The sequence below is a fragment of the Sminthopsis crassicaudata genome, chromosome 2 (genome assembly GCF_048593235.1).
Source record: "Sminthopsis crassicaudata isolate SCR6 chromosome 2, ASM4859323v1, whole genome shotgun sequence".
NCBI lineage: Eukaryota > Metazoa > Chordata > Mammalia > Dasyuromorphia > Dasyuridae > Sminthopsis > Sminthopsis crassicaudata.
In genome coordinates, this window is record NC_133618.1 from 567,669,719 (window position 1) to 567,958,076 (window position 288,358).

The 288,358-nt window shown below is 35.1% G+C and overlaps 1 protein-coding gene across 1 annotated transcript; it reads right to left on the reverse strand.

The window, feature by feature from the left end:
• Positions 1-28,340: 28,340 nt before the first annotated feature.
• RASGRF1 (Ras protein specific guanine nucleotide releasing factor 1) lies at positions 28,341-235,784 on the reverse strand. The gene is made up of 27 exons (XM_074295211.1): positions 235,066-235,784; positions 176,337-176,443; positions 159,167-159,314; positions 145,648-145,740; positions 142,561-142,814; positions 123,965-124,044; positions 118,062-118,255; positions 116,045-116,154; positions 106,873-106,991; positions 103,272-103,432; positions 99,365-99,428; positions 95,012-95,148; positions 87,337-87,419; positions 82,117-82,365; positions 76,150-76,520; positions 72,229-72,354; positions 70,104-70,274; positions 64,948-65,054; positions 64,197-64,309; positions 61,365-61,425; positions 55,228-55,331; positions 52,750-52,834; positions 49,199-49,396; positions 42,379-42,458; positions 36,769-36,886; positions 35,350-35,418; positions 28,341-30,492 (listed from the first exon to the last, which is right to left on the reverse strand). The coding sequence occupies exons 1-27, from the start codon at positions 235,339-235,341 to the stop codon at positions 30,400-30,402; spliced, it is 3,771 nt and encodes a 1,256-aa protein (XP_074151312.1). The 5' UTR covers positions 235,342-235,784; the 3' UTR covers positions 28,341-30,399.
• Positions 235,785-288,358: the final 52,574 nt, after the last annotated feature.

The following is a 288,358-nucleotide window of genomic DNA, read 5'->3' on the forward strand; positions in this document are numbered from 1 at the left end:
AGTATCTTTCAACTATTTATAGGGACCAGAGTTATTTGTATATGATTTTACTGGTGATTAAGGGCAGCTGGAAAAGAGACTATGAGGTGCCAGATGGGTATAATCATAAAGGGCAGGAAATTGGAATGATTCAAGGACCTCCTTAGAACAAAAAGGATGAAGAGATGGGAAAATGGGGTGGGAACTGATAGTAAAAAGCCCAGAAAAGGACCTTAGTGGTCATATAATCCAAAATCTAACATCGAGTTGAGGAAACTGAAATTCAAAAACCTAAATGGCTTGCCCAAGGTCACACTGTTAAGCACTAGCATTGGAATTCAGGAAGGAAAAGGATAGGGAATAGAAGGGTGAAGAGATGTTTTCTCAATATCTTCTTTTCTTATACAGGAAGAAGGTTGCAATTCCCTGACCATACTGGAAGAGATGATTTTAACTTCTGCCAGTGACTTCAGTGATTTCCAAAGTAAGTTTTGGAGAGTGACCAATATATTTAAATTTCACACTAAGGACCCCAAGTGTACATTTAAAAGACTCTGATAAAAGGCATCTGGGTGGTACAATGGATAGAGGAACAGTCTTCTAGTCAGGAGGATGTGAGTTCAAATTTGGCTTTAGACACTTGATACTAGTTATGTGACATTAGGTAAGTTACTTAACCCCAAATGCCTTATTAAAAAACAAAAAACAAAAAAACAAAAAAAAAAGAAAAAGAAAAGAAACCACAACAAAAGACCCCGATGCTTAAAACAACAAACATAATTTTAATTTAGAAAATACATAGCTATAAAAATGTTGGTTTTTTAGTGTCAACATTCATAAAAACTTCCTCTATTCCTGTTTCTTTTCTTCTCAATTTCCCAGCTTCTGCTCCATTATCTGTTTTGACCTAGAGTTCTTGCTATCTTCTCTCTCACTGGTTCAGTTTAAAAACTACTGATTTGACTCTGACTATATTTGTACAACTTATACTTGACTATTATAATAAAAGACTCAGACATTCTCATCTGGAGATACTGGGGAAACAGTATGTGAAGTGGAAAGAATGATGGAATCAGCAGAATTGAATTATTGCTTAAACTGTCATGTTGGGCAAGTCACTTCTCTCTTTTTAAATCAGTTTCTTCATTTGTCCTTTGAAAGGTTTCTAACCCTTTAAGATCCTTTCTCTTTTAAACTTATGATCCAGTACCTTAAACCAAGAGATGAAGACTCAGCAAGCACTTAGCTGTGTAAATGATGAGATACTGACATCATGAAATTATGAACTTAAATAATCTATGTACACATTTATTTTATCATGCTTTCAGAAGAGGAAACAATATATGGCCATAAAACATTTATGCAATTCCTTTTGCTAGGAATGTGTTTTAAATGTAAATTATAACTATAAGGTATTGAATTCATAGATTTACAAATATAACTACTTCACAGTGATGAGAAACCTGACTTATTTGTATTCCAAACCACGAGTTGCCTTTCCCTAGGGGTATGCTGGCCTACAGAACTAATGTATTAAGTATTTGCTCAAGTATTGTATCATTATGCTGCATATTTGTCAAAGTTTGACATCTGATAGATTGAGTTCAATTTTGGGTAGTTCTCTTAAATACTAACATTTGTGACTCACTTTACCCCATTCAGGATTTTCCTGAGGACAATGGAATCTGGTTCATGTCTCTAAAAAAGCTCTTTGTTCCCCTTTATGTAAACTATCAGGGATAAGACTTTAAGATCTTAGTCTGTTATCATTATTTTGGGGAGATTTGGATATGACCAATAATGCTAAAAGCTACATACAAGCTGTTTACTTAGCCATAAAATTCACATGGTGGGGAAGGCCTTGTGCTTTAAATTGAGACATAATGGGATAGAAGAAGAGTAGGAATCAAGGGAAAAATGGTTAGGGATACATCTAGAATCATGGTCATCTGGAGAAAACAAAGTTGTGGCTTACATGGCATCTTGGATTTAAATATAATAAGTTTAGCAAGAGGAAGAATGGGATTGATGATCCAGGTGAAAAAATTGTCTTTTGACTTGATCTTAGATCACACCAAGTTCTTCAAAAACACCTTCTCATTCATTCTCAATCTCATTAATTGGTAGAGGACGCAAGTTAGCCCCACACTATAATGGCCAGAGTACTATGTGAAGGACTATGTTTGGTAGAGAGGGGTGGGCTTTCACTTAGTGCTTCTAATTGGTTCCCCACTTGTGATGTCATAGATGGCAAAGATCAATTACAGTAGTTAGAGGAAAGGCTCTTTGAGCTTGATTGAATTAGCTGCCATCTTGATGTCTAATTAAGCAAACCAAATAACATACTGGTCATTTTGACAACATATGCCTCATTCTACATGTATGTTGCACTTATCTGCTGAGAGAATAAAAATATAATTCATCATAAGTCCTCTGAAGTCTCACTGGGTCAATGCTACTGATCAGGGTCCTGTTGTCTTTTGATATTGTTTTCCTTTATATTTTTGTGATTGTTGCTTTATAGTCTTTTTTAGGGAATATGGATTTAGAGAAGCTCTAGTGAGAAAAATAGGCTTTTTCTCCTTGGCATAAAACAAAGGAAGATATTTCTGGGTCAGAATACAGAATAAACTGCTCAAAATAGATTTAAAAATATGAGATGTTAGTTCAGCAAAGCTGCACAATATCTTCTAATGATAAATAGAACTTCAGGTACTTATTTTTTATTGCTAGATGGTTGCCAATTTTTCATCTTCATTTTCCATCTGTATGTGTTTTTCTCCTTAGATTTCTCAAGTCTCTCTCTGGGGTTTCTTTTCCTTTTATTATTTGTGGTAGTACCATATTGAATCTCCTCAGGAGGCTTTCATGAAATATCATGTCAGATTAAGTTCTAGAGTTTCTCTCTTTTTTACCCCTCACAGATAGAAATTATATCCCTAGTTCCCTCCCCCTCCTTCTTAAATTTAAAAAATTCCACTATGGTGTGCTAAATTGTGTCAGTTTCTGTGCATAAATTGTGTGTTTCATCAATCATAGAATTGACTGTATTCCAATAGTTTCACATATTCCCACTGAGAATAAATCAGGTTAACTTTTGACCTAAAAATGTCTTTGTTGCCTTATCTCACTTTCAAAGTTATCATTTTTAGGCTTACTGGGATTCATTCCCTGTTGTCCCTGTTGACAGAGCTCTTGTCTTTTATCTTTATGCAGGGTGAAAGAAAAAGGAACTTTTGCTGAAAAATGGCATTGCTAAACAAGTGTGGCAACCCATTGGAGGGTGGCAGAGTGCTCTCTACCACTGAGCCCAGCTCCAGGCAGATTAATGGCTTGGATGAGCAAAAACCTTACACTCTAATACAAGTTCCAAAGACACTCAGGTCTCAAACATATAAAATTTTAGACAATGAACTGATGTGGCATTAGGAGGCTATCCTGTCATATGTGGCAAGACAGTGGGATTAGTCTAGATGACTTAAAAAAGGGAAATTCTTAGTTACCCAGTAAGAAATGAGGGACAGGTACCCAGAAAACTCGACTCTTTGTCATAGCAAGCAAGTAGGTGAGGAGAGGAGCAATGATAACTTCAACTCTGACTCCTTTGGTTTAGTCAACACAGATAGAGCTTTGGCTCTAGCCAAGCTGTAGTTACCACTATACAAGTCTTTAATCCTAAAGCCAGCTATTTATCCCTGTTCCCAACATGTTCCCAGCAAATAAAGTTTTTCTTGGTTCCTACCAATTTATACTGTACATACACAATCTTGTATGTATACAAATGTTTGGATTAGAATGTGAGTTCCTTCACAGCAGGACCATACTTTTGACTCTTTCGTATATTTTATACCTTTTATACCTTAACCTTATATTTTTCAGTGTTTTGATTGTTTTATTCTTTCATGATGACTCATGTAATCATTAATTTCATTTTGTCAATTATAATTTTTAAGATTTTTAAAAGTGAGATTTTGTACCTCTTTTAACATTTTGGCCAATTTTGATTTTTCAGGAGTTATTTTCTTCAGTAATTTTTGGGCCTCTTTACTAACCTATTATTTCCCTTTCCATAATTTTCTTTCATAGCTCTCATTTATTTCTTTTCTCAATTTTTCTTCTATCACTTTTATTTGTTCTTTAAGCTGCATTTTGGCTTGCTAAAAAAAAATCTCTTTGTTTAAGTCTCCTAGCATTTCTTATTGGGCTTGTGTTCAATCTGCATTTTCTTTGAGGCTTTGCTTTTAAATGTTTTCAAGTCATTGTTTTCTTTTGAGTTTGTGTTTTGAGCTTTCCCATCACCCTAGAAGCTTTTTATAGCCAAATTCTTTTTCTGGTCTGTTTTCCAATATATTGCTTTCTTTTAAAAAAAATAATAGTGATTTTTTTTATTTTCAAAATAAAAGAGAGTTTTCAACATTTGTCCTTGCAAAATCTTGTGTTCCAAATTTTTCCCTTTCCTGCCCTTCTTCCCCCCTCCTCTAGACAGCTAGTAATCCAATATAGGTTAAACATGCAATTCTTCTAAATATATTTCTACATTTATCATGTTGCATAAGAAAAATCAGATCAAAAGGGAAAAATTAGAAAGAAAAAAACCAGGCAAAGAAATAAACAACAACAACAACAAAGGTGAAAATACTATACTTTGATCCATGCTCAGTCTCCATAGTTCTTTCTCTGGATGTGGTTGGCACTTTCCATCACAGATCTATTAGAATTGTCTTAAATCACCTTCTTATTGAAAAGAACCAAGTCCATCACTGTTGATCATTACATACTCTTGTTGCTGTACAATGTTCTTCTGGTTCTACTCACTTCACTTAGCAAAATTATCCACTTTGCATTTCATAATGTTCTCTAGTTCTTTGGCCATAAATTCCTTCCTTCTCCACAGATTTGAGAGGCAGACTATTCCTTATTCTCTTAATTTGCTTATAGTATCACTCTTTATGTCTAAATCATGAACCTATTTTGGTATCTTGGTATAGAGTGTTAGGTATTGATTAATGCCTTATTTCTCCCATACTATTTTCCAGTTTTCTCAGCAATTTTTGCCAAATAGTGAGTTCTTAACCCAGAAGCTGGAGTCTTTGAGTTTATCAAACACTAGATTACTATGGTCATTTGACTACTGGTCCAGCCTATTTCTTGACTTTATGTTAGAGTTAGGCTCTGCTCACATTTGGGGTTTGGGGTAAAGAATAGCTTGCTTGAGCTTCTGTAGCTGGATCTGAGGCCTGTAAGTTTTCAGTGTTTTTGAAGTGGTGTGATCCAGGGAAAGGTCTGGCTATTGCTCTCTTAATCTGTATTCTGGTCCTAAGTCAATTAGGGCCCGTATTCCCTGAAAGCTGCAATCTCTCCTTTCTACACTGAAACTATGACTAAAAAAACTGAATAAAAGGATACAGGGCTACCAAATGGCACCTAATACTATATCTAATAGAAGAACAACAGTCCCCTGGAATTTTTTTTCTGAGTAGGTGTTTAATCTCCTCCTCATTCCTATACATCTATTACTGCAACTGCTGCTCCTAAGGCCCATAGTTGGTGCATTCTGGTCTGTTTAGTTTCCACTTCAATGTCCACAACTCCTTTTTTTTTGTCTTTCTAAGCTGCTCTAGGCTAGAAAAATAACTCATGTGACATTGTTGGCTTTACCTCTCAGAATTTCATTTGGCATTTTTTATGGTCATTTTATAGGAGAAGTTTTGGTGTAAATTTGGCAGCTGTGACCCTTTGCTCCACTATTTTGACTCTACCCCATCCCAACCTCACATATAGTTAGCACTTAATGTATTTTTTTAAAAGTTTAACTTAATTTATAAATACACATTACTTTATGAGAAAAATCAGGACAAAAGGGAAAAATTATGGGAGAGAAAAAAAAAAAAACAGAAAAAAGAACTGAACATAGCATGTGTTGATTTATATTCAGTCTCCATAGTTCTTTTTCAGGATGCAGATGACATTTTCTATCCAAAGTTTATTGCGATTGTTTTGGAAATATTTAATAAATTGATATTAAGTGACTGGCACAAAGAGAAATGGACAGAAAGACGAATTCTAGACCTTTGCCCCTACATCTAAGTTTTGTAATTTATCTGTCCTTTCAAATGATGTTTGCCTGTTTAAAGCGTGAATTTCCTCAAGAGTTATAGGAAAAGGGGAGGGACAGAGAGAAGAGAAGAAAGAGAAGGACCATCATAAATGTTCGGTCAGCTCTTCTGTCTTTGAGGCAGGGAAAATAATAATTCAAATAGGTAAGGGGTCATTGTGTGGAAATAAGTTACAGAAATAATGTATATTGAAAGAGATACTTAGCACAGCACTTGGCACATAGTAAATGCTTAATAAATATTAAGTACTGGTTAAAATTTTTTTTGGAATCAGAAATATCTGGATTCATGTGGGATCTTTAATGCATATTGGATGTCACTTAATCTTTCAATGATTCCATTAACTCTCTAAAACTTAAACTTGTAGAGAAGGTGCTGAGCTGCAGGTTGAGGGAGTTCTTCATTAGTTTTAATAAAAAATATTTCATTGTAAACTTTAATGCATTATATAAATGTCAGTTATTACTATTAAGTCTTGATATTACTAAATTTTCTTAGTTTCATTGATCCCTTAGCTCCTTTCTTTATAACCTCTGTTGTCCTGAGAAACAGAATATATCTTGGTCATGAATCTCAATGCCTTTTTAAAAAAAATAAGCTGCCTGTGAAAGTAAGATCTCCAGGAGGGACCAATTCTGAACTTTTCTTGAACCTTTTCCTGATAGGAAAAAAAATGATTCGTGTTTTTCCTGTCAAGAATCAGGGTATTAATAAATTCTTTTTGTCACCTTAGAGCTACACAAATAACTAAGATTGCTTTAGAATTTCAGGAATGGGATAATTTTCTTTTCTTAGTAAACCTTGAGAAAATTAAACCTTTTTCATTATCCTTACATATTTTCTTTTTTCCTCCTCTTTTTTTTTCTTTTCAAAGTTTTATTGACAACTTTTGTTTTTAAATGACAGTCATTTCTGGCTATTCTTCTTCTTTTCCCCCACTCTCACTTGTTTTTAATGAACTACAACTTCACGGATTGTGTAAATGAAAAATAACCTTCTTATTACTTATTTTACATACATATCTATAAAATAATTGTTTCTGAGGCCAATATTTCTCTGTGGTTTTCTATTAAATGATTAGTACTACAAAACAAAATGTATGGGAAACTTCTGTGAGGAAAAACATTATTCAGTTGATTGATTAACCTTCATGTAGGAAATTGCAAAAAGGAGAAGAAAAATACCATTAGAGCTCTTTTGTTTCTATGAATTTAGATGGCTGCTACGAAGACTTAGAATTATCTAAAGATTGTTAGGATAGTAAAGTAGTTTTCAAAAGCTTATTAAATTTTTTTTTTGTTTATTTTCACATTCCCTAAGTTTCTTTTTGAGTGACAGAGTTTGTATTTCCTTTAGGTCTCTAGTTCATTGCTTCCTCCTCACTAATATATTTTTTAGGTGTCTCAATGAGATAGTAGGGCAGCTTCTAGATTTTTTCTGCCTCTTTTCCCTGAGCAATGAGATTACTTGACGATCCACCAAGAATCCTTGCTGAAAATGAGAGAACAACATAATTTACTACAAATTAAAATTGCTATGTAATTATAAGAACAGAATAATTAGTTTTTGTATTTGGATTGCATAGTGAATAGAGATCTGGGCCTGGAATCAGGAAGACACTATGTGAACCTGGGGCAAATCACTTAATCTCAATTGCTTCAGTTTCCTTAACTGTAAAACGGAGATGATAATACCTCCTATGACTTTTGTGAGAATCAAACAAGATAAAATTTATAAAGCATGTTGTACAGTGCGTGGCATATAGTGGGCTCCTAATATATGCTCATTTTCTTCCTTTCTTCCTTTTGCCTTTGTATAGCCCAGACACTCACATACCCCAATGAATCTGTGATAATGATGATTTGGTTGATCTTTCCAAGGATGCAGACCACAACATATTCATGTCTTCCCATTCTGTTTGACTCTTGTCCATGTCTTCCCAAAAGTTCTCTGCAAAGGATACAATCTATATGCTGGTGGGTGGTCTTCTGGAATTCTTTGACATGATGAGGCTATCGGTGGAGCCCTGGGATTGTCCCACCTATAACTCCTCCCTCAAGAAATGACAGATGTCTTCTTTCCCCATTTCTATGTTTACTTGATGGCATCATGCTCAATGAATGAAAAAGCTTTCATAAAATACTTATATACTGGGCACTGTCTAGATGCTGTGTATACAAGTATAAAAAAAGATAATCCCTGCTCTCTTGGAATTTATATTCTTAAAAAAATAATACTTTTTCTTTTGGCTTCTGAACTTGAATAAACTCTCAAAAATACAAACACTTCTATATACAAAGAAGAGAAAATTATATTATATACAAGATTACAAATTCCCATTCCATTTTTCAATTAACATGCATTAAAAATTAATCTGTCCCACTTTTCCCACTGTACAGTTTTTAAAAAGCTCTCAGAACATAGTTATATAGTGAAGCAGAATAAATCCCTACAAATTAGCCATGTATATCTGAAAATGTTTTTGAATGTTAAGTTTATCACCTCTCTGTTATGAGGTGAGTAGTAGGTTTCATCTTCATTCTTTTGGACTTGAAGTTTGTCATTATTTTGAAAGTTGTAAAGCCTTTCAAAGTTTTTTCCCTTCTATCATGTTATTAGAGAGGATTCCCAAAAATCTTTATGCAATTTTCTATTGCTAAGAGCTGAAAATGCACTAAGACTTTTGATACATTCCATATAAATTGATTTCTAGTGCTGTTCATTTGCTGCATCAGTTCATAGAGATGTTGCTGGTGACATCTGAAACTGATTATTTCATCATTTCTTATATTTAGTCATTTCCCCATAGGAAACTATCTCCTTAGTTTCCAATAGTTGGCTACCATGAAAAGATCTACTATAAATCATAAAGGTCCTTTTCCTCTTTCATTGATTTCTTTGGGATCATAGGTCTCATATTGGTAATCTGGGTCAAAGGTTATTTATAGTTTGATAACTTTCTGATCATTCTGATCTGAATTGCTTACCAAAATGGCCAGACCAATTCATTACTCCACCAGAAGTGCATCAATATACTGTTTTATTGTTACCTACAGTTTAAAAATATATAATATATTTAGCATCTGATTCCAGAGTTGTCTTGTTTTGTTTTGTTTTGTTTTTTTGTTTCCCTCTAAGACTTCTTTTGTTCTTTGCATTTTTTAAATGTTTCACTGGGCCTCATAATTTTTTTTTTTACATTAGCATCCTATTCCTTCCTTCTCTTTAATTCCTCTCCCCACCAAAAACCAATCTACATATGGGACAGATCTGAAAAATATACATTTCATTTTTCAGTTCTGGTCTATCCATCACCTCTCTGTCAAGAGGTGGGATTTATTTTACATCATTGGGTTTTTTGGGGTTGGTCATTACCTTAATCAAAGTTCTTTAAGCTTACAAAGTTATTTTATTTCATGATATGATTTTGATTATATAAACTGAAATGAAAGTTGGAAGATTTTTTCCTGTTAAATTATGTTTTGTCAATCTTGGTATATCATTTTACAGCCTATTCTACCTTTGGGTAATCCAGCAAGTTAATAATACATATTTCTTTTTCTAGTCTTTATCAGTAATAGATAAAAATGTTTGAATAACACAGAGCAGAAGGAATAGAAAACATGTTTTTATAATATGCCGTTTTAAATCTCAAATTTGCTACTAACTCACTGCTTGACTATGAGCCTCCCCTTTTCATTTTTATACTGAGGTTAAATAATGGTGCCATACAAGTAAAAGTGCTATAATTCTAAGTTAGAAAAATATATATTTTCAGAATTTTGGAATAAAAAATGATTTTTTTCCTTTCCTGAATGCTCATATCTAAACAGTTAAGAAGTCCTCTGGGTTCTACCTTCTTAATATCTCAGTACTCATGCCCTATTAGATCCCAATCAATTCTCATTAATTATATAGTAGTCTAAAATTTTACCTCCTCTCCTCTCCTGTGGTCTCTTTCCTTCCCAATCTACTATACTACTTCTTGCTAAGGCACAGGTCTGACCATGTTCCTTTCCTACTCAAAAATGTTTAGTGGTTTACCACTGGATAAACAGTACCTACCTCTTTAGGTAGGTGTTTAAAGCTCTTTACTGAAGAGTTAGAGCTTCAATTTTCTTTTTACTGGCTTTATTTGTTTCTCATATACCATGTTCCAGCTAACTGGACTAATTACTATTCTTTGCTGCTTCCTTTCTCCAAGTATTTATGCAGACAGTTCCTTATGCCTGGAATGCAGTTTTTTCTCACTTCTATCTGTTAGAACACTTGTTTCAAGTTTTAGCTCAGGTACTCCAGTTTCCTCAAGGTCTTCCCTGATTCTCCCAGCAGAAAGTGATTTCTTCCTCCTCAAAATTTCCCAGAATGTCTTGACTAGATCTCTTCTTTGCCTTATTACTCCCTACTTTATATCATCCTTACCTAACAGACAGCTGGCTCATGCAGGGGATAGAATTCCAGACCTGGACTGAGGAAAATCTTAGTTCAAAAGAGACCTCAGATACTTACTGACTGTGTATGAACTGGGGCAAGTCATTTACTCTATTTGCTTCAATTTTCTCATGAGTAAAATAAACTGGAGAAGGATCTTTGCCAAGAAAACCCCACATAGGATCACAAAGAATTGGATATGACTGAAATGACCAAACAATATATTCATGACAAATCTACTCCTAATAGTATACTCCCTGAAAATAATGACTGTACTTTATTGAACTCTCATTTCTTAAGATAGGCCTTTAATGTGATTGAAAATCTTAGTATGTAGCCATTTCAATTCAATTCAATAAACATTTATTAAGCACTTACTATATGCAAAGTACTATTCTAAGTGCTGGTAACATAAAGAGAAAAATAAATGCCATCAAAAACTTAAAATCTACTGGTGGTGGAGAGGGCACAACGAGTACAAATGTAACTAAATGCAAAATATGTGGAAAGAAATTTTAAGAAATAAAGAGTACTAATAGCTTGGCTAATCTGGTGAGGCCTTATGTTGAAAATGGAATTTGAGCCATGCTTTGAAGTAAACCAGAGATTGTACAAAGCAAAAGAGAGGACACATTGTAGGCAGAGGAAACCAGTGGGGGTAAAGACAGAAAGAAGGAATTTAGAACATTTTGTGTAGAGAAGCAGTTGATCAAGCAGTTTGAATGAAATGAACAGTGCTGGAAGGAGAGATTATTTTAAGTAAAACTACAAAAGAATGTAGAAAACAAATTTTGAAGAGTTTTAGCTTTAAATGACAGACTGAGAAGTTTAAAATTTAACCTAGAAGCAAAAGAAAACCACTGAAGAGTTTTGAGTTTGGGATGATATGGTTTGTATTTTAGGAACACCAATTAGATCTTTGGATGGAGGAGACATTGAAGATAAGAGAGACAGGAGCCAGGGAGAATGATTCAGTGGTTATTATAGTAACCAGAAGGGGATAATGAGGGACTGAATCATTATCTACATTGTTTATTGAGAGAATATTGTGTATGAATAGAGAGAATGTTATGTGTGAATGAGAAATGTCATTGAAAATTAATAAAACTTGGTAACTGATTGGATATAGGGTCGAGGGAGTGTAGAGTCAAGCATAATTCTAAAAACCTGTTTGATTAGAAGGATGGTGATATGGCGTCATATCAATAGTCATTTCTCAGCTGGTTGTGATCTTCTGGATTCTTTTGCCATACCCCAGAGAACTCTTCATCTTGGAAGTTCACTTAAGCCCAAGAACTCACACATATCTCATTAGTTTCCTCTACCATAGAGCCCAGCTTAGCCTGGCACAGAGGAGGTCCTGTATAAATATTCATTCTTATTCCCTTTTCCCTTCCCTCCCTTCCCTCTGATTGGAGGGTGGAGAGTGCAAGCCCCTCCCAGAACCTTTATTTGAGAGGGGACTCCTTGAGCAGTCATTCATTTCTCACCTGGCTATGAAGAGGTTAAAAAGAGATAGCCCAGCATGCAAATAATTAAAAGAGATAACCTGAGACACAAATGATTAATAGAATTTTACATCCTTATGAGAAATTCCTCTCCTATTTACAAGTCTTTCAGGAACCTCTTTGATATACAAACATCTCTATATCCAAAGGAAGCAGAAAATTCTTTTTCAAATACAAACTTTGTTTTATGACCCTGATTGTGTATAAAATGAATCTCCAAAATTCTATTCCTTGCATTAGGCTTTTCCCTGCCTTGTGCCGAAGCAAGTCGGAGAAAGCGTCCAGGCAGTCTGGCCTTTCTCCCTGGAGGCCAATTGCCTGCCTATTCATTTACTAATCTTTATTAGATTTTGTTTTAACACAGCACTGAGTAGCGAATTCATTCACTATTGGATTAGGAGGAAAAGGAAGCATTGAACCATCTTTCCCTTTGAACCACATTTTTTGTCCTCATCAGCTACACTCTTCTGAACCTCTCAATTGCGTTTGTCTTATTGGGACACTTTCCCACACCACTTGCTTTTCAGCTTTCTTTTGTATTATCTTTCCCCATTATAGAAATGGAAGCTACTTTAGGCCAGGGGTTGTCTTTTTTTTTTTTTTTTAATTTTAATTATAGCTTTTTATTGACAGAACAAAGTCATGGGTAATTTTTACACCATTGTTCCTTGCACTCACTTCTATTACAACTTTTCCCATCCCTCCCTCCACCCCCTCCCCTAGATTGCAGGTAGTCATATACATGTTAAACATGTATTTCCGAGATACAATATATGTGTGCAGATCCGTACAGTTCTCTTGTTGCACAAGAAAAATTGGATTCAGAAGGTAAAATTAACAGTTTACACTCATTTCCCAGTGTTCCTTTTCTGGATGTAGCTGATTTTGTCCATCATTGATCAATTGGAATTGGATTAGCTCTTCTCTATGTTGAAGATATCCACTTCCATCAAAATACATCCTCGTACAGTATCATTGTTGAAGTGTATAATGATCTCCTAGTCCTGCTCATTTCACTCAGCATCAGTTGATGTAAGTCTCTCCAAGCCTCTCTGTATTCCTCCTGTTGGTCATTTCTTACAGAACAATAATATTCCATAACATTCATATACCATAATTTTCCCAACCATTCTCCAATTGATGGACATCCATTCATTTTCCAGTTTCTAGCCACTATGAAAAGGGCTGCCACAAACATTTTGGCACATATAGGTCCCTTTCCCTTCTTTAGTATTTCCTTGAGATATAAGCCGAGTAGTAGTATGGCTGGGTCAAAGGGTATGCACATTTTGATAACTTTTTGGGCATAATTCCAGATTGCTCTCCAGAATGGTTGGATTCTTTCACAACTCCACCAACAATGCATCAGTGTCCCAGTTTTCCCACAGCCCCTCCAACATTCATCGTTATTTGTTCCTGTCATCTTAGCCAATCTGACAGGTGTGTAATGATATCTCAGAGTTGTCTTAATTTGCATTTCTCTGATCAATAGTGATTTGGAACACTCTTTCATATGAGTGGAAATAGTTTTAATTTCATCATCTGAAAATTGTCTGTTCATATCCTTTGACCATTTATCAATTGGAGAATGGCTTGATTTCTTATAAATTAAAGTCAATTCTCTGTATATTTTGGAGATGAGGCCTTTATCAGAACCTTTAACTTTAAAAATGTTTTCCCAATTTGTTACTTCCCTTCTAATCTTGTTTGCATTAGTTTTGTTTGTGCAGAAACTTTTTAATTTTTAATTTTTAATTTGGTGTAATCAAAATGTTCTATTTTGTGATCAATAATGGTCTCTAGTTCTCCCTTGGACACAAACTCCTTCCTCCTCCACAAGTCTGAGAAGTAAACCATCCCATGTTCCTCCAATTTATTTATGATTTCATTCTTTATGCCTAAATCTTGGACCCATTTTGATCTTATCTTAGTATGTGGTGTTAAATGTGGGTCCATGCCTAGTTTCTGCCATACTAATTTCCAATTTTCCCAGCAGTTTTTGTCAAATAATGAATTCTTATCCCAAAATTTGGAATCTTTGGGTTTGTCAAACATTAGATTGCTATTTTTATTCACTATCTTGCCCTGTGAACCTAACCTATGCCACTGATCAACTAGTCTATTTCTTAGCCAATACCAAATGGTTTTGGTGACTGTTGCTTTATAATACAGTTCTAGATCAGGTACAGCTAGACCACCTTCACTTAATTTTTTTTTCATTACTTCCCTTGAAATTCTCGACCTTTTGTTGTTCCATATGAATTCTGTTGTTATTTTTTCTAGGTTATTAAAATAGTTTCGTGGAAGTCTGATTGGTATAGCACTAAATAAATAGATTAGTTTAGGGAGTATTGTCATCTTAATTATATTCGCTCGACCTATCCAAGAGCACTGAATGTCTTTCCAATTATTTAAATCTGACTTTAGGGGTTGTCTTTTATCTTTTTTTTTTTTTTTTTTTTTTTTCTTAATCTGTAGTATTTAGCACAGTCAACTTTGTACATGTTATTTTTCATTTGTTTCAGTCAAATATCTGATTCTTCATGATTCCATCTGAGGTTTTCTTGGCAAAGGTACTGAAGTAGTTTAATATTTTCTCCAGTTCATTTTTACAGATAAGAAAACTGAGGCAAAAGGGGCAAGTGACTTGCCCAGAATTGCACAGCTAGTAAGTGAGGCTAGATTTGAGCTCAGGAAGATGAGGTTTCCCAACTCCAGACTTAGCGCTCTGTACATTATGGTGCTTAGCTGCCTTGTGCATGGCACATAGTGATTACTTTATTGCTGTTTGTTCTGGAAGAGGACCATAACATTAGGGAAGTGATGCCATGACATGCAAGTAAATTGGATTTGAGGGAGGGAAGCTAGGCAAAGTCACTTTCCCTTCTAGAGCCATCTGGGTCCAGTGGCCAGATACAGATCAGGGTGACTGGAGATGGTGACTGCCTTCTCCTGCTTCAACCCCACAACTGATGAAGTCAGATGGCCTTGGGTGAAATGGAAGACCTCAGCCTTTTTAAGCTAAGACTAAATGCCAATTGAGGCAAAGAATTTCCTCTTTTACCTCCTCAAAAAAAAAAAAATCTAAATAAATAAATTCATGAATTAATCTGGGAGGCAAAGATCCTCAGGGTTTCTGGCCAAAGCAGAAACAATTGTTATTTATATTCAATCTGAGTCAAACAGCACCCAAACAATGACCAAATGGGGCTTGGCCTAGCACCTATTGGTGGCCAATGAGAATCAGATTGGTTTTGGTTTAAGACCTAGTCCTTAAAAAACAAATCTAGTTGGTAAACTATATCTTGGGAGGGTTTCAGAGGTGCAAACAAGAAAAAGAAAACTTTGAGAGCATCCTCCTTTCCCTTTTTCCCTTCTCCCCTTCTTCCTTCTCTCTCTTTCTCCTTATTTTTCTTCTTCCCTCCCTCTTCCACTTAGTTACTTTATAAGTGTTGATTGATTGACTAAAATGAGGAAGTCTGGGGAAGAGATAGATTTAGAGGAAATATGATGAATTTTATATTGAACAAAGTAAATTCGAGATGTTTATGGGTTATTTATGTGTATATTTCAAGAAGATGGTGAAGCAGATTATGGTCCCTTTAAGAAGCTAGTTCTTTCAGATTGATTTGTTCCTTTTTGATTCCCAAACCCTCCTAGCAGATGCATTATCAATTCAAGAAGCTAGGACCTTTGATTCACAAATCCATATCAAAAGCACCCCTTTGAATTTCAATAGGAGATCGGGCTTGTCCCAGCCCCCACTGGATCTGAGCCAACTTGGGCTCTCCCAGCCCCCATTGGATCTGAGCCAACTTGTGGACTCCACCCACGGGGCCCTTTAGCTAAGTCTCTCATTATAAAAGCCAAGCTGGAGTCCTCGAGGGTCAAAACATGGCAGCACCATGCCTGGCATCAAGGACTCTCTGCCCACTGGAATACTGTTTCTGGTGCCCTCTTCTCCTTACTTACCACCTTCTACTAACTAGACTTTAACCTTACTTCCAAACCCCATAATAAACTTCTTTTATTAATCTAGATTTTTAGGTCTGAAAATTCCTTTACAGGGGACTCTTGCTCTGACATTAGACCTCATTTAACTCTGTATTCTCGTGCCAAATTTGAGGGGTTGCAGGGGAGCTCCATTTGACTTCCTGTATCCTGAATCTGCCACTAGACCTCAATTTCATTTGGGTACCCCAAATCTATACCTCATCAACTGGACCAGAATTTAGGAGGTATATTAGGAATAGATATGTAGATATAAGCATTATCAGCATGTAGGTGAAAATTGAACCCTGAGTGTTGCTCTGAAACTTTGTTCAGGGAAAAATTTCCTTTCCTTTCCTTGGAAACCTAGTGTTTCTATTGCATTGCTGGACTTAGCTTTTCAAAAATTTAATACTCAGCACTTAAAAGACATTGCTCATTTCTATTTATTTTTAAGCCAAATGGATCATTAATTTATACTGAGATGGACAAGTTAAAACTAAATAAAAACATTGTTTCAGTACAAAGCTTTAATATATGTGCCAGTATATAAGACTTCAAAGAAAAGGAAGCAATATGTAGTAGGAGTTAGAAAAACAGGTGAATAAAGAAAAAATGAATAAAAAGAATAGGTGAGAGTTGATAGGAAAAGATGAAAAGTTAGGAAATTAAAGAAGATAGAATCAAAGGAAGGAGCAAGTGAACATCAGATAGAGATTTCATTCTTGCAAATAATAAATTCATGTTTTAATTAAACTTCATTCAGAGACAAGCTTGGAAAAATAAGTTTAATTGTTTTTCAATGCCTTTTTATTTCCTTCTTTTCTTTGACATATAACGTTGGTGTCCCTCCAATATGGATACATGAAAGCTAAATCCAGTTTTAAGCCATATTTTGGGTCAGCCTCTATTTAAAAAACCACAGCAAAACTAAACAAACCAAGGATAAAAAGTCTGATGTTTAAAAAAAAAATAGAATAAACCAGAGAACACATTAACTCAAGATCAAAGCCATTTAATTAAACAGAAATATAAGGCAAATAATAAGCAAAATCTCTCTATGTACATAGCACACATTATTCTCACTCCAGTGATGAGAGAATGAACATGTATAGCCCAGACAATCTACAATCCTAGGGCTCTATCCCCACTGGAGGAAATATCTGTATGCTTTTGGAGCTGCCTTCTCCTGCTTCAACCCCACAACTGATGAAGTCATTTCTTGGATTGCTTTTTTACTATACTGCCATCTTCTGGGATTTTTGCTAAATTGCAGCTGCTATTCAATTTCTTTTCAGAGGAGTGACAGCTACTCTTAGGAGAGTTCTAAGTCTCAGGGACTTTTAGTGAGGAACTTAATCAGGCAGCCCAAAGATATTCTCTCAGGTCAAACTGTCTTTTGTACTTAAGATTTTTTTACTCTTCTCTTCTCCCCAGCCCCTCTTTCTTCTCAACTAGGGGCAAGATTGAACAGAACATTCCTACAGTTGCAAATCATTGCTTCTCCTATTCAAGGAAGCAACATTTTTATTAAAAGTAACTTAAGTTTGGCAATTGTCAATGTTGTAAAATTACTCATGCATATATCTGGTAAATAAAAACTATTATAAAAAATAACTTAAGAAATTATAAGGTAACAAAGCATTCCTTAAAATATGCAACAAGATTCAATATATCTCAAGTTTTTATTAAATAACTAATGTGTGCATTATTACCTTGGGCTGGAAGTGGGTAGTAGATAGAAGTACAAAGTTGAATTGCAGTCAGCTTAGAATATAAAACCCTTGAGAGCAAGAATTGTCTTAATTTAAAAAATTTATATACCAGAACTTAGCACATTGTCTGGTGTCTGGTGTTTAGTAAATACCATTTCATTTTTTCTTTTATCCAGTAATGAATCATCAACTGGCTATTGTAATTCTCCTGGATTAGTTCCATAAGCACCTCATACTCATGTAGATAATGTAATATGTTGATTCCCTAAAAGCTTTCCCCTCCTCCAAACTTTTCATTTTATGTGGAGGATATCACTGTACTTTCACTCATCTAAACTTGGTAATCTCAGAGACATCCCTGAAGTTTCTCTCTCTCAACTCCCATATTTAATCAATTGCCAAATGTTATCAATCTTGCCTTCATTGTTTCTTATACACTAACTCTTTTCTTCACTCACATAGCCTTTCTCAGGCTTACATTACTTTTAACTGGACTATTGCTGTTGGCTTCTTAGTTTCTTCCTGCTTTCACCTTTTTATCTCTCCAATATATCTTCTTTCTCACAGCTTCAACTTCTTAAAGTAAAGATCTTACTATATTACTCCCCTCTTCAAAAACCTTCATGACTTCCCATTACTTAAAAAACAGTTGTCAAATATGTAGCCCTTGTAGGCTACATGTGGCCCACAATACTCTCAAGAGGAATCTGAACCAAATTCAAATGAAATTTAAAAATATTTACCAAAATGAATAAAAATGCAACAAAACATATCATATCAATATGTGGTTTTCTAAATCAATATGTGACCTGCAGGGATCTGTATATATTGTTTAGTGGACCCCAAATCTATTTGAGTTTGTCATCATTGACCTAAAGGATGAAATAGACTCCCTTGCTTTTCCAATTTCCATATATCCTTCCATTCTTATTTAATTTTACCCCCTTTCATGAGCTCTATTTCCAACCAAACTCCATTACAGGTAGTTTATTTAAAAAAAAAATCCTTTTTAGCCATGCCTATAAAACATTTCCTTCTGTTTTCTGTCTTGCAGATTCATCTGTGAATCCTTCCCTGATCCCTTTGCCGGTGATTGCTCTCTGCCTTTTCAATTTTCCTTTTTCCTTTCCTCTTTTGATTATCTGTTGCATTCTTTACAGCAGAATGATAAGCTTCTTGAGCACAAAGGCTATTCTGTTTTTGCCTTTGTACTCCCACTGACTATCATAAGGCCTTGGAAAGAGTAGGTACTGCTTGCATGTAACTACTGGTGTAAGGTCTAGTAACCAACTATGAGACACCTGGAAAAGTACCAAATGTGAGACCACAAAACTGGAAGAGATGTAGGCAGCAAAGGACCAGTGGGGGAGCAAGTGCAGCAGCACATTGATATCATTGGAGATACCAGTAGTGGTGGAGTATTAGGGACATGACTTGTCCTTTGATATTTATGCCCTGGGCCATGTATGTTACCCACAGGTGTGTGCTTGCCATGTGTTTTCTAGCTACATCAACTCTTCTCAATGAAAGCGTCTATATTCGTGATCCAAATTGTGAAGGAGATGTTATATTGCTACTTTTCTTACTGTGATATTTTGATTAATGTCTATATAAAATTTTGGTCTAATTGAGTCTTTTTCTGGCTATTAAAAGTAAACATATCAGTGAAGACTTATTAGGTATGGTTTTGAATGATTCACAGAAAACTTTAAATCTAATGAAGATTTTCTTGGAGTCCTACATTACTTCAAGGCTGCTGGTATCTTCTGGTTTGTCATTCTGCTTCTGCTGGGCCTGTTCCCTAATGGTGTCATATATAATTCATTCTTTGGTGCACATGTTGTTATTCTAGGAATTGCTCCATTGGTTTTACTGTCTCTGCAGGTGCTGCTCCATGGGGCACATGTTATGGAGTTTCTCATGGAGTTTTTGCTTCCAGTTTTTGGCATTAGTTGGAATTCTCAGCTTGTTTGATGCTTTTCCTCAGTAAGAGGAGAAGTAGTCTCTCTTCTGTCAGTTTTGGCTTAAGGCTCAGAATCTTAAGCTTTCTACTTTATCATGAGGCAGGAATGTCACACTCTTTTTGTCACATTGGGGATAAACCCTTATCTGCTTTGTCTTTATAAAGAGAGAAATCTGTCAGTTCTAAGAATCTGTGTCTTGGTTTTCTTATCTGTAAAATGTAGAGATTGAACTTAATGGCCATTGGATCCCTCTCAGTTCTAAATCTATGATCTCTTCTATGCTGGAACTCTGTCTTCCCAGAAATCAGCTGGAGTCAGGATCACCAAAAATCTTTATTCTTGGTTTTTTGGGGTCGCCTGTGAGGGGTTTAAATCTAGCAATCTCTACACAACCTTCCTCTCTCTCCACTGCCAGGAGAATGCCTCTATCTCCTCCTCCTACTCCACCCACACAAATCACTTCCCCTTCTTTATCCCACAAATCGAGCCAGCACAGAATAGTTGGGGAGGATCATCCTTCAAACATGTTATTAGAGAATTGTCCAATTGGCAATTAGTCTCACGTGCTACATTATCCAAGTGCATTTGCTTAGTTCTAGCCCTTTACACTTCTACATCTTGCCTTATATTCTGCTCCATACCTAGGGGGACTAGGAGAAGTCATATTTGTGGAGTCTGTAATTTGAATCCCTAATTAGCCTCTCTTTAACCAGTTTATATATTATTATTTTTTCACAGATCAATAAACTGAGTTTCAGAGAGGTAAATTGTCCCTAGTCACAAAACTAGTGAATGTTACAGATAGGAGATAAATCTAAATTTTCCTGAGTTAATTCCAATGCTTTTCCTACTCTAATGTACTATCTTTATTCATGATTGAAGAAAAGATACAGAAAAAAAGAGGGATTGTGAGTTTTAAGACTATAAAGTAAAGAGGATATCTAACTCTTTAAGCTTTGGATTGTGGTAAAATGATTGATCTTCAGTGAAGGTAATGACCTCATACTTTGGGGGGTTCCTTTTATTTTTATGTAATTTATTTATTTTTTATAATGAAATCTATCATAATTTTAAAAATTATACTTAGATATTACAATAAACCAAGGATAAAATTCACCCCTTTAAGTTACACAGCACAAAATGGAAGCGCCTCATTATTTTAAAAGTGCAAGAAAAATATACATTAACCATAATGTACTAAAAATTATTTTAAATAACATTTCTTGTCATTGTATTTAAGTGATATATAAGTTAGGTTATAGAAATTAGAGGGGGAAGAAATCAGGTTTTTATTGCATTTTAAATTATAAATAATTGAGGAATTTTGTTCTGGCATCTAGGTTTCTTTTATTTTTACTCACAACTTGTTACTTGGACTTTTGATTTGTTGTGTCAATAAAATGTTTGACTCAATTTTCTCAACCAAGTTCAAGTTAATACATATGTTTGTTTCAAATGGCACTTTGTCTAACAGCACTTTACATTGAGCAACCCTATGAATTAGAACCTATATTCTTTTCAAAATACGAAGCAGCTAATCTTAGTTCTGTTACTTATGTTGGTTCTGATTCAGTAGTGCTTTACTAAGATGGTTTCATGAGAGCAGGAATAGGACCAGTATTTCTAGGTTTCTAATACTTATAGTGCTAATGGATTGCCCTTGCTTTTTTTGGTGTGACTATATCTTTTTTTAAAAATTATTATTAAATGTATTTATTTTATATAAAAACTGTACCCATTATATATCTTAATGTAATTGATACCATGCACAATAAAAACTATTTTATGTTTATTTCTGGCAAAATCCTAGTCCATTTCTCAATTATGATACTGTCATGAAACCAAAAGAAACAACCCTAAGTGAATGTGGTTTTGTAGAATTGAGTAGGAAAGTTTTGCATCATAAGTATGAAAGTCTATTATTTCTAATTTTGAGGTTTTTTTTAAAGTACTATAATAGAAGTTAATATTGACTATATTTTATATTGTGTTTAAAGCCACTCTTCATGTGTTGATTCAATTAATACCTAGAATGGAAATGTGGAAACTTGAAAAAGAAACAATAAACTCAACAACCAACTCGAACAAACATTTATTATCATCTATTATGTGCAGAATAGTGTGTTAAATTCTGGAGGAGATAAGATTAGATAAGGCATGGTGCCAGTTCTTATGGAATTAACAATCTAATATGGAATATAACATACACAAATAGTTAACATATAAAAATATGACATAAAGGACCCAGGTACACTTTGGGGGCTTTTCCCAGTTTCTTGACTCATAGCCTATAATACCCAGAAAACCTGGGAAAATGTATACATTTTGTCCTTAGTATACTGAGACCAATTCCTATCTTGCAAACATGCAGTTCACAACTTTACAGAGAAACTTTTATTAAAAGGAAGAAAACAAGATTAAGCAACCATTAGTCCCAAAGATATATCGAAACGTCCTAACAATCTGAATTATCCAAACATAGAGGATACCTTTTTGGGGTAACTTGTGAGGGTATGGGCTCCCTCTCAGTGGAGAAGTATTCAATCTCAGGATGAATGACTGTGTATGTGTGTGTATGTGTGTGTGTGTGTGTAAGCAATAGAGAAGGAATTCAGGTATGGATTAAATTGGATGATTTCTAAGGTTCCTTCAAACTCTTTTGTTGTTTGATTCTCTAAATTTCCAGAATCAGAGTTCTAAGTCTGAAGATTCTTACAGTACAGATATACGGATAAATCCTGTCTTAGTTCAATGCTCCATTTTTTTGTTGCTTAAATGTTGAGTGTGGGAAATAGTGGAAGGAATCTTTCTTCAATTATATTTTTCAATTTCTGTCTCAGTTTCTCTAACTCCATTTCTGTCTTTTGAGTTTAGAATGTCTTTTTCTCTTTTGCTCTTTATTTTCTGCTCTATCTTCCTTTCTCCCTCTCTTCTCATTCTTTCCTCATCTTTTTCCTCTTTCCAATAGGCTATACTTTCACCAATTATATAGAACATAAATGGACTGGAAGGGGCAAATATCCTAGTATTTGCTACAAATACATGAGAAGAGCTTAAGAAAGATACAGATCATGTGCTAACTGAGGCCTAAGGAGATAAGGATCTTTAGTGACTGAAAAGAAAGGAGGCAATTTTCTTAGAGGAAATGGTAGGTTTAAAGTATGCTGGCAAAGTATTTGGCTTTAAGTTCCTTATTGTTGGAGTATGGCAGAATATTTTTGTTTGCATACTGTCATATTTTTTTCCAAGTTGTTGGAAATGTTCTTGAAATAAAAAATTCTTATTCTTTAAATTTTTTTTGGAAGTCTAATTATTCTAACATTTTCTCTCTTTGATTTGACCTCCAAATCTGTTACAGTCATCTTCATTGCTTACAAGTCTTTTTTAAATTGACTTATTATTTGAGCATTAACTGCCATTCTCTCCTGAATTGCATTAATCCTATTTTTGGTTGTGCCTATTGTATTTTTCTATGTAGTTTTCCCCATTGTCTCCTTCCTGGATTTAATTTCTTTCTTTAATTCTTTCTGGAATTTTGCAGGTGCATTCAGCTTTTAGTTTAATATCTTTTGTCATTAAAAAAAATCTCTGCAGAAATTCATCTTTTAATTCTTTGAGTGTTATTATTATCCATTTGAGACTATAAATCAGGACTTCTTGCATTGTTTCTGATACAATCATAATTGTATGCAATATAAGACAAAAAGAGCTTTGCCCTAGAGTGCTGAAATATAAAGGGTAATATAGAGCTTGCAGTCCTTCAGGTATTATAGTTAAAACTGAACTTAGCACAAAGTAAAAAAAATAGGTGGCATATTCCATTCCACTTTATCCCATTCCTGGGTGACTCATCATTTCCTGTTTCCTCCACCCTTTCTGTTACAGTCTTCCCAGAAGCATCTTCATGTTGTTGCAAGATACCCTGTGTCCACTCAAATTTTCTTATAAAACTGAATTAAGGGACTATTTGATATCATTTCATCAGGTTCAAAAATTGTGAATTGTGGCTTTAGATATATTTCTGCTCATATTTGGTATATATGTTTTCTGGCACCTTACTTATGTTTCTCTTAGTCTGTAACTTAAAAAATTATACCAAAAGAATCAAATTATGACAAGGGCAATGAAAAGTTGCATCATGAATATGTATGTGCTACACCAGATTACTAACAAAGAACTGCAAATAAGATTCAGAAGAAAAGTTGTTCTCAAAGAGATATATGACCAGAAAATGAGGTGGATATGTTGTGTAGAAGAGTAAGAAGCAGGGATAATAGGGGGTATAACTTATGAGATGCACTGATATGCATATAAGTTTCTCAGCATGTTTAATGAATTCCTAGTGGAAAGTTTATGGGACAACAAGAACAAAAGTCATATGGGATTAGAAAGGGTTGTTGTTTACCCCAGAGATGTAGACATATACAGTTCACTGACTTCTCTTCCAAATCACATTACAATGGAATTGGGGATATTTAACAAAATAAATAAAAATATAATATAGATAAGATTACATTTTAAAGTAAAGCAGTATTGACATTCAGAGATCCTTCTGTTTGATTTTGTAGTCCCTGTTTTTATTTGAGTTTGATACTACTTGTCTCCACTATTAGAGCAATGGTCCATATTGATGATATCATAGAAATGTTGAAATATCAGAGTTATACTATGGGATTTTTGGTGATTTAAAATTTTTAAATAACATTTTAAATCAATTTTTAAATGTCACTTTTGTCATTTTGGGTGTGGTTCATGAAAAGCCTGGCTCCTTTTCAATATCACTCTGCAATTTTCATAGATATCCCACATAAGAAAGAGCAATCTGCAGAAGAATTGGAAACTTAGGGGGTACACCAATTAGGGAATGGATAAATAAGTTATGTTTCATGAACATGATGCAACACTATTATGGTAATAGAGTTTATGAAGTAATTTCAGAGAAACCTGGAGACTTGGATGAACTGATACAGAGTAATCTGAGCAGAACCAGGAGAACAAATTATATAATAACAATAACATTATAGAGACAGATAGCTTTGAAAGAGTTGGCAACTGATCAACACAATGACCAATCATAATTCCAGAGGCCTCGATGAACTAGATCACCCATTTCCTTCTTAAGATGTGATATACTCTGAATATAGACTAAGATATATTTTTTGAACATAGTCAATATGTGTATTTGCTTTATTGTGATTAAACACATATGTTATTAGGTCTTAGTTTTTTTTTTCTTTATCACTGGGAGGGTTGTGTTTAGTGAGGTAGAGAATATAGATCTGCAAATACATTTTAAAAACATTAATCTGTAGCAGTAGTGAATGATTAGTAAGAATAAAGTTGAGTAGCCTAGCTGTATGTAGACTTTTGCAATAGCCTGAAAGCTGATATAATGAGCATTTTGAATAGGACCATGGAAGTGAAAATAGAAAGATGTATATAGGGATGAGATATATTAATGAGATAGAAATAATGGAAATGAACATGAGGAAAGCTAAAATAAAAATATAGATAGATTATACAGGTTTCAAACATAGATGAAACAGTTTTCAAACACTGGGCTACACTAGTTATTGAAATAAAGAAGTAAAAAAGGAAGCAGTTTTGGGGAAAAGATATTTAAATTTGGTTTTAGTGATGTTGAGTTTCAAGTGTCATCCAAGGGTAGATATTCTTTGAGCATGTCTGTAATCCTTATCTCCTAAGCTCCGTCCTGATTCAAAAAGTTCAATTATACTTGAGAGGCCTTCTTACTTTACTGATTTTTTGTGTTCTTTAAGATAATTTGAGAACTTCAGTATCTGATGTTTCTTTTGTTCCAATCCTCTTTATTTTGGAAATATATTCATTATTACCCCTTATAAGCAAAGAGGTTCACAAAGCTCAAAGTATGAACAACATAGTATGAACAATAATGTCTGGAGTAGTTCAAGCAGGAAGTAGTCAGAGATTTCTTGTCTGTATTGATATTCTTTGATTATATAATGTTGCTTTCCATGAACCTCATACATTGGGTATTTCTCAGCATATATTTCTGGTTGCTATTCTTTGTTATAATTTCAGATCTGTGGTATTTTCCACCATCCTACTTCATTAAGCTTGCAACTTATACTTCTTGAAGTTTTTCCTTGGAGTTATTCCTTTTCCCAGGGAGTTAGTTTTCAAACTCCAAAATCTCTGCCCATTTGTATCAGAGCTTAAAAATACAGCTTTGAATTATTTCTTTTTAAAAAAGTCTTTTTTTGGAATATGGTTCTTATAGTCCTAAACTTCACAATAAGAAGTTTTCAGGAGTCAGGAACATATCTCCTTGTACTTTACAAGTAGATCTCTCTCTAATCTCATATTGATTTAATAATTTTTCAGTCTGATATTCTCATCCTTTCACTTGGATGGTACATCTCTTGTTTATATTAGTGATTCTTATAGCTTCAGAGCTTGGAAATGCATTCCTGCATCTCTATCAATCACTCTCAGTTTACAAGTACCAGGGGTAGTTGTGCAGGATTAATTTTCTGAATTAACAGGGATTATTTTCTGAAATATAGAGATAGAGGAGAAATACTTGGAGGGAAAGATTTTTGGTATTCTCTCACTTCTGGATTTCATTGACAAAAAATTGTTCCACATTTCCCAAATAGGTGCTTTCGATAATTCCCCTCTAAAGCCCCAATGCAACACTGGTAGCCTGGGCCTCTTAGGCACCCCCCACCCCCCCCCCCCACCCCCCGGCGAGATTTGTGTACAGGTGAACATTCTAATGGTAAAATATTGTAATTATTAAAACATGTTTAGCATGTAAAGCATGTTTAGATATGATTTGTTCAACAAAAAAAAAAAGTATTCTGCTGAACTTTTTTTAGGGACCCAAAAAATTATCTAGTTTAATTACTTAGTGTAGGAATCCCTTTATAGGACCTTTGACAGATGACCAACTAACCTCTGCTTTTTCTTAGTGACTAGAAGGCTCACTCACGAGGTAACTTGATCTATGTTGTCAGCTCTAATTAGTAGAATATTCTTTTTTTTTTTTTTAAAGTTTTATTGATGTCTTTGTTTTGTTTTTTACAACACAATCATTTTCCAGTACAACCCTCCCTTCACATATACACACAATGAAATGATCCCTTGTAACAAAGAAAATGTTAAGAAAAAACACTGACATAGTGACCACTCCATCAGGGTTTGCAACATAAGACATTCATAGTCTCTTCATACTCTACCAAAAGGAGGAAGGCATGTTACATTATCTGTTCTCTGGATCCAATAATGGTAACTGAATTCAATCTGAGTCCAGCCATCTATTGTTTTCATTTACTTTATTGTACTCATTGGGTAAATTGTTCTCCTAATTCCAATATTTTTTTGCTTCTAACAAGTTTCATATTTTTCTGAATTCCTTTATATTTGTCATTTCTTGTGACATAATAATATTTTACATTATATCCCCACATTCCCACATATATTAGAATAGTACAATTTCTTCAACTATTCTCAGAGTGATAGTTATCCACATTGTTTCTAGTTTTTTTTTTTTTTTTTTTTTTTTTTTTTTTTTTTTTTTTGCTAATACAAAACAAAAATATATTGATGGAAGCATTTTACCAATGATTTCTTGAGTGATACTGCTGGATCAAAAAGGTTTGAACAGGTTAGTAACTTTTTTTGCAGTATTCCAAATTGTTTTCCAGACCTGTTGTACCATTTTACAACTCCACCAACAGGTAGGTTGTGTGCCTCTTTCCACTTCCCCTCCTTCATTGACTATTTTTCTTTCTTTCTTTTTAACCAAATGTTAATTTGACGGGTGACAGGTGAAACATTAGAATTGCTTTAGTTTTCATTTGTCTTATTAATTTTAGAGCAATTTTATATGGTTATTGATACTTGCAATTCTTTTGAAAACTTATTTGAACACTTATCTATGAGGGATTGGCTCTTAGTCAAAAGGCTATTTACAGCGAACTGAAATCTGCCTTTATATAATTTCCTGCCATTAATTAGTACTATATATTTGGAGCAACACAGAAGAGAGCACATCTTTCATGTGGATATCCCTTTCAATATTTGAAGATAGCATCATGTCTTCCCTTAGATTTCTCTTTTCTAGTCTAAGCCATTTTCTTCAATTGTTCCTTTTATTTTCTGGTTTCTAGAGCCCACATTATTTTTGATTACTGTTGCCTGGATATCCACTGGTCAATCAATGTTTCTTTTAAAGTATAGTAGCCAGAATTAGACACAATACTTTAGATGTGCTCTGACCAGGAAAGAATTCTGCTAAATTATCTCATCTTATGGCCTGAATACATTATTTTTGTTCTTGACACTAATTTCCTTTTACTCCCTTTGAATCCCTTTCTGGCTTCCTTCCTGTATGATTCTAATTCATTTCAAGGCCATTAATTCTAAGAAGCTATAGCAAAGAGAATTGAAAAAAAGTCCTTTTATCTTCTTTAGCAGAAAGATCAGCTTGTATCAGATATAATTGCTGATCATCTTAGTCAGAAAAGCTTGGTATGCCTTTGTCTACTGTGTATATATCTTCTATATACTAGTTATTTACATATTGTCCCTTCCAATAGAATATATACTTCCTGAAGTCAGGGACTGATTTTTTTTTTCTTTCGTGTGTGTGTGTGTGTGTGTGTGTGTGTGTATGTGTATGTGTCTTTCTTCATATTACCAGTGCTCAGCATAGTAGCTGTTACATAGTAAGCACCTAAAAATATTTGTTGACTATCATATAGCTGGATCTTATAACAGACTTCCTTTTATTAAATTTATATAAATGTCCTATCTCTTCTGATGTTCTGGGGGTTCAATGAGGATATGGAATGTGTGTTCTTCTTTGTACCTTTTTTTTACCTTTGGGCACCTGGGACAGCACCTTGCTCATAGTATGCTTTCAACAAATATTTGTTGAATGAATGAATGAATGAAGAAAATAACTTACAGGTCATTGCAACAATCTGTTGGTATCCATATTTCCTGTGCTCTTGGTAGACTAATAGTACTTTGGGATCCCAATTTGGTTGCCAGATTATCTGTTTTTTGTTTTCATTTGCCTGAGTACTAAGGATGACTACTTATAAACTGACCTGAGCTCTCTTCTCTGACAGTATCAGTTCATATTTTAGGAGGGTAGCTAACACTTAGCAAAATAAGGTGTCAACCACTCTGCTCACAACAGACACACATCTCTGCTGTCCCCTTTTGTTTTTATTTATTATCAGTGTATGTCTCATTTCCCCAGCAAGACAAAGAAATCTTTCAAGGAAATCCTATCCTTGGCATATCTCACAATACTTTGCATATCGCCAGGTTCATAGAAGGTGTTAAAGAAAGTTTGAGTTTAACTGAATGGGAAAGAAAAAGTCCAGGATAAACACATCTAAACTCATTGCTCACCCTGAGATAGAATAGATTTATTAGCAAGAGGTAATCAGGAAACATATATTTTTACAAAAATGGAAATTTTGCTTTTTTTTTTTTTTTCCAAACAAGCTGTAAGTTGAAATATTTTAGGACTTGAAATAGAATTCTCATACCACTAGGTATTGCTTACAGCAAAAGTCTTCTGTTTGTTTTAGTGGAACATGCTTGCCACTTGAAGTTAAATTGTGTTTTATATACTGTACAATGTAAAAAATACATGGTAGTATTCACAGAATAAGCACTACATTACTATATTCCTGCTAGAAGATATTTAGACAGGATTACAGTATATGCAATAAAAACACTTGGTAATTGTTTCTCTAATTCTACATTATGGTACTGATTATCACAAGGTATACAGATTTATAGCATCTCAACATAAGCCTGTAATGATTGTTATGTAGCTGAAATATTAAAAGTTACTTTTTGTGGTGTGTGTTCCCTACTATTAATGAACTCTGGGCAGCAATCTACAAAAGTCATGGATTGTATAAGTTACACCAATGGTAGTTTTCCTCACAAAGGTATAGAACCTCATTCAGTTTATTTAAACTGTAATTCATGCTATCTTATATTAATAGAACAATGAGTGATATGACATCAGATGAGATAGCGGTCTTCTTAAAGTGTGACGAATTCTAACTTATACTATTCCATTCCATCAAGATTATTTAGTTATGGGAATTCAAAAACAATGGGTTTTTTCTTTTCTTTTTTTTTTTTTTTTTTCTTTTCTTTCTGCAGAAGTTTGCTTTTGAAATTACATTACTGCCAGCAGGAATATATTTTTTAAAGTGGTTTGACTTCAAAAGGCATATATATATATATGCACATGTGTGTTTTCCCCATTTATAACAACAATGTAAAATATGCTGGTAAGTGCCTAAATTGCTAACCCATCAGAGCCACAGGGATCTGGGCTAGGGAAAAAGGAAGCATTTATTGGTGTGTAGGGCTTCTTATATTTTGGTTCATTTTTCCTCTGTTGAGGAGGAAGCATGAGAACAAAAGAACAGAATAATACAGGTGTTCAAAAGAAATAGGCACTGCAGGAAACAGTGTTGCGTTGTGAAATTTTAAACAATGCAGAAATTTGTATTTCAGTCCTACTGTAATAATCTAAGAACAATGATGATTTTATTTCATTTGAGAAGCACATACTGAGAAGAAAATCTAGGGTGTCCAAGAGAAACAAAACAAGTATGTACATTATCATATAGAATGTATACACTTTAGCTGCTGTTCCCTGGTTTGCTCTTCAGGTTGGTAATTTGGGTTCTATTCGTAGAGAAGATTCATAAAGGCTTTCTTCATCCATTACAAAAGATTGGTCCAGTAAATATTGTGTTACCTGAAAAAAATGAAATGGCAATCCTCTAAATGGGTGGTTAGGATCATAGGCCAGCCCACAAAAGTCTATTAAAACCCGCAATATGACAGAAACACTACATATTTTCTATGAAAAATCATAGTAGAAGGCAATACTTAAGATACAGATTTTGAAAAACTATCTAAAGATCCTACAATTTAGAGTTTAAATGCTTATCTTTGGGAAAAGTAAACTTAATTATAGGAGAATGAAGATGTAAAGGGACATTTTGTTGGCACGTTTGTAATCTGTATGCTTTATTTATTTATTTATTTTTGAAAGGAAATCAGGGTTGGGTGGCTCGCCTAGGGTCACACAGCTAATGAGTGTCAAGTATCTGAGGTTGAATTTGGATTTAGATCCAGTGCTGACTCTCGAGACAGTGCTCTAGCTATTGAGCCATCTAGCTGCCCCTAAAAATCTATTTTAATTTAGAAGGGCAAGAAACTCTTAGTTTCTTCATGTCGTTTTTTCTTAAAAAAAAAAGTGTTTCTAGGGTAGTCTGAAAAGTTGACTTTTCTTGAGGTAAATTTCTCTGTGACAGAATGGATTATCTCTAGAAACAGGAATGGAGCTCTTGATCCACAAACAATTCCAAGAGCTCTTCAGTCATCTTATAGGCCGCATATTTTCTTTGTTTGTTCCTCCCTCCCTCCCTCCCTCCCTCCCTCCCTCCCTCCCTCCCTCCCTCCCTTCCTTCCTTCCTTCCTTCCTTCCTTCCTTCCTTCCTTCCTTCCTTCCTTCCTTCCTTCCTTCCTTCCTTCCTTCCTTCCTTCCTTCCTTCCTTCCTTCCTTCCTTCCTTCCTTCCTTCCTTCCTTCCTTCCTTTTTCTTTCTGGAACTATCAAGATATATATTTGAAACTGGTGTTAGAAAAGGCAAGAGTGGTAGACATAAATTCTTGGGTATGTGAATTAGAGAAGGTGTATGTTAAAACAAGTTTTACTGAGAAACTGAATTAACAATGCAGAATGGGACTGTTAAGTGTGACGAGGAGAAAAATAACCTTCTTACATAACAATCATCTTAATATCCTCCCACAGTTTGAGACAGTGTATTGGCAAGAGTGGCACTTGTAGTGTCAAGAAAGTCCCAGAAGTATTTTGTTTGAATGCTTGTGTGTTCTTTTTACCCTAGCACATTGCCTCTCTCATGGCACGAAGAGTTCTGACTACCAAATTTTGCATGCAGAGATATTTAAAAACAGAGATGATTTAGAATATAACCAATTCTATTTTTTTCCAGTGTAAATGAGAAAAACACAGTTCTACAATTTAAGTTTAGAGTCCACTTCCAATTCCAACTTATAAGAAACAGTGCATCTGTACACAGCATTTCTGGGAGGTGTGTGAGAGGGCAGGGCTTTAGAACACACGTTTCATAAACTTTAAGACTGGCAGAGGAGACCTTTCTCTGAGTAGAAATCAGATTCCTGACTTTAAGGAGAGATAGAAATGCTCAAAGATGGAACATCTTATTCAGACTTCACTAAGGAGCCAGTCTTAAGGAATTAGGGCTTTCCTAAAAATGGCTCATAATATTCTTTACTAGATAATCAGAAACCTATTTCTTTCAGGCACTTTTATTAAGAATTCTAATCCACCACTAATTTTCAGTCACCATCTCTTCTACCAACAGATATGGTGACAAGATGGGAAGTACCCAAATACAATTGTAACAAGCTCTAGGTGAATAGGCCAGTGTACTGTTGATAAGTTTTAGGAATAAATATTAACTTGAAGCTGATGATCTGATATGTTTTAAAGTGTCCTGGGTTTTAGTGCTGGTTCTGCCTTTTCTTTTCAACTTAAAAAACCTATCTTATCTTGCCCTTGCCTTTAAAATGAGGGCTTTTTGACAATATGATTCCTAAGGTCTCTTATAGCTCTAAAATGTTATGATGTGATGAAAGGTTTAGGATGTGACCTGCTATGAGCCTTGGGAGATAGGAAATTTTGAAATACCCGTCCTTGAGTGGATGGAATATAGGCAAAGTAAAGATAAGAAGGAATAAAAAATGGGACCCACAAATCTTTCAGTCATTATTGTTTGGGAGACAAAAAAATTTCCTTTTAATTCAAGTAAAATGATAGCTAGATGTATGGTTATTAGTCTTATCTTTTTTTATCTTTTAAAAAGATTGGTTTTATATTTGCCTCTTTTCAGTCTGCAGGGACTTTGACTGTCCATGAATTCTTAGAAACATTAGCTAGTGAGAGCAAGAATTTTTAAAAACCAATTTCTAAGGTAAGTGTGGGATCACCCAAATTTCTTGATTGAATCAATTAATTGTCAAATACTTCCAAAAGTAATCACTTGAAACAGATGATAATCACTTTCTTGAATCACTCAATAAATCAAATAATCAAAGGCATCAGACTAAGTTAAAGAAGTCCATTGTACAAAATGGGGTAATGTTAAGGAAATTTGGTTATACTCTGTGAAATTTTTGTAAAATAGTGAGTCACTTCAGATGTATTTAAGCATCTATCAGCCTAGAGTAAAGAGCAGTCCAGTCAACACCCTGAGAGGGAAGTACTTGACTAGGAGATAACTTTTTTGATTTCACAGGGTTATAAGATCTAAAACTCTCATTATCATTCTGGAAGTATTTCAGAGATGGCAGTGATTGGTGGCGGTGAGCCAAAGACAAACTATCAGGAACCAAGGACAAACCAGATCCATTGAAGAAGGGTAGCTTCAAAACTTTGCAAGTTTTGGAGACAGCTACAGCATGATTAAGAGAAAATTCATGAATATCCTATCAATGGAAGAAATGGACTTCTAGTTGTGGGTAACTCATGCCACATGTGTCGTGCCTACTTTACCCTGGTTCCTATTTCCTAGTTGTTGAGTGTGGCATAGACTTTAGGTAGATGCTTTGCACCAACTGTTATTACTCTAACACTTTAGTAAATATCTTTTTCTAAAGGCTAATTAAATATGTTGAGTGATTTATATTGACTAATAATCCTTCAGAGGAAACACTTTGGCAAGCTCATCTTTCCAATGCACACTTGGAAATAGGGATTTGGGAGAATAATCCCAGGGCATTTGCTACATTTTAGACATGTTGAGATGTCATCAAACCATGACAATTTAAATTCATCCAATTATTTACTACATCAAAACATTTGTGCAATTAAAGTATTTATATAAAAAGTTCTTAACCAAAATCTCACAGAAATATAGGTGAACCTTTTATTGGCACTGAGAAGATAACCTTTTCTATTATGGGATAAATTAGATCAGAATTATGCTTATTTTCTACTGAATAACAATTGAAATCTCAAACACTCCAGAAATTAGAGAGTATATAACCAGATTAGAGGCATTTAGTGATTGCAATGATCAGATCTAAGCATTGGCCTTTTCTCTTTTTTATTAAATCCATTATTGGCCATGAATAGAAGACAATGTGCTAAAATTCCACAAATATGTTGAAATTCCCTAAGCAAGGGCTTAGGTTCAGCTCATGCTGTTGTACCCGAATATCTACTCATCCAATACAAGTTCTTAGTGTTTAGCATACTGCTTTACATATAACTCAATAATGATTTGTTGATTTTTAATTTGATCTGATTATTTAAGCTAATAAATATTCATGATTTATTTTAAAATATAAATATGAACTTAATGAATGAATTTGTTAATCATTCTTCCCTAATGGAGACATTAGTCATAAAGCAGACAATGCTCTAATTGCACAGACACCCACCCAGAGTAAAAACTATAATCAGAATTCACCCATGAACATAGATTCATATGAAAAGCCAGATGAATAGGAAAGCCAAACAAAAAAAAGATATGGTATAAGTTGGAATCATTTGTTCATTGAACTTTTGAACTAAGACTGAATTGAAAAATAATTTTTGTTTCAATTCTTATTGTTCAAAACCTTTTGCATGTGTGCTAATGCATTTTCTAGTTAAATAAGGAAAGTATATGGAAGTTAATTTAATTTTAAGTAATTAAGCATCTTATAGGACTTTTGAGGCAAGACTATGCTCAAATGCCACTTCTAATAAGAAGCCTTTCCTCATTGCCCTATTTATGAATCACTACTCATTCCTCCCTTGGCCCAAGATTATTTTGTAGTTAATTTATATATTCATACAGGTTGCATCCTCTTTTCACAATATAAATCAAAGTTAGGATCCATTTCTTTTCATATTTGTATTTCCAGTGTATAGCAGATTGCCTGGCACAAAATAGGTGCTTAATACTTAAATGTGGAAGTGAATTAAATGGAATTTTTAGGATATCATTCTGGGGGAAAGAGTAAGTGAGCATTGACCACAGAAATTGTACTTTTTAGTGAAACCTATTAGACATTTTTTGTATCACTGTTCATTTGAAATAAAAGTAGAAAATAGAAAAAATTAAATTAAAAAAAAATTAGAATGTTCTTCTGGTTAGTTTCCTGTCATGTGAGGTTTTCATTTTCATTTAAGGCTAATACTGTTTGAACTTGAGCCAGACTTACTTTCATAGCTTATTTTTATTGATATTATAGTTTAATGTTCTTTTTGGCAACTGATCTCTGAAATTGTTGAATAAAGTGTGTGTTTGTATGGGTGTGTATGTGTGTTACCAACCTGTGATTTCATCAGTATAAGAACAGCAATCCAGTATAGGGACCACAATCTAGATGAGATTCTCACTTGTAATTTCCAGTCTTTGTTATTTGGGATACTGAGAGGTTCATGATTTTGTACTTATCAGGGGAAAGATTTGAATTCAAATTCTTTTCATTCCCAGGCTGTCCTTCTAGTCATCATGTCATGTTACCAAATTCTTTTTTTCCCCTCACTCCCAACTGCACGTCACTAAAACATACCTTTGCTTGGTGTTCTATTTTGTAGGCTGTTTGTTGAAATTGACGGATCTCTCTGATAATATGGGATATCTGTATAACAATAAAAAAGAATTTTTGAAAAGACACTTTGTTATGTTATTATAGAAAAATTAAAATGGAATACAACTGTTGAGTTGCATACCAGTCTATGTAATATACAAGTATTTTAAATTTATTTCTTCTTTGAAAATTATATCAGGTTGGGGCAGCTAGGTGGTGCAGTGGATAGAGCACCAGCCTTGAATTCAGGAGGACTCGAGTTCAAATCTGGCCTCAGACACTTAACACTTCCTAGCTGGGCAAGTCACTTAACCCCAACCTCAAGGCGGGGGGGATTATATCAGGTCATGGTGTTCTTTGGATTTGAAGCTTGCTATTGAGGGAAATATGTTACTTGCTAATTCTACATGTGTGCTAATACTCTATGTAGAGTCAAAATCTTTTATTTAATGAGCTTGATAGAACATTATATTGATTGAATATATATATATATATATATATATATATATATATATATATATATATATATATATATATATATATATATATATTACTGAATTGAAATCCTATGGCTACAATGTATTTTGGAGATGCTAGGTGTCAGCTATTCATTTAAAAATTAATTTGCATAAAGTATATATTCATAGAACATTAATAGAATATTACCTTTTCAAACAATAGTTAGGGATATGATAGGGTGTGAAAAGAATTTCCTGATCTTCTCTATTGTTAGAATTATTTCTCCCTTGGTCTAAATTGCTTTGTATTTATTTTGTTTATGTTTTACATATACTTGGCTGCTCATATATTGTTTTCTTTAAATAGCACCTAAACTCTTTGACGACAGAACCTTTCATTTTATCTTTGACTTATGTCAAGCCCTGTAGTGTGTTGCACATAGTAGGCTGTTGAATAAATATTTCTTGAATTGACTAGAATATTTTTATAGGTTTAAAAATAGTAATTATAGAACAAACACTACTTTGTTCTGATTGACTGAATTATTCAAAATTAGAACTGATCATTCTCCAAAGTGAAGAAATGTCTTTAGTCATACCTATCACATTTTATGGAGATGAGTTTTGATTAGTTAATTCGTATTAGTTTGCTTGTGAAGTTTTCTTTCTGCAAGCGGGGGATCCTTGAAGAGAACCATGCCTCATGGTTTTTGCTGAGCTACAGTGATTGACCATGTATTCTGGAGGCTTTGCCCATCTTTTTCCTGATTCTGTGACCAACCAGCTACAACTCAACCTTTCTTCACTCTCTCTTGGGGCTTGTTGGGAATTGTTCATCTTGGTAAGCTGCATGTTCCTCAGCAAAAGAGAATCAACTCATCCTCCTTCCCCCAACCCTGCCCCAGCTTTTTACTTCCCTTAGAGATAAGCATTGAAAACTCACCATCCTCATTTTGGAGAAGTTTACCAAGCCGTCCTCTGTGTAATTGGGTGTTCCTTCTTCTATGAATGCCAGATCAGTGAGGTACATTCCAAGATATGGAACACAAGGTGGGTCACAACTTCAAAGCAAATGGTATAAAAAAAGATTTTTTCCATTAACACACACACACATACACAACACACACACACACACACACACACACACACACACACACACAAATACAACCCCCTCAGGGCTCTGTCTGCCTTGCATGCACTTTTGTGTCCTCTCTTTTAAAATAATGTCATTAGGTTTAGTCTTCTGAATGTTTTTTTTTTTTTTTTTTTTTAGGAATCAAAAATAATTTGTATATTAACTCTGGTATATAGAATGAAGTATTCACAGGCTTCAAATTTAGGGTTTGGTACCTGTTTGCCTGATAAGTAACCTGAAGCAAATCTCTTTCATCCTAGAGACCTCAGGTTTTCCACCAATAAAATAGGAATAAACTTCCTTGTATAATTTGCTTTAGTTGCGATAAGAATAAGATGGTGTTGGTAAGGCCCTTTTTAGAATTTAGCAATTTCAATTACTTAAAATATATTCTAGAAATTGCTTTTCTTTTATATCAAATTGTTTCCCACTGTATCTAGACCTACTTTTATTGTTCTAATAAGCAAAACTTCTCTATTTCCTCTTTGCCTCTTGCTTCTTAATCATTAACTAACTCACTTTTTCTACTAAAATTTCCTTTCCTCCATCAAAACTCCACCAAATGCTTACTTAAACAAAACAAAACAAAACAAAACAACAAAAAAATCCAACCAAATTTTTCTAGATCAGCCTCACTTGATTAACTGTTTTTCATTCCCCAAATCCCTTTGGAATCTTCCATTCCTATTTATTTACATGTGATTAAGTAACTGTTATATGCACAGTTTTATTACTTATATTGATAGAATACATGTTTTTATTTTGTGTCTACTCTATCACTGGCGGTAGGGGGTGGTGTCTTTTGTTGCTTATTAAAGTATCTCTCCACACCCAAAGAGCTCAGTGCTTTTTCACTTAAGATTGTATATATATTATTTATTTATTTATTTATTTATTTATTTATTTTTTGCTGTCTCTTTGGGATCCTCTTGTTATCACTTGGTCAAAAAACTAATTAGTTAAGGCTTAGGTACATGCATTTGCCAGTCTACTAAAATTCATGTCACATAATATTTCTATCTTTTTTTGGCTCTTTCCTTTGTAAAATGGGTAATACTTTTGTTTTCTTAGTAAGAGGAAGTGTTTGGAGGACTACCAAATACTTTTGAGGTTTTTTTTTTGATGATCCCAACACATTGTAGGCTATAACAATGCTCTTTCTATCAATGTATCTTCTATTTATCATCTAAATCTATCAATAATCTATGTATCAATATTTATTAATCATCTATATCTAAATATTAACCAGTAGTCTCTGTATCATCTGTTTACCTATCATCTATATCTATCTATCATCTTGGGTGAATATAAAGGTATTATTATGATGATGAAACTTTGTTTATTTTTAGATTTTCAGTATATCATTAAATGTTATTCAATAGACCTCCTGCAAGCACCCTGCATCCTTCTTGTCAACTAGCGTACAAACCAAGACTTAGCATAATGGCAGCCAAAGCACAACATGACACAGACAATTGGAGAGAAAATAATAATTAGGATGTACAATAAGATCCCCGGGGGATAGTAAAGAGGCAAACACACAGGCTAATGGGAAGAAGGAGGCACTTTTCCAGTTTTAAAAAGTGATTTGAATCCTATTCATTCAGCACAGTGTGGAGCACTTGTGGAAAGAAACTGAAAAGAAGCAAAGTACAATGGAAACATCACACATACAATTACATATAATACAGTCTAGACTCGTTACCAGCTTACCCCTGCTAACTTTACCCTTTCATTAAAACCATTTTCCTGTCAATTGTGTAGCTTGCCAAGGGCCATTCAAAACTAGATTTCCTGGCTCATCATGAGAGAGAGGCAGGCATAGTGGAGGTAGTAATTGAGTGGAAAGCTCACTGGATAAAAAGCCAAGAGACTTGGCTTCCAGTCCTAGTTCTGTCTGTATAATGCTGGACAAGTTCTTTCATTTCTTTAGTTCTCAGTTTCTTTATTTGGTAGGAGAATTATAGAATTTCCAATTGGACAGGACTTTGGAAATAATTTAATTTTATTCTTCCCATCTTATAGATAAGGAAACTGAGGTCCAAGAAATTAAGTGATTTGCCCAAAATCACACAGGTTTGTAAGTAGTAGGATTTTAACCTAGATCATCTGATTTCATATCAGTGCTCTTTCCACTACATCATGCAGTTAAAAGCAAAGGCTGACTAAATGATTTCCAAGGTCTTTCTTAGCTCTAAAATTCTATAATTATTGTAGATAAATCACAATCTAAACCACCAAGTGCTAAATAAACGTGAGGTGTCCTCACTTATTTTATTAGCACTCTATCTCTGTTTGTGGCTCCAAAACAGAAATAAACAAAACACAAAAATGCTTGGGGAATAATTTTGTCCCAATAATACTTACTGGGAGATTTTGAAGAGTAGCAAGAAAGATATGTCTGTAAGTGCTATCTAGAAGATCTTATACTGCCAACCCCTACCTCCCATTTTTCAGACACAATAAATTCTGAAATTTCAGTAGAGTCTTTTTTTTTTTTTTGCTGCCCACAACATTTAAACAGAAGAAAGATCAGAAGGTAAAACGAGTCCAGACTGAATATGAATGATTAGAAATTGTAGAATCTCTCTGAAGGTCACACGGGGTCCTCTATCCGCTTAAGTATTTGAAAATCATGAAGCAGAACCAAGGGCATGATGTGGTCATGTATACCAGGAGCAAGATAACAGCTGGGGTTATGTTTGGGAGAACTGGTTTGTTCTATTTTGGGGATAATATCCAGATGAGATATTAGGATGGATATAGGAATTTGCCAGGTCTCTTACACCATCATTCTATTTTGAGATCCAGTTGTATGCCAAACCCTCTGCTGGAGACTGTGAGGTATTATAAAACAATGAAGAACAGTCTTCAGCAGGTTACATTATAACTAGGGAAATAGGAGAAAAACATATACAAGGACACACATAATTATAAATAACATACAAAATAGATACATAATCAATTAAAAATGCTGAAACACATATTTGAGTGCTGAGGGGTTGCTAGAGTGCTTGGGAGTAATTGGAGGTAAATAAATCACTAACAAAATTGGTACTTTGAACATATGCCATGAAATAAATGAATTGATATTTAATTAAATGAACAATTATGATATATTCTAGAAAGGATTTGGTCACTGGGGATAATGATCATGAAAGTCAGGCAAAGAATTTCTTGGAAATTATAAATAAAAAAATCTATATAAGCGCTAAAATAGACTCTTGGAATTTATAGTCTGAAAGAACAAAATAATTCAAAAGAAAGTAAATTTGTCTGGGGTATTAAACATTCTAAGATAGGTAAAAATAAAGAGAGAGTTGGAAAAAAATTCTTACTGGATTTTAGGTTTTAATATAAGTCTGGGAATTTATTCTTCTTGTTATAAAAATTTCATGCTCAGTCATTGCATTAATGGCAGATTTTTTATTATTTTGCTTATAAAATAGTGCTTATCCACTGTAGATAGAAAAAATCATAAAAGAAGTTTAGGCTGCACAGTTTAGATAGAATAGTGTATTAAAATCCAGGAGGCCTGGATTCTAGTCTTTAATTATAGACTAATATTAGGCAAGTCAGTTAATCTCTCTGTGCTTTATATCCTCTACCCCCCTTCCCCAGGTCTGTATTTATGCACGCAGAGGATAAAATATATAAAACACAAATTTTTGAGGGGAAAATTACTGTTAGTATAATATTCTGTTGTTATTATTTTAATTTAATTTTCATAATTAGATCCATATGAGGTTAAGACTATGATTTTATAATAAACTTGACTTCTGGAATTTCGTTTTTCAGAAAATTAAAAGCCTAGAACCAAATATTATTTTCCTGAAGAGGAAAAAAAAAGTCACAATCTATGCCTTAATGAGGTGGAGAGAACAGGAAAGAGATATTTGCTAATTTAACCAGAAAGAGGAAAACCAGCAAGGATAGACACTGTGGTACAAAATGAGGAGGCAAATAGGGAAGGATACTAAAAAGGAAAGGAGATAAAAGGTTGATGAAACTGTGATGAAGAGGCTTCTCTGCAAGACAGACAAGTTTGTGAATGAATAATGTGAGAGCCCAAGACAAAGCACTGACCCATGGAGAAGAAAAAAAAAATATTGTAATGTCTCAGGGACCATGACTGAAGAGAAGATTTAACAGTACAGATGGATAGAACATCTGCCAAAGGACATAAAGTGGGGATGATCAAGCCAATGATACATTGAGCTGGTGAAAGATGGACTGAAGGATAGCAGGAAGACACAAGAAGAACAGGAGGAGGCTCTTGGAGTCAGGAAAAGAAATTCAACAGCTCATCTTCCATTTGACTTCCCTACCCTAAGGGCCAAAGGCATCGACTGGTCTCCATGCTTGGTCTTGAGGATGAGCAAACAAAAATGTTTCTGGGGACAATGTAACAAATGTTTTGGTCAATAAGCTTTCAGATGGAAGGGCAGGATAGGCAGCACAAATGTGCTTTGATGGGACAGTGAGCACAGGATTGCCTCAAAGATGTCTACATTCTAATTCACAGTTCTAAATCAATAGGCGATTATGTAACACAGTATGACTGTATGGAAAATGGAAGTCAGTACAGAGAACAAATGGATTACCCAAAGAAAACACTTGATTGGTGAGTGGAGGAGGCAACACTTATTGGAAATAACAAATTAAGCATGTCACATTGACTTGGGGTAGAGTTTAATGTAATCACAATAAGAATGCACAGTCAATGACCAGACTGTCTCTTTAGGAGTTCTAAAAGAATTTGATAGGAACTCTGTTTCTCCTCTTCACAGTGACCATTGGCTGTGCTTTCTTGGTTTTATTAATAAACCACCAAACATGGCAAATATACAAAATGCTACCTGCAGATTGCCCGCTGTCTGTCATTTGGCATAATGATAGTTAAGGTGAAGCCAAAGTCATTTGCACCAACTTAGATACCTGGAAACCCAATTTTAGAAACATAACAGACTTAACTTACTTTCCCTTTTAGTCAATCGAGTTACCAAATTAAGACAAGTTGCTTAGTGAATTTAATACATCAGTGTTTCTGAGCTCTAATCCTAGCTCTTACATTTGCTTATTGTGTAACCTCATGTAGATGTCTTTCCCTTTTTGTTCCCCTTCTCCTCTTTTGGAAAGAAGTGATGATAATAGCAAACTGACCATTGTGTCCTTAATGAACAATAAAAATATGACAGCAACTCCTAGGCCAAAATTATCATGATTTAATGTTGTGTTCTTAACCAAATGTTATAAATTTGCTTTTAATATACTTGTAACATAAATAATGGCAAGCAGACTTCTTTTCTTTCTTTCTTTTTAATTTTTGGAAAAGTTTTGTCTGCAATGGCCTTTTTTTTTTTTTTTTTTTTTTTTTTTTTTTTAAGAAAAGTAAGAATCACAAAATGACACACTTACTTTTTCAGAGCTTCTCTCAGATTCTTAAATCTGCCCTCTGATGACACAAGTTTTTGGAGTTTATCAATCAAAGCTTTTGTCTAGAAGGAATTAGAAGCATTTACTAGCAAACAACACATTTAAAATGTCGGAAACAAGTTGCTTTGCACTTCCTCCAACTTCATGTCCTTACTAAAGTAGAGAAAAAAACCATTTTATTGTGTGTATTTGCATGGTAGAATATGACCTAGTCTTTGAATTTTTTAGATATTTAGAACTTGTCAAACTTTATCTTCTTTTACATGTACACATATATGCATATCTCTTAAAAGAAATTTGCATTGAATATATATGAATGGGGTTAAAATTTGGCTCTTAATAATAGACTGTATAGTACTAGGGTTCAGATGGTTTTTTGATAAACTTGGTTTTTTAAATTGGAAGTTGTTAAATAGATATGTAGAAAACTACTGATTTTCATGTTTCTCCATCCTATCACTCTAAATTGCTTTTCTCTTCAAATAGTCTTTCCCACAACTACTCCTAAAAGATAAAATTTACATACAGTTCTATCTTTTAAATTCTTTAAATATACAAATATTGTTACTTTAAGAAAATGATTACTGAAGAATAAAAAATTTTGAAGGAGATTTGAAAGGAAAACTGAACTTTAATGCAATGCTTTCTGCCATACGGCAAATAATAAAATCTGATTAACCTCACAGATTAGATAGACTCTAAAGAAATGACAAGTGTCTGGCTCTTTAAACAGAAACCAGAAGGCCTGGTGAGTATTAGAAGACCTGAACTTAGTCCCAATTCTACCATGTCTCAGTTTTGTCAGAGTAGACAAATCACTTTCCCTTTTGGAACACAGTTTTCTCAGTTGTAAAATGAGAGATTGGGATTAAATATTCTCTTGAGAACCTTTAATCTCTTCACATTCCATGATTCTGTCATTCTTTCAAATGTATGTAGTTCAACAAAAAGGAAACATTCAATATAGTTCTTTGTTTGCTGCTAAGTAGCTCTGTGATTTTAATATATTATGGTGGAAGGAGGATGGATTTGGTGTTTAGAGAGTATGGGTTTTGGATCATGGTTATGCTAGCTATGTAACTTTGGCCCGTAAATTAATCTCTCTGCATCTTCATTTCCTCATCAATTTCCTATTTCCTTAAAATAAGAGAATTGGAGCACATGGATCCTAAGCTTCCCTTCTAACCGGCAAGCTTTAGACAAATCACTGAATCTTTTGGAACCTCGCCACCTCACCTGAAAAATGAGGGGTGCAACTCCAAGATAATGTCCAAGATCCCTTCCAGTCCCCAGGACAGTAAAGTTGTATGTTAAGTGATGACAAAAATAGTAGTTCAGCAACATTCTTCAGCTTAGGAAATTTCAGTGTGGTCTTTTGTGTTTCACAAGGACATTGGCTCCAGTTGGCTGCACACTGAGATTTAACCCAAGTCTTTATTGGAAAAATCTTCCCATAGGAAATTGCAATATGATTTCAAGATCTAATTGAAGTGGAAATCAATGTGGCTTCATGATAGTTCTTCAGTGGTAAAGGAATTAGGAGATCATATTATTTAGCTGTTTCCCAAAGATGAGGGAAGATTTTAAGCACATTAGGACTCAAACCTGAACAGATTTATTTTCCCTTCCAACTTTAATATCCCATGATAAGGCATACCCCCAATCCAGTAAAGAATGTCAATAGTGTTATTTAGTTGGAGGTACAGAAGTAATATAAAGATCCATTATATGTCTTTCTGAAAAATATATAATTACTGCTATCATTCTAGCCTGCACAGAGAAAGTGAAGAAAGCAATGGAAAATAAACTAAAATCAGCTCAATAGAAATGCTTCCTGCTTGCTGTTGTTCTTTCCCCCCTTTGTATTAAAAGGAATGAAAAGAAGGGCTGTGAATGTTTACTCTGAATTTTTGATTTCTAGCTATACCATTGGTCTTATTTTTTTCATATTTTGGAGGAAGACTTCTACTATGGATGTCAACTTATGTTTTAATAAAAGTCAATATTCTAGTTCCTTCCAGGAAAAATGGTCAATGAATAAACCAAAACAGGTTTTTTTCTGAATATTTATTGTCTGCCTAGTTCTGTCTTCTTTGACTTAGATAGGATACAAATTCAGGAGTTCACAAGGACTGTGGTGACATTAGGGCAGTTAGCTATCTCCTATGGCTAGAATCTAGATAGGGATCTTCTTTTCCTTAGAGTCAATTTGATTTCTCATTTGTAGAACCAGCTTCATGACATGATTTCAGGATATGAGACTTAATCTTCCTTAACACTTTCTCTACTTATCTGGTAGGGACAATATCATTACCACAATTTGCATTTGGGGAGATGTGGGCAATGTTCTCTGGATTCACAACAATTTCACGTATCTGCTGCCCAGAGATTAGCTAGGTGGTGTAGGTAGAGTGCTACACTTGGAATCAGGAAGTCTTCAGTACAAATCTAGCCTTAGCCATTTATGAACTGGATAAATCACTTAATCTCTGCTTGCTTCAGTTTTCTTATCTGTAAATAGAGATAATAATAGCAGTTACCTTGAATGGTTATTGAGAAATTAAAATGGCTAATAATTGCAAAGTGCTTTGCAGATTTTTGTTATATATATGTGCTAGTTATTATTATTAAAAACTAGAGCAGTTAGTTATATTGATTGGTACTGGTATCATTTTGCTTTCTTCATTTCTTCCAGCCAGGTGGAGAAACTCTAAACATCAGGCAACTACTGCTGGATTAGTGGATAGAGTACTAGGCCTGGAATCAAGAAGACCTAAATTCAAATATCACCTCAGGAATAGCTATGTGACCTTAGGTTTAACCTCTGCCTCAATTTCTTCAAATGTTAATAGGGATATCAATAGCACCTCCCTCCAAGGGTTGTTTGGAGTATCAAATGAGAAAATATTTGTAAAAAATAAAAAAGTGCTTAGCATAGTGCCTGACATATAGTAGATGCTATATAAGTGCTACTTATTATTATTCTTAATCCATAATTGGTCCAATTAGACATAGACATATTGATACAATTCTGCAAATGAGCCACAAATTTTTATCCTAACAGTTCACGTGCATTTACATAGCACCTAACAGATGGACCTATTTTTGTATTTTGTATTTTTGTAAATGAAGGATATTGATTGCTCTTAGCTTCTTCAAGGTAACCTGAAGGACTTGAAGTACTTGGCAGAAGTGCCTCAATCTTTATCCTTTTTGGCTAATCCAATAGAGTTTTATCCATTAATTTCTTAGTCATCATGCTAACTTGTAGGCATCAGAGTATGTAGGGAAAAATTCAGGATATGCGGGGAATCAAGAGTAAGTAAGATGGAACCAACCAGCTTCATGGCATGATTTCAGGGAATAAAAGACTTAATCTTCCTCAATGCTCTCTTCTCCCCATCTGCTCCACTTATCTGATCTCTGAAACTCCACAATTAAAATATCTTCATTTGGTTTATTCAGATTTGTCCACTATTAGAAATGGTAACTTCTCTCTTTCCATTTTAAGGACACATAAGATATTTAACCTGTTTTAATTCCTCAGTATTAATGAATTTTATAGTGCCTTCTTCAGATCAGGTGTTTTAGGAGAAAGGGTAAACTATAAGAGACACCAAGGGGGTTTTGGGGGAAGAAATAGGAGAAAAGGAGAATGTTCTTCCTAAGATAAATTTGGCTTACCTACAATTTGCCTAGGATCTAGCCTAGTACAGATCCAGGCTTTATCTTTTTTTATGCACCTATATGCTAAAGGATGAAATAAAGATATGCTATTATTAGTATCCACTTTTCTGATCCTCTATGAAATTTATCTATTTTAATAGGTTTCTATCAAATCCACCCCTGCCAAATTCCAGAGAGAACAATTTAGAAAAATTACATATAATTGGTTTGTCTTTGGATTCCCCAAAAGATATGAAGCCAATAACAGATGGTTTTTTTTTTTTCAGATTTAGCAAATCTTTGTGAATTATGTTATCTTTGAAGAAGATTTAGCTAAAAAAGACAAGATCCTATACACAAGCAAAAGTCTTAGGCAAACTTTAGTGATGGGGGAGGCAGGCTATTCTGCTACTTGGGCAGCATGCTGTTACATCTAGAAACCCAGCATGGAGATATATTGATATCTGATGCTCTGGAAGCACAAGTTTCAAGTTAAACTAAAGGACTGCAAGGTCATAAACTGATCAATTCTGCCTTTAAGTAGTAGATTGGGTTATAAGATGGAGGCAATTTTCAATTTCAGGCCCTAATTATAAAGTCCAAGACAAGTTTCTAGTAATGAAGCCCCAGAGTATACTTCCTCCACAAGTGTAGCAGCTATGGTTACTAAAATTTGTTTAATTTCCATAGAATTGCAATATTCAAGGAGAATGGAAGACATCAAGATATTAGAATAAGCAAAATGTTGAGGCAATGAGGTTTTTAGTTCTTTGTAACAAAATCTAAAGAAATTCCTTGAAAGGTCCTTGAAACACCACTTCCAGTAGTGCTAGAAATTACATCATTTGACCAACCTGTAGTATCATCAACTGAGTCAAAGTGGCTAATTTTAAGAATAACATCCAGATGGCATGGATTAAGAGTCAAGCTGAGAACAATGACCAATCTCATATATAAAACTTTCTCTCATTCATTAAAAGGAATCAGAACTTTTTCTGGGAGAAACATTAAGCTTTATGATACTTGATCCAGCCATATTTTTTTGAGATACTCAACCAACATCTTCAAATACAATATTTCTACACCATGATTTTCTATTTTTTCTAAAGGCAATAATACTTGTCTTACTGTGATGCAAAGTCAAATGTTAATAAACGTTAAGTAATGGAATTATAATACCATGAGTTTGACAAAGGGAACCTAGGTTAGGTTAGTAAAATAGTAGTTAGGAGACCTGGGTTCAAATTCTACTTGACACTTATTGGCTGTGTGATCATGGGCAAGTCATTTCTGTAAGAACCTCAGTTTCCTTATTTATAAAATGAAGACAGTGAACTTGTACTACCTAACTCATTGTTATGAAGAAAATGCTTCTGTTAACATTAAAATGCTTTGTTAAGATGAATTATTGTGACTGTTATAATATTTTAGTATGGTATGGCACAGTGCATATTGTGAACATAGAAGAATAGGTCATAAACTAAGGGACTATGAGTTCTACCTTAAGTTTTGCCACTTATAGAATGCAACTTGCTTTATGTTTTTCATCATCCTCACCTGTAAAGTGATGAGGAACACTACCAACATTTCATACCTGGTAGACATAAAGAAAAAGTCTTAGAAATGATGTAGTTTTTTTTTTTTTTTTAACCAAATGACCTTAATACAGCATCCTGCAGGGAAAATGCGTTGTTCTTCCTTCTTTTCAACCAAAGAAATAAATAGACAAATATATGATAGAATTGTAGTTGTTAATGGGACTCATCTTCCCATATGGATGTTATTAAACTTCTCATTTTGGAAATACACATTCGGTCATACAAGTCACTTCCATGTGCTGAAAGCAATCATTTATTAAAGGATATGAATGAGCTCAAAGACCCAATGTAACACCTTTATACTATGGGCAATTTTCTTTCCTAGTAGGGTCTCAAATCTTCCTTTCTTATATATACAAAGATATGCATATAGACTACATATATATGTATATGTTTATGGATATATCTGTATCTTATCTATGTAATACATGTATACAGACAGACACATTTTTTTTAAGATCAGATTTGTGATTTCAAAGGTGTAAGGGAGAACCTACTAAGACATATCCTACTGATTCAGACTAGCAACTTATAGTTTTAGAAAGTTGCCTGGGGACACTAAAAACTTAAGTAACTTATGTAACAGAGGCAGGGTTAGAGTGTTCCAGACCCTAAGAATAGTTCTTTTTCAATCCTTATTTTCCCATAGGAAATTTTGGTTTAAATTCTTTATATTGAAATAGATTTAACATCTATTTCCTAAATGAATAAAAATCTTCCCTGAATTTAAGTCATCAAAGAAATCTTACCATTGATGGGAACTAGTTAATGTTTTATGAAAGTTTGGAATCTGAAAGGGACCCTTTGTAACTCCTAGAAGAGTTCGCTCCAGGTCCAGGGCAATGTTCTTAGTTATAAGGATGACTTAAGGGAAACAAAAGATCTAGAATAAATATCTAGAATCTAGCACCAGCTCTTGCTGATCTGGTGTGTTACCCTCCAAAATTCCTTCCATTCTCAATGCATTATCTTATGCAGTGTAAAAATTGGTCATACTATAACTTCAGAGGCATGTTGGGAAAATAATTATTTAGTGGCACTATATAAATATTGTAGTACTAATTATCAGAATGGACAGACCTATAATCAATCAGAGGGAAATAAAATATCAGGGGAAGTCAAGTGCTCATTTGTATGAGCTATATTACTTATCCTAGGTGGCACCTACTCCAGGGAGTTGTCACCTGATATCTGGGAAAAGATATTTCATTTCACATGAATGAATTGTTTTCTGCTTCAAAATTGCCTCTTTCATCTTAGTTTACACGGAGCTGATGTTATTCCTTTTCCATAGCTATCATTTGTCTTCCAATATTGTCCAAATCTGACCTGGGGATAGTCTACGACAGTCTATGATATTTTTCAATGTAAACTTGTATGCTATTTTTCCTTTAATGTAGATCTAATTTTTGGGCTGTAGCTTATTTTGAGAGTAGGTATATATCAAAATTACACAGTAAATGATGTACAGAGCTTCAGTCTTCTGTCATCACCACTAAATCCAACTCTGAAAAGATAATGAAACAACCTCATCATACCTGTTTGGAGACTTTCAGCCATGTTTTCTTCAGTCTGAAGATGGCACTACGGTTCATGGAGGAGGTGATTTCTAGCACAGCATTGTAATTATGTAAGCATCGGCAGATGTCAGCCACAGCCACCCACTTTTCAATGGCACTAACTCGGGCATTGACATCTTCACTTCGGAGGATTTCTGAAGCTATCAGGTTACTGATCTTTGGGGAAAAATAAAACAAGGTGTGCTTTTAAACATTTCAATAAATTAAAAGAGATTGGAAACTTATTTTATTAAGCAGAAATTTCTTATAATTATAATATTTGGGAATTGGAAGGAACCTTTAAAAGTCATTTAGTCCATTTCCCTCTCTAGACAGTTGAAAAAACTGTGGCCTAGAAAAGTTAGGTTCCCTGAATTTCCCCAGTTAATGAGTGGCAGACCTTAGATTGGATGCCATGTCTTTTGACTTATTCAATCCAATATTCTTTCCACTGTAGCAGATGAATATAATTTTAATTTTTAAAATTATGTCAATGATATGTCAAAATGCCTTTCCAATGTTTTAGTTTGGCTTTTAACAATTTTGCTTTAAATTTTCTTACTTTTAGACTTATCAATTAGTTTATAAATAAGTACTTAAAAATACCAAGGTAATACCTAAAAAAGAAAATTTGAAAAAGTGAACCATTGTTTTAGAATGCGGATAATTATCATAATTTATCCTTAAAAAAAACAACACATGGCAAAATATGGGAATGTGATGGGTATGTGAAAAGCAGACGTAGGGACATGTAATAGACTTTTCTGCTTGGCTTCAAAAGTGAAACACTAGGTGGAAGTTGCAGAGAGGCAGATTTTGATTTGATAAGGAAAAAATTCCAAAAAATAATAACTGTCTCAAAGTGGAATGGGCTGCTTTAAGAATCCAAGCCTTCCCCTCACTGGAGGATTTCAAAAAGAAAGTGACTGAGCAATGATTAGAGTTTTTATAAAAGGGATTCATTTTCAGGCATGAATTAGACTAGACAGCTTCCTCTTCCAAATATGAGATTCTATGTTATGATTGGTGACAATACCAGTGCTACCTGAATTTGGGGGTTGCATACATAACCTAAAAACATACACAAAGTAAAGGGAAAGTACACTATTGCTTATAATTAAACATAGATCCTTGGGGAGGGGGTTAAAAAAGAAATAATCTTTTATCTCAGAGTTTCTATTACTAATATTTATACAAGGATATAATAAGAATAGTGTTGGTATTAGCTCTTGGTTCTCATTATCACTGACAGTTATTCCTAAAACTTCTTTTTTGGAGGTATTCTTTTTTTCCCCAGTAAAATGAAAACACAAGACAATAGAATCACTGTGACCTCTGACATCTGGTATCTCTGAATTCAAATTTTTGCATATTTTGTGTTTCTGGAGAATAGATTTTATAGTGCATTGCCATCAAGCAAATCACACCCATTCTGTGCTTGTGGTTTCATAGACATTAATATAAATTGAATTTTATGGATAGGTATAAAGGATTGAAAAGCCTTTATTAATAGGTCCTTATTTTCCTTATGCACAGAAGAATCAATTGGGCTGAAACAGCAAGGAACCCTGAGGAAAAATCGGAAGTATTATATGCTAGGGAAGTCAAACTATCATCACCACCTTGACAATATCTTCCTTTTAAACCTTGTTTAATTCAGCCCAACACCCTGAATTCAACAGCCTTTGGAATTGTAGCATCTCTTAAGTCACCAGATCCCCTGGTAGTAGTCCAGCCCCTATAGCCATTATTGAGGAGAAAAGTCATTGTGGAGAGTGGGCCCACCTTCCTAATCACCATCAGGAACAAACCATTGAGCAAGTAATAACAACAGGTAGATAGAATGACAAAGGAGGCCTGGAGTAGCAGTAACCTCAGACCAACCTGCTTCCAGGTTAATTGTCATAACCATGATGTAGGGAAAGCAACTCTTACGGAGAAAGGGCCAGCAATCCCTACCAAATGGCAGCCTGGTGTCATACACAGAATAGGCAAGGAAGTTAGCTGAAGCAGCAGGATGTCTTAAGTGAAAGAAAGGAGGCAGCATGTGCTGGGCAAGTCAAACAATCACTACAATAAGTCCCTCAGACTCTGTTGGATTCAGCCCAGGATAATGAACTCAAGGACTCTGGGATTAGTGACATTAAAGAGGAGGTGCTAATATCTACTTTGTTGCTGCATTTTAAGGACTAAGATATTTTCCCATGTGACTTGCACTAAATCTTTCCAAATGTGTTGTCTCTTAGATTAGAATGTGATCTCTTGGAGAGCAAAGATTGTATTATTTCTGTTTGTATCTCTGGCACTTAGCACAGTGCTTTGTACATAACAAACATTAAATAAATATCTCATTCACCCAACTATTCAATTATTCAATTAGCAATATCAAGCAAGCAGAGTGGGAAAAATGGAGAATACTTGTACATAGAATTCTTTTCTTCTTTTTTTTCCTCCGAGCACCAAACTCTGTATATATTAAGTTCTGAAGCTTTGTTGAATGAATTAGTAAAAGATGGAAAGGATTTAATAGCAAAAAAAATAGAGCTGGAAGAAACCTTAGATCAACCCTTTTATTTTATTATTAAGAAAAATGTCAGGACCAGGACTGAAACCCAGGTCCTGGACCTCTAAATTCAATATATATATATATTTTTTTAAGAAAAATTTCACTCTCTCACTGTCTGCTTTGGCATAGAAAGAAATTGATGCCTACAGAGAGAAACTGGATTGACTGAGATCCCAAGAGAACATGGCATCCTTCCAGGAGTTAAACTAGCAATTCTGACTAGAATTAACAAATTTAACTCTTTGTCATGTCAAAAAAGTACTAGACATAGACTCTTGTTTTTCTATCCATTTTTACCACTTAACTGTCAAGAAATTGATTCTAGCTTTCCTGATGTTATCCAGTGAAGTAATTTGATCTAGCTTACTAGGTCACTCAGTGGATAAAACACCAGACTCAGAAATCAGGAGACTTGAATTCAAATATTACCCTGGGCAAATCATTTAACCTCTGTTTGCCTCAGTTTCCTTAACTCTAAAATGGAGATATTAATAGCATCTACTTCCCAGAATTGCGAAGATTAAATGAGAAAATTTTTGTATCTAGAACATAGTAAATGCATAAGAAATATTTGTTTTCTTCCTTCCAAAGTGTTAAAGAAATTTTTTGATGTTTTAAAATGTTTACCTAGAGATCTGACTTTTAAAAGCATATATATAGGAAGAAAAGTATATGACCTTTTAAATGACATAATAGATTTATAACAAATAGGTTTAATGATATAATAGATAATGAGACTTCCATTTCTTCATGTTCAGTTAACCATTTTAAATGATATAATAAAGTCAATAGGCCCATACTCTCTGTAGCCAATGTAAATAGGCAAAGAAGATATAAGTTTATGCTTCTCTTATAAAACTTATAAGGATCTGGGAGGAATTTCAAAATCAAATTTCTAACAAAAGCATAAGTTGATAACAAAGGGGAACACAGAGTAGAAAGTTGACACCAATCCAATACTTACATCATTAAAATGCTTTGTAGTTTTCATGATGTAAGGAGTTCTTTCATTCTTTTCAACCTTCATCCAGCCTTGTCCAAAAAACTCTCTGGGAATGACAAAGATAAAGGTAAGGATAAATGACATTTGCTTATAAGTGAATTTGATGATGTATACATAGATGACCTAGATACAGTGTCGAGGAAAAAGACAACACTATAACTGAACAGCTTAAAATCACATATAATTACTCATAATAAAACTGCTTGCAATTAAATGTGGCTCCTTGGGATTTCCTCGAAATCCTTGTTTGACTGTGCAGAAATGCCTGTTCTATTTCAGACCCCTTATTTAGTGCTTTCTTGTGTACATTTTCAAAATATACACTTGACATTAGCTTAGCAAAACATGCATTTGTCTACCTGTTACCCTGGAACACAAAGTACTGTCATTATCTATGAAATTAAAAATGGGAAAATGGGAGTAAAATAAATTTCCAAGTAAAATAACCATATTCATTTGGATGAATAACTTCATAGAAGGGCTTAGAATATTAAAAGGGCCTTAGTGGCCGTCATTATACAGATAAGGAAATTGAGGTTCAAAGAGGGAAACTGATTTGCCTATGTTTTCAAAAAGGAAATTACAGAGCTAGAAGTGTCATCTATGTTTTCTAATTTCTAGATCAGTATGCTTTCCCTACTACTACGTAATAACTGGATGAAACTTAAGTTTTGTATGATGGGTTAAGCAAACTGATTTGTCTTCATGTTAAGATTTGAAAATACAAGCAATTTGTTCATATGCCTTAATTATGTAATCTTTAATTTCTTCAGTATCTTTAATTCAAGAAGTGTTTCATTCTGAACAATATTGCATTTTAAGGGCTGTAAAGTGCTTTTTATGCATTATTTTATTTGAATTCACTCATATCAAAATTTCTGTGGAATCAAATTAGTGGTTCTTAAAAGACTTTTCTGAGTGAGGAAAGAAGATAAAACTTTTTAAAAAGTCATCTATGAGAGATGGTGGTGCTAGGATAAAAAGAATGAGGCTTGGAATCAAGAGGACTTATTTTTAAGTTCCTCTGAAAAACAATATACTACTAAGTTTCTCTGGGCACTAAACAACTCTTTACAACTATAAATTACTCAAGTTGCTGACATGCATTAGTGGATGAAATTCCAATCATCACTGAAACCATAGGTAAGTATCCCAAAAAAGTGATGTTATGGAAAAAAATCAAAGAATCCTGAACCATATTAAAAAAAATTCCAAAACTTTAACTGAAACTAAAACACTACAAAATAGGAAAAATTCCCCAAACTTCTTTATGTTCATAACAAGATAAGCAGTCTAATACTTGACTCTAGTGCTGAGAATATTATCTCTATTATTCCTTCAAATATGTTATAATTAAAATTAGAAAGATAGTGCCTTCCTTAAGCAATATTGTTCACTTTTCAAGAAATTCGATAAAATGCATTCCATCAGTGAGATGAAGAAAAGTCATGTTTTGTGAGGAAAATTACACATTTTATAGTTTAGGGTTAGGTTCCCACTATTTCCATCAGATTTACTGGTTGGTCCACATGTGCATTTTATATTCTCCCCATTCTTCAGAGCTATTTATTGATTATGGAAATCTAAAATTAGTGGTTTTATATTGGTCATTAGAATGACCAGGACAACTCATTATGGGGAGGAAAGATCATCACAAATGGGAGTTGGATGAAAAGTATTTTCTGTCTACAAAGATGACAACTTGATAGCCATTATGCAGTCCTCAGGGATCTTTATGCATGGTTTAGTGGCCCCATTTCTATTTGTGTTTGACCTTACTGGTGTAAAATAGAAACTTTCTATGACTGGGATTGTAAAATGAGGTTTATGCTGTCACCTGAGAGATGTGAAATATATATTTGACAACAGTTAAACTTTTCTCTACTTCTCTGACCTTAGCAGTTGTTGTAGCAGTGGAGTCTGGCTCAGATTTAGTGCCTTAGCCCCCAAGGGAAGACTGAAAAGTGGAGGTATTAAGAAAAATACTTTTTGTAACAGTTGGCATCAAATACTTGAATCGTGGAGGATGACTCTGGACTGTTTCAGGACTGGCCACTACTTCAATTGTGGAGTTAGGAATACCCTCAAATTATTCCACTCAATACCTAGAGTCTAGGAGTCTTAAAAAACAGTATAAAAGTGAGAAGGGAGAGTAATCATTTAGGGAAAGGAGACAAGCAGTAAGTATGTGTGTGTATGTGTGTGTGTGTGTGTGTGTGTGTGTGTGTGTGTGTGTGTGTACTTTAGGTGAATTGGTAAAAAAAAAAAAAGTCAGAGCCTCCCAATATTTCTATTTTTAAGTTATAGGGAGCATAATTTTTATAACAATGGAATGTCTTTGTACTGCTTTAGAAAATTTATCTTGTATTTCTTCTTATTCACTGGCAAACTTCCAAAACCAGCATGTGAAAACCCTAAGGAGAAATTATAGCTACTTACTCATATGGAATCTTCTTAAAGACCAGGTGGTCGAGTAGTGTCAGCTGTTCAGCTATTTCCAAAGCAGAGTGGTTTTCAAAAGGTTCTGCTTTCACTCCTTCAGCCTAAATGAAAAGGGTCAATAGCTGATTTAATGCAATGACATTAAGACATTTTAACATATAGGACATATTGTGTTGTTTGGATGCTGGTTTTTTTTTTCTTTTTTTTTTTTTTTTTTTAACAAAAACTATTTATTGATAGCTGGAGAATATCTTGAGGAAGGCAACCTGGTGATTAAGAGCCTGAAATTCATGCTGTATGAGCATTTGGCTGAAGTAACTGAGAACATTCAGCCTGAAGAAGAGACTTAAAGCAAGAATTATAGCTGTCCTTGAGCATTTGCAGGACTAGAGGAGGATTTAATTTGTTTTGTCTGCCTCCAGAAGACAGAACTAAGAGGAATGAGTAGAAGTATCAGAAAGAGCAAATTTAAGCTTTACATCAGGAAAAAACTTCCTAACAATTAGAGTTGCTCAAAAATAGAAGAAAGCTGCCTCCATAGGTGATTACACTATAGTCTTGAAGAGTTTGGGTGGCTGCTTGAAGAGTATGTTTTAGAAGGGATTCTTATTCTGGTTCTGGCTGGACTAGATAGCCTGTGAGGTCCCTTTTAATTCCCGAAGTCTGAATACTATAGATAAGGCAATTGCATAAAGTCTTGGATTTGGAGTCAGGCAGACTTTTGTTCAAATCTAGCCTGAGATACTAATAGCTAATAGCTACAAACTTTGAACAAATCACCTTTCTGTATCTCAGTTTTCTTCTCTGTAAAATGAGGATGAAAATAGTACCTATCTTACAGAGTTGTTGTGAAAATTAAATGAGATGACACATGTAAAGTGCTTTGCAAACTTTGAACTATTTCTGGGCTGACCACTTGCTATTACCTTCCATTTTCTGCTAGTGGAAAACTACCTCAAATTGTGGGGATGGGAATACTTTCAAATTATCCCACTCAACACCTAGTGTCTAGGAATTCCATAAAAAAATGTATAAATCTGAGAAGGGGAGTAATCATTTGAGTAAAGGAGACAAGCAAGCTGTGTCTCAGTTTTCTTTCTGTAAAATGGAGATGAAAATAATATCTATCTCACAGAGTTGTTGAAAAGATCAAATGAGATGACACATGTAAAGTAATTTGCAAACTTTAAAGTGCATATAAAGTTTGCTATTAGCTATTATTATGATCTTGAGTTTAGCAACAATCCTTTTTTCCAACCTTAATTTTCTGTTTTCTAAGATAAGTGAGGACATCAAGTCAGATGGATTTTAGGTACATTACTTTTCTTTGCTGGGTGAAAGAGGAAAGGATTTGGGTGATTAGATTTCCCTAATTTCTCCTGGCTAGAAAATTAAAGGATTATTCATAGATCTGATACCACTCTTGGTAGGCTTTAGAGTTTTGATCTGGCCTTTCTTCCCTGGCTATATTACCTTTCCTAACCTGATCTAGTGATTCCCCATTCCTGAAGACTCATTGAATTGGTGCAGGACTTAGTATGGACAGTTGATCAATTTAGCCCATTAAAGCTTAGAAATTCTAAGCTTGAGGGATTCATTAACCTCATTTCTTAGTAGCTGGGATTATAGGCATATGCCACTATGCTTGACTGAATTCATAATAGGAATTGTATTTTGCATATTTGTGCTTCCTAGAAGTTGGAATTAAAAGAGTGATTTGACTATATATTTTGTATGGGAGGAAAATGCATTTTAAAAGAAAAATAGCAATTAGAAGACAATGATAATATCTAACTTTATACAATGGATCACTTTGTAAATTAATAAAATGAGATAATGTCTGTAAAATTTTGTTAGTTCCTTTAAAATAACCCTATGGAATATATGGTTTTTGTAATTTTGATTATATATGTATATGTAAATTAAATATATATATATATATGATATATATATACATATATATATATCATGTTGTTAATTAGTTCTTTGAAAATAAATTAGGAAAAATGATGTTATGAGAGACAGTTAAAACCACAGAAACCATGTTATAACTGTTGTGAATGGACATATGGCCAAATGGTGAGATTGATGGAATTTAGCTATAATGTGATCTAATTATGAAACAACATTAGTAAAGCAATATTATTTTAGGTATGTCTGCAATAAAACCCATATTCAAATGGATCTATGATCTTATTATTTTGGAATTTCCATCCAAGAATGAATATTGCAATCCACCTATGACTGTCCATTTGTCCTATGGGAATCTTATTGATAATTTCCTGAAGGTTTGCTATACAGGGTCCATCCAACATGCTGGAAGCTTTCTTCACTTTCTCCCAACAGGGTGAAAAAATCAGTGGGAGACTCTGGCTGTTTACCTGTCATCTCTTGTGACTCTTGCCATGTGACTAGTCTTTTCTCTTCCTAACATGATTCCCTAATGACATCCTTTCTCTGATTTCTTCTTCAATTTCTTTATACATTGCAATCAGCTTTCTTTCACCATATGTCTACTGCTCTCAGAGGGCATACTCTTCCATAAAAAATTGAGCTTTGTTTTAGCTGTTCCTTTCAGATGTCTAAACAACACAGAAATAGCTTTAGGAATGAAAACTAACCTGTGATTGCAAATTACATTGTTATTATATAAATTATCTAAAATTATTTGCATAATGAAGGTCCCAAGAACTTCATTGTATTCTTATTCTCTCTCAATTATACCACTACCTGAATACATCATCCACAAATTTGAACTGGAAGAGGCCTTAGACATTACCAAGTGCCATCCATTATTTTACAGAGGAGAAAACTGGGAGTCACAATAATGATATAACTTGATAGTGAATTCATGGTAGAATCAGGATTAGAACATGTGTTCTGACATACCAGTCCAGTGCTCCTTACTTTTCTACACAATAGTTGTGAAGGAACATACTATTAATTCCATTGTTCTTTATCCCATTTTGGGGAAAAAAACTTGTTTGTCCATAAACTGAGTAAGTTTCACAGCTATTGATACTTTATGTATGGTATTGACTATTTGATTTGCTTTAAGACACAGGTGTCATATGGTACTCTTATTTTGTACTCATTATTTTAACATCCATGGTATCCACATTATACCTATATTTATTAAGAATGAAAAATGTAGTCAAACTGCTTTTTGATCTAGTTGACAACAACTTGTGTGACTGTGTTTGTACTAAAATTTTTGTTATCATTGGGTAGTGAGAGAAATTATTATTTTGCAATTATATTAACAACCAATATTAAATTAGAATGGAAAATTTTATTTCCTCTATTTCCTCATTCCTGGGATCAGCCCCTATAGGTCAATCAGTCAGTTTCTGAAGAACATAGTGGCAAAGGAAAGTAGATGCTCTTGGATCTTGGGCAAAACCCCACTGACTAGGAGAACTTGCTTTTTATTTAGAGTGTAAATAGAATCTAATCTAGGTGAATTTACCTTAGAAAATAAGCCCATGTCATTACACCCCTCCACTGGAGTTTAAGGTGACCCAATTCATGAAGGAAAAAAATCAACCAGAGTGTTTTGGATGCAGATGGATTTCCTGTCCAGATTGCTAGAGGTGGCTGAAGCCCATGATCATACCACATTATCTGCAAGAGGAACTGAAGACTTTTAACCCACTATCTCATTTAAATATCCACCAATCAGGGCTGACTTCTCCTGTCAGGAACACAGTCTTTTAAAAAAACATTTAACACATTCAGTGTCTTAACTAGGTATCTTTTATTTTGGAGAGAAACTATTGATCATCAATTTATTGATTAACTAGATTAATAAATTGATTATTAATTACCCAGAAACTGTCTCTTGGGTTTTTCATTCATCACAGTAGATACAGCTATAGAAAACATTTCATTTTATCAGATCAACAGGAATAAGAGGCTTTTTCAAGCTTAAAAAGGTATTTAGTTTATGGACATAGTTATAGACAAGAGTTCCTTGCCTCTCCCCTTCACCTACATCATTTATAGAGGAGACTTAACTCAAACTAGTTTGGTTGTAAATTCAGTTCCCTAACTATCCTCATTATAGACACTGCCTTTTATATTTACTTATAGACAGATAGTAACAATCATACAAATGAACAGTGACTGTCCCTTAACATGGGATTACTGGGTTACAAAGAGGTAATGTGTTCAGGATATGTGATGCCATATTTTGAAAAGGCCAGTTAATAATAGCGTTGAAGTCAGACATCTATTTCTTGTACTTAATATTCCTTGAGTGTCCTAAATACATTGTTATCCATGATTATCATTCAATTCTATCCAATTTTTCTAAAAGTTGTGTAAAATTAGTTAGTAATGTAATGATTGATGACTGTGTGTATGGAGTAACAACTCAAATGTCAAGTCTGGATTATTGGAAATCTCTTCTGTCATTACTCAGGCTGCATTTTTGGCTTAACACCAGAGCCGGGGAAGAAGAAATGGCTCATTGTATTCCTCACATACTACATTACTAAAATCCACCTCCTCAGACAGGTGGCTTGGAAACTACCAAAAGACAGAATTGAAGAGGTAATGGCCCTATTCAAAAGAAAAGAATATTGAAGATTGAGGCAAAAGAAGCCATAAAACAGGAGAGAGATACATAGGCTTCACAGGGTCCTTTGTACTAAGTCCTCTGGAGCCCATCACCAGGTAGGGAAGAAGGGAGGAGAAGCAGAGATGCAAAGCAAATACTCGGTTCAGTTGTAAACACTGTGTGAGAGTTGACTCTGCTCTCCCTTCAGGGCAACTCATAAATAAAGGAAATCTTATTTGTAGGTGTACAGATGGAAGGAGATAATCTTTGAAAAGAGGCAAAAACCTCTTCTTCAATTAGAAAGAATTTGTGCTCTAAGTAATTCTTTTGCATTACAATGAAAATTTCTAATGCATTTTTAATAGTTATAAAGAAAGATGATTTTAAGCCTCATTGAGATTTAATTTCTGCAAACCAGTGAGGAAAATATAGAATTTAAGGGGTCATCTCAAAATTAGATTCTATCCAAACAAATTGTGGACTAAAATTATGGAACATTTTTATGTTACTTTCTTGAGTGAACCCTGCTTTAGTGACCATTGAAGCATCAAGGAGGAGGAAGCATGACCCATGGCAAACATTCCATTCTATCAGATCAACAGGAATAAGAGGCTTTTTAAAACTCAAGGGGTAATGCATTCAGGGTGAGTCTTTTGTTTTAAGTATAAGGATGTTTGGCTGCAAAATCAATGAATATTTCATCGCAGAGTTGAAAGCAGAGTCTCAGATCAAATTCTCACGTGTAATGTCCTAAAAATTGGCCTTTTAGCTACAAGATGGGGAGCAAACTTCGCAACTCTTCCTAAGCTCAGACAAAACAGAATGTTTTGATTTTCTCAACCTTGACCCTAGAAATATCAAAGTTTTCTTGCTACAATAAGAAGAATTATTGGGGATTGCAAGTCCTGGAGAATAGGAAGGTCACTAAGTTGTCTAGGATGCTGGGCCTGGAGTCAGGACCATTCCTCTTTCTGAGTTCAAAACTGAACTCAGATACTAATAGTATGACACTGGGCAAGTCACTTAATCCTGTTTGCTTCAGTTTCCTCATCTGTAAAAAGATCTGGAGAAGTGGCAAACAACTCCAGTATTTTTGCCAAGAAAATATCAAATAGGGACATGAAGAACTGGACATGACTGAATTAGGTTAGATATAATAATTAGGTTTAGGCATATAATCTGGTGCAGAAGTAGATCATAGAGGAGGCAGAAAACAGAATTTCCTCAGAATAATCTCTCCTATTGAGATGTAAAATCCTCTCATTAGTAATACATTTTTCTTGGTTAAGTATTACTCTTTCCCTAGTCCAACTCCATTTCCTTTCTTCTTGATAGATCATACTGGAACAACATTGAGAGCACTAGTCTTCCCAGGAGGAAAGGGTTGTTGAAAGGGGAAGTAGTGAGGGTAAGTTTATGGAGGATAAATTTTCTTATTTTGTAATCCTGCATGTAAAGTCCAACTCCAAAATTATTTTAGGGAACATGAGGTGAGCAAATGAAACAATAGAATAAATGAAGAGAAATTTCTGAGCAGTATTAATTATTAATTTATTATGAAAACAGGATTTACCATCTGTACAATCTCTTCCAGTGTGATCTGGTTGTCTCCTGGGTCTTCCTGTGTCAAAGTCCTATGGTATGAAAAGGTAAAAATTAAACCAGATGATTATGAGGTACTGTTAAAAAAGATATATACTTCTAATCAATCAATCAAACAAACATTTATTAAGTACTTAAGAATGAGTTTAGTATTGTACCAGATACAAAATAAGTCTAAAATATAACTTCTGTTTACAGAGTTTATAATCTACATAAACAGAATAAACAAATATATGTAAAAGAATTAATGAAGTAATATGGTCTTCAATAAAGCAAGATATTGTGTTATAAAGATGGCACAAGTGAATTAGAAAAAGGGAATGTCTATGATTGCTGGAATTTTTATGGAAGAAGTAGGTTTTAAAGAATGATTAAAATTAGGATAGGCTGAGAAGACTTGGGAGAATATTTCAGACAGAGTTAAAATCAGTATTAAAGACAAATTGGGGGCTGGATTAAGTGTGTGTGGAAAGTGAAAAGTGAAAAATCATAAGATAATGACATCAAATTAGAGAGAGACTTGAAAATTTAGGCAGAAGACTTGAAACTTCATATAGCTGGCCAAAGGGAGTCAATATATATGTTTTGGAGTAGGATAGTGACATGATTAAAATGGTATTTTAGAAAGTTTAGCCAGTTCCAAATGTGCAATATACATGTGTTGGAGGAGGAAGGAAGGGAGACTGGAGGTAAGGAAAATGGCTAGGAGATGGGCTTAATAATTTAGGTAGAAGGTGATGAAAATTTGGAGTAGGATATTTACAGTGGAAATGAAGAGGCAGAGAAACTTTTAAAAGACAATGAGAGAGAATTAAAAGAATGGGGAGAAGAGAATAAACTTGTAAGTGCCTGTCTTGTGTCAAATGTTGTGCTAAACGCTTTATAAATATTGTTTTATTTGATCTTTGAAATAACCCTGGAAAGGAAGATATTGATCATCTCTGTTTTACAAATGAGGAAACTGAGGCACAGAAAAGTTAAATAACTCACCCAAGGCCACACAGCTAGTACCTGAAAGTGTTTTTTATCTCAGGGTTTCTTGTGTACACTTAGTACAGAGTTAAGTGATTGGCTGGGGTTATGAAAGTTTCTGGTTTTGAAGAATTATGTGACTATTGAGAGAATTAGAGAACTTGTACAGGGTGAGGGACAATGATGAATTAGATTTCAAACACATTAAGTTTGAGATGATTGAAAAAGTGTAACTATAGATTTAGGAATTATCAGCAAAGAGGAGGTAAGCAAGTATGTTAATTATAGTAGCTCATATTTATATAGTGACTTAATTGTTGAAGTACATATGTCACAATGATACTCTGTGAAATAGGTAGATAACAGAGAGCTAAAGATTAAATTTATAGTTAAACTCACAGTTAGGAATAAAGAGGAGAAAGTGGAATAGCAACAGAGAGTAGATGGGTCAGAGAGGTATGAGAAAAACTGGAATTATTCGGTGTAATGGAAACTGAGAGAGTTTAAAGGTTTAGGAAGAAGGAGTCATTTAATGCTATAAAACTGTGGAGCAGTCACAAAGAATGGGTACTGAAAAGTAACTTTTGGAGCAGGAGTTTAGAAGACTCTTAGTGACTTTGTAAAGAGTTTCAGTACAATCTTGTAGACAAATGGCATAGACAATGAGTGGTGAGGAAATGGTCTCTGTTGACAAAGACCAGTTGTTTAAGAAAGGTAACAGTGAAAAGAAGCAATAGTTGTTAAGGAGCTCTAGTATCTCTTTTCTTCCTTTCTTTTCCTCTTCTTTTCTTCCCTTCCTCTTCATCTCCTTTCTTTTCTTTCTTCTCTCCCTCTTTCTCTCCCTCCATCCCTCTCTCAACATTTATGCCTTTTAACCTAATACTGAGGAAATGCAGCTATTTCTTTAGCATCCAGGTGACAATTTGAGCCACAGTACTTTCTTTGGTAGGTTAAAAATTATTGATTGGAAAGATATGGATGAGGTTTATACCTGGGGGAAGGGCCCCATGAGCTACTACTACGTGAAGCTGATTCAAGGTTGAATATAGGAGAAAGGAAAGGAAGAGAAAATGAATACTCCACTGAAACAGTTAATTATGACTTTACTTTTGTCTCTTAAAGGTCTGCTCTGACCAATAGGTATCAGAAAGATCTTTCTTTAAGTGATTTTCTTTCATTGTAATTTTGAAACTTGCACTGGTGACAGTTTAAATAATCCTTAGTATTTATTCTAATTATAAGCATAAAAACATATAGACAATGATGAAATTAGACTGATATCTCCTAGTAAGTCACCCAGATATTATTTAAGACTCTATTTAAACAAACTTTTCTTTCTAGAGAAAATCTCACTCTATTTCAAGGAACAATTGGAGTTGAACAATTAGGAGGTTTATTAGAGGTCTGAAGGCAAAAAGAATTGATGACGACTTGTTGAGGGATTTTAAAGAAGGATTCTTGTTCAGGTGTGGGTTGGACTAGATAGCCTCTGAAGTTCATTCCAACCTTGAGATTCTGTGATTATGGGTGAGAATTGATAAATGTAAAGGAATAAAGAAAAGGCACAGTAACCCTCTTAGGGCAGAAGCACAGTGTAATATGAAGATGCTAATGGATGGCTACTCACCCAAGTACAATTCACATCCCTCTCCCACCAACTTCGATCCAAAGTAGATCCATTTTCAGGCTAGCCACAGCATGTATAACAACCACAAAAATATTCTCAGTTCCAGAAAAAGAGCCTTTCACCTATTTTACCCAAAATGGGGGTTTAAAATCTTGAACACAAAAGTGGTCTGGGACCTGCTAAAGTGGGTTCATAAAATGTTACCTTATAATATTGGCAGCTGCTTTTCTTTCTTGGGTCAAAAGTTCAGGGTCATGAATGACTTCTTCCAGAAAACTAATAACTTTAAATTTTAGTTCATCGTTGGTTTCAAAATCCTGCCAAGAATATTTATAGTGAAAAATTTAAAACTGCTTTTTAAAATGGCCTTAATTGGCATTAAAATTATAGCATGAAGGAAAAATGGGAATGTCATTTAGTGACTCTGGCACAGGACAGGAATGGAAGACTCCTGGCTTCTCTTTGTAGAACCATCACTGATGCCACTGGATTAATGGTGAATAACACATAGATATTATTTTTCAATGCCACATAAGAGGTGCACAGAATAAATGAATTATTAATTATTTAGAGATATCTGGGTGAAAGATGTTCCATAAATGCCAAATAATTCCTGCTTTATATATCACTTGCCTTTTAGCTCTACTCTCTGGGAGAAAACCCTCTCTTTACCATTGCTGCAGGTGTGGGGTAGTAGAAACAAAGCATGGCCTTGTTATTTTCTGTAATTGCAATTGCTTATTTTTCTTAGTTATACACTGTTTTCATAAACAAAAATAAAAACATAAAATTCTCATTTTCCTTTCTTTCATACTGATAGTAGTAGATTGATGTAAATCTTGGTAAATATTTCAAATAATGTCTTATTACTTGAGGATGATTCCTAATTCTTCCCAGCTGCAACCTGCTTTAACACATCATCAAACGTTTTGGCTTTATGGAAGAAAAAGTTTACCTGAGAATGCTTTGAGACCCAGTGTCGAAGGACATTTAATACTCGGTTGGTTGCAGCTCTCCTTATCACAAATTCTTTATCTCCATTCCTTTGGTCAGGGGGGAAACCTAAAATGTTAATGATCAATAGAGTAGAGAAAGGTTGGGGGATGGAAGCAACAAAAATGTAGTATAGAAAAACAACTTAGCCCACAAGTTGAATCTACCATCACATCCTGATGCTTAGATTTAGATGATAGTTTGAGTCTGTTCCTATCACTTCTGCTGGCTTTCTAAGTATATCCTATTTTTTTGTTTTTGTTTTTTAATATAAAATAGACATTTTGAGAGTTCTGAACAATTAGAGTGGTCAAAGGCTCCTTAAACTTTTTCCACTTGTGATCCCTTTTTGCCTGAGAAATTTTTAAATGACTTTGAATATATAATTATATAAAATAACATTTGCTGATGATAAATCATAATTGTGGAACCCACATTTAGTTATGAGACCCCATATAGCATTAAAACCCACAGTTTAAAAATCTGGGGAGTAGTCATGCTCCACTGGATTCAGATTCTTGTGTTAAGGTAAAAAAAAATTTCCTCCTCAACAAGGTACTCCTTCAGCACCTCATTATGATATCAAGATAAACCTTTTCTTAAAACATATGTCAATCAATAGAACGGAAACTTTGACAGGTCCTGTCAAACTAGAAAAGCATAATGACAAAAGACTACATCTGCTATCATAGAATTGATTGTAGCTAAATATCAGAGTCCATTATCCACAGGTTAACAAAGGTGAATTATCTGGCCACAACAACATAAAACATAAACAAAAAATTCTTAATGTTTTGTGGAAACCTTTAACTTATGCAGAAAACCAGGCAAAGAGTTCTAAGAATCACAGTTTTTAGGTTACTTACAAATATTTATTTGATTGGTATTCTCCCCAAAAAAGTATTAGAACTTTGAAAGAACCTTATCTAATGACCATTGAGATGGTATATTCCTAAATATGATAAACTACCCTTTTCTTATAAATGCAATCAAAACACATAAAGAATTGCCCTTAAATGGAAAGATAGCTCCAAGTTTTTTCTTGGAGAAAGGTTCAAAGAAATTTATAGAATTGGTTTCATTTTGTGCATAGAAGGGTAAAGAAGCAACATTATTTCATGGAACATCTGTTCTTCTCACCTTGCACTCATGAAAGCAAGGGGACCCATGACGACAATTGCAATTTATGTGCCAGTAGCTGTCACAGAGAATGAAGAATAGAGAAAATTTACAAAGAACTTGATAAAATTCTCCAAATAAGGTCAACACATATCTAGATACTTGATGACTTCAGTGAGAAGGCAGACACAGAGAAAGATGGAAAAATATGAAGGAGGACAAAAGATGACACATTATTCAGATTTTGTATGACTATATGTCATGAATACTCTCTTTGGAAAGACAGCTAGAAAGTGCTGGACATAGTGATCACTGAACAAAATCATAGAAAAAAAATTAAAATTAATTATATCTTAATAGCCAGCAATGATAGATGACTGACTTGAGAGCACTTCAGAATCAGCTGACTGTAATCAAATCATTAGCTTTTCAAAGTAAAAGAAAAGTTAATACAAAATTAATGAAATGGCTAAGGATGAGACAATATTGCCTTCAAATATGACAATTTCAACTTGGCCTATTTAAAATAAGGGGCTAACTATGAAAAGTAGGAAATGAATGAAAGTAAAGAATTTACTCTGATAATCACCATTTCTTAAAGGTTAGCTAATCAAAAACCAAATTAGCTCATTCCCTCAGCATTTCTAGGTAAAATTGGAAATACAATAAATTAAAGAAAAATGAAGGAAATATGCTTGCACTGTTTTGGTGATCTAGTCTTATCAATGAGAATGGAATGTCCTGATTTGTACTCTTAGCACCATTGTACCTGTATATTATACTATAAAGCAGAAGTTGAATTCAAGAAAATGAGGTGGGGGAAAATAGATTAACCCACTAAATATATAAAAATGAGGCACAATTTGAAAGTGACAGATCAATTTTCAAAATAACAAAAAAAACTTATTTCAAACTCACAATTCAACAAATAGTGATTAGGCACATGGCATATACAAGGAATGTGGAAGAATGGAAAACAATGGAAAAATCTTAGGCCCTATGAGTACTAAAAAAATAATGACAAAGAAGACATCAGTAATATCTCCTCATCTCTATAACACACATATCAAAGTTTTCCTTGATGAAAGCATGAGAAAAGAATGGAAGGCTTTCCTAGATGATTTCTTAGATAACAGCAGTTTCTCTTCACAGTGACACAATTTACTGAGAGGTGTGGAAAATACAAAATGCTGCTGTGTTTCTTGTTTTTTGATGACTAAAACAAAATAGAAACAAAACACCATTTGTAAAACAAAATGTTAACTTAGTGACTTTTCTCCAACAAGATGCCTGCCATTAAGTCCATTAAGACCTCTAGAGGTCAGTGGAATAGAGTTATTCTGTGGTTATCTCTATCAAAGAATCTTATTTAAATATAACATAGAGGAAAAATCCTCTTCAAAGATTATTCACTGCTATAATATAGTTATAAAATATGGAGATTTATGACATCCAAAGATGTCTACCTCTGCTTTTGGGAATGGCTGATGCATTTTCCAAATGCCCTACATGATGAATTTTCCCATATATTCTTGTTTATGGATAACATTGTTCTGACTGGTTCAGGGGCTGAAATATTATAAATATCTTTCATTGAGATCAGTGACAACTCAAAAGAAATGGACTTAATAATTCTAATAGGAAAAGTAAAGGAGATGAAGTTTTGAGAAGAACACTAGATTTGGAAGTAAAGGACTTTGCTGCAAATTCAATTGTACTTATTACCTGTACTTTTACAAATGAGATCAAAGTATTAACTGTGACAGAGGGTAAAAGTACTGGGAAAACCAAAAGCATCCTCAGAAAGATCCATAAATAGCATCTTCCTGTACATAGACTGGTTCTAGCAGGATCTCTCAGGATGGATAGCTTCTCTCTGCTACAGCTATCGTTGGAATGTTTTCTAAAATGATTAAATTTCCAACAGATATACAGTGATGTATGCATATATTTTAGTAGGTTAATGCAGACATGAATGACTTGAGGCATACCTTCTCAGTTCTGTATGATTCTTATCCACATCTTCCATATTCTGCCCAATGCATTTCTAATGTATTAGGGAGAATATACTTTGGGTCTTTTAATAGTTTGTAAATATTAGTGTAAAACTTGCCTGAGTTTTAATCTTTTATTTCTTCTTCTTCTTACTATATGAGCAACCATCTCCTAGACCATAAACTACATATTCTTCTCCTTTTTTCCTCTGGTTCTATTCATATTGACCTCCACCTGCACTTTACGATTTCACTTGCTATTATGCAACTGAGGCAGAAGGAAGAAATGAAATGGTCTGGAGAGAGAAATAATTGAGGCATGAAAACAGAAAAACAAGTTCATTTTGTGAAACCTAACAAAGAGATAGAGCTTTCACTTTTCTCTCTCTGAACTCTTGAGTTTCTTCTGTCTTCTCCACACTTAAATGTATTGTGAATTTTTTCTCCAAGGAAACCACTTGGGCTTTCTACCCAACTTCACTCTTCCTCTTGCTACTTCTCTCCCCCATACTGCAAAGAAAACCCTAGCACTTATTAGTTACTTCAAGCAAACACTTGGTTATTCAGATAGTTTATTTGACATGGTGGCAACTGGGTGGCACAGTGAATAGAGTGCCAGGCCTGGAGTCAGAAAAACCTGAGTTCAAATCCAGTCTCAGACATTCACTAGCTATGTGGCCTGAGTAAATCACTTAACCCTGTTTGCCTCTGTTTCCTTACTTTAAAATGAGCTGGAGAAGAAAATGGTAAACTATTCCAATATCTTTTCCAAAACCCCCCTAAATGAGGTCACTAAGAGTCAGATATGACTAAAAACCAATCAATAAAATAAAGAAAACTGATCAATATTACTTTATAAATTTTTAATTAATTATTTCTAATAACTAGATACTAATCTAATACCTCACTATGCTATGGAGATTCATCTCCATTTAGGTCAAGAGGTGACTTCAGGTTTCCAAGGCCATGCCAGAAAGAGGGCAAGCTCTGATAGATCCTTGCTAGGAATCAAAGATTTGAGTTCAAGATGGTGACATCTGTCATCAGGGGACCAAGACACCTAAGTCTGAAATCATTACAAGAAAATTGGCTACCATAAGATGCTCTTTTTTTCCCCCAGACACAGCAGCTCATAAAGACTATTTGTCACTTAATTTTTCATCTTTGAGAAAACTATGTAAGAACTGGGAACAGCTTCAAAAGCCAATCCAGTATGATACATTAGTGTAGACAGTAATTATTCTGATGAAATCAGTGCTCCCTATAATACTGAGATAAGAACTGGTGTAATAGAATATGGCCTCCAAATCCAACCCAGCTGTGCCATGATTGCCACATTGTGGTCTGAACTTGGAAGTGCAAACTGTTTCTGTTAGACAAGTCTGTCACCCACACAGTGGCTTGGGTTGTGGGTAAAGTTGCAATAGCTTAGGGTTTATGCCTTTTGCTGAAAGACTTCTATAATGCCGACCTTTTTAGAAAGTTAGTTTTGAGTCAATTCAGCAGGCAATTTTAAGTACCTGTTTTACATACAAACATTTGTTTTAGGGCTCATGAGCTTCTGATATATGCTGAGACCCCTTACCTCACCTTTTTTAAAGGAAACTCCCACTTGACAGAAAAAAGACAATGGGTTTCCAAATTTAAGGATCATATACAGGGTAAACTATTCTGAGATCTGAATATTGTTTCTGCCTAGGAAAGGAAGAAAACTTACCTTTTCTTGGTGAACTAACTTTTGTTGAGATGATGGTCTGATAAGGCTGCTCTCTAAGTACCTTTAAGGTAATGCTTCCAAATGGACTCTTCCCCATTAGCCACCCTTTGACCCTTTCTTCTTAGAAACTTTCTTGCCTTTGAGACTCAGCCTTTGGTAGGACTTGAAGGTGATACTAAAAAGCAACCAAACCTCTATCACAGGATCATCACATAGTTTGGGGATCTTTGAGCAGTTGATCCTGGAGAGATTGATGTACCAGAGAATTCTAAAAATTATCTTACATACCTGCACTTGCTAATGACATCCTTCTGTACTTCTCTTTGTTAGGTGTGCCCTCATTGGCTCCAGCAGTTGCTATGGCAAAAGCTGAGGCGGCTGAAAGGGCACTCCGGTTATTGTCCAGTTCTCGACAAGAAGTCATCACAACTCCATTATTATAAGAAAATAGTGAAAATTCTGGTGGTGAGAAAGAGTAAAGTAAACCGTTAATTCACTTCACCCTTCAACTCTTTGGTTTAGTTTCCACATCTGTAAAACGAATGGGTTGGATTATATCATCTTTAAGGTCCCTGCCACCTTTAACATTCTATGATCTGGCCATCCTACTGAAAAGGACCAAAAGTAGCCCCCTTCCTCTTCAGCCTTGAGAAAACTATGTAAGCCTGGGAACAGTTTCAAAAGTCAATCCAATATGATATATGTTCCAAGTCGTTATGTTTATCTGGGTGCTTCTCTTAAGCTTAAAGACTTACAATTGGGAAAGGCATTTTAAGTCTCCCTCATAGTCTTTACAGGGAATAATAGTCGTTAATTGGGAATTTTAAAGGTATGGATTCAATTGCTACCATAGTAATATAAATTCATCCACTTTTGTTCTTATACTAGAAGAGATGTAAAATGACTGGGTTGTCATTCTTATGCAAGAGAAAGACATATTTATGAAGATATCTTTTAAATCATTTATCTGTCTTTCCTTTGTTTTAGGCTTAATATGCCTCAGGGGTGGTTCTGATAGAACCTTATTTGAAGACAGGAGAAGATATAATATTGTTTTTCAATATTTGCTGTTGGGAGATACACCTTTAAATGTAAGGCAATATTTGAGGGATGCAGAAGAGGTAGAGGCAGGGTGTGGAAAGACCTCAGCCAGCCAAAATTATTGCAGAATCAGTTCATCATATAAACGTTTTGTGGTGATTTGATTATTCAATGTTGTTTAGTGGAAAGAAAAGGAAGGTTTTGAAGTCCATCACAGGTTTTTGAACCCTGTTTCTGTCAGGCCTCTCTTGGCCTTCCTTAGTTTCTTAATATAGAAAGTGAAGGAGTTAAACTAGGTAAGAGCTGTAAAACAGTCTCTTTTAGTTTTAAATCTTACTTTGGGAAGCTGTAGGCTAACCCTAGCATTTTAAAAAATGTAACCCTTCACTGTTACATTTGGAAAATAAGCAACTTTAGACTGTAAATCAACTCATTTTGTCCAAAATACCAGCAACTTTAACATGAATTTTATATGGTTTATTTATGAATTTCCATTTTATACTACCTTTTTTTTTCTCTCGAGAATGATTTTGTATTTTGGAAATTCATACTGCAATTTGCAACTTTTTTTTTTACTCCTCTACCCTGTCCCTTCTAATCTTAATGCTTCTGTTCATTTTTACTTTTTTCAAAAGTGGTATGATGACTTTGACCTTCAGGGTAGAGACTAGAAACTGGATACCCAGATTGTAAGAGCCCAGGAATATGACAGGTACATAGCTTGATGGATCAAAAAACCCAGTCTGTTGCAATGCACTCAGGTCATCTGCATGGCTCACAAAATATTGTGATTTTTAAAAGTGGACCAAAGGAGTTCTCAAAATTCTTTTCAGCCTATAACATTGGCTAATATCATTGGTGATCTCTAACATTAGGCAAACTTTTTCATTTGCTTGGGATAGTATATTAATGATTTCATACTTATGATATAAAAATCCCAGAAATATTACAGTAGGCTGACCAAAGATTGTCTTTCAAAGTGGCACTATGAGATGGCAAATGCCTTTGTGAATTCAGTCCTTTTATTTTATTTTTTTGAGGCAATCAGGGTTAAATGACTTGCCCAGGGTCACATAGCCAAGTTGTCTGAGGCCACATTTGAACTCAGGTCCTTCTGTTTCCCGAGTCAGTGGTATATCCACTGTGGCATCTAGCTGGCCTGATATAAATACAGTCTTAAAACATCAGTGAACATAGGATTATATATTTGCAGTGAAAGGTGTGAAAGAGGCAAACTAATTCAACTCCATTTTCAGATAAACGATGAATAAAATAGTCCTAACTTTATTACTAATAAAATTTCATCATTTATTAATTTAATTGGACTATTTTGAATGTATTTACATTTTTGACTTTTAATAGATAATAATACCTGAAGCATTTTTGCTTTTGATTGATTTTGGAGTAGTTGGAGACTTAGTTGGTGAAGTTTCTGTGTCTGCATCATCACTTTGATTTTGATCATTATCTGATTCTTCTTTTACAGAGACTTCTGAGCCTAGGAGAAAACAAGAAATGGTTTAATTTTCACCTTCCATTTAGAAATACAAATTCATTTTTGTAGCTTGAAAAGTTGAATAATTTAAATTTTCTATAACTGATAATCATTAAAAGAGAATATTATCAAATGAAATTCTGGGCTCCCCTTTAGTGATCATTTATGGATGTTACTGTGGTTACTGACTTTTAAGAAAAATTCACCACAAATCATCTAATAAATTTGTGGTTCATTCACTATAGTAGGTGTAAGAACCATAATTAGGGTGAGGTGACTGACTAAGGTTTTGAACCAGGATGTGGAATTCAGAATAAGGTAGTATGATCCATGAAAGTAGGGGAATCTTTGATCCAGTGAACTAAGATGTATTAGAAAAAGCCTAGAATCATATGGTATTATAAGAGGATATCAGTATCCTGAAGATATGTAGCTGAAAGTATACAAAGAATTAAAACAATATTCCTGCCACATTCATTTAAAAAATATCTGGTCTAATTTACAGGCTACTTTAATAGCTATTATAAAAATTATAATTATTTATACTATTTGTCCAAAAATCTTTATAGGAACTACTTAATCTAGGCACTCTGATTTAGTATCACCGATTGTGGAATTGTTCCTTTAGTTAGCATTATCAGGGTATGGTTGTTTTGGTTGTTAAGATGATTGAATTGTATTAAACCAGTGATAAATTTAAATCCTTTGTTCTCCTGAGCAAAATATCCTGGGAACCTCTTTTCCTTTTTAAAATATAAATTCAATAGCTATTTATAAGAAATGATCTCCTATATACAATGACTAGACAAAACTTAGGCAATCTAGATCAAATGGCCCATTGATCGGTTATTGGTCTAAAAATGTTTGAAATTGTTAACTCATAATTCATCTGACTTTAGTCTCTCACTCTTAACTCCACTCTCTGGATTTCTTTTTCTCCTCTTTACCAGCTTCCTCACCTCCCTTCTATACTCTAGCTCTTTTACATGCTGTCTTCCCTTATTAGAGTGTAAGTATCTTGAGGGCAGGGACTGACTTGGTTCTTTTCTTATATTTATATCCTCAGAATTTAACAGTGCTTTGCATATAGTAAATATTTAATAACTGAACTATCATCTATCTATCTATTCTATGGGACAGGAACACTCTTTCTTGAGAAACATAAAGCAGATCAGTTACAATGCTAGAAAACAATCCAGGCAGATCCAGATAAGGACCCTGCAAAAGAATGCAAACAATATGCTGCTCTTAGAATTTACATTGTTATTAAACTTTTGTTGTGACTTGTCATTAAAACAAATGGTTTTCTTGGAATCCATATTCAGACTGTCCATTGCTATCAAAATTTTCCCTGTCTTCTCAGAACTAGATCACCAGATGTTTCCTGAGTTCAACATCACTTTCTTTGTGAATTTGCATCGTATGGTCTTTTTTCCATGTCTGAAATTCATCTGTTCCTCATCTCAATCTTTCAGAATCCTTGTCTTTTTAGCTTAGGTGTTATCTCCTATGTGCAGCCCTCTCAAATTCCTCCAGCTGAAAGTGTTCTTTGCTATAAATATTTCTAGAACACCTTGCAAATCTGGCCTTTTCATTTACTCCTTGTCTGGCATATGCAGTATTCCCCTAGTAGAATTCCAGCTCCTTGATAGCAGGAATTGTTTAATTTGTGTCACTGTATTCCCCAGGATCTAGAACAATGCCTTACTTATACTGCATTTGCACTGAATTGAATGCTACTATATATAATTGTTAGAATTTCCTAAATCATTATAAATCATTTTTAAAAGGGAAAGACAAATTTGGCTCTCTAATTTTTTTTTCATGTTAATCACTGACATTCTTAACTCAATAAGCTCTATAGATCTACTTGTATATTCAAGAACATTTTGATATTAATAGGATATTGAATGAATGAATGAAAGACTATCCACAAAAAGAACAAAGATAATAGAGAAAAGAGATTAATAATGTTCTAATCTTTTTTTAAAAAGTCTAAAATTTTGGTTAAAAATTTTTTTTATTAAACTTGTTTTTTTTCAAGTCCACAGGCAAATTGACTAGTGTTAACCTATTTTATTCCTCTGTAGAATGTAAGCTTCTTGAGAACAGGGACTATTGTTCCCTTTTTTTGTCCTTATATCTATGAAGTTCAGTGTAATGACTTATGAGTAACAGAAACTTAATAAATGTTTGTTGAATTAAATTAAAATAAATTTTCAAGATGACTGTAACCCCTTATGACTCCCTTCCTACATCGTTTCTAATGGCTTTTCTATTTTTGATTTATAGCGCTGATCTAGAAGATAATTTCTCCAAATGACATTAATCTTAAGAGAAATATCATATAAAACAGATAACTGGTACCATACTTCAAAGTTTTTCTCTATCTCAGAATCATATACTCAGATATCAAAAACAAAAGGAAATGCCTATTAGCTGCCTAAATAAGAAATATATTTAAAAAAAACCTAATTATTTCTTGTATCATGATTTATGCTATGACTCAGTTTGCGAGGATGAGGGTGTAGAATAATAAAATAACAGTTATTTTTGCTTGAACTAGGTAGTCTTTGAATTTGAACAGCAAGTCATATGGGCAAACAAAAGAGAGTTCTAAGACAGAACATAGAACTGAGATGCCACTAAATGGCTTCTGGGTTGGCTTGTGGGAATCTCTCAGTATCTAAGTAAATTTCTGACAATGAACATAAATATATATATATATATATATATATATATATATATATATATAAAACTTATTTTTACTTTGATTTAAAATCATGTACCCATTTAGCCATAGTGGGGAAAACCAGAGCCCACTTCATATGGATAGTGATGTTTGGCTTTCTATTTTCCAGATGATACCTATTTGTGGTCAATTTCCTTCAATTCCTTATTTGGTCATGTTGTATAATCCCAGCCCTGTGGGTGTGTAGATGTGCCTTCTGGCCTCCGCAAAACTCTGTACTGTGATTCATCTGCTTTCCCTCGTCACTCATGGTTCTCAGTGCCACTGCTGTTGGTGGCTTCCCCCTGATTCTTTACATAATACATGCTCTTTGCCTTACCCACGCCTCTCACCTACATCTTTTTTCTTCACCCACAAATTATTTTTTGTTTGTTGGCTTTATGATTCTGCTTGGGAAGTCCAATGTGGTTGAAATTAATAGATTGCTGAAGTGAAATGACACACTAAATCTACAAGAATGAGGGGAAAATTGGATTGGAACCAAAAGATTTGTCTGTGCTTACATCAGATTTGACTCATGAAAAGTGCCCTGAGAATGGCAGAATTCTTCCAAATATAAGTCTTTCTTAATTGTGACTTGGCTATTGTAAACTGAACTGATTGAATATTTTGTACTTTTATAGTGTACACTGTTCAGAGGAATTTTACGTAGTTCTTCTGAGACTCACAACTCTATTTGCTTTTGGTCTCTGCTCAGACCTTGGTTTTGTATATGATTCATTCAGGTTATGAGACTCTCTTTGTAAGAATATCAACTTACAGCTGGTTATGGCGGTATGTGCCTGTAATCCTTGCTACTAGGGAGGCTAAGGCTGGTGGTTCTCCTAGACTCTGGAGTCCTGAACTTCACTGGGCTATGACAATCAAGTGTCTACACTATGTTTAGAATTAATATGATAGTCCCACTAGGTTCTCAAAGAGGGATGAACCAACCTAGGTAGGAAATAGACAATGCAAACAGTGGTGGGTTTGGGCCTTTCAATAGCTTCTGCATTTATAACCTGGAAGGGAAAGAAAGACCCAGTCTCTTAAAAAAATCAACTTACTTTGTTTGTTGGGACTTGAGTCTTCTATTTTTTCAGTTGTACCTTCACCCTCATCAGGTATCTTATTAGGAAAGTTACTGAAAACATAGGATTTGCTGATGTCCAGCGTGGTCTTACTAAAGGGTGACATAGAAGAATACATGCTTGCATAGCCATTTGAAGAGCAGCTTAAAGCAGCTAGATCCAAGGCCTTCCCTCCAGTGATGATGGGGATGTTTAAGGAAAGCTTTCGTCTTCTACTTGGTGAAGATGACTTGGTAATGGACAATGGTGGTGGGGAGGAGAACTTGCGATTAGCTCTTGGTGACTTGGGAGGTTCTCCATACAGAAGTTTGTTGTTTTGGCCGCTGGCAAATAAGAGCTCCAGTGACCTGTTGGGAAACAAAATTTATTCTCTTTTTGCCATAATGTCAGATTCTATTTTTCTATTCTTTTGTGTTGGTCAAATCCCAAGAACCTCATGTTCCTCTCCAATAGCTCATATCCATATGTTCCACTGTAGTTTACAAAGCATGTGCCTTACAACAACTCAGCAAGGCAGTTAGGGTGAGCATTAATATAATAACTTTAAAGATGAAGAAATTGAAACTGAGAAGTTCTGAGATTGGGGCCCATGACACTGTTGATCACCCTCTTCTTCAGAATACTATTTCTTCTCTGAGTGTTCATAATATTACTCTCTCCTGGTTCTCCTTGCACCTTTCTGATGCCTCCCTCCTAATTAAGTCTTCTGGGCTGACTTATGATCCACATCATACTCCTTCAGTGTGAGTGGACCCCAAAGCACTTCACTCTCTGTATAACTCTTGGCCCCATTTCTATGTCAACTATCTTTCAGTGATCCCCTCAATTCTAGCAGATTTAATTATCATCTTTGTTCAGATGATTCCCAGATCTATGTATCCCATTTTATTCTCTCAGGTGCTTGAATCTCACATCACCAGTTGCATTTGGATATCACAAACTGGATGTCCCACATGCATCACAAACTCAGCATGTCTAAAACAGAATTCCTTATCTTTCCCCTCAAATTTTCCTTTCTTTAAAAATTATTATCAGGGTTATTACCAACCTTTAAGACAGACTCACAATATCAGTGTCATTCTCAATTCTTCTCTCACACTCATCACATATAATCTGTTATCATATTATGTTTCTATTGTGACAGTATCTCTCATATATATTCCTTCTCTCTACTCACATAGCCACCATCTTAGTTCAGGCCTGTTGTGACTGCCTGCTAATTGGTCTCCTGCCTTATCTTTTCCTATTCCAGTCCATCTTCCAGATAGCTGTTAAAATTATTTTTTTAAAATAAAAACAGTTCTATCAGTAAGCTCCAGTGGCATCCAGTTACCTCTAGTATAAAATGTAAACTCCTATGTCTGGTATTTAAACCCTTTAAAACCTGATCCCAAACTTTCTTTTACATCTCCTCTTCAATATTCTATAGTTTAGTTATACTGGCCTTCACGGTGTAACTCACATTTAATGTTTTTTTTTTTTTAATTTATCTCTGTACCTTTATTTTGATTTGCCCACATGCCTTTCTGCTTACCTCTACTTTGTAAATTCCCTTACTTTCTACACATAGATTTTCCCTATCGCCTTTCTTCTTTCTTCTTAATTTTCTTATGTTTAACTGTTTTGTATTTTTTCTGTATATGCTCATATATGTACTTGTTTCTTCCTTGGCAGAATGGAAGCTTCTTGAGAGGATTGTTTAATTTTTGTAATTATATTTCCAGCACCTGTGCCTAGTGCATAATGGATATTTCAGAAATAAGTATTTGTTGAGTGATGTTTATCCAAATGTCTTCATTTTACAGTTGAGAAAATTAAATATTTAGTAAGCAATCTTTTGATCTAATTTTGAGTTCAAAAGTAGTTTACTTAGCAGAAATAGAAAGCACTGACTGACCAATACAAATATTGGTCAATTAGTGCTATAATTTTCATTATAAAATATGTCACTCTACTTATTACAAATTATTAATGCAGCTTTCTAGTTCAGCTAGTCTGATATTGTGTTAGTGTTGGTAGAGTGAGTTGTCAGTTTTATCAGACCTTGATTATCTTCGGATAAATTGAGCACTGAAGGATTGAGAGACCAGGTTTTGGAGCCATAGTACAGCAATGAGGCTTGGATTGAACTGTTTGGTGAAATTTACCTATATAATGGGAATCTGCAAATGTACCATAGAGGCCTTTTTGAAAACTTCTGCAGCCAATCAAAAAGACTCCACTTCAAAATATATTTAACAAAGTAGAAACACTAAAAGAATGTCCATGCCTCCTCTAGACTCTTCACTTTCCTTACAGAATATTATAATTCACCTGAAAGCAGTTCTCTAGCATCTTCCAAATAATGTTGCTATCTTTTTGCAAGCTGTCATCTTAAACATTGCTGCAACGAATTGCTCTCTTTGATCATTGGAAGTCTGCACGTGGACCATGTACCCTATTACATCTCTGTAATCTGGCCTCTTTTGGATCTTGGGCCTTACACCAAGAGGTTGTGTGGAGAGGACAGTACTTGAGGATAAGAAAGAGAAAAAGAAGGGTTTTTTTTTTTTCTGAGGCAATTAGGGTTAAGTGACTTGCCCAGGGTCACACAGTCAGGAAGTGTTAAGTGTCTGAGGTCAGATTTGAACTCAGGCCCTCCTGACTTCAAGGCTGGTACCCTATCCACTGTGCTACCTAGCTGCCCCAAAAGAAAAGGTTTAAAAGCCTCATCTTTGTTCTCTGAATGGCCCATACTTCTAGAGTCATACAATGTAAATCTATAGAGAAGAGGGATTCAGAATCACTGTGGACTTGTCATTCCAACAGCTTCTGCTCTCTTGAAGCTTAAGAGAAAGAGGCTCTCCCTTACTTTTAGAGTACACAATAAGGGTGTTTCTAGGGGTTGCTGAGGTGGAAGAAATTTTTTTTGTCAAGTTTTGCTTGGCTGGCTGGAATTTCAATTCATGACATTTGTCAGATGGAGTGGAGCTCCACAAGATAATGTATTAGCTGCTCTATGGAGGTGCAATCTAGCATTAAAAGAAAGGACTTCAGTCTTTTCTTCCTTGTCTGACCCAGCTTCTGCCAAGTGAAATCTCAAGTTGAAATATGCTTTACCTGAGAAATGATTATTTTCCAGACATTCAGTCAGAAATGCAATAAAATATTGAGGTCAGTATTTTAAATTCGGTACAGTTCATTTGAAAGGGAAAAGAGAGAGATGAGAACTAACTATGTAGTTCATAAAGAAGTGATAGTGAGAGGTTTGAATATAGTGGGCATGATCATGGAAGTAAAAAGAGGCAGATAGAAATTTCTATCTTTTTTCCTCTTTTTCACCATTCTCTTACTTCTAATGGGTAAGCAAATTCTTTACTGCTATATGGTTAAGTACTAGGTTAGCTAAAAAGATTCCATATCTAGCTAGAAATCTGACTGCAGGCTAATTTCCTGGACATCCCAATTGTAATAGGACAATAGTTTTTGAAGTCAGTCTGTGCTATGGAGCTGTAAGCTCTATTCTTTAAATTTTTTAAATGAAAAAAAATTAAGATTAGGTTAGGTCTTTCTGCTTTATCCAAGTTAGCAGTATAGATGCTTCTCATTGGCCTGATAGCACAGTAATCTGGGGAGCTTTGACCTGCTCTGTTTCTGACTTTGGCAGATTTATCCCTTCTGATGAAATGTGCTAACTCTAACTCTCTTATTCCAAGAGACTCACTATATTAATATTGAACCTGCTATGGATACTTGATAAACTTAGCCATAGCTCACTGAAGCTTATAATTCCCAATCTCAAGAAATCTTCCAACCTCAGCCTCCCTAGTCAATGGATTTAAATTAGCAGATGTCATGGTTAAGATTAAATTTTAATATGGTCCTTCCAGTAGGTCCTTATGTAGGACTCATGTTATACTAAATTTCATACTCTATTCAATTGCATTCTAGCAAGACCTTAGAGTGTGTGTGTGTGTGTGTGTGTGTGTGTGTGTGTGTGTGTGTATGTATTTTGTTTGTTTGTTTAGAATAGCTCTGTTGATGAACCCAGTCCAAAGAATGCAAGACTAAAAGCAATCTGGCTATAGGAATTTTTTTTTTTTTTTGGGAGGCAGGGGTTAAGTGACTTGCCCAGGGTCACACAGCTAGGAAGTGTTAAGTGTCTGAGACCAGATTTGAACTCAGGTCCTCCTGAATTCAAGGCTGGTGCTCTATCCACTGTGCCACCTAGCTGCCCCAACCTGATATAATTTTCAAAGAAGAAATGAATTTAAAATACTTGTGTATTACATAGACTGGCATGCAACTCAGCTGTTGTATTCCATTTTAATATCTCCCCCTTTTAGGAATTTTTAAAAAAATTGTTGATTTCTTTTATCTTCATGTCACAGTTATTTTATTCTGTGAAACGCAGCATGGCACAGGGGAAAGAGGCAGTCTGAAAGCCAGGAAGACGAATTCAACTAATGTCTGTGCCTCCTTCTGTCAATGTGATTCCAGGCAAATCATTTAACCTCTTGGGGGTTTAGGAAACTCTCTAAGATGATAAATTTCAGAGAATGGGCTGACCTGAATTGATAGAAGGAGTTTCCTTACCTGAAATTTCCCTGTGAAATCACAGATCCAGTCCCTATTGGTATTTCACTCTACCCCGCCCTTCCAGAACCCTTCCTTGTGACAAAAGAAAACCAATTAGGTAAAAAATCAGATACAGTGAAAGCTTTTGACAATGCATACAATATTCTGAACTATTAGGCCCCAGATTTTCTCTCATGGATGAGGTGGTATGTTTCATTATTTGTCCTCTGGACTTTTACTAGTTTTTTATTTCTTCAAGTTTAATTTTCTTTTAGTGATCTTTTTATTTACTTGGCTTCAATTGTTGAATGTCAGAAAAATCAAGACATGATTAATTCATTCTGTTTCTACACATTGTTTTGGGTCCAAGAATACTGGACTTGGAGTAATCAGAGTTTCAGTTTAGAGTCTGACATCACTATAATCCTGGCTTTCTGATTATGGGCAAGCTTCATATTCAGTGGGCCACAGAGTCTGGCACAGGTAGGTACTAATTAAGTGGGTACTTAATAAATGCTTATTTATTAATTGATACTGCTGAAACTCATAAAGAAAAATTTTTGCAGATTAATGAGTAAAAAAAAAATCTGAAAAGCTAGATTATTGATTTCCTTATTGGTCCTAAAAGGACCAATTTTGGGGAATGATGTGAGAATTATAGTTCATTGAAGGAAAATCCAGATTCCCAGACTGGAGTTGAAATCCTTCCTCTACTTATTCTCTATGTTAGCTTCTATAAGTCATATTTAATTTCCCTGGACCTCAAGTTTCTCATGTGTAAAAAGAGGAATTTTGACCACATGACTTCTGAAGTCTGTTCTTGCTCTAGATCAGTGATTCCTTCTAACTTTATGTCAATGATCTATGAGAAGAAAGGATTCTGATTACTAATTTGGACTTAAAAAGTAGATCTAGTGAATTTGGATTCAGAAGAATTGGATTTAATCTTCTCTCTTACACACTACCTTTAGAATGAAGGGTTTATACTAGATGGTTTTTAAGTGAATTTTCAACCCTAAACCTACAATCCTATCATCATAAATAGAAAAAATGGGTATTATTCATCTTTTAGTGATGCCTGATTATGAAAACTATATAGCAAATGTTAATGTAATCTCTTGATTTTTTTAATACTTAATATATAAACATTTATACTCAATATACTGGCATTAAAATTGACAGGATATGTTGGCAAATATATCAAATATACTGGCATTAAAATTGACAGAATGACCCATGAATCAAAACATAAATCAAGCCACCAATGAAAGAGATTAGTTTATACTCATCACCCAGATTCAGAAGTATGGGATATGTTTGGATTCATGTAACTGGTAACAACAGCCACAGTTCCAAAGATGAAAACACTGACCTCTCTAGCCTTACCTTGCGGGTATTGCACTGATAGGTTTCTTATAAATAGTGATGAGTTTGTCCAGAACCACCACAGCTGTTGTGAACACCCGGTAGGAATGCAAGAATGTGTTCAGAAAATCTATGCTCAGGAACCGTAGGTCTGTGAGTCTTTCTAGAAGTCGCCCCACACTGGCATAACGAATTTGCAGGACTTTACAGGAGTTCATGGTTTTGCTGAATCGTATGTCAACATCATCACAGTATAGGGAGGCATCTGACCTGTAGGGAAAGACAGAATGAAAATATGACCTCAAGCATCACTTGGACAACATGGACAGTTTTAGAAAGATGAAGTACTAAAAGGAAGAGTCTTATGAGTCAAGATTTCCGGTAAATTATAAATTAATCTTATAAAAGAGCAAAACACTAAACACAAAGTAGCCCATCCACTTTTTCTTTCATCCTAACTATTCCTCCCTTAAGTGGTACAGAGAGTAAAAGGAAATAAATTAGAATTTATTTTTCCTTATTTGAAGAATTCATTTAGCTAAAGTAGGTGAGTAGTTCAGTTAAAGGAAGTTATGGGGAACACCTCATTCTTTTAGAGAGCTGCTAATGGTTAAGTTGGTTTTGTTATTTACTTTCATTTTCATCAAAAATATTGAATACCAAGGATATATTGGGTGCTATGAGGATACAGAGAAACATAAGACCTAGAATTTGCCCTTACTTTAGCTGGGGAAAATTAAAAGATAATATATACATATCTCTAAATACATTTGTAACTATGTGTATGTTTATAGTTGTTCAGTTGTTTAGTCATAGCTGATTTTTTGTGGCCACTTGGACCATATTGTTTAATGGGATTTCTTGGCAAAGATACTGGAATAGCTTATCATTTCTTTTTCTAGTGATTTAATATAAACAAAGTTCAAGTAACTTTAGATCACATAGCCAATAAGTGTCTGAAGCTGGCTTTGAACTTAGGTCTTCTTGACTCTGGGCTCAGAGCTCTATTTACCAGGCCATTTAGCTGCCCAAGATATATGTATTCATATATGTACATACTCCTTCACATATATGTGTATAAATGTGTATATATACATATCCACATATATAATCTCTACCCCATTCCTATATTTTATATTTATTTATTTTTATTCAAGTTGAGAACTTTTTTTATTCCCAGCATCTAGTACAGAGTTTGGCCAATAAAATAAAATGATTGCTGACCAAACTAATAAGAATGCTAATACTAATAAGACAGTGATCATGTTCTCTCAAAGTATAAAGTTACAATGAATACCTTTAACCTAAAATGGATGTTCTGAGGGTTAATCAAATATGTGTGTTTGTGCCCTAGATTTCCTCTTTGCCCATCTTATCATCCTGTTTTTTCTAGCATTCCTTTTTTTTTTCCCCTGAGGCTATGGTTAAGTGACTTGCACAGGGTCACACATCTAGGAAGTCTTAAGTGTCTGAGATCAGATTTGAACTCGGGTCCTCCTGAATTCAAGGCTGGTGCTCTATCCACTGTGCCACCTAGCTGCCCCTTTTCTAGCATTCCTAATGTTGTAATTTGTGGCAACATTCTTAAATTTTAGTGCTTTACAAGAAAACAATATGGTCTCGATGTTGTAGGTTTGACTAAACCCTGAATGGACATTATTCTCATTAACAAAATACAGGATTGATTTCCCATTCCTTCTTTCTCTTCCATTCCCAAAGCAGGGTTTGGGAAGAAGAGAAAGGAGTAAGGGACTCTGTGTACAGAAGTTAGGATTACCTTGAGGTCTCACAAATTAGGAAATAGAATTATGCCCATGGATGGACAAGAGTAGCAAAAAAAAAACTAACAAGAAAATTCTTTCTTATGTATTTCTTGTCTGAATCAGGCTGATGTTTTGGTTAGAGTGTGAGAGGAACAGGTTGGAAGAGTTTCAAATTTCCCTGAAGTCAAATACAGCAATTATCTTTTTTAAAAAATTAGATTTATAATTTTTGAGGGTTTAGAAGCATGTGGCAAGGAGCGTCCTTTACCAGTTCAGATTAGTACCTTCTGGGCCGATTATAATTTTAGGCAGTCATAGGGGTCTAGACATATTTAAATGTTTGCAGTCATACAGCTAGTATGTGGCAACGAGACAAGAGTTAAGTCAGCTTTTTCTAACTCAGAAGTTTGCTCTCTATTCATTAGACCAGGGCTTCTTAAATTTTTTCCATTCACAAGACCTTTTTAAAAGAAATTTTTATATGTCTCTGGGTATATATAGGTATATAAAATAGACAAACAAATAAAACATTTACTGATAATCAATCACAATTTTGTGACTATCATATTCAGTTATGACACTCCAGATAGGGTCATGATTCACAGTTTTAGAAGCTGAGTATTAGACTACATTAGTGCTCAGCACATAGAATGTTGAAGTTGGAAAGAACTTTACAGAATACTTAGTATATTGAATCTACCCTTTCTCCCTTCCTCTTCCCCTTCCTCCCCTGTTTTTTTTATTCCTAAGGAAGAAACTACAGCTTGGGGAATTTGTAGAACTATTGGGATCACACAGTCATTTGGGAGAGCAGAATTGGATTGGAATGACTCTTCCCAAATTCTGTAATCAGGCCCAAAGATTTTATTACATAATTTAATGTTGCTTTTAATGTGGAGTTTGGAAATTTGGGAGGTTAGATGATGATTATGCAAGAAATTCATAATTACAAATGAGCATTTGTATTTCTCATTTTTGTCCCATTACATATTTTATAATTCAGTGCTGCAGACTCTGTGGACTTCTTTACAAGTGCTTGATATTCAAGAAAGGGGATTTACTTCTGCTTTAGAAAGGTTATGAGAAGTACTTAAAACATTGAAATTCAGAGGAGAATTCACTTTCCCTAAACTTCTGTGTGCTAAAGTGGAAATCAGAAAGGTTCTAGTTTGAGTTCTGTGACCTTAGGAAATTCACTTCATTTTTCTAGACTTGAGTTTACTCCTTTGTAATAAAATAGAGTTTGACTAGATCAGAAGTTCTTAAACTTTTTTGGGAGTCATGCAATCCTGTGGCAGTCTGATGAAACTTATGGATCTCTCCTCAGGTTTATGTTGTAATGAACTGTATAAGGCAATAGAAGAACCATATTATGAATAAATACTTTTCAGATGAAGAAATTAAATCCATCTATCTGAAAAAAATGCTCTAAATCATTATTGATTACAGAACAAATTAAAGCCAATCTGAGGTACCACCTCACAGTTATCAGATTGGCTAAGATGATAGGAAAAGATAATGAAATGTGTGGAGGGGATGTGGAAAAACTGGGACACTGATGCTTTGTTGGTGGAGTTGTGAAATGATCCAACCATTCAGAACTATGACCAAAGGTCTATAAAACTATGTATACCTTTTGATTCAGCAGTGTCTCTACTGGATCTGTATCCCAAACAGATCATAAAAGAGGGGAAAAGATCCACATGTGCAAATTGTTTGTAGGAGCTCTTTTTGTGGTGGCAAAAATTGGAAATTGAGAGAATACTCATCAATTGGGAAATGGTTCAATGAGTTATGATATATGGAATGTAATGGAATATTCTTTTTTCTATAAGAAATAATGAGCAGGCTGGTTTCAGAAAAGTCTGGAAAGAATTGCATGAATTGATGCTGAGTGAAGGGAGAAGAATTGGGAAAACATTGTACATAGGAACAACAAGGTTGTGTGATGATCAACTATGATAGACTTAGATCTTCTCAGCAATACAATGGTCCAAGACAATTCCAATGGATTTTGGATGGAAAATGCTATCTGCTTCCAGAGAAAGAATTATGGAGACTGGATGTGGATCAAAACATACTTTTTTCACCTTTGTTGTAGTAATAGTTGTTGTTTTCTCATGGTTTTCCTCTTGTGTTCTGATTTTTCTTTTCCAACATAATTCATATGGAAATATGTTAAAAATTGATTGTACATGTATAGTCTATATCAGTTTGCTTTCTGTCTTGGGAAGGAGGGAAAGAAGCAAAAAAATTGAAACTCAAAATCTTACAAAAATGAATGTTGAAAACCATCTTTACTTGAATTTGGAAAAATAATAAAATAAAATTTAAAAAATAATCATTATATAATGCATCTTGCCTAGAAAGAAGTTCCTTGTATAGACTTTAAATAGCAAAATAACTTGAATGTATGAAGGACTTAATTGATTAAAAATATAAATTGATTTGGGTCTTCATATGGCATTTGGTCTTGATCTTTCCTCTGATTGGAAGATGGGGAGGGGGACAGGTTCATTTTTATCCAAACTTATTTCAACAAAGTTTGTGTTCATATGATGTCAGATGACCCATGTAAAAAAAAGCAAAAGAACTAGTTGTTTAATATGGAAAATTGCAGGTTATAGTTATTCATATGGGTGACAAGCCTGAAAATGACCTGGACAAGTAGCAGGGTCTGAGGTTAAGGGAGGACTGGGGATGTAAAGCAAATCTTGAATCTGGGAACTAGACTAATCAATAAATTGCTAGCTAATTTGGTCAGGAGAAAATGGAAATTCTGGGAGTCAGAAGATTGTCAAGGCAGAACAAAAATCATCAAAATGTCAAGAAAAACATAGGTCAAGAATCCACAATTCAAGACAAGAGCACCAGCCCAGGCATCTTTTTTCCTGTGTGAGTCCCTGGTGCCTCTTTTATAGTTTTTGCTTGTCATGGGTGACCTAAGACAACATGTGAGTATAGAAAGTGATTACAGAGAATGAGAAGTATGTAAGGAAGCCCACATCTTTCCTGAGACATGATTGGAAGAATTAGGATCATAGGGAAATTCTTGCAGTTTTGTTTTTAACCATGACAAAAAAAATTCAAAGTTTTGGGGAAGAGTGGCACCTTTAATCGTTTTTCAATTTTTCCTATAGATATTGGCCACTGAATAGATATTGTTATTTATCTATTCTTGAACTTTCTATAGGTTTCCATGGCGTTAGAAAAATATAATCTATAATTTATATGCTGTCTTCAGAAATTATCATGTCCTCAGAAACGGAAAAATAGAAAAATTTCTAATTAAAGTTCTTATGTTTACTTATGATGAACTGAAGCAAAGTACAGATGTTGAAATCCAATAGAATTTCTGAGTTCCATAAGATTCACCTTTTTACTAAGAAATAGCTTGTTTTTTGTGCATGTGGTTAGATTCTCAACAACTTTCTTAAATACTGTCTTAGAAAATTATGGTAATTCAAAAATTACTTACTTGATCATTTGAGGAACGGTAACTTTGGAGTTTTCTTCAAAAGCATTCATCATGAGGCCATTGCATCTAATATTATCTACACACTAGAAACAGAGAATAAAATATCACATATCTAACTAAATGATCAGGTAAATTCAACAAGTATTAAACATTATATTCAAGGTACAGTGATAGGTAATAGGATCATAGAGGAAAAAAAAGAAACTCCCTGCTTTTAAGGACAATACCTTGTACTAAGGAGATACAACATGAATAAAACTACATAATGAATAAAGAACATTTCAGGAGAAGGAGGGAAGAATGTAAACCACTGGCGGTATCAGGAAGAATTTGGTGTAGTAGATGACATTGTAGGGAGTATTGAAGGAGTGGAGGAATTCTTTTTTTTTTTTTTTTTTTTTTTTTTTTAATTTTTTATTTTATTTTATAATTATAACATTTTTTGACAGTACATATGCATGGGTAATTTTTTTTACAACATTATCCCTTAGACTTACTTCTATTCAGATTTTTTCCCTTCCTCCCCCAACCCCCTCCCCCTGATGGCAAGCAGTCTTATATATGTTAAATATATTACAGTATAATTTAGATACAATATATGTGTGTAGAACCGAATTTTTTGTTGCACAGGAAGAATTGGATTCAGAAGGTAAAAATAACAGTTTACATTCATTTCCCAGTCCTTTTCTGGATGTAGCTGGTTCTGTCCATCATTAATCAATTGGAATTGGATTAGCTCTTCTCTATGTTGAAGAAATCCACTTCCATCAGCATACATCCTCGTACAGTATCATTGTTGAAGTGTATAATGATCTTCTGGTTCTGCTTGTTTCACTCAGCATCAGTTGATGTAAGTCTCTCCAAGCCTCTCTGTATTTCTCCTGTTGGTCATTTCTTATAGAACAGTAATATTCCATAACATTCATATACCATAGTTTACCCAACCATTCTCCAATTGATGGACATCCATTCATCTTCCAGCTTCTAGCCACTATGAAAAGGGCTGCCACAAACATTTTGGCACATACAGGACTTTCCCTTCTCTAGTAGTTCCTTGGGGTATAAGCCCAGTAGTAGTATGGCTGGGTCAAAGGGTATGCACATTTTGATAACTTTTTGGGCATAATTCCAGATTGCTCTCCAGAATGGTTGGATTCTTTCACAACTCAGGAGTGGAGGAATTCTAAGAAGAAAAAGTGAAGAATGATTGCACTATAGTCCCAGCAGACAACCTGGGCATCTTGGGAGATAGAATTCTGTATACAAGGAAAAGCAAATAAGTCAATTTGATTGGAATACAGAGAAATGAGGGGACTAATATGAAATTAGTTTGTTGAGGAAGTAAGAAGCCAAATCAAAGACCTTTAAATGCTAAAAAGAGGAATTTGTGGTTTTTCCTAGAGCTGAAAGGGAAACATCTTGGTCAAGGGAATGACATAATCAGGAATATCAATTTGTTAGCTATTTGTATTAGAAAAGGACAAAATGGAATCATACAAATCAGTTAGGAGGCTTTTGTATTATGCATTCAAGAGATGATGAGAACCAAAACTAATACTATGGCTTTGAGAATGGAGAGAAAGGGACTTATGTGAGAGATATCATGGAGATAGAATTTTTAAGACTTTGCAACTGATTGAATACAGAGGACAAGTAAGAGGGAAGAGTGGAGAATGACTCAAAATCTGCAAATCTAGGTAATAATTAGAAGAATTGTGATAGATATAGAGAAGGTAGAAAGAGAGGTATGTTTAGGGGCCAACATAATGAATTCTCTTCTGAAAATGTTTGAGAAATTACATCTTCATTTTCATTGGTCTTTAGCTTAAATTTAATATTTCCTTCCATTATTAATATTAACAATAAGATATAGGAACCTATATATTTCACTATATTGACAAAGGGATCAATGTAAAAAAAAGGTTAAGAAACTCTGAATTAGTGGGAGAAGGAGAAGCAGTTTGAGGACAAAAGAAAAGGTTTGGAGAAAAGAAAAGGTGGGAAATGTGAAAAGGAATCAATTAGGGAAATGTAAAAGGATTGAAAAGACTGAAGAAAAGGCAATGAGAAGAGATTCTTGTAATATTAAAAGTATTTTAATTTTAATTTTAATTAAATTTAATTAATTAAAGATTTTAGTTATTGGAATGAGCCAAGTTAATTTTTGTTCATATTGGTCATAATTTAATGGATATAGGCAAAAGGTAAAAATCAGATGGTAAAGAAGATCTTTAGATGGAAGACTTGCAAGCTTTATCTGTCAATTTACTTATTTTAAACAGTTTTTGAAAATCAAGAATTGGCTACAAAATCTAGATGACTACAGAATCAAGACTTTTCAGGCTCTTTCATGGTTAAAAAAAGATGTTACCATCTCACAAGGTTAAAAGATAAAAGAATGAGACCAAATAAATTTCCTTATCTACCTCTAAAGCTTGAATCAACAATCACAAGAATAATCAACATGGAGTCAGCTCAGAATAGCAGAAAGAATCCTGAACTGGGAATTCAGTATCTTAGGCTCTCCCCAGCTCTGTACTTGACTCACCTTGGTGCTTACTTGTTCATCAGTAATTGAGAAACAGAATCTACTTAGCTAGGTTTTAAAGGCTCAATGCTTAAAATCAATGGAACAAAATGGAAATTGTATGTTCCTGTTTCTCTACTACTACCTCCACTTTTTTGGTCCTTAGATTCTTTATCCCTTCAGTCACCTAAATTACTTTGGGGAACTGAACTATATTTGAGAATCTCTCTCACCTCTAACCTTCCATCAGATGTAAGAGAGTCTCTTTGAGATCTAACAATTTTTCAATAAATATTTATTAAGCTCTTCTATGTGCCAGACACTGTGCTAAAGTGCTAGGGCTATGAATAGGCAAAAAATCCAGTTTTTGCTCTCAAAGAGCTTATAATCTAATGGGAATACAAGATACAAACAAATTATATATATGTATACAGAATAAATAGGAAATAATTAAAAGAAAGAACAAAACAAGAAAGAAAGAATAGTAATTAAGACTTGGTATAGAAGATAGGATTTTAGTTGGAACTTAAAGGAAAGTCAGTAGTTGGATCAGTAAAAGGAGGTCAGTAGTTGGAATGGAGAAGGGATGGGAGACAGATAGGGAAAATATTCAGAAACAAAGGATGCAGTGTTTTGCTCATGGAACAATCAGGAGGCCTCTGTCATTGGATTGAAGAGTAAGTATAGAGGAGTAAGGTATAGGAAGACTGGAAGGCAGAAAGGAGTAGGTTATGAAGGTCTTAAATGCAAACAGAATTTTTTATTTGCTCCTGGGGCAGGAGGAAGCCACTGGAGTTTGTTGAGTAGGAGGGTGACATGATCAGATCTTTCTTTTAGGAAAATTATTTTAGTGGCTCAATGGAAAATGGATTGGAGTGGGGAGAGACTTGAGGCAGGCAGATTGAAGTCATCAAGATGAGGTGATGAGAACCTGCCTTAGAATGGTGGCAGAGAAGAGAATAAGTTGAGGGACAATGAATACTGGAAAGAGTAGCCAGGGAAATTGTGTTATTAACGGAAAGCCATGTTTCAATAAAAGTTGATAGATGGAAGAAATGGGGAGAGGAAAAGTTTAAGATGAAGGGAAGTTTGTTGACTATGGAACAGATATTCTGGAGGGCACAGTGGATGACCTGATTGAAGTTAGAATGAAATTTTGGGATGGAAGATCTTACAATATTGGAATGAGGAATCAGGTAGGAGGGTGTGTGGAGGAGGATTTGGATGTTCAGAGTCACTGTGATATGAATGAAGAGTTTGACTAGATGCGAGAATGTTCATTACTGAGCCGAAGATGTTCTACCCCCAAAAGATAGGCCTATTGATAGATAGAAGGCTTTAAGTTGAAGGGAGGGAGGGCTGCTCTTTGTAATAGAGATTTGTCCCATGTTGGTTTGGATAATGGACTGGCAGCAGGAGATGAAAAATGTTTTGTGTTGGTACAGATGAGAGTGGTTACTATGGGACAGATGAAAGATGTCTGAGCTGGCCCCAAATAGTCTTTCCTCGGGAAGCATGCTTTTATAATTAGGAGATGGAAAATTTAGGGTCCTAGTATACCCATGATAGCAGGTCTTCCTGAGGAGGCTGGCTATGAAGCAGCAGCAGGAAATGGCAAATTCCCTGCGTAGATGGAAGACTCTAAACCTAGTATATACATACATACATACATACATACATACATACATATATATGTATTTTTTTCTATCGCAGCAGTACTAGAAGATTTAGAATACATTGATATTAAATATAATAGTATAGATTTGGTTAATATTGTCAATCACCATTGATTGGCCATCACTTTGATCTATTTGGGTGCATGCCAATTGAATTGGTGCAACAATGATTTGAAATGATTAATAAACTAGTCAGGAAAAGTATATTGGTCAGCTAGGCTACAACTCAATGTGCCTGTTAATTTTTTATAATAACATTCTGGATACTATTTGTATACAGAACAATCTAAGGCTGAAAAGGGATAAGTGGTGCTAGATAGTCCAGACTGAGAGCCTATCTGGACCAAACATTCCTTAAATGTATGGGATTTAGAGATGGAAGAGACCTTAGACAGCATTGGGATCAACTTCTTCGTTTTACCAATGAGGAAACTGAGGCTTAGAAAGATTAAATGAGTTGCCCAAAGATATGTAGGAATTAAGAACCAAAATGCAAATCCAGGCCTTCTGATTCCATATCCATTGCTCTTTCTTTTATACCCCATGGATACTGGGCTTTGGGAAAGAGAATACTTAAATGAATTAACATACATAGAACCTTTTACAAATCTTAAAGCATTACATTAATGATGTTAATATTATTATTAGTAGTAATGATATTAGGCAGCTAAGTGGTATAGTGGGTAGAGTAGTGAACCTGGAAAGACCTAGAGAAGATGAACTCTTACAGGAGGATGAGCTCAAGGCCTTGCCTAACTTGCCACAAAATATGGACCTTGAGGGAGTTGTTTGGAAAATGCAGAATTGAGGTGAAAGAGGATGTTCCTATTCAGTCATCCCATTAAGTGCTCCAGATTTTAATGTACCCTGTGTATACCCTAGTGTTATATAAGAACTATGCTAATGGGATGATTGACACTCTAGATGGCATTTAGTAGGTCATTAAGAACTCTATAATTCTATAGACTCATTTCTAGGAGTAATATGACCATAGTAAAGGTGTAACTGAGTTCTCATCTGTGTTGGTAGGGGAAGAATACTCAAAGAATATGATAAAGTATTCATCAAAGTATCAATATTTAAAATCAATAACATAAATAAGATTAAAATAAATCATAAGAAAAAATAACCTTTTTTGAATAATATTTATATTCCTCTCCTGAAGTAAAGATCTTTCCTTTTATGGGGATTGATTCTTTGACTTCTGACTCATTAGTATCTAATGATCTGAATTAAAAGGTCTTACAAAATTACTCTGCAGGCTTGAAAGACTGAATCTATAGCTTCCTGGGAAGATATAGCCACAGGTAGAGAATCATGTTCAGATATTAGGAGGAAGTGGCTCAATAATGATTGCCAGGAATGCTTCTTTATAATGGGAACAAAGAAATCTGGACAAATATTTATATATTTGCATTTCTAAGCTCCATAATGTAGAACTTTGACTCCTTGGTTATTAGTTACATATGACTGAAGAAAAAAGTTACTAACTAGAATTTAGGATTTAAGTCTCTAAAATCAGGTGGCAAAATGGGAAAGAGAAGTTTTGGTTATTCTGTGAGGATCACTGCAAAGTCAACTATTGCTGCTAAAGGCTTGAATATTGTGAGACTGACAATCTATAGAATTTCCAGCAAAGTACACACAAATGAAAATTTGAATTCAATAAACATTTATTAAACATTACTATGTGCATAGTACTGTACTAGGGGAAAGAAAGACAAAAAACCTCTCCCCATCCTCAAGGAGCTTACATTCTACATAAAGAGGGTGAATATATTATCTATAAAAGTATATATGTGCCATAATATATATATATATAATATATATATGTATAAATTTGTCTATATAAATCTCTATACAGATATAGATATATAGCACTTTATAAAGGAATATTGTCACTATAGTCAAGCCAATCAAATACTTTAAATGATTCTCTCTCTTCCAAACACACCTTACCATATTCCTTAATCTGTTTCCAACACCCAAGATAAGTCCATAAAGCGAAAATTGATAATTCAGTTTAGCAAACATTTATTTGCTTAAGCAATTACTAAACACAACGTGTTATAACTATAGGGCTGGCAATCAGATAGACTTTTTTTTAACTCTGTTTTTTTCTCTGTGGGAATTTGGCTTCTTTAAAATATGTTGCTATGAAGCTACAAGGGTGTCATCATCTATATTAACACTAACTGGATAAACTCCACCAGATGTCTATAACACTTAATGACAGGTAGGCAGCCAGGCAGGCAGCCAGGTACAAATTTGAATAGGATGCTTTAATAATAGTCTACCTTGCTTAACATAGTCATTCATTTTTTTTTCTCTAGTCTTTCAGGAACATGTGATTCTGCCAGTAATTAACTCTTTATCTTCTGAAGAAAATCTGACAATATGCTTTCTGGAATATAAGAGGGCTTAATGTTTCTCAATGCTTAGTGATATTGACCCAAAAGACATATGCTTTGGGTCATTTTTCACAGGAGTAATGATGAGATCCATCAACCCATCCTTCTCCACCTGGTCTCTCTTGAAAGCATGAATTTGTTAAGGATTAAAAGGAGCCTTCTGTGGTATTGAACTAAGCAAAGTTAATTGGTCCTTTTGTGAACCAAATTTGGCAAAGCTTCTCAGGTAATTATTATACCTGTTCCACATACCTCTAGTTGGCTTAGAGTCTGCTTGGAAAATGTTAGTTCATTCTGATTAATGAATGACGTACTCTTTTATCAGGAAATTTGTATGATTTAGAAGTCTCAATTTTTGTAAACTGAATTTTAATCTGGTAAATTCTTAAGACCAAGGCTAATCCTTTTTATTTTTCAGTAGTCATGTCTAATTCTTGATGGCCCTGTGGACCAAAGCATGACCAATGTTGTTCATGGATTTTTCTTCCAAAGATATAGAGTGATTTGCTATTTCCTTCTCCAGTGAATTATGGCAAATAGAGGTTAACTAATTTGTTCAGGATCACACAGCTAGCAAGTTTCTGAGACCTGATTTATACTCAGATGTTCTTGACTCCAGGCTCAGTGCTCTATCCACTGAGCATCTACCTGCCACCAAGGCTAAATCACAGATTTAGGCAATTGATATTATGGGTTTCTTGAGTTTCAGTACAGACTTTTTGAGTTTTCATAGTAATTTGTTCAGACTAATTTCCCTTCATTATTGTATATACATTTATATTTTTTAGTTATTTTGCTTTATTGTGTCTCTCTTAGGATGGATTTTCATGTTTAATATTTCATGTATACATATGGGGTAGGAGAACTTATTTCATCATCAGGATCCACAAAGTTGTTCAATATTTCTATCAGTATTTGATCTGTTAGACAATATTTGCTCCCTGACTTTTTGCAATTAGCAAAAGAGTGAATTGGGAAAACACTCACATTAACTACATCCAGAAAATAAACTCTTAATTTCTACAGAGGAAGTTTCACTTTTTGTTCAGATTTCTTCTTACCTGACTAATGTCACTTGTCCAGGCAGCTTTCTCTTGTCTGGAGGAGGCCACAAGGATGACAGTGAAAGATGGACAGTCTTTTGGCTCCACCACAATCTTAAAATCCAAGTGGTCTATATCTTGTCCAGAGGTTTTATCTTTAGAATTCAAAAGAAATCATGCTCACAGACCAAGTTTTCTTTTTCTCCCCTCTTTGCTAGAATACTTTTTAATGATAACATAGCCACTGCAATTTTAGATATGTTAGCTTAAACATTGTGCACAACATTTTAATAGCAAGTTTAACCACTTATTACTTTTCTTGAGTCATCTCTAAGTTGGGGAATTGCTTATTTTACAGATAGGAAAGGGGCAAATAAAATCAATAAAATAAAATCTACTTAGTTCAATATGTGCTAGATATCTATTCTGTGGAAGGCATTATATTAAATGCTAAGATACAAAGGGAAAAACTACCTTGTAGTTTATATTTTATTGACACACACAAAATGTATATAAGTAAAAAGAAGATATAAACAAAATAATACATATAATGCAGTTTCAAAAGTGAAATAGAGCTAACAATTGGGAGATTCTGGAAAAGAACCACTATGGAGTGGAAGGCACCTGAATTGGGCTTTGAAGGAAGGCAAAAAGTCTGTGGGGCAGAGGTAGAGTACATTCTGGACAAGGGGGTCCACCTGTGAAAAGGCATGTAATGTGAGGAAGTGAACTGTACCTGAGAAGGGTTAGCAGGCCAGGCTGAGTATCTTAGCCTGAATGTTTATGTAAAAGCTAACCAGAAAAATTCATTTTCTATTTGTTCATTTTATGTATGGTTCTATTTCTGACCCTCTGTTTCTTTCTCTTTCCTTTTATTTATCTTTGTCTTTCTTTCTCCTCCATCTCTTTCCCCTTTTCTTTATCTGTCTTTTATCTCTCTCCTCTCATTTTTTCTCTCCCCTCTTTCTCTCCCTTTCTCTCTCTCCCTTCCCCCTTTCTTGTCTTCTTTCTCTCTTTCATCCTTCCCCTTCTTTTCTCTCAGTTCTATATCTGTTTTCTCTCTCCCTTCTCTGCCTTATCTTTCCCTCCTTCATCTCTCTTCTCTTTTCATATCCATCTCTGCTTCTCTATTTCCCTCCCCCCTCTTCACACACACACACACACACACACACACACACACACACACACACACACTAATTTCTCCCTTTGCCTCATCTGCCCCTCCCTCCCACACTCCAAAATGCTTTCTCTCAAACCAAAGGAAAGTTTGATAGATGTTAGAATGTCTGCTTTTTTGTGGTTTTGTCTGGAATGCTGTAAAATTTCAAAGTCCTTGAAGGAATACTAAATTCATAGCATTTTCATCTTATTATATATACCTGAGACTATTCTTATATTCTTGAATACCTAGTTTCATGAGATGAGAGCATCACAAAAGGGACTGTTATCATTTTGTCTAGTAGATAATGGAGGCCTGAGACTTAGGTTCAAATACTGGCTCTATCACTCATTAGCTGGGTGACTCGGATCAGTTATTTTTTCTCTCTAGGCTTCAATTTCCTTCTTTATGAAATGCAGAGGTCAGAGCAGAAGGTTTCATGTAAATCCATTTCAATTCTTGCATTTAAGAAGAAGGAACTCGTCTAGGTTTTTGTTTTCATTTGGACCCCAAGATTCCATCGGTACATGGAACTCCTAGTTTGGGAACTCCCGTCACCAATACACAACAGTATTGCTTACTCATTTTTCAATCATGTTTGACCTTTTGTCATTTGGATTTTCTTGTCAAAGATATGAGAATGGTTTGCCATATCTTTCTCCAGTCCATTTTACAAATGAGGAAACTGAGGCAAACAGTGTTAAGTGACCTGCTTAGGTTTACTCAGCTAGTAAGTATTTGAGATTGGATTTGAAATCAAGTTTTTCTAATTCTAGACTCAGGGTTCTATCCCTTGCATTCCCTAGCTGCCATTCTAGTGCAACCTGTCTTCTCCCAACCATTTGAGAAATAAAGTGACTTGTTCCATATCAAATTGGCAGGAAGGTTAAAGATTGTGGAAAGGCTAAGGATCGAGAAACTGTTTTTTTATAGAAGTACATAAATATTATAGCTATGTCCCAGAGTATAGAGAAACAGTGTTTATACTACAAACAAGAGGAAGAATGGTGTACAGCACCTCTCAAAGCCAGGAAGACCTGGATTCAAGTATGGTCCTCGACATTTCCTGGCTTTGTGACCCTGGGCACAGAGCTCTGTGCTAATCTCTCAGTGTTTTAGTCAACTCTCTATGATTGTAAATTTTAGAAGACATCTGATTTGTCTTGATAGGAGTTTCCTTACCTTACTTCCTATGCCTATACTATACTTCCTATACCTTACTATCTATATGTCCTTAAATTACAGACCTAACCTTTATCTCTAAAACACCAACATTGAATTGAATAAAGTCACAGAATTGCAGAATTGAGAATAGGAAGTAGCCTCAACCACCATCTTGTTTAACCCCTATCTGAAAGTCTTTTTTTTTTTTTTTTTTTTTTTTTTCCTGAGGCAATTGGGGTTAAGTGAAACTTGCTCAGGGTCACACAGCTAGGAAGTATTAAGTGTCTGAGGCCACTGAGCCAGTGCTGTATTCATTACACCACATCTGAAAATCTTTACTATAATAATCTTTAAAAACAGTTATCCACGCTCTTCTTGAAGACCTCTTATTCCATTTTTGAATAGCTTTACTTGTTAAGAATTTTTTGTTGCGTATTGATCAACCTGCCAATGGCTGGGGGTGGGAGGGAGGGGGTAGGATGGAGGGGAAAAATTAGAACAAAAGGTTTGGCAATTGCCAATGTTGTAAAATTGCCTATGCATATATCTGGTAAATAAAAACTATTAATAATAAAAAAACAAGAATCTCCGGAATCACAATTCGATACTGGATACTTTGAGATGAGAGTCCAATCCAGTCAATTAATTAAACTCTCCAATAAATTAAACTCTCTAATTAAAAAAAAAAAGCATTTTTTGTTGACATCAAACTGAAATGAACATATTTGTAACTTCTTCCCATGGTTTTTGGTTCCATCCTTTGAGTCCAGAAACAAGAAGTCTAAAATATGGTAATGAACCGTATCTGTGGTCACATACCCAGGGGAAGAAGACAATGGTTGGTACTTAGGATCCTTTGGTTTTACAAGAAGTTTAAACTTTCCTTGATTGACATTTTATTCCATTTTCTCTAAAAGATCAGAACATTTAGGAAAACAAAAGGCCCCATTTCGATGCCACAATCTCTACAAATTTTAAATGCATTCCCTTTGATACATCCACACTCTTCATTAAAAGATGGCCAGCTGTCTAGAAAGATGCATGGCTCATATGAAGTGATAGACACAGAAGCTAGGTAATTTAAAATTTGTTGCAGGTTTATGAATCTAGAAATCTCTGTGAACATCTTGGCTATTAAAACAAATGAAAGGATAGAGTGAACTCCAATAGGACTCACTTTGTGGAAGGAGCCACAGAAATTAAAGTGCCATGTGAACACACTGGTAATAAGATGAATGCACTTGATAGTTATAAGGTGCAGCCTTTTAAGTCCCAATTCCCTTGCCTTAGCTCTACTTCTCCAGTTGCACTGTTCCAATCTAGGGCAGGTCCTGTATTAGCTCTGTTTCTTTTTGATGGTGTTTTTTAGATAAGGCTTTACCAGATGGAAAAGGGAGAATAAAAGTTTCCTGGAAAGCTTTTCACCATAGCTATCAGGTCCAGCATTCACTCCCTTCTCTATGTCCCCTAAAACTAATTTAGGATGTAGGAAGATAAACTTGGGACTCAGACACTGTACCTCTATTACCTATCTGTAAAAAGGAGGAGAGGAGAGATAAGTATATTTATTCTTTCTTTCCCTTTTAATTCAATTCAATTTCTCAAGAATTTATTAGATATCTCCTATATTTTAGGCAATGAGAAAAAAGAGTTCATGCCTCTATTACATTTTAACTAGAATAGATAATAATGTTAAATCCTTTGATCCCTGTGATAGAAAGCCTAGATCATTTTTTAAACAAATTAGATGCTTATCTCTATATGCTGTCATTGTGCACAAAGTAATCAGAATTTGAGTTCCAATCTTAACTCTGACACTTTATGACCTTTGTGAGCTTTGACAAGTCATTCAACCTCTTTAAGATTCATTTTCCACACCTCATTTCCAGCTCTACATCTCGGCTTCTCTTGCAAGGGAGAGATGGGCTTTTCTACTATTTTTTCTCTACAACCACTAAAAATTACTACCTGCTTCAAACTGAGAAACCTCTTATCTAGGACTTTGAACTCTGGAATTAATTATTTTTGAAAAAATGCAAAATACTTGCTTTCTTCATCTGTACTTTCTTGCTCTTCCATCAAGGTACAGTCAATGAGTGAGATCACACCATTCTGAAAAATAGCAGCATGTGGATTAATTTGAATCTCGAGTTTCAATATGTTATTTTCTAGTTTTCAATTTTTTTGAATATCTGGAAAAAAGCCATTTATTTCCTGTATTAGGAGTAATATGATATAGAATTAATGCTGAATGAGGATTCTAGAGATCTGGGTTCAAACTATGAATATACTGAAATTAGTTTTGTGATGTTAGGAAAATCACTTTTATTCTCATGAAAGTTGGTTTCCTTATGGCCGAAATAAATTGTTGAACTTGATAATCTCCCAGTTTTCTTTTAGTTCTTTATCTTATGATATTATCCTAGTGACATATCTTTATAGATTTACAATTTAATAAATTTGAACAAATAGAATTAATTTCTACACATAACTAAACTAGAAACGTGATCTACCCTGAAAACAAGTTAAGAAAGCCCCACGTTGTGTTTACATATAGAAGTTGAATCTGCTGATTATAGGTTTTTAAGTCCCTCATAACTCTATGACTAAATTCCTCCTTATACTTCAGAAGACCCATGTTTTCGTCAATGAATATTATTATACGTATTTCAATGGAAATACTGCCATGCTGTAGCTACTAAGCCAGTTCATGAATTGCTGTGCTTTCTTCTTCCAGAATAACTACTTGATGGTCAATCTTTTGATCATGAGCCTCTATGAATTTAGCTAAGTTGATTGTTGGATGACAGGTACAGCTATGTTCTAGTTAGTCTAAATAGTGAATTCCTCTGAAGTGGCTTTATAATTTGATTGTGAATTGTAGATTTGTATTGGCTTGAAAGCAATGTTCATAGTTTATGTAGTTAATCAAATAGTGTGAATTCAAATATATATGACTAGCTCAGGGGATTATTCACAATAATCAGAACCAAATTGTGATCAATCTGTTGCTAGTCCTGAACATTAAGCATTTTTAGCGTGTTAACATCTGGAAGAGAGTAGATTCTGCTGGTATAACCTTTGAAAAACCAGTATCATTCTATGAAGTAGGTAATAGAGCAAAATTTTTGCAGCTAACAACTCCTTATTAATTCATATATAAAAAATCTCACTATCATGTGTATTACAGGCATTCCATATCATAACAGAGTACACACATGTACATGTGTACATGTGTTTGTACATTTATTTGTACATATATGCTTGTAAAATGAGAAGATCTGACTTTAAATCCTACCTCTGATACTTATTAGGTATATGATCTTGGACAAGTCACAAACTCTCTGAATCTCAGTTTACTCACCTGAAACCACACCAAAGAAAGCAATCTTTCCCATGACATCCCTAATCCAATTTCCTAAAGTCCACCAAGCATTTCTATCAATCATATAACTGATTTAATTAAACTATGAGTTCTTTGAGACTAGGGCCTGACTTACTTTTAATTTTGTATTCCTAGAAATTAGCACAATCTTTGGACTATAATAAACATTTAGTGGATCCTTTTCCATTTCATTCTTTTCTATTCTATTTGTAAAATGTAGATTATGCCAGTAATATTTATTTCACAGGTGTGTTGCAAGGCTCAAATGGTTTAATGTATGTGAAGTGCTTTTTAAACCTTAAAGTGCCATATAAATGTCAGCTATTATGATTATATATTATTATTATGTTTTCATCTTTGCACATTTTTTAAAATTTAAGGTTTTTATTCCCACTTCGGAAAAAACTTATATTAATAACCTATTAAATTTAGGAAGCTGGAAACTGACTCTTATTAGGTAGAAAGTCAAGTAATAATGAGCCTTATAATATACAACAGAGGTTCTACTGTATTTTAAGAAATAGCTAGGAAAAATTATAGAATTATAGTCTTCAAGTAGTGAGGAACCTTAGAGGTCACCTAATATAACCTTCCTCCCAATGGAGGAAACTTCTGTGTAACATCCATGACAGATCTTTTAGTAATTAAAATTCCAAAACCAATAAACCATGAAAGATTTCCTTGATGTGCATTTCATGCTCAGATTTGTTGAAAATGGATAATTTGATATTTGAAAATTGTTAATTTCCCTCATGCAACTAATAAGCTAATTTGTTGATGAATTAATATAAGCAGCAAAATCCCTGTAGTCAATTGCTCAAATCAACGGCTCTCTGCCATATAATGCATGATATTTCAGACCAGTAATTTAGTGACAGTAATGAGCTGCTCCACTGAGATTCTGGCTCAATTAAGGCAACCTTCTTTCCCCAAGTGGAAGTCCTAGGAAGAGACTAGAAATTGTATTGTACTTAAAAATGAAATCCAATTAAACAGCTTTCTGTGCTTCTAATACCTTTGACCAAGGTGTGTCAGTGAAAATTTGTCATTTCACTGTCAAACGAGAGGGACACAGAGAGAGAAACAGAGAGACAGAGAGACAAAGACAGAAACACAGAGAGACACACACAGAGGTAGAGAGGCAGAGAGAGAGATAGAGACAGAGACACACACATATGCAGAGAAAGAGAGAGAGACAGAGAGAGAGAAAGAGAGAGAGAGACACACATACAGAGACACACACAGAGAAACAGAAAGACAGAGAGAGACACACAGACAAACATACACATACATACAGAAAGGCAGAAAGGCAGAAAGACACAGAGACAGACACACACAGAGAGACAGAGAGACAGACAGGGAGAGAGAGAAACAGAGAGAGAAAGAAAGAGAGAGAGACAGAGAGAGAGAGACACACAGAGAGAGAGAGAGACAGAGAGAGAGAGAGACAGAGACAGAGACACAGAGAGAGAGACAGAAAGAGAGAGACAGAGAGACAGAGACAGAGACAGAGACAGAGACAGAGAGAGAGACAGAGAGAGAGACAGAGAGAGAGAGAGAGAGAGAGAGAGAGAGAGAGAGAGAGAATTTTCTTTCAAGCCAAAACATATTTTTGTTGTATAGCTATTTATTTACCAATAAAACCCAAGGTTGTAAAAGTAGAAAAGAGAACAGGTTAAATAAAAGGGAGCACAATTCTTGGAAGTAGTGTGTAGAGTCACAATACAGGCCTCTTCTGACACCTCGTATTCATTTTTGTTCTTCATTCCTGACACCCTGGTCTAGTTAGACTCCTGCTCCATCCCTCTTGTAGGTCTGCATATTTTGCATCCTTCCTTAGCTGTTGGAGTTGTCATTCAGCCCCAAGCTAGCCAACAAAAGCATTGGACCAGCCAAAATCATTATTGTATAGCCTGAGTCTGATAGAAAGTTCCGCTATCCAGTTACATCGGTAGAAAGAGAATGGTTGTGGAAACGGGTGGCCCAACATAGGAAGGGCTGGGCAGCACCATTAAATCCCACCTTTTCTCTGGAATCCCATTAGAGTAAAATTGCTTCAGTGTGCAGGGATTAAACAGGTTTAGGGATATCTTGGAAGTAAGATATGGATAATATGGGTTTATTCTGATATTACATCAGTATTTGGGATTTTAAGGCATGAAAAAATAACCCAGAAGAGGGTTCTAGTTCTTCATAATGTGTAAAAACTATTGATTCAGTGTAGATTCAGGTTTCATCACTGACTTATTATTCTGCTGTCATGGAGCAAGCACATAACAATGATTCATGACACACAGCCCCTGTCCTTATTCTAAAGCTTAGTTTGCCAAATGATTGTTCCCATCATTTCTCTTACTCTCCATAATAGAAACTCAAGTCAGAAGGCCAGCTTATTCAGGAAGATCAGAACAGGGTAGGCTTCCTATGTGGGACTCATTTGATCTAACCTCTGTGATGTTATGGTATCACTGTTATCAGGGACATCCCAGCTTGAATTATCTTTGATGTTGACTCTTAGGCCAGATAGATCCCAGCTCCTCCTTTCCAGCTCCCATCTTATTTAGTCTTACCTTAGTCAAGTGTAACTTTCCACCAGATCCTCTAGTGCAGATAATTAAATGTTTAGAAAACAGAAAGCATTGTCTCTCTCCCTCTTTCTTTAAGGACAATGACCCCAGGCGTCCTCTTGTGATTTTTCCTTTTTCAGACATAGGCACCTGGATGAGGGAACCTATTAAGAGAAGAGAAATGCATTTCAATTCCTTCAGCATCATTCTGCCTACTCTGAGACTATTTTTTACAGCAAACATATGGGATTAGGTTCTGAAAGAGTGGCCATGGGAAAAATAGTTCTGTCTTTGAGCAGAAGAAATTCCACTCTTATAATATCTCCTGCAAAAATCTGAGAATCTCCCGGTTCTTCCTACAGATCTCCCCAGGAGAGTATTGTATATTTAGAATGCCTTTTAATCCCAAAGTTCTGACTATAAGAAGGGGGTTACCAGCTTCTTAACTGATCAACTTATAACCTTTAAGGAAAGTGTAAGAAGGAAAAAGGATGGGCAAAAAAGCCCAAAGGCAGAGGACCATTGCTGGAATGGTCCTCTCACACACAGAGGAACCTTGGAAACTTTTGATTCCAAGAAAGCTTCTCATGCTATGAAAGGACATAGCATGGATGTAACACCTTGCTCCGAGGTATAGGCTAATCATGTACAAGGGAGAAGTGTGGGTCTGACCATGCGATACCTGGTCACTGAAATATCCTGGCTCTATATTACCCACTAAGATCAAATCTAAATTCCTCTGTCATTTAATGCTCTTTTAAACTTGGACCTTTCCCATTTTTCCAGTCTTATATTTGGCACCCCTCCACACTCTGATTTACCTATGCTGATTTTGCATCTCCTCAAGTACTCCTGTCTCTGTGACTTTGTGCTGGCTGTTCCCCGGGCCCGGAATATTCTTTCCTTCCTTATCACTGCCTCTTGGTCTGCCTGGCTTCTTTCAAGATTCAGATTTTTTGCCTTCTGCTGAAGACTCTTTTTCTGGTTTCCCTAGCTGCCAATACTTTCTCCTCTCAGATTAAATTCCATAGCTCTTTTGATGTACCTCGTTATTTACATATTGCTTCTCCCATTAGGATGGAAACTCCTTGAAGGTAGGTACTATTTTTCCCTTTTTTTGTATATAGTAGTACTTAGCATCATAGTTTCTGGTATATAATAAACACTTAATAAATGCATATTTTCTGACTGACAGAATCAATTGAGATTATTTGCTATTCTCAGATGATGTTCTGTGCTTTTTTGCTTTTGATCCCCTTTGCTTGAAATTGCATTCCCCTATCCCCACCCTCCCCACTCAACATCTACCTGAATGAAATAATATTTATTAAAAGCACTTAGCACAGTGTCTGGCACATAGTAGGCACTGTATTAATGCTTATTCCCTTCCCTTCTTTTTTCCTATCTAAACTTCAGGATCCAACTGAAATGTCATCTTTTCCACCAGACCTTCTTTGATCACTCTAGTGGAAAGTAATCTCTCCCTTCTCTAACTCCTATAGCATGTTGTACGTCTTCTGTGTGCTTTTCATGTTCTCCTATATATTGTAGTTCTCTTGGCCCACAGGTATCTTTGCTTCCTTAGTGCCTTTCATGTTGATCCACTTATAATATGTACTTGAAAAACATTTGGTGAGTTGAACTATATTTATGCAATTGGGAGATATGCACAATTTTAAAGTCATGTATATGGCAGGAAGAGGATGGTAGAAACACTTCTTTAATAGGAAAATGTCAACTGGTATAGCAACAGAGACTTTCTCTCTTCCCATTCCATGCATTAATCATCAAAGAGAATTGTCCTATGTGAAAACAGCTCAAAGAAATTAGGCTCCCAGGTGTTGGATTTTATTCCCTTAACATTAGATCTGACTTGATTCTGAGATGTAGACAGGGAATGGACCCCCAAACAAGCATAGAACATTCTCGTCAGAGACTCCTAACTCTGTTTCCCCAACTTGGACTCCCAGCAGTTGTATGGATGCTCTGGAGATCTGAGTTTCTCCAGTGTAGAGCAGGGGTCTTTGGATTTCAGTGCAATCTAGAAAACTGAGCTTAATGTAGGCCACTTGGGTCTCACTGTAGCACTTAACACCAGGCGTGATACATAGTAAGCATTTATTAATGTTCTATCTTTTTATCTGTTAATGTATCCTTCAATGTATCATGTATCCATGTATTTATCATTTTTATCATATTTATCATTTTAGTATCTATATACTTATATAACTATGCGTATGTATATGTAGCTATTATATTTGTTTATGTACCTTGTATCTATGTATATATAATATCAATGTATATACATATATATGTGCCATCTATTTATGTACATACATTCATATTTATGCATGCATGCATCATCTGTCTTTGGATAGAACCAAATCGGTGGCTAGGGATGAGGAAACATTGATAAATTCAGCTTCTGACGCTAGCGAGTGCCTGCTGTCATGGAGCAAGCTCTCCAGGTTGGCAGGTGCCTCTCCCTGGGAAGTCCCTGCTCTGCCTACACACAATATTCTTGAGCATGTGGCAGGAGTGCTTTCCCACCCCCACATATACCCATCCCATGCTATCACTTCAGAGCTAAGCCACTGGGGGCCAGTTTCCCTAGGGAAACAAGGGCAGGCTGGCTATATCTTTGCATAGACTATTTCTTATTTGACTGACAAAACAACGGGCAGGAAAAATTTAAGTGAGAAATAGCAGCAGATATATAATAGAGAGCAGTCCATAAAAAGATCTGCTGCCTGAGATTGTTATAAAAAAATTGTTGTAATTTCTTGGCACATGCCTTAAAGACACGGATTCTTGACCATTTGTAAAATACTTGTTTCCACACATAATCAATCCTTTTGGGACATGGTCATGAGTTAAAACTATTTTGGCCAGGTCATCAACTTGCTGTTTATGGATGATGGGATTCTATGTATAGTTCTGATCTTTAAATATGTTACACATCTTCAGTGTGATCTTCAGTCATCTCAGATATAGGGGGAAATGATCTCTGTCTGTCTGCTTTCTAGAGACACATCTTTGACACTGCCCTCCCCTATCTCTTCTTTTTCTCTTCAAGGGATCTTGAAGATTTGAGTGGTTGGAAAAGCTTTCCCCCCAGTGAGAATAAAGTGTATGGACTAACATTGGCATGGTCATTAGGAGATATTTTTAAAGCAAATGTCAGAAGAAATGGTCTAACAGCTATTTTCTGTCTCCAATATCTAGGATGTTACATGAAATTGATATCCTTTATGTTAAAAAAAGTCAAACAAATATGAAAGCACCAGTGTTTACTATAGTACACAATAGAGTAACTGAGGCCATCTGTATATAATTAAGTTTACATCTGGAGAAAAGAAAACTGTGAAAATTATATATATAATTTTCATATATATAAATATAACTACAATTTTATGCCTTATAGCATACCATAATGATAGAAAAACATGTGAAGAAGTTTTGACGTTTTTATGGCAAAACAAACTGGCAGTTTATCCACGTGATAGGAGCATGTCATATATATATATATATATATATATATATATATATATATATATATATATATATATATTTGTGTGTGTGTGTGTGTGTGTGTGTGCTATACCTTGTCGCACAAAAGTTTGGCTGGTGTCCAGGAGAATTTCACACCCTTCTATGATCATTCTTTCAATTGCCAAATTTTTCCGAATGTTCTCAGTTTCACTCACTTCGTCGTGCATTATTCTTTAGAAATAGAAGAGAGAGCAGTTAACCAAAGGGTGTCCTCATTTTCTTAGGAGAACATAACATTATATGTTTGACCAGATGAAAAATGCAATCAATCATGAATCTTGAAAGAGGCATCCTAATGTGGTAGAAAGAATGCTCCGGACCTGGGTTCAAATTCCAGCTCTACCACTTGGTAGCTATTACCTTGGAATTCAGTTTCCTTATCTTTAAAATGGGTAGTTGGTCTAGATGATCTTTCAGATTGCTTTAAACTTTTAAAGTCATGATTCTAGAGAAATCTTGAGAATAAGAAATAATATATAGTGATGGGGAGAGAAATACATAGTTTTTAAGTGTGCGAGTGGTTTTCGGCAAAGTTGATATTATATTTAAGGACTATGTGATACTAGTGGAGGGATGCTAAGCTGATCCCCTTCCCTGCAGGTGTTGCAATAACCTTCAAAGAGAAGTTTAAGACAAAGAAACATAAACATCAAAGAGATGTTAAACAAAGAATAATCTTACATAGATGTGAATGAATGTATTATGTGTATGATTAGAGATATCTATCTATATATGTGTATGTATATGTAAATATATATGAGTGAGAGGAATGGGGGAAAGAACAAAGAAAGGAGTGCATAGGAGAGAAAAAAGAAAATCTACAAGGAATCAAAGAAAAGATGGGCAGTTCTGAACCAATGTGTAGCATTCATTGTACAGGCTTTTTGATATATATATATATAAATTTATTAATATTTTGAATCCTGTCAGCTGGCAAATTTTTTTTCAATTCTGAATTTAAATTTTAAATAAATAAATAAATTTTAAAAAGGAATTAATCTTGTACTACTTTGCAAATATTATATATCCAATCAATTTTCTTATCTCAATTCCCACTGTGACTACCTAGATTAGATTTTCATTACCTACTGTAATAATGCACTTGATTTCTCCATCACCACTTTCTCCCATATACAATTCTTTTCTTAATCTTAAACTCTAAACAAAACTGTCAGTTGAATTGTTCAGAGATGTTTTTAAAAACTGTATTGTCCCGTCAATCAAAAATTTTTAATTGCTCATATTTTCCCATGGAATATTATCTTTATTTTTGGCTGATATTCTTTCCCTCACTGAGTTGGGTTAGATAACCTCTAAAGTCCATTCCACTTCTGAATCCACGATACTACAATGCTGAACATTCTACCATGTCCTTCCTATGTATCCTTTTAAAGAAATGCAATTGTTTCTGGAAAGGGAAATGTATTAAGTCCCAAATAAAGTGAATGTATTTTTGCTTTTGTCAAGGCAGTTTTGTTCTAGAAAAAGATGGCCAGGGCAGCAGGAATACACCTAATACCTGAGGTGGGAAGGGGCAATAAGAAGGGGGGAAGGAAGTATTTAAAGGCAATAGAAGTCAGAGAATGTGAAAGTTAGAAAGGACTTTAAAAATTTTCTAATTGGGACAGATATATAGTGCAGTGGATAGAGCACCAGCCCTGAAATCAGGAAGACCTGAGTTCAAATATGATCTCAGACACTCAACACTACCTAGCTATGTGACTCTGGGCAAGTCACTTAATCCCAATGGCCTCAGCAAATAATTAATTAATTTAACAAATAATTAAAAAAAAAAATCTTCTAATCTAGTTCCCATTTCACAGATGAGGAAACTGGTGAAATATTTTGTCCAAAGGTGACCACCACTATTTCTCCCACAATTTGGTTTGCTTCACAATTTTGCATGAATCAGTTTTCCTTTTCTTGCCTCTAAAAGCTTATTCCTTCGTCAACTACTTCTCATTCCCCCCCCCCCCAATCAAGAATATTGAAAGGATTCAAGTTAAATTAGCAAAAGGCCCCAGTTGCTCCTATAGTTAGTGGGAAAAATGCTTGATTGCTCTCGGAGGGGAGGTCTATTCTGGGATATTATAGTTAGCTCTACACAAGATCTTGTCAAAGGAGATGCATGATGAAAGATCCATTTTCAGAAGCAAAAATCCCTCTCGATCTGTTAGACTTTTGGGTTAGTTTATCTGCCAGATTTAATGGACTGTGGTGACAAATTATGGATTCAGAAGTCTAAAGGATTCCCTGAGGGGAGCCAGATAATTTGGTGCAGTCTCTACTGCAGAGAGACAGAGCGATTGCATGAGAAATACTGTGGCAAGTCTCACTTTCGGCCCCATTTCTTTCTGGAGCTCTTGACAAGGCAGCTAGCTCTGGAGCAGACTGATTTAGATTTCCTGGAGCTGACAGCTGCACAGCCTGGGGAGCTAGTCACAAACGCCAGTCACAGAGACAGATGCTGCAGCTGAAAATAGGTGCATTAGCACCCCTCCATTGACAGCTGCAATTTCTCCTTTGCTCCATGAGGTGGCTTCCTCCAGCTGCTTTTCACAGCTGCTAGAGGCAACAATAAGGACAAGTAACATACTTTCAGGAACCCCATGCTTGTTATTCTAGGTGGCCTGCAGAATCTTGGGAAATGGGTGTTTTCAGGGTATGAGAATATTCACCCTCCCCAAGTCCCCAAGCCTCCCCCACCTGCTTAATGATGCCTGGAAATGTACATTAAACCTTATCAACCATTTATACTTAAGTGTAAATGAGTTTTGCATGGAATCTTTAGAATTGGAAATACCTTAGAGACCAATTATTTCAACCCCCTCATTTGACATATGAGGATAATGAGACCCAGGAGAAGGTCACAGAGCTAGCAAATCCTTTCTTGATTATAGATTTTGAGAGGGGAGGCCATCTGACAAAGGTGGGATTTACCATGGAAATAGAGAGAATATAGAGAGAATATTCCTATAGGGAAATCTCAAGCCTCTGGAAGATTGTGTTCACTTTATGATTTGATCTTGGGCCAACTCTGTAAGTTATTGTACTATGCTTGACATAAACTATATATGTAATATATCATTTTTTTGTTTGCATGAAAAACTGCAGCCCCTTTTCTCTGGTAACTTTCCCCAAAATGACCTGTCCCATGATATAGTATCCTAGATCTTGAGTTAGAAATCTCTGAGACCATCTAATCCAACCCCATCTTTTTTTTTTTTTTTCAGACGAACAAACAAGACTAGAGAGATTAAATTATTTGATCAAAGTTACTTAGGAAGGAAGTAACAAATTGGGATTTGAACTCAGATTCCATGACAAGTCCAGCAGGAAAGTTCTGAGTTCTTGCCACTGAGTTTAAGAAGGAATATCTTTTTGACAGATTACTAAAAGCACATAACTTGAGGAACTCTTCAATTTATTCTTTTTCTTGAATTTTTAGCCCACATGACCATCTTAGGCTGCTATAATATTTAAGGTTGGGCATGGTGACTAACAGTGAAAGATTGTTAGTGAACTTAGACAATTCACCAAGCAGAGACATCCATATTTATGAATTATAAATTCATGATTTGTGGACAATCATATGATTTGTGTAATTTTAAACAAACCTATAAGAATGCTTTTTTTATTCAAAGTGTGTGAAGAACTAATCAAAGTAACCATTTTGATAAGTTATATCTTTATTCCGAAGATACTGACAATATTCAAAACATTTTGCTTTTGGAAACCTCTTCTGAGCTGGCAGCATATTTCTTTGATTATCTTTGATAGGGGCAAATCTTCAGGATAACACAGAATCTCAGGTTGAGAAGGATGCCTGTATAGAAAATTTTCCTATAGCTATTCTGACAACTGATCCTCCAAACTCTGTGTGAAAACCTCCAGGGAAGAGAAACTTATTACCTCCACAGGCAGTCTGCTTTGCTTTTGGTCAGCTCTAATTATTAGGAAATGCTGCCTTTCAACCAACTTAAATCTGCTTTTCTGTAACTCCCACCAATTTACTCTGGCTCTGCCTGCTTGGGCTAAGCAGAGCACATCTAATATCTTGTCCACATGGCAGGACGTCAAATACTCGAAGCTATATCTTCTCTTCTGCAGGGTAAACACCCTCGTTTTTTGAAATTGGTTCTAAAGTGGCACAATCTAGAATCTTTTCTCTAACCTGCTTGCATTCCTCCATATATGCTTCAGTTTGTCAAGGTCTTTCTTAACATGATAAGAACAAAACATGGTATTCTGGTTCCACAGCATACTTATTTTTTCAGGGTGGATTTGATTTTTGCAAAGAGCTAAAAGTCATTTTGTGTTACATCTGATGAATGATTTAAGTTGGATTGGCCAAACATGTACCTGCGGGCCAGCTGGCATCACTCATCAGTGTGGCCCCAACCAGAAAAAAATGCAAAAGATAAAATAAAACATAGATGATGCTACATTTTAAAACTAAGTCAATCTGCAGGCCTTGGGCTTACCGATGAGTTTCTATTTGATTTTGAAACCACTGGTAAAAGTTAGGAAATGTCATTTTGAATCAATAATTATGGCAGTGTGGTGTGGTGGTTAGAATGCTGAACTCAGTCTTTATTCCTATCCCTAATGATGAGTACTTATAAGATAATGATCTTCTGGATAATGGAAAGAATCTGAGACTCAGAATTTGGATTGCATTACTAGTTTTCTCATTAGCTCACAAACATCCTTGCTATTAACTTGTAGACCTTGAACAAGGCATTTGATAGGAACTAGTGCTGAGAGGAACCTAAGAAGTCATCTTGCATGCAATTCTATCACTTTACAGATGAGAAAATTAGGGCCCACAGAAGTGAAATGACTGGTCCATGCTTACAGAAATAGTCCATGAAGACCTGAGTTCAAATCTGACCTCAGATACTTAATATTGCCTAGCTGTGTGACCCTGGTCAAGTCACTTAACCCCAATTCCTCAGGGGGAAAAAAGAAATAGTCCATGGCTCAGCCATAATTTATAAGTAACTTTTTTTTTTTTGGCAAGTCAATTGGGGTTAAATGACTTGCTCAGGGTCATACAGCTAGAAAGTGTTAATTGTTTGAAGTAGAATTTGAACTCAAATCTTCCTAACTTTTGGGCAGGTGCTCTATATACTGAACCATCTAGCTGCCCTAAGCTCTTTGTTCTTTCCATGAGGTCATATTGTCCTTTTTTGTGGGCCTTAATGTCCTCATCTGTAAAATGGGATTAGTTTATATAATTCCAATGCTCCCTTCTAAAATTCATTTCTAATAAAAATTATTTTTTTAATGTTCTGTCAAAAGTAGCTCTGAAGACATTTTCCAAATAAGAGTTCTGGTAATGATTAAAATAACAGTGGCATTATTGGAATGAGTATCTGGATTCCCACAGAAACAATTTTGAAGGACAACATTCATTTGGATGTGTAAGATTTTCAAACTGAAGAAATGGAGGTCAGGAGAAATGAAGTAATTTGTTCTACTTTCTTAGTGATATAATGATTTTAGTGGAGACAGTAGTTTTGCTTATTGGTAAGTGTCAAGTGTGTTATTGATATGTGTGTAATATAATGGAAACATGAGGTGTTAGATAGGAAGTTAGGAGACTGGTTAAAATCTCACCTAAAGCACCAATCTCCCTGAGCCTTAGTTTCCTTATTTGTAAAGTGCTGTCAATAATATGCTACTTAGCTTACAGAATTGTGAAAAGAGTACTTTGCAAACTCTAAATAATGATATAAATGCAAGTTATTGCTATTCCTTGGAAAATTCTCCAACTTGCATGACAAAATAATATATGCACCTTATTCTCCCCATGCCAAAAGGGAAGATAAATGGTAATTTGGGAATAATATCATAGGTAGAGGTCTATTTGTTTTCTACTTTTTCTGTAACAACCATTATTCCATTTCCCTCTTTTCACTGCTCAATTTGATGCCAAGCTCTTTCAATAAACATTCAAACTCTAGGAGTATTCACCAAGTCTGTGTTATCTGTATAAAACTCCATCAGGCTGTTGTGGGGAGGGGAGGGGGTAGTTGTATAGTGGATAGAAAGCTAGATCTGGAGTCAGTATGATTGATCCTGAGTTAAAATCTATCCTCAGACATTTAGTAAGTTGTGTGACTCTATGCATGTCACGTAATCCAATTTGCCTCAGTTTCTTCATCTGTAAAATGAGCTAGAGAAGGAAATGGCAAACCACTCCAATATCTTTGCCAAGACCACAAATGGGGTCATAGTTGTGAAGGAAACAACTGAACAACAACCCACCTTTTCCTCTATCAGATTAAGAACGGTTCATGGTAAAATTGTTTTCAGAAAAAAATGAGTTTCGTTTGGATTTACCCCTTTTTTTGAAAGAAGTGAAACTATTTTGAAATTCAATTCTCTCCTCAGATCCTTCCTTGTTATGGATTCTATTCAAGTCACTTTCTCTACTAAGTTTAACTTTACTCTCCCATCTATGAAATGGGATTGTCTTACTGGGTTATTATTATTATTATTGTTATTATTTTTGCAAGACAATTGGGGCTAAATGATTATGACCCTGGGCTAGTAAGTATTAAGTATCTCAGGTTAGATTTGAACTCATGTCCTCTGATTTCAAGACCATTGCTCTATCCACTATGTCACCTAGCTTCCCTCGGGTTATTATTAATATAAAATGAGAGTTTTTTTTTAACAAGTATTTGTTAAGCATCTGTTATATGCCAGGAACTTAGCTAAATGCTTTATAAATATGATTTTATAATGCATGAAATATACTTTGAAAGCCTATATATTAACTTATTATTATTGTTATATAAGGATGATTATTATAATCCTTTACCAAATTCCTCCTTTGATGCTTCTTTGTAATCTGAAGATTTTGTAGTGTAATCCTGGAATACTATGTTGGCTGAGCATAATCTTAAGGAGGGTCCTCTATGTTCTAAGGGCCTTGTGAAAGGTTATGAGCCTATTACCTAAAACCAGTTTAGTCAAATTAAAAGAGGCTCAGCATCAGAAGGTGGGTTATCAAGTGATTTTAGCCACAGTCCCTTCCCAAAGACCAAAGATTGTCTTCTCTGACATAGAGGAGTTGTGATCTACAATAAAGGAGAAAAGCATTCACATGGATGGAATCACAACTCTTTCAAAGGTTTGAAGAAATAGCAACAAAACAATAATTTGGATAGTTGTTTGTTTTTTTCTCACTTACCGAATGGCTCCTTGTGCCTTATATTATTACTGAGAAGGAGGGAGGAATGGATGTAATAGTTATTACTACCTTCCTCTGACAGTAATATAGGAAATTAACATAGCTGTGGACTGACAATCAGGAGACCTGTTTACTATTCTAGGCTTTGTCACTAGCCAACTCACCAGTCTAGTTGTCACTTTGGGTAAGCTAACTTTACTCCATGGGTTTTCATCTTTGAAATAAGGGGATTGAGTGAGATCACCTCTAAGGTTTTTCCCAGTTCTAATATTCTGATTTTGTACTTCTAAGTAGTGAGGTACCAAGGTCATGAAGTTAAAATAATGGAAGAACTGTGACTTCATCAAAGAGATGTATCCAACGAGGTCAATGTAGACAATTTGATTCTTGGTTGGATCAATCCACTTGTCTCTGTTTAAAGTCCCTAAACCTGAACAGCCATTGTATAAGTTCATATTACTTGTCTAAAATGAGTCAGGGTTAGAGACTGTGGTTGGGAGCTCTGCAATCTAATGGTAATTTTATTATTGCTGAAGGAATTTTGTCACATCAGTAAGCTGGTGATCTGCATGAGCACTGACAAAAGGAAGCCAAGAAATAATATTTTTTTTACTAGCTTTTCATGTAGGAGAAGGATATCTTGTCACTGGGGAAGAGTTCTCCATAATAAAACATGGATAATTCTTGAACTTCCACAAGACCAGATCAAATTTCCTTCTCAACTATCCAACTCCTTTGCTTCGAGTCAACATTCACCAAACAACTTTCTATTCCCAATTCAGTTTCCCTTGTAAATTAATTTAATAAAGGGGGTACCCTCACTAGCAGGCCCAAATGTTTTGATGATAGAAAAAGAATTTTTCCCTTATACATCATCACACTGTGCCCTGTTATATATCTTTTTGTTGCTGTTCAGTTGTTTTTCAGTTATGTCTGACTTTTGGGCTTTTCATGACAAAGATATTGAAGTGATTTGCCAATCCTCCTCCACTTCATTTTACAGTTGAGGAAACTGAGGCCAATAGGGTTAAGTGACTTCCTAGGATCACACAGGTAGTAAATGTGAAGCCAGATTTGAACTCAAGAGGAGCCTTCTTGACCCCATGCTTGGTGCTCTATCCATTGTACCATGTAGTTACCTGGTTATAGTCTTTTATTTCTAGCCAAACTGATTTGTTTTTCTTTCCACCTCCTCTCCCCCAGATAGGATATTCCATTTCCCATCTCTGGACCTTTATAGCTGCTATTCATTCTCCTTGCTTAAAGTGTTCCCCCTCATCTCCAATTTGGAGAATACTTAATCCCCTTCAAGATTAAGTTTATGTGCCAATTTCTACATGAGATCTTTCTTGATCGCCCTAGTTATGATCATTCTCCTTAGCCATCCCCCATCAAAATGATCTTGCATTTATTTTGTATTTATTTACTGATGTGTATTTTTCTAATACCAGTTGTTATCTTTTAGTGCAACATAAGTTCTTTGACAGTGGGGACTGTTTTAATTTTTTTTTTTTGGTTTGTTTCTATATCCTCTTTGCTTTGTGTAGTGGTACACAGTACCACTCCTGGTACATAGTAGGGGCTTAATGGATATTTATTGAACTGAATGGAATCTACCATTATTATTTAATTAATTGAAACTGTTATATAAATGATTCTGGTCAATTTTCAGCGAATTGCCAGAAGTGATTTTCTGAATTTTGTAAGCCCTGATCATAGCAACTCCAGTTGGTTGCTCAATTTCTTCTGTGCACAGAATATAAGTTTATAAGCATTCAACAAATACTGATTGACTCACAGAATCAGCATCTTTTAGACCAGAAATTTTTAATCTTTTTGTGTGTGTGTCCTGGACCCTTTTGGCAACCTGGTAAATTCTCTCTCTTATCAGAATGTTTTTTAAATGCATAAAATAAAATATACAGGATGACAAAAATAGTTGTCAAAATATTAAACCAAATAAATCCATAGGCCTGCTACTATTTGGGAATATGGTAAGACAAGGGCAAAGGCTTCTTACCTGGACAATTCCTCTAGTTTTGATTTTGCATAATCCAAACTGTTGCGCTCCACATGCTCATGAGGAGTGTGTGCCAGGAGTTCATGTAATGTCAGAATATACCTGGGAATCTATAGAGAATAGACAATCAAAGAAGGGAAGGTGGTCAGAGGGTAATCACAGACATGTTAGCTGAGGCTCTGAAAGGCTTTGGAAAGGAGTGTTATAGGGAATAACCATAAAGATTTTTTAGAGCCAGAAAAGACATTGAAGGTCATCGAGCATAACTTCCCATCAATTGCAGCAATCTCTTCTTCAGCATCCCTGAGAGGCAGTTGTCTATCTTGGATACTTAAAGTGACCTGGAAGCTCATTATCTATCAAGTCAGATTGTCTCATTGTTATTCGGTTCTATCTGTTAGTAGAAAATTGGCACCAAGTTTTCTCCCAAGAGCAATTCTCTGTTTGGGGTAAGGCTTTAAAACCAAAATAAAACATGCTATCAAGAGAAGGGAGTGGAAAACAGAGACTGTACTATCAGCAGTCCCCAGTTTACAAATGGTTTGTGTTACTCAAGTTGTTTTCTTTATTTGGAACTCAGGGAACATTTACCCATAGAAACAATATTATCATTTGTGTAAATATTATACTTTTGTAATGAAAATGAGCAGAAAACAATTCTGGTAATTAAAGCAGGAAAATGATAAAAACTGAATAGGACATGAGGAAAAGCAGATTTAAATAGAAGAGGTAGGTAGATGAAGACCTTTTCAAAGTCTCTTGAGCAATGGTTTTCAAAATTATTTTTGTTCATGGCAAAGTATTCTCTGCTGTGAGAGATCACAGCACACTGAATGTTTAATGTGACAATTCTATGAAAGAGTCGGGAGATTGGTGGCATTTCTATTCAATAAGTGCAGCTGTTTTTGTTGAGGTGTTTGCCAGTTCAAGTTCTGTGTTGTGTTTTGAGATTTGCACATATATGTAACAGTCAAGTTTTGTTTGTTTTGTGAATACTATAATACTATACTGTATATACTGAGTAAGTAAAGTTTATTTAAACAAAATTTGTTGCTGGTTAAATAAAATGTATTTTAAAGGCAATGACAATGTAAACAATCTGCAATAGCATAACATTCAAAATTTTGCAGCACATTCATGACATGTTAATATACTCAGGCATATCCTTTGAGAAACATTGATCTACAGCAAGCTTCCAGGTGCTTTCAATGTTTTTTTTTTTTTTTTTTTTTTTTTTTTTTTTTTTTTTTTTAGGGATTCATGGTATCTGCTTGGCATTGTGTCTAATGTGACTTGAAAAATCTGTGAATTTCCTTTTGGGAATGAGAGAAAAGAAAAGAAAAGAAGAGAAGAGGAGAGGAGAGAAGAGAAAGTGGGAGAAACAGAACATAAGATATAAGGGGAGACAGAACATGAGAGAGAGAGAGAGAGAGGGAAGAGAGAAAAGAGAAATATATATGTGTGTGTGTGTGTGTGTGTGTGTGTGTGTGTGTGTGTGTGTGTGTGTGTATACAGAGAGAGAAAGAGAGAGAGAGAGAAAGAGAGAGAGAGAGAAACAGAGACAGAGATAGAGACAGAGACAGAGAGAAAAGAGGCAGACAGACACATACATACATACATACAGACAGACACACAAAATTGACATGCAATGGAAAAAGCGCTATCAGACGGTACAGTTGCAGCAAGACTGCCTGGTTTCTATCTGGAGTGAATTTGGGTAAGATAAGCCTTAGGATGGGTAACTGGAGCAGGGGATAGCATGCAGCTAGCTGTTTGTATGCATGTTTCAAGGATTCAGGGCATCCCTATTGTATCATAATTAGATTTATTAATATTTAATTAGGTTTGTTACTGATCCCTTCTCTATAAACATTCATTCATTTAGCACTCTTTAAATTCTGGGCAGAAGGGATACAAAGATAAACCAGCCCTATATTACTTAAGAATGAGATCTCTATTGAAATTTTTTCCCCTTTAAATACAATCCCTTATTATACATTCTAAAAGACCATATTACCTGAAACATAGGATAAGTGAGAAAGGTCTCCAGAGTTCTCTCTTCACAGTCAGGCTTTGCTTCATAATGCTTCAGGAGTTTGTCAAAATCCCTATTCTGTTTGCAGTGAGCTAGGATCTGCAAACTGTATTGATGGTTTCTCACAAACTCCTGGTAAATATTCAGCATAGGCAGCAGTATGTCAAATAGGTCAGCTGGAAGAAATAGGTAGAATGAAACTCAGGATTTGGTTCAGTTGTTCCCTTTTCAATTCCAAGTATTTATCTTTTTCTGATTCTGGGACTTGTGGGCATTATCCATTTATTTTGTATTGGGGCTCCTTGTGGGACTAAAACTTTGAACATTAGCTTTAAAACATTTTTTCTCTTCCAAATAAATCACATCCTTCCTCATGATCTTCAAGTTAAAAGTATGTTATAATCATAGTATTTAAAAGTAAGAAGGGACCTTGGTCATCAGCTAGTGGTGTAGTTCTCAATTTTGGTCCAGGGGTCTCTGAAACCCTTTAGAGGAGGGAAAAATCTGTGAGATCAGAACTATTTTCATAAAATACTAATATGTTTTAATACCTAATATGATAAATATCAATAGATATAATCCATACAAACAAAAACTTTAGGGATCCTCAATTATTTTTAACAGTATAAAAAGGTCCTAAGACAAAAAAATTTGAAAAATATTGATCTAGTAGGATCTTCTTATTTTATAGATGAGGAAATTAAGGTCCAGAGAGATAAAATGATTTGTCCATGACCACTTAGGTAGTTGGTGAAAGGGCCAAGATTAGGGTCCAGATTTCTTATTTTTACTGCAGGGCTCTGCCTACTGTGTGATGCTGCCTTTTATACATCCACCTCAGTTTATACATTTTGAAAATTTTATATGTAGACAATCAAGCTAAACATCTCTTGATCTATTTCATTTAGGTATGTACCTACATTAAAAAATCTATTTGTTTCTTAGTTTATGGAATAAATCAAGCATTTCTATAACCTAGTACAATATAAAAGATGAGATCACATGAAACTGCTATTCCTTTTAAATATACCACAAAGTTATCATGGAAATTTCCTTCTTTTCTTTATTTTTTTTCTTTTGTTCCCTCAACCCACTTCTAATATGGCTACCATTAGATACCAATAGGTATATCTATCTATGTAAAATTATTCTATACATACTTCTATTTATCGGTTCTTTTTCTGGATGCAAATAGCATTTGTGCTGTTGGTTTTTATTGTGTTTGAGATTATCTCATAGTACATATCTCTCAATTTCTCTTGGAAGTAACATCTTTTATTCTGATTCCACTTCAAATCTTACTGACCTTCCCTCCCCCCAAAACTATCTGAGGAGATCTGCTCCCCTATTGCAATCTCACAGAATTGAGGAATTGAAGAGTCAGAAGGGGTCTTGGGGACCATTGTATTAAATCCATCTCCAACAGGAATCTCTGCTCTCATACACCTGACAAGCAGGCTCTTCTGTCACTGTTTGACTGTTGCGAAGAATGAGGAGCTCACTGATTCTCAAGGCAGTCTGTCTAATAGTTGAATATCTCTAATTGTTAGGGAGTTTTCTTGACATCAGGCTTAAATTCTCCCTCCTTACAACATTTTGATTCTGGTTGTTCCTGCTGGAACTAAACAGATCATGTCTAATCACTCTTCCTCATGACCTTCCTTTTATATAACAGAAGACAGCTTTCATGAGCCCCTAAGTCTTTTCTTCTCCAGGCCCCAAATTCTCAGTTTCTTCAATCAATTCTCATTAAGGCTTTTTAGCATCCTGGTTGTTCTTCTCTGAAAGTCCATTTTATTACTAACCTTCTTAATATATGGTTCCAGAATACAAAACAATACTACAAATGAAGTCTGACAAGGGCATTATACAGAGACATTGTCATCTGGAACTTATACCTTCCAATGCAGCCCCAAGTCACATTAGCTGTTTTGACTGCCACATCACATTATTGATTCTTATTGACTTTGCAGTCCACTAAAAGCCCCCAGATCTTTTTAGGCAAACAAGTTTAACTAAGACAAACATATATGACCATGCCTTGTCTTCATGTCACCTTTTTGTAGCTTTAGTGTGCCTGAAATACTATATAATCTGCCACTCTAAGATTCTTGTGAAGCTGATTTGAATCTCTGCCTTAAATTCTAACAGTTCTTTTTCAAAAGTTTTGTTAGGTCACTTCCAATTGATCAATGATGGACAGAAATAACTACACCCAGAGAAGGAACACTGGGAAGTGAATGTAAATTGTTAGCACTACTGTCTATCTACCCAGGTTACTTATACCTTTGGAATCTAATACTTAATGTGCAATAAGAAAATGATATTTACACACATATATTGTATCTAGGTTATATTGTAACACATGTAAAATGTATGGGATTGCCTGTCATCGGGGGGAGGGAGTGGAGGGAGGGGGGATAATTTGGAAAAATTAATACAAGGGATAATATTATTTAAAAATTACTCATGCATATATACTGTGGGAAAAAAATTCTAAATTAAAAAAAAAAAGTTTTGTTAGGGAGGTGGGGTGGGGCAGTTTTATTCTGGCACGAGTTTGAACCTGCAACTTGAAGCTCCAACAAAGAAGGCAACTTATATCAGAAGTTGCCAAAGTAGTGGTTGCCAAGGACAACTTCAACTTCTCAAAGAAGTGCTATTGTCTGTAATATTCAAGCAACATCTGGCTAGCACCTAGTCTCTGGTTCTTCTGGAGAAGTTTTTTTTTTCTTTCTTTTAGAAAGATTATCCTGTTTGGGTAAAAAAAAATCTCTGTATTTCCAAGTTTTCCAAGTATAAAATTTTGTGGTCTTCTTTGTTGGTGGAAAGAAGGAGGAAAGAAAATAGCCTCACACAACAAGGTAATGTTATAAGTTTAGAACTGGCAAGGACCTTAGAGGCTGATCAGTTCCCATCCTCATTTTTCAGATTAGGAAACTAAGACCTAGACAGGTAAGATGAGTTGACTAATAACTAACAGATAGTAGGTGACAAAAATAGAATTTGAACTTAGTTCCTCTGGCTCCAGAGCAAATGCTCTTTCCCCTGTTTTGTTTTTGTTCAGTTATCCAACTCTTTATGGCCCCATTTAGGGTTTTCTTTTTCTAAAGATGCTGGGATAATTTGCCATTTTCTCCTCATTTTACAGATGAGGAAATTAAGGTCCAGAGAGATAAAATGATTTGTCCATGACCACTTAGGTAGTTGATGAAAGGGCCAAGATTAGGGTCTAGATTTCTTATTTCTACTGCAGGGCTCTGTCTACTGTGTGATGTTGCATTTTATACATCCACCTCAGTTTATACATTTTGAAAATTTTATATGTAGACAATCAAGCTAAACATCTCTTGATCTATTTCATTTAGGTATGTATCTACATTTAAAAATCTATTTGTTTTTTAGTTTATGGAATAAATCAAGCATTTCTATAATCTACTACAATATAAAATATGATATCACATGAAACTGCTATTCCTTTTAAATATACCACAGAGTTATCATGGAAATTTCCTTTTTTTCTTTATTTTTTTCTTCTGTCCCCTCAACCCACTTCTGATATGGCTCCCATTAGATACAAATAGGTATATTTATCTATGTAAAATTATTCTATCGGTTCTTTTTCTGGATGCAAATAGCATTTGTGCTATTGGTTTTTACTCTGTATTTGAGATGATCTCAGTACATGTCTCTCAATTTCTCTTGGAAGTAAGTAACATCTTTTATTTTAATTCCACTTCAAATCTTATTAACCTTCCCTCCCTCCAAAACTATCTAAGGAGATCTGTTCCCTATTGCAATCTCACAGAATTGAGGAATTGAAGAGTCAGAAGGGGTCTTGGGGACCATTGTATTTTGAAAATAACCTAGTACAATTAATGACTTGCTCAGACATGCAGCTAGTAAGTGTCTGAGACTGGATTTAAACTTAGGTACTCTTGACTCCAGGCATGGTGCTCTAACCATTGCACCAAAGCTTATCCCTGTATCATCTTTCTACTTCTCTTTTTCCTACTGCTAATCTGCTCTCCTTCAAACAAATTGAGAGAGGGAGAGACTGGAAAGCTAAGTAACTAGAATACTAAGAAAACACAAGTTGAACAAGAGGGTCCAAAGTAGTCAGATTCACAAGAATTCTATACCTTTGAGAAGATACAAGGGAGTTTGCTCTGAAAATGGCCTGATATTCCAGAACTATTTGCCTGCCACCACTCCTACACCCTCCCTCCCTCAATAGCACTAATGTGACTAATGAAATGTATGGAGGTAGTGTGGCTTAGTGATATGTTTTCTTGCCGAAAATGATAGCAGCATGTTACCAAAATGAATTGAAAAGATTTCCATGACTGCTGACACTCAGCAGTCCCGGTCTTTGTTCCTAGATTCTGCATAATCAATTTGGGAGGATTTATGACTTCTCAGATGCTTGCTGCCTTGTGATTGAGCTCATTGTTCGGTGATACTTTTCCATCCGAACATCTATGCACTTTGATTCATATCCAGCTGTTTTGGCTGCATGTACTGATAAGTCTGCCTCTTTGGGGAAGTCAGAAAGGTTCTAGCTTACTGAACCCAGTATATATATATATATATATATATATATATATATATATATATATATATATATATATATATATATATATATATATATATATATATATATATATATATATATATATATATATATATATATATTCCTGTACAGGAGAAAAGTATGGTTTTGTGGAAAGAATATTAGATTTAGAATAAATAAAACTGGGTTTAAAAATCCCAGTTTTGCTATTTGCTTATTACCTGCATGACCTTAAAAGTTGCTTTATTTTACCTGTTTTCAGTTTTCTTATCTAAAAAATGAGTGAGGGTGAGGTGGTCTGGATAATTTCTGAAATTTCTTTAGGTTTTGTGATAATATCCAGTCCTGGTTAAATCTGCTTGTGAATTCCTGAAGGTACGAACATCTGTTCTTTAACATATACTTCGACCCCTCAGCAGAGGGATATTATGTATATTGTGGCCACTCATCTATTAGTTCCTGTAACGAGCTGTCGTCTCTAGAAGCTGCCGGATCGCTCTCTGGGAAGAGATCTGCTGTGTCTACTCAAATCTCTCAGACAGATTCTTCTTCCTGTAGCGAACCGTTGTCTCCAGGCAGTTGCTGTTAACTCTTGTCCAAAGAAGTGACTTCCCTTCCTGCAGAGAGCCCCGTCAAGCCTGATGCAATGCAGAGTCTTTCTCTTGAATCCTGGCTCTGAATCTCCTCCAGCTCTTATCCTTCTCCAGGCCGATCTGCCCTCTGCGCCCAGTGCTGTCTCTTTTTATCCTCCCAGAGAATGGGCGTGGGATAATGCAAGGGCTTCTGGGAAGAACCACCCCAGCCAATGAGCTTGCCCCCTCTATCAAGTCAACCTGAGTTCTCACCTTGTAATTGTCCAGAAAACCTGAATTCTCACCTTGTCACCATCCAGACAACCTCAGTTCTCACCTAGTAATCCCAACAAGTTCCCTATTTTGGAATTTTATTTTCTTTTTAAAGAAACACCAAGTATTTAACTGGAAAAAGGGTTTAAGTTGAAGTAGTTTTCATATATATAAAAGTCGAATCACTTCAAAGTAGTCTTTGAATTAAGAACAATGATAAAGCCTCCCAAACCTCACTGGGATAATTTGCCTGGAATTAAAAATTAATTCATCTCAGTCATGCGTCCAGATGACACTTCAGAACAGTTAGTAGAGGGATTTCTTCTTGGTGGCAGTGTAATCATGTGAGACGAAAGCCAGTCTGGGCCTCAAAGATAGGTCAACAGGTCCTCTGAAATGTGGTCTTTAATGAAAAATGCTGTTAAATTAGTCAAATATCTAATTTCCAAGTGTGCATCATTACTCACCAAGCACTAATGTTGGCCAGCTGGATATCCGGGCTTTGAGGCCTTGGTAAAAAATCTGATGCAAAAACATGATTGTTTCACTGAAAAATAAAGCACATAGTTAGGTTTCCACTTGAAGCAGAGCAGAGCAAAAACATATTTTCTGTTTTTTTGATGTGATCCCTGGAGCATAGCAAAAAATAATAATAATAATAATAATTTCCCCTCTTGTCTTTCAAGAGAATCTCTAGGGAAAAGTTAGCTGGGGAAGGATTTCTGGTAGTGTTTTTTTTTTTTTTTCTTTTGAGAAGCAGAGACAGAATGGTAAACATACCCTGTGATCATTCTCATGTCTAAACCAACTTATTTCTTCTTTCCTAAACTCCTCTAGTGGAACAGATATTTTCATTTTCAGTTACCCAAAATGCTTTGTACTACAGTATTTATTGGGGGATGTTCATAAATCTCTGAACTGAAAAACATGGTCACCAGATGCCCCTATTTGTACTGCCCTTCCTCTTCCTTGGCAACACCCCCACTTTTTTTTTGTACACCCCCTCTATTTTTCCATACCCCATGCATTATCAGCCTGTAGCGAGAATATTAACCTCTGCTTGCTGTACATGTACCTAGTGTGCCTTCCCTAAACACAAGCTACTTTGAAAAAGTAACAAGAAGGAATTAGAAAAGAGCACTAGAGTTTATTGCTTTTTTTGGGAGGCTGCTGCCTAATATCTTTTGGACCTCATCTATAAATCTAAGAATGTCTTAATTTATATGAATGATTTATACATGCTCAAAACCAGTGTTTGCTCACTCATCTATAAAAAGGGAGAACTATCAGTCACTCGAATTCTAGAACTTGACAGCTTACAAAGCACCTTCTTCACAACAACTCTGAGATAGGCAGGGCAAGTACTTCCCTCCCCCAATTTATAGATGACAAAACTGAAGCTAAGAGAGGTTAAGCACCTGGCTGGTTTTTAACAGAGGAATGATGTCACAATGGGATTCAAACTCAAATTTCCCTCCCTAATTTTTTTTTTTAATTATACCTCACTGACCCCAGAGATCTTCTGATACTTAAAGTGATACTTAAGGTGAATGAGACACTAAGAAGTCACTAGAACCTCATGATTTGAGTCTTTTTTTTAATAGCATAGGATTTAGGTGAATTTGGATTTCCCTTCTTTAAACAAAACAAAACAAAACAAAACATTTTGAGGCTACAAAAGTCCTGAAAAACAAACTACAGACACACCTACAGACATTCATTTTTGGAATGAGTAATCATGGGGTTTCACCCATTACATCACAGTCACATGCATGGTTAATCACAAAACCCTCAAAGACCCTCTATTTGTGAAGCTGTAAGCAATTTGAGAGAAAGAGTTGTATTTAATATTTCTAGGTGATACAGAAGATAGAATTGGACTTTGAATCGGGAAATCCTGAGTTTAGATCCAATGGGCAAGTGACAACATATTTGACTTTTAGTTTTCTTAAGTGTAAGATGGGATTAAATGCCTATTTCCTGGGCATGTAGTATATGTAAAGCATTTTACAAACCTCAAAGTTCAATGTTAATGGAAGCTCTGATGATAATCATTGATGATGATGTCAGTGATGATAATGGTGCCGGGGATGTCGATATATCCCTCCAAGTCCTTAGTGCAACACCTTGCACATAGTAGGTGCTTTTTCAATGTTTGTTGATGATGATAGTGAAATTTCAATGTGTTCCTAATGTCAGAGTACTTAGGATTTTGACCACTTGATCATTTGAGGACACAACCTCAAAGGAGAAGGTATAAAGAAGAAGGCATTATTTTAGTTGTATTCTAGACTACTTTTGGATATGGGTGCTGAAGATTATGATGGCTATTTCTGTAGCAATTGTTACTCTAGCCTACTGACCAGCTGAGGATTGAATCATGTGTTTATTCCTATATAAAGCTGTTTTTCAATCAATGAATTAATGAATGAGTCAATCAACAAGCACTTACCCAAAATCTACTATGTTCTACTATATGTTGGAGATACAAAGAAAATACTATATATATATATATATATATATATATATATATATATATATATATATATATATATATATATATATATATACACACACACACAAAGACAACATCAAAAATGTTCCTACCCACTAGAAACTTACTCTCTACTGAGGGAATAATATCTCAGATAAATATAAAGGATATATGAAAAAAATCCCAAGTTATTTAGGAGAAAGGCTTTAAAAAGTGGAGAAACCAGAAAAGATCTTTTAAAGGAGATAGCTTTTGAGTGACTGTTGAAGGGATTTAGGGATTCCAAATGGCAGAGGTAAAGAGGGAGAGTGTTCTCAGCAACAGAAAACAGGACAGTCTATACAGATAGCTTGTCACATTCTGGGATGAACAGGTAGGTCAGTTTGGCTGAAGTGTAGAGTGTGTGAAACACAGTAGCCAGGAGAGCAGTTAAATTATAAATGACTTTAAATGCCAGAGAGGCATTTGAATTTTTTCATAGAAGTAATAGGGAGTCCAGCAGTGTTTCTACTGGGCTTATATCCCAAAGGGATCTTAAAGGAAGGAAAAGGACCCACATGTGCAAAAATATTCCTTGCAGCTCTTTTTGTAATGGCTACAAACTGGAAACTGAATGGATGCCCATCAATTGGAGAATGGCTGAATAAATTGTGGTATATGAATGTTATAGAATATTATTGTTCTGTAAGAAATGACCAACAGGATGATTTCAGAGAGGCTTGGAGAGACTTACATGAACTGATGCTGAGTGAAATGAGCAGAACCAGGAGATCATTATACAGTTCAATAACAATACTATATGATGATCAATTCTGATGGACATGGCCCTCTTCAACAATGAGATGATTCAAACTAGTTCCGTTTGTTCAGTGATGAATAAACCCATCTACACCCAGAGAGAGGCCTGTGGGAACTGAGTGTGGACCACAACATAGCATTTTCACACTTTTTGTTGATGTTTGCTTGCATTTTGTTTTCCTTCTCAGGTTTTTTTTTTCTTTCTAGATCTGATTTTTCTTGTGCAGCAAGATAACTGCATAAATATGTATACATATATTGGATTTAACATATATTTTAACATATTTAACATGTATTGGACTACCTGTCATCTAGGGGAAGGGGTTGGGAGAAGGAGAGAAAAATTTGGAACAGAAAGTTTTTCAAGGGTCAATGTTGAAAAATTACCCATGCATATGTTTTGTAAATAAAAAAGCTTTAATAAAAAAAAAAGCAAATGGAAATAGTGAGTTTCCTGTCAGTGGAGATTTCCAAGCAAAGGTCACATGACTACCTGTTAATGGCAAAAAAGGATCAATTAATGAATTTCCTTCATTTTCTTCAATTAATTCATTGAAAGAAGTGAGGTCCAATGAAATTAATTGATTTGTCTAATAAAAACTAACATTAAGGTTTTCAAGAGGAAGTAATAGGGAGTCACAGAAGCTTCTTGAATGGGGAAGTGATAGTCCTCTTTTCCTGATTTTTTAGTATATCAATCTGGTAGCTCTTCAAGACTAGAAAAAGCTGCCCAGACTGGCCAATTAGGACCTTATTCCAATGCATTGTTATTAAAGTACTTTAGTCTGATCTTTGACCCTAGGACCTATAAGTTACATAGATGCATTTTATTCAATAAAGAATTGTCTTCTCAAGTAGACTGTCAAAATGAACTTTTGACCAGATCTGATTCTGCTTTGCTATATAAATTTAGGAATTATTATTATTACTATTATTATAAGCCAAGACTCAATTCTTTTGAGTTTGTTAGATGAGAGGAGATTGATATCCTATGGGGGAAGAAGCAAAATTTTTGCTGTTCATATGTTCACCTACTCATATAAATGTGAATCAGTATTATTGATACATAATGATATTGATATTATTGAGAACCATTACAGATATTAATTATTTATATTATTGAGAAATAGTATGGCATAGTAGAGAGGTGATTTTGGAGTTAGGAAAGACTGGCTTCAATTTCTACCTATTACTCAAAATGTGTTGGGTAAATGACAACCTTTTTCATGTAACTCTCTAAGATGATGCACATGAGCTGCTAATTTTTATTGGAGGGGATACTTTTCATATTAGAATTTCCCCTACTCTAATAAAATCACAGGTTCAGGTAAAAAACATTAAAACATACATTATTAATACAATAGTCCAAATTAATATACTAATAACACAATAGTGATAATACATGAACTATCCTAGCACAGAGTCGATCAATCCACAAGCATTTATTGAGTACTAAACAGTAAGCTTTCCATAAAAATGGATCAGCATTATTTTTATATAGGGGCTAGCTGTTAATAATATTACATTTTATTTGGATTTAGCTACTGCCTCCTGACTCTGTACATAGTGGCTCCTTCTCCTACTGGTGAGTTCTTCCAAGAATCTCTGTTTTAGAGAAAAGCCCTATATCAGCGATCTCCATTTGCCACGATACCTCAGCTGTCTCCTGATTCTGCTCCTGTGGGCTCCTTCTCCTTCCTGGAACTTCTAATCTGGGGAAGGGTCTTAAACTAGTCTTCTTTGACAATTCAAACTTAACCATGAGACTTTTAAAAGGTTAACTTTTCTCCCCCACATTTCAGTTCCCTTTTAAAGTGTTGTCTTCTCCCATTAGAATATAAACTCCTTTAGGGTAGGAACTATATTTTTGCTTGTATTTGATTTTCCTGGACTTAAGAACTTAGTAAATGCTTATAGCCTAACTGCCTGATTTAGCCTTTTGTGATAGGATCATAAGTATAGAACTCAAGAGACTTTACAGGTTTAGCTCCTTCATTTCACAGATAAAGAAACAGGCTGGGAACATTGAGTGACTCGCCTAAAGTTATACAGCTTGTAAGTATCTTCAACAGGATTCAAACCTAGATTTTTTGGATTCTAGGTCTGGTGCTCTACTCACTGTACTACTGACTCTTAAAGTTATTAATATTTTGGTTACTAATTCATATATCTTAATAATGCTTATAAAATGCAAATTACTACACATTTTCTTTATAATGATCCTATGAACTAGATAACATGTGTTATTCTCATCTTATTGTTATTGTTCATCCTTCATTTTTGAAGGCCAATGATATCATCAATGATGTCTTGATTTTCCTGTGAATTGGATTTAAGTGAGACAGAGAATAACATAAAATTGTCAGTCTCACTAACACTTCCAGAGTCAGAGAAGTTCAGTGGCAAGACAAAAACCAAGACCACTGGCAATAGCCCAGGATGCCCAGATGTTGAAAGTGAGCCTCAGAGAAACGAATTATTTTTCAAGGTCATGATTATTAAGTGATAGAACCAAGGATTTGAACCTTGGTCTGTTGATTCTTTACCTATTGTAGTTACAAGCATTGGAAACAAGGAATGATGGCAGAAAGGTAATCTACTTCTTTCACACTTTGGGAAAAATGAAACAAAAATTCAAAATGTTCTTCTATTTATAGCAAGAAAAAGAAACAATTTGGTATCTAATTATTTTGCTTGGCCTTCGCCTGTAGACCATCTTAGCAATTTGTTTTTAATAAGACTTGTCAGCCTACTTAATTCTAAATGCCCATATGACTACTGTGGCTTGTGTCAGGGTACTAGTAATTAGCTAACACATTTTTACTTAATAGCATGCTGTTATTTTTATTAAGAGATGTAGGCCTCTGGGGTTTTGAATTCACCCTTGTTACAGAAATGCTTAGAACACAAGAACTACTCTTTTGCATCCTCTGCTGAGAACAGGTGATTGTGTCTTTACTACTTTTTGCTGTTGGCCTTAGAGACATCATCAGAGTCTCTAATTCCCCTCTTTAATAATTATCATTTGTAGGGAAGAAACTGCATTTGTTCTCATAGGATCACTAGAGCCCACTCTATGTGAGCTTTGTGAAGTTATTCCTGGTCACATTATTAGTGATAACACTTTTCAGTAAGTATATCAATGCTAGAAGGGATCTTTATGAGAGGTCCTTCAGTTCCCATCCCTGTTTTTCACAGATAAGCCAGCTGAGGTCTAGAGAAATGATGTAACTTGCATAAGATCACAGAACTAATGTCAGAACCAATAATTAATTACTAAGAGAAACAGGGAGAGAAGTCTTTCCAAAATATAATACTGTTGATCACCTCCTCCTTCTTAATGCTCTTTTCTCCCAGGTCTCCTGACTCATGATCTGGCTTTCCTCCCTTTCCTCTCTTTTATTTACATAGCAGTTTTTCTTTCAAAGAACATTGAGTTCCATCTCCTCATCTTATTGCTATGAGATAGGTAGGACAAATATTTTTAATTCTATTTGGCAGATGGGAATAGTGAGGCATAGAGAGGTTAAACTGCTTGTCTAAGGTCAAATAGGTTAGTAAGTTCATTCTGCTGATAACTGGTGCAGTCCAGCATGTACAACCATGGGTCACTACCAAGGACTTTTAAAGCCCGTGCATTTTCATGCTAGTTTTAGTCATGAGTGATTTGCTCTGCTGCTCCAAAAAAGTCTAGGCTGACCACACCTCTGCCAAGCATCCAATTTCTTTGGTAATCCTCCAAGGATGAGGAAATAGAAGATTTGGGGGGGGGGGGGTGGAGAGGAAGGAAGGAGAGCAAAGAGAATTAATATATTTAATTTAAAAATTTAAATATTTTAAAAATTACCAAATTTGGAGTTTATATTAACTTCTATTTGTAAAATACATTTAAAAAATACATTTAGAAAAAAATTAAGAGCCTATGACTGTGTGCATATAGGTCATCTCTATAGAACTCAGTTTTCTTATCTGTAAAATGAGGTTGAATTAGATTGGTAATGTCAAACTCAAATAGAAATGGTAACCACTAAACTGCATGTAAGGATTACTGCTGGCTGCATATTGACTTAGAAAATCACATATTAATGGTATTTGTATTCCATTTTAATTTTATTCATTTAAAAATATTTCCCAATTAAATTTTAATCAGGTTCAGAGAGCCCTCAGGCATGTTCTGGGCTATGTGTTTGACACCTCTGGGTTATATGATCTTTAAAGTCCCTTCTGGGGTTAAATATTATGATACTATGAATTTATGAAGATAGAGATAGCTATAATTTCCACAAGGCTAAAGCTTCCTGAAGGTCTTACTCTGATAGTACATTGTGGTTTGGAAATTACCCTGAATCTCAAAGGAGATAGCAGTAGGATATAAGCTCTGGCAAGTTCTACAAATCTCAAAACTTTGAGTTATAGTGCTGTCTGCATACATTGTGTGCTGTAGAAGAACCAGGCTACCTGAGTAAAATGGATTTATTTCCAATAGGTTGATAAGTTATTTGAGGACAGAGACTATTTTTTAGTTTTATCTTTGGATCTCCAGTTCCTTTGTACTTTTCATTTTGAAACTAGACCTGTGATTTCATCAAAAGAAGAAAGTCTCTGAGGGAATTCTATCAATGAAACTTAGCCCTGATTCTTTGAAATGTGTTTTGTGCAAGGTCACAGTGCCATCAGAGACTTGAACCTAGGTCATACTTAGAGATTGGCTCTCTATCTCTATATTATGTTAGACAACCATAATTTTGTTTGGATTCAAGTTATGGAATTGAATTTTTTTTTTTTTTTTTTTTTTTTTTACTGATGACTCAAATAAGAAAATTGTAAAGTTGGATGGAACTTTTAAGTTTTCAAGTTTAATCTGTTACTACATACAGAGATCTCTTTCGATCACATATAAAGACAATTTTTAACATTCATTAAAAAAATTTAAGTTTCAAATTATCTCTCTCTTCTTCTCACCACTCCATACCTAAAATAGTAAGCAATTTGATAGAGGTTATGTATATGTAATCATATAGAACATACTTTCAAACTAGTCATGTGGTAAAAGAAGAAACAGGCCAAAAGAAAAGAACCATGAAAAAAAAAAAAAGAAAATGAAAATAATATGCTTTGATCTGCTATCAGTTCTTTCATTGGATAGCACTTTTCATTATGAGTCCTTTGAAACTGTCTTAGTATATTGTATAGATCTAAGTTGTTCATAGTTGATTATCATACAATGTTGCTTATATTGCAGGTAATGTTCTCTTGGTTCTGCTAACTTCACTTTGTCAATTCGTTTAAGCCTTTCCATGTTTAAATAATATAGTTAATTCGAGATTATATATCTTTTACTTAACCTTTCCAATGATGAGGCCTTCATAACCTCACTTTATAGTTTATTTCATTTAGGGCAGCTTAGGTTGTTAGGAAGTTCTAATTGGAATATCAATTCTCATAAATTTAACTCATTGATCCTACATCTGTCCTCAGGAGTTTCCAAGGAAAAAAACCATGGTTCTCAGTTTCCTAACCATCTTGATTATGATCTAGTTTGTCAATATTTCTTTCAAAATATGATGTGTAGAACAGAACACAGTTCTCCAGATGAGGTCTGTCCAGTGTGAATTAAGTTATCGCCTCACATTTTCTGGAAACTTTGTTTCTTGTAAACAAAGCTTAAATCTACTATTATGCAGTATTTAGGGGCAACCACATAGTACTACTGAAATGTATTGTGTTTATTATCTAGATCTTAAAAAAAATACAAATGGCTAAGTCAAATATCTTCAATTCTTCACTTGTATAATTGAATTTTTAAACCTAAGTGCAGGAGTTCATCACTGTTAAACTGCTTTCTAGGCTGTTCTAATTCTACTGTCCAAAGTATTAACTATCACTGTAACTAGAGATTGACCACAACTTGCTTTTTAGATTTCAAGGTGATTAGATTTACATAGTTAATGTGAATTATTTGTGATTTAGAGTACAGTTGGCTAGAACTTAGCTGAGTTTTGAATGCATAAATTTGTGCTTTTTTTTCTATCAAATAGAAACATTTGTGAATTTAAAAGAATAGAACAAAAATGGCTAATAAGAAAGTGAAATACCAAGTAAATAGAGAGTTGGTAAGAGGGCATTTGGATGACTTTAGATTTCTAGGTCCTGATAAACTCTATCTTGGGAATTTGAAAGAACTGCCACATATATTGGGCTGAGCCACTTTCAGTGATATTTGAAAGGATTCTTGCCTTCCTTAAGACTTGGATTATACTCCCTCATGCTTGAGGCCATCCCTCCTCTCCCTAACTGTAATTTCTTTCTTGCTAAGGCTAGTCCATCTGCCTTGCATTCATATTGCATATGTGTATATACACATATGTATATGATGTATATATGTATAAAATAGAAATATACATACATAGAAACAGAAACTTTATACACATGTATACATATGTATAGACATATACATATGTACACATGTATACACATATACATACATTTGGAGAGACAGATAGTCTAATGGGGAAACATGATATTGTGTATATTATATTATGCATATGTATATTGTATTATATTATTACATTATGTGCATATACATGTTTATTGTCTCCCCGTTAGAGCATATGCTCCTTCAGGACAGGGACTGTTCTTTTTATATTTTCAAATCTTAGTCCAGTGCCTGGTCACATGGTAAAATCCCTTATAAATGCTTGTTGATTGATAGATCTTAGAGAATGGGATGCTTTAGGACTGAGGAAGGGCAAAAGCACCAATTTGAAAAATGAAAATGATAAAGATACTTTACATTTATTTAAGATTTGCAAAGCACAGGGCAGCTAGGTTGGTACAGTGGATAGAGCATCAGCCCTCAAGTCAGGAGGACCTGAGTTCAAATCTAGTCTCAGATACTTAATACTTCCTAGCTGTGTGACCCTGGAGAGGTTACTTAACCCCAATTGCCTCAAAGGAAAAAAAAAAAAAGATTTGCAAAGCATTTTTTTTTAATCTTCACAACAACTTTGGGAAGTGAGTGTTATTATCCTAATTTGATAAACTCTTTCTCTATATATGTAATCATGTAGAACAGATAAGAAGACTAAGGCAGACAGGATTTAACTGACTTGCTTAATGTCACACAGCTACTAAATATCTGAGGTCATATTTACATGTAGGTTTTCTTAACTCTAGGTACAGCATTCCATGTTGGAAAGAGAGCAGAGTTTGCAAATTATATCTTAGAAGTCTGACTATAATTTGTTGCGAATTCTAAAATATATTACTTAAAAGAAGGTTAATGAACAGTAAAGGATAAAAAAGGATACAAAGATGCTTTAGTGTCAATATGACTTTTTCAAGATACAGTAACTAGATTGTTAGATCAAGGAAATGCTTAAATATAGTTTGCTTAGATTTTAACTATCATTTGACATGATCTCTCATGTTATGCTTATGAACAAGATGGAGAACTATAGACTAAAAGATAATACAAATGGCTCTATGTCAAAATTAGAAGGAGGTCAATAATAGTATGCTCTAGGTGGGTTCTTGGTCCTAAATTATTTAATACTTTATATCAAAGATTTTAAGGAAGCCATAGATGAAAAACTGTATTAAATTTGGGACACAAGACTGAAAGGGAGAAGAAAGCTAACAAATGTGCTGATTTGAATGAAGAGCCAGGTTAGAAGACCTAAACCATCTTTAATAAGATAAAGCATAATAAGAATAAATATGGAAACTGTATATTATACTTAGGGTAAAGATTCAACTTCATAAGCACAAGAGAACAAAGGAAAGAAGACATGGCCAGTTCATCAGACTTCAGCTTATCTGAAAAAAATATCTGATAGTTTTAGTGAACTGCAAACTTGAGTGAATAGAGCAATACAGCAATGCAGTCTTATGCTGAATTAAGAGAAGAATACAATTAGATCTACATTAGTACAGATAATGAAATTCTTGAAATGGCCACATGTATTCAAATCTGTACTATGTGAAGCTATAATAAATATACATGTAAAAGATGACAACTGGTTTTAGTTCAGTGGAAATATAGAATGCAAATTGAAATAGTACTTCTACTTCAGGGCATTGTTATTCATACTAATTGGGACCTCGCTGTAATACTTTGAAAGAAGGAGATAATAATTACACTGTAATCTGCCCTAATCAGACTACTTGACAAATATTTTCTTTAGTTCTGGGTACCACATTTTAGAGAAGACACAGATAAACTGATATAGTCCAACCAGAATGTTGAATAGCTTCTCATTGTTCAGTCTTGCCCAAGTCTTCATGCCTCCATTTGGGGTTTTCTTGACAAAGATATTGGAGTGGTTTGCCATTTTCTTTTCCATCCCATTTTCTCAGTTGCCACTTTGACAAACAGGATTAAGTGACATGTCCAGGGTCACACTGATATTAAGTGTCTGAGGCCAGATTTAAACTTAGGAAAATAAGTCTTCCTGTTTCCAGGCCTAGTACTGCCTACATAATAGACTTTGGGCTCACATGATAAATGAGACAAAGGATTAGATTTGGGCCCAAGAAAGAATGGAGAGCAATGGGGGAAAAGTTACAGAAAGGAGGATTTAAGTTCCATGTAAGGACAAAATGAACCACTGGGTGGCACAGTTACAGATGTGGAGCTAGGAAGACTCTTTTGAGTTCAAATCTGACCTCAGACACTTAGCCCTGTGACTTTGGCCAAGTCCCTTAACCCTGTGTGCTTCAGTTTATTCATTTGTAAAATGATCCAGAGAAGGAAATGACAAACCACGCTGGTTTCTCTGCCAAGAAAACTCCCAATGGAACATGACTGAAAATGTCTGAATAATAGTCAACATGGACAAAATTTCCTAATGATGAGAACTCTCCAAAATTGGAATAAACTGCTTTGAGAAAAGGCTCTCTCTCACTTGATTTCTTTGAGCAGAAGCTCAATGGCTGCCTTCCAAGTATATTATAGAGAGAACTCTTGTTCTAACATGGGTTGCACTAGGTGGCTTTTGAGGTTCTCTTCCCCTCTGAACATCATTTCTGTGTCTGTATGAAATAACTCTGCCAGAGAGGAGAGGTAAAGGTTTCTGAACATGGTTATGTGAGACTGAACTTGGAGTGAAAATATGAAAGTGGGTTGTAAACCATTTTACACTTCCAATAGCAGATGTCAGTTAAATATTAGCTTCTGAAGTCTCATCCCAGCAGTCTATCCTCCTGTATAGAGGACACCTGACTGACATCTGTGGTATAGTAGTATCCCATGAAGGCAGCCTCCAAAAAACCATCAGCAAAATATCCCTGACAACTTTCGATATGAGTATAGGCTGGTTTTGTGGGTAATCAAAGAACAGCCAAGGGCCTGTGTATCTGTTCATATTTTTCAAAGACAAAGAAAGGAAAGGAAAGAGCAGTACTAATCACTATGTTTTGCCTTCATTTCCCTTTTAAATTTCCCCATTGAATATCCCAGATTCAAAAACTCCCACCCCAGGAAGCTTTTTCCCACATGGGTCCACATATATATTGGCACAGTTAGCCTTCTGGTAAGGATCAATGCAACTCTGACTTGAGAAATTTATAGTAACTATTCGCTTAATACTCTGGCTCTAGGTTCACTAGCACCCCTCCCTCTAATACTGATCTTCTATGTGAAGACTATTAGGGGATTAGATGTACCATCTGTATGAACTCTTTTATCATTGTCCCAAGACACTTCCTATTGCTTTGTGGGAAGGGGTAAGGAATCAGTGTGTGTTCCCTCTTGTTGACTGGATGCAAAAACTAGGGGTTTCTGCCATCACAAACTGCCCTCATTCACAACTGTCTCCCTATTCCCATAAATCATGGACTCTTTTCAAAATGATTCCATCTAGTCCTCTTCATCTAGTGTTGTAAAGTGCTGAAATTCTGAGTTGATGCACTGAGGTCGGACAATTGAGCACTTAAGGCTAATTATTGATTGGACAATACTCTATTAGAATATGCTTGGAAAATGGCCCTTCCCACTATTCTGTGCTGGCCCAATCATTTGGTGTATACAGAGAATTGTAGGAGGGACTGGGGGGGGTGGAGTAAGACTAGCTAGAGTCACTTTTGGGTGGGAGACAAAGAGGAGAGGTTATGGAGATCCTGCACATCCATTCCCTTCACTTCTACCCCTAAAGACCAAGAATAAAGACCAAGGACTTTTGTTTATCCTGACTCCGGCTGATTCTAAGGTATCCAGGGTGCTAACGCAGTCTTCACATAGTGTCACTCAGAAAATTCTTAAAGATTATACTTTCATACCCCTTTTCAATTGTCCAGGAATCTCCCCCTGAACATAATAATACTCACACATAATAGATCATATGCTCTCTCGCCTTCTAATGTATCATTAATCATGTTAGACAAAACACTACAATTCCACACTCAAACTCTGCCCTCAACACAATGCATCACAAAGATCTCAGGGGTTGGTTTCCTAAACAAACCCATTCCATTGATTATTAGGAGAACATCCTAACTATTCCTATAAGTCTTATGGCACAATCCTTTTTCTTTGATTTTGTTACAGATCCATCCTATAGGTGCCAGCAGGCTCCTTATGAATTTATTTTCTTGAGGAATAGGAGGTGTGATCAATATTTGTAACTTGGTCCGGAGCCCAATTAGTAAAGAAATAAACATTCTTTGGGTATCACACATTGAGATAAACAAAAAATTTTTACCCATTAATTGGGGTGCAATTTCATAATCTTAGCTAAAAGTGATGGTATCAAGAAAAGGAGATAAAAGGTAAATTTGAGTTTTCATTAGTTTTTGAACTTCCCTTTTAGTTTTCTTTGGCTTACCTTTTATATCTTTGTAATTTGGGCTATCCAATCTTGAAGGTTTGGGCAGGGATTGTGAAAGCCAGCTTATATTCACTGAGACCAATGGCATTAAATTAGGTTAATATCTTTTCCTACAGAGATCAAAAAGCTCATAGATATTATAACATTCATCTTTCAACATACCATGCAGGCACAGGAATTGGAATTCTTATTCCCATTCTAGAGATAGGGAAACAGACCCAGAAAGGTGAACTCTTTTAACCAAGGAAGGTCATGTAGCAAATAGACAGTTGGGCTAGAAATAGAAATCATATCTGCTAATTCCTAGTCCAGGGTTCTCTCCATTAGCCTGCAATGCCCTGTAGGAAGTCTGTTTGTCCATAAATTAAAGCCAGGCCTGGCAACTTCAGTATTAGAGAAGAGATCTGTAACCATAGCAACAGAAACAGCACTCTCTGGATGAAAGGAGAAGTAACTAAAGGAAAGCAGCCAGGAGCAGGAGATTTAGCAGTCTCCTTAGATTTTTGTGGTCTGAATCGGATCCCACACTGGGCGGGGGTGAAGGGAGGGATGGCCCTTATCATGAGAAGGATGGGAACAATCCCTTGCAGTTTGGGGGTCTTTTGCAGGACTGGTTGGCTGTGAGGCTATGATTTTGGAGGGGCCAGTGCTTAAAGGTAGATAGTTGCAAAGAGTTAAATTTTGTCTTGAGGTAGTTAAGAAAAACTTCTTAATAATTAGAATTTTCCAAAAGTGTCATTCTTCTCCTCAAGAAGCTCCCATGACTCTCTATTGTCTTTAGAATAAAATATATGCTCCTTTTTTTTGATATTTTAAATCCTTCACAACCTGGCTCCAGCCTAGCTTTCTAGGTTGATTTTATATCACTTCCTACTCATATCATACTCATGCTCTAGCCATACTAGCCAATTTGCTGATCCCTGTATATGGCATTTTCTTTTTCTTCTTCTTGGCTTTGGGTTGACTTCCTTCTGCCTAGAATGATCTCCTTTATCACCTCCACTTCTTAGAATTCCTGGAATTCTGAGAGGCTCAGTTCATATGTTGCTTCTTATACAAGGTTTTTTTTTTTTATTATAATAGTTGGAAGAGTTCTCTGACTTTTCACTCCAAAGTTATTTTGCATTTGCTTTTTACTTTTTTCCCCCCCTTGTCTCCTGATGTCCCCATGTGCAAGCTGCTTGAGGGAAGAGGCTGTTTCCTTTTTGGCTTTATATCTTCACCTGTGGTAGTGCCATCAATAGGCATAGAGTCAAAGGAGTCCTGGGAATGATCACAGTCCTGCTTGTAGCTCAACCCTAACAGCCACCAAATGGGGAAACGACTCCTGTGAAGAAAAGACCAACCCTTCTCACCAACTACCAACCAATTGCCTCATAGGACAGGTAAGCCAGCCTCGATGAGGCAACAAGGCCAAATGAAAGAGAGATAGGAGGCTTCATGTGCCAGACAAGATAAACCATCACTACAGCCAACATGATTACATCTCTCTTCAGATCCTAATGGAGATAGCTCAGGACCCTGTATCCAAGAGGCTTCAGAATCTCAGAGCTTCCAACTCAGTATTCTCAGATATCCTGTGGAGAGAAAACCTGGCAATTGCTCCTACAGGTGCTACAGCCATATCTATTGGTAACTCAGGAAAAAAGTTCTTGCCATAAAAATTTTTGGTGTTGTTAGATGGTTGAACAACAAAAAATGTCATTTTATCAGTCAAAATAATAGTAAACAAGAGACATTAACAGCTGCTTTCCTTATTGACCATGAGCTTTTTCCATATGATTTGCAGCTAAAACTTGCCATATGGGTTGACTCTCCCATCAGAATGCTTTGCTTATATTTTATTACATTATATTATATTATATATATTATTATATAAGTATATTATTATACTTATTAGATATCTCATTCATTCATTCTATGTGTCTGGCATATAATGGATGCTTAATAAAAGCTTATCAGATCTTATCCAGATTAGGAATTTTGATTATGATAGAGAGAGCTTTCAGGAATAATACCATATTGGGAAAATCTTTGATTTCCATGAGAAATTCCATTCTGAACACACTGTGAACTTATCTATGAGGTCAGCTAAACACAATCCATATATAACACTTTTAATTTCTTTAGGCTTACAAAGACAGAGAATGTGTCTTGGGATTGGAGCAAATACTAAAGAAGATATTCATCCTTGACAAAGCCAGGGGTATTTTTATTTATCTTTAGGATGGGATATATATATATATATATATATATATATATATATAGAGAGAGAGAGAGAGAGAGAGAGAGAGAGAGAGAGAGAGAGAGAGAGAGATTATATATAGATATATATACATATATATACATATATATATACACCCACACACATAAAACCACATACACATATGCATGTGTATGTGTATATATATGCACATCCATGTGTATATAGGTATGTGTATGTATATATATATTCATCTCTACATACAGATATACATATATGTGTATCTATAAATACAAATGTAGATATATATGTGTGTGTATATAGGTATATATATTGCTCTTAAGTCAATCTGTATTTCCTAAAAGAAGGGTTCTCTGAGTAAAATCTAAAACCATTTACCATATGCCCACTTAAAATTAGTTTATCCTTTGTCCTGCCTGAGCAGCCCAGGAATTTCATTTTTGGGCAGGCAGAGCAATAATGTAAAGGGAAAAAAAATACTAAGGGGTTTCCAATTTCATATTCCTTTTCTTTCTTACCTTCTATTTATCTGCCTTTTGCAGTTTCTCCTTTACCATCCAGATACTTTAAAATCTTATTCATTCAACTCAGGTTTGGGCAAAATAATCACATGAAGATGGAACTCTAAAGAGCAAACTACCAACTAAAATTTCAACTCAGCCTGACATTCATAGTTCTTCCTAATCTGATACCACTATACCTTTCCAGTCCTATCTCATATGATTTCTCTCTATGCATTTAATCTCCCAATCAAACTAGACAAACTCTCTGTTGAATGGGCCCGAGTCTCTCCCGTCTTTCAGCAAAATTTTGGTCTGTCTTCTCCTTATACATGGGATATCCTTCTCTACTTTTTTAATTTATTGGCATTCCTATCCATCCTATAAAGTTCAACTCAAATAATTTATTTTCCAGAATTCTTTCTCTGATTCCCCTGTTTAGTCATGGCCTTCCCCTTTGGGTTGCACACACCATTTTATTTTGTAACACTCTGAAATATTTATCTTGTAATGTTTATTTTAGTTATCTATGCTGATGTCATATTCTTCCTTCCCTTCTCCCCTCATTTGATAGCAACCTCCTTGGAACTACATCTTATCCAAATTTAGTACTATCCTCTGCTTCTGCCCATGGTATACACTTAATCAATATTTGTAGCATTAAATTACATTACATTATTGTAATATAATATAAAGAGCACCCATTTCCTTAATTTCCTCATCAATTTATCCTACAGATTGATATGTGAATTATATTGATTTTCTGAAGCACATTCAAGCTCATGCCGGTGGGGACAGGACAGAAAAGAGCCAGCTTAGTAGAGATATAATAACATGATCATATCTCAGATTTTCCTGGTGCTAAAGTATCTCCCTTTACCATGGACAGCAGTGCCTCATGACTGGTATGGGCTTTCTAGTTACTTGGATAGCAATCACTAATCACCTTGGCCTGTGCTCTGATATTGACTGGGTACAATACATTATATTGTGACTTCTGGCTCTTTCCCATGGGTTGAACCTTGTGGTGGTCACTTAAATTTTTTGACATTAGTAAGATGTTCCACCAAATTTGACTTTGCCAATACCTTTTAAAATATGTCATCACTCATGGAACTTTATGACATTATGTTGGAAGAAAAGAATTAAATCTTTCCAAGGCATTATTCTATATAGCCATATTCGTGGAAGAATGAAATATTTTTCTTCTTTTTCCTATTTTCCCTTGCTTTGTGCCAACACCAATAACACTAGATGAGAACTCTGTAAGATCCCACTGTATTGAAATCCTGTCTATAGTCTTGGGATAGATTTGTTCATTCATTCACCAACACATTCACTGACTGTCATAAATAAAAAGTATTGTGGCATATATAGAAATGCAAGGCACTGTCTGTCCTCAGAGGGCTTATTATCCTCTAGTATGAAACATAAGCCATATACAGAATGTGTGTTATACAAGTCAGTAGATGACAAGTACCATTAAATAGAAACAAAGTAGAAGCATTAAGTAAAGGGAAGGAGATGAGTTGGTTAGTTTTAGATTGGACTGTTCAGGTAGAGATATATAACAAAATAGTTGAAATATGGCACTGAAGGTTAGGCTGGAGATAACAATTTTAAAGTTATCTGTGTAGAGGTAATAATTGAAACCATCAGAGTGGATGGAATCACCAATTGAGAGAGAGAGTGGAGAGAGAAGAGAAGAGGATTGAGGGTAGATCTTGAAGTGCTCTCATATTAAGTGAGAGAAAGCACAGCAATGATGGAAGGAGACAGAGGAAACATAAATGTAGGGGAGAACTCTGAGTATGCAGTATTATAGAACAATAATTCATAACAACTTTGGGAAGAGCAAGTTTGAATTGAAAAGCCTGAATTATGGAATATTTTTTAAATAAACAATTTTATTATTTCTAAATACACATATAGTGTTATGCTTTCATGAATAGATAGAAATCATCTCTAATTGTTTATATTCAACATGAATTGCTTATATTCAATAATTTGTTAGCTAATTGAAGGAATGTTAAAATAATTTATTTTTCTAATGAGTTTAAACACTCCTACCTCTTATTGGTAACCCTTTTTTTAATCTCTGGAGTAGAAAATCAAATTTCAGCAAGGTCCTTTGAATGCCCACTATTTTACTGCAATTGTTGATTGGAAAAAACCCAGGAGCTCCTTGCTGAAAGCTTCTCCTTCCAAAAAGAACACTCACCTATTTAGGAAGATGCTGCTGACATCATCATGTGTAATAGGAGGCTTTTTTGAGCTGGCAGCCATCCTCAAGGGACGGAGGAAGTTATTGACTAAGATGTGCAGTTGCTGGACATATTCAGCTTCTGCCTCGAGCATGCTAAATACCACTTGGTTTCTTTTCCGCATGCTGTCAGCATGAGGTGACCGGATATAGTCCTGAATAATTGTCTTCCATTTTCTCCGGCAGAGCCAGCCCCGCAAAAAGCTTTGCACCTGTGAAAAAGAGAATTTTATTTTTTTCCTCCTCCATTATGTATATGGAAAGATGGCACCATATTTTGTTCACTCAACAAACATTCAGTGCTGAATACATGCAGGCATTCTGCTAGGTGTTGAGAATTTAAAAAGAAAAGATGAAAAAAAAAAGATAGTTTCTTCTCTTAAGGAACTTACAATTTAATAAGGGAGATATTATATATGTGTGTGTGTGTATATATACATATATATATATATATACATTCATCTGTATGTTTGTGTATATATATATATATATATATATATATATATATATATACACAAACATACAGATGAATGTGATAAATTGTGACAAGTATGATAAATATGATAGATTGTGCTGTAGCAAAAAAAGATCTAGGCTGGGAAATATTTGAGTTAAAAGACTCCACTTTTAGACAAGGAAATTAAGATGTTTTGGGGGAAGAGGACACCAGGGGTAAGCCTTCCTTAACAAGAAGGGGTTTCAATAGATGAAGTTGAGAAGGGAATATGCACTAGACATGGAAATGCAGAATGTGGTTGGGGATAGCTTATTCTGGCTGCAATAAGAAGTGTTTGAAGGGGAGTAATGAAAAATAGGGTGAGAGTCTCAAAGACCCAGAAGGTTGTAATTAATATTCATCATGATGATGAGAAGTTATCCAATTAGAATAGATAAGGCAGATTGCCTTAATCTCATCCTTGGGACTCCTCAGATGAAATTGAGTACATGCATATCTTGAACTTCTGCCTACTGATTCTACAGGGAAATGAGCAGGAATATTTAACTCTGATGTCTGTCGTCTGATTCCTTCTTGCTGGCTAATTTTAGCAAGAACCAGGGAAAAATTAATTCATATACAGGAACATTTGAAGAATGTTTCTCCCTGCCACTCACCCCTCTTGTTTTCATATATTTCACTGGTATAGCAGAAAGATCCCTAAACTAAGAGGCTTGATTTTAGCCTTAGCTTTGTGCTCAGCTCTGGGCTCAGAGTCAGGAAGACACTTCTTCCTGAGTTCAAATCTGGCCTCAGACACTTACTAGCTGTATGATCCTAGGCAAGTCACTTCACCTTGTTTGCTTCAGTTTCCTCCTCTGTAAAAATGAGTTGGAGAAGAAAAAGGCAAACCACTTTAGTATCTCTGCCTAGAAAATCCCAAATAGGATCATAAAAAATCAGAATGACTGAAAAATGACAATTAAGTCATTGAGCAACCTCAGGGGAAATACTTCACCTTTCTCTGGATTTAGATTTCTCTCATCGTAAAATAAAAGCAATGTAAAGATGTTAATTGGGGTTCTTCTTAGTTCTATTATATAGACTAATATGTACTATTGACTTGGGTGAACTCTGAAATTGTGTCCCCTTTAATCTGTAAAATAATCACTCTGAAATTGTGTCCCCTTTGATCTATAAAAGAAGGGAGATTGGGGTCTCCCAAACTCCAGAGAATCTGGGAGAAGGCATTTTTTCCAGACAAACCTTTTCCTACGATAAGCATCATTCAATTGGAAATCTCAGGCAAATCACCCCCCCATTGATCTTTTGGGTAGCCGGATCCCCATTTAGGGAACTTTAAATTCTGAAAAAAGCCTTCAAAGTGATTTTCATTCAATTGGGAGATCTTGGTCTTATAGTCAGCTCAAACTGCCCCCAGCCCAGCAAGATCTGTTCATAAAATAGGTTTCTGTTAACTCATTCTTTGCACATTTCCTCAATAAGAAATTTATCCACTAAGAAAGAGCTTCTTAATGAAAAATAAAACTTCCTTTTTGCCACAGACTTTGGGATTCATGAATTCTTTCACATTTGGACCTGTGTCTCAGAGCAGAGAATATCTCTCCCCTTTCCCAGACAGTATTACTATGACTCTATCCCAAAGGAGTATATTTTTCTTAGTATGGGAAGGACATCCAGAAAGCAGTTCAGGAAAATTCCTAGAATCATAAAATCACAGATTTAGAGCCAGAAACAATTTCAGAGACCATCTAGTCTAGCCCTTTGATTTTATAGGTAAGGAAACTGAGGCCCAGAGAAGTTTAATGATTTGTTTACCATAAGACAGTGGTATAATTGTCAAAGTTGAGATCTGAACAAAATTTCTCTGACTCTAGATCTATGGTTCTTTCCACAGTTCCATGCCATTGTCTTTACTCTAAATAGCTATGGGCTTTTCATTGGTGCTCTTCTTTACTACACCCATTATAAAGTAGAAAAAATGCCAGAAGACAGTTGGAAAAAATTCCACCAATCATAGGGTAAATAAATAAATGCACTATTATTTTTAGGATTTCTGCACGACTTTTTCTGAATTTATAATATATCAGTGTTCTCCAGCTTAATCCAAAAGAAATGTCTTTGTATTTAAGAAGCTAGTTGTTTGATCCTGGATTAGTCAGTTAATTGGGGTTCTTGATCTGTAAAATGGGGCCATTAATATTTGTACTATTTACTTATGAGGAAAACATTTTATTTGATGTACTTATTTGCCACGAGAGTTGTATTTTTTTTAAAGATGCAGGTGAATAGTATTTTAAAATGGATTAATTAAAAAAAGAAATACAAGACATTACTGTCTTTCTGTGATTTTATAATTTTTGAAAACTTATTCAACTGTTGGGTTTGAAAAAGAGCATTGAAAGAGTAGAGAGTAAATGGATTTTTTTCTTTTTTCTGTTTTTTTTTGGGGGGGGGCGGGGAAGAGAGATGGGTCTTTGGAAATGTATGAATGAGAGGATTCTAGAGATTACTGGAAATAGTAGTTGGTTTATTTAGGGACAGTAAGATGTCAAAATATATTAAAAATAAAGAAAAACTGCACAAACCTTCTTAATTTTCTTGATGTCACTGTCTTCATCATTGGGTGTGACAGTTTGGATTGATTGAATTCGGTCATTGTCCTTGAGCAAGGAGGCAATCTATAAAAACAAAACAAAACAAAACAATCAGTGATGAATAAAGGTGTAAGTATAGTATTCAGAAAAGCTGCCCAGATCAATACCTCAGATTTTCTGGACTGTAAAAGTTTTATTTCCACTCTCCTACATTTTTAGATGCTCTTCCTAGCATTTTTTATGTGTCTCTATAATGACATGTCTGATGATGTTGCTTATTAGTGATCCAAGAAAGTCCACAATTATATAATGATGTGATGGAAAGGTGTAATTGTTCATGGGAGTTAGGTAAGAAGCCTCAGTAGGTGAATTTTCATAAGTCATTTAAGAGTCCAATCCAGTCAATTAATTTACTCTCCAATAAATTAAATTATTATAACATTCTAACCTCTATCTTGCCTCAGTTTCTCCAGCATTACACCATCTACTGCTTCACCTAGCTATCCCTAACTCCTCTCATTTTAGGAAACTAATGCCTTAATCTTGACCAAGGTCACAAAGCTAAATAACATATTCAGGACTAGAAGACAAGTCCTTCATTAGGAATTTATTGTGCTGCTTTGCCCATGATATCATAATTCTAAAAAATCATTGCAGGCACAGGGAATCAGAGTTTGAACCATTAATAGTGTTTAATTCCCTGAATTTTCTTTGGCCCTGAGTCAATTGGCTTACCACAGCTAGTCAAGTAAACATCTGGAAGACAAAATAAAGCAACCACATCCAGGTTTATGTCAAACTGAGAACCATAGCTATTTTTGGATTTTCAGAATTCTGGGTAAAGGGTATTCAAAGAATACAAATGTCAAAGAGCAAGCCCATTAGTTAGCATTCAGATGAAGAATTTTTGGGGAAGAACCTTCTCCAGTTTGGTGATTGATATGCTGTATTAAATCAAGGAGGACCGGGGCACTTCTTTATTCAAACACTTTAGGGAAATCCAATTCAATAAATAGTTATTGCTGATACATTTCATTCATTCAATTCAAGAAACATATTGTATATGTGCTAGGTGGTAGGAGACACAAAGATAAGTAAACTCTGGTCTTGTCCTCAAGGAACTTTCAAATATATAGGGGACAAAAGAACCATGTATGAATACCTATATCACACAATAGGAATAGGAACAGGAGATTTTTAAATTAGGGATTTCTATTGATACAGCTTGACATCTTTTCTGCAACTTAGAGTCTTTGAGAGTAATTCTAGGATACTGAGAAGTGACTTGCTCAACTTCTCACAGTCTCTATTTCAGCTAGCTGTTCTGTTCCTAGCTTCAAAGAAAGCATGAGCTAGATTCAACTCATACAGATTTAACTTTGGAAATCAAGAAACACTACAAATCCTGGATTGAATTAATGTTTTATTTATTTAAGGCCACAGTTAGGAAAATAGTGGAGATATATTAATAATACAGATTAAAATTAAAAATATATCCTGTCAATAACATCCCCCTACCTCCCTAAACCTGTTAGTAAACATTCATCAGCCAATCACTATTTCAATATTGATCCTCTATCTTCTATGTTTATGCCATGGTAGTCATTATTATTATGTAAAACAGAAAATGATAAGTTCATTATACGAATCCAAAGAAGAAATATGAGAATTTTGAGAAGGGAGGTATCATTTCCCATTGTGATAAAATCAAAGAAGTCTTCATAGTGAAAGTAGTATTTAAGATTTTAATGGGCAAAAATGGAGACAGAAAGTAGAAGGAGGACTGCATATATTTAAGGAAAGATATGAATAATTTGATTCAAATTAACAAAATTTAAAAAATAACTGCTGTGTTCCTACCTTCAAAAAACTTATATTCTTCATTTCAGATCCAACAGTATGGGAACAGAAAAAGTACCTCATAATATGCAGAATGCAAGATAATAATAAGTGTTTGTTTTCATGGCACTCAAGTTATAATCTTGTTAGGAAAAATACATGAAATAGTTAAAAATGAAAGTTCTAGTCTTAACCAATTGCCAGAATAGTGCCAGTGTTACAAACCCTAAGGACTCTAGCCTTAAATACATTAATTCTGGTGTGGAAGAACGAAGTGCAGATTTTTTTTTTTTTTATTTCATTGGGCAAATGGTGTATTCTAGGTCATTTTTTGCCAGTTTTGAATATTTGAAGGTGCCATTGAATGCACTGCTTATGTCCTAGCTATAGGAGATGATAAAGGAATGAAAGAAAATAATCAAGAAGAGAGGAAAAGAGAAAGGAAAGTTATGAAATATGAAGAGATGTGGTAGCATGCCATTTCCCCTTCAATAATAATATTAATTTAAAAAATTCAGACCCTGAGCTTCATTTTTCAGATAAAACTGCCAATGAGGAAACTGTCAATGCAGGTGAGCATTCCTTTGCAACTTAGAGAATTTTGGAGAGTTGCTTGGGGGTCAGGTTCAATGGCAGAAGTAGAATTTGAACCCAGTTCCCCCCCCCCACCTTAGACTTCAGGACTGGTTCTTCACTCAATTATACTATACTGTCACTCAATAATAATAGGAGTTTTCATTTACATGAAACACTTCAACATTGTTAACTCATCTGAAATTAATGATAACTCTGTGATGTAGGTCTTGCAGGTATCATTATCCCCATTTTACAGATAAGAAAACTGAGATTGGGCAATGAACTGAATAGATGTGACCAAGGTCACATTACTAAAAAGAGGAGGCATGAGAACCTGGGTCTTTTGTTTCCGAAACTACCAGACTTTCAATAACAAAGTTACGTGGCACCCACCAGTGAACTGACCTATATTACCATGCTCTTCCTCTGATATCTCAGCAATTTCTTCCTGTCTGGAGCAACACCAACAAAACCCTGTCTCTGTTCTGGGCTGCATGATTCATGTTGGATCCTAGGCCCTCACTGGATAGATCTGTCTTCAAGATAGGGACCAGGATGGGGAAAAAAAATCCAACAAAATGCCTGCTGATACTACTTCAATACAGGGTTCTTTGTTTCTAAATTTAGACAGTTAATTGGTATCCGAAAATATGACCCACGAAATCAGGAGACCTCTCCTTTAGGAAATCCCAGTTCTGTTTCTTTAAGTGCACTCATAAAATGGCATGTCAATGAATACCTTAGTTAGTCAAATGGAGTACTTTAAAAACTAAACTGACTCTGTTTCCTGGCATCCTCAACTAATGATCTAAAATGACTCAGTTCTGAGTAGAAAGTGCAATGGATCAAACTGAGAAGTATTAACTGTAGGGGAAGTGCTTGTTTTTTTAATGCTCTGAGAAATTTAAACATTGAAATGAAATATTTGATCTCTACTATATAAAGAAGAGAGAAACAGCTAGTGGCACAGTGGATAAAGTGTCAGCTTGGAGTTAGGAAAACCTGAATTCAAATGTGGCCTCAGATATTTAATAGCTGTGGTGTGACCTTTGGGAAGTCACTTAACCTTGTTTGCCTTAGTGTCCTCATCTAAAAAATAAGTTGGAGAAAGAAATGTTCAACTCCCATTATCTTTTCCAGAAAATCCCAAATGGGATCACAAGGAGTCAGTCATGACTGAAAAAAAAAAATGAAAACATCAGCAACAACAAAGAAGACAATGACAATCATTTGAGAACATGGTGGAGACTTGGAAACATGGCATCTGAGCATTTGAAGAAGAAAAGACTTGAGGATGTGGTGGTAGTTGGAGGTACTTGATAGCTATTTTTAATAGTATGAAAGAGTGTTACTAAGAAGGGCTAGATTTATTCTGCTTACTCCAGAAGATAGGATTAAGTGCAATGGGTGAGTTTGCAATGAAGCAGATAATGGGTCAATATAAAGGAAGAACTTTGGGGTCTGAAAAGGAGGAAATAAGCTTCTCATCACTGAGGTTGGATGATCATTTAGAGGGAACCACCAATCAAAATGAGATTGAACTAAATGATCTTTGATATCTTTTCCAACTTTGCAATTCTATAGGTTGGAAATATCACTTAGCTCTAGTTCTATGTTAATTTCCCAAACTCATTCTTCTACCTTTTACTTGATAACTGTTGGTTGTAACTTCTGCTTTTCTCCTTTCCCTTAACAATTTTTGAAAACTGCAGGCTGCTTCATTTCCACTTTTGTTCAAAAGGAAGGGTTGGGATGATAGAGAAGGGAGGAAAGAAGCACATGATTTATTTAACACTTGTTTCTCTCCTTGGAGACTGGCATGTTAGTACATGTACTCAGTTGGGACTAGTGGCAAAAAATGTAATGAGGATAGGTTTTTTTTGATAAATGGACTGTTATGCCTGGAATTGTTATACCCTAAATAAAATTATTCCTTGTCATTAGGACTGGGAGAATTGAGTCAAGAAAAACCTTGAAGCTCTGGCCATTTTACATATTACTGTATCATAAAATCCAGGTGCATTATTTCCATCCTTGCTAGGATAATTCCCCCTTTGCTTGAGTATTGCCCCTTGCCTCACTGTCTCCTGTCCTTGACATTCTTATTTTGATTCTTATTCTGTCAGAATTGTTATAATACTTTCCTGGAATTATGGCTTGTCTGTCTACCCAGTGTCTTTCCCCCGCCCTTATCTTCCTTCTTTTCCTCTATAAGATTGTATACTCAGGTTATGTATCCTGTTTAGCTAAAACCCTATAAAAGTTCCCTGCCTCAGTTCCTCAGGGCTGAATGATTTTTGAATATGAGTTCCATTCAGTAGGCTAGCCTAAAACATTAAAAGATTACAAACCAATCTCTGCTTTACCTCAATTTCTCTGGCATTACAGTACAGGCAAAACAGTTAGAATAATATTTTTTGTTTAAAGATCAGGCTGTATGTTAGTGCATAATATACAGGGACATATGTTAGTGAATAACATAAATATGAGCCAGTGTGGTGTAATGGAAAGCGCTCTAGACCTAATGTTGGGAGACCTGAGTTCTAATGTTGCCATTTATTAGTGACTTTGGGCAAATTATTTGAATTCTTCTTTGTCTGTAAAATGGGGTTGATAATACCTACTCTGTATTCCACAAAGTTGTTTTTGAGGTTTAAATGAGATGTGTATGTGATGTAGGGGAGACAGCGCAGAATCTGAAGCCCTCTACCTAAGAGTGCTCTTGCTCTAACTATCTATTTGTCAATGACTGTAAAAGTCCTCTGGTCTAGGAATGTAATAATATTTCTTCTCTTAGATATATTAGTAATCCTGAAGCCCTTTGATTTAAGAGCATTCCTGTTCTAACAACCTGTCTGTTAATGATTTTTGGCCTTAGAATAGTCCTATAAACATTACTGACTGTCAGATAAATAATCTGTTGGTCAGGAATGATCAAGTTTTTGAGATAATAGTGAATAGGTTACCCCTTAAATCTACTTGAAAGCTATAAAATTAGAAAATAATTTACATGAAGCTCTGATCAATTTTGTATAAATCCATCTTTTGTCCCTTGATCCCTTGCTAAAATCCCTTATGGAATCTAGCTCACTGTTGTCAGTGTAATAAAACTCTTTACCCACTTAACTTGGAGATTGAGTCAGCAAATTCTTTCACCGTACCTGTGACATCGACCTGGGTTCCCCCAAATGTTGTTGGGCTGCCTTATCCCTCAACATATAGAAATTTATTTGCAAAGTATTCTATAAATGTAAATTGTTAGGAATATAACCAAGGGTTGTAGGTCAAGACTAATATCTTTTTGTTGACTTGCTCTTCATGCTTGAGGCTTTCAGGTTGTTTTATTCCTTCTGAGAACTTTGGTAATTTCAGTCTTTGTTTTCTTAGAATCCCCTATTTCTCATTTTCTGACTCCTTCTTTGATGACAGGTCCCCACAAGCTAGATCCAAAAGCTAACTCATCCTTCTCCCATTTGGGGAATTCACTTTTGATTGGCCTCAGTCTCTGCCCAAGGAACTTCTAGGAGGAAAGAAATGAGTCTGGTCAGATGCCAATCTCTTTTACTTCAGGTGTAGTTTGCATCCTTTGGTATCCTTCTAGCTGTTTCTGTTATTAGGCTTCTGGCTGAAAACTATTGAAGGTGCTGTTGCTTCAGGTAAATCACGCTTCCTTCTTTCCTATACTACCTGCCTCAACAAGATTGCTGAAGAAGTAAATGCACTAAGTTGAATTTTGCTCCTTGTTGCTATAGGACAAAGTTTCTTAAATGGTGGTTCCTGACTCCATGTGGGGTCATGTAACAATGTGGAGGATTGCAAAATGATAATTTATTATCAGTAAATGTTTAATTTTATAGACCTATATACCTGGGGTCACTTAAAAATTTCTCACATGAAAAGGGGTCAAGAATGGGAAAAGTTTAAGAAGCCCTGCTATCGAATGAGGGTAGGGTCAGTATTTGCTAACAGAAACTGCAGTAGTAGTGTTAGTGGATCCCAGAGCACAAATCTGTGGTTTAGGTTGTGCTGCCCTTCTAGAAAATAGGGGCTTAGGGGAAATGAGTTCTGTGGGAGCATATTGGGGATAAGGGATTGCTGTTCTCTGTTGTTAATTGATCAGTTTGTCATCTTGGTCAGTTTCTTGACATCTTGGTCTTATGGAGACAGCAGCATTTGCTTTCTTTCCTGTATAATTCTTACTTTTAGGAGTTTTGTGAGTTTGAGAGAATTGGAAAAGATATCTAAGTCTCCATCTTATTGTTCCTTATCACCTCCAACATGATATATATTGTATTAGTCTCCTAAATAGTCTTCTCTATTCTATTTTCCTTGTTCTCAGCTTTCTCCAGTCCATTTTCCCCCTAAGTATCCAATTGCATTCCCACAGCATGGATTTCCTCATGTTATGCCCCTTGCCAAAAACTTCAATTTGTTCCTAGGATAAAATGCTAACTTCTTTGTTTGGTTGTTTGGCATTTATAGCCCTTTGCAACCTGGTTCCAACATATATTTTTATACAGATTTCACATTACTGTGTTCTAGCCAAACTGACCTACTTGCATGGCAATCTGTTTTCTGACTCTGTGATTTTGTACAGCTGTATCCCATGCCTGGAATATTCTCTTTTCACCTCTCATTATTTAGCTTTACCCATGTTTTTTCTCTCAGTGGATGGCTAGCTCCTTGAAGGCAAAGACTGCTTCATTTTTGTCTTTATATTAGGTCCTAACACAGTGCCTAGCATACAGAAGGAATGTTATAAATGCTTATTAACTTGAATAAAAATGTAATAAAATGTAAGAGCTAAAAAAGACCTCAGAACCCATAGTTTGACCTCTTAATTTAACAACTGGGGAAAAGACACTGCTTAATAAATTCTTGTTGAGATGATTTGAATTGATTTGTTGTACAGTTATGCCTGATTCTATGTGATCCTATTGAGGATTTCTTGGCAAAAAAACATAGGAGGTTTTCCATTTCCTTCTCCGGCTCACTTTACAGATGAGAAACTGAAGCAGATAGGGTTAAGTAGCTTTCCCAAGGTCAAACAGCTAGTAAGTTGTCTGAGGTCCTCTTGACTCCAGGTTCACACTCTATCTAATGTGTTACCTACCTGACTGCCCATTTTTCTGATCCAGATTCAGAAAGGGAGACAATCACAATGAGATTATAATTCACCTGAAATCTAGTCCAGAATTGTTTTAAAATTATTATTATAGGAGGTGGTAATAACCTCAAATAATTTGAACTTGAACATGATGCAATTTGCTATAGCGTTTAGCTATTATTCCATTCAAATAGAGCAGTTTAGTTTAGGGGGAAAAGTATTTTTATGTAAATGAAAAGAATTATATCAATTATCAATGAATTTGGGATATTAATACTGTCACAGATGAATATTTCAATGTCTAAAAGGAATAAAAAAGAATATTTTAATAGAACTTATTAAAAGATATTTAAAGAAACATAGCTTTCAGATGGAATTTGATGGAAAATGAACCAAAGACTAAATATAAAGACAAATAATCTTGTGAATAGTATAGAATAATGCCCTGCTTGTATGTGAATAATCTGGTAGTCTAAAGAGGGAAAAGGAAAAAAAAGGATTAAAAAAATAAATAAAACAATAGAAATCAAAGAAACATAGAAGCACAAAGTTGCGTGATAGGACCATGTATAAGACTTTAAAGGTGCAAGTGTTATGGTTTTTCACTCATTTGTATTTTTTTATGATTAAATGATTTATGATTATTGGTTGTAATGAATGTTATTATTTATTCATTTTAGTGAATGACAACATAATGTTATTAGTATTTCTTGCTTTATTGCTAAGTAAATTGCTATTTTAAGCTCTAAAATTGTCATAATTGTGAATGGATAGCTGTGTGAATTTCACACACTGTGTAGCTGCATTATATTATGACTAGCTAGTTGTATAAATAAAAATGCATCAGTAGGAACTCAAGGACTAGAATAATAAATAGATGAGTATATTTCTTTTCAATAGGATTAGTCCCAGGACCCTGAGAGAATTTTAGTGTAGTTATTTGGCGTGGTCTTTCTCTGGGAACTTAAACCTAAAGCAGATTAGAATGAATGAACCAACCAAGAGAGTACCTACACACCCAGGTGAGATATGTTGGGCTCCCTAGATAATGTGAATAGCTACACATACTGCTGTTCCAGGGGAGCACAAAGAAGACATTTGTGGTAATAGCACAATTGTCCATGTAATTCTTTATTCATTGAGCTCTTAAATAGCTACAGATCAAAATTATCCTTTACCCACTGAACTTTTTCTGCCATCTCTTCCTTCTCTATCATTTCCTCACCAGGTACAACCTCTTTAAAAATTCTTTATCTTTCCCTATTCTTCTTTCCCTTCCTGACTACTTTTTCTAATTATGTTTTACAAGGCTGCTGACTTTTGCAAAGAGACAGTGGTGGTAAGCAGTGATTACCAGATAGGAAAAAGTGTGTGTGTGTGTGTGTGTGTGTGTGTGTGTGTGTGTGTGTGTGTGTGTGTGAGAGAGAGAGAGAGAGAGAGAGAGAGAGAGAGAGAGAGAGAGAGAGAGAGAGAGAGAGAGAGAGAGAGAGTTACTTCAATATTTCATGGAAAGTCAGCACCTTCACCAAAGGCAATCACAGATTGCCAGTGTCTGATTTAATTTAGCTTCTTATTTTCTGCTTCCCAGTTTCTGGTCATCTTTGATTCATCCCTTGCCACTTGTTATATTCTGTCAGATCTAATTTAAAGTCAATCTTAAAAGTTTCATAAGCCTTTGAAAATGAGTTGTAGAATTGCTTTTTGTCTAGAAGTGCATTTTCCAAATTAATATGGATTTCTTAATGCAAGAGATTAATATGAAAGTGTTTCCCCATTAGGATAGGTACATTGGAGGATACTTTGTCTTGAGAAAATGTTAGGCTATGAATTCAGTCTACCCTAGAGACTCTGAATAACCTTTAGAGAGTTTGTTTTTTACCTGGATTCTCTGAAATTCTCTTGCTTAAAAAGTTAGCACCCCATTTCACTTTGTTTCTGAAGACAGTCTATTCCATGAGAAAGCATTTAACTTCCTGCTATCTTTTCTTTCATTATTTGAGCCAACCATATTGCCAGTTTCTCATTTATCTTCTTGATCCTTTCATCTATCATGTGGTTAATACTATTCTTCATTTTAAAATCCTCTCTCATCAGTTTCTCTCAATCCTATCTTAATTTAATCCAACCATAAATATCTGTTTTAGACTCCAGCTTCCCTAAAAAGGATAGTGCCTGTATTCACTTGTTATTTCAGCCTTGCAATACTAAACAGGATTATCAGAAGGATATTTGGCACCATGCTATAATCCTCCCTCTATGGTTTTGAACTGGAAATTGATCCTGAGATCACTTGATATGGAAATGGAGGCTCAGAATGTTCTTTGCTGACTTGGAAATGAAGATATATATGAGAGGGTCAAAGAACTCATTGACTTCTAAAATAACAAGGAATGATTTGAGAAACCTGGAATGAATCTATGGACATATGCTTATCCTGACTCCTGCTGATTCTAAGATCTTCAGAATCACAACACTTTCTCCATTCAACTTTCCCTGGTCTTTCCTTCCTGCCCCCAATTAGAAATGATCCTTTATTTGAATTTGTCAGACCACTTTTTTTGACCATTAACTTGTATTATTATTTGTGTCTATATCTTCTCTATCTTACCATGTTTTTGTTGCTTGTAGGACCTTAGGAAAGTCATTTAACACCACTGGGTCTCAGTTTCCATATTGATAAAAGTGAAGTGAGATGTTCTTTAAAGTTCTTTCCAACTCTCAATCTATGGTCATATGATCCATGAGTTTATCATTACCACAAAATGGTTGTAAACTCTTTTAGGTATGACTTCATCTCTATCTTTGCACCCTCAGTGACCAGTGTAATGAATTGCACATGGCACTTAATATTTGTTGGCCAAATCAAATTTAACTTATTCAGTTGAACTGTGTTTATTTTGATCCTATTCCTAATCAATCTCAATGCTATTTAGCAATCTTTAACTCAGGTAGCAGTAATAAGAACACAGAGAGAGCAATGACCACTGATGAGGGCATCCTTTTAACTTAGTAGATAAGAGTATTAGACTTGGAGTTGGAAGAAGTTCTGAATTCATAGCCTCTCTCAGACATTAGCTATGTGACCCTGGTAATTCATCTAATTCTCTACATCTTAAGTTTCCTTCTTTGTGAAATGGGGATAATAATAGTCTCTACTTCACAGAGAGGTTGTGGGGAATCAAATTAGTTTAGATATGTAAAATTCTTTGTAAACATTAAAACATGATATAAATATTATTTATTATAATGTGGCCATTTTTGAGAAGGAATTCTTTGAGATGAAGGTATATAGCATAAATGGCTAAACCAATTATGACTCAGGGGTATATGCTTTCTCTTTTTAGAGGCAGAGACATCAATTATAAAACTGAAACTAAGGTACACATAGGGCAAAGATCATTGAATGCAGAGATGGGAAAATGGGTTCTAATCTTAATTCTACCATTAATTGGCTAATGAGCATATGCTCTTGGCCCTGGGTTGGCCTAATTTTGCTCACTGATCCCTTTTACAATTCTCTCCATAATTCCATGTATAACATTACAATCTCTTTATTTTAAAAGCTTGATTAGTGTTAATCTTCTGCCCTTGCGCTTTTCCTGATCAAACTGATCTCCATATCATTTAGTCTAATGCCATTTCCCACACCTACCAAATTTGGTCTGTTTTCTTTTTTTCTTAGAGAAGAAGGGCTAAGCTATTGGAGATACAGGCTGCTGAGAAGATCCTTAAAATAAAGGGAGCTATGTATAGCATGCTGAGCCCACACAGCTGGAAGACTGCTCTTTATTAAACAATCTCCTATTTTTAAGCAGGCTATATTCAACCCTGAATACTACACAAAGTGTATGGATTCTGAATGGCATCTTCTCATTTGTCTCTTTCCATTTGGTTTAGCAATTTTCAGCTTCCAGTAGCGCCACTCTGAAGACTGATGGAGGTAAGCAGTTGCCCCCACTCTCCTGTGTTGCTTGAAGCCTAGCTGCATTGGCTGGAGATAAATATCTTAGTGAGAAGCTGATGTAATTAGCCATTTAAAGCATTGCTTAAGTGTATCAACAGAATCAATGCATTGTGGGGGAACAACACTGGATATGGAGTTAGAAAACCTAATATGTAAGGCTTGATTCTGCCACATTTGTGTGATCCATTAAGAGGAGATATTCCTTTGGACATTTTCTTCAATTTGTTCATCTTGTGTTTGAGAAAACAAGGCTCTGAGTCTTGAAACAAGGATCATAATAGTGGGAAATAAATGGTCTAATCACTAAAGAAAAAAAAAAAAACAGTTTTTAGAAACCATGAAAAAAATTAAAATTCCATGGGCAAACAGTAGCTGACAACTTATAGTACTTTACAGGTACAAAGGACTTTAGCATACCTTTTATTCTATCTTCAAAAGAAAGGCAAAATTTTATTAGGCACTAAAATCATTTTATAGATGAATTAATGAATCAAAAAGTATTAGTGTTGTATATCAAGAATTATACTAAGTCTGGGAGGTACAAATACAATCTCTGCTATCAGGAAACTGTGAGGTAAAATATCCACCAAGTCCTAGGGTAGCCAGTAGCCAAATCCAGGCCTTTATAGGATCATAAATCATAAGATTTTGAGGTATAAATGAACTTAAAAGCCACTGAATAATTTCATATATGGGAAAACTGAAGAATGGAAAAAGGTTGAAAGATTTTCCCAAGTTTTTGAGGCAGGATTTGAAATGAAGTCCAATGTTCTCTTTCCACCATATTATGTGAAATTATCGTTTTAAAATTGAGTACTATAATATTAGATACCGAACCTGTGATTTCATTAGGAAATAGAAAAAAGGTCCACCAATGAAGAGACTTTTTTTTTGCCAATATACTTTCTTACAATTTAAAGGATAAGGAGAATTATGTGACTTGCCCAGGATCATATAATCAATATGTGGTTTAAGTAGGAATTGAGCCCAGATTTTCTTTTTTCCAAGGCAGATTTTTTTATCTACTCTATTTCAGTGCCTTTCAGCTATAATGTTAAACATTTTGATATAATGAAAAAGTATATAAAGTGCTTTGCAACCAGACAGGACTGTGCAATTATAAACAAATATTATTCCTCATAAAGGCTGTATAACATAAAATGTTTCCTCATCTGTAAAATGAACTGGAGAAGAAAACAGCAAACCACTCTAATATCTTTGCCAAGAAAATCCCAAATGGGATTACAAAGAGTCAGACATGATAAAAATGACTGATCAGCAACAACAACAATATCAAATATATTTAGCTAATCATATTTTCTTGTGAATGGTCATCTGGAATATTGATTTTCCACATGTTTATTCTCCTAGTGTGTAATACACTTCATTTCTTTCAGTTCACTCTACTCTCAAACCAATTCTTCCTCTTCCTCCCTCCCTCTCTCTCTCTCTCTCTCTCTCTCTCTCACACACACACACACACACACACACACACACACACACACACACACACACACACACTTTCTCTCTCTCTCTCTTTCTCATTCCTAGCAAGTATCATTAATATTTGGTAGCTTTATCAGTTTTCTTTCTTTTGTTGTTGTTGAGAATTCTGGATGACTCTCTTTTACTTTTTATGGTTAGACTTGTTACCTCTACTCATCCCTGCCCAAGGAGTCATTTTAATATTATTTATTACTTAACCATCCAGTTTGAGGCTTATTTAGGCCTCTTGGGTTCCCTTCCTTTTTCCTGCTTCTTGTGTTCTAGGTATTTAGCTTTTCATTTTCATGTTCACCATAAAAGAATGGGAATAAAAGGATCTGAAATTCCAAGCCAAAATTTATTAGATTATCAGATCTGGTGAAGGTTTTTCTAGAAGGAGGCTGGAAAAGATGGATTGGAGATTATGTATACATTTCAATGATTTGTATGACCTTGAAAATAAAGAAGTTAAAGATGAAATAAAGTCAGATCATTCTTTGATCTGATCATGATTAGCATGGCATGCTGAATGTAATTACCTCTGATTTCAGCCGTTCAATCTCAATCTCCCCATCTTCGATCTGTTGTCGCAGCTGTTTGGCAACTGTTTTCTCTGTTTCCACAATTTGAAGCAAATGGAGATACTTCTGCATTAAAGCTTCATGTTCTGTGGCCAAGTTCCTGTAACTGTGCAGAAACAGGAGCATTTCAAATATGTATCCACTCAAAAAACCTTCATAAAACAAACCTGCCTCCATTTTCCATAATCCTCTCTTTTTCCTTACCAGAACAACCAATAAATCAGCAGCCAGGACTTTTTGAACACTTTCTTTTATGTCCAGCATTATTTTATGCACAGTGGAAGACACAAATTGAAGAGATTTGAGTAACAGTTCCATACCCACTCCCACACAAAATTAAGAGATGAAGACAGCATATAATTAAAAGCAAATTTTGTGGTATAAACTACAAATTTAGGAGATCTGAGAGGTATGAAATGAGAACTGTAGTAGTCAAGGAAGGCTTCACAGAAGAAGTAAGACTTTGGCTGCACCATGATAGATGGGTAGAAATTGTTCAAGTGATTAAGAGACAGGATATTTTAGGCAAGGGAAAAAGTATAAGAAACAATATGTAAGAGGAGATGTATGACATTGGTATGTTCAAAATACAATATAAAAGTATCCTAAATAAAGGATCCAAGTTGGGGAGAAGTTGTGAATAAACTTGGATAGGTAAAAAGGAGCTAGATTCTTGAGATTCTTGAATGTGTGACAGATGAAATTACACATAAAATTATTAGAAAAAGAGTAGAACTTTGAGATAATCTAGTTAAATATCTCATTTTAATTAAATACACATTTGTTAAGCTTGTCATGTGTATAAGGCACTATTATTTGATACTTGGGTATGAACATTTTTAAAGAATGGAACAATTTTTACCTGTAAGGAGATTACATTCTGCTAGAATTGGGTATGAGTGGAATAGATAATATATATGTATATATACAAATTACTAATAAAAGGTAATTGAAGGACGGATACAGCCTTAACAATTGTAGGACCAAGGGAAGAGAAGGTCTTTGATTTGAGCTTTAAAAGAAAAGAGAAATCTGAGAATTAGAGATGAGGAAGAAACATTCTAATCATGGAGGATGACTTGGGCAAATGCACCTAGGTGGGAGATAGAATGTTGAATTCAGAAAGTAGCTAGTAGATCATTTTGACTGGTACATATTATGTATGAAGGGAGGCAATGTGAAATAAGGCTGGAAAGATTTGTTACAGTTATATTGTAGAGGGTTTGTGATATGATTAAGAAGTTTATATTTCATTCTAAAGGAATCAGGATCTATTAAAGAGTTTTGATCAGATAGGGACAAGGTTAGGCCTTGTATCAAATATAGTGCCTTGCATACAATATGAGCTTAACAAATGTTTGTTTAATTGGTGAGGCATTCAAACTAAATTAATTCAAAGATCCATTCTTTTTCTAATAATTTTATGTCTAAATTCGTCAGGTATTCAAGACTTTCAACAATCTAGTTCCTTTTTGCCTGCCTAATCTATTCACAATTGCCTCCTAATATGGATCTTTCATTCAGGATAGTCTCATGACTAGATTTTGAACTAAATCACAGTCATACATACCCTTCTATACATCTTTGCTCATATTGTTTCCCCTTCCTAAAGGGGAAAAAAAAAGATCATTTTGGAGGATAGATGGTAGAGGAAAAAGACTAGAAGTAGAGGTGGAGGAGTCCTTAGAAGTCCTTTAGTTAAGCCCTTTCTTCTAACATACTATGAGACTGGGCTCAGTAAATTAAGAGACACATTCAAGGTCACATGGGCAATAAATAGCAAAGCAGGGATCTGAACCCAGATTCTGCACAAAATCCTGCTTCTTGTGAAATAAGGAGAGTATTGCAATAGATGCAGAGAAATGATAAGGACCTGAACTAAGGTGGTGGCTTTGAACTGGAAGGGACAGATTTGAGAGATATCATAGAGATAGAATTAACAAGATTTGGTAATTCTTTGGTTGGGGGAGCAGGTTAATGATGGAGAGAGAGGAGTCAAATGTTAATATCAAATTATGAACCTGAGCAACTGGGATGCTGGTGAGGGCCAACTCAGTAAAAGGAAATTTGGAGGAGGGCAATACAGGGGAAAAGATGATGAACTTCATTTGGACATGTTAAGTTTGAGATGCCAATGCACATCTAAGGTGGGATGTCCAGAAGACATCTGGCAACTAGAATTCATGAAATTGGTTGGGGCTAGATTGAAATTCTTCTCTTTGCATTTGAGGAAATTGAAGACTAAAAAAGTAAAATGACTTGTCTAAAAGGTCATACTGCTAGTTATTGGTAGATTCAGGACTAGAATACAGGTCTCTTGACTCCCAATCAAAGCACTCTTACATTATACTAAATAATGCTGGTTGAAATAAGCATTGAAGGTTTGTGAGCAGAGGAGTGACATGGTGAAAATAGCATTTAAGGAAGCTTAGTTTAACAGCCATTAGAGGATAGAGAAAGACTATAATAAAGGAGGATAGCTAGAAGGTTGCTAGAGTAATCTGATTTCAGTGTGAAGTGACAAGGTTTGGACTAGGATGATGATAATGAGAATGAGGTGAAAAACAAAGATTTTGAAGGGAGAATCTATAAATTTGATGACCATTTAGGTCACAGATCACAGTATCATAGATTTCTATAATTCAAGAGGAATTCAACCTGTAACTGAATTCTTATTTTTTCAAATTCTTCTTTATTAATCATTTATTCTCATTCTTCTTTACAACATTGATGTTAAATTCACATAGAAACATGCCCTATAAACCATGTATAAAGTTCCATGAAGGCCATCAATTGACTTTTCTTTAAATGTGATATAATCTGTATCTTATTGTATTGTTATTTAATTTGTTAATTATTTCCCAATTACATTAATTTCTGATTTGGGCTTTCTCTAGGAGTATTGATACTTCTACTCTATCATATTCCTGAAAAATAATCATTTAGCTCAAATTTGAAAACCAACAAAGAGAGGGAATACTTTACTTTTACTGTTCCTCGAGGCATGTGTCTTTCCATTTGATTTCTGTATCTTGAATTTTTTATAATGTTACATTTCTAATATACTGCTGAATACAGACTGAACTCAGTAAATAAGTTGATGTCCTGTTGGAATCGCAAGCTAACCATACCCAGATCCCATTTTATAATAAATATAAAATATAAAATTCAATTCAACAACCATTTTTGGAGTACCTGCTATGGAACCTTCTACTTGGTAGGCATAAAAAGATGAATAAAACACTATTCTTGGCTTCAAAGAGTTTATAATTAGACCATTTCAAATAGAGATTATTATCCTTGGGTCTATCAACTTATATTTAAAATATTTTGATAATTGCAATTGGTTTCCTTTTTAATTCTATGTATTTTGTGTTATGCATTTAAAATATTGTTCTGAGAAGGGGTCTTCAAGGCTGACAAAGGGGCACACAAAAATAATGAAGAACTTCTGATTTAGATGAGTTAACCCATCTCTGGATAAATGCAAACTTGATTTTATCAGGATAATATATTGTAAATTAATGTGGCAGTATTTACTGAATTCAACCTGTCCTTATAGCACTGTGTTAGGTTAAGGGTGAAACTAGAAGAAATTTAATACACAGACCCTAACTACAAAGGACCTTATGCATTAGAGGGAAAAATAAGACATATCCTTTATTAAATAATTAGTAAACAAGATAGAATTGAATAAAGCATTACATTGTTCAGTATGAACAGCTAGATAATAAAACTCTTATTTACAGATTTGTGAGAATAAGGCAGTAAGTCCAAAATCTGTTAGAGAGATAGGCCTCAAGGATGGAATGTGGTTGACAGGGAAGGCTTCTTGGAGGAGGCATAATAAAATGAACCATAAAGAATGAGTAAAGCAAAGAGAACAGGAGAGTTTATTCTGTAAGGAAACAGCATGAGTAAAGGTTGAAGTAAGAGTGAGCATGACATTGATTAAAACAACAACAACAAAACTTGATCCAGAAAGAAAATCCAAAGTTTGATTTTTTTTAAAGTAGTTCAACAAATACTAGTACTCTTATTATAAAATACTATTTGATTAATAAGGAACTTTTAACTGTTTTACTGAAAATTAAGCTAACCAAGAGTCCTTTCCCTCAATCCTTCCTCAGTTTTCTATCAAAGTTCCTTTTCTTTATTTGCAAGAGAAATGCTACTGAATGTAAGACAAACTTTTCTTTCAAGATTAACCCATCATTTCATTCCAGCTCCCATCCATGCAGATTTATGATGACTATGCCAAATATTGGTGGTTGATCAGGGAAGTTCTGTGATTAACATGATGAAATAGATTATCAGGTAATGAGTTTCCTGAAGGATTCTGATGGCATCTTCCTATGAAATGTGTGGACATATCACTTGGCTTCCCATGAAGTTCCTCATGTTTTGATAGTGAATTATTGGATAAATTGTTCTAAGAGGAGCTTCTTCTTTGATGGGGCCTATAAAAAGAAGTCAACAGACTTGCTGTATCTTTTGCTTTTTTGTCTATTTGAACTCCCTCTCCCTCTCCCCTTTTTCCTTTTTTTCCTCTTTTCTCTGGAGATATCCTGAACAAGTAACAGACCTAAGTAGAAGTAGAATTGACTCTTGGGGTCAGGGTTAGTGTACTTCTTTAGGATTTACAAAGGTCTGTCTTGGGGCAGAAGCAGATGGGAGTTTGTGTGTGTGTGTGTGTGTGTGTGTGTGTGTGTGTGTGTGTGTGTGTGTGTGTGTGTGTTGTGTGTGTGTGTTGTGTGTGTGTTTTATATATATATATGTATATATATATATTATATATGTATACATACATATTATATAATATATATTACTCTTGCCCACTTTAGCCCAAGAAGAGAGTTCTTGAACTTAAAATTTTCTGAGAGACTCTGAGAGATATTCCTGAACCCCAACCTTCTGGATAGAGAAAGGAATATTTTTTTTAGAAATGTTAATCCAGAATCTAACCTTCTAACAAAAGAAAGAGGAATTCCTAGGTAGGTATAACCTTGAGAATTCCTTGATAACAACTCTAATAGAGTTCAAGAGTTCTAGGACACAGACTTCGGGAAAGCAAATGGGAATTCTTGGACAGCTGAAAAAAGGTTATCATACATATGTCCTCTAGACCTGGAAGGAATGGGAAGGGACTAAAGCCTTTACATTGAGGAATAAAATATCTCAACTTTGCATTTCATTATTTCTATGAGTTAGATGCTATAGATCTGATAGAGAAGGGATTTATTTATTTTGTAGCAGTTCCCAAATAATTTTCTTTCCAGTTGGGAATAGGAGAGTCCAAATCTTTTAAGATAGACACAAAGCTGGATGCTTTTATTGTTTTCTAGAAATGTAAGTGGAATATCATTGGAATATTAAAGCAACCCCAGGTTCGTTTCCCCTCTCAGGAAATTTCCAATTACAGGGTGGTGCTATGAATCTGGGGTATTCTAGAAATCTGGAGAAAGGAGGAATTCTCCAGAGGTAGCCATTGGGCAATGGAAAGAATGTTAGATCTGGAGTTAGGAAGACCTAAAATTGAAATCCAGCTTGAGACATTTGCTAGTTGTGTGACACTAGGCAAATCACTTAACCTTTGGTTACCTCATTTGCAGTGTTGCTATTAAGATCAAATGAGATAATATTTGTAAGAATGCTTAGTATAGTGACTGACACACAGCAAGTGCTACTTTAATATTTATTCCCTTCCCCAGAAAAGGAGGAAAACTGTATTAATTGTTTTTTGGTGACTGTGAGTCCTTTTTGTGATTTTTACTTTTTCTGTGCTGAGAACTAAAGTTTATTATCTGTTCAATCAATATATATTATTACCTTAAGTATTTCACAGGAGCTAGGAATTATTTAGCCACAGCTGTGGATTAGCAATAGTCAAAGCTTTTTTTTTTTTTTTTTTTTGCCTTTCTCAATGGCAATTATAGGTGGGAATAATATGAGGAAAGAGTTGTTTTGGGAGGCTGTCACCAAATTTGGGCTCAGCTCATGTACACCCTAAACTTGAGACGCTGGGATATTTAGGTTATACAGCTTTACTTGTAAAGGAATAACAATATAGGGGAAAGCTCACCAGCCCACCTCCTCCATTAACTAATTTTTTGTAACTTTAGAAATGTGATCTAACTACTTTGGATGTCACTTTCCTCATCAGAGAACTGGATTAACTCATCTCTAAGGCCCTTTCCAGCTCTGAAGTTTTATTAACCTAATGGCACATATGCCAATTGTTTGAAAATTTTAAAATGACAGTATCTTTTCTAAAAGCATATATATTTTTTCTTAGTGAAAAAATTCTTCTTGAGTATGTATATGTGTGGATAAATTATTTCCTGCTGCAAATAGACATTAAGAGGCAAACAGCATCTGCTCAGAACAGGAAATAACAATTAGGAAATTCATTTCTTTTCTTCCTATTTATTCTTAATTTCCAATACTAATAGTTAATTGCTTTAAATAATGTTTTAAGCTTTGACCAAAGGTATAATATATGAGAAACTATAATCTGGGCTTGGCTTCCTGGTGTGAAATTTAAATGTAGTTTTATTTCAGTTATTAATGACCACTAATGGGCTATAATGAAGGCACAGCCTATTAGCTAAACAAATAAACAATTAACTTGAATTGTAACCTGAATTAAGTTGATCATTGTTTTTTTTTGCTGTTCAAACAGAAGTATATTTTACTACTAAAGAGCTGTCACCACGAAAGAAAAACAATCACCAAATTCTGTTTTTTTGGTCACAAAATCCTAGAGTGATAAAGGACCTTAGAGATCATTGAGGACAATCCCTGCCCAAAGGACAGATGCCTTCTACAACATATGGCATGGGAGATACTGGCACAGGACTTCCCAGCATGGTATGCCCTCATCAGAGAAGGTGCTGTGCTCCATGAGCAAAGCCCAAAGGAAATTAGCTCAAATTATGAAATATACAAAATTAGAGAATTTGCCCCAAATGTTCATATGGACTATTTGTGTCTGACCTGTGACAGATCATTCTGAATTCATATTGGTCTGATCAGCCACAGTCGGACACACTGTAACTGAAGAAGGGACCCTGAAACTCTAAAACTCCTTGAAGGAGAAATTCTCCTTGGACTCTACCTCAATGAGGGACCCCACCGGAGGGAAACAAGAAAAACAGTTTCATTCTGTTAACTAGATGGGGTTGGTTCAGTCCTGAGCAAAAGAATTCCAATTAAAGAAACTCATTCAATTCTATTCAAATTCACCTCAAGCTGAAACCTACTTGTAGCCAAAATTCCTATTATAAAAGAGCCAATCTAAAATCCTCTTTTTGCAGAGGTTCTAAACATGCCATGCTATGCCAAGGAGCCTCTGCCTACTGGATTAATATTCTTTCCAGTGCCACCCTTTCTTTACCCTCACCTATTTCCCTAACCAGACTTTATGTCTCTTTGTCAGGATTTCTAACCTTACTTCCCAATCCCTATAATAAACCTCTTTTATCAATCTAGGTTTTCGGGTTTGTAAATTCCTTTACAGAGAATCTCTAAGCTGCCAGAAGGGGGTTCCCCAAAACTTCCTACCCCTGCACCGAATCCCAAGGGGGTGCAAGGGAGCCAAACCTCTCCATATGGTTCCCTGAACCTCAGACCTGCACTAGCCCTTATCATTTAACTCCCTGACCATTAGAAACTTTAATCTCATTTTGGTTCCCTAAATCTAGACCTTATCATTTGGTTCCCATTTGGAACCCCAAAACTGAAACCTCATCATATTTTGGTTCCCTGAAAGGGAACCTTAAAAACTAGATTTCATCTCATCATATTTAGATTCTACCATAGTGATGTCATTTTGGTTGTCTTTGAAAAAGAAAAACAGGAACTAACAACATTTAGTGACACAGAAATCACCTAGCCTCTGCTTACATAGCCCCAACTATAGGAAACTGTAACTCTCCATATAATGTAAATTGCATCCGGTCAGGATGTGTCTTTATTTTTAGTGAGGAGCACACAGGAAAATGTAATAGAAAGAACTTTAGCTATGGAATCAGAAAACTAGGGTTCACATCAATTGATATTATCTTCTTATGTAACCTGTAGGCAAAACACTTAGCTTTCTTGGGACTCAGTTTCTACATCTGTAAAATGAGGTGTTGGATGAGATGGCCTTGGAAGTTCCTTCTAGCCTAGAACTAAGTTCTTAGGTGATGTGGAGCAGGAACTTTAATCACCCATCCAGTTCCCATTGTCACACCCAAAAGTAGTCTAACTCCAGAGATTATATTGATTAGCATATCTAAGATAGACTCAACCATCTTGAAATAACTGCTCATTCATTGTGTAGCTGGTTTGTAAATGGAGGGAAAGCTGGTCCTTGACTAGGAACCATCCTAACTCCTCACTTTCTCCTCTCTGCACCTTAGAACCTGCCCTTAATCCCTGCCTCTCTTCCCTCTTAAACCTTTAAAAGCCATTTCACTCAAAACATGGTGCTTAATCATTTTTTGATTTAGCCTTCCATGTCAATAAAGGGAAACTTTTGTGATTGTGACAAATGACTGTGTGAATTCCAAACTACTCTCCTATCACCTGGTTTTCACCTGGTATTTCTTCATGATATTTCTTCACTAGGTACTTAAAAAAATACTTGTTGATTGATTGCATTTTCAGCGCCAATTTTAAGAAGCCATTCCTTATATGTGTGTGTGTGTGTGTGTGTGTGTGTGTGTGTGTGTGTATAATATATTTTTCTTTATGATTTCCACATATTGGCTCTGCTTCTTTCTTTTCTTTTAGGCTACACAGAACAAATGTAATTGTTCTTTCATATCAAATGCTGGAAAGACACAAAATCTCCAAACATTTTCTTCTCAAAGCTAAATATGCCTAGTTTCTTTAACTATTTCTTCTATAACAAGTTTTCAGGCACTTTTATTGCCCTAATCTTCTTTCTTTGGATGTGCTACTTGTTAATGCTCTTCTTAAAATGTGCTGCCCACACATGAATAACGTTGGGAATCTCATAGTTGACCTTAGAGTCATTTTCATGTAGACCTAGTCTTCCCAATAAGTACTGAAAATTTTTGTTGAAGAACTATCCATCCACTTTGATACAAGTTTTGTATTCTTTTCAGTGTCCAGGCAAACCCTGAGTGCTCTGTCTTTACTATTGTTTACTACTGTTTACTATTGTCATAGAAATAGACTTACACATGCTATCCCTACCATTTAATGATTGGTTAATTATTCTTGGCTGTCTCTCATACTTTTCTAGCCCAGTTGTAACTAAGCAAGATCCTCTATTTTTTCTCATCTTGTGGGCTCTTGAAAAAGTAAGTGTTTTCTGTGTGGGTGTATTGGGGTTACATCCTGAAATGAATAGAAGGGAGGAAATGTGAAATGAGGAGAGTGGGGTCTGAAGAAGTGGATTCAAGTCCAGATTCTACTAATGACTAGCTTGAGTAAAGTCCTTTACTTCTCTGGGATTCAGTTTCCTTGCCTGTAAAATGATGGAGCTGGATCAAATGAATTATTTCTGAGGCCCCTTCCAGCACCAATCATTTATTTTTCTATAACTTTGGCACTTAGAGATGCTATAGCCTTCCCTTGTTACCTACTGTGGTGCTTGAGAGACTACTTAGCTGCTGAAGGCTCAGCAAGACTGAAAATAGGTTGCTAATGAATTTTGCATTTCATTTTGCATCTAAGCCTACTGTTATTAGTTTGAAGGCATCAATCAGAACTTATTAATTCTATATACTTGTTTTATTTGGATAAGATATTATTTATCAATATAATTTTAATTATGATTTTGTTTTGTTTCTTTGGTCCCTGGGAATTCAAAGGGAAAGACATTTGAACTTTAAAACTGTATTTCCTTTTAGTAAAGAAGTAGGGATCTATAGTTATGGAATATGGAATATATAATCAGATGCAATTAATTGCCTTTATTTAATTTTTTTGTTTTGTTTTGTTTCAGGAGTAAGTTCTAAGTGAGCAATTTTATTGGGAAGTGACTATGTGGTAGAAAAAAAGGCATCAGTAAAACTTAAAAAGAAGGAATTCTAAAGCTGAATAATATGTAGAGAGCTATTCCTGGGCATGTATTCATAGCCATAAATTAAGGAGACCCAAGAGAGTCAGTTTGCAAATGTGTCGCTCATGGCTCCAGGACACATGAGCTACAGACAGTGGTTTTATGGCTTATGTATTGATTTGGGATTTGAGTTTCTCATTACACTTGGGAGCTGCTTTTACAGTACAAACAACTCCTACTTTCTGTCCTTTTACATGCCCATAATGATTGTCTTTGCTCCAGACTATCCTATGGGGTTTGTGTGTGGGGATCTTCCATTTCTCTTCCTTCTAGCACTTCTCCCACAGTCACAGAGGCTGGCCTTTGACCTCATGAATGTTACATTTGACCAGGAACTAGGAGGCCTGGATTCTAGCCCCATCTTAATTACTCAAGCAAAATAACTGGGCCTTTATTTCTTCCTGTATAAAAGGAGATGTCAAACTTTACCAAATTTTAATGTCTTTTTTAGGGTTTTGTATATAGTAGGTGTTTAACAAACTTATAATTGAATTCCAGCTCTAAATCCTGAAGTCCTATATTACTTATAAGGTTCTTTCTGGTTTTAACAAAGAATCAAAAAACTGAAAATCCCTCATTTTAGAGATGAAGAAACTAAGGACCAGGGTGGGGAGTGGGAGATGGGGGAAGACAATGCTCTATAACTCAAGACATCATATATTATTCATTTGTTTATTCAATAATCACACATAAAACTTCATCTCCTATCTTTACCTATAATGCTTTCCCTCCTCATCCTCCTATTGAAATACCTAATATTCTTTGAGATTCAGTTTAAGCACTAACTGATGAGGTCTAGATAAGGTATACTAAATGAAATTAGGTTTAATTGAGGTCTAGTGGTAGGTTTGGGGTACAGGGAGTCAAATAGAGCTCCCCTGCAATCCCTTTGGATTCGGCGCAAGGATACAAAGTTAAATAAGTTCTAGTGGTGGCGCAGAGTCCCTTGTAAAGGAATTTACAGGTCCGAAAACCTAGATTGATTAAAAAAAAAAAAAAAAAAGGTTTATTGTAGGGTTTGGAAATAAGGTTAAAGTCTGATTAGTAAAAGGAGTTAGATAAAGAACTACACGAGGAGGTCTGGTGGACAGAGAGTCTGTGATGCAAAGCATATTGCTTGCATGTTTCAACCCTCTGCAAAAAGATGCTTCCAGCTTGGCTCTTTCATTTGGTTACAGGGGCATATTGGTGGAGTCCCAGTTTGGTTGCTCATTGAATCCAGCAAGGGCCAGAACTAGCCAGGTCGGGGTTGGGAAACCTGAGCAGATCATTAGTTAGCTAAGATCTGGATATCTCCCTTTGGGATACAAAAGGATGCTTTTGACCAGGTCTTGTAAATCAAAGGTCAGCCATGGGGGTTGGGGATCATAAAGGAATCTTAAAGGGGTTACCACCATCACTAACTTTTGCATAGTCTCCTCAGCTATTAGCCATTCCCTTTCTCTTCTCTCCAGATCTCTTAAACCTGCTTTGAATATGTTTTGTATATAACTATATGTGGGAACTTCCCTATTTGAATGTAAAGTCCAAAAGGGTAGGGATTGTTTCTTTGTCTAGCTAGCATTTAAGTGTGTGTGTGGGAAATAATTTACTCTTCTAGTCTTTTGGTAAATGATTCTAACCCATTCCCATCTTCAGTGATCTTCAAGGAGGCATTATAAAAATATTGACAATTTTATCACTTAACAAACAGAATTCATTTTTATTCTTTTTTCAGGCAAAAAGGTCCAGAGACTGTCACAAACTCCATGGGACATTCAAACAATTTTCATGCAAATTCCCATTTGGCAGGTACTGACCAGAAAAGCAGAGCTGGACTTCTAGGGCATCTACCAGATATCTTATCATCAATCTTGCCTATCTTCCTCCTCATGAACAGTGATGTCTTGCCCCCCTTATCTAGAACTCCAGATATTTTGCTTCCTATCCTTCTTCCTCCTCACCAATTAATCAATTCAGTTTGTTTTTTTCCCTTGGAAAGAATTCCCTGCATGAAATTTGAGAGATGAGCCAAATATTACCCTTTAAATTTGGCTGGTGCAACTCCTCTAGACCATTTAGCAATACTCCAAGAATATGTCTGGTTGGTGCTAGGCTCTACTATCCCGCACAGAAATTATTCCCCCTCCTTACCCCCTTTTTTCTTCTTCTTAATAATCAAATCAATAAAACCATTAGAAGCAGCTATGCAGTGAAGTAGAAAGAGCATTGCACATGGCGTTAACATAGACTAGAAGTCAATTCTTCCTCAGGATTTTATTAGCTTTGTAATCTAGGGTAAATCACAACCTCCAAATGCCTAAATTTCTTCATCTGTAAAATGGGAAGAGTAATGGGATCTACCTTCTAGGGTTGTTGTAAAGATTAGATAACATAATAGTTGTAAAGAATTTCACAAATTTTAGAGTCTTATGTAAATACTAGTCATCTTTGCAGTCATAGTCATCATCTTCATCATTATCATCATCATCACCATAGAAAGGCCAGGACAATCTGCTAATCTATTTTGATCTGCTTAAAATTTCTTTGACTGCTTAAGCCAAAATTGCCTTCCTTGGTCATCATTCTCCCACCCCTTTCTATTCCCTTAGAATAATGTAAATTCTTCAGAGACAGTAATCATATTTGTGTCTCATTGTGCCCAGATCAGTGCCTGGCATAAACTGGGTGCTTAATAACTCTTTGGTGCCTGACTCATTTAAAATTTCCCCTAGAAAACTGGCAAGTGAAAAGAAGAATTCTGAATCTAAGAGAGAAAGCTTTACTACTTCTTTTCCCTTCTGACTATCCTCCCAGTTGATTCTAATTCCTAGTTCCTTGATCTTTTAAGGGAGCAATTTGGTAGAGAGCTCAGGAATTTAAATGTCTTGTTAGGTGGTTGGTATATTTGAGGTAGGGAAGGGTATTGAAGGGTTAATGACATTTGGCAGCAGGACAAAAGAACTCTAGTTTTCCTTACTATTTAATTTTTTAAAAAATGTACATTTTCCTTACTTTAAAGTAAGGTCTTTCAAGGCAAAGCATCAAAGAAAGCATTTATTTTTCAAGATTCTTTATGTTAGAGAATTAGTTATAACCAGAAAAGAAGAGCATGATTTCTTTATAATGGAATTATAATAAAATTTTGCTGATCTATGGTATCTTTAAGGACAATAGAGCAAAGAGATCATAAAATATTCTACTCCCCAAAGACTGAGAATTATTATTCTAAATATTAAATTTGAACTTTTTGTTCCATCCTCCTCAGTAGTAAGTCACCATTTATAGCATACTCATTAGATCATCAGTCTTGAGTGTCACACAATCCTTTGCTAAAATATATGAGGATTTATGAAAGAAGAGATTCTGTGGGAAGGCAATTAATCACAGACACAGAAAATTTTGTTCTACTCAGGAGTTATCTCACTTAGGGATCCCTCAGTATTGAACACTCATGTTCTCTAGCTAGGTCCTTTCTCTAGGCTCTAGTCTCTTCTCTCATTACCCCTCTTTGTGACTTTTTCCCCTAGAATTTTCTGTAAGCAACATAGGCCATTGAAAAGTGAGGTTCCTTATTTCTATTTTCTTCAATCCTTGCCATGATCTAAGCAAAAGTCACCAAAGTCTTATTCCCATAAGTTTTATATTTTTGAAAAAAATATTTTACTTTTAATTTATTTTAATCATTTTATTTTAATTTATAGAATAAAACAAGCATTTCCATAACATAGTATAATAAAGAGCTGATTACACATGAAATTACAGATTTATTATGTGCAACTTGCTATTTCTTTTAAATATATAATTGCTTTATAAGTTCTTTTTCCCATCTCCCCCAACCCTAGAAATGGCTACCATTAGACACAAATATGTACATAGATACATATATGTAAAATCATTCTATACATATTTCTGCTTATTAGTTCTGATCTGGATGCAGATGTCTTCCTTCATATGTCTTTTGTAGTTAATTTGGGTATTTATAATTGTCAAAATGACTTTGTTCTTATTCCACATTCTCTTAGTTTTGTTCATTTTACTGTTCATTATTTTGTGCAACTCTATCCATATTTTTTTAAAGATCACTGAGCTTATCATTTCTTGTAGCATAGTAGTGTTTCCTCTGAAATTTCTGGCGGGTTCTTCAACCTGATCGATTCACTAGAATTAATTCTAGAAGACCTGAGTCTCCATTCTTCCACTATTTAACTGGTTGCATTTATTACCTTGGACAAGTCACTTAGATTCTTTGAGTCTTTCTTAATCTATAAAATGGGGATAAAATCCTTATAATCAATCAATCAATAAAACAAACAATCAATTCATACTCATGAAATACTTATAATGTGCCAGGCACTTTGCCATAAGGATCAAATGAGAATTATGTTATAAAAGTCTCTGTAAGCCATAAAAAGGATTGTCTAAACTCTAAATGTTAGTTTTTACTTTTAAACAACCTATCTTTCACTAAATTCTCATTTGGAAGGTATCTTAGAAATTATCTAATCTAATTTGGCATTTTAAAATGGAAAAATTGAGGTCCAAAGGTGACTTATCAGTCCTTTTGGTCTTTTTCAGGGGTGGGGTTACAACTTATCTTCTCTGATTCCATAGGTATCATAAATACTATGTTTCAGAACTGAGATTTGAACCCAGATCTTCTTATTTCAAATCCAAAATTTCAAAAGCTTCATCACCTTAAGCCTGGATTATTGCAATAGTCCATTTGTTGGTCTTTTTTTTCTTAAATCTGTTCTCATTCCAGTCCATTCTCCATTCAGATGTCAAATAAGTCTTCCTACAGTACAGTTCTATGTAATGTCATTCCCCTACTTAATAATTCCAAGGGCTCTCTATCATTTCCAGGATCAAATATAAAACTCCTCTTTTGGGCATCCAAAATCTTTCACAAATTGGTTCTTTTCTATTTTACTTGTTTTTTCATGCCTCAGCCATTCAATGACACTAACTCTTTGCTGTTCCTCAAACAAGACTTGATCTTTATTTAGATTGAGTATTTCATTTTCTGTTCCCCTTCCTTGGAATACTTTATCCTTGTCTCTTTCTCTTCACTTCTCTGGCTTCCTTCAAATCCTAGCTAGAATTCCTCCTTCCACCAGTAGCCTTTCTTAATCTCTCTTAATTCTGGTGTATCTACACCATTGATTATTTCAATTTATATTGTATATATCTTGTTTATATATAATTGTTTTTATGTTATCTCTCCCTCTCCTCCCACCTTTCAAAATTAGACTGTGAGTTCTTTGAAAGCAGACATTGTTTTTGGCTTTTCTTTGTATCCTTAAGACTTAGCATAGGAAGAGATACATAGTAGATGCTTAATAAATGTTTATTGATTGACCAACTTTTTCTTTCTCTTCATCTGTTATGTAACTGTATCCTTGTATATCCTTCCTAGCTTACATATCAAAGGACTCATTTACATAAAATACCCACAAAGCTCATTTACATAAAATACCCAGAAAGCCATTAGGAAACCATTAGCAAATCCAAAAAAGTTAGAATGCATTAGAATTTTTCTTCAGAGACAGCAAACATATGTTATCTCATTTAATCCTTACAGCTAACCTGTAATGTAAGTGCTATTAAAGAGTCCCATTCTACAGTGAGGAAATTGAATGCTAATTGACTTGCCCAGTGTCACATAACTGCTAAGTCTTATAAGTACCTTTATTTAGTTTGAAACTCAATCTTCCTGATATTCATTATATTATGTATAAGGAATAGGATTAGGATAGGGAAGGAAGAAAGGATGCAACAGAGGATATTTTAAATTTTATTTGTAAGTGCATATGGTTTTTAACACAGATAATCTCACTTCCCAGGTTAAGCAAGTATTTATCTTGGGATAATTCAAGCCAGAAATGTTATAGTGAAATCTCAAAGATAGATGACTTCCTTTTCTATCCCTGATGACAATTGTGGTTCTAAAATTATGGAGCCTGAGTATATGGTGGAAACTAAGGGGAAGTTCTAGAATAGGCCTAGCACTAAAAGAAACCTTTTAAATCATTTAATATTCTAAAAAAGGAATGTATCCTTTTTATCCAAAGGTGGTCAGTCATTTCAAAACTTTGTGGAATAATTGTTGACAGAATCGGTTACTGTGCCAAAAAGAATTCAATGCATTTCCACCTGTGTAGATGGTTTGTAGGCTTTGGAATCTCACTGTCATTTCCATCTTCTAAGGGTCCAGCTTATGTCTTTTTTTACTTAGAATCATTGGAAGCCATTTTGGTGGCTATCTAGATCAGGGATTCTTAAACTGCCACTGCCAAATTTAAAAAATTCCACTCTCCCATAATTGTATACTTCAACATACTGTTTCTGTGTCTCATCCTGTGGAGTTTTTGTTTTGTCTTATTTTATTTTATTCATTTAAAAACATGAATTTAATTTAAAAACATGTTGGGGGAAAAAAGCTTCATTAAACTGCCCTAGAGTTGTACCACAAACAAAAATAAATTAAGAACCCATGATCTTGGCCAACCACTTTGTTTACAGATGAATTAAGTGGGTCCCAGAGCAAATACAGTTTGTTAATGGAAGATTTGTGACTGTAACTTAAGTCTCCTGAAATTCTAGTCCAAGGCCCTTCCTTGACACCATCTTAATAAGCAGCCATCTCATTTTACTTCTCTCCATGTATTAGAGATCCCAAATTCATAATCAAGGTAGCCTTCACTGAACAACTCAATTTTGGGGGGTGGGGGGTGGGATATAGGATGGGTATGTCCAAATATCTGATTTTATTATTTTGAGAAACTTTCAATATGGAAACTTCTCTCTGTTGCAGAACTCCTCTTTAACTCTGAGTCTTCGATAATTATTCTGAGTCACTTAAAGATTCTAATTTGTCTGTGGTTATATGCTAGAAGGTGGTGAGAGGCAAAGCTTGACCCTAATTTTTTTCTAACTACAAGTATACCTGCTGCCCACTATACCAAACTCCTACTTCAAAGAGTGCAATAAAATAAGAATTAGTTGCATATTGAAGAACAGTTCAAGTATCCCTAGAAAGGAAAAAGTGTTCCATTCTCCTTGGCTTACCTTGCATGAGTTATTGCAGCCACCCATTCGTCACAATCTTTAGCATCTTCTGTTCTCAATTCCAGGGCTTTCTGATTCTCATGGTTGAAGTTAACAGTGAAATAATGCTGTTAAAATGAAATAAAAAAAGTATTATGATTACCTGGTTACTCTCATGAGTAGCATTTCTATTTATCTATCAATTTAGTGATTTCTAAAGAACTCACTGCCACATTAGCTAAGCCCCATCCATTATGTATGATCATCTGAATTCTGTTTTATTTATCAGTTTAAAACTCTTGCTTGGGGCTTGTTTTGTAAAATGTAATGGAACTGATGCTTAGGACACATTGTGAGAGGGAAACAGAACCCAGAAAGCCACACTTACCAACAAATTGCAAACAAGCAGGTTGGGAATGCTGTCAAATGTTTCAAAAGGAGTATAATGGTGGAAACAAAGGCGGGAGCTAGAGTGGGGAGGGTTTCATTTTGGAAATTTGAGTTAATTATAAACTAGCTTCTTCTCATTGTCTGTATCTTCATCAGAGAGTGTTTGTTCATTCCATTGCCTTGCTGTTCTAGGCACTTTGCAGAGGAATAGAAAGGCCATTACTCCTCCATCCCAGGAGTTCTCTTGTCTCTAAGTTAAAATCCATACTCTTCCACCTGGCATTTAAGACTTTCCACAGTCTGGCTCCACGCAAGCTTTGTGGACTCTGCTTTCCTGTTATAATGGCTTACATAGCATTCACCAAGTTTGGCATTCATCTACTAATGCCATGCTTTTGCACAGGTAGCAATGCCACAGTGGCACTTCACATGCCTAAAAAACCCTCTGCATGTTTGGAAGGCACTCATTTTGCATATGCTGCTCTAATTTTTTTCAATCTTAAGGAACAAGTTACCTATTCCAGGGTAAACTCATTACTTCTGAACTCACTACTCAAGCCTTGATTAAAACACATTCTCAGTTTCTCTACCTTTTTGATTGGAGGGAGAAGTATCAAATGTCTTCCTTTATAGAAGGCAGAAAATGGACTCTTAGTGTTGAGGGCATAGCCCCCTTTAAGATTCCTTGTCTGATCTACCTTTGGTACAAGATCTGGTCAAAATAGTTTGGGCTTGTACCCAGCCCCCACACCGGATCTGAGCTGGCTTGGATAAAGCCGGCCAAAAATCTGGCCTTCAAGGAATTAACCTGAGCTCCACCCATTGCTTCTTCAAGCAGATAAAAACATCAAAGCTAGAATCATCTTGGGTCAGAGATTTGAAAGATGCCAGCTAAGATGTTTGCATCAGAGATTCTCTGTCCCCTACTTTCTACGGATATCTTCCTCTATCTAATACCCTTTAGTAACCAGACCTTAACCTTGCTTCCAAACCTGGCAATAAACATCTTTTTACTCATCTAGGTTTTCGGGCCTGTAAATTCATTTACAGGGGACTCTTGCTGCCACTAGACCTCATATAACTTTGTATCCTTGTGCCGAATCCTAAAGGGGTTGCAGGGGAGCTCCATGTGATTCCCTGTACCCTGAATCCTGCCACTAGATCTTAATTAATCCTATTGAGGTATATACCTCATTATTATGTATTTACCTAATCATGTTACCTCATGATTTGGTTCATATTACCTCATCATTTGTTCACCCCAGTTTTCATTTGCTGCTCTGCCTGGTTTAAACTCCATGGAACAAGATACCCTTCTCCAGGTATCCCCATTTCCTCCATTCCCCAATGCTATCTTCTCTAGTATTATATTCCCCTGTGGATTGTAAGCACCTTGAGGACAAGAACTTCTTTCTTTTTAACTCTAGACCTAGAATTTAGCACAGCAATTGATACATAGTAGGCACTTAAAATATTGATTGAATTGAGATAGATTCCCTTCTCATCTAAATCTGATAGAGTCTCTAAGTTTCTTAAAGGCTCAACTTTTGTACCACTTCTGTTATCCTTAGTTGTTTATGGGTAAGAGATGAAGTAGATGGAACATTGGGCCTATAGTCAGAAAGTTCTGAGTTCAAATATGAACTCATACGCTATACTACTTGTCCCTGGGTAAGTTACTTCATCTCTGTCTGCCTCAATTTCTTCATTTGCAAAGGGCAGATTATAAAAACAATTCCCTTTTTTTAAATTGTGTGAACTAAAGGACATAATATTCCTAAAATGCTTGACACATTGCCTTGTACCAAGTATGCACTTGATATATGTATATTTCCTTTATTCCTCCTTCTTCAATATTCTTTCCCTCCTCCTCAAATTATCATGTAGATATCCACATGTTCATATTAAACACATGTATGTAAACACAAAATAGGGCAATTAGGTGATGCATTGATAGAATGCCAAGCCTGGAGTCAGGAAGAAATCTTCATGAGTTTGAACCTGACTTCTGACACTTACTAGCTATATCACCTTGGACAAATGACTTGTTTGGCTCAGCTTCCTCAACTGTAAAATGAGCTGGAGAAGGAAATGGAATGTTTTTCATTTTGTCCACTTTGCCCATACCAGGTATTTAATAAATGCTTGTTGGATTGGATTGGGAAAAGAACAATACTGAGATAACAGCAATAGAATGTCAACATTGGAAGGTACATCAAAAATAATTTGCCAGCTCCTTTCTCCTTTCCCCAAGATAATGTTGCTGCTTGTTTTTCTTGAAGAGGATCCTGACATTAGGGAGGTGATGCAAGTAAATTGGATTTATGTGAGGGAGGGATGAGCAAGGTCACCTGCCTCACTTTCTCCTCCAGAGCCATTTGTGTCCTGGGGCTGGATATAAAGCAGGATGACTGAGATGGCCCTGGATACAATGGGAGACCTTGGCCTTTTTAAGCTAAAGTCTTCAACAGGTTGCAGTTTGAATGAATTTGATAACCATTTAGTGATCAAGGCAGGATAGCAATTGAGGCATTAAGACAAGGTAACAATTTGAAATTACCATATCTACCTGTACTAGTGACTTGTTCAAGGTCACTCACTAGTTAGGGCCTGGGGAGCGTTCCTTCCATTCCTTCATGTTGCCTTGCCAATCCTTTTTGTTAATCTGTTGCTATTTGCTCCAGTGGTGGTGACTGCTTTTTAGTCACCCAATTTTGACTCATGGGTCAATCTAGTGCTTCTATCCCTGAGATTTTGGAGTAAATGTCCAGTCTTAATCATCTGCAATTATCTCCTTTAAATCTTCTTCAGAGTTTGCTTATGGCTGAAGTTGTAATGCTTGGAAATGGATGACAATAGAAGGGTTAAAATAAGCAAAATAGAAATCTACATTACTTGGAAGTTTCCAAATGCTGTAAAAAGTACAAAAGATTTGGTGGAAAAGATCCTGCTGTATCCTGGCTGTTTTTTAAACTAGTTTTTGGAATAAACTTGATTTCTTATCTTTTGCCTTGAGACTGAATGGGTGCTTGAGATCAGGTCTGGAACTCATAGGTTCAAATCTATGGAGAAGTCACTTACCATCTGTCAGAGTCAACGTCCTCATCTATAGGATGGGAATGACAATCCTTATACTATCTACCTCAGAGGATTGTTGTGAGGCTCATATGAGAGCTTTTCATTGTGCTTCATATATCTCAGTTGTTACCATTATTATTATTATTATTCTCCTAAAATTCTGATGCAGAGTAAAATATCCAGTTAGCAGAGGGCTCCTGTTAGTTGAGTGCCAGTTAACTGAGATTTCATTCTATTACCATGAATTGAAAAGGAGTTTGAAGAAGCGTATTCAATAATGTTACCTCTTCTCAGTAAAGTAGGGAGCAGCAAACATTATTATGAAAATTAAGGTACATTGGACTAGGACCTGAGACTTCATTTCTAGCTCAATGCTTCCCCCCTTTAATTATACTATGCCTGTAGCTAGAGCAAAGCTTCAGAATTTGCAGTTATTAGCAGTTAATGTCTTCATTTTATGGGTATACCATGTAAAAAAGAGAATGTTTCATATATAACTTGCTGCTTTTAATTACTGGGATGTTTAATGTCCATAGAAACAGTGAAACAGTGTGGAGCAGTGGGAGTTGGGAGATTTGGATTCTGATCTTTCCACATTGAAATCTATATTCCTATGAGTTTATGAAGGGAAGTAATCTAACTTGGTATAACGAATAGAGTGAATAGTGAATATAGCGAATAGAGGAGTCAGGAAGAACTGAATACAAGTCCTGTTTCTGATACATAGTTCTGTGACTAGGCAAGTCACTTAACCTCTCAATGTCTTAGGCAAATCTCTAAAATGATGGATTAGTTACAAAGGCACTGCTGATCTGTATTGATAGAGGGAACTTCCATACCAGTCCCTAAATTTATCATTCCATCTCCAAATTCTTTGCTCTGGACAGGCTGTCCTGGATATCTAGAATCCCTCTCACCTCTTCTCTTTAGATTCCTTTAAGACTCAACTCAGATATCAACTCTTATGAGGAAACATATTTTCCCCTAGATTCTTATATTTGTTCATTTATTTTCCCCCATTATATCATCCTTTGTGGACCAGTTTTTATAAATATCCTATTTCTTCCTTTCTCCATCTATAATGTAAGCAGGAATTATTATGTGTTTTGCCTTAATATCCCCAGTTACTAATGCAGTACTTAACACATAGTAAAAGCACTTAAAAATTCTTTTTTTTTTTTAAGCACTTAAAAATTCCAATGGACTTGAAACTTCTTTCTGGATTTATGGGGTTTTTTTTAAACCTGTAAAATGATGTTTGAAATAAATAATTTGTAAGGTTGCTCCCAGTTCTAATCTCCTGTGATTCTTTGGTTTATTTTGGATTTGGATGGTTCTTTAATGATAGATCAATGGATCAATGATGCAATTTTCATCACTTTTGTGGTGAATGAAGGCAGGGGGCTTATGATGAGTGTAGCTAAGAGAGGAAAACAAGAAGCAGGTACATGATTTAGTTCTATAAACTTATCCACTTGGTTACTGTTTTTTTTTCCTTTCATTTTGTCACTTAATAAGCATGTCTGAAATGACTGTGTGCAGAGCAATGGGCTAGATGCTAGATAAGATGAAAAGTTCAATTAAGACATTGGTTCCTGCCCTTAGGGAACTTTTCATCTAGTAAAATGCATTCTTCTAAAAATGCAACTGAAGTTTGAGCTTGGAGTTACATTGTAAGCCCAGAGAAATTTTTCCCTGTATCATGATGGCTCAGCACCAGGCACCAATAAACAGCAACCCAGGACTCTATGTGTAAACTATATTTAGCTCTCGTTGACATTTACTGTATTCATGTTAATTGTCAGTCACAGTGGAAGCCAGTGTGTGAGTTCAGGTTGTTTTTTCTACCATTCGTTTCCTAGGAAACAGATAACTGGGACTGTGTAATGAAATGTCAAATACAACACAGAATAACTGAACTAATAAGGAAACAATGGGAGCATTCACAGTTGACTATTAGCTCCTCTGCTTGACAAAGAAGCAACATTAAAAAAAAAAAAAAAAAAAACCATCTTTGCAAACTCCAACAGTGTGCAGGTGTCTGGCTAATTTCTGCTTGTCCTCATCTTTGAAAGGTCTCAAGGTAATAGAATGACTGCTGGTATTTAATTGGGTGCTGTTTCTATAACTGGGCTATGGGTAGTTACTATGCCCCCATGCAAACCAAAATTTCACTACAAATGAAGTTGGATGAACTCTCTGATGCAGATTGGATAAATTCTCTTGTGGTTCGACCACTAGTCAGTTTCCATGGCAACAGTTGCCCCCCTTCCTGCAATGCCTAAGTACTGATTCTCCTATAAATTTCTGGGAAAATGTAGGGTTGCCCCTAGTATCTAGCAAAATGTATGGTACAGTGGATAGAGTACTAGACTTGCAATTAGGAATATCAGAGTTCAAATTTAACCTCAGACATTAGCTAAGTAACACTTGAGCAGCTGTAACTCAGTTTCCTCCCTTCTATAAAATGGGAATAATAATCTAACCTACTTTCCAGGGCTGTTTTGATGATACAAAATTTATAAAGAACTTTCTAAACTTTAAAACATTATGTAAATGCTAGTTAATGATATTTTTATTTCAATTCATTCTGTTCTTTGTCACTTCTTAGTCATACGATCTTGAATCCTCATTGTTGTTTTTTTTTTTTTTTTTTTTTTTTTTTTTTTTTTTTTTTTTTTTTGGCTGAGGCAGTTGGGGTTAAGTGACTTGCCCAGGGTCACACAGCTAGGAAGTCTTAAGTGTCTGAGGCCAGATTTGAACTCAGGTCCTCCTGACTTCAAGGCTGGTGCTCTATCCACTGCGCCACCTAGCTGCCCCAAATCCTCATTATTCTAATGTTCAAAATGAGACAGATTAGATGATCTGTAAAATCCTGATAATTTTTGTGACTTTATGACTTTTTCTCTTGCATGTTCTCTCTTTGGAGAAAGACCTCCTTATATTTGCTGAAACACTTCCATTCACTCGTGCATACTCTCTCTAGGAGATATTCCCTCATTAAGCAGAACAAAGTGAAGAAATAGGAGAATTCCACGAAATTTAAACATATCCATCATATGACATTCTCCTCCTCAACCTTCCCCACTTTTCAGGTTCTCATCATAGCTGTTAAATCGATTCTGTTCCCTAATTTGAAAGGAGACTTCTAAAAACTGCAAAGCAGGGTTAAAAACCTTACCCTCTGCATAATCTTTGGAATAGGGAGAAAAATGTCAATATTTTCCTGAGAAATTCCACTATACCTCAACTTCATCATGAATTCAGCTCCTACCACATTGCCCTCATATTATCCTGGGAACAGAGAAAAGAAAATGGCAAGCACAGGGGAGAAGTGGTAAAGCTGACAAATATGTGCGTCTCCAAATTTTCCTTTTAGGAGCTTATTATACATATCAGAGAAGTAAGTTTGTAAGATTCTGCAATTTGGACTTCCCCTAGGCAAAACCTGTAAGTCAAAAGTTGTATTTAGTTTCCTCCATTCTTCATAGTCATATCAATAGGCATTCTAAAGTAGGTAATTGCTAAATTTAGGCTGTCTTCCATTTTCCCAGAGTTGTGCTCCTTTGTTCTTGTCAGTTCAGAACCCTGTTTCCTTCTCCTTTAAGTCCTGCTTTTTTAGATCTGCTTATTCTTAGGATTTAGAGCTGGAAGGAATCTTGGAAATCTAGACTGGAAAATATAAGTTTACATTCCAATCCTAAAGAAGAGCAACATCAAAGAATGTTCAAATTACTGAACAATTGACTCATTTTATATGCTAGCAAGATTATGCTTAAGGTCCTTCAAGTAAGACTTCAGCAATATATGGTTTGAGAATTACCAGAAGAGCAGGCTGGTTTTCAAAGAGACAGAGGAACTAGAGACCAAATTGCCACATTCATTGGGTTATGGAGAAAGCAAGGGAGTTTCAGAAAAAATGAGAATAAGAGACCATCTTAGTTGCCATCTTATTTATTTAATTTATATGCAGAGTGTGTATCTTGAAGGTTGGAAGAATCACAAGTTGGAATTAAGAGTGTCAGGTTAAATATTACCTGATATGCAGATGATATCACTCTGATGGCAGAAAGTAAAGAGGAATTAAAAACCTTCTTGATGAAGTAAGGGGAGCTGGCTTGAAGCTTAACATAAAAAACCCTAAGCTTTTGACAATTGCTCTCATCACTTTCTGGCAAATAGAGAAGGAAGGAATGGATTTTATATTCTTGGGCACAAAGATCATTGCAATTGTAGCCAAGAAACTAGAAGACTTGCTCCTTGGAAAGAAGACTGTTGAAAATCTGGGCAGTACACTAAAAAAAAAAAAAAACCAGACACATCACCTTGCCAATAAAGGTCCATATAGTCCAGGCTATGATTTTTTCAGTAATAGTTTATGGCTGTGAGAATTGGAGTATTAGGAAGACTGAGCACTACTTTTAAATTGTGATGGAGAAGAAAGCAAGGAGATTAAATCAGTCAAGAGCTAAAGAAATTACTTAATGATATTCATTGGAAGGTCAAATACTGAAGCTTAAGCTTAAATACTTTGATTCTATAATGATAAGATGGGACTCATTGGAAAAGACCTTAATGTTGGGGAAATGTTATGGACTATGCCTAGGTGAATGGGTAGGTCAATTCTTTGAGAGCCTCCACAGATGTGGATTATAATGTCTGAAAGAGTTGCAAAGCAGCCTTTGCTGACACAGATGTTGCTTGTGGACTGGGAATGAAATAAATTGGAGGCAAAAGGAAGAGGAGAAAGGTCAGACAATGCAACTGCCCCTCAGTGGAAAGGTCAGAGAACATCAATTGTCTCTCAGTCTCCTTGTATCATCATCAATAATCATCAATCATCATCGTCATCATCTCTATTCTACAGGTCTGTGTTAGACCTCCAGCAGCCACTGACAGGTGGTTTCCATATCACAGCAGGGAAAATGGAAGGCAAAGGGAAAATAGGATGGAAGAAGATGAGATGGATAGATAGTATCATGGAAACAACAATCATGAACTTGGACAGACTTCAAGAGACAGCAGAGGATAGAAGAGCCTCCCATGCTATGGATGGTGATATTTTGGCATTGTTCACTTTAGAGAGGCAGCATGTTGTAGCATAAAGGACACTAAATATGGCATACTTGCTTTGAGTTTGACTGTCATAGTATGTGAATTTAGGTAAGTCATTTAGGCTCTACTCTAGGATTTACTTTCCTCACTTGTAAAATAAAGAGGTTAGACAAATTGATTTTTAAGGTCTTCTCTAGTTCCAAATCAATGATCTTTTAATTAGGCCCAAATTGGCTTTTCATGAGATTTCCTAATTTGGGTTCTTAAAATAGTTTGCTCAAAAATATGATCAGAAGAATTTGGACTTCAAATATTAAAATCTCTGGAAAAATCTTAAAGTTAAAAGGATCTTATTTTATCTGTGAGTCAGGATGACATAGTCAATAGAGAATTGACCTTGGAATCAGGAAGACCTGGGTTCAGTTATTTTAAGTCAATATCATACGTGGTGTGACTGAGGATAAATGCTCTGCCCTCTCTATGCCCTAGGCAGTCCTGTAAATTACAGAGTAGGTATTTGTCTCCATTGGGAAGAATTACTTTACAGGGAGTTCTTGCTACCAAAAAAATCATAAATCTGGCCTAAATAAAGATGTTATCCAATCCAACATCCTTTTTTATAGTTGAGAATTGCCTATGATCACAAAGTACAGCTAGGACTATAATTTGAGTTTCCTGACATTCAGATTAGTTTTCTTTCCACTATACTATGACTTCTTCCTTACCACTCCTTTCTTACTTTTCAGATGGTATCTCTATTTATTAATAATTCATTAAGACCCAGGACTCAGACAAATCCAAGGAATGGTGAGAAGAGCACAGCTTTGTTAGAGGTGAAAGATATTTTTATCAGCTCCAAAAGACACTGAATGTTTCTGTCCTGAAAAACAAAAAGACCCTAAGTTCTCTGAGAATTACATACATCATTTCACCCACCCTTTTGGAAAGGATGCCAACTATGAAGTGGTGGAACAAATCTGTTCTGATTTGAAGCCATCAGCTGTTGAGCAATAATAGTCAGGAGTTCTGAGAATGGGGAAAGCACTCTCCATTTTCCACTAACTCCAAAGTTTTGGGAGCAGAAGATGATTGAATTTAGTTATGGACTGGAAAAATTAGACTAAACCCTACTTTATCGATTCTTTAGCCCTTTGAAAGTCACTGAATATTCTGTACCTTTCCTTTCTTCATCTATGAACTGTGCTCTATCTCTTCTCTCTACTTTTATTCTGTTTTCCTTATCTCCTCTCTCTTTCCTCTTTGCCCCTTTCTTTTCTCTTTTCTCTCTTCTCCTCCCAGCTCCTTTCTTCTCTCTTTTTTCTCTGTTCTCTTTTCTCCTTCTTATTCTTTCTTTCACTCTCTTCTTTCTTCTTTCTGTTCTCTGTTCTCCTTATTCTTTCTTTCACTCTCTTCTTTCTTCTTTGTCTTTTTTGTCTTTATGTCTGTTTCTGTCTCTGCTTTTAGTCTCACCATCTTTCCATTATAATTATATTTAAACAAAACAAAGCTGATAAAACCTAATGGCATCTGTGTGAAGTTTTTATATTCTTCCAGTTATAAAAACCAGTAGCATAAATTTGAAACCTGAACTCACCTAAATGCTACTACCTCATTTATGGAAGGTTCTCTAAACCCTTAAGCAAAGTCACTCTTGACCTCTTTTCAAGAACTCTCATCACTTGGTGGGACCAAAGCTCTGGAATTAGAAGGAAGCTTCTGAGGAAGCTTCTGAGATCATCTAATACAACCCCCCTCATTTTACTGCTGAAGAAACTTAGCCCAACGAAAATGTAATAATTTCTTCAAGGTTACAATGGCAGTGGGTACCAGAGATATTATCTGAGGACTCCAGATCAATAACTGTATTTTCCTCCCTAAGGACAATGGCCATAATTATGTCAAAAGTGACAACTAGTAATTGTTATTGTTCAGTCATTTCAGTCGTGTCCAACTCTTCATGACTCTCTTTGGGGTTTTCTTGGCAAAGATACTGGAATGCTTTGTCATTTTCTTCTCCAGCTCATTTTACAGGAAAGAAAACTGAGGCAAAAAGGGTTAAGTGACTTATCCAGGATCACATAGCTAGGAAATATCAGGGTTGGATTTAAACTTAGGTTTTCCTGACTTCAGACCTGGTACTCTGTCTACTGCACCTACCTTCCCAGTGATAATTAGAAATAAGGGTAAAATCCAAGAAGAAAGTACTGGACAAGGGAAGGGGGATAATAATTGATATGGGGGAGTGAGGAGAAAGAGAGTGAGAGAAAACAAGAGAGAGAGAGCAAGAGTGAGGGAGGAGAGAGAAAGTGTATGTGTGTGTGTGGGGTCCAGATTGCTCATTAACAAATGAGATTCAAAAGAAAGATATAGAACAGATTTAGCAGAGGGAGAAAAAAAATTCCTTTGAAGATACACAGAGAGGAGGAGGAGGAGGTTCAGTTAGAGACATGACTCAGCAAGATAACAATATTTGGCAAACAGCTCTCTGAGGTCACAACAGTACATCAAGCTTGAGGGTAAGGACCGATGGGAAGAAGGAAAGGAAGCCTTTATGATTTTCTTCCCCCTAGATATCTATGGATATAAAGGGCTTGGGTTTTCACCCTGATGAGAATCCAAAAGAAAATTAAAAAGACATAGATTATTTTCTTTTAGAAATACAGGATGGTATGTGTTTCCTAGAACTCTCTATAGCAGTAGTGTTACTAATAATAAAGATAATAACATACATTTATGTTGCCCTTTATAATTTGCAAAATGTTTTGCATACATTAGTTCATTTTATCTTAGCAACAATCCTGAGAAGTAGGGGCTGCATAATTGTAAAAATGACAAAATTGAGGCTTAAAAAAGTTAAAAAGATTTGCTCAGGTTAACATGGCTAGTATTTGTGTGACACTTGAACCCAGGTCTTCTTGATTTCAATTCCAAAATGCTATTCCTACAGATATTATACCATCTCTCTGTATGGCCTTGGGCAAGCCACTTACTGCCTTAGTATCCTTATCTGTAAAATGAGCTGAAACAGGAAATGGCAGACCACTTCAGTAATTTTGCCAAGAAAACTCCAAGTGAGGTCAAGAAATGTTGATCACAACTGAAGTGACTCAGCTACCACACCATTAGATAATCACCTCATATGGTTTCTAGATAGAGTTTTCCTATGACTACAAAAATTCAATTTGATATGAGGGAAATAAAATGTCTTCTCCCTTCAAATCTTTTGTCTTAGAAAAAGATAAGTGATATAATAGATAGAACACCAAATCTGAGGTCAGGAAGTCCCAGAGTCAAATCTGGCTTCAAATATTTACTGGCTATATGATTCTGGGGAAGTCACTTAACCTTTGTTTCAGTTTACTTAAGTGTAAAATGGGGATGATAATAGCACCTACTTTCCAGGATTGCTGTGAGGATCAAATGTGAGAATATTTATAACTGTTTAGTACAGTGCCTAGAATATAGTAGGTACTTAATAAATGCTTGTTCTTTTCCTTTCACGTAATTTGAATTTAATGATTATTTGTATTTTAAAACCTTTAAATGCAAATAGGGATATAACTTTAACCAGTAAATAGGTTTTTAGGAAAAAATTAAGAAGAGAGATCATTCGTATTTTGGAAGAGCAAGGAAAAGTATTGTCTATTAAATTCAATTCAATAAAACTAATTATTTTTGCAAAGATAATTTGCAAGTTCTATAGCACTTTATAAGCCCTAAAGCACTATCAAAAGCTAGTTATAATTATCTTTTTAATGCAGAAACCCATACTGCTTTCTGGGTAATAAAGTTTAGATAACTGTCCTCATGAAGCTTATAGCCTAGGAAGGTCATTTTCAGGACTGTGCTGGAGCCAGAAGAGCTAGTTGATTATAAAATTTTCCTTGCCAGTATTTATATCTTATAAATTAGCACATTTTACATATAATTGTTTGATTTTGTTGTTGAATGTCCAGACTTAAGAAAGTGATGGAAAAATGTTAATAATTCAGATTAAATTTTAAAAGTTTGACTTTAATGCAGTTTCCACCTTTACCCCCCTCCCCCCTCACCAGAGAGATTGGTGTTAAACGTTTATCGGCATATCCCTGGGTATGCCACATACAGAAATAATACAGGATATTATATGATAAATTCATAGATGTATGGGGTTATTTAGGTACTTTTCCTGAAACTTAGGTATGCTCTTGGTGAGAGCATTTTTTAAAGGATTTTTCCTGGCCGTTTGAGTCCGTGGGAAGATTAGCAAGTTACCATGTTTTCTTATATCTTACCTTTGAACAAAAGAGGACCTTTTTATGAAGACCTTGAAATGTGTCCTTTTAAATGTGACATTCAGAACTAGAGAACCTGGGTTTGACTTTAAGTCTTGCTCTTTACTTACTTTGGGACCTTGGGCAAAGAACTTTGATATTCTTTGGAGTTTATCTCAGACATTCAATGGTCTTGTGATTCCTTTCATATTTATCCTTTTCTTACTTTGTGGTCAAAACCCTTCTGATAGCATCACTAAAGAGGAGGCTTTCTTTCCTCCTTTCTGAGCCAGTAAAATAACTCTGCTGCTTCTCTCTTCCTCTCCCTCTCCTATCACTGATTTCACTTTTCCTCTCTACCTATGTTCTGGGTTTGCCCTTTTCTATTTCTACTATGACTCTTCTGAGGTATTCTGATAAACACTGCCTCAATCTAGCTGGTATAGGTTAATATTACAAATTCTTGGACTAGGGTTCTCCCAACCATATATGGCTTGTCCTCTATAAAATCTTATTTCATCTCTGTAGAAGTGAAATAAACAACGTTCTCCCTCCTCTGTTTCCCTTAATCTATATAGGATTGAATGAATGAATAGCCCCTGCCAGTTTGCCCTAGCAACCACTTAGCAACTGGCTTCTTTAAAAATTGCTTTAGATACAGAGTTTAAATTAACCATATCCTTTATAAAAGAACAAGCAAATTAACTGGCTTTATCACAACCACAGATAGGAAATCAAGGCAAGAAAGAGAGAGAAAGGAAAATATTGTGGAATGGTGTGAAAAGAATAAGAAACTACTTCAGGACACTAGCTATCCTGAATGTTTAAAGGCATTTTTCTACTTTCCAGGATCCCAGAATTAGAAAGGGATACCTCTGAGGATATCTAGTCCAACCTATTTCTGATTAGGAATCCTATCTACAGCTCAAAGAGAGTATGGGCTATGAGAGGGGTTGTCAACTATAAGAACCAGGTTGCCTGGGACAGAATCCTGAGAAATGGTTGATATTTATGAGCTCTGTACATACTTCATAAAAGAGAAAGCAGAGGTATGGACTAACCAGCCAGAATATTGGGAATGCTACTTTGGGACCAGTAGGACTGCTGAATTACACCTGAACATTAAAAAAAAATAACTCTAGCTTTGTAACTGTCAATCTTTCTTGGGTAGTCCTTTTGCTACATTATAACTTTAACACCAGGTTTTGTGATTATAGAATCAGAAATGGAAAGTTCAAAGAGACCCTAGAGATGACTTTCACTTCCATTCATTCATTTGACAGTCAAGGAAACTAAGGTATCTTATGTCATGAAAGTTAGAGAAAGACCCTTGTTACCTTGGATGCATATATGAAGTGTGACCTACATTTCTAGAGAAAATACACATATTTATGATATCACAGATTCATCAGAGTATGAAAGAAGTGGTTCTCTATGAAAATACTGTATCAAAGAAATAGGGTATGATAGTCATAGATGGCTGGAGTGTAGAGTATAGTGAAAAGAATAATGGGACAAGTGAAACTTGGAAAGAAGATCAGGAGTCATATTGTAGACTTTGAATTTTAGCTCAACAAATCTGGGTTAGACTTTGTCAAGAAAGTGACATATATATATATATATATATACACACACACACACACACACACACATATATATATATATATATATATATATATATATATATATATATAAAATTTGTTTGGAGAGAGGCAGCAACAATAATTTTAATGAACACAAGTGTAGGATTCAAGGGAGTCCTAGGTTATAATCATAGTTCTGCTCATAAACTACATAATTTTGGGCTACTTTCCTTTTTTTCTTTGATTGACAATTTCATCATTTGGAATTGTGGGGTTTAGGCTAGTTGATGGCTGAGGTCCCTCTCAGTTCTAAAATCCACCCATTCCGGGGTGGAAACCATAGAAACTCTTCTAGCCAAAGGAACACAGGAGGGGGGAGTTGGAGAATTTGGCAGATGTAATGGGGGGCAACAGAAACCATTCCTCATCTGTTAAAGGGCCAGGAAAAAAGAGATATGCTAAACAAAGCAAACAAAGTCATGTAGGAGTGTGCTGGGAGGGGGGGAAATGATGGAGAAATGTCTCCAGGAAAGAATGGAAAGAAGACTATCTTTAAAATGATTGCTTAGGATTAGTTAAAATGCAGATAGCAAATGCCAATGACATTCTATTCTCTAAAGTCTCAATCACAACACACACTTTAGTGATTTTGAGACAAACAGGAGAGACAGCATGGCAAGGGGACAGGAAGCCCATTTTAGTGCTAGGAAGACTTGAGTTCAAATCCCAACTCCAAAACGTATTGGAGGCTTGATGTAAATCACTTAACTTTTCAATGATTTTCTCTAGGATTCTAAGTAGCAGAGAAGATATTCTGCATCAGTAGAGGGAATTTCCTTTCCTATAAGTTTCATATATTCACTAAATCAATAGGTCTTGTTCATAACCCTTTTCCTTGAAAAAAAATGGCATGTCCTTTCCAGTTAAGTCCTAATGAAGATACTGAGATGATCCAGAGCTGCCCAGAGGAATGTCAGCTTGGGCAAATCCCACGAGGCTAGAAAAGATTAGAGCAGAAGTGCCAAATATGTGACCCACAACATTCCAGAAAGATGTCCAAGCAAGATGAAAATGTAGTCCCTATCTGATCTTTAACAGGTTGATTTATTAATACAAAAGAAATGTATAAAAATGTGTAGCTTCCCAAGTCATAAATGTCTTGTAAAGATTTTTGCCGTTTGGTGGTTCCTAATGCCTTGAGTTTGACCCCACTGGTTTAGACTATAGATCTGGTATTAGAATATCAGAGGAGTAACCTAGCTGAGTTAGGGTATGCTCAAAGCCAGAAACCTGGCTGCTAGAGAAAGACTTATGACGTTATATAAAATTCTCATGAAACTGTACCAAGCCACACAGAGGTTTTAGACTGTTTTGCAAAGGAAACACACTGATTGTCATAGGTCTTTTTGGAATGAAAGTAATAATAATGCTGTGTTTCCCAGTCTTTGAGGATAAGGACCTCATTTTAAGGAAAAAAAAAAATTCAAAAATTGTTTTTCTTTCCCTCTCCCCACAAAAGTCCACCAATAAATTTGTGTTGCTTATTTTGTTAGAACTAAGGATTACTATTATTATAATAATATATAATATAATATAATAATAAAATAACTTGGCACTTATATGGATTCAAAGGCTTTTTTTTTTTTTTTTTTTGCTGAGCAATTGGTGTTAAGTTACATACAGCTAGGAAGTGTTAAGTGTCTGAGATCAGATTTGAACTAAGGTCCTCCTGACTTCAGGGATGGTGCTCTATCCACTATGCCACCTAGCTGCTCCCAAAGACTCCTTTCAATAGAATTCCCTAAAGGTCTGTGATATAATCAATCAATCAACAAGAATTTATAAAACGCCTATTGTGTGCCAGACATTTTATTAATAGACAAAAACAATCTCTGCTCTCAAAAAACTTAGATTTGATTAAGTGAGCCAACATATACATAGTAATGTGCAGCATCCTTCCCCAGGACAACTTGACCCAATTTGTCAGGTTATGTAAGGTTCCCCAGTTGATAGCTATCTCATATGTAAGATACTCTCTGAGTCTTTACTCAGAAAACTATAGTTTATCAGCCTTCTCCAGTGTATTTACCTTTAATTACCAGCCAATACATACAAGTAGTTCAAAGAAAAGACATTTCCTGAGATGATATTATAAGGACGATAGTAACAAAATATTCTGTCTACAAGCCTGGAGGGCACTCTCCTACAATTACACAGAATATCAGTGAGAAGTGAGTATACACATAAGTGCATACTAAGAGGGAAAGTAGATGTAAGAAATATAGAAAATATAAGCCTCTTCATCTCTGGTTTTGCTGTACCCAATGTCCTTTCCCTTTTTTTTTTGGTAGTAAACTCCTGCTTATGCCACTGGGTTCAGTGTTTATGCTGGGCACATCACTCAGCTGAGCTCCTTGGAGCCTCTTGGTAACCCAATGCACAGTGGATAGAGTGCTAAGTCTGAAGTCAGGAAGACCTAAATTCAAATTCAGCCTCAGACATTTCCTAGCTGTGTCACCCTGGGCAATTCACTTAACTCTGTTTGCCTCAGTTTCCCCAATTGAAAAGTGGGGACAATAATAGCACCTATCTCCCAAGGTTGTTGTGAGGATCAAATGAGATAATAATTATAAAATGCTTACCACGGTGGTTGGCACATAAGTGCTATATAAATATTATCAATTTTTGTCTATCTATTGATCTCTGTCAATAATAGTAACTAACACACACACACACACATATATATATTCATCTATAGTTTATCTTTCTATCTATCCATCTAACTATCTACTTTGGGATTTGTTCCTGTCTAGATCACCTAAAATAGAGGCATTCATCTAGGAGATGATAGTGATCTACTTTGGGGAGAATATGTTCTATATTTCTCTACCACATGAATGTATTGGTTGCAACAAATTATGTCTTTTTACCAACCTAGAATAATAACACTCTCTCTTTTTTGGAGGTGTCCAGGAGGTGGAGATTGTTCATCCAAAACACAGGTACTATTCAATAAACTGAATGGGAGTAGAAGGTCCATCTTTCCCTCTGTCCCACCACTTTAGACCTTATGTTCCCAAGAAATAGGTTTGGTATTTTCATGCATTTCATTTGTCCTTTTCAGTTCTAGGTTCAGGAAGTGGAAACCCTGGATCTGTGACCTTGAGTTAGTCGGCACTTTAAAGCAAGGATTTAAGGGCAGATGTTACTGCCAGCCCCTTATGAAAATCTTGAGAAATCAGGATCTGGGAAACTATCTTGATAGGGGCCTTGAACTAGGAATTTGGTGAGACTATCCTGAAAAGAGTAAAGTTAACTGAGAAACTAAATTCCCTCTCTTCCTCAGATATTGAAGGAATATGGTAGGAAATTGCCCCCAAAATATTGGAAGGGGATCGTTTCTTCTTGTTATATTTTTAAATATTCCTTTATAAATGTTAATCTGACTGTTAAGTGGTTAAATGGAATTGGAATCCCTAAATTTAGGGGAACATAATTAGTGAAGATGACCCAATGGCAGAAACTAAATATCATTTATTAGATACCCTCTTTAATGCTACTGGAGAAACCTGGGAGAGAGGTGAAGTATGACAGACCTGGCTTCCAGACAGTGGCAGGTAGTATAGTCATTGTTTCATATATATGCATATGTCTTTATCTCTACTCTGCCTCCCTCTCTCTCTTTATTTATACACATACACACACACACACAAACACACCACTTTGTAATATCAAAAGGATATACAAATCCAAGCTGATATTTTGATACTATAAATCATTAAACTATAAACAATGACAAGATTAGAGTCACTAGAATTTGACATTTCTGAGCTACAATAGAGCTGAAGTGGGTCAGTCATTTGCATTTGGTCCAGAACCAAAAAGGTTAGAGCCCTTGGAAACTGGGGATCTTCATGAAGATAGCCCATGGAGGGACAAACTAATTCAGGATGGAAACAGAATAGTCAAAACTTCCCTACTGATCAGCAATGGGATTCACTTCACTAACAGTCACTGCCCTCCAGCCTAGACCCAGTCTTAAAGAAAATAAAATGTCACTGAGTGGAGTAAGGAATGATCCATTTATATGAATTTGGTATTTTCTTTAATGAAGCTTCAGCAAACTCTGAAGAAGGGAGAATAGAAGCAATAATTGGTTGTGAGATTACTTAGGAGGCTTTTCAGCTCTACTGATAGGTGACATGAGAAAGCAGAATAGTGGACAGAATATTCAATTTTGAAGTCAGGGAAAACCTATGTTCAAATTCAGCCTTTGATACTAGTGTAATCCTAGGCAAGTCACTAAATCTGTATGTCTAAGTTTCTTCATTTGTAAAATGTAACTAATAACACTTCCTTCCCAGGGTTGTTAGGAAGATCAATGAGACAACATTTGCAAATAAGGCTTTGTAAGCCTTAAGGTACTCTATATATGCTATTATTATTATTATTAGATTGATTTTTATTTGATTATTCATTGATTTTTTTACTCTGTTTATTTTACCTTTCTAAGTCTGTTTCCTTCTCTGTAACATGGGAATATTGAGCTTACTTGTATCATAAACTTGTGATACTCCAATGAGATATGTTAAAGACGGTATAATATAATGTAAGCCATTATTTGCCCACTTCCTTTATTATTATCATCATAGTTCCTCATTGAATTTCTGTAAGAAATAATAATTCCTGAAATCAATTCAGTCATTTAAAGCAATGGCTTCCATGGCCAATCTCTAAGGTTTAGTCAATAAACATTTATTTAGCACCCACTACTGTGTGCTAGGCACTGTACTAAGCACAGGATACAAAGAAAGACAAAATATAATGCCCTATTAATGTGAAGGCCATAAGCCCACAAATATATAGAAACAGAATTTATGTAATAATAATAATAATAACTAAAATAATAATACAATATGTAATAAAATAATAATATATAATAAATAAAGATAAATATATAATAAAATATATATAAACAGGATAAATAGGAAATAATCAATGTAGGCAAGACACTAGAATTAAGAAGGATTTGGGAAAGCTTTATATAGAAGATGGGATTTTGATTGGGACTTGGAAGTCAGGAAGCAAAGATGAGGAAGAAGGGTACTTCAGGTATATGGGACTGCCAGAGAAAATATCCAAAATCAAGAGATGAAGTAGAAAGGGAATCTTAACCTTTTGGGATCACGGGATAGATAGATTTCATGGGGTTTATGAGCCTGAATGTAAAAAATTAAATCTTTATTTTCATTGATCTTTAACTGAATTGTAACATTTCCTTCAATCATTTAAAAACATTTTTCTCAGGAGGGGTCTTTAAACTTCACCAGCCCCCAAAAGCTTCCATTACACAAAACTAAAAAGTCCTACACTATACTGAGTTGCTTCTTGACACAGCTTGACAAGTGCAAAATGCTTGGGGAGTTTGGGGAGTTGAAAATAAAAGTGCCAGGAGCAATGATGTGGAAGAAGGAGGCAAATGCAAAATGGACCTAATATAAAGAGAAGTGATTAAAAATACAAGTGTGATGGAAAGAGCCTGGACTTGAATTTGGTAGACCTGTATCCAAAACTCTGCTTTGTCCTTTGAATCACTATGATCTGAGAAAATAACTTTGCCTCTTAGTGTTCTAATTTCATCATAAGTGAGTTGGACCAAATGAAATTTTTTCCAGATCTATTATTGGATATTATTCCCACCCCAAGGATAATTTAATATTGAACTTCTTATTTGACACTTAACAAATTCTCTCTTAGAGCATTCAGTGTCATTCAACTTGTCAACTAGAATTTATTAAGCACCCTCTTTAGGTAAGGAACAGCCCCTGCACTCCAGGACCTCAATCTAATGGGAGAGACAACATTCCAACAACTACATGGAAGATATAGACTGAATAAATAAGGAAGTAATCTTAGAGGGAAAGACTAAGATTTAAGAGAATTGAGAAAGTCATTCAAGTGCCTTTTAAAAGCCAATAAAGTGCCCCTTAAATGTACCTTTAATAAAAGAGTAACATCTTTCAGAAGAGGATGTATTATTTTTGTCTTTGTGTTTCTTGGACATAGTAAAGTGTCTTGGATATTTAGGTACCTAATAAATATTGAAGTTGATGCTCATTTAAAAATTACATGCCAAAATTCAGGTTTTTTTTTTTTTTCTGGGGGGCAGGAATAATTAAAAGATAATTTTTTTTTTCTTTAGAAAATCACATTGTAATTCTTCTACACTGTGGAAATATGACGAGGAAAAAAGAAATCTGGTAATGTGTCATTGCTTAAACAATATATTTGAAATAATAGAGAAAAAGATTCTATTTGTAATACTTCCTTGCTCTTTGTTAGCAGCCTTTATACTTTGCAGCTGCTTTTTGGTTTAATATAACATCTGCCTTAATGTTAGTGCATCCGTTTCTGAAATCAACAAGCTTAGTCAGGCAGGATAAGTCTGTGTGGTAATAATAATGATCAAGATAATAATAATAATTATAACAGTTTACATTTATGTAGCACTTCAAAGTTTGCAAAGTGCTTTACAAATATTCTCTCATTTGATCCCTGAACAATCCTAGGACATAAGTAATATTATTATCCCCATTTTATAGATGAAGAAATTGAGGCAGAGTTAAGTGATTTGCTATTTGAGTTTATATTTGGACTCAGCTCTTGATTCCAGCACTTTATCCATTGTGTAAATTAACTACCTCTGGTAATGGGGGACAAATCAGAAAAGGATGGAAGAGGGACAGATATTTTATCTCTTCCCTCTTCTCCTCATCCATCATCATCATCATTATCATTATCATCATCATCATCAATTTCTTGCTCATATGTGGCCCTGCCTAAAAATAATTAAAGAAATAAGACATGCCAATGATGAGGTCCATAAACCAATCAACAGGTAACTGAAAACATAAGAGAGGAATTCTGTCCTTAAATGGTCCTCCATTTCTATCTTATCCATTGGTCACATATGTCTTGAAGAGAAGTTGATTCCTTTTCTTGTTCTTCCCCATTCATTCCAAAATAGTTGGGCTTATTTAGAGTAGCATTGTCTTCTCCAGGTAGCTACCAAACACAGCCATAATACCTGAGCCTGGCTAGGAACAGGGAGGAATGGAGGGACGTAGATGCACAAGTTTCCTGTCCTTTGTGTCAGTTCATAGGCAGGGCACACAAAACATATAGGATTGATCTTTTGCATAAAGCCTTTCTTGACTACTTGTCAAGCATCTAGCAGCCTAAATCAGTGCTTGGCATAGAGTGTTTAATAAATACTTGCTGATTGATTGGTTCTCCAATAACCATATCTGTCTTTTTCACTAATGGAAAATAAAAAAAGTTCATTCTTGCTTCTGGGAAGCAACTGAACAAAAGCCTAGTCATACCACCATCATCAATGCTAATTACTCTGGTCTCTTTAAGTAAATTAGGAGCTTGCACCTTCACTGGCTAGAATCATGGTGCAATTATTTGCAATTCACTTCTCTTGACTCTGGTTGACTTCCTTAGTTACTTGGTGAACAGTATTTCCCCCTAAGACTATTCTCTTCTCTGCCTCACCATTTGTTTCTGCAAACTGGAGAGAGTAGTTGGAGTTTCTCTGGCTACCTCTAGTGAAACATTCTAATTAGAAAACAAATGTAGACATTTATTTATTCCTGTATAAGTGCAGCTAGGTGGCACAGTGGATAGAGCACGAGACCTGGAAGCAGGGATACTGTTATACTTTACCATCCTTCACCTTCCTACTTCTCATCCATCATCATCATCATCATCATCATCATCATCAGTTTAAATTTGACCTCAAACACTTACTAGCTATGTGATACTAGGCAAATCACTTCTGTTTCAATTTCTTTATCTATAAAATGGGGATAATAATATCTACTCTCCTAGGGTTATCATAAAGACCAAATGAGATAATATTTATAAAGTGCTTTGTAAAACTTAAAGTGCAATTTATATATAGTTTTATAAATACTAGCTATTATGAACACTAGTCTATCAAAGAGTACCATGATAACTATATATATATATATCCAAATCATTAAAAAAAACCTTTCTTATACTATATATCCCTGAATAGAAATGGGTTGTTTCCTGCTGTTGCCATGGAGGAACATCCTGGTTTGAAAAATTATGGTAGCCTACAGTCTGAGTGGTACTGCTGAGCCAGGAAGGGGCATGGCAGACCCTGTTTCTCACCATGCTGTTATATTATCATGACAAGTAAAGACAGAGTAGTCAATTATACTTCTCTATTATATTTAATCTCCTGATTAGGTACCACCCTCCTACTTGGAATCTCTTTTCCTTTATCTGGTTTTCCTATTCATATCTGATAAAATTAGTTGTGGGCTCAAGACTAAAAGATGCCTCAACAGGCTAAAAGGGTACACAGATGCCTTAACTGCCAATTCCTTTCCTCTTCCAATAGTTTTTTTTTCTTCTCTCCCTTTCTTCCTTTCTCACTCTCTCCCTCCTTCCCTCCTTCCCTCTCTCTCTCTATTTCCTTCTCTTCCTACCTTCCTTCCTCTTCCCTCCATCCCTCTCTTTTTCCCTCCCTCCCTCTCTATCCCCTTCCTTCCTTCCTTCCTTCCTTCCTTCCTTCCTTCCTTCCTTCCTTCCTTCCTTCCTTCCTTCCTTCCTTCCTTCCTTCCTTCCTTCCTTCCTTCCTTCCTTCCTTCCTTCCTTCCTTCCTTCCTTCCTTCCTTCCTTCCTTCCTTCCTTCTTTTCTGGAACTATCAAAATATTTGAAACTGATGTTAAAAAAGGCAGGAATGGTAGACATAAACCCTTGGGTGTGTGAATTAGGAAAGGTGTATGTGAAAACAGGTTTTACTGAGAAACTGAATTAACAGTGGAGAATGGGATTGTAAGTGTGAGGAGGAGAAAAATAGTAAGATGAATGAATCAGTTTATTGTGTATGTGAGGGAAAGAAAAGAGGGAGAAAGGGGGAAAGGGGGAGAGGGGAAAGAGAGGGACAAGGAGAGACAAGGATAAACAGAAGAAAATAGGAAAAGAGGATAGAGGGAAATACACAATTAATGATCATAACTGTGAATGTAAATGGAATGAGCTCACCCATAAAACAAAGGCAAATAGCAAATGGATTAAAAAACAGAATCCAACATACTTGTCATTTGGCTATCTTATGCCTACTTTTACTGCAGACTCACTAATTATTAAAAGACATATTTATTTAATTTTGAGGGTTTTACTGAGATCTTATTAGAATTTCTCTACAACAGTCCATGTATAAGCTACAAATGTCTTCATGTGATCTTTTTTGCTTAAGCTCATTTTAAACACTGAAAGGCAAGATGACTAATTGTTGCATGAAATTATATTTCTTGTTGATTTTGAATGCTGATAGATTGTGGATAACATGATATTTATTTTACTAGTATTTAATAAAGCAAAATAAAAATATCAATCTCTAAATATTGAGAGTATAAAATTTTTAATTAATTTTTGCCTATTTTCAAGTCTGTTAGTTGATACTTTCAAAGTACTATATCAGATTTGTTGCTAAAAGACCTTCAACAAAAATCAGCTTTATATTCAGTGATGGTAGAAATAATGGAAAAAAATAATTCCTATTGCTTTATGGAAGTGGTTTGATGGTGTGGGTAAAAAACTGGCCTTAGAGTCAGGCATATGTTTATTCAAATCTTGCCTCTAGCACATACTGGCTGTATGATCTCAGGCAAATTGTGAGCTTTTTCAGTGTTTCCATGCAGTTTTATGAGATTATCAGTTGTGGATCTGTATTGGTAGAAGGAATCTTCTTTACTTATTAAGTTGTAGGTCCAGACCAAAAACTAAGGTTTAATACCAAAAGTTATAATGTTTAAAAAAAAAAAAAAATGTTCTACCTATGTATTTGTTCTTTGTTTTTGGATGTCACTTATAGACTGAGTTTTTGAGGACCAGATTGCCTAGTCAATGGACTTTACAATATAATCTGAGAATTTAGCCTTTGGTTTTGATTTAGTCAAAGTTAAGACTCAGGTTTGGGAAGGAGGATTTATAGGAGGAGGATCTTGGCGGGGTTAAGATTAGCTCATTCCATTCACACAGCTCATAGTTCAGGGTTTTTGTCACCAAACAAAAATGATAAGACTTGATGACTATTCACTGTGATCTTGTTCCTTCTCTACTCAACAAATATTTATCTTTAGCACTAAAACTTTTATTCACAACATCACAATCAGGAGTCTTGCTCCCCCATCTGAGAATCACTGATAATGATAATGAAATGAGTTGGAAAGGCTATAGAATAACTTTACTCTGAGGCTCAAAATGATGGGGGCAGGAGAGATTTTCTCAGTGACGAAAAATTGAGATGCTGTGGTTCTTTTCCAAAGTCTTAAAGGGAAATACTTCAATTTTTCACTTGGGATAGGAGTTGGAGAAATTGCAAGATGCTCTTCTAGGCATAGAAGGGCAAAAAGGCTATTTTTCCTTCTCTCCTATTTTTTTTCTTCCTTCAGTTAAGAATCACTTGTGGAAACTACAACTTCCACATATCTCTTCTCTGCCTGCCAACCGTAAGCACAAGATCAGGTCAGGAAGAATTGATTTATCATGAAGTCAGAAACAAATTTCAGCTTAGCCTTCTTCCATTGTGCTTCCTAGAATTGTATAAAGAATAAGATGACGATTCCTCTATTTATGTGGTTACACATAACTCTTATTTTCTTTATAAATAGAGTAAAATATCTGTTAGATATAGCTCAGACACATATGTGGAGATATGTCTTCATCTTTCTGAAATATAATCATGGACATTTTTCTTAGTAAGTCTTTCTTATTATCTAAACTTGAATTTCCTATCTTTTGTTCCAGCATTTTTAAGTCTCTTCTGAATTTTGGATCATTGGATGCTTAATGGATTTTGATATTGCAAGCAATGTGGGTTTTTGAGATCTGTCGATAGTCTGAGAGGAATCCACTGGGGGCATTTTATTGCATTCGTCTATACTTAGTTTACTTAATGTATGTTTCTTGATTGTTCCCAGGAAAAGAATAGAGCAGTGGTGCAGACAATTCAAAATAGAAGGTAATCTGCAAATAATTTCTAGATGAAAGACATATTATGACTTCATTGGGGTGAGAAATTGCATTCCTAATTATCCTTTTCTTGAGTACTAGCTTGTTAAAATTGCTGATATACCCCCTATGAAGATGCCTCAACTAATATAAAATTTCTTTTGTTGTTTAGTAGATTAGTCATATTTGACTCTACATGATTCCATTTGAGCTTTTCTTGACAAAGATACTAGAATGGTTTGCCATTTCCTTATCCAGCTCATTTTACAAATGAGGAACTGAGGCAAATGGGATTAAGTAACTTGCCTAAGGTCATACAGCTAGCAAGTGTCTGAGACGTATTTGAACTCGGCTCTTTCTGATTCTAGAACCAGAATTTTATTCTCTTCATTTTACAGATGAGGAAATTTAATCCTTGGGAGAGCAAGTGATTTGTTTAAGGCCACAGAAGATATCAGAGATAGGATTTGTACCCAAGTCCTCTAGTTTTAGAGTTAACCCTTTTCCTTCTCTATTACATTCCTTCCTTAGGTGGATTGTTTATGCAAAGGTTACTTATATGAGCCATCACTCAGTAAGGAGGAGATACTCTGAGGTTGCCTCCTTAACCCTCCTCCCTATCTTTTAAATTCTAATTCTTTTTGCTTTTGGAGATGGGAGGAGTAGAATAGAAAAGACTTGAATAAAATGAGAAGGGAAGCACATAGATAGTTTGAAGAGGTTTGGATCTATAAAGTAGATCATAGGTTAAAGTTGGGAAGTGGAAATTTGGCAAAAATTGGAAATAATAGAGGAAATTTCAAAGGAGAACAATTTTCAGTTCTAGATACTAGTTCAGATTCTATGTATAGACTGAAGGAAGAGCAGGATCAAGGATAATTAAGGAGCATTTAAAAAGATTAATGAGAATCAAGGAGGACTAGGAATTAGAGCCAGAAGAAGAAGGTAGTTGTCTAGATAAAGTAGAGTAAGTAAGAAAAGGTAAGTGAAGAATTAGAAAGTAAATTAATAGATGGATTGGTGGGTGAGGCAAATTGGTTTAAAAAAAAAAAGGAGGTTGATGCAAGGCTGAAGTGGAAAGGGAAATGGTTGTAAAATTGTTGAGACTATGAAAAGGAATGATAATTGACTATAAAATCAAATTTTTAAAATACCAAGTGAGTTATTACCTAAAGAAATTTTAAAAAATGTCAACAATGCTGAAAATTTTGACTATTATTGAGAGTAGAGGAAATTATACAGTGACATCCATTGTGATATTTCTATTTCTTACATAGTCAAATGGTTGTGTAAGCATCTCCCTCCTGGAAAGAAAAAACAAAGGGACTTGAAGAATGTTTATTCACACTCCATGTTATTAGGGACAAATACAATGTTCCTTAAGGAAACAGAAGTGAGGTTTTAATCAGAAAAAATGGGATTTGAGGTGAAGAAAGGGAGATCAGAATATTGGAGAATGAAAAAGTATTGCACAGAGGAGAAGGGGAAAGAAAAGAACAGCTGCACAATTAAAGCTTTAAAACAGATTTGAAGTTCTTCCTGAAAAGACATGGATTCTCTAAGGAAGAAAATTATGCTTATCCTTGAAAAAATTATATTGCAGAACACATTCTTTATCAGGTAATAGATTTTTGAGTAAATATCAGAGGGAGAAGAAAAGTGTAGTGGTAATAGTTTAGTTCAGTATACTAAGACTAAGGGGATGTTAGAATGAATTTTTGTAAAGAGCTGATTGTTAAATTTTTAATGTGAGCATTTAGGCCTTAAAAATCAGCAAGTGTTACAATTCAGAGATTGATTTATTGTTTTATTGATTGTCTCAGTTTCAGAAAGTGATGGAGAAAAAGTTAATAATAAAGATTTAAGGGGAAAGCACAAATATGTATTTTTACCCCCTGGAGAACCAGTTAGATATTTACCAGCAAATTGTTGAGTGATGTAGCTGTCCAGCTACCTGATAAGAATCATAGAGAATTTTATTATCTTCCTGGAGCATGTAAGCAAAACACACTTTTACTACTCATATTACAAAGTTCATAGAGAAACTGAAAAGAATGAAGACAACTACCAATTTTCCAGGTGATTCACATGACAACAAATGACACTGCTAGAAGGAATCTGTATTATTGTTAAAGATCACAAAGCCTTGGCAAGAAATTAAAGACCACAGAGACATAATTTGAATTTTCTTCATTGTTGCTTATTGAAGGCAAGGGTTGCAGAACACAAAAATTAATTTGGAAATGAATATCTAGCAATGAAGGTGATGACTGAGATAGATATTTGGATTTCTGGACTGTCGCTGAAAATATAAGGATAACGGATTCCTGGCTAGAGATGGTATATCTAACCAATGCGGTTGTTAGATTTCATGAATTTTTTTTTTTTTTTTTTGAGGCTGGGGTTAAATGACTTGCCCAGGGTCACACAGCTAGGAAGTGTTAAGTGTCTGAGACCAGATTTGAACTCCGGTCCTCCTGAATTCAAGGCTGGTGCTCTCTCCACTGAGCCACCTAGCTGCCCCAATATCATGAAAATCTAATTGAAAGGACTTTAAACTAAAAAGGGAGAGATAAAAGAGCATGGATATCTCCCAAATTAGATAACAAAGAGAATAACTTTAAAAAAGGAAGAATAGCAATTAAGATTCCCAGAAGTTCATAGGAGAGTAAAAAAAAAAAAAAAAAAAAAAAAAAAAAATGAAAAAAAAAACCTATATTAAAATGCCCAAACCTTGAGCATATATAAAAATGCCCACAGTATAGGCAACAAATAAGAAGAGCTAGAATTTCAATAGGAGACAGGTTTGATGTCAAAATATCTCTGCAAATTAAGAGAATAAAACACATTACTGGATCATAGTTCTGGAAGGCTATGTTTTATTCAAAAGAAACTAGATAGGGAAAAAAAGTACACTATATTCTTATCTGCAGAGGTAAGCAGCAAAGCACAGGCTCAAAAGCTATCTTCATCCATCAAGCCATCTGTGATAACCACAGTGATCTTTCCTTCACTTGATTTCATAGCATTTTATAATCTGCTCATGTATATATCATATTTTAATTTGTACTACTTCACCTTTGTTTCTTAGAATGCTTTCATGGATCAGCTCTTGTCATCTACTCCAAGAAGCTTTTGTAAATTGTAATGTGCCACAGAAAATATTATTATTTTATTAGCATTATTTATGAAATAGTATAGATTTGGAGTGCGGTATTCTGTCAAATCCCAGCTGACCGTAAGCAGGGGGACTGTTAATTCTTACTCTGGAGCATATCAAAGGCTGGAGTAGTGGAAAAGAGGATGGGGCTAGCCAATATCATCATCATCATCAATATTATTGTTGTTATTTTACTATATCAAAGATATAAGATGTGGAGACTAAAAGTAAAGACAATAGTTCTCTTTGAAGCTTAACTTTCCTTTTTAGCAATGTATTTATATTCAGAATATAATACCCCCAAATGGGTTTTGTAATCTGCCATATAGAACAGAAAATGAAGATTGTACTTGAAACTTCAGCCATTGATTATGGGTAGTTTTCTTTTCTTACACTCACTCTTGCCACAACAATCTTGTAAGAGAGTTAATAAAAGCATTACTGTTGCCATTTTTTTTTAAAGTGAGAAACTTCAGAGAGTGACCCAGAGATTTACCATGTGATCTGTACCAAGTCATGTCTATAAGTGTCAGAGCTGGGCTTCAAACTTAGGTCTCCTGTGTTTTAGGCAATACTCTTTTTTTTTTCTTTTTTTATTAATTTTTTTAAATTTTCAAAACATATGCATAATTTTCAACATTCACCCTTGCAAAACCTTGTGTTCCAAACTTTTTCTCCCTTCCTTCCTTCCCATTTTTTCCCCTTGACGGCAAATCATCCAATACATATTTAACATGTGCAGTTCTTCTATATATATTTCCACAATTATTATGTTGCACAAGAAAAATCAGATCAAAAAGGAAAAAAATGAGAAAAAAAACCCCCAAAATGTAAGCAAACAACAACAAAAAAAGTGAAAATGCTATGCTGTGATCCACACTCAGTCCCCACAGTTCTCTCTTTGGGTGCAGATGACTCTCTTCATTACAAGACTATTGGAACTGTCCTGAATCATCTCATTGTTGAAAAGAGTCAGGTCCATCAGAATTGATCATTGCATAATCTTGCTGTTGTCATATACAATGATCTCCTGATTCTACTCACTTCACTTAGCATCAGTTAATGGAAGTCTCTCTAGGGTCCTCTAAAATCATCTTGTTGATTGTTTCTTATAGAACAATAATATTCCATAGCATTCATGTACCATAACTTATTTTGTCACTCTCCAACTGATGGGCATCCACTCAGTTTCCAGTTCTTTGTAGGCAGTACTGTTTCTACCACATTGCACTAACCTCAGATTGAAAGTAGAGGATTTCCTCTTCTCCTCTTCCCTGATATGATCCTCATAATAGTCAATATCCATGTATACATCTGAGGTAGACTATATTTGATTGACCTTTATAGAAAGACTTGATACTTTTGAAGACACATCACAATAAGCAAGTGTCCAAAAAAACAAATGCACTAATTCTTCCAGACTCAAAGGGAAGATTTGGGACTAACCACCCTTGAAATAAGTCTCAAAATATTTTTTCAGGCAGCAGCTGTAGTCAACAAAGCACAAAATGTTCCCTTGGCCTTCTCACATGTATTGATGTTCCAATGTTGATTTTCAGCCTTAAAGAATTAGAAGAATTTTTAGAGAATTAAAGAATTAGAAGGCTATGGGCATCATAGGTAGAATTCGTATTTTTACTTACTGCTTTCTCAGAACTTAATCATTTTTAGCCTTAACCTGTTTTCACTGGAGTCTTGGGCCTGTAAGCCTGTGCCAATCTGCAAGGCTAGATGAAGGTGTCTAATTCCACAAGCCATTCCACAATTCTGATTGACTATAAGGAGGAATGAGGAAAGTGGGTACTACTGGCCTTGATGAATAATTTTAAAGTTTTATGGGTTATGGGATTGTGAGAAGAAGAGAAATACAGATTAGAGAAATTAAAACTCAAGGAGATCTCAGAGAGCATCTGCCTTGATGTCACTTTCATTTTATAGTTGAAAAAATGGATAAAAGGTAGAAGTAGGATTTGCATGGACTTCACATTCTGAGGCTCTTTCCACTATACCATGCAGAGATGACCTTGACATAATATTTTGAGTTGAGACTCTAGGGACAGAAGGGAGATTGGAAGGTGGGATCAACTAGCATGTATGGATTTTAACATGCAAGGACACTGCTTGTAGTTGTTCTCTGAGAGACATCCTGGGTTCTTTTTATTCTTATTCTAGCTTTTTGACCTATGGCTTGTGATTTCTAACAGTTTCTCCTTACTTCTCCTGTATTTACCATGTGGCCATATTTATTCTTCCTAACCTTTCATTTTGGCCCAGATCAGGGTTTAGCATTACTTGAAAGTCTGGATTTCTCTGCTTTATTCCTCACTGGTTTATTTACTTATTTAATGACCTTGCCTATTAGATTTGTAGAGAGCACAATCTCCTAATGTTAGATACATGTTTAGGATTCATTGACTCTGTCCCTTCCACTTCCCCTCTCTGCTTAGTGAGAAAAAAAAAAGGGTTATGTGCAGGTACTTTGAGAAGAACAGAATAATCATGTCATCAATGTCAATGTCATCATCATTAGAGTAAAAGTGACTTATTAAGCGTTTCCATATGGATTATTTCTGGTAATTGAACTGATGAGTGTTTATTGAGTGCTCATTGTATGCCAAGTACAACAAGGTAGAATATATCAACTCTTCCACTGTGGAGTTTATAAACTAATAAAAGAAACAAAAAATTTCTAGTCCTTATTACCTCTGTTATTCTGATCCATAGGTCTTTCTCCACTCTGGATCCACTTGCCTCTGAATTCAGCCTTGATCCCCATGGTTTATTTCTTTAATGTATCATTCAGTAGGACTCTTCTCAAATTTTTTGACCCTCTGAATTTCTACTATTTCCAACTTATCTACTATTTCCATCCTTATCTCTGAATAACTCTTCCCCTCCTTTTCTACCCATTCAGTTTCTATTGCTGCTTCAGTGCTGTTGAGTGCTGATGCAAAAAAAATAATGAAACTGGGATCATTTCACCCATAAATTTATGTTGTATAATCTCAATTGGGCCCTTTCTGAAAATGCACAAAACTTCTACCCAATTTTTGATTTCCAAACTCACTTACTATAGCATGTTCCAAATCTGTTTTCTTCTCTCCTCCAACCCCACTCCCATCCTTAACCTTATTCCAATTGCTATTCTCGTTCTCAACCCCTTCTGATACAATAGCAGTTTATGTAACCTCCCATTTCAGTGAGGAGATTCAGTTTAACTCAGCATTTATTAAACTCCCACTTTGTGGAAAGCACTGTGCTAGATGCTGGGGATATAGAGATTTTAAAATGAGATATCACTGTCCTCAAGGAGCTTATACTAATATACTGACACCATCTAATATAAATTCTCACAATTGCCCCTCTTCCATTATACACACACACACACACACACACACACACACACACACACACACACACACACACACACACATATAAATATATAAAATGTGTGTGTGTGTGTGTGTGTATATATATATATATATATATATATATATATATATATATATATATATATATATATATATATATATATGCCATCTACTTTCCTCCCTTTTGTTACTTTCCCATTTGCTGCTCCCGTCCTAACTTTTCTTTGATTGTTCTGGCCCATTCATCTAAACTCTCCATCATCTTATACTCTAACTGCTGAACATGTTTAAAAAAACCCAAAAAAACAATTTTCAACTGATGGCTTCACATCTGGACTATTCATTCTCTGCTTAATCCTTTGCTTCTACTTCCACAGCTCTACTCAATCTACTCTCTCAAAAATTCGTTATTACTTTTTAATTATTAAACCAAAGGCCTATTAAAAGTCCTCATCCTCATTCACTTTTCTGCTTCTTTTAACATGGTTGATTGAATTTCCTCTTACTTAAGGTAATATAATATACGGATCAGGAAAGCTAATACAAAAAAGAATGTTACAAAAAAAGAGTTCTAGAATAGAAGTGATTTTGGAGTAGAAATATAATCCAAGTAAAGAGTTACTTTGAATTTTGAGTAAATGCAAGGTCATAGTAAAACATTATAGAATCCAGGGTTTGGCAGACATCCAGGTGTCCCAAATTGGAAGGATATGGATTTTAACTTGGTAGCCAGTGAGGTGCAAAATTGAAGTTTGGAAATTGCCATATGAGAAAAATCTGAAATTCTACCTTTTCTTTAGAGCTTTGTTCAAGTGTATTCTTTTCTACAAAGCCCTCTTAGATAATTTCAACCCACAGGGAAATTTTTGCCTTCTCTGAATTTATAGCATATTATTTATTATCTGTATCACTCATGGTAATTAATCATGAATTGCCTTTTGATATTTCTTGGGTCACAAGACAGAATGGTATCTCATATTGTTATTTAACTTCTGGATTGTTGCTTTTTGTTTGTTACCATGGATGTTGTCTTCTAGTCTTTGATAAAATATAAGCTTTTTTAAGACAAGGTCTTTGCCATTTTTTTTGTAAACTCCTCAGTAAGTTGTTAATAAAAATTTTATATCATAATTTGATTTATATAATTTATTTTATTATATATTATGTTTATAATTTGTGTTTCATCTTTAGATAGATCTTTCATATTTGAATTTATAGTTTCCATGTGGGGGTTGTAGTAATCTATAGTCCTGGGGGTAAAATCAACCAAGATTCACTTTGAAAGCCACAGAATAGTATTGAGAAGATTAAATTAAGATCTTTCCTATGGCTAATACAAATATTCTAGGCAGAGAAAATAGGAATAGATGAAATGTCTGTGACACTGATCGAAGAGTGAATTTGCACCCTCAGCTAGTGAATCAGACCTTTGAGAGAAACTGGAGACTACAACTCAAGATTTAGATAGAATTGCCAAAGGAAAAAATAATATTAACAAGAAAGAAAAAAATCATAGGATGTCAGAGCTGGAAGGGGTCTCAAAGATCTAGTCTAATGATCTCATTTTACAGATTCCAGTTCATGTCAACACTAATTAAAATTTTATTATGCGTGAGGAATTTAGAGAAGAGAACTGAAGCCCAGAGAGAAGAAGCATTTAGTCACAAAATGAGTTTGTGAGAAAGATGAGAGCAAAATTTTGGATCCTAAACCCAGTGCTCTTGTCAATACATCATCCTGCTTTGTAAACATTGATATCTTTGAAAAGTTTAAAATATAGTTATCTCTTTCACATCATGGAGGTTAGTGACATATGGTACCTCCAAGCTCTAGAAAATCTATGTATGAGAGAAGGTCTGATTTTTTTCATTTATGGGGTATTTGCAATACCTTATTATAAATCCAGGTTAAATAGTTGGTCATAGGCTCTATGCTGTCTGCTAGCCTTCATCTATCATCTGTGGCTACCCCCAAACTCACCTCAAATTCCTTTTTACCTGACATGGGATACATTAAAACCTCAATGAGAAAAGTTGTGATATAAAAGGAATAACTGCATATTAAATTACCTAATGTCATTCAAGACAAACTACTGTAATAAAGAATTATATTTTTGACAATTGGGTAGAAAATTTATGATTATAAATGTGGTTATGGGTTAATCTGGTACAAATATGGCTATAAACAGAGACCTGTCCTTTAAAAATCAGGTAAAACAAGGACCTTGTAGTTTGTATCATGGCATCTTCCTGCCACCTGGTGGCTTTATTCCTAAATTACAGGTTTAGTGGTCTTATTTGTTTTTTACTTTTGAGACATGAAACCTTTCCTTTTAAAGGTTGAAGCTGTAAAATTAAATTTATGAAATGACAGCAAAACATCACACCTGTGCTGCAGCTGTTTTGGTTGTTGCTATGATACCTTATAGCAAACAGTCTCAATTGCTGAGCTTGAAGAGATCTGGGACTAAAGCGTTTCCTCTTAAATCCCTCCCTTAGGCATGAAACACTCATCAGGCATCTGACTGATTAAATTGGGAAGGAAAAGGTTGACAGATTTAGTGAGACAGTAACAATTAGAAAAATTCAAGGATGATTGAACTAGGGTATGTTATTAAGGAAAAATTAGACATGATGTGTGTAGGGGGAGATGGTTGTAGAAAAGAAATAATTCTTTGTCCTTGATCTGTTGATCTGGAAGGCAGCTGTTGTTTCCCCAAACAGGTCTCTCTCAGTAGCAAGAGAGACTATGGATCTGACACTATTCTAAATAACTGATTTAGGAATGATTTTGCTGTTTTAGGGTCATTCCATTAAAAATAATCTAAAAATAAATATTATAGTTATTTTTTAAATTCCATAAAAAGAAAAATTTTAGATACATAAAATAAAACAAAACATATAGAAACTACAAAGGAAAACAATTACATTGAAATAGTTATCAAAATATATGTTGGAAAAAACTAGTTCAGGGAGCCCATGTTAAAAATTCCTATTATAGAAAGAGAGGATGGTCCATCTGACAATGGGTTCTTTCACTTAAAATGTTCTGTTCAGTCATCTTTTAGTTGGGTCTGACTTTTTGTGATTCCATTTAGGGTTTTCTTGGCAAAAAAACCCCCAGTGTTTTGTCATTTCATTCTCCAGATCATTTCATAGCTGAAGGAACTGAGGCAAATAGAATGAAATGACTTCCCCAGGGTCACACAACCAGTAAGTGTATGCTACAAAAGTCAGTATGTTCAATTGGCTCTTGCACTAGCATTTATGCCATCAGCTTCATTTCCCAAAATATTTAAGAGAAATAATCTAGAGAATTCTGGAGTATGGCACAAATCACAAGATTTTAGCACCAAAAAGTCTTGAGACATTATTTTGTCAGAGATCTATAGAAGAGAATCAATTAAATATTTATGAACTACCTACTGTATCTCAGGCACTATGCTAAGTACTTTTAAAATATTATCTCATTTGAAAGATAAATAGATGATTGGACTACTTGATAACCAGATGAGTAGGTGGGTGAATAGTAGATAAACAATTATCCTGTTAAATATATGATCATATCAAGAGCTGGACAAGTTAGGAGACTTTGGTACATGTGACTACACTACTTTCCAGCTACTTTTCTAATCTTTTGAGTTTGGCCAAGACTCTTTGACTAAAAGTCCAAGAAATATTTAGCCAAACAAAGATTATGTGTAATCATGCATAAATACAATAAGCAGTACACTTGTGTAAGACAAATTTAATACTTCATATATGTATGAGAGACAGATTTGGCATGAGCTTGGGAGAGGAGAAATTTTTTTCTGCTAGCTTCCAATTTCCAGAGAGACAGAAGACACATATTTTCTGAATCTTTTTAGATCCTTAAGGAAAGGAAAAGATTCTGGGAAGAAGCCATCAGACATGAGGTGCTAGCTTCTCTAGATTTTGGCTTCTTCGTAGAGTTTATTTTTCTTTTCAGGGACCTGAGAAGAGACTGGGAGAACATGTTCTCTCTATGGATGCTGAAAACCAGAAGAACAAATCTCTCCTCTCCCAAACTCCCTTCAATTCCATCCTTCACTAGGCGTTGAGCATTTATTTCTTCCAATTTAGAATCCAATGCAAATGGCCTTCAAGGCAGAGGTGAGATCTTATTTGGGTCAGACTCATATCCCTAAGACTTTGGGGGGAGGTTTTTTTTTTTTTCTGGCCAAAAAGTACTCCAAAATTTTCTCCTGACTGAAAACTTTTGTTTCTTTGGGTCAAGAAGATTAATTAAGTTTTCTAATTGGAAAATCAAAGTGTAACCAGGTGCCAAGTCTAGTTGGATCTATTTCCACAATACTTCTCAATATCCTTCTCTCTATTCAGACAGTCACTGCCCTTTTTCAGGCTTGTGTAATCTTTTGCTGTGCAATTAGTATTCAGTTTCTCGTTTTACAAACTGATAATCATAAAGCACAGATCTGGGAGTGTCACTTCTCTCCTCAATAAACACAATAAATTCCAGTGGCTCCACTTGGATAAAATACAAATACCTCACTTGGACTTTTAAAGTCTTCTATGATTTGGTTTTAGCCCATTTACCAGTTTAATGTATAGTCTTCTTCTCACACTTTGTGATCCAGTCATATTGCTCTACTTGCTATTCTTTATAAGTGACATTATGTAAGGGATGGCCTTCATACCTGAAATGTACGTTTTCTTCATTTCTACCTTATGGAATCCCTACATTACTTTAAGACTCAGGTCAAGTGTTGTTGCATTCAAAAAGCTCTTCTAATTTCCTAATTCCCACAGTTGTTAGTATTTTTTTGTCTCAGAAATTGTTTTACAGTATTTTATATTCATTTTTCTATGTATATAAATTTCCCTTAAAAGGAATGCAAGTTATTTGAAGGCACAGATTGTTTCATTTTGTGTGGTATCTCAAATACTCAGCATAGATCTTAGCATAAAATAGACACTTAGTAAATACTGAATGAATGACCAGAAAAATGTTATTTCATGTTTCTATAAATATTTCCAGTATTCTAGAAGTTGTTCTGTTATATTAGATTAGCAACATTAAAAAAACAAAAACAAACAAATAAAAAAAAACCCATCAGAATTCAAGTCAATTCAATGATCAATCTTAGTTCCAGATGACTAATGACAAAATAGATTACCTTCTCTCTACAGAGAGTTGGTCATCTATGGAGTATGCCAAGGACCTATTTTGTGCCAGAGACCCCTGCTAAATGATAGGAATATAAGTACAAAGAATATAATTTCCCTTACCTGCAATGACTCAGATTTTAATGAGATCATTAAATGCATGTAGGAAAGTGTAAAAAGACTGAAAAGATGAGAATGAGTCAAATTTTAAATAACTTTAAATAGAAGGTTTCATATTTAATCCTGTATGTAGTAGGTAGCCACTGAAATATATTGAGTAGAGGAATGGCCTGGTCAGTTTTATGCTTTTAGAAAACTGTCAGATGAGTTTGAGTGGGGATGTACTTAAGTCAAGGAAACCAACTACGAAGTTATTGAAATCAGCAGGTAGATAGAAAGGTGGTGAGTATTTGTTTATAGTAGGATAGTGGCTGTGTAAATAGAGGAAAGGAATATATAGGAGAAATGTGAAGGTAGAAAGAACAAAACTTAGCAAGGGATTGGAAGTGTTGTGCATGAATGAGAAGGTTGTAAGCTGGTTGATTGGGAGGTTAGAAATAACTTCAACAAAGATGGAAAGAAGCCAGGGCTTAGAAGAAGTCTATTGTCACAAGAACCATCATGTGTCAGAGACAGAATTGCAATCTTTCAGTTTGCAAGACTGATCCTCTATCCTTGAGACAATAATTGTAGCCTTTCTTTATGCATCACATTTTAATTTGCATTATACCTATCTTTTATGTCTTCTATATTCTGATATTTTGTAAAATCTTTGAATGAGGGCAAAACCATGTCATTTACATTTCCCCCAGAGATCAATATGGTACACTGTCTATAGTAGGTTCTTAAAAATTACTTGATGAAGGAACAAAAAATTATATCCACATGGCCAAATTTCTATTTGCCTTAAAGATGGGTCAAGAATAGAGACAGATGGATTGGATTTCAAAAATCCCCATTTCATGGCAAAGTGTATAAAATGAAACTCTGAGCTGTCATAGGAAGAAGACCAAGGCAGTCTAGTTCTTTTTTATTCATGTTGCTGTTCCTTTCCATTTTGTCCACCAAGTCCAGGCTTAAGAAGGAGAAAGACGGTAGAGGTGAAATCTTGTGAAATTTCATTCACTTTTAGCAGTCAGCATAAATGCACTTATGACACATTACTAGAGCTTAGATTTGTACCCTGTGAGAGAAAATATAATAGGAAATGTATAGAGAAAGATACATAATGGAGCAAATTAGTTTTTGTAATATCTACAAGGAATCTGGGTTACAAGAGGTTAATTGTAGCAACAAAACAAAGGCAACCCACAGCATCCTGGCTGGGTGAAAAAGCTGCAATAATTAATAGGAAGGGGCAGATTATATGCTGCAAGAATGGGATGGAGATTGTACCAGATAGAGTGTACCAAACTGCTTCCTAAGAGTCAAAACAGTCAAGTTGAAATGAATCAGAGGTTTATGGATGAAAATTGCTTTTGCAAAAGGATTACTAGGGACTGTGTGTTGGGGCATCTGAGGAGCTAGTTAAGAATATTGAAGGGATAGATTTTGGTTTGTCATAGGAGAACTTTCAAAGTAGAGTGGGCTATTTTGGGTGGGGAGGGGGGGATGAAGTCACTTCCCTATAGAAATCTTAAAGTAGGGGCTGGATAGCTCTTGGGAGATACATTACAGATAGGTAGACTAAATCTATGAGGCTAGATAGGCTTTGCAGACCTATGACTGTAACTCCTAGTTGTCCCTGCCTCTTTGTGCTTCCATGCATTAATGTAGATCATCCATATGCTGGAAAGCATTCTTTTTCTGTCTCTGCCTGCTGAACTTTTTCTCATCCCTCAAAACCTGGTTCAGGTTCCATCTTTTCCCAGAATATTGTCCTTTCCCTATATTCCCAGAAAAAGTGATTTCTCCCTTTTCAAATTTTCCTAGAGGGCAAGATTTGTGCTTTCTCTTTCTCCCTTACTGTAACCTATCTTATATCATACATATTTGTATGAACTTGTTATCCCCTTACTATATTTTATGTTCCTTAAAGATAAGCATGACCAAGGACAAAAAACTTAACCTCTCTGGATCTCAATTTCCTTATCTGTGAAATAATAATATATACTGCACAAAATTGTTGTGAGGCTCAAATTAAGTAATATCTGCAAGTGAGCCAGTTTGGTGTGTGATAGTGACAAAAATGATAGGCTTGCAGTTGAATGTTCTGTGTGACTATGGATGGATATATCACAAAATCTTTAGGGCCCCAGTTTATTTGATTGTAAAATAGAGTTAGGTGGTTTTTAAAATATGATAACTTCTAATGTCCCCTCCATCTTTAAATCTATGATCTGAAATTGTGAACTTAAAACACTATATAAATGTCTCATTTTTATTGTCACTTTGTTCTCATTTTTTCCCCCTTATGGGTTTCAGATAGAAATAGCCTTGGGGCAAATTGCAGTAGTGCTGCTATCACCTTTAAAAATAGTTAATGTTCTGTCAATTATTGCAAAGATAGAAAAAATAACTATGTTTTGTAATTGAACAAAAATATTGGGGATATAAGCTCATATGCTTAAGGGTCCTTGAAAGCATTTTCCAGACAAATTCCAATATGAGACATGATAACAGGGATGCCATGCGCCTCATCTTGTTCCTGCATGACTTTGACTTCTGCTAAATTTCTAATTTTTTTTCTTTTTTCCTTCCTTCTTTCTTTTTTCTTGATTAATTGATTTATTAAAACTTAAACACAAAAAAAGAAAAAAAATGGCCATGTTCACAGCAAAACATGAGAGGATTCAAAATATGGAAGACTAAATTTCCATTTCAAAAAAGTGTATAGAATAAATACTACACATTGTATTCAGAGTTGTCCAGAACAACTTTCCTTACTAGTAGGTTTTCTTTTGTTAGGTCTCTATTTTTTGAAAATGCTTAATACATGTAGTTTACAGATTATGAGTATTTGGTAGTATGGCATTGATTAAAAATGCTATGAAATTTCTGTGGATCATTATTTCAACCAGGCAATAGTTTTGTTTGCAATACCACTCTGTTTCCAAGAGAATCTCTCTTTTGAATTCTTTTTAGTATTTATTTTAAAAAATCAGTAGTATTTTATTTTCTGTGTCAAATTCAGCAAATTCAACAATTTGAGCTTTTGTCTCTTTCCTCTTTGGCCTATTAAGAAGAGAAGAAAAACAAAGTACATCATAAATATGTATAGTCATGAAAAACAAATTCCTGCATTAGCCAAATTTCTCTCCAAAAAGACAGAAAAAATAAAGAAGAGAAAATATGTTTCATTCTATACTCTGAATCTATTGCTTCTCTGTCTAGAGATGGATAGTTGTAACGTGCTGTCGTCTCCAGAAGCTGCCGATTGCTCTCTGGGAGGAGATCTGCTGTCTCAGGTCAAATCTCTCAGACAGACTCTTCTTCCTGTAGAGAGCCCTTGTCTCCAGACAGTTGCTGCCAACTCTGGTCCAGAGTAGTGACTTCTTCTTCCTCCAGAGAGCCGCCTCAAGTCTGGTCCAGACAAGACTCTCTATCTCTCGAGTGCCTCCCTCTTTTATTCTCCCAGAGAATGGGCATGGGATAATGCAAGGGCTTCTGGGAAAAATTACTTCAACCAATGAACTTGCTCCTCCCCAGGAGTTCACAGAAATAAAACTCCCAGTAAAGGCCTGAACTAGAGAATTGTCAAGTACCGACTTAGCACTTAGTAAGAACCTAATATCTCATTATCTCATTAGCACTTAGTAAGAATCTAACAGATAGTATGTTTCATAATGAGTCCTTTGGAATTATGGTAGATCATTGTGTTAATAAGAATACTTAAGTCTTTTAAAGTTATTTGTCTTTAAAATATTGTTGTAATTGTATAAATTATTCTTTTGATTTTACTCACTTCACTTTGCATCAGTTTGTATAAGTTTTTCCTGAAACCATTCCCCTCATTATTTCACACAACACAGTAAGATTCCATTATCTTGATATACTCTCCAGTGTGTGGCATTGTGCCTTAAACATAGGGGGCACCAATGGTCTCATTGGTATAGGGAACTCCAGGATGAGGGAACTCACTCTACTAATGTAGATTGGCATTTTCTCTGCAATTTGTAATCTCATAGAGTTATCACTTACTTTGGTTCATGTACAATGTGTCAGAATGGGGATTTGAACTCAGATCTTCCTAGTTCCAAAGGTAGATCTCTATCTGATGTGTCATGTTGCTTAATAAATGACTGTTGAACAAAAGGATATGAAGCATGAATCAGAGTCAGAGAAGAGGGGGGATTGTGATTGGGGCACTGCTTGGCTGACCTTGGTGGGGAGGGAGAGGATCCTGTAGCTCCACCCCTAGTGATGATGATGACATCTGAATTGACCTGAGCACTACTGAACATAGTATGCCATTGCAGATTCAACTTCCACATCACCATTGTGTTCTTGGCTTTGAAGTATTTTTCCTGTTAATTTGAGGGAAGCTCCAGAGGCTCAGGTGCTTCACATTACACATTCTCAATGACGATTTACTAAATATCACTTTTGAAGTATGAAGTGCCTGAGGTGAAGCCTGAGAAGGACTGAATCTAAATATAGTCTCTCTCAATATGTGCTTCATGCACCAATACTAGCTGTGCCAATTGAGAGTCCTCTTCCTTTTTCTTCTTCTTTTTTTCTTCCGTTATAGTAATGTGAATTGTTTTAAGGCAAAGGCATATGCTTCAGCTGGTCAACGCTGTTTCCTGGGGAGTTCTCTTGAGATCAAGAATCTTTTCATGCTCACGAAAGATGTTTAATGTAATATAAAGAATCCTTCCCTGGAAGTCAGAAAGCCTCTGATTTGTAATCCTGGCTTTACTCCTTACTAGCTATATGACCTTGAGCAAGAAGTCAATTCACTTTTCTGGGCCTCAGTTCCCTCATTGTAAAATGAAGTGGGCTTGGACTAGATGATCTTTCTCTTAGTTCTAAATTCTAGCATCATTAAGAATCTCTCAAGTTCTGCCATTCTTGGATTTTGTGGTCTTGGGAACCTTTACTCATGATAAATCTCAGTATCCAGAGACAGGCTGCACTTTCCAGATTTAGGAAGTGTTTTAACTTCTTCTTGAGTCCCTGGACAGCCAGGAGGCTCTTGCAACATTTTTTCAGCATCTGGACCTTATTGTTGTAATAGGCTGAGCTAAGACAGGGATGAACTAAAGATTCTTGAATCCTTGGCACAACTGTATTCCTTCTTCCAACCTTTCCCCTCACCCTTTCTCCAATTCTTTCACCAACAAATTTTATTTATCTTACTCCTAATAAACTTCTGGGAGAGAGGATTTAAATTTTTAAAATTAAATTAAATAAAGATCCACTTTTCCTCCTACCTCCTCCAACAACTGAGAAAGCAATAAGAACCAAATCCCTGTTCCAAACATGTATAGCCAAATTTAAGCAAAACAGAATCCAACATTGACCAGGTCCAGAAAAAAAATTATGACTCATTCTGAACTCACCACCACTTCTCTATCTGAAGGTGAGTAGCCTGTTCCATCATGAATCCTTTAGAACTATGGTTAGTAAGTGTGATAGTGAGAGTTAGGTCAGGCTTTCTTAACCTTGTATGTGTCATAGGCCCCTTTGGAAATCTAATAAAGCCAATGAACACAATCATGTTTTAAAAGCATAAAAGAAAATATATAAAATTACAAGTGAAACAAATTATATTGAAATACAGTTATAATAAATACATAGAGATAACCATAATTAATATACATATATTTATAATAAACTATACCATTAATCATGAATTATTATACATATATTTAAATGTACTTTCTAAATATGAAATATAATTATATATAAACAAATAAATAAAATAAATATGTAGAGAAACAAATAAGTAAATAGAGCAAGTTCAGGGAAGGCTGCTCTAGAAAGCCTTTCAGATTTTCCTTGTTTTGTATTGTCTTGTCTTGTCTTGTCTTGTCCTCTTCTTCCTCTTCCTTCTCACTTACTTTGCAGGTTGAAATAAAAGACTCAAACCCAGCAGCTCTTAGCCCCTCACCAAAAAAGTTTTCATGGCTCTATTGGCATTTGGACACCTTCTTTCCATCTCAGGCTACCTGAAAAGGTAGCTGATCCTTTACACTTATTGTCTGTGCATAGAGCAACTAGTTTATAGGTTGCTGGACTTTTCATTAGGAAGATCTAAATTCAAATCTTAACTCTGATATTTAACTCTGACTATGGGCAAGTCATTAAATCTCCTTAAATCTCAATTTCTTCCCTTATAAAAAAAAAAAAAGATAATTTCTTGAAAAGTTAAAAATCTCATAGGAAATAAGATAGGTCAAATGCTTTGCAAATTTGAAACTGCTATATAAATAAATAGCATTTAGTTTTTGTTGGGATTTAATCACTGATTTATAATAGCTTCAAAAAATAGTAGATCTAGAGCTAGAATGTACGTCAGAGGTTATCTAATCCAACCCACTCATTTTACAGGTGAAGAAATTGAGGTCTAAAGAACTAAAATGCTTTTTCCAAGTCTCACCAAAAAAAGAGCTAAGGTTTGAATCCAAGTACTTTGAATCTCAGGTGGCTAGATGGTGCCCTGGATAGAGTGCCAGGCCCAGTAAGAAAGATTCTTCTTTCTGAATTCAAATCCAGTTTCAGATATTTACTAGCTGAGTGACCCTGAGCAAGTCACCTAATATTGTTTGCCTTAGTTTCCTAATCTGTAAAATGAGCAGGAGAAGGAAAATGGCAAACTATTCCAATATCTTTGCTTGGGGTCACAAAGGATTGTAATCAACTAAAAAAAGACTGAATCTGACTCTAGATATTCTTTCCACTCTACGATGTCTTATCCAGAACTGAATCTCCCTACTATTATTTTTTAGCAGCTACTGCCAGAGAAGAAAGTTGTGGCTGCCATGATTGGTATTACAACTTTAACATTGTCTATGGCTAGGTAGTCCTGACTTTTGCTAATGATAGAAGGTAGTAGAGGAAGGAAGAATAAAAGGGATGAAAACACATACCAAGACCTCATTGTTCTTGAACTCTAATTGGAGGTAGACTTATAAGTCACCACTGCCCATTTCCTTCCTTCAAAACCTTATTCAATACTCATTTCCTTCAAGTTGTCTTTCTTGAGAAATCTTTCTTCATTATAATTACTTTTTTCACTTTTTGACCCTTGGGTACTTTTATTTAACCTATACTATTTATATTCATTTATACTTGGCCTTGTAAGAATTCAAATCATTCAATAAGTACTATATGTCCCAAACTAGATTTTAAATTCCTTGAAAGTAGGGAACTGGTTTTTATATTTTCTTTAAAAATGGTCACAGAGTTAGAACTATCATCTAATGTAATGGCCTCATTTTTCAGAATAAAAGAATTGAGGCCCAGGGAGGCCAAATGATATGGCCAAGATCAAAGAGATAATAAATAGCAGGGTCAGAATATGAATCCAAATCTTTTGACTCCAAATCCGGCATTGCTTGTACTGTATCAAATTACTCCTCAAAAAAGGGTTTTTTTTGTTAAAATTTTTTGTTTAAAATTTTCTGTCATTTTTCTGTTAAAAAAAATTTCTGTTCCATCTCAGCTTAGATATCTTAAATACTTTTCAATGATCTTTTCATTTGCATATATAAGCTTTGTGAGTAATTGTAATTATATCTATATCTATTTATTAGTATATCAATTTACAGTACTACTAGCTTTCAGTTAATGTGAATGATAAATCCCAACAAGTGGCCAAATAATGTCCAAGCACTTCCAGTTTGCATTGCATATTCCCATTGGGTTGGCACCAATTGTTATATTTTCCATAATTATAACTTCAAAGAAGGAGAATTCAAATACATGTGACCACTTCACAGAATTCATTATTCACACTAATTGAGACTTATCTGTACCGATTTGTGTTCATGATTTTTGTTCCTTGAATGAAATGTAAGCTTCTTGAGGGCAGAGTCTATTTCATTTTTGTTGTATTCTCTCCCAATGCCTAGCACAACATCTGACCTAAAGGAGGCATTTAATGAATGCTTATCAAGTGAATTTAATGAAATATTGTTACAGTTCAATAGCCACTTTATTAGGAGTCAGTAGAATGGGTTTTAGGCTTGGCTCTGCTGCCTGCTTGCCACGTGACTTTGTGGGGGGACCTTTCAACCCCTCTGAATCTGTTTCCTTATTTGTAAAGCAAGGCTCCCTTCCAAACCTAAGTAGACAATCCTTTGAAACTCTCAGAATTGGACTCTGTGATCTTTAAATGTCTCTTCCAGCTTAGATATTTTATGATTCTATATTACAACTCTGAAATTCTATGATTCATGTGTGTATGTGTAAATTGGGAACAGAGAGTGTGGGAGATAAATGAGTGTACAAGAAAGCCTCATGTCTTTTTTTTTTCCCTAATAATTTCCAAGTGCTTTATAGAAGTTAGGCCATTAAGCCTGACATTATTCCTTGAAATAGCTAGAGGAAATGTGTAGTTGTTGGACAAATGGGGAGATCCAGATTAAAAAATGTTATACAAATTTCTCAAGGCATTTTGAGACAAAACTAGAAGTAGGTTAAAGAAGCTTAAATGTTAAATCTAAAGGGATTCTTAGCAATCGTTTAGATCAATCCCTTTCCTTTACAAATGGAGAAGATGATGTCTAAAGAAGTTAGGTCACTAGAAATGGTGGGGCTGGGATTCAAAATCAAAACTAACTCCATTATGGCAATGAATCTGAGGTCTTTTTATCTCTAATATAACTCACTCTTCACTTAGTTTGTATTCCAGATGACATGATAGAAAGTCTAATTAATGCCCCAGAAGTATTCTGAAAGGTTATATTAAGGGATGATTAGTCCCCTTAATTTGGTTTGGTTGCCACCATTAGCTAAATCCAGATAAATCTAATCACCAGAAAACCAACTCTTTTAAAAAAATAACACAAACACTGGAAGAAGTTTGCTACTGTAGTTATTATTGCTATAGTTATATACATGTGCTATTGGGCAGACTTATTTGGCATATGCAAATCAGGATCTGACTAGGAAAAAAAACAGGCCAATGTGATTGGTTGACAACTTATCACTATGCAAAAGGAGGTGTAATAGAAGCTTCTGCTTTTTTTTTTTTTTTTTTTCTGTGCTCATACTGTAGTCATGGTGAGTCACCATATTATTTAGCTACCAATTTAATAAGTTTATTTTCCCTTAATTTTCTGGATGAATAATTTTAATGTCATAATGGTGATGCTATAGAACCAATGTATTTCACTATTATAAAGAAGTAGCCTGGGGATTAGTGGAAAGATCAGGAGAGATGGCCTAAGAAGACTTGGATCCAAATTCCATTGTAGTTGAAGAAATGAAATCTCAGAAAGATTAAATGATCTGCTTGAATTTAGATAGGGTAATGAATTGACTTTTGTCTGCTTATACATACATACATACATATATATATATATATATATATATATATATATATATATATATATATATATATATATATACATATGGATATATACACAAGTGATAACTTATGTAACTTTGGTACTTTCTCTGGGTCTTGGTTTCCTAGCTACAAAATGAAAGAATTGAGCTAGATGAACTCTGAGGGTCCCTTTCAGCTCTAAATGAAGGAAAATTTGAAAGAGTGGGGAATGGAAGCATAACTGAGTCACTAAAAAGATTTCTTTTATGTCTGGCTTATGTCCATGAGAGTTCTGGTAAGTTTGACAATCAGCTCTCTACTGGACAAATTTTAGTTAATCTGCTTCATTAATACTTTTTCTGATGCTCTCTCAGTCTAGACAATCAAAATAATAATAACTCAAGCCTTAATTTGTAGCATTTATCAAATTCTGAGGTAAAATGCTTGCACTAAAAATTTAACTGGTTCCAGAACAGGATCATACAATTGTAAGGATGTATGTAGGGTTTTAATCCAAGTTAATCTAACTCCCAGAGGCAGCTAGGTGGCACAGTGTTCCAGATAGCTCAATCCATCAAAAGTGTAAGAGGTATGAACAAGTTCTTATTCTATTTGAGAAAGGGAAAATGCTCTGATCATTGAATAAAGATGGATGAGACCACAAAGGAATATTTTATTAGTTGAAAGAATTAGATATAGCCCTGGGCTTATATGTAATAGCAAAAAAAAAAAAAAAAATTTAAAAAATAATTTAGAAGCACAAAATCCAACAAAAGACCAGTCTAGTGGCAAATGTTCTTAAGCTTTAAGTCTAAGATAGGGAATTTCCCAAGGAGATAAGAGAGTTTTTCTAACTTCCCTGTTCCCAAATGAACATGAGAGGTCAGGAAATCCTAAAATTTCATCAGAAGTTCTACCAGCTACCAGAGTCATTGTAGCTGGTCAAAGTAGCTGCTGAATGGATAAAAAACAATGACAGAGACTGTCAGTACCTATAGATGATTATGGAAAATTATTACCTGAGGATGATAACAATTTTAGGAATCATGACTACTTGTGGTAGAGAAATCCTGATAATGGATCCTGAGACATGGACCTCATTAGGATTCAACAAAGGAGGAAAAAGACTTCTAATGATCAGGAACTGTAAATTATTCCTTTAAACATGTAATCTTTCTACACAGTTATCTCATTATCATTTTACTATATTTTAGACATTTAGACAATTTCCCAAGAGATTATATATGTGTAAAGAGTGCTTTGTCTCCCTGTTGGAGAGGAATGTTTTGGAGCAATTATTCTTCTATATCTGACTTTTCTAAAAGTCAGTTGAGGCTACGGAATGATCATCAAGGGGAAGCATATTGGTGGGGATTTGTTAAGAATAATTGTTGTTTGTCTTTCTTCTCAAAGAGGACCATGATATCAGGAAGAATATGTTATCAGTCTCACTCTTTTCTAAGGAGTCATTTGGGTCCAGGGGCAAGATATAGATCAGGACAACTGGAGATGGCCTCAGATGTAGGAGAAAACCTTGGTCTTTTTAAACTAAACTCTTTCCCAGATCTCAGTATATCTGAGACAATGCCTATTCAGTGATTAAGGCTAGGTAAAAATGAGGCAAAGAATGGCCTCTTTTCCTTGTTAAAAAAAATCAATTTTAGAGGGGAAAGCATTAAGGTTTGGGCCAAAACAGAAACAATTGCTATTTCTACTCACTGTGAACCATCAGAATCTAAATGAAGATTTAAGGCTTGGGTTGGAACCTTTTGTTGACCTTTCAAAGAGATGCCAGGTGATTTAGGTAAAACCTAGCCCCTAGATCCAAGATAAATTTGCTAAATCCAATTGCGAGGTTTCAGTGACCAAACTTTATATTCCTTTGGGCTGAGAAGCCTCTGGTGAGGGAATATTTCCTATGTGACAGAGGGAGAGAAGGGAGTAGAGAAGCAAAGGGAAAGAAAGAAGGAAGAAAAGAAGGAGTTGTGTTGCCCAACTGGAACTGGTCATTTGGATCCCCAGTGGGGCAGCTACTTTCTGACTCAAAGCTTGGTGTTCTATCCACTGAATCACGCAACTGTCCATGATAAGTACCAAATTTTATTTATTTATAAGCTTTATTTATTTATTTAATATAAATAAAAATAAATTTTATTTATAAATATCCCCAATTTCTCTTCTGAATTCTAGACACACATTACCAACCATCTGCTGAACATCACTATCTGGATGTTTTGTTGGCATATCAAACTCAACATGTCCAAAATAAAGATGATCATCCATCAAATTCCCCTTAAAACGTCTCTGCTCTGTTAGGAAATAGGAAGCTAGGTGGTACATTGGTTATAATGCTGGGTCTTGAAGTCTGGAAATTTTGAGTTCAAATTCTGTCTCAGATTGTATGTGATCCTGAGCAAGTCACTTAATCACTGCCTACCTCAGTTTCCTGATCTGCAAAATGTGCATCTGCATCATAGGATTGTGGGAGGATTAAGTGATAATATGTGTAAAGCACTTTTTAACCTTCAAGTACTACATAAACAACAATAGCTATTGAAGGCACTATCAGTTCCTGGGATTCAAAACCTCAGCCAAAACCAAGTCTCTTCCCCAATCTTTAATCCTTTCCATATCTAATCAGTTTTTAAGCCTTTTCAATAGTCACAGAATTTCATAGTTGGAAGACTTATTAGGAGAGACCCCGTCCAACCCACACCCAAGGAAAGAATCTTAATCACAATACATATAATACATCTAATTAGTTAATACCCAACTTTTGCTTGACTTCTTCCAGTGATGGGAGCCCACTCTCTCTTATGGTAGTCTATTCTACTTTTAGATAATACCAATTACCAGAAAGTTTTTCTTTTCACCAACTTTACATTTTCTTTATTGTATCTTCAGTCCATTGATGATACTTTGCAGCATCTTTTTATTCTTTCTTGATTCCATTCTCTTTCCTTTCTGATTCATCTTCCACTCACCTGCTGAGGTCCATGCCATGTCACTTGCTCAATTTTTCAGTAACTCCCTATTGCTTTTAGATCAGAGGTTCTTAACTCTCTCTCTCTCTCTCTCTCTCTCTCTCTCTCTCTCTCTCTCTCTCTCTCTCTCTCTCTCCTTTCTCTTTCTCTCTCTGTCTCTTTCTCTTTTTGTATCTCTGTCTCTCTCTGTATCTCTGTTTCTCTCTCTCTCTTTCTGTATCTCTCTGTCTCTTTGTCTCTGTCTCTGTCTGTCTCTGTCTCTCTGTCTCTGTCTCTGTCTCTCTCTCTCTGTCTGTCTCTCTCTCTCTGTGTGTAAGTGTGTCCTGGAAGTCTTTGGCAGTTTGGTGAAGTCTATGAAACTTTGCTCAGAATAATCTTTTAAAAATAAAATACACAGGATTATTAATGACAATGATTACACTGAAATACAACTCTCTCTGTCTCTGTCTCTTGTCTCTTTGTCTCTCTCTTTATCTATCTATCTATCTATCTATCTATCTATCTATCTATCTATCTATCTAGATATAGATATATAAAATAAGACACACTAGGTTAAGAATCTCTGTTTAAACTAAAATAAAACTACTCAGACTAACAATTAAGATTAGGATGCTTCTGTCTGATTCTAATCTCTTTTTTCCCATTTTATTTCTCATTTCTCCCCTCCATATACTCTACATTTCAGCCAAACTAGACTAACCATTCCCCATGTTGACATTTCATCCCTCCCAACTTCTACTTCATTTATTTAAGTCACCCTACCACATATAGAATCCATTTATTTCTTATTCTCATAATCCTTAACTTCATCAAGGATCTTCTGATGCCATCTCCTCTATAAAGCCTTCCCTGATTTCCTCAGCTATTAATGCTATTCTTCCTCAACTTCATCTACTTAGCTGAATACCCATTAAATGTAAGCTCTTTGAGGATAGGAACTATTATATTTTTTGTTTCTGCATATCCAACAACTAGCATAGGATGCCTTTAATTTTGTACCCTAGTGTTTACCATAGTGCCTAGAACATAATAATCCTTAATAATTTTTTTTTGTTAATTCAGTCATTTAACAATACCTTGTGATGAATTTTAGATCCTCGATAACTTGGTGATTCTCTGTTTTCTTTAAAATACTTCTGGAATATTAAAAATGTATTAAAGTTCTATTTGGCCTTAGAAATAATTTTTATTTTCAAAACTTAATTCCATTTTGATATGCTAATAGCCCTTAACATAGACAAAATTATTAGAGAAAAATATCATCAAGTTGATGGCAATAGTGTTAATATAAACTGGTAATTTAGGAATGTCCTGACTACCAGTGTATACCAGATAGAATGGAAGGATGTTGTTTTCTAGTTCTAAACAATTGAATGGTAATATAATCAATTCTGAAGAAATGAATTGATTAAATTGCACAAAAATTATTCAGCCAAAAGCCAATGTATCCAGCTGTTGTGATATAAAACTTGCCTAAAAATCTAATGTTTCAACTTTTATTTCTACTGATTTTGGAGGCTGAATATTTGAAACTGTGTTTCAACCCAAGGCTCTAATTGTATGATCTTTGTTGACCAGTGGTACACTAGTGTCCCCCAAATAATACTAAGAGCTGAAAAAACTAGGGATCAAGTTTATGAAAGCACCTTTAAAATGCCATTGGTTTCACATTGATTCCATAAACTGAACTTATTTAGAGCTCAAGAGTATATAGTTCAACATCTTTTCCCCTCATTCTTTCTCTTCCCATTTTAGAGAAATAGAAAATGAGGTTTAGGGGAGAGAACTCATATACTCAAAGTCACATAGTAAATAAATGACAGATCCAGAATTCCAACCAGGGTGTCTCACTGATTTTTGTTGGTCAGTCATTTTTCAGTAGTGACTGACTCTTTGTGATACCATTTTTTTTACAGTTTTCTTGGCAAAGATACTGGTTGGAATGGCTTGCCAATTCTCTATCCAGCTCATTTTATAGATAATGGGACTGAAGCAAACTGGGTTAAGTGACTTGCCCAGGGTCACAGAGCTAATACGTTTTTCCTAGTATACTGTAATGTCTTTCTTGTTTAGGATAACAGACTATATTGAGTTTTTCCACTTATACCAAATCTTGCAGATTAGGAGTAAGTAGTGCAAAATGTCCCCTCATTTGTGGATGAGTGGAAACTACTTCATGGTAGGAGAAATAAGAAACCTTCACACACTAGTGCAAGACTTTCTACAGCAGGAATGGGATCAAGGTGAGGAAGGAAAGGAGCTTACAGAATCTATATGCTTCCTTTGTATTAAGTGATGAGGTCCTGGGTACCTAGGTAGGAAATCCTGAAAATAAAAGTGTAATACTCCCTGAGACAAGAGGTGAAGGACACTGATAGAATCACTTCAACCTTACAGTTTCACCCCTGTTGGAGATCTTTGGAAACCTCACCTTACTGTATCCAATCAGAAAGCCAAGTTATAATGTCAATACCCTCTTACCCCCCAACCCCAATTAAATTTCCCCTAAAATTTATTCATGACCTATGCCATCTTTGCTCAATCCTTTTTAGGGGTTAGCCTGCCATGGTGTTCTGCCTCATGGGCTTTCTTCATGGTAATTCTGTTGTTTCTTTATTGCTAAAAGCCTTCAGCTGCTTTCAAGACTCTAGGGAAAAAGTTTTGATTTTCCTAGCTTTTTAGTGGTTCTGGGCAAGAAAATCAAATTCTAAACCCAGCTCTGGCACTAACATTTATCACTCTATGTATAACTCTTATTACTGCTCATTTTCCTCATCTGTAAAGTTAGCAGGTGGGACTTGGTCATTTTTAAATAACTCAGTTCTAAAAATTCTGCTATTGTATCTGGTTGATTCTGACAAAAACCTTCAAGAAAACATTTTGACATTGGCAATGTACTTAGAGTGTCTTTCATCTCTGTATTTCAAATGTTACTTAATAAACATCAGTGGGCTGAATTCTGTTCTTGGCTACTTGCATGAAAGAAAGGACTGAAGCTTGGTTTAGGCAGAAGCTCAAAACTCCCACAGACCTGGGGGGAAGTGACATCAGACAGAAAGTAGGATGCACTATTGGGTGCTCTTATTTCTAAGACTTTTGGAATTTGAATTATATAAACTTCTGAACTTCCAGAAATGAAGGTTAAAAGGAAAAAAATTCTCCATAATTTCATCTACTGTTCGTCTTCATCTAAGGAAGAAATAATATGCATTCATTCATTTTTTTTTTTTAAACAAGTGCTATTGTCTGCAAAGCACTGTGTTGGATTCTGATTCAAAGTTCATATGATAGTTATGTCTGCCCTTGTGAATCTTACAGACTGGGAAGGCAATAAAACACAAACACAACATAACTTTAATACCCTGTATTGTATGATAAGTTTACTCAAGAGTTGTAAAAAAAGGTGCTATGCAAGATCCAAGGGAAACATTCATTATTTATTAGGACAATCATAGGAGGATTCATGGAGGAGGTGGCATCTGAGTTTGTCTTTAAAAGATGAATAAGAATAAAGTGGGCAAAGAATGGATGGCAGGAACTTCAAGGGAAATAGTATGAGTAAAGGCATGGAAGTGGGAGAGTGTAGCATATGGTCAGAAGGTAGAGAGTAATTTAGTTTAAATGGAGTATTGATAGCTTGGATGGCATTGTTATGAAATGAAGCTAGAAAGGTAGTGAAATTTTAATTTTTAAATTTAATTTAATTTTAATTTTTAATTTTTAAAGCTTTACTTGGTAAGTAATGGGGAGCTATTGAAGGTTTTTGAACAGAGGACTAACATGACCAGACCATGAGAAAGATTGTTTCAGCAATAATGTGAAGACTGGATCAGATCAGGATGTTAGTGGAGGGAAGAATATATGCTTAGGAGGCTATTACAAAAATGATAAAAATATGGTAGAAGGTTAGATTGGTATTGTTGGAACTAATATTTCAAAGGTCTTTATTAACTCCTTATTCATACTTGAAGACACATATTTAGCAAGGGACAGCTAAATGGCATAGTGAATAAGCATGTTGGGCCTACAATCAGAAAGACTTTTCTTGAGTTCAAATCTGGCCTCAGACACTTAACTGTGTGACCTTGAGTAAATCACTTAATCCTATTTGCCTCAGTTTCTTTGTATGTAAAATGAACTAAAGAAGGAAACAAAGCACTACAGTATCTCTGTCAAGAAAACCCCAAATGTCATGAAGAGTCAGACTAAGACTGAAAAGTAAAAATGTATTTAGCATAACTTGAATTCCTTTGATGATAGATAGATAGATAGCTATTTTCCATCCAACACACACACACACACATACACACACATATCCTTTAATAGTAACAAAATACTACCAAAAATACAAAGTAGGTTAAATTCTCTATTTTTTGTTGTTATAGTTGTTTAAGCTCTATCACTACTACCTTCAGTGGTGATTCACTTAGCAGAAGGATTTTTTGTTTTACAAAAGTTCTTACTTACATGATTCCTTCCAATAGCAAGTTCCTAATGTGTATTTAAAATATTAAATTTATAAAATATTTACATGTAACTTTTCACGAATCTCTTATGAAAATGAGGTCAACCTGCATTTGTTTTGCTTCAATAGACTTAAGAGTCTATGTTAATTGTTTTTCCCTCTTTATTATTTTCATATTTTTTAGGTAGAAACAGCAAATTCTATGTATTGCCTTAAAATAAATTGTTTAAAAACTAAGGTGGGTAGTCACCAATGTGGCAAGAGCTGAAATGTTAAAGATCACTTTGTAGCATATTTAGTTGGTATCTTTACTCTTCAAGTTATGACACTTTATGCTGTAGGCTGGTGAGGAAAGTCTGCAAGTGTATTTTTTAAAGGAAGAAATATAGAAACAAGACGAAGTAGCTGCACGTGAGAAAAATAAAGCAGGGCGCAAAAAATTTATTTCAAAGATATGACCAGGTCTAATATAGGCATATGAATGTCTCTCAAATTTCCTAGGCCACATATTTTCTTATACTTTGGTCCACATCCTCCTCAGAGCCACATAAAGAGTGAAACCAATAAAATCACTATTTCATACTAGTTGCCTGGCTCAATTTATTCATTTCACTGAATAATTAACTTTTCCTTTGGGATCTCAGAATTATTGTTTAATACATTAAAAAGAGTTGAATTGTCCCTAGGGAATGCTTTATGTAATGATTGCCTTGGGTTTCATGCTTTGGGACAAGAACCCAATGATAGAGGTAGAAACAGTTGGTGAGGGTGGGATGGGAAATGGCGAGAGAAGCATTGCTAATTGGTACTGAAAAACCTGAGGCTCATATGATAAATAATCACCAAGGCAGAAGAGTAGAACTTCCTTCCATTGTGACTTTTTCTTTTTCAAAGCTTCCATTGGTATTCATTTGAGCTGATTTTTGTCACATTATGATTAATCTCTTTTTGTTCAGAGTTCTATGGCAATTCAGATTTACAGTTTTCTTCTAATATTGTTTTATAATCTGTTGAAAAGCCATGATTTTTGTAGTGTTACATTTCAAACCGTCAGAGATGACCATCCTTGTGGAGAAAATCAGGTCTAAATATCTTGAACTGAATATCACCTTGATTAAGTGTTTGTGAATTATCATTTAAGAGATGATTGCAGTGAAATATAAAATGCTTGAGAGTAGAACTTTGCCTTTGTGTCTCTAACACAGTGTCTTACACATAGTAAGTGCTTACAAATGCTTGTTGAATGGAATTGATTCACAAAGAGTCAATCTGATTTGGTTATTAACAGTAGGCATATGATTAAAATAGTTAGGGTCATTTGCAGAGGAGAATACATTTTTTTGGTAGCAAAGCAAATCATTCTATTTTCTGTTTTGTGTTGTCTGAACTCCAGTTGAGATGGCCTTTTCTTGTAACATCTTTGTTATTCAAATTAAGGTTTAAAAACCAAATTAGATTCTGTTAGTCAAATGAGTAGAGTCAACAGAGTTTGAGGGGCAAAGACTAAAATAGGCTTATTTTTAGGGAAAAGGGCTAAGTAGGAAATATATTTCAGGTTTTCAGTTCTCTGGAGTCTTACCATCATGTTTTTAGCTTAACTTGAAGCAATCTGCATATATTTACCAGTCCCACCCCAAATCTGCATCTGTCTGGAGTTTTGGGGCAAGACTCTAACCTATTAGGGCTGAATCCATAAATTTAGATCAATCAACAGGTGTCTGATAACTCTCCCTAGTAAGCAAATAATTCCACAAGTGCCCAATTGTGATTAATCCCAGCCTTGACCCTCTTAAGTCTTCAGAAACACTTTCTAGTGTTTCAGTGAGGAAAATCAGGCACATCTTAACACCACAGTCCAAGAATATAGAGTACAGAACAATAAAACATTTTAGAGATTATACAATAACATTTTACTGATGATGAAATTGAGGTACAAAAGCATTATCACACAATGGCAGATTAGGAATTTGAACTCAGTTCCACTAGCTCCTAAAGTAGTACTCTTTTAAAGCTGTCTTTTAAGATCTTCATTTTTGATTTCTTCCACAGCTTTATCAAATGTGCAAATCCTTGTAGACCATCTGATAATTCATTATGAGACAAACACCACCTAGCTTCTGAAGGAGGCTTTTTTTGGAATCACCTCATTTCTAAGCTCAAATCAGTAGGGTTTATTGGGAAAAACAAAACAAAACATTGGGCTTTAGTTAGGAACTAATTCCACTACTGTTTCTAATTTCATCACATGGGCCAAGTAATTTTATTTTTTTGGACCTCAGTTGATAAATTCAGAAGAATAAAAGATTTACTCAGTTTAGAGAATGAAAAAGGACCTTTTCATTCAACACTCACTTTTTAGATGCAGTTCAGAGAGTTCAGTGACTTGTCCAAACCCGCACATGTAGTGACATGTTTAGATCTGAACCTGGTACTGAGGGCACTATTTTCAATAAGGCATAATACTGTCTCATCTTGTAGAAAAGAGCAGGATAGCATCATTTTAAAGGGTTTTTATAGTTTATAATTCTGAGGGAAATCAATTCACATCATGGATGGTGTATTTTGAAGGAGAATTCCTATAGTACATTCAGTGGGTAAAAATATCCATTGGCATTTTCCCTCCCACCATTTAATACTAACACCAATGATTTTAGAGATCCATGTAGCATCTCAAAATAAATGTAACAAGTTCTCCCCCACCCCACAACTTTCCCTCCAAACTTATCTCAAAGTCGGAATTGGGAGTAAATATCAACTAATGATATATGAAAGGTGAGAGGGTTTAGGAAAAAAACAACAACAACAACAACAACAAAAACACTTGAGGTCCCAAGAAAACTAGACACTCAGTATTGATTCTCCTATAATCTGTCAATGAACCATAGATGGAAGTGGGGAAAGAACGAAGATGGAGAGTTAGGTAAAGTTCATGACTTTCATGAGACATGAAAGGAGCAATTACTATTAAGTAAAATGTGGTTTTTAGGACAGGTGTATTTACAATCAGTTGATCAACCTCCATGACTGAAATTTGAGGGGGTTACTAGCAGATAAATGGCTGAGGACAGAGGAAGAGTAATTAGGATGGCTAGGGGAAGCAGAGCAAGGGGAGAGAGAGACACACATACAGAGATAAAGAGAGATAGATAGAGACAGACAGAAAGCGAGAAAGAGACAGAGAGCAAGAGAGAAACAGAGAGACACACAGGTAGAAAGGCAGACACACACAGAGACAGAGAGGGACACACACAGAGAGACAGACAAGACAGACAAGACAGACAAACAGAGACAGAGACAGAGACACAGAAAGAGAGTGGGATTCGAGTCTTTCCTCTTGGCCTGGCGCACTCCTCTGGAGGTCTCGTGCCCTAGCCCCCGCCCTGGTTGTGCCCATTAACCATGCAGATCAGGGAAGGCAAGGGCAGCAGCGGCGGCAGCGGTAGCGATTGCAGGAGGAGGGGTTGGTGCCCGCGGCTGGCAGGCTCCGCTGCAGCAGAACCTCTTTGGCGCGGTGTCCATCTGAGGGCACTGTCGGGTAGCAAGGAGCTAACTAATTAAAGACCGCTGATTTCTCAGTAGGAAGGGAGACAGAGGATAGAGATGGGGGTGGGGTGAGGAGTGGGGTATAGCTACTGTCCACCCCAACTTCCCTGGACCTAAAGAACTAACCCTCAAACCCCTTGCAGAGCCCGTAAGCCTTTGTAAGCTGTATTAGTGCTTTGGAAACTGGCCTCTGGGCAACGGCTCTTCCTGACTAACCCCTTGCACTGGACTCTAATTGTAGCCCAGTCTTATTTCCTACTAGCTCACTGCGGGGCGGGAAAGCTCCTTTCAAGGTAATATTCGGGATGCACGGAGTCCCTCATCGCGGTCAGATGCCTTCTCTTTCCTCCAACACTCCATTTCCACCCCCCCCCCATCCCCTCACTACCTCTACCTTCCCAAGCCAACTGTCCCAGTCCTACTCGTTAAGGGTCACACACAAAAAAAACAAAACAAAACCCAAAAAACAAAACTGTCTTCAAGCTCATCTCCCTTCTCCCCCACTTCCCTCCATCATGGATTGTGCTTGGAAGGGCTAGGGAGCCCAGCTGACCCGGCAGCACCAGGGCTGCGGTATCAGTGAGGGGGTGGGGGTGGGAGAGTGGAGGCGAGAGGAACAGCACTATTCTAGGCTCAGTCCTCTGCGCAAGAGGCACAATCCAGATTCGGCATCTCCAGCTTCCGCTCTACTGCGCTCCGGGGGATGGGAAGGGGGATGGGGGGCCAGAATTAATCTTGCTTCTCTTTTTCTCCTTTCTCACCCTTCAAATCATTTCTAACCTCTAAAAAACCGATTTTAAAAGGGAGAGTTGGGAGGAAAAGTCTTTATAGAAATGTTTTCCTGTCTCCCAGAGACTAGGAGAGGAAGTCCCCTGCAGTCTTGCCTGGTGTCACTTCTTTCTCTTCCCAACCAGTGGAGAAGTCAACACCTGTCTTCTCCCTCGCTGCAGCGTGAGGGGAGGAAGTGAAAGAGTGGGGTGAAAGTAAAAGATTCTTTCCTTCTTCAGCCAACAAATTGGGGAAGGGGCTAAAGTTAAAGTGCTTTAGGTGCTCCTCCCCGTCTAAAAGAAGCCCTTGCCCCTGTAATATTAGACGCGCGTGTGTTTGTACAGGTATGGAATCGCTCAAGCGCTCGGGACCTGCCAGCCCCTTAGGTCCCTCACAGAGGTATGCATCCCTACTCTTTCCGCATCCCCCTCCTCCTCTGCACCCCTGAGTTCCTATACCTGTTTCTCCAGCGGTTCCTTTCCTGAGAGGGACGGCTTGGGAGACGGTGCCCGGTCACACACGCAGCCCTCCAACAGGTACAATCCCGAGGGTCTGGAACTGGAATCATTCTCAAAGTAGAAAAGAAGGTTTTGCAGCAAAGCGAACCACTTCGTTTGCCATTTTGTGTTATCTGAGCTTCTCTTGCTCAGATAACCTCTTCTTGTGCCATCTTTCTTTGCCAACAGCCCCAGGTAGGTTACATGGCCATCATTCAACCGTATTCCTTTCTGCATTGTGTTTGGAAGCCAACAGGATCCTGGATTCTTACATTTTCTCAGACTAAGACCTAGGGAAACACTCACTACCTGACAAGCAGGAGCCTAATCATCCGCTTTCTCTCTCTCTCTCTCTCTCTCTCTCTCTCTCTCTCTCTCTCTCTCTCTCTCTCTCTCTCTCTCTCTCTCTCTCTCTCTCTCTCTCTCTCTCTCTCTCTCTCTCTCTCTCTCTCTCTCTCTCTCTCTCTCTCTCTCTCCTCTTTCCTTTCTCTCTTCTTTTCCTTTCCTAACCCAATATTTACAATCCACGTTATAATGCGTTGCCTCGGTTTCCTGAATCCAGATGTGATATCCCCAGCCAAAGCATTTCTTCCGCAGAGCCACGTTCAATGGAGAATTTGCCTTAGGCTTTCCAGTCGGCTGGAAAATCTGATAGATTCTAGAGCTTTGGATCCAGCCAAGGGGAGAGTCATGTGATGCGGATCCTTCGAAGAGCCAGTTTCAGCACCACGGACAGATACACGCACGCAGCCCTAACAGTACAGCAACGAGGTTCATTAAAGCAACTATGCATATTTTATATGTATATGCATATGTATATATAAATGTATATATATAAGCACAACATACAAATATATGTATCATAATCTCCATTCTCCACTCTCCAATTTACAAAGGATATTTAAAAAGAAATTAAAATTCACAACTACTGTACTATATGGAATCTTATTCAATAACTAGCCCTGGGATTAATTTTTTAATGTTTTTGTGCCTGACCAATGCTCACTATGCACTTGGTTTAAGTTTCAGCTTTCATTCTCTTCTTCAAAAGATTTTTCCCTTCAGTACTTTTTCTAATTCAGGGTGAAGGGGTATGTGTGACAAATAGCTTTTGGACCTCAATATTTTGTGAGGAAAAGATCTATCACCTAATCCACTTGGGGGGAGGGGAGGCAACGTGGCGCGGCGGTGGTCACAGCAGTTATTAAAGACAATTCCTATTCATAGCTCCATTGGTGACCTGAGAAAAGCAAGGAGCCCACTAGAGTGGTTGGCTTTCCTTTTTTTAATGTTGCCATAATTAGCTAGCTCATCCTTACAATCACACTGAAGACTGGCTTGGGAGTCACTGCTGTGAGTTTCTGCAAATACCCACCCGAAATGCCGAAAGGAGGCTTAAAAAGCAGAAGGCTCAGGGAATATGTTAGACTTCAAATAGCAGGAATGGCGCAATGATACCTTAATGATAGATATTCCCTCTTTATTTTTAGATCCCCTCGCCTACACAGTTACAAGGAATTTATCAGAGAACGTCACATTTCCCGCATGCTGCACACACAGAGAAATAACAACGTGCGACAGTAGTTCTGCAGCAGATCTCCCTTTGGCGAGAAAGGCAGATTTTCATAGATCGTTTACAAAAAGACAAAGGTTTATTTGCAGTCAAGGGAGGCTGCCTCATTGCCATCCAAAGGAAATTGTATTTCTGGATTAAATTGATCTCTGCCCTGTCTCTCCTCCCTGCTCCTTCTTTTCCCTCCTCCCCTCCACTCCCAAAGAGATGAGGCTTCATTTTCCCTGGGGTATAATTGGTGAATCCATAGGAATCCATAGAATTCATCTAACATCCTTAATGGAGGTGCATATACAAGAGATATAGAAATCACTTTACTTTGTGTTTTATTTTATTGAGGCAATTGAGGTTAAGTGATTTTCCCAGGGTCACACAGCCGGGAAATGTTAAGTGTCTAAGGGCAAATTTGAACTCAAGTCCTCTTGACTTCAAGGCTGGTGCTCTATCCACTGCACCACCTAGCTGTCCCTATCACTTTACTTTGTAAAGTAATACCAGAATCAGATCTAAAAAGCCTCAAGGTATGAGACATTGTAAGGAATTTTTAAAAGAAAAAAGTAATAAAATAACTATTATGATTTCTTTGGTTCATTGTCTATTTTAATACATTATAATGTCACTACTATAATCTTTCTAAGGCCATTCACAGATCTAATCTGATTCTATGCCTCAGATATTTTATTTAACTAGATGTCAAAAGATGGGAATAGGGGGAAAAGTTAATCAATAGTTTCTTAGAGATTACTTTTGAATACAGAGGACTTGAATTCAAATCCTACTTTTCTACTTGTTTTGTATGTAATCACAGCCAAGGCAATAGCTTCTTTGGCACTTAGTTTCCTCATCTGTGAAATGATAGACTAAGTGATCCTTAATGTTCTTTCTGGCTCTGAAATTTAATGCAATTATCCTATAACTCTGAACCAAATTTTTCTTCTCTCATGTTTTTATTCCAAAGGATCATTAGAAGTCTGATTTTTGAATTTAAATAATATTTATACTACTTTAATATTTAAAAGATACTTTTTTATGATACTTCTGTGAGGTAGATTGTGAAATTCTCACTTTTCAGCTGAACTGAGGTCTAAAGAGGTTATGTGGCTTGCCAAAACTTTCACAAGTTATAAAAATGACAGTCAATGTTTAGACTGAGGCCTCCTGACTACATATTTAATGTTCAGAACACTATCATATTATCTGTCTTTTCTATCAGAGTATATAAGGTGAAGAAGGGAAATTTCAGAAAAGATCTAAAATCTGATATGAAACATTTATAATAATTTTTGAGGCACAATTAAATTGATAGCAAGATGATGCATTTCTCCTAACTTAAGTAAGCATTAGGTCAGAGAACCTTACTTTACATTTTTTTTTTTTTTTTTTTTTTTTTTTTTATGGATTAGGGACTTTTCTTCAGCTGGAATGGGAATGTTGACAGACAAAATTTGCTCCATATTTTCCAACCTTGTGCAGCTTCAAAGAAGGTCTAAGTCCATTTCTATTTCCTTTTTGGGCTTACACCAACTTATCCAATGCTACTCAAATTAACAGTAAGAAACAAAATTTAAAACTTTGAGTAATAGCATGACATTAAAAATTCTTTGGAGAATTGAAATTAGATGTAATACTTTACTTTCTAGACTAGAAAGAGTTTTTCTCTTTTTTGAAAATGAAGTGCAGAATGTTTTTCCAAAATATTCTTTTCCCAAATTTGAGACTCAGTTAATAATCTAATGCAATAGGTGATAATCTAGAGGGTTAACTTTTTTTTTTTAAAAGAAAACAATAATCTTATCAGTTTAATCTTGGGCAAGGTTTGATAAAAATATTGAATTTTCACATGGAGGTCTCTCTATAATATCTATAGGTAGGAGAAAGCATGTATTATTTTTACCTCAAAAATCCATTTGCAGAAAAATTTAATTACAATTTTTGTTTTTTATTGGTTCCTTTCAAGGCTAGGGGGAATAGGATTAAATTGTTTTTGCAAGTTGCATAGTCCTGTTGCAAACATCTGTATTGGCTAAATACATGTTTGATATGTTTTAATTGAGTAAATATGAATTGCTAGATATTAGTCTAATATGGCTGTCATTAGTATATATAGAATAGTGAAGTGCTTGAAATTTTTTCAGACACATTGATCAATTTCTTTTTCTTATTTTAAAGCTTTTTATTTTCAAAACATATGTTTGGATAATTTTTCAACATTGACCCTTGCATAGACTTGTGTTTCAGATTTTTTTCTCTTCTCCCTTCTCCCCAATTCCCTCCCTTATATGGCAAGCAACCCAATATATGTTATATATGTTAATGTTGAATCCTATATGTGTAAAACATATTTATACAATTCTCTTGCTGCACAAGAAAAATCAGATCAAAAAGGAAAGAAAATGAGTAAGAAAACAAAATTGAAAGTGAACAACAACAAAGAAGTGAGAATGTTATGTTGTGATACAAATTCAGTTCCCACAGGTGCTCTCTCTGGGTATAGATGGCTCTCTTAATCACAAGATCATTGGAATTGGCTTGGATCATCTCAATTTTGGAAAGAGTCACATTCGTCAGAATTGATCGTTCTATAATATTGATATTGCTGTGTACAATGATCTCCTCGTTCTGGGAACCAGATACTTATTCCACTTAGTATCAGTTTATGTAAGTCTCTCCAGGCCTCTCTAAAATCATCCTCCTGATTGTTTCTTATAGAACAATAATATTCCATAACATTCATATACCATAACGTATTCAGCCATTTAGCCCAACTGATGGGCATCCACTCAGTTTCTAGTTTCTTGCCACTATGAAAAGAGCTGCCACAAACATATTTGCGCATGTGGGTTCCTTTTCTTCTTTTTGAGCATAGTGCATTGATCAATTTCTTCTGAAACATCTTTGCCTTTGAGTCTTCATCACCATTATGAGGAAGTTAATAGATTTTTGGAGATGTCCTCTTCACCTTAAAATGCTATCTTATCTCATTGTTTTTAGGCTCTCAGGAAACTTGTTTTGGGTGATGTGCAAGTGTAGTTATTTCCTTTAAAAAAATAGTATTTTATTTTTCCAAATACATGCAAAGGTATTTTTCAACACTTATCTTTGCAAAACCTGTGTTTTAAATTTTTTTTCTCCCTTTCTCTCTCCCTTCCTCACCAAGATAGTAAGCAATCTGATATAAGTTAATTCTGTGCAATTCTTCTAAACATATTTCCATATTTGTTATGCTGTGCAAGAAAAATCAGATCAAAAGAGAATAATAGCCATAAGAAAGAAAAAATAACAAGCAGACAAACAACCACCACAAAAAGGTGAAAATATTATTCTTTGACCCATATTCAGTCTCCATAGTTCTTTCTCTGGATGCAGATGGCACTTTGCATCCCAAGTCTATTGGAATTGCCTTGAATCACCTCATTTTTAAAAAAGAGTGAAGTTGATAATCACATCATCTTCATGTTTCTGTGTACAATATCCTCTTGGTTCTGCATCATTTCATTTAAATCTTTCCAGGCTTTTCTGAAATCAGACTGCTCATCATTTTTTATACAACAATAATATTCCATTATGTTCATATACCATAACTTATTCAGCCATTCCTCAAAGGATGAGAATTCACTCAATTTTCACTTCCTTGCCACTACAAAAAGAGCTGCTATAAACATTTTTGCACATATGAGCCCTTTCCCCTCCTTTATAAGCTCTTGGGGATACAGAATTAGTAGTGGCACTGCTGGATCAAAGGGTATGCACAGTTTGATAGGCCTTTGAGCATAGTTCCAAACTGCTTTCAAAATGATTGGATCATTTCACAATTCCACCAAAAATGTGTTTGTGTTCCAGTTTTCCCACATTTCCTACAATGCTTATAATTTTTTCCTATTATTTTAGCCAATCTGAGAAGTGTGAAATAGGTCCCCAGAGTTGTCTTAATTTGCATTTCACTAGTCAATAGTGATTTAGAGCATTTTTTTCATATTATTAGAAATAATCTTCATCTGAAAATTGTTCTCTATATTTTAGAAATGGGACCTTTTCTTTCTTTCTTTTCTTTCTTTCTTTCTTTTTCTTTCTTTCTTTCTTTCTTTCTTTCTTTCTTTTCTTTCTTTCTTTCTTTTCTTTCTTTCTTTCTTTCTTTCTTTCTTTCTTTCTTTCTTTCTTTCTTTCTTTCTTTCTTTCTTCTTTCTTTCTTTCTTTCTTTCTTTCTTTCTTTCTTTCTTTCTTTCTTTCTTCTTCTTTCTTTCTTTCTTTCTTTCTTTCTTTCTTTTTTCCTGAGGCTGGGGTTAAGTGACTTGCCCAGTGGTCACACAGCTAGGAAGTGTTAAGTAATCCACTGCGCCACCTAGCTGCCTGAAATGGGACCTTTTTCAAAACACTAAGTCCCCTTCCCACCCCCTGCCTCCCGTTTAGCTTCTCTTCTAATCTTGGCTGCATTGGTTTTGTTTGTGCAAAATCTTTTAAATTTAATGTTATCAAAGTTATCAATTTTTTTTCACAATGTTCTCTAGTTCTTCTTGGCTGTAAATTCCTACTTTCTTCACAGATTTGAGAGGTAGAATATCCAAAGGTAGATATTTTCTAGGACTTCCCAGATCTTAGTGGTACAAAGTAAATCATTAGTCAAGGATAAATCAAATCATTACCCAGTTAATTTAGACTAAATAATTTTAAAATTTGAAAATAAAAACATTGATATGCAGGGTATTAACCTTACCAGACCATGAGAAAGATTGTTTCAGCAATAATGTGAAGACTGGATCAGATCAGGATGTTAGTGGAGGGAAGAATATATGCTTAGGAGGCTATTACAAAAATGATAAAAATATGGTAGAAGGTTAGATTGGTATTGTTGGAACTAATATTTCAAAGGTCTTTATTACCTCCTTATTCATACTTGAAGACACATATTTAGCAAGGGACAGCTAAATGGCATAGTGAATAAGCATGTTGGGCCTACAATCAGAAAGACTTTTCTTGAGTTCAAATCTGGCCTCAGACACTTAACTGTGTGACCTTGAGTAAATCACTTAATCCTATTTGCCTCAGTTTCTTTGTATGTAAAATGAACTAAAGAAGGAAACAAAGCACTACAGTATCTCTGTCAAGAAAACCCCAAATGTCATGAAGAGTCAGACTAAGACTGAAAAGTAAAAATGTATTTAGCATAACTTGAATTCCTTTGATGATAGATAGATAGATAGCTATTTTCCATCCAACACACACACACACACATACACACACATATCCTTTAATAGTAACAAAATACTACCAAAAATACAAAGTAGGTTAAATTCTCTATTTTTTGTTGTTATAGTTGTTTAAGCTCTATCACTACTACCTTCAGTGGTGATTCACTTAGCAGAAGGATTTTTTGTTTTACAAAAGTTCTTACTTACATGATTCCTTCCAATAGCAAGTTCCTAATGTGTATTTAAAATATTAAATTTATAAAATATTTACATGTAACTTTTCACGAATCTCTTATGAAAATGAGGTCAACCTGCATTTGTTTTGCTTCAATAGACTTAAGAGTCTATGTTAATTGTTTTTCCCTCTTTATTATTTTCATATTTTTTAGGTAGAAACAGCAAATTCTATGTATTGCCTTAAAATAAATTGTTTAAAAACTAAGGTGGGTAGTCACCAATGTGGCAAGAGCTGAAATGTTAAAGATCACTTTGTAGCATAATTTAGTTGGTATCTTTACTCTTCAAGTTATGACACTTTATGCTGTAGGCTGGTGAGGAAAGTCTGCAAGTGTATTTTTTAAAGGAAGAAATATAGAAACAAGACGAAGTAGCTGCACGTGAGAAAAATAAAGCAGGGCGCAAAAAATTTATTTCAAAGATATGACCAGGTCTAATATAGGCATATGAATGTCTCTCAAATTTCCTAGGCCACATATTTTCTTATACTTTGGTCCACACCCTCCTCAGAGCCACATAAAGAGTGAAACCAATAAAATCACTATTTCATACTAGTTGCCTGGCTCAATTTATTCATTTCACTGAATAATTAACTTTTCCTTTGGGATCTCAGAATTATTGTTTAATACATTAAAAAGAGTTGAATTGTCCCTAGGGAATGCTTTATGTAATGATTGCCTTGGGTTTCATGCTTTGGGACAAGAACCCAATGATAGAGGTAGAAACAGTTGGTGAGGGTGGGATGGGAAATGGCGAGAGAAGCATTGCTAATTGGTACTGAAAAACCTGAGGCTCATATGATAAATAATCACCAAGGCAGAAGAGTAGAACTTCCTTCCATTGTGACTTTTTCTTTTTCAAAGCTTCCATTGGTATTCATTTGAGCTGATTTTTGTCACATTATGATTAATCTCTTTTTGTTCAGAGTTCTATGGCAATTCAGATTTACAGTTTTCTTCTAATATTGTTTTATAATCTGTTGAAAAGCCATGATTTTTGTAGTGTTACATTTCAAACCGTCAGAGATGACCATCCTTGTGGAGAAAACCAGGTCTAAATATCTTGAACTGAATATCACCTTGATTAAGTGTTTGTGAATTATCATTTAAGAGATGATTGCAGTGAAATATAAAATGCTTGAGAGTAGAACTTTGCCTTTGTGTCTCTAACACAGTGTCTTACACATAGTAAGTGCTTACAAATGCTTGTTGAATGGAATTGATTCACAAAGAGTCAATCTGATTTGGTTATTAACAGTAGGCATATGATTAAATAGTTAGGGTCATTTGCAGAGGAGAATACATTTTTTTGGTAGCAAAGCAAATCATTCTATTTTCTGTTTTGTGTTGTCTGAACTCCAGTTGAGATGGCCTTTTCTTGTAACATCTTTGTTATTCAAATTAAGGTTTAAAAACCAAATTAGATTCTGTTAGTCAAATGAGTAGAGTCAACAGAGTTTGAGGGGCAAAGACTAAAATAGGCTTATTTTTAGGGAAAAGGGCTAAGTAGGAAATATATTTCAGGTTTTCAGTTCTCTGGAGTCTTACCATCATGTTTTTAGCTTAACTTGAAGCAATCTGCATATATTTACCAGTCCCACCCCAAATCTGCATCTGTCTGGAGTTTTGGGGCAAGACTCTAACCTATTAGGGCTGAATCCATAAATTTAGATCAATCAACAGGTGTCTGATAACTCTCCCTAGTAAGCAAATAATTCCACAAGTGCCCAATTGTGATTAATCCCAGCCTTGACCCTCTTAAGTCTTCAGAAACACTTTCTAGTGTTTCAGTGAGGAAAATCAGGCACATCTTAACACCACAGTCCAAGAATATAGAGTACAGAACAATAAAACATTTTAGAGATTATACAATAACATTTTACTGATGATGAAATTGAGGTACAAAAGCATTATCACACAATGGCAGATTAGGAATTTGAACTCAGTTCCACTAGCTCCTAAAGTAGTACTCTTTTAAAGCTGTCTTTTAAGATCTTCATTTTTGATTTCTTCCACAGCTTTATCAAATGTGCAAATCCTTGTAGACCATCTGATAATTCATTATGAGACAAACACCACCTAGCTTCTGAAGGAGGCTTTTTTTGGAATCACCTCATTTCTAAGCTCAAATCAGTAGGGTTTATTGGGAAAAACAAAACAAAACATTGGGCTTTAGTTAGGAACTAATTACACTACTGTTTCTAATTTCATCACATGGGCCAAGTAATTTTATTTTTTTGGACCTCAGTTGATAAATTCAGAAGAATAAAAGATTTACTCAGTTTAGAGAATGAAAAAGGACCTTTTCATTCAACACTCACTTTTTAGATGCAGTTCAGAGAGTTCAGTGACTTGTCCAAACCCGCACATGTAGTGACATGTTTAGATCTGAACCTGGTACTGAGGGCACTATTTTCAATAAGGCATAATACTGTCTCATCTTGTAGAAAAGAGCAGGATAGCATCATTTTAAAGGGTTTTTATAGTTTATAATTCTGAGGGAAATCAATTCACATCATGGATGGTGTATTTTGAAGGAGAATTCCTATAGTACATTCAGTGGGTAAAAATATCCATTGGCATTTTCCCTCCCACCATTTAATACTAACACCAATGATTTTAGAGATCCATGTAGCATCTCAAAATAAATGTAACAAGTTCTCCCCCACCCCACAACTTTCCCTCCAAACTTATCTCAAAGTCGGAATTGGGAGTAAATATCAACTAATGATATATGAAAGGTGAGAGGGTTTAGGAAAAAAACAACAACAACAACAACAACAAAAACACTTGAGGTCCCAAGAAAACTAGACACTCAGTATTGATTCTCCTATAATCTGTCAATGAACCATAGATGGAAGTGGGGAAAGAACGAAGATGGAGAGTTAGGTAAAGTTCATGACTTTCATGAGACATGAAAGGAGCAATTACTATTAAGTAAAATGTGGTTTTTAGGACAGGTGTATTTACAATCAGTTGATCAACCTCCATGACTGAAATTTGAGGGGGTTACTAGCAGATAAATGGCTGAGGACAGAGGAAGAGTAATTAGGATGGCTAGGGGAAGCAGAGCAAGGGGAGAGAGAGACACACATACAGAGATAAAGAGAGATAGATAGAGACAGAGACAGAAAGCGAGAAAGAGACAGAGAGCAAGAGAGAAACAGAGAGACACACAGGTAGAAAGGCAGACACACACAGAGACAGAGAGGGACACACACAGAGAGACAGACAAGACAGACAAGACAGACAAACAGAGACAGAGACAGAGACACAGAAAGAGAGTGGGATTCGAGTCTTTCCTCTTGGCCTGGCGCACTCCTCTGGAGGTCTCGTGCCCTAGCCCCCGCCCTGGTTGTGCCCATTAACCATGCAGATCAGGGAAGGCAAGGGCAGCAGCGGCGGCAGCGGTAGCGATTGCAGGAGAGGGGTTGGTGCCCGCGGCTGGCAGGCTCCGCTGCAGCAGAACCTCTTTGGCGCGGTGTCCATCTGAGGGCACTGTCGGGTAGCAAGGAGCTAACTAATTAAAAGACCGCTGATTTCTCAGTAGGAAGGGAGACAGAGGATAGAGATGGGGTGGGGGTGAGGAGTGGGGTATAGCTACTGTCCACCCCAACTTCCCTGGACCTAAAGAACTAACCCTCAAACCCCTTGCAGAGCCCGTAAGCCTTTGTAAGCTGTATTAGTGCTTTGGAAACTGGCCTCTGGGCAACGGCTCTTCCTGACTAACCCCTTGCACTGGACTCTAATTGTAGCCCAGTCTTATTTCCTACTAGCTCACTGCGGGGCGGGAAAGCTCCTTTCAAGGTAATATTCGGGATGCACGGAGTCCCTCATCGCGGTCAGATGCCTTCTCTTTCCTCCAACACTCCATTTCCACCCCCCCCCCCCCCCCCATCCCCTCACTACCTCTACCTTCCCAAGCCAACTGTCCCAGTCCTACTCGTTAAGGGTCACACACACACAAAAAAAAAACAAAACCCAAAAAACAAAACTGTCTCAAGCTCATCTCCCTTCTCCCCCACTTCCCTCCATCATGGATTGTGCTTGGAAGGGCTAGGGAGCCCAGCTGACCCGCAGCACCAGGGCTGCGGTATCAGTGAGGGGGTGGGGGTGGGAGAGTGGAGGCGAGAGGAACAGCACTATTCTAGGCTCAGTCCTCTGCGCAAGAGGCACAATCCAGATTCGGCATCTCCAGCTTCCGCTCTACTGCGCTCCGGGGGATGGGAAGGGGATGGGGGGCCAGAATTAATCTTGCTTCTCTTTTTCTCCTTTCTCACCCTTCAAATCATTTCTAACCTCTAAAAAAACCGATTTTAAAAGGGAGAGTTGGGAGGAAAAGTCTTTATAGAAATGTTTTCCTGTCTCCCAGAGACTAGGAGAGGAAGTCCCCTGCAGTCTTGCCTGGTGTCACTTCTTTCTCTTCCCAACCAGTGGAGAAGTCAACACCTGTCTTCTCCCTCGCTGCAGCGTGAGGGGAGGAAGTGAAAGAGTGGGGTGAAAGTAAAAGATTCTTTCCTTCTTCAGCCAACAAATTGGGGAAGGGGCTAAAGTTAAAGTGCTTTAGGTGCTCCTCCCCGTCTAAAAGAAGCCCTTGCCCCTGTAATATTAGACGCGCGTGTGTTTGTACAGGTATGGAATCGCTCAAGCGCTCGGGACCTGCCAGCCCCTTAGGTCCCTCACAGAGGTATGCATCCCTACTCTTTCCGCATCCCCCTCCTCCTCTGCACCCTGAGTTCCTATACCTGTTTCTCCAGCGGTTCCTTTCCTGAGAGGGACGGCTTGGGAGACGGTGCCCGGTCACACACGCAGCCCTCCAACAGGTACAAATCCCGAGGGTCTGGAACTGGAATCATTCTCAAAGTAGAAAAGAAGGTTTTGCAGCAAAGCGAACCACTTCGTTTGCCATTTTGTGTATCTGAGCTTCTCTTGCTCAGATAACCTCTTCTTGTGCCATCTTCTTTGCCAACAGCCCCAGGTAGGTTACATGGCCATCATTCAACCGTATTCCTTTCTGCATTGTGTTTGGAAGCCAACAGGATCCTGGATTCTTACATTTTCTCAGACTAAGACCTAGGGAAACACTCACTACCTGACAAGCAGGAGCCTAATCATCCGCTTTCTCTCTCTCTCTCTCTCTCTCTCTCTCTCTCTCTCTCTCTCTCTCCTCTCTCTCTCTCTCTCTCTCTCTCTCTCCTCTCTCTCTCTCTCTCTCTCTCTCTCTCTCTCTCTCTCTCTCTCTCTCTCTCTCTCCTCTCTTCCTTCTCTCTTCTTTTCCTTTCCTAACCCAATATTTACAATCCACGTTATAATGCGTTGCCTCGGTTTCCTGAATCCAGATGTGATATCCCCAGCCAAAGCATTTCTTCCGCAGAGCCACGTTCAATGGAGAATTTGCCTTAGGCTTTCCAGTCGCTGGAAAATCTGATAGATTCTAGAGCTTTGGATCCAGCCAAGGGGAGAGTCATGTGATGCGGATCCTTCGAAGAGCCAGTTTCAGCACCACGGACAGATACACGCACGCAGCCCTAACAGTACAGCAACGAGGTTCATTAAAGCAACTATGCATATTTTATATGTATATGCATATGTATATATAAATGTATATATATAAGCACAACATACAATTATATGTATCATAATCTCCATTCTCCACTCTCCAATTTACAAAGGATATTTAAAAGAAATTAAAATTCACAACTACTGTACTATATGGAATCTTATTCAATAACTAGCCTGGATTAATTTTTTAATGTTTTTGTGCCTGACCAATGCTCACTATGCACTTGGTTTAAGTTTCAGCTTTCATTCTCTTCTTCAAAAGATTTTTCCCTTCAGTACTTTTTCTAATTCAGGTGAAGGGGTATGTGTGACAAATAGCTTTTGGACCTCAATATTTTGTGAGGAAAAGATCTATCACCTAATCCACTTGGGGGGAGGGGAGGCAACGTGGCGCGGCGGTGGTCACAGCAGTTATTAAAGACAATTCCTATTCATAGCTCCATTGGTGACCTGAGAAAAGCAAGGAGCCCACTAGAGTGGTTGGCTTTCCTTTTTTTAATGTTGCCATAATTAGCTAGCTCATCCTTACAATCACACTGAAGACTGGCTTGGGAGCCACTGCTGTGAGTTTCTGCAAATACCCACCCGAAATGCCGAAAGGAGGCTTAAAAAGCAGAAGGCTCAGGGAATATGTTAGACTTCAAATAGCAGGAATGGCGCAATGATACCTTAATGATAGATATTCCCTCTTTATTTTTAGATCCCCTCGCCTACACAGTTACAAGGAATTTATCAGAGAACGTCACATTTCCCGCATGCTGCACACACAGAGAAATAACAACGTGCGACAGTAGTTCTGCAGCAGATCTCCCTTTGGCGAGAAAGGCAGATTTTCATAGATCGTTTACAAAAAGACAAAGGTTTATTTGCAGTCAAGGGAGGCTGCCTCATTGCCATCCAAAGGAAATTGTATTTCTGGATTAAATTGATCTCTGCCCTGTCTCTCCTCCCTGCTCCTTCTTTTCCCTCCTCCCCTCCACTCCCAAAGAGATGAGGCTTCATTTTCCCTGGGGTATAATTGGTGAATCCATAGGAATCCATAGAATTCATCTAACATCCTTAATGGAGGTGCATATACAAGAGATATAGAAATCACTTTACTTTGTGTTTTAGTTTATTGAGGCAATTGAGGTTAAGTGATTTTCCCAGGGTCACACAGCCGGGAAATGTTAAGTGTCTAAGGGCAAATTTGAACTCAAGTCCTCTTGACTTCAAGGCTGGTGCTCTATCCACTGCACCACCTAGCTGTCCCTATCACTTTACTTTGTAAAGTAATACCAGAATCAGATCTAAAAAGCCTCAAGGTATGAGACATTGTAAGGAATTTTTAAAAGAAAAAAGTAATAAAATAACTATTATGATTTCTTTGGTTCATTGTCTATTTTAATACATTATAATGTCACTACTATAATACTTTCTAAGGCCATTCACAGATCTAATCTGATTCTATGCCTCAGATATTTTATTTAACTAGATGTCAAAAGATGGGAATAGGGGGAAAAGTTTAATCAATAGTTTCTTAGAGATTACTTTTGAATACAGAGGACTTGAATTCAAATCCTACTTTTCTACTTGTTTTGTATGTAATCACAGCCAAGGCAATAGCTTCTTTGGCACTTAGTTTCCTCATCTGTGAAATGATAGACTAAGTGATCCTTAATGTTCTTTCTGGCTCTAAATTTAATGCAATTATCCTATAACTCTGAACCAAATTTTTCTTCTCTCATGTTTTTATTCCAAAGGATCATTAGAAGTCTGATTTTTGAATTTAAATAATATTTATACTACTTTAATATTTAAAAGATACTTTTTTATGATACTTCTGTGAGGTAGATTGTGAAATTCTCACTTTTCAGCTGAACTGAGGTCTAAAGAGGTTATGTGGCTTGCCAAAACTTTCACAAGTTATAAAAATGACAGTCAATGTTTAGACTGAGGCCTCCTGACTACATATTTAATGTTCAGAACACTATCATATTATCTGTCTTTCTATCAGAGTATATAAGGTGAAGAAGGGAAATTTCAGAAAAGATCTAAAATCTGATATGAAACATTTATAATAATTTTTGAGGCACAATTAAATTGATAGCAAGATGATGCATTTCTCCTAACTTAAGTAAGCATTAGGTCAGAGAACCTTACTTTACATTTTTTTTTTTTTTTTTTTTTATGGATTAGGGACTTTTCTTCAGCTGGAATGGGAATGTTGACAGACAAAATTTGCTCCATATTTTCCAACCTTGTGCAGCTTCAAAAGAAGGTCTAAGTCCATTTCTATTTCCTTTTTGGCTATACACCAACTTATCCAATGCTACTCAAATTAACAGTAAGAAACAAAATTTAAAACTTTGAGTAAATAGCATGACATTAAAAATTCTTTGGAGAATTGAAATTAGATGTAATACTTTACTTTCTAGACTAGAAAGAGTTTTTCTCTTTTTTGAAAATGAAGTGCAGAATGTTTTTCCAAAATATTCTTTTCCCAAATTTGAGACTCAGTTAATAATCTAATGCAATAGGTGATAATCTAGAGGGTTAACTTTTTTTTTTTTTTAAAAAGAAAACAATAATCTTATCAGTTTAATCTTGGGCAAGGTTTGATAAAAATATTGAATTTTCACATGGAGGTCTCTCTATAATATCTATAGGTAGGAGAAAGCATGTATTATTTTTACCTCAAAAATCCATTTGCAGAAAAATTTAATTACAATTTTTTGTTTTTATTTGGTTCCTTTCAAGGCTAGGGGGAATAGGATTAAATTGTTTTTGCAAGTTGCCATAGTCCTGTTGCAAACATCTGTATTGGCTAAATACATGTTTGATATGTTTTAATTGAGTAAATATGAATTGCTAGATATTAGTCTAATATGGCTGTCATTAGTATTATATAGAATAGTGAAGTGCTTGAAATTTTTTCAGACACATTGATCAATTTCTTTTTCTTATTTTTAAAGCTTTTTATTTTCAAAACATATGTTTGGATAATTTTTCAACAATGACCCTTGCATAGCCTTGTGTTTCAGATTTTTTTCTCTTTCTCCCTTCTCCCCAATTCCCTCCCTTATATGGCAAGCAACCCAATATATGTTATATATGTTAATGTTGAATCCTATATGTGTAAACATATTTATACAATTCTCTTGCTGCACAAGAAAAATCAGATCAAAAAGGAAAGAAAATGAGTAAGAAAACAAAATTGAAAGTGAACAACAACAAAAAGTGAGAATGTTATGTTGTGATACAAATTCAGTTCCCACAGTGCTCTCTCTGGGTATAGATGGCTCTCTTAATCACAAGATCATTGGAATTGGCTTGGATCATCTCAATTTTGGAAAGAGTCACATTCGTCAGAATTGATCATTCTATAATATTGATATTGCTGTGTACAATGATCTCCTCGTTCTGGGAACCAGATACTTATTCCACTTAGTATCAGTTTATGTAAGTCTCTCCAGGCCTCTCTAAAATCATCCTCCTGATTGTTTCTTATAGAACAATAATATTCCATAACATTCATATACCATAACGTATTCAGCCATTTAGCCCAACTGATGGGCATCCACTCAGTTTCTAGTTTCTTGCCACTATGAAAAGAGCTGCCACAAACATATTTGCGCATGTGGGTTCCTTTTCTTCTTTTTGAGCATAGTGCATTGATCAATTTCTTCTGAAACATCTTTGCCTTTGAGTTTCATCACCATTATGAGGAAGTTAATAGATTTTTGGAGATGTCCTCTTCACCTTAAAATGCTATCTTATCTCATTTTTTTTAGGCTCTCAGGAAACTTGTTTGGGTGATGTGCAAGTGTAGTTATTTCCTTTAAAAAATAGTATTTTATTTTTCCAAATACATGCAAAGGTATTTTTCAACACTTATCTTTGCAAAACCTGTGTTTTAAATTTTTTTCTCCCTTTCTCTCTCCCTTCCTCACCAAGATAGTAAGCAATCTGATATAAGTTAATTCTGTGCAATTCTTCTAACATATTTCCATATTTGTTATGCTGTGCAAGAAAAATCAGATCAAAAGAGAATAATAGCCATAAGAAAGAAAAAATAACAAGCAGACAAACAACCACCACAAAAAGGTGAAAATATTATTCTTTGACCCATATTCAGTCTCCATAGTTCTTTCTCTGGATGCAGATGGCACTTTGCATCCCACGTCTATTGGAATTGCCTGAATCACCTCATTTTTAAAAAGAGTGAAGTTGATAATCACATCATCTTCATGTTTCTGTGTACAATATCCTCTTGGTTCTGCATCATTTCATTTAAATCTTTCAGGCTTTTCTGAAATCAGACTGCTCATCATTTTTTATACAACAATAATATTCCATTATGTTCATATACCATAACTTATTCAGCCATTCCTCAAAGGATGAGAATTCACTCAATTTTCACTTCCTTGCCACTACAAAAGAGCTGCTATAAACATTTTTGCACATATGAGCCTTTCCCCTCCTTTATAAGCTCTTGGGGATACAGAATTAGTAGTGGCACTGCTGGATCAAAGGGTATGCACAGTTTGATAGGCCTTTGAGCATAGTTCCAAACTGCTTTTCAAAATGATTGGATCATTTCACAATTCCACCAAAAATGTGTTTGTGTTCCAGTTTTCCCACATTTCCTGCAATGCTTATAATTTTTTCCTATTATTTTAGCCAATCTGAGAAGTGTGAAATAGGTCCCCAGAGTTGTCTTAATTTGCATTTCACTAGTCAATAGTGATTTAGAGCATTTTTTCATATTATTAGAAATAATCTTCATCTGAAAATTGTTCTCTATATTTTAGAAATGGGACCTCTTTCTTTCTTTCTTTCTTTCTTTCTTTCTTTCTTTCTTTCTTTCTTTCTTTCTTTCTTTCTTTCTTTCTTTCTTTCTTTCTTTCTTTCTTTCTTTCTTTCTTTCTTTCTTTCTTTCTTTCTTTCTTTCTTTCTTTCTTCTTTCTTTCTTTCTTTCTTTCTTTCTTTCTTTCTTTCTTTCTTTCTTTCTTTCTTTCTTTCTTTCTTTCTTTCTTTCTTTTTTCCTGAGGCTGGGGTTAAGTGACTTGCCAGGGTCACACAGCTAGGAAGTGTTAAGTAATCCACTGCGCCACCTAGCTGCCTGAAATGGGACCTTTTTCAAAAACACTAAGTCCCCTTCCCACCCCCTGCCTCCGTTTAGCTTCTCTTCTAATCTTGGCTGCATTGTTTTGTTTGTGCAAAATCTTTTAAATTTAATGTTATCAAAGTTATCAATTTTTTTTCACAATGTTCTCTAGTTCTTCTTTGGCTGTAAATTCCTACTTCTTCACAGATTTGAGAGGTAGAATATCCAAAGGTAGATATTTTCTAGGACTTCCCAGATCTTAGTGGTACAAAGTAAATCATTAGTCAAGGATAAATCAAATCATTACCCAGTTAATTTAGACTAAATAATTTTAAAATTTGAAAATAAAAACATTGATATGCAGGGTATTAACCTTTTAACCCTGAAAATTAATTAAAAATGCCAAAGGCCATAAATTCATACAGAAACAAATTTTCAGTTCCAAATTTCTCCCTGGGAATGGACATAAAAACAAGGACAGCATTGGCTTGAAGTACATGCCAATTTTCTACATTTTTAGAAGGATGATGGAAAATTATGAGTGATATTGCCTGTCAAAACAAAAAAAAGTAATTTGAAGACAAAATAATGCTGCAGAACTATGTGAGAACTAGCTGAACTAGATAATTCTAGGAACATTTGAAGATGAGGGGACAAGAAGATAAGAAATAGACATAAATTACAACAGACTTGCTATCTTCTTAGCTCTAGTGAAAGACTATATTTGTCCTCTTGTTACCTTCATACTGTATTAGATAGTTCTATGTGAGGAAGTGACCACTCAAAGATTAAATGGCTGTCAGGGTAGACACTCAGTTTGTGGAAGAGACTGGATTTGAACCTTGACCTTTCTGACTCAAAAGCCAGGTCTCTTATCCTCTATACCATTCTTCCTCCCATGAAACTTTTATATGGATGATTTACATTTTTATCATTTATTCATTCAACAAATATTTGTTAAATACTTATTATATATTAGACTTTTCACTATGTTATGAGGATGCAAAGAAATGAAATGAAATAATCCCTGTCCTCAAGGAGTTTGCATTATATTAGTTGGAAACACATGAACATAAATAAATAAATATACAGTTATATACAAAGTAAATACCAGGTGATTTTTGAGGAGGGCACTTGCAACTCTGGGATCTACTGGACTTATGTAAGAGACAGCACTGGATCCAAATCTTGAGATTCTGCAGATGAAGAAGAAGGGGATGGCATTCTAGATTCTAGGCATGGAAAATTATCTGAGTAAAGAATAAAGACATCAAATAGAGGATTGCATGAATAGAAACAGCAGAGAGAGAGAGAGAGAGGAGAGAGAGAGAGAGAGAGAGAGAGAGAGAGAGAGAGAGAGACGAGAGAGAGAGATATCATAAATATAATACCACTTCTAGTACTAACAGGAATAGTTGGTCTTTTGATGACCATTTTCTACAGCATAATATATCATACAAGTAAATATAAGATCCTTATGTGTCTATTTAAAAAAATTGGCTTAATAGAATAAAATTAAGTCTTAAAAGATATCCTCAAATAAGGTAGTTATTAGGCATATGTTGAAATCAAACAAGATTCTATGACAGATGCCACCACAGAAACCACTTTGTTCAATGATTTAATGAATATCAATATCAAGTAAGCATAAAACAAGGAGACATATGCTTACTTAAGATGTATGCCATTGGGGGATATTCTGCACAATATTCAAATAGAAGAATTCCTAATTAGTAATGAAATTATCCATATATTTTTGTTAAAAATATTAAAATAATTGCATTAATCCCTGAAACACAGTGACAGCTGTGATCTTTTGAAAGTGATTGATTTGACTATTCACATTAGAGAAACAGAGTGGATGAACAAAACATATTTATATGGTATGTTAAGACACACAGGCAAATGGGCAGCCTATTGAGTTAGTTCAACAGAATATTTTCCATGGATGGGTTCCACACACATACAACAAAATATTCTCTCATTTTGGCAAAACTTACAGAATACATTGCTTTACAAGTTATCTTGCCTCCATTGTTTTAAGTTTGTTCTTTAGGGAGTATTTGTAGAAAGAAATGATCAAAAATATTATAGGATGAGAAGTCGTGGAAGAGTTGAGATTTACAATGATAGAATACCCATGTCAACCATTGAAGCACAAGTAACTTTCTTATCTTATTCAAATATTCTTGTTAATAGTAAGTGTCCAATAAATGTTTGTTGATATGGCAATTTCTCTATTCTCCACTAAATATCCTAATTTTAATTTTATTTTAGTTTTAAATTTATTTTCATATGGATACATGCTATCACCTACATTTCTTATTACCTTTACAATAAATCCACAAAGTGTAACATTTATATTTTTTATTTCTATCTTTCATAAGAAAATTTCTCATTCACATACTATCTCAGGAACAAATTCAATCAATTTCTTCTTTCTTTGGAGAAGCTCAAGAATCACTAATATTATTTCTTCTGAATTCATATGTGACCAAAATAATTTATTTAGCTGTATTAGATTTTTATCTTTGTTTTCTTTCATAAGATATATTTTTTCTTGGATATTAGATATTTTATTTTTAATCTTCTTGATTAAACCTAGTTTTTCTGTTTTTTAATCTTCTTGGATTCAAAGATATCAAACTTGGAAGGAGTATAAAAATAGATCAGATAGTTTCTACCCCTATTGTGATTATTCCATGGTTATCATCTATGAAATGTACCCTTGATTAAAAAGGAGGAGAAAGTAAATGTATTATGTTTTGATTTAGTTTTAAAAATTATGCTTTAACATACCCAGCTATGAGGGACTTCAAATATAGTCAAAAGGTCCAAAGCTAAGTAAATCAGAAAAGATAATAGGAGGCCTAATAAGGAAATAAAGGCAGATTATTACTTATTTGGATGGATCTGGGAACTCATCAATGTGTGTACTGTCCTCATTGGTGTGAATCTTAATCCTTATTTGCCTTCTCATCTTGTGCAATCTGTTTTCATGTCATTCCATGAGTTCTTCATAGAGAATCTATATTTATATACTAGAGACTTCTCCCTTGTTCTTTTAATATTTTCTATGCCCCATGATTTAAACATCTCTTTTGTTAGACACATGATTTCCTTGATGATTTTTATGCCATTTCTCACCTGAAAATGATCTTTAGTAACATATTTATCTTACTTATAACTACTAAATGTTTTTAAATTTTGAGTTAGCTGCAAGTTTGTTGTTCTGAGATCTTAGTGTTTGATGATTTGTGACCATATAGCAACATCAAGAGAATATTGTGTAAAATGGATAGACTTTTATGAAGTGAGAAGTTTTGATTTAAATCAGATAAGGAAGCTTTGGGAATGACAGAGCTCATTTCTATTATTTCTCATTCTTGGGATTTGGCCTATTACCAGACCAGGTAGAACAAGAAACTTATTCCTTGCTGTCACTCTGTGGGTCTGAATTTAGCCTTAGGTGAGAAATCAAATCAAGAGAAAATTGCTATGTATTGTGCAAAGAACATTGAACTTAGGATCAATAAACCTAGATTGAAGGTCTAGTTCTGTTGCTTACTCACTGTACAATTTCAGACAAATAATTTTTGAGGTCCAATTTTTTCATTTGTAAAACAAAAGGGTTGGGTTGGGTTATTTTTAAGTGCTGTCCCTTCTGGCTGTTTTATTTTGAAAATGTCATCTACCATAGACTATATATTGCTTATACTATTGCTGTTATTCCCACCTCTAATTTCTCCCATTTCAAATCACCTTTCACACTATAATCAAGTTCACATTTATACTCAGCTCTGATTATGATTGTAAATGCTGGAAAATTACCAAAACCTCCCCACTGTCAACGAAGTGAAGGTTAAACACTTAAGGCTCTTCAAGACCATCTTCAGCCTTATTTCTCATGGTGCCCCTTCAAGCTGGACCATTTGGATCTTTCACAAATGTGTCCTCCATTTTCTTTTTCTTTTTTCTGTTAATGCTGTTCCCTTCACCTGGAATTCCCTTCCCTTCAACTCTGGCTGTTAAAATATTTTTCATTCTTTAAGTATGTATGCATAGAAATCACTTAGGTATTCAACTAGGTATTTTGTAAAAAGCTCAGTCCAAATCACACTTCATATATAAAATCTTTCTTGAATCTATCCTTTACCCTTGCCAGAAGTAATTTCTTCTGAACTCCCATGCAACTTACTTTGTGACTCTCATGAAAATCCTCAAATGTTACTATTCTCACACACTATACTAGAGCCAATTGTATGCTTATTTGTTTTATCCCTCTCAAATAAATTCTGAGTTTCTCAAAGGCATGGTCCATGTCTTCATTTCTTTTTTCCCTACAAGGCCTGATAAAATGCCTTGTATGTAGAAACATGTAAATAATTGTTTTCATGCTGTCTCTTCTATTAGAAAGTAAGTTCCTTGAAGGTAGAAACTGTTTTATCCTTTTCTTGTATGATTAACACTTAGGACAATGCCAAATACACAGTAAGCCCTTAAAGATGCTTGTTGTTGCCACTCTCCAATAGATAAATGGTCAAAGGATATGAACAGACAATTTCAGATGAAGAGATTAAAACCATTTTTATTTATATGAAAAAATGCTCTAAATTACTATTAGAGAACCACTAATCTAATCTAAATTACTAATCAGAGAAATATAAATTAAGACAGCTCTGAGGTATCACCACACACCTCTCACATTGACTAAGATAATAGAAAAAGATAATGATAAATGTTGGAGGGGACATAGGAAAACTGGGACACTAATACATTGTGGGTGGAGTTGTAAATGGATCCAACCATCTGTAGAACAATATGCAACTATGCCCAAACGGCTATCAAACTGTGTATACCCTTTGATCCAGCAGTGTTACTACTGGGTTTATATCCCAAAGAGATATTAAAGAAGGTAAAGGAACCTGTATATGCCAAAATGTTTGTGGCAGCCCTTTTTGTAGTGGCTAGAAACTGGAAATTGAATGGATGCCCATCGATTGGAGAATGGCTGAATAAATTATGGCATATGAATGTTATGGAATATTATTGTTCTATAAGAAACTATCAGCAGGATGATTTCAGAGTGACCTGGATTTACATGAACTGGTGCTAAGTGAAGTGAATAGAACTAAGAGAACATTGTACACAGCAACAATTGATCAATTCTGATGGACATGGCTCTTTTCAATAATGAGGTGATTCAGACCAATTCCTATAGACTTGTGATGAAGAGAGTCATCTGCATCTAGAAAGAGAACTGTGGGGACTGAGTGTGGATCACAATAATATCTTCAACTTTTTTGTTATTTTCTTGCTTTTTGTTTTCTTTCTCACTTTTTTCCATTTTTGATCTGATTTTTTTTGGTGCAACATGATAATTGTGGAAGTATGTATAGAAGGATTAACATGTTTAATATATATTGGATTATTTGCTATCTAAAGGACTGGTAGGGGGAAGGGAGGGAGAAAAAATTTGGAACACAAGGTTTGGCAAGATTTAATGTTTAAAACTAGCTTGCATATATTTTGAAAATAAAAAGCTATCATTAAAAAATAAAAAAAATTCTTCTTGTTGAAGATGATCATCAATTATGGTGATGATGATTATCCATCCAATCCAATAAACAATAATTAAGTGCTATGTGCCAGACATTGTGATAAATTCTGGGGATATAATTAATAAAAAGACAGTTTTTGCCCTCAAAGATCTAACAATTTAAGTGGGGGAAGGCAAAAGGAGAGACAACACAGGAAAAAGAGGCAGGAAATAAAGGGACATCAGGGGCTACCCAGTATGAGGGCGTCTTTTTCTGTGGGATTGAAAAAAAGCAGACAGGTCAGCAGATGCAGAGTAGAGTAAGCTCCAAGGGTCAATTTCTTACTTCTATAAGGAAAGGCATCTGAACAAGTTTGATACTCTCTCTTGTATCCCTCATTCAGAGGGGAGCAGTAGCTGGGAGAGGTGGTGTTATTTAAAGCTTGAGTTAGCTATATGGTAATGAAGCAGCTCTGTGGCTCAGTAGATTGTTGTTGTTCTTGAAGAGGACCATGGTGATAATAATCATAATCAGGAGGTGATACCATGACATGCATATAAGTGGGAATTACATGACAGTTGGCTCTCTTAGTCATCAGTTTTATTTTTTCGTCCAGAGCCACCTTGGCCCAATGGCAAGATAAAGTCAGGATGATTGGATATGGCCCTGGATGCAGTGAGAGGCCTTTTTTTTTTTTTTTTTTAAACAACTAGAATCTTTAACAAGTTTCAGTTTGATTGAGGAAATGCTCATTCAGTGATTAGGGCTAGATAGGAGTTGAGTCAAAAAAAAAATCTAGTCTGGGAGGGGAAAACCCTCTGGGTTTCTAGCCAAAACATAAATGATTGCTATTTATATTCACTCTGAATCAATCAGGACCCAAATAACGACCAACTAGGGCTTTGTCTGGAAGATATTATTGGCCAATTGATGTTAGAGTAATTTGGAGAGTGCTAGGCTTGGAGTAGGAAAAACTTGAGTTAAAATTCAGCCTCAGAAACTTCCTAGCAATGATATGTTGTTTGCATGTAGATTGGTGATCGATCCACTGAAGAAATAAATGGGAAAGCACTCCACTGTCTTTGCTAAGAAAAGTCCTATGGGCAGAGAGGTCCTTGGGCATGAAGCGTTGACATGAGTGAACAACAACAATGAGATTGCAGGGAGGGAGCTTAAACTGGGAAGGAAATGTTGTTTTATGGAGTTGAAAAAAAAATAGGCAGGTCAGTAGATACATAGTGGAGTGATGATAAAAATTAATGTTTATTGAGTGAATGAATTGTTAAATAGATGAAGAGTGCCAAAGAGAAATATCACTCCAGGAGAGAATAGCATTGGATAGAGAGTTGGAGAATAGGAAAGTCTCCTTTTTTTCTGTTTTGGAAAGAATGGATACTTCCCAACATATATGGGAGAATTAATTGAGCAGAATATTTTAAGGGTCTTCTATATTAAATAACAATATATTGATGGATTCCTTAGTAATTTTTATCCTTCAAAATAATGTGTTGCCAATTGGCGAAGCCAAAAATCCAGTTATTCATCTACTTATTTATTATTTTTGTTTCTCTAAGGAATGGCAAAGGAAACATAAATCAAGATAATTCCCTGCCCTGCTTTAACTCATTACAGATAGGTTGATGCATAGTTTTCTTTCAAAAAAATTTTTTTAGCTAATTAATAAGTGTTCAAGAAAGAAATAGAATGAGATGAAAGAGCCCTTTTCCTGCTCAACTGTTGGGACAATAAGTTATTTCACTATTGGGTTCTTTGATTTTTCAACAGTTTCTATTTTTTCCATATAAATATTTAATTACTACACAGTATTGAGGACAAGAAACATGCAAAGCATTGGGATTGGGGAATAAAATCAAACTTTATTTTTAAACTCTTACTGTAATTTACATAGAAGATAATGGAATGCATAGTTTATTATTTTTTGGCAATGATCCAATTGATTTGATTAGTGCTGAGAGTCAAGTGGTAGCAAAAACACTTTAAAATGGACCTTGTCTTTTCAGTTATCTAGTTTTGTTTACAAATGATCCAGTGAAGATCATCATTGAAATTTCTCTTCATTTTATGTCTTTAAAAAAGAACATTTTCAAATATCTTCATAAGCAATATTGAGGCTGTATACTTCCTTGAGGTGGGTGGCAATTATGTCAGTTCTTTGGGGGTGGTGAATGGGAAAATGGAAGACATTTCTAATTGGAGAATGCAATGCTATTCATAAATTTAGGCATTCTTTCAGAGAATATTGAATGACTGCTATGTCCAAGTTACTATGATTAGCATTGTGGGAGATATAAAGAGTAATAATAATAATAATAATAGTTAACATTTATATAATATTTTATCATTAAGCTTTTTTATACATTAGCCCATTTGATCTTAAAAATAGTATAGTGAGGTAGGTACTATGAACATTGGGATCCCTATTTTACAGATATATCAAGAGAGTTTAAATGATTTGCCCAAGATCACATAGATTAATAAATGGGAGAACTGGGATTGAAGCCTAGTCGTTTCAACAACAAATCTCATGGAATAGTCATTCCATGGGAAAAAAAAAAAAAAAAAAAGAAAAAAAAAGATTAAGGAAGTTTCCCAATCAACTTAATGAATTTATAGGAAAATGAAATTTTATTTGGAACTGTGCATTATCTTATCTCTCACATAATCACAGACACATAAAGAGGACAGAAGACAATGCTTTATTAATTTTCAGTGGCTGGTTCTCATTGCTTCTTTTAATAATGTCTTTGAGATACTAATGGATCATCTGAATTAAAAGTAGACTTGGATCCTGGAGGAAAGGATTACCTATGCATATGCATAGCCTCCTTCCCCCTTTCCTGCATATGGGAGCTGTATGTGCTTGCATGTGGTCCGTATTTCATGGTCATTCTCTTAAAAATCCTAACTTCCTTGGTGGACAAAAGGGAATTTTGATTTTCTTTTCTAGGAGGCATTATATTGGAATCTAACAACCATAGAAAGGAAATTTGTATGGCATTAGTTTTAAGGAATTATCTTGAGAGTAACTGCAAGTTCAAAAGTTCAGGGATTTGGCTTTTTTAGAAGAATTTCTGAATAGTGTGATTCTCACTTCTTGGAGTGAGAAGAGTTTGCCTACTATATCTGTTTAATGGGTTTCTATAAGTCATTTTCATCTTCTGAATTTTATGTAGGGTTAAAATGAAGTTTGCTCTCTAACTTTTAGGCATCTGCTTCTATAGCATTAATACAAAATCTGGTGCTAAGAATCTTATATGTTTTGGAAATCTCAAAACAACCCATGTTAGCCAATTTTTAAAAATTAAACTGTGTTGATGAGCATAATGTGATAAAAATATGATTTTTTTTGAGTCAGGCCCTAAGTTTTGATTTGGTCTTTATAAGTCTAGAACCTGGGGAATCCTGGGCCATAGGTACAAATATATGAACCCTGATCTCATTTTACTCAAGGTTGACCTTTGGCTTAATGGGCAAAATGTATTCACTGGGGAGCAGAGTGGCCTTCCTCTGGTTCTACCCTTCTAACTTCCCTCTTGGTGGGAATAAAAGTCTCTTATAGAGAAAGTTTTGGGGAGAGAGGAAGAGATACTCCCTGAAAATCACATGTAGATATACCTATATGAACATATATAGTCTATGTGGGCCAAAAAATCACATCCACTTACTACAGGAATATATTACAAACTTCTTGAATCGAGTGATATTCTACAAAGTAGTATATGATTTATATATATATATGTATATATATATATATATATACATATGAAAGGTGGAATTATTATTATTATATTATTTTAAATGCATTATATTATTTTAAAAGAAAAGATCATTTCAGGCTAGTGGATCAGGGAAAGCTTTATGAAGGAAATAACAGTGAAACTGGGCCATAAATAAGGAATTAGTTTAGCCCAATATGAAGAATAGGTAAGGTTTTGGTAGGTTGAGATTACTGAAGTATGGGAGATGGTTCTAGGCAAAGGAAATGGTGTAAAAAGGGTGCAGATGCATGAAAGTAATGCATGTCTATATGGAATAGTGAATAATACATGGATATAAAGCATATGAAGAGTAGTATGAGACACATCTGTAAAGCTAAATTGGAGACAAATGAAAACTTGAATGGCAAGGTAAGAAAATTTGATTTTATTTGGTTAAAGATATTTGGGCTTATTCTGATAGGAATACCATTAAGTAATGCAGAACCTGAAGGTTTTTGAGTAGGGGAAAGACATGACTGGAACTTTACTTTAGGAAGATGAATCTGGCAGTGGTGGAAAGGATGGATTAGAGAGATCCAAAGTGAAGATCAAAGGATCACCCAGTACTTACTGTTCAGCTTTCAGTAGTCATGAGAAGAGAATGGTGATTTTTTTTCTTGACCTGATCTGAATTAGAATACCTTTGTCATGTAGTTCTTTTACCTAGTTAGATCGTAATGCCTCTCTGACTCACTGACATAAACTGAACTCATCCATTTAGGAAGAAATAGGGTGATGAAATTATCTTCTAATCAATTTTCTTGAGTACTCAGATCTGCTGGGAGGTTTATATTCATTTTTAAAGCAATAGTAGAGATACAGAAAGATAGAAATGACTTATTAAAGGTCATATAGAAGATATGCGGCATATTTAAAATTTAAACCCAACTGAATTGACCATGTCTTAGAATTAGAGGGCACTCTGGAGGTTATCTAATTCAATTTTCATCCAATGAAAAGAGCATAGATTTCAGAGTCATGAAATCTGGATTTGTATTCCAGGCCTGTTGCTTACTAGTTGTGCAACCTTCTTGCTCTTTCATGTTTTAATTTTTGTACATATAGTAGTATAAATTCTTCTTAAAGAAATCAGTTCACAGGTTGGAAGATTTTCTTCATCTTAAAACAATATTGTATTGATACTAGGATATAACTTGCTGTTCTTTTCCATTCTTGTTACATGACCTGTGCTTCTTTTTGCAACTATGCATGTCCTTGGTGATGTATTTTAGGTCACTACTCATGCACACACCATCATTGATAAGATGCTTCATGCTATTTTTATCTTTCATGCATCTTTCCATTGTCCCTTGGGTCAGCTGTAATTGTGATTTGTCCACAATCTTTGAGTTCTATTATTAAAAGCTATATCATTTGAGCATAGTAGTAATAACAGTAATAGTAGCAATAGCCACTAGCAATAGTAGTAGTAGTAGGAAGAGGAGGAAGAGGAGTAATAATGGTAGTAATTAATATTTATATAGCACTTATTACATGCCAGGCATTTGTGCTATTAAAACAATACTAAATATGGTATTTGGAGGCAAGAAGCAGCTTTGTATCATTGAAAATAACATTCAATTTTCCAAATGCACTTAAGACTGCCTTCTCTTATTTATTTCTGGACCCAGATCATTGTCCATTTGCATTGTTTATCCAAGATAGATGGACTTAATTCAGTGAGTTGACCATCTAAGTGCACATCATAATCCTGGCAACATCCAATCTTCATCCACTTTGTTTTTCCTGTGTGAACACGTAAGTTGATCTCTTTTGAATGGCCTTTGATATCACAGAGAGATAGTATTTGTTCCTGCAGTGTTCCAGGCCTTGATACAATTAGCACAGTGTCATCTGGAGACAAGAACATCTTTTTATAGAGATGATAGAAACAACCCAAGGTCTCTAATTACATATGCTCGAGCTGTAAACACATTGATTTTACACAGTCTCTGCTGAGTACACATGTGATCTGGTGCAGCTGAGATTTGTTTTCTGAATTCATTAGCAGTGACCTCTTTGTGATTCTGCCTCAGGTTATGGGCCTTAGGAAGACTTGAAGAGAAGCCTTTTCTTCCCATGAAATGCTAATGAGATGCTGAAACATAGTAAGCCTTGGTGAAGAAGGGAATAGTAATGCTGTGACAGAATGGACAGAGTTGGTTGTTTCTATGTGGGAACCATTTTTGTGGGTCCAACTTCTCCTGGAAGTGGGGAAATGATATACTAATCATTTCTGTACTACTTCAGGGGAATCTCTCAGAGAAAGGAACTTCTCATCTGATTTCTTTATGGTTTCTCTTTTAGGCCCTGTCTATAAAGACAAAACGAATGTCCTAAAAGAGAATGGTAGTAATTAGCATTTATATAGCTAGGAGAACTAGGAGTATTGGAGTTCAATATAAGAAAATGCTTTCTATTACATAGGGGAAAATACATAGGTATGATAAAAGTTCTAATAATACTGCTCAGTTCATTTAGTCACTGGGTGTTTAAGAATTGGGCCCAGATTGATTGTACAAGCATAAATCTTAAACTTTGGATCTCATGTCTTGAATCATCTCTTTGATTCAAGAAGGTCTTCACACAGGCTGATAAACCCAGAACATTTTCCTTACTTTTATTTTTTACTTTTGTAAATAAAAAGATTTGTTGAGTTGCTTCTTAAAATTGAAATGTCACATGCATATGGTTGCCCCCCCCTCGCTTTTTTTTTTTTTTTACAGGTTTATCATAGGATTTGGAGTTAAATGGGATCCTAGAAGTCATTTAACCCCAAATATTAATTTTTAGAAATGAGAAAATAAGTTCAAAGAAACAAGTGACTTATCTGATGTCACACAGTAAGAAGCAAGGCTGAGTGAGGCTTTTAAAGATTAAATTCTATTTTTTTTTAGTCAGGAAAATTTTGCCTTCTCCTCTTCCCATGTATTGTGAATGAAACAAAAAAAAACCTTTTTTAAACAACTTGTAAAATTAAGTAATACAAATTTCCACACTGTTAGGCCAAAATGTATGTTTGCATATGTACACACATATATATGTATAATCTATACATATATCCATCCATACACATATGAATACATACAAACATATGTATGTATGTATTTAGTCTCCTACTGTACTCTGTGTCTTTTATACCTTCTTATCAAAAGACAATTAGCATATATTATGGTTAGTCTTCTGGAATTGTGGTAGTCATTATGCTGATCAGAGTTCCTAAATCTTATGAAGTTGTTTATCATTAAATTATTATTGTAATTATTATCCTGATTCTACTCACTTTGTTCTCCAACAGTTCATTCAAGTCTTCCCATGTTTCTCTGAAACCATGTTTTTATCATTTCTTACAACACAATAGGATCCCTTTACCTTTAAGTTGTTCAACTGTTCTCCAATTCAGTATCCTCTTAGATTTCTATATATAGATAAATATTTATATGTATCTATATATACGTCTTTAGTTAGAATTTATTTTATTTAGATCTCCTTCCTCCCTTAATAAGCTTCCCTTTTATTTTCCCTTCTTCTTTTTTTGCTTTGCTTTCTATTTTCCTTTTGAGTGAAATCTATTTCTGTGCCCAACTATCTGTGCATATTCTTTATCTTTTGATCAGTGCAGATGAGAAGTGAGGTTCAAGTGTCAGTTGCTGTCTCCATCCCCTCCTTCTTGTTTGCAAAGATTTCTACTTGTATGTCCTAATATGTAAATGATGCACTTTTGGGTTTGCCAGTTTGAAGCTTCACTAGAATACTGCAAGACTCAGTCACTATTCTATGGCTGTAAAGCTTTCTTGGTTCAAATAATTATTATAGATTTCTTTTTGGTTTGATTTTCCTGCCTTGGTTATTTAGTTTGGAGACTGGGTTAAGAAATGGAACTGAGTCCCTATTTCACTCCTGCTGTCAGAATCACACAATCCCTTGTTCCCCTAGCCAAGGCTCTTGGCTAGATTGCAACCCCTATTTGCATGCACCTTCTTCAGTTTGCCTTTGGGACTATATTTCAGAACTATATGGTGGCATGTCATTGTGTATTCTATATAAGTTTAGAACCTTTTTTTAAATGCTAGAAGTTAGATCCTGGAATTTCTTATCCTAGTGCACAATCTCTCCATACTAGATTGACCTTAGTATAGATTGACCTTCCTGTCTCATTATGGTTTTCTGGACTGAAAAATTGATTCACTATGGCTTTTTCTTGGATTCCTTGGTTGGGATTTTGTCTGTTGAATTTCCTAATTCTGTTTGGAGTTTTTTGGGGAGTTGGAGAGGGATGGGGTAGCTTAATTTTATTTCTTCTTGCTATATCTCTCTCTCCTTCACCTCTCCCTCTTTACCTCCCTCCTCCCCAAGGTGGCTTAGGTTATATGGCTTATAGGTTAAATATGTATAAGAAAAATCAGACTTAAAGGGAAAAAATCATGAGAAATAAAATAAACAAACAAGCAAACAATAACAACCAAAAGGTGAAAATACTATGCTTCCATCTATATAAAGTGTCTGTTGTTATCTCTCTGGATGTATATGGCATTTTCCACCCCAAGTCTATTGGAATTGTGTTGAATCATCACACTGTTAAGAACAGCCCAGTCCATCACACTTGATCTTTATATAATCTTGTTACTGAATACAATGTTCTCTTGGTCCTACTCATTTCACTTAGCATCAGTTCATGTAAGTCTTTCCAGCCATTGATGAAATCAACCTGCTTATCATTTCCTAAGAACAATAATATTCCATTACATTCATATACTATAACTTATTCAGCCATTCCCCCACTGATGGGCATCCACTCAATTTCCAGTTCCTTGTCATTACAAAAAGGGCTGCTACAAACATTTTTATACATGTGAGAAGAAAGCTTTTTTTAAGGGCTCAAATGAACTAAAAATTAATCCTCAATCAATTGGTTACTGAATCAGATTCATTTACAACATTTGCCAAGTGATCATATTTTACAGAAATGGGCTTGAGTTAAAGAAAACACTATGTCAATAACAGCTCAGTTGGTAGAACAGAGGTCTCTCAATTTTAGAATTGACTTGAATTACCAACTTTAGGGAAGATGAATAGTGGAAAAATAGTAGAAGATATTGGTCTGAGTTTTAGTTTTGCCATTTGCTAATAATTTGACCTTGAATAAATCACATCATCAAAGGATCTTTGAATTGCAAGGGATTTTTTGAGATGATTTAGTCCATCCCTTTCCCTAATAAGAATTCCTTCTACAACCCTGATAAATCCTTGTTTTAAGCTAGTTAAAGAGAATTTGCTACCTTATTAACTACAAAGCAGTCTACTTTACTTTTGGATAGCTCTAACGGCTAGGAAAGTTACCTGACATTACAGTTAAATAACCATCTTTGTAATTTCTGCTCATGACTCCTAGTTTTATCTGGTGATCCTAAGTAGAAGATGTGTAAATGTCTCTTCTACATGATAGCTCTTCAGATAGTTTAAGACAGTTCTTATATCCTTCCTGAGACTTCTTATTTCTTTAGGGTAATAATCCCTGAATTTTCCAACTGATCTTAATATGGTATTGTTTTGAGAACTTTTTCCATCCTGGTTGAATTTTTAAAAAAAATTATTTTATTAAAAAAACAGAAAAGGAAAACAAAGCAGAACATGTGCCTAGCAGAACATCAAGGAGCATTCAAAGTCTGTTAACAATAAATTATTGGTTTAAAAAAGATATATAATAGTACAAGAAATCATATTTATGAGTGTCCATTTCTCAACTTGTCATTTTGTTCTCTGCTTGGGCACTTTTTTACTTTTCTCTTTTTTCCCGTTTCATTTCCCCACCTACTTCAAGCAGATTATAGTTAAGTAAGGATATGCATATATATATATATATATGTATATATATATACATATATATATATATGTATATATATATACATATATATATGTATGTATATTCATGGTATAGATGTAATGTTGCCTATTTAACCCATTCCCGATGTGAGTAGGTTTTCATTTCTACAAGCTGTTTTCCTCCCTCTAATGCCTCTGTGCCTATTCTTCTTCTGCACCTTATTGTACAACATAATTACTATTTTTATCTTAACTCTTCCCCAATCTTTCTTTTGAGCTATCCAATGGGTGATGTCAATCTGAAACATATGATATACATTTCCATGTAAAAAAACAAAAACAAAACAAACAATCTTTGAAACTGATCTTTGATATTAGCTCTTAAATGTTAAATTTTCTGCTAAGTTCAGTTTTGGTTTAAAGAAAGTTCTGAAAATCTGCAAGTTAGTTGAATACCCATTTTTCTTTCATTCAATAATGTGGGTAATTTTTCTGAATATGATAATTTTGGCCACAGCCTAGTTCTTTTGATTCCTAGTTCCTATCCTAAGATCTATGGTCTTTTATTGTGGTTCTGATAAGTCCTGCACAATTCTAATTGTGGCTCCAATGTATTTGAATTTTTTTTTTTGTTCTTTGCAAATTGTTTTCTTTGATTTGGGGGTTTAAAAATTTGGCAATAATATTCCTATGTGTTTCTACAAAGAACCTCATTGAAGTGATGATCAGAATATATATATATATGTAAAGGACCTCATTGAATATATATATATGGGACCTCATTGAAGTGATGATCAGAATATATCTATATCTATATCTATATCTATATATGTATATATATATTTCTATTTCTACTTTTCCCACATATTCTATCACTCTAGGACAGTTTTCTTGGATTATTTTTTGCATTATTGTGTCAAAATTCTTTTTTTTTTTTTTTTTTTGGATCACAGCTTTCAGGTAGTCCAATTATTCTTATATTTTCTCTTCTTGATCTGTTCTCCAGATTTTTTTTTGTTGTTGTTTTTTACAAGATGTTTCACATTTTATTATATTTTTTCATTCTCTATATTTTGTTTTCTTATTTCTTGGTCTCTTGTAGCTTCACTGGCTTTCCCTTGCCCAATTCTAATTTTCAAAGACTTATTTTCATCTTAAAGACTGTGGACCTCCTTTTCTAGTTGCTTAACTTTCTTTTCATAATCTTCTTGTTTTTCTTGGATGGTTTTTATTTTTAGGCTTTTTTTTTTTTTTTTTTTAGTTTTTCTCAATGTCTCCTCTTTGATTTTTAAATTCTTTTTGAAGTTCTCTCTACTCCACCATCTTCCCAGAATCCTTTGTTCTGGATGCTACTTTTCTTGATATAACTTAAGATGCTTTTAACTTTTTCAACTTTCATTTTACACTATGGATTCAAATTGAATCATATAGTCTTGCAAATCAGTGACTATATATTTCCTATGTTATAAATAATATATAATAATGGTCTCCTTCAGTTTGTCCTATTATTCTAAACTATCAAAATCTTTTGAGATTCTGACTGTGTCATAGAGTGTGCCAGCTACCCCTCTCTGCTTTTTGTCAACTGCAATTTTGACAATGTGCCATCTTTTATTTGTCATTGAAAAAAAAATATCAGTCAGCACAAGGACCTTCCAAGTCTCAGTTTTCTCATTTGTCTCAGTCAAATAATAGTAAAAACAACTTTACTACCTATCTCTTAAAGTTGTTGTGAACTCAACAATTTACTGTTTTGTAAATCAAAAGTAATGCACAAATGCCAGATATTTATCCTTCTTTCCCTCTTCTTCTTCTTTCTTCTTCTCTTCATTAAATTTTTTCTGCAATATTTACTGCTTTCAGAAAAGCTACTGAAATTCTTCTCTAACAAAAAACAGCTAATTTTTTGGAAGGATAGATATCACATAAATGGCCAAATTATTTGGGAAAGCATTTAGGAAAGCCTCAAGTGGAATGTAACCTGCTTAAGAACATGGAACATAATTTTTTTTTTTTGCAAAAGCAACACTTATAAATGAAAATTTCTTCCCATTTTATAATTAATGTAATTAACAAGATTTTTTATGCTTGATATGATACCCCAAGACCTGTTTTCTTTATGAAGTAAAAGTCCATCTTTACATGACAAAATCAATCAGTCAACAGTCAAAAGTGTTGACACAAATAAATCCTTAACTAATTTGGGAGGAATGATGTTCTTTGAATAGTTGGATAAAATCAGATAAGTATACAAATAAATGTTTTGAGAATAATTGAAAGAGTTGGATGCATCCAGGTTGTGTGTAAAACTAAATTTTGGGAGCACTTTGAGAAGTCAGACCCTTATACAGACCTTTGTAAAGTAGGGCTCTGCTTCTTGGGAGGATTGATTTTATACCAATTTTTCTTATTTTTTCTTGTTTGGTAAACAGCCCTCAACAAAATTTGATTAAGTTTTCCTAGCTAATTGATAATCAATGAAGAAGCACACTAGTTGGGACTCATGCATTATAGTACTATAAAAAAATCTTCAATTCCTTAAGGTTACCCTGGGACTCCTAAGGAAGTAGTCATTAATCTCCTTGGGAAACTATGCCCTCTAATAGAAGTTGGGATTAGAAGACTGAGTTCAGAAAGGGTACTCCAATGAGATAAATTATGTAAAAATTGCTCATTTTTATAATGGGGGTCAGAAAGGAGTTTCATAAAGCAGAAATTAGAAGGAACTTTTGAAATTATTTTGTTCAAATTCTTATTTTATAGGAATTAGATGATGCTAAAGGTTATATAGCTATCCAGTAACAGAATTGGGATTGGAATTTATATTTCCAAGCTAGAGCTCAGAAATTTTGCCACTAAGCCACTGGTCTTAAAAGAAACCGATTGCGAAGTCCCAGTGACTGTCTTGTTGCAGAATTTCTAATAGCGCAAACTTATTACTCTGCATAGACCAATCACAAAATGTCTTAAGAATATTGACAGAGACAGAAGCAGCTGATTTTTTGATGTCTGGAAATAGATTTATCTCCTGTTCACCAATAACAAAGCAATATCCCAAATATTTCAGATTAATTAAATTCATTTTGAAGGAAGGGATTTGCACATATTGTGGGAAGAAGATACTTAAAGAAGATGTTCCAACTGCTCATGGCATTGTAAGGCTCCAGTAATTACAGTCTGGATGACAGTTAATCAAGCAATCAAAGAAGGAAATGCAAGTCAAAGTTATGTGCTGACCATAAGCTCAATTTCTACTTCCATTTATGAGATTTTGTGTGTTTATAAAACAGTCTCTTTAATTATTAATTTTTGGAGGTCTATGCTGAGTATAGCTTTAAGTGGGAGAGTGGCTTGTCAAACAGGGCCAAATGCTTCAAAAGAGGAATATTTCTTGAAATCTAAATTTTCTTTAATTAAATTTGCAACCACAGAACAGAAGATGAAATAACCTCCCTAATCATGGTTACAAAGTTAAAATATCTGGATCAGCATCTAAAGTTCTTTGGAAATTTAAAAGCCATTTGTTCTACATGGGTAATTTAAGGCCTTCTGTGCTTCTACCAATGTCATCCTATTATTTCAACAGACCTATGATTTCAATAATATGGTTATTCCCACCAACAACATAGATTACAACCTATTCATCCCTGCTCATCTTGCATGATCATTCTCCTTCTGTAAATCTGCAACAGGCAATTCACTCTCTTTGTTGGGATTGACTAGATGATAGAGTGGAGAGAGTGCTGGATTTTGGATTAGAGACATCTAAGTTCAATACTTCTGATTTCTGTGGTCCTTTGAAAGTTTCTTAGCATCTCCCAACTTCAGATTTGTCATGTTTAAAATGAGGGGATTGAAGCCTATTGTTTCTGAGATCTCTTCTAACTTTAAATCTATAATTCCAGGATCCTTTACTTTTCTAGACATTGTATGGATTCCAATGTAGTGCATAGGTTATCCGTTAGTTATTCTTTTGTTTTGATACATGGCACACTCTTTTTTTTCTGGTCATATTTTTCTGATGATTTTACATTTCTTTGTTTTTAATGTATTGCAATCTCTGTGCTGCCCGTTCAATGATCATAAACTTCAATTCTTCAGGAACTTGGTATTCCATTTGTTAACATGCAAATATAATGTATCCTTTTCTTAGTTTTTGATGCAGACTTCAGGTTTATCCTGTGGTAAATGTTTGGAGAAATTTTACTAGATGATAGTTTAATTTCCTCAGCTCTGATATCCTATGAATTTAAGACAGAATGAAGAAAGTATAACTTAGTGTTACAGATGAACCAGAGTGAAGAACAAGTTACTAAAATTCTAATGTGAGAATAAATTTTTAACTATGAGCTTACTACAGATGAGAAGGAATAAATATCCAGCAATTATAGAAAATCATTAAGTTCAATTCTAAAGAAAATGCCAAGAATTTTTTCCAATTCAGTCAGCAGACTTATTGCAATAAATACATTTGTGCCACCAGTTCTAACCTTTTGTTTTATAGAAAAGGTCCAAGTAAGGGATATTGGTATAATGGAAAATGCTCTGGACCAGGCAACAGAGGCACAAAATTTGGGACTCAGCTTTGACCTTGGAAAGCCACTTAAACTGAAGTTCAGTTCTGCAAAAGACAAATAGTAATTTGAGTAGTGCCCATCTCTCATGGGTATTTTGAAGATCAAATGATATAATGTATATAAAGAATTTAGAAACCACACAGCACTATGTGAATATAAGCTGCTATTGTTACTTCACATGAGAATGTTAATGGAAAGCCATCCTAGGCAGCAGTTGAAATTTGCATTGAATATGATCATAACCAGATGAAAAAGGCAGAAGAGAAGTATCTAACAAGGACAGCTTGTATGGAACCAGGACTGTAAAAATGAATTATTCCAGAAGACTGTCAGTAAAACAGTCTGAATATAGGCTTTGTTCCATCCCTTCCCCCAATCCAAAAACTGCTTCCAAAGTATAAAACTTGAGTTAGCTTATTATTGCTCTTTTCATTCTCTCTGCATAATTATGTATGGTGTATAACTATGTATTATTTTCTTTTCAAAAGTATCTTATTTTTGGACCAATGATCCATAAATTTGCCAGTAAAAATGACCACACATTTTTTATAGTACTAAAACAGAATCTAACCTGTCTCTTTGAGATATGGGAAGCAGCAGCTGGTGGATTCAGGATGAGCAGCAGGACTTGGGAAGCTTATGCCAGGTGTGAGGGATCAGACATGTTTCATTCAGAAGGTGTTGCTGGAATCCACTATAGGTGGGAGTAAATGCTTATTTGTCTTAGGGTTCTATGGGCTTCAGATCTCACTAAATTCTAATTTCTGGATTTTGGGGCAAGAGATTAGAGGCTCAGGAATTAATAAATACCCTCAGAATCTCAACTTATTATCTATGTGACAGATTTGGAGTCAAAACCAGGGTTTAAATCCCTTTATATCACTACTTTTGTCGCTCAAACTTTGTGCCTCAGTTTCCTCATCTGCACATCATGAGTATGTACTATATGCTTTCTAAGGTTCTTTCTAGCTCTAAATCCATGATGCCATGTCCCAGGATGAGACAGATCAGTCAGTCAAGTAGAACTAATTAAAGAGATGATACAAATGACACAGGAGCTAACATGACATGTTAATTAGCCCATGAAATATTATGGTATAATTGAATGAATATGTTATGGGGGAAAGAATTCTGAACTGAGAACTGGAAAGTCTGTATTTCAGTCTTAGCTTTGTAACTAATTTGCCAGGTGACCTTGAACAAGATACCTTTTTGCCTCTGAATTTTGCCTGTGACATGTAACAGCTGGCTCTCAGAGCCTCCCTTTTATTATCAGTGAATTAGAGTTGCTTTGAGGCTCAAATAAGATAATAAATGTTTTATTAAGGCCCTTTTCAAACTTTAAAGTTCTACATGAATATCAGTTGTTAGCCTTATTATTACTTCTCTAGATTAGCTGTATTATGACCTTATCTTTATTAGTTGACTATTTTGGATGTGACCTTCTTATCTCATTTGAGTTACCTGTCAGGCCCTTTCTGTTAACAATTAACAGAGTTAACAGGACTCCTCATCTTGATCAGCTTAACTAATTCTGTCTCATTTCTGCCTACATGATTTCATCCTGCTGTGAACAGATTTGATTTGAAACCCAAAATTGAACTACTTAGGACTCTGGTGGGTCCTTTTCCTGGAAATAATTGGAGCTAGTATAGAATGTTTGGAGAGCAGTCATGAATAGTAAGAAGAGTTATACACCTGGAGTTAAGAAACCCGGATTTGAATCCCTAACTACATTGATTAAGTATGTGTTACCCTGAGCCTCAATTTCCTCATATATAATATTGGGATAATGACATTTGTACTTCAGAAGGTTATTATAGGGTAAGCATTTAGTAAAACATTAATTAATTAATCTTTTCCATTTTTACAACTGGGAGCCTTCTCCAGGTGAGAAAACATTTTCTTATCTGACAAATTTACTTCATTTTCCCAATCCCTTTTTCTGCCTTTACCTTAAGTCTTTTAGTTTCTATGAAAAGGAATTTATAAGATGATTGAAAAGGTGGAAGTGACCAGGTGGTGAAGAGCTTTAAATGAAAACAGATTTATTTATTTATTTTTTATCCTGGATGGGAGGAGTCCACTGGTGTTGTGTGTGTTGTGTATGCCTGCATATGGGTAGTATTATATGATTCGACTTGTACTTTGGGAAAATCTCTTTGGCAACTAACTATGTGGAAGATAGACTGGGGTGTGGAGAGACTTTTGGCAGGGAAGTTGAATAGGAGGCTTTTTAAATAGTCCAGATGACAGTGGATGAGAGACTCAATTAAGCTGAAGTGATGAGAGAGAAGAGAATATATTTGAGAATTCTTCTTGAGATAGAAATAACAAGATATGACAACTGGTTAGATATGTGGTATGAGAGTGAGGACTTGAGCATGACATAAAAGGAATAAATTTGGAGTTTTGGAAGGATGATGGTTGGGTACATGGTTCCTTGAAAGTGATAGAGAAGTTTGGAAGAAGGGTGGGTTTGAGAGGAAAGATAAATTCTGTTTTAGTCATATTAAATTTGAAATGTCTAGAAGGCATTAATTTTAAATGTTCAAAAAATAGTTTGTGATATGGCCTTGGAGTTAAGGAGAGTGATTAGATCTAGAAGTATAGATTTGAGAATATCTCTATATAGATAATAATTGAATCTGTGAATGCTGATGAGAACACCAAATGAGAGAGGTCAGAGAGAAAAGAAAAGACGATCAGGACAAAGCCTTGGAGTAAACCCAGAATAAATGGGAATGGCATGGATGATGAATCATTGAGAATAAGAATGAGTGGTTAATTAGGCAGGAGAACCAGAAGACAGTAGTGTGAAAAAAAAAACCCAGAGAACATAGAATACCTGGAAGGAGAGGGTAATTGAAAATGCCAAATAATGCAGAGAGGACAAGAAGCATGAGGACTGAGAAAAGTCCATTAGATGTACAAATAAGAGATATTTGGCAATTTTGGTTGGAGCAATTTTAGGTGAGAAATGAGATCAGAAGCCATACTACAAAGTATTTACAAAGTATTTAAAAGAGTAAGAGGAGAAAGGGAGACAGTGAATGTAGCATTTTTTTTCCCCCAAAAGGAAAATCTAGAATTATACATGGATTCCACTTGGAAAGACAAGACTGAAAAGGAGAGTGCTGGAAGAAGCACTGGAACCTTATTTCTGATCATGCTCAGAAAAAGGAAGTATGACTATTAGTTTTAAAATAAGTTTTTATTGATATCTTCTGTTTCTTACATTATCATAGTTATCTCTAGTAGCTTGACCTTTTCTCCTCCTAGAGAGCCAAGCCATATAACAAAAAGTACTTTTTAAAAAGAAAAATTAGTACAACTGATTTGTGCATTGAATAAAGCTGAAAACTACCTAATGGACCTCTTACCTTAATGAGATGGTTGAAGGTGCTCTCTCATGTTTCTTCATTCAAGTCTTATTTTATCTTTTTACTTTTGTTACATTCACTTTGGATTTATTGTCATGTGGTTTTTCTTTCTATTTACATTATTGTAGTCATTGTGTATATTGTTTTCTTGTTTTTATTTACTTCACTCTGCAAATTTTTTCCCTGCTTTATCTGTATTTATCATGCACATAATTTCTTATGACATAGTAATATTTCATTACATTCATATGCCACAATATGTTTAGCCATTCTCCAGCCAATGGACATCTATTTTGTTTCCAATTTTTTGTTCGAAGGTACTGCTATAAATATTTTGGTTTATATGGGTACTTATTTTCTTTTGATGTGTGTTTCTGTGTTTGTGAGTGATGATGAGGAACATGGTATATGCTAATCTATCTTTTGTTGTACTACCTTCCCAATCCTATTTACCCAGTCTCACTGTTGGTTCATGTATATATTTTGGAGACATCCTGTTTCTCAGAGCTAATTCTTAGCAAGTAGGCTGTGTTCTAAGCTTAGCATAATAATAATCCTTTGTGCTCTGGATGACCTTACTCTCTGGTAAAGTGTATTGCTTGGACCAGCACCAGTTGTTCACTGAGGGATTTAGCTCCCCTTATTTCCCAAGGCCATCCATCACATGTTCATAATCTCTGTTTCTTGTCATTGTCAGGTATTGCACTCTTGTTCCTGTCACAGAGCTCTAGTTCTGTGTCTCACAGGATGACCATGACCCCCTAGAACCTGAGAAAATAACTTCCCACAGGACTGAAAAACACTGGTATTGTCCCAAAAAATGCTAGCTGGAAGAACTATCTCAAGATCTAGGTATAATTGTGTTGTGGACCAACTCCTTTCATATATATAAGTGGCCCCAGACTTAGCAACCTTAAGTTCTTCTCTTAGGAGGTGGGTTTCTGCTTATAGGAGTCCTCATTCTGAAATGAATGAAACTTCTATTTATGTTTTGACTCTGCTGTCTCTGGGCTACTTTGTGTGGCAGCTGCCACTCATAGGTTAGAGGCTGGTTTCAGTCTAGTTAACAATTTTACACTGTGCACTTTAGATCACTAAGTCAACAAACATTTATTAAGTTCTTACTATATCTAGGCACTGAGGTTACAAAGGAAGGCAAAAACAGTCCCTCATATCAAAGAGTTTAAAATCTAACACAATCATATAAAAATAATATATATTTTGTATGCCTGTATTCATATATCTGTCTATATCTATGTATGTCATAAATTAGAGATAATCAAGAAAAGGAAGGCACTAGCATTTAGGAGTATTATGAAAGGTTTCTTGTAAAAGATAGGATTTTAACTCAGACTAGAAGGAACCAGGGAAGTCAAGGGATAGAAATGAGAAGGGAGAACATTCTGGCTATGGAAGACAGCTGGGAAAATGTAGAGGGTTTGGGAGATGGAGTGCCTTGTGTGAGAAACAGTAACTAGTCAGTATCATTAGATTGCAGGGTAAATGGAAAGGTGTAATGTAAAAGAAAATGGAAAGTTTAGAAAGACTCAGGTTATGATGGACTATAAAAATCAAACAGGATTTTATATTTGATTCTGGAGATAATATAAAGCTACTTAAAGTTATTGAATGATGGTGACATGATGAAATTTTAGTTTTAGGAAGATCAACTTGATAGCTGAGTTGAAGATGGACAAGAATGGAGAGAGAGACTTAGGGCAGGAAGATCAACCAGAAGGTTATGGCATTAGCTCAAAAATGAGATGATGATTATTTGTACTAGGGTGATAACATTGATGGAGAATGAGGAGGCGATGTAAATGAGAGATTTTAATGAAAGTAACAGCAGCTGGTTAGATTGGGGGATGGAAAAGAGTGAGAATCTAGGAAATCAATTAATTCATATTTTGGCTCATGATTTTCCTCTCCAAGCCAATAATTGCTATTATCTTCAGTAATTTCAATGTTCATATTGGCAATGTTTTTAGCAATCTATCCTTAATTTTCTAACTTCCAGGTCCAAGCTCTTCATTTTGCAAAGGACCCAGATGGGAAGTAAGCTAATTCCAGCTACACAGATAATAGGTGACTGAACTAGGATTTGAAACAAAGTCTTCCTGAATATAAGCCCAATATCCTCATAAAACATTGAACTATATAAGTGTTGAAAAGTTTCATTCTCTGAAAAAAAAAAGAAAGAACCAATTGCATTTAACTAGTTTAGTTACTCAGTCTTCATAATCTATTACTTAAGTAGTATAGTTACCTCATTCTGTTAAATATAACTGGAATAACCCTTGGATGGGTGTAAGGGATATGGATGGTGTCTCCCTCCTCCCCTTATTATGTGTCAAAGCTTATTTATTTATTTTCACTATCCATTTTATTGAAAGTGTATTCATTCATTCATTTAGTTTACTTATTTATTTATTTACTTTATTTAGATAATAAATTTTTATTTATTTATATATTTATAATTATGTATTATATATAAATATATAATTATTTATGTATTAATATAAATTTATTATTTAAAGTTTTATTTCTATTTTTCTTATTTTCTTTTATTTTTAGGTTATACATATACATTCATTTTTTACATATTTCCATATGAGTCATGTTGAGAGAGAAAAATCAAAACAAAAAGAAAAAAAAACAAGAAAAAAAAGGTGAAAAAAGTATGTTTTGCTCTGCATTCAGTCTCCATAGTCCTCTCCTTGGATATGGATGGCACTTTTCATTCAAAGTTTATTGGAATTGTCTTGGATAACTGAATTGCTGAGAACAAAGTCTATCACAGTTAACCACAAAATTTTGTTGTTGCTCTCTAAAATGTTTTCCTTACTTGCTTCATTCAGATCAGTTCATGTAAATCTTTATGGATTTTTCTAAAATCGGCTTATTTATCATTTCTTATAGAACAATAATATTCTGTTACTTTAATATACCATAATTTCTTCAGCCATTTCACAAATATTGAGTATCTGCTCAATTTCCAATTCCTTATCACTACAAAAAGGGCTGCTATAAACTTTTATGACCTTTTTGGGATATAGATCCAGCAATGGCACTGTTGAATGAAAAATATATGCAGTTTTATAGGCTTTTGGGCACAGTTTCAAATTGTTCTCCAGAATGGTTGGCACTGTCCATTTTTTAGAGAGCAACTGGACATCAGGTCTGTTTCATCTCTGGCTCCAACTCTTTGTTTTTGGTCTCTGGAAATTTGTAATTCCTACTTAGAGAGAGTGCCCTCAGCCCATGCTTATATTCTATAAATCTGAGCAAGGATTCCTAGTTGTATCTCCATCCTTAGGATTTGTCCTCTCTATTCTGTCAGGTTACAAGAGTCATCCTGCATTGTATTTCTATGCCTTTTCTTTGAGACTTCCTGCTTTCCCTTCCACTCAGGAACAACATCGAACCCAAACTACCACTCACTCCCTTCCACAGAGAAATTGGAAAAAATGAATAGAACTAAAAGCATTAGAATGAGGATTCCTGAGCTCTATCCTGCATTCTTTTCCTTAGTAACTAGGTGCCTGGGAAAATGACTGTCCCTGTCTGGGCTTTAGTTCTCCCAACTGTACAATTTGAGGGTTGGGTTAGAGGATATCTAAAATGCCTTTCACCCCTGACATTTTTTGATTTTCATTTGAGATTTCATGGCATCTATGCAAAGATTCAGCAAGAAGCCTGCAGAGTGCATTTAAAACTGCCTGCCACCTAGTGCTTGCAAGAAATTGTGCCACTCAGTGGGTGTTTACTCAGCATTCTCTCTACCCAGCTTGTGCTGGGTTATGTGCTGCTCCTGTTGCTTTTATTCTCTAGCTTTATTCTGAGAACCGTTGATGGTGGCGCTAGATGATTCACCGGGCCATTTTCACCAGCACCTTTTGGGCCTGCTATGATTCTGACCTGGCTTAACTTAGTGGTCTCTCCTAGTGATACCCATCTCTGAACCCAGGCAGCTCTTCATCTGAGCAGATGGAACAGTGACAAATGCAGTGCTGAAACACTAGGAGAGAAAGGGATGTTCTTGAATGAACTAGGATGGGGTGAAAAGAAGGTGCAGGAGAAGGAAAGAGATTTTGACTAATCTGTTATCCTTAAAGCAACAAGGCACTTTGGTAGCTTTAATGATGGATCTGCTGGGGCTGAGGGTAGACTCTGGGAATCTTCTGGGTTTGATAAAATCATATCTGTGTTGACATGTTAAGTGAAAAGATTTAAGATTGTCATTAGCATGAACAATGGAAAAATGCAATGCCCCCCTTTCCCTTGCTTCTCTTGCTTGCTCAGAATTGCAGAACTCTGTGGGATAATATGCTAATTTTCATGTCACTCATTCAGTTTTGGATGACTGCAGCAAAAATAATGGCTTTGCTCAAATTTCTTATTCCATATCATGATCCTAGGTCAGTTTTTCTGTTTAAAGCTTGCAAGAACTTCCATTCTTTCCCTGGTTTATATCTTGTCTAATTTAGACTATGGATTTGCTGGGAAGCTCTAATTCTGTATTAAAGGTTCTATTTCAGTCAGATGCCCCTTTCTCACCTCTATTCCCAACCACTAATATGAAATAATGATTTAATGTAATGTTGGACTGATTTTATGAAGCAGGACAGATTAAGGAAATGAATATAAACTGGGAATCAAGAGCCCTGGCTCTAGTTTCTGTTCTATAAATAGTTATGGGATCTTGGATAGTCACTTTACTTAGCACACAATCTTGGATATACTAGGCCCTCAAAAAATACTTGTAGAATGTTATAATTAAAATCTCCTATATTTGCACAGTCTGCAAAACACTTACATTTATGTAACTTACTAACACATCTAAGTAACAACACTAACACTTACATGAGATATATGCTATCACATCTGATATTGATTGTAACCTTGTGAGATAAAAATCCTAGAGATTTAGAGATGGAAAGGTCCTCAGAGGGCCATCTCATTCAATCTATATCTAGATAGGGATCCCCACTATGGCTTTCCTGGACAGTGGCCATCTCTCCTTTTCTTGAAGCTTCCCAGTTATGGAAAACTCTATCTCTTTTGGAAGTTTATCACGTTTCTGAACAACTTTGAATGTTAAGGGGGTTTCTTCCTTGTATTGAATTGAAAAGTGATCCTTGGTAACTTCTATACCTAAGACCTTTGGGGATGAATAAGAGTTTAATTTCTCTTCTAGATAGAACCCCTAAAATATTCAAGGACAATTATATTTTTTCTACCTCAAGATTTTTCTTATCTAGACCGTACATACTTATTTTCTTCCTTAATCCTTAGGATTAATCTTAGGAGAATCCTTAGGATTCTCATTAGACATCATTTTAAATTCCTCTTACCATCTTGATTACCCTCCTTTTCACATGTTACATCATTTTATTCTTTATTTCATTTTGATTGTCAAGCTCCTACAAGCATGAACATTTTAATATACAAAATGTAGAAAAGTGGATTGTTTATGAAGTTGCAAAATTCTATTATGTGTAGCTTGTTTTTTGTGGATACATATTAAATTCAGGATTATAATAATAAAAAAAACTTCCTTGCTTGTTTTCCCCTCCAAACTTTCTTGTACTCTCTTCTGTGTATTTTAATCTTAATTTAAAACCTTAAAACCCTAATTCTTTTGTATCATTGTCACTATCTGCCTACTATCTCCTTCCCTGCTCCCAAGAAGCCTTCCCTAACAAGAAATAACATAGTCAAGCAAAACAAATACACAAATTGTTCATGTTTAAAAATATATTACTTTTTGGATTTATCACTATTGTTTCAAAAGTTAAAAATCATACCATCATTTTTCTAATTTTTTCAATTAAGTCTTCAAACTTATTTTCCTTTGCATTATTATAATTATTTGACAAATAATTTTCCTGGCTTTTCTTATTTTATATTGTATCAGTTCATACATGTCTTCCCAGGTGTTTTCCAAATCTGCCTTTCTTCCCTTCCTCTTTGATTCTCATCCTCAATCCCTCCCTCCTTTCCTCCTTTCCTCTTTCCCTCCCTTCCTCACTTCTTTCTTTCTTTCTTTTCTTTCTTTCTTTTCTTTCTTTCTTTCTTTCTTTCTTTCTTTCTTTCTTTCTTTCTTTCTCTCTCTCTTTCTCTCTCTCTCTCTTTCTTTCTTTCTTTCTTTCTTTCTTTCTTTCTTTCTTTCTTTCTTTCTTTCTTTCTTTCTTTCTTTCTTTCTTTCTTTCTTTCTTTCTTTCTTTCCTTCTTTCTTTCCTTCTTTCTTTCTTCTTTCTTTCCTTCTTTCTTTCTTCTTCTTTCTTTCTTTCTTTCTTTCTTTCTTCTTTCTTTCTTTCTTTCTTTCTTTTCTTTCTTTCTTTCTTCTCTCTCTCTCTCTCTCTTTCTTCTTTCTTTCTTTCTTTCTTTCTTCTTCTTTCTTTCTTTCTTTCTTTCTTTCTTTCTTTCTTTCTTTCTTTCTTTCTTTCTTTCTCTTCTTTCTTTCTTTCTTTCTTTCTTTCTTTCTTTCTTTCTTTCTTTCTTTCTTTCTTTCTTTCTTATCTTTCTTTCTTTCTTTCTTTCTTTCCTTCCTTCGTTCCTCCTTCCTTCGTTCCTCCTTCCTTCTTTCCTCCTTCCTTCCTTCCTCCCTTCCTCCCTCCCTCCCTCCCTCCCTCCCTCCCTTCCTTCCTTCCTTCCTTCCATCTCAAATCAAAGGGACTTATAAGAAAGAGCTTTTATAGTAGAGAGGAAAATGGTTAGTCGTGGCAGAAAATTCTTGAACTTCATTCTCTTGGGGGTTGGTTCAAAGAAGGAAGAGCATGTATACATACTCAATTAGGTACAGATATCTATATTACCAAATAGGGAAATAGAGGAGGTAGGGAAGATAAAGAATGTAGTGGTTAGAATCAAAATAAATTTTTGAGGAGAGGATAAAAAAGGAAAGAGAAACACAGACACAGACACAGACACAACACAGACACACAGGACACACAGACACACACACACACACACACACACACACACACACACACACACACACAGTGTGCCACTGAATGGAGAGAGAGAAAACAGGAAAATACAATGGAAGGAAATGCATAATTAATGATCTTAACTGTGAATGTAAATGGAAGGAGCTCACCCATAAAACAAAGACAGATAACAAAATGGATTAAAAAACAAAATCCAAACAGAAAGACACAGAGATTTAAAAATAAAGGGCTGCAACAGAATTTATTATGCATCAGCTAAAATTAAAAAGGCAAGGATAGTAATCATGATCTCAGACAACAAAAAAGCAAAAATTGGCCTCATTACAAGAGACAATCAAAACCTATATTTTGCTAAAAAGATACGATAGACAATGAAATATGTTAATAAATAGCAAAATTATAGCAAGTTTCTCTGAAAAAGGCCTTATTTCTTAAATATATAGGAACTGAGTCAAATTTGTAAAAGTAAGAGCCATTCCCCAATTGATAAAGTCAAACAATGTAACAATTTGCAAAAAGAAATCAAAGCTATCTATAGTCATATAAAAATGCTCTCAATCACTATTGATTAGAAAAGTACAAATTAAAACAATTCTGAGGTACCACCTCACACTTATCAGAAATGATAAATATGTTCAATAATAAATTGTTGGTTGAAGACAATTCCAGTAGACTTGGGATAGAAAATGCCATCTACATGCAGAAAGAGAACTATGGAAACTGAATGCGAATTAAGGCATACTATTTTCACCTTTTTTTGTTTGCTTTTTTTTTCTTGTGGTTCTCCACTTTTGTTCTGATTTTATTTCACAATTCAACTTATATGGAAATATGTTTAAAATGATTGTAAATGTATAACCTATATAAAATTGCTTGCTGTCTTAGGGAGAGATGAAGTCAAGGAGAAAGTGAAAAAAAATGAAACTCAAGAATTATACAAAAAGTGAATGTTGAAAACTATATTTATATATAATTGAAAAAATAAAATACTATTAAAATAAAAAAATTGTAGTTCATGGATATAATAGAGTATTACTTTGTGTTATAAAGATAAAAAAAAGATGAATGCATAGAAGTATGGGAAAGACATGATCCCATAGAATGTCAAGTTAGCATTCAAGAAAAAATATACAGAATGGCTAGAAAAATAAAAATGATAAAAATAACAAACATACAGCAATAAAAAGAATGTTCTATAATTATAAATAGCAAGAACAAAGTTTGTCCTAAAGGAGAAATATGATATATCTTCTCTATCCCTTTGAAGAATGAAACAAATAAAAATGCATGGGTATGACTATTGCATATGAGAGATTTAAAAATTGTTTTGGCTGTTTTTCTCTTCTTTTTCAAAACATTCTTTAAGAAATGACTGGGTAGACTACACACCTGTCAGATTGGCTAAGATGACAGGAACAATAATGATGAATGTTGGAGGGGATGTGGGAAAACTGGGACACTGATATATTGTTGGTGGAGTTGTGAAAGAATCCAGCCATTCTGGAGAGCAATTTGGAACTATGCCCAAAAAGTTATCAAACTGTGCATACCCTTTGACCCAGCATTGCTGCTATTGGGCTTATATCCCAAAGAAATACTAAAGAAGGGAAAGGGACCTGTATGTGCCAAAATGTTTGTGACAGCTCTTTTTGTTGTAGCTAGAAACTGGAAGATGAATGGATGTCCATCAATTGGAGAATGGTTGGGTAAATTATGGTATATGAAGGTTATGGAATATTATTGCTCTGTAAGAAATGACCAGCAGGAGGAATACAGAGAAGCTTGGAGAGACTTACATCAACTGATGCTGAGTGAAATGAGCAGAACCAGAAGATCACTGTACACTTCAATGCTGTATGAAGATGTATTCTGATGGAAGTGGATATCTTCAACATAAAGAAGATCCAACTCACTTCCAGTTGATCAATGATGGACAGAAATAACTACACCCAGAGAAGGAACACTGGGAAGTGAATGTAAATTGTTAGCACTACTGTCTATCTACCCAGGTTACTTATACCTTCGGAATCTAATACTTAATGTACAACAAGAAAATGGTATTTACACACATATATTGTATCTAGGTTATATTGTAACACATGTAAAATGTATGGGATTGCCTGTCATTGGGGGGAGGGAGTCGAGGGAGGGGGGAATAATTTGGAAAAATGAATACAAGGGATAATATTATAAAAAAATTACTCATGCATATATACTGTGGAAAAAATTTCTAAAAAAAAAAGAAATGACTGGGTAGGCTGGGGGTGAGGATAAGAGACAGAATCAAACTCAAAATTTAAAAAAAAATGTAAAAAAATGTTTTAAATATAACTGGAGAAAATATTAAATAAATAAATAAAAATAGTAAAAAAAAGAAAAACAAAGAAACAAGTGAGAGGTGAAAATTAAAGAAAAAATAAAGTGAATGTAAAAACAACAACAAAAAAATATTGTTGAAGTTGTGAACCTAGTCCAATCATTCTGGAGAATAATTTGTAACTGTTAAAATGGTCTATAAAACTATTCATACTCTTTGACCACCAATGCCACTACTAGGTCTGTATCCCAAAGAAATTAAAGAAAAAGGAAAAGGACTTACGTGTGCAAAGATATTCATGGCAACTGTTTTTGTGTTGGAAAATAATTCAAAATTGGGAAGTAACTGGACAAGTTGTGGTATATGACTCTGATGGAGAACTATTGTGCTTTAAGAAATGATGAAGGGAATGATTTCAGAAGAAAAAAGAAGGCCTGTTTGAAATGATACAAAATGAAATGAGAGGAACCAGGAGATCATTGTGCACAGCAACAGCAATGTTATTTTTTTGTCATTAAAAAAACCAAAATCCTATTTTCATTTTTATTTTTTTTATTTTATTTGAAAAAAACAGAATAAGAAAAAATTAGAAAAAGAATACAAAACAAAATAAAAGAGAACATCATCATGTGCCCAGCAGAACATTAAGGAGCATTCAAAATATATAACAACAAATTACCAGATCAAGAAAATATACATATTAGTAGAAGAAATTATATTCATGCATGTTCATTTTTTCTTTACTTGTAAAATGTTCTTTGGTTCTCTGCTGCATACATTATTTACTTTATTCTCCCCCCCCTTCATCTTCTCCACCCCTACAATTAAGAAAAGATATATTTATATATACATATGTACATGTACCCACACCCACACCCACATACACACTGGTCTTTCCTTTTCCTGCTGACTCTGCTTAAATTTTATTCCATAACTTGCCTTGCTATTACTAACCTCCCTGCACTCAAGAATCACTCCCTTATCTTCTTTCCTCTCCCTTTGCTTCCCCATCATCGCATCCCTCCTCCCTTATTTCTTTATAAATTTTGGAGGGTGCTATGCCCTTCATGGTATATATGTAGTGTTGCTTATTGAACACATTCCTGATGTGTGCAGGTTTTCAGAACTAAGAGCCCTCCTCCCCATTCTAAGGTCTCTGTGTCTTCTTCCACTGTATTTCATTTGTATTACATGATTACTATTTTTACCTTAATTCTGCCATCTTTCTTTTGAGCTTCTCTGTTGTTAATATGATTTTTAAACATATAGCATACATTTCCCATGTAAACAAAACAAAACAAAACATAAACTATTTGTCTATGTTTAAACAGTTGAATACCTTAAAATTGATCATAGATATTGGCCATCTTCCTAGAATCCTTCCCCAATAGCAATATTACAATGATGGTGGCTACTCTGATCAATTCAGTGATCTGAGGCAATTTCAAATAGCTCATGATGCAAAAATGCCATTTACTTTCTGAGTGAGAATTGATAAACTTTAATTATAAATTTGAAGTGTAATTTTTTTGCTTAAAATATTTTTGCTTTTTTAATTTTTGCAATATTACTAATATATTATTGTTTTATGTGATTTCATATATATAATTAAATGATTTTTTTGCATGTCTTCTCAGTGGGTGAGAGGGAAAGAATTTGGAACTTAGTTTTTAAAAAAACAGTATTAAAAAAGAAAATATTTTACTATCAGTACTACTTTCTGATATAATACTAACATTAACTTTTATATAATGCTTCCTGTAATCCAGGCATCATGCTTAGTGCTTAATTATTATTATTTCATTTAATTCTTACAAAAACTCTGAAAAGCAGGTGCTATTATTATCTCCACTTTACAGCCAAGGAAACCACCACAAAGGGATTAGATGAATTGTCCAAGGTCTTGTGCTAGCAAATGTCTCAGGACACATTTGAATTCAGGTTTAGCTGACTTCAGAACTGGAACTCTATCTTCTGCCCCACAATATATTTCCTAAAACATGGCACTTGGAAATGAATATAATACTGAGGGCTTTAGGTGTTTTCATTGGCTATCTTCTGTGCCCAGAATTCCCATCCTTTTCATTTCCAACTCCTGCCTTCTCTGGCTTAGCTAATACACCACCTTCTGCCAGAAGCCTTCCTTGATCCTCCTTAGTGTTAGTACCTTTCCTCTGTTGGCTAACTTCAATTGATCTTGCATATACCTTGTTTTTTTCATAATTATCCCATATTGTTTCTTCCAAATTGTAGACACCTTGTGGGGCAGAGACACTCCCTCCAATTTCTATGTTTTCAGCACTTAACACAGTGCCTGACACATGGTAGGTGCTTATAAATGCCTTCTGGCTGAGTGACTAATTAGATCATGGCAGAGTTATAACAGAACAATCATCTTTCTTATTTTGGATATTATTACAACCTAAGATCATTCTGGCTTCCATGATACTCTAAGAACTCATATTAAATTTTTTAAAAATGTCCTCATCTCCCCCCCCCATACAACCTCTTATCCAGCTATAGTTCTTGTACCCCTAAATGTAGATTTGGGCTTTCTTTTTGAATTTTAGAAATTAAAAAATATATTCCTATTTAAAATTTCATTTTATTATATAACAGTCCATCATTTTATCCTGTAAAGATTTTTTTTTGTTTTTGATTTCTATCATTTAATTTATTGGCTGCCCCTCCTATCTTCCTATGGATGGCATTATTATGAAGGACAGATTTTATTTTCCTCATTTTATAGGAGAAGAAAGAACTAGAGGAGACGTGTTTTAAGTCACAAAGCTAATAAATAGAAGAGTTGGGACTTGAACACTTAAAAAAAACCCTTTTAATCCAATGCTATTAAATAAATATTTTGGGGGATATCATTTTCTTCAACTGTAAGATAATAATATAGTATTAAGTAAACACAGAATCACAAAGTCACTTTTTAGAGTTGGAAAGTAGAACTATTTAGTTCAATTCATACGCAAAAGGCATATTTACTATAATATATCCAACAAATTGTTGTCTTAGCTTCTGGTAGAAGACCTCTAATAATGGGGAATAGACAGTAATATACAAAAGATCCTGGAAAATGAGAAACATATTCCAAGATTGGAGAAAGGGAAATATCCAAATTTTCAAACAAAAAGGAAAAAACCAGACTCTGTAAACATTGTACCAATGAGCTTGACTTTTATTCCTGGGAAAATTTTAGAATACTATTAAAGAACAGAAGGGCATGC

Excerpts from the sequence above, each read along its gene's own strand:
- RASGRF1 (XM_074295211.1), bottom strand. The coding sequence starts at position 235,341 with ATGCAGAAAGGAATACGGTTGAATGATGGCCATGTAACCTACCTGGGG. Across the intron at positions 99,429-103,271 it reads GAAAGTTACACTTGACTAAG|AATGGTGTGATCTCACTCAT; the intron begins GTAAGACTAAAT and ends GCTATTTTTCAG. Across the intron at positions 55,332-61,364 it reads TGGAAGAGATTGTACAGATG|GCTGAAGGAGTGAAAGCAGA; the intron begins GTAAATCCTGTT and ends CTTTTCATTTAG.